The sequence below is a fragment of the Coturnix japonica genome, chromosome 1 (assembly GCF_001577835.2).
Source record: "Coturnix japonica isolate 7356 chromosome 1, Coturnix japonica 2.1, whole genome shotgun sequence".
In the NCBI taxonomy this organism is placed as follows: Eukaryota; Metazoa; Chordata; class Aves; order Galliformes; family Phasianidae; genus Coturnix; species Coturnix japonica.
Window position 1 is genome coordinate 139,002,498 of NC_029516.1, and position 288,358 is coordinate 139,290,855.

The 288,358-nt window shown below is 40.1% G+C and overlaps 3 protein-coding genes and 1 long non-coding RNA gene across 11 annotated transcripts; 2 read left to right on the top strand and 2 right to left on the bottom strand.

The window, feature by feature from the left end:
- Positions 1–5,636: 5,636 nt before the first annotated feature.
- UCHL3 (ubiquitin C-terminal hydrolase L3) lies at positions 5,637–43,943 on the bottom strand. 2 transcript variants are annotated; one of them, XM_015851628.2, is made up of 9 exons: positions 43,816–43,943; positions 43,673–43,684; positions 37,664–37,792; positions 35,669–35,825; positions 35,219–35,304; positions 34,273–34,320; positions 10,566–10,641; positions 7,907–7,965; positions 5,637–6,479 (listed from the first exon to the last, which is right to left on the bottom strand). In XM_015851628.2, exons 1-9 carry the CDS (start codon positions 43,855–43,857, stop codon positions 6,396–6,398), a joined length of 693 nt encoding a protein of 230 aa, XP_015707114.1. In that variant the 5' UTR covers positions 43,858–43,943; the 3' UTR covers positions 5,637–6,395. The 2 variants fall into 2 exon arrangements, with proteins under 2 accessions (XP_015707114.1, XP_015707115.1); XM_015851629.2 differs by lacking the exons at positions 43,673–43,684; positions 43,816–43,943 and adding an exon at positions 43,429–43,574.
- Positions 43,944–45,624: 1,681 nt separating this feature from the next.
- On the top strand, positions 45,625–59,749 carry COMMD6 (COMM domain containing 6). 4 transcript variants are annotated; one of them, XR_001552608.2, is made up of 8 exons: positions 49,291–49,394; positions 49,952–50,010; positions 50,863–50,928; positions 51,095–51,171; positions 51,719–51,887; positions 53,191–53,343; positions 54,172–54,315; positions 58,394–59,749. XR_001552608.2 is itself a non-coding variant. In XM_032442061.1 (7 exons), the coding sequence occupies exons 3-7, from the start codon at positions 50,875–50,877 to the stop codon at positions 54,220–54,222; spliced, it is 504 nt and encodes a 167-aa protein (XP_032297952.1). In that variant the 5' UTR covers positions 45,625–45,758; positions 49,952–50,010; positions 50,863–50,874; the 3' UTR covers positions 54,223–56,730. The 4 variants fall into 4 exon arrangements, 2 of the variants coding, with proteins under 2 accessions (XP_032297952.1, XP_015707116.1); XR_001552607.2 differs by lacking the exon at positions 58,394–59,749 and adding an exon at positions 58,204–58,354; XM_032442061.1 differs by lacking the exons at positions 49,291–49,394; positions 58,394–59,749 and adding an exon at positions 45,625–45,758 and having other exon boundaries at positions 54,172–56,730.
- Positions 46,052–47,530, bottom strand: LOC107308083. Its single transcript, XR_001552633.1, has 3 exons — positions 47,481–47,530; positions 47,199–47,253; positions 46,052–46,478 (listed from the first exon to the last, which is right to left on the bottom strand). It is a non-coding gene; the product is annotated as an uncharacterized LOC107308083 (long non-coding RNA).
- A 7,639-nt stretch (positions 59,750–67,388) lies between the features above and the next one.
- TBC1D4 (TBC1 domain family member 4) lies at positions 67,389–168,992 on the top strand. 4 transcript variants are annotated; one of them, XM_015851631.2, is made up of 21 exons: positions 67,389–68,000; positions 125,334–125,936; positions 127,096–127,185; positions 131,484–131,588; positions 133,272–133,404; positions 135,215–135,306; positions 136,151–136,261; positions 136,820–136,939; positions 140,659–140,733; positions 141,757–141,983; positions 143,946–144,095; positions 150,851–151,011; positions 151,350–151,559; positions 153,655–153,657; positions 155,621–155,779; positions 156,753–156,911; positions 157,405–157,649; positions 159,915–160,074; positions 162,566–162,735; positions 164,922–165,098; positions 166,747–168,992. In XM_015851631.2, exons 1-21 carry the CDS (start codon positions 67,527–67,529, stop codon positions 166,963–166,965), a joined length of 3,843 nt encoding a protein of 1,280 aa, XP_015707117.1. In that variant the 5' UTR covers positions 67,389–67,526; the 3' UTR covers positions 166,966–168,992. The 4 variants fall into 4 exon arrangements, with proteins under 4 accessions (XP_015707117.1, XP_015707118.1, XP_015707120.1 ...); XM_015851632.2 differs by lacking the exon at positions 153,655–153,657; XM_015851634.2 differs by lacking the exons at positions 143,946–144,095; positions 153,655–153,657 and having other exon boundaries at positions 67,390–68,000.
- Positions 168,993–288,358: the final 119,366 nt, after the last annotated feature.

Sequence of the window (288,358 nt, forward strand, 5' to 3'; positions counted from 1 at the left end):
TGGGCACAATCGCACCTTTCAGCGCCGCTGGGGCCCCGCCACCTGCCCGGCCCTGAGCTCCCGCTGCCCTCCCCGGGCCTGGGCCTCGGCCTCGACCTGCGTCTGCCAGAGCTCGACTCCTGGTGATAGCGCAGGGCCGACACCTCGCGTGGGAAACGGGATGTGAAAGCCACGTAGCTCTCCTGCTCTGCACTAAGTGGTGAAGCTCAGGTGTGGGGCAGAGCTGAAGTACAGCTCAGCCCCGGTGCCTCCTGCTGCACCTGAAGGCTATTTACCCAGCTCTGGTCTTGCCTTCAGTACCACTTTTAAAGCACAGAAACCACTGCTTTAGTTCTGTCTGCTCTCCTGTGCATTACTGTTTCTTCAGAACTTCCCTCCAACTGTGATCCCAGAGCTGAACACTTGAGGCCTGGTGCCAGGCCTCTCTCCTCCCAGCTCAGCCATGGAAGGGGTTGGGTTGTAAGGGACCTTAAAGATCGCCTAGTTCCAAACCTCCTGCCATGGGCAGGGCTGCCACCCACCAGCTCAGGCTGCCCAGGGCCCCATGCAACCTGGCCTTGAGCACTTCCAGGAATGGGGCACCCACAGCCCCTCTGGGCAGCCTGTGCCACTCCCTCACCACTCACTGAAAAATATCCCCAACCTCTAATCTAAATCTCCCCTCTTTTAATTTAAAACCATCCCCCCCATTCTATCACTATCTACTTGTGTAAGAAGTTGGTTTTCCTCCTGTTTAAAAACTCTCTGTAAGTATCAGAAGATCTCAATGAGGTTTCCCTGGAGCCTTCTCTTCAGGCTGAACAAGCCCAGCTTTCTCAGCCTGTCAGCGCAAGGCTGGGCCCTACAGCAATCACAGCCATTGGGGAGCTGGAATTGCACTTCTTCAAAGCTTCTTCCTCTCAGAGCTTCTCCTCAGCTGCATACCTGGGAGCACATCTCACTGCTGCTTTGCAGACAGCATCCTCAGAGCAGGGGTGAAGATCTTCAGAGATGACTCACCCACACCAAGGAGGTGGCAGCCATCACGATGCAGCACATGGGGATTGGGATTGAGCAGTACACAAAGACATAGAAACCCAATGATTCTGTCTGAAGTTCCACAGCAGACATCTCACATCTACTGAAGTTATGAATACAATGAAATTAAATCATTAAATCATACCATTGAGAAGAGTTAAGGCATCTGGGATCCTGGGTGACTGGAAAAAGGGAAATGTCACTCCCATTTTTAAGAAAGGGATCTAGGAGGACCCAGGGAACTACAGGCCTGTGAGTCTCACCTCTGTGCCTGGGAAAATCATGGAGCAGATCCTCCTGGATGATGTGCTAGATCACATGAGAAATGAATGTGTGATCCGAGACAGCACAGTGTCACCAGGGGGAGGTCATGCTTAACCAATCTGGTGGCCTTCTGTGGTTCTCCTGGCAAGCGAGGTGCTAGAAGGAGCTGTACTTCTGAAGTAGTTGGGACAGAAGTACAGCTCCTTCTAGCACTTCGCTTGCCAGTAATAAACTGGATGTTTAAAGGACAGGTTCCCTCCACCCATCATGCTACTGATGCCACTTGGAGTATGTGGATTACATTAATTATACAACGAGCTCGTGACAGATTATGACACTGCTGGACATGGAAGGCAGCTGATGTCATTTACCTGGATTTGTGCAAGGCCTTTGAGTCCCCTACCACATCCTTATCTCCAAATTGGAGAGATGTGGATTCAATAGGTGGACCACCCGCTGGATAAGGAACTGATTGAAAGGCCATAGACACAGGGTGGCGATAAATGGTTCTACGTCCAGGTGGAGGCTGGTAAAAAGTGGTGTTCCCTAGGTGACTGTTTTGGGACTGGGCTCTTTAACATCTTCAGCAATGGCATCAGTGATGGAATTGAGTGCACCCTGGGAAGTTTGCTGATGATACCAAGCCAAGTGGTGTGGCTGACACAATGGAACGGAGGGATGCCATTCAGAGGGACCTCAACAGATTGGAAAGGTAGGCCTGGGTGAACCTAATGAGGTTTAACACAGCAAAGGGGAAGGTTTGGCACTTGGGCCGGAGGAATCCCAGTCATTTATACCGACTGGGAAGAGCAATCCGTGAGAGTAGCCCTGCAGAGAATGACCTGGGGGTCCTGGTGAATGCAAAACTGAACATGAGCCAGCAGTGTGCTCTTGCAGCTTGTAAAGCAAATGGTATCCTGGGCTCCATCAGAAGAGGGGTGGTCAGCAGGGACAGGGAGGTGATTGTCCCTCTCTGCCCTTGTGAGGCCCCATCTGGAGTACTGCATCCAGGTCTGGGGCCCTCAATACAAAAAAGTCAGGGAGCTGTTGGAGAGGGTCCAGAGGAGGGTCACAAAGATGACCAGAGGGCTGGAGAACCTTCCCTGTGAATACAGGCAGAGAGAGCTGGGCTTGTTCAGCCTGGAGAAAAGAAGGCTGTGGGGTGAACTCATTGCAGCCTTTCAGTACCTAAAGGGCGCCTACAAAAAGGATAGGAGTCAACTCTTTGAAAGAGTAGATAATAGCAGGACAAGGGGAAATGGTTTTAAGTTGAAGGAAGATTTAGGTTGGATGTCAGGGGGAAGTTCTTTACTATGAGAGTGGTGAGGTGCTGGAACAGGCTGCCCAGAGAGGCTGTGGATGCCCCATCCCTGGAGGTGTTCAAGGCCAGGTTGGATGGGGCCCTGGGCAGCCTGGTCTAGTATTAAGATGTGGAGGTTGGCAGCCCTGCACATGGCAGGAGGGTTGGAGCTTGGTGATCCTTGAGATCCTTTTTAACCCAAGCCGTTCTATGATTCTGTGATTCTATGGTATATGATATGGAGGCAGAAATGAATGAAATAATGACAAAAGTTGTAATTTTTCCTTCTCCTCTTTCCTGCCCCAAGCCACATCAGCCACAAGATAAAATGTAAAGCGAGAACCTGCATTTCTGTTTTCTGGTTGTTTTATGCAATTAATAGCTTATCAAATCACTTAATCATGATTAATGTTTGAAATCCTCAAGCAGAAGCTACTCACTAAGAAACAGAAGTTCCAACACGCACCATTTCCTTTTCAAAACGAACTTTAAATTGTCACAGATGCAATCTTTCTGTGTGAGCACAAACAAGTGAAGCAGCTCAATGCTCTCACTAACAAGTCACTGGAGGCCTAAGTCAGAAAAAACTTACAGACACCAGGCACCACTGCTAATTATTAGCAACAAGAGCAGCAAACATAGCATTGGTCTGAGCTGCCAAACAAAGCCTTCCCCTGTGTGTGCTCCCATGGATAACGCAAGCTAGAGTCTGCCACGTTCTTTTCATAGGGTATTCTACAAATATTTGGTAATTATTTTCCATCAAGGTGGGATTTCTTCCCCTCTTAAGGGAAGCCCATGTTTGTTTTCTAAATGTGAGCTGTGTGTTCCCTTTTTTTCTGTGTCTTAGCATTTTGGTGACTTGGAACACCTTCTCTTTGCCTAGTCTAAAATCTTAATGATGCAAGCTATGGCTGAAGGGAAAAAACATATTATTCCGGTTCTTACCTTCTCAGTTTCAACAAAACATGGTATCATGGGAAAATTTATGCCAATATACTTAAAAGAGACTGAGCAATCCAGAATGCATAACAGCAACACAGCTTTCCTCAGCCAGAATTACAGAAGTGCTGAGCGTGCTTCACCTCCTGGCTCCTAAATGCACGATTTCCATATGAAGTTACATACAGGCTGCAGAAGTCGAGGAGGCATTTTCTGGCAGTCGCCAGCACTGAATGCCTGCAGCCAAACAATGCTGCACACAAAGCTGGCGAGGCCTGGCAGAGCTGCACAACTTTGCAAATAACAGGAGGATTTTCCCACAGAGCCTGAGCTAATACACATGGATCATACAGGTATGGCAATTATAAGCCTTTAGAGCCCTTGACCAAGACCTGAGAAGGATACATGGCAGCTACATGTTTCTGACACCTGGGTCAGTCACATTCCGTGGGTATTCCAACATTTTGCAGATCCCCTTTCTGCCTGCATTTCTCCAGGTAGATGCCAACACCTCATGTTGGAAAAGACCACTAAGACCATCTAGTCCAATTGTCAGCCCATCATCACCATGCTACTAACCCCTATAACTCAGTGCCATATTTACTTGTTTCTCGAACACTTACAGAGATGGTGACTCCACTGCTTCTCTGGTCAGTGTGTGTGCCAAAGCACAGTCCTACCAGCACAGGAAGGCCACTATGCTGTCCATGAAAAGTGGGATGGAATTGCTGCAGTGTGGTTTTGCAACATTTCAATCTAACAAGGCACTGTGCAGAAAACAGATAAAATTCAATGAAAGTAAAGCAAAACAGAAGGGAAACTTCTAATGCAGGAGAACTGATCTGGTCATTACAAACCTTATTGCCAGTATACCAAGAATTCTTACAAATAAGTTCCTCCTTAATATTCAAGATGTATATTCCCAGTGTGATCATGAAAAGTCCCACCGCAATTTTAGTTTTCTAACCCCAATTTTCCTTTGTCATAAATTCACATAATCAGCCCTCATACTCAATTAAAACCAGTTTTGAAGTGATTATCCATTAAGTAATTGCACAAAGATGTATTCTCCACATTACCTAAAAATACCAACACTGAAAAGCACATGTGACTATTTCCCTCATGTAGACAAATGATGCAGCTTTGAACTATAATTCCTCTCCCTCTCTCCTCCTCACTCCCTTCCTGCAGTGGAAGTACCTTATCTGTACTACCTACAGTTTCTTAACTGTAATTCTCCGAATCACATTTATAACATAAAACGCGCTTTATCCACATTATCCTGTGATCAATTTTTAGTGGATTTTGCTATTATTGGCAGGAAGGCAACACAGTGTTTCTATTTATATAAAAAGGCCTTTGATTTTTATTTAAAAGCATGTTTCAGGACTTTACTAACGACCGCAACAAGATAAATGCACATATTAATGATAGTATGTTTTATTGGGCTGAAGAAAATGCTCCACATGGAAGCTCATTAGTATTGTTCTTCCCCCTCACTTTTCCAGCCAGCTCACTCATAGGAAACAGACTCTTGTTGCTAGTGCGCTCTCCAGGTGAGATTTTAGACAGACAATCTGACTTCTTCTTTAGAAAAGCAAGAGATGCTCTTAAGTGATAAGACAGACTCCCAGGCCTCTTTTCTGTAAAGAAGGAAAATCCTGCCAAGCTGCTTCTGGCATAATTCCATTTGTTTCTCCTGCAATGACAATTAATAGAGAATGAAAGCACCTATGGGACACTGAGAGTTCAGTTTCCTTTGGCAGTCTTGACAGGAAGCAAACCTCAATCATTTTACTGCAAAGCAACAGTAAACACTTATCTGAAATATGCACAATAAACAAAACCTACTTGCACAAGAATCCTAAACCACAAGATTGCTTAGCAAAAAAAAAAAAAAAAAAAAAAAAAAAAAAAAAAAAAAAAAAAAAAAAAAAGAAGAATCAAACAAAAAAGGGTTCTATCTTCAAGTGTGGAAATCCAGCAGTCAGTAGTGCCACCTGACACGTTCACAGTAGATATTCCTACATGGAATAGGAGTATACAGCCATCACGTGCATATGAGGATTTACAGAATGTGGCCTTGTTCTAAAAAACTACATTGAATCAGTCGTGACTTTTTCTAGCATTTATTACAGTTAGGTGAGATACTTCATTTTGTTGTATTCACTTGCGCGTTCCCTCTGCAGTCCTACCATTATAAACCGCATTAATCACTACCTGCTTTTTTGTTTTTGTTTTTCCACAAATACAAATCGCATACGCTGGTATAACTAATAAATTATTAAAAAGCTTTAACATTATTAGGCTTGAAAAACAAAATGAACATTCTCCAAAATGTAAATATAAGAATATTTAGAATATTATTCCTGAGCACCAGTTAGAAGAAACAGTCCTGGCTTTTTTTTTTCTTCCAGTATTTATATATAATTTCTGATCTACCTGCAAAAGTTCTTACGTTATTCTTCTATCATTTTAATTTGAAGATGCAAGTAACCTCATATTTCAAGTTTTTGCCCAGTATCCCATATTCCACTCTAAATATGGTATGAGTGAAGAGTCCCACTCTGAACTTGCTCATCATTATTATGATGAAATATCACAGGCACTGATTTCCAAAACTATTAAGGGGCTAGAAGGAGAAAACCCCACCACACAGAATTCTTGCACAAAATGCACGTGTGTACAGAAATACATCAATTTGCTTCAGGAACAAGCAGCAAATTCTATCAAGGACAAATGCAAAGTTTATTCCACGTGTGCTACAATTAATTGACGTATTAGGGAAGTATCAAAACTTGTACTATTAACATATGGCAACGGTTATCTTGTTACAATACATTGCAATAGGTTAGCCCAAGTGGAAAAGTTTTTAAGCTGCAGACAGTGCAATTGCATTAAATCTTAATTCTTCCGGGTCACGTTCCATGAACTTCTTGCAAACTTCTATTGCATCCTATGGGGAAATAAATAAATAATTAAATAAACAACAGAACAACCACAGCTATAAAATCATTCTTATTCAAAAATGCGACTGAAATGCAGATACGCTTCACACAAATTATGGCCAAGATGTACTTTTCCAGAAAGGACTACTAAATGGTATCACAAACTTACATACACTGCATTTCTGATCCAAGTCACTGCTATTCGGGATTATTTCTAGCATAAGAGAACAAATGTTTTGTGCAGAACCAGAACAGTGATTTTTGTGACTGACTATTCATGCAACAGATGTGTTGCTTGCCTAACTTTCCATATGTATCTCTGAAGTTTGGTGAACAAAAGATGTGTGGGGTAAAGTGCTTGATTATAAATAATTCCTTTATCTATCGTTAGGGTGCAATATGGAGAACACATGTTATCAGTAAGACAGAAAAAAAGAACTCTACTGAACTTCTTCCCTTGCCCAAACAAACGCAAACTGTATACACATTTTACAGATACAAGTAAACATTACTAAACTATAAAAGGTTTGGGGTCTTTTTGGTTTTTGTTTTTTCAGTTTTTCTGGTTTCTTCCTCTTCTCTCAGCTCAACTTCTGATCATTTTGTCAGGACAGCAGTTTACCCCCTCGATTAAATGTATTCCTTTGAGATTAGTTTCTCAATGAAACAGCTCAACTTCTGATCATTTTGTCAGGACAGCAGTTTACCCCCTCGATTAAATGTATTCCTTTGAGATTAGTTTCTCAATGAAACAGCTCCTGACACAAGCACCCAAAATTAACTATAGAAGAAGACAACTAGACAATTTTCACATGGTCTGATAGTGTTAAGACAAGAGGTAACGGCTTTAAACTAAAAGAGGGGAGATTCAGGTTAGGTGTTCAGAAGAGATTAATTACTCAGAGGGCTGTGAGGCCCTGGCACAGCTGCCCAGAGAAGCTGTGGGTGCCCCATCCCTGGAGGTGCTCAAGGCCAGGTTTGATGGGGCCCTGGGCAGCCTGAGCTGGTTAGTGGGCAGCCAGCCCATGGCAGGGTGTTTAGAACTAGATGATCTTTAAGGTTCCTTCCAACTCAAGTTATTCTGTGATTCTATAACAATGATTTTTAGAAAAGAGTAAGGGACAGAAGGACTAAGTGTTGGAAAGCAAACCAACTTCTTTCTACTTTGGCATGTATTGTACTATAGCTAAGTCAACTAAAAGAAAAATGAGAAATTATATTTTCAATTTAATCACTTCCCTCATATACAATTTGAAATCAGGTACATGAAAATCTCAGCAGAGAAGAAAAGCTAGTTTGATCTTCTGCTACGCTCGGCTCCTCTTACACTTCCTGTTCTCATGTTACGATACTCTTTCAACCAGAATCACAGTCCAAGCATAAATGTAACAAGACTGGATTTTATATACCATTTATGAGCAATTTCTGTTCCTACCTCTAAAAAAGAATCATCACTAGTTTCCCCATGGTTTATTGGAAATGGTTTGCGTCCGTCTGTGGAAACATAAAACAGCATTGATGAATAAATGTATAAAGTTAAAATAGAGAAGTTCTGTTTTTTTTGCCAATAAAGAAACGGAACTTTTTTTGCTCTTCACTTCCCAAATGCTACTTTTTTTTTTTTTTCCTTAAAAGTCTCACACAAACTATGGCAGGCAGTTAGTTACTCCCTAATTTCTCCTCCAATTATTACTGTTTAACCGTCATCATTATGTGCATTGTTATAATAAAAATGCCTGAAGTGATACCTCTAATGCTTTATCTGAAAGCATGAGGCTATGAATTGCTACCTCTTTACTGCTGGGATACACTTAGGCTTTTCAAGTGGAAAAGAACAATTTCAATGACAGTGGATTTACCCAGACAGACCACTGTGTGTCTGTGGTCTTTGACGACCATCATCAGGGACTGCATGACACATGAGAACACCAAACTCACTACTTCAAAGAGCATAACCGAAACATTCTTCTTATTTAAATATTTTAAAATAATTTTAAATATTTAACTCCAATAACTGAGGCATTAAGTATTTTCACAACATTAAAAAAAAGATCCCTATAACTGCATTTTTTTTCTCCATTTGCAATATAACAACACTACAGTTCTCAGTGTATTTAAAACAATTCTATTCATAGAAATATGTCTGAAGTTACAAATGAAGAGCTAATGCTATGAGAACATTTGTCAGGATATCTAGTGTTCACTAGACCAAATTCCTTTTTGGTTCTGCCCTCCTTTTTAAAGATTTCCCCTCCCTCCTTACAGATTCCACTGAAATCAACAGTACATCCAAACGACATTTTTCATAACTGAAAATAGATTTGATGTTAATTCACTTTTATATTTAGAATCACCAACACCCTCTTGTTCATATAAAATCCAGAACTGAAGATACAACAATACAGATTCCTCAGAACATGCCAAGGAAACAAACTGAATGCCCAGTATGGTTGCAAGCTAAATTTAATTACGTTTTTTACATACGACTTGGCAGAATAACATTTTAATTTCATCTGCCTATAAATAACATGTCTTCTATGGCTAAAACATCAGAAGCATTTAGCATTCATGTGGTTCCCCAGCATTTTCTGCCTGCCAAAGCCCACATGCCAGCCATAGTGGTTGAAGCCAGTGAATGAATCTATAAAACTTTCATTTTCCCACTTAACTATTTTTTCTTTCTTCTGCTAGCTCAGAGAGATGTTACTTTAAGAACAAGGGAAACAGTACTAGGATTCTACTACACAGTTGAACTAAACCAAATGCCCATTTGGAGGGTTTGTTGCTTGTCTGTTGTTTTTTTAATGTTTTCATTGAAGCGAAAAATTGGAGTGGCTTTTATCTTGCATCACCCTTATGGAATACAGCAAAATATGATAAAAAATATAGTCTGCTCTTTGAGTAAATTTGTGCACAATGAAAAAGTAATATGGAAGTAGCTGCACCCAGCTATACAGAGAGAAAGCCCATTCGTCATGCTTTGAAATTTAGAGTCAGAACATCTTGAGATTAAATCCTACGGTAGTTGTTGCCTCACTATTGGATTTGTAGTACACTGAGAGGCATCAGTAAAACAGAGGTGTGTGCCTACTGTTCATGACTGATCATTGAAATTCACCTTAAGATTAATATAGACGTTTCAATAGACTGCTTTCTTTCTAATAGACTAATAAAATTAATATAAACGTATTATATAATAATTAATATAAACGTTTATAACTATATAATTAATATAAACGTTTCCTAATAGACTGCCTTCCTTTCGTTTTCTATAAGACTGCTTCTGTCCAAGGTTATGATAACTGTCACCTGCCAAGGGCACTGCTTAATTACGTGTTGATCAAGAAAAAACATAGCAAACCTTCCCACTATAAAACAAAGGAAAAAATATGTTAAGAAAGGCCAGTGACTTGCAGTTTTTAAATTCATATCTGCTTGATAGTTTTCTGAAGTGGCTGCAGCAAAGCTTGGTTGCCCAGCAACATGTTTTAGATTGGAGTCATTAGAGAATATCTGAGCAAAACCTGCTGCTAAACAATCTGAAGAGAGAAAAAATAGCTTTAACCAATTCAGAAAACAGAGAATACTGTTTTGAAGTTAACTGTCTATTGACCACTAAATTAAAACAGATTTAAAAATAACCAGCCTATAACAAACGCAGATTATTATCTTCCAGTATTCTATACAATTTCAATTTTAACTGTATCATGCTGTTTAATAAAACAGCTAATGCTTGCGAAGTTGCATACAGTTCATTTATTACACAATTTAAGGACATAACAGTACTTTTAGAAATACGTGTTCATCAATTCTTTCTTGCTTCCTGTCTTTGCAAATAGTAAAAGAAGGTCAGAGTCAGTCTAATATCGTGTGTCATTTTATCTTAACAGAAGAGTCATGGGAAGAAGAATCCACAAAGAAAGCAGTGGGAAAACAGCTGCAGTCATCTGACAGAAATCCTCCCCTCCACCCCCACGCCCTACAATGCAAAAGAACCAAAGCCCTCCATTAAATCAAATAATCTCGTTTCAAACTGACAGTTGACAAGATTACTGCTTATAAACAAAAGTAGAGCAGATATAAAATGTTCTTACCCAATTCATAGAGATGACCACCTACGTTAACTAATGCAATAAAGTGAAGATCTACTTTTTCATCTATACTTGGTGCCTGCAAAACAAACAGAAACCATATTGCATTCACTAAAACTCATCCCAATATGATGAACAAGAATGTATCATAATATGCAAAACACCTGCCTGTGAGATGGCAAGTGAAAAGCACATTCTGGATTTGGGCAGAATGGAAGACATCACATTGCAAAACATTATAAAATATAAGGAAGCTTCCTGCAAATTCACATATTAGTAAGAATCATCTGAAGTAAGTAAATAGAAGTATTTTCAGTTAGTTTTATATAAAAGCTTTATTTTGCCATTACTGAAATAGAAGTAGCGTTAACTCAAATACATTAGCACTAAAAATAGATATCCATATAAATAGTATGGATACTGTAACACAGTAACACACCCCTCATCACAAAGCAATATAGGAATATATACTGAATTCTGAATCTACAGTATTTTAAAACTTCCTCACTTAGTCAAAGTGAATACAAGTCACTTGTAGGACAGTCAGCCTGTCCTTCCCTCGCAGGCAGCAGAAAGAGATGAAACTCTCAGGGTACTGTTTACACATCCCTTATGCAGAAAGAAAGGATGAAAAACTGAGAGGTGTACAGAGCAGTGCTTGACTCACAGGCTTCTGGAATTTCAAAGCAGCATCATGGGAATCATCGCTACATATTGAGAATGGACTGAAGTGCAATGACAGCACCAGTGACATGAAATAAACATGGTTAGTTGGTAAAGATCTATCCAGCCCAGTGTTGCCAGTTGCAGAACACAAAAGATTTTTCAGAAGAAAACAGGGCATGCTCTACTCTGGCAGCACATTCCCAGTGTCAGGTTTGCTAAGAAATGTTTTTGGAACTTCTGAGCCATAAGCTGCACCACTGTTATGTTCAATAGCAGCTAATGATCTTATTCCCTTGTGAATTTATCCAGTCTGCTACTGAGCTCTGAATCACAATTAAGAAGATACTGTTTGAGGGAATGGATACAAGTACTCCAGTTACTTTTAAAGAAACTATCAAGGATGGGACTTGTATTTCATCCATTTTCTCCTCCATCTTTACTCTGAAACTTCTGTGAATTTCATAAAGCATCTCAAAAATCTCAATCTGGCAGAAACATATTACTGTGTAAAATGAGCTGCGCAAAATCTTACGTTTACATCATGATTTTAAGACTGCATTAAAACTTTCCTTTTTCCTTTACGGTCATGAAGAAAGACTTGAAAAGATGATCCAAGCTGATAAAAGTGGCAAATAATCAAAACAACAGAGCAAAGGACAAGAAGGCACCATAAGTCTTTCAACAGAACAAGAATACCAAAGAAGACAGCATTACAGAGGAACTATCAACAGCTTATAGAAACTCTATGTAGAAAGTTCAAAAAGGATGAAAAAAAAAGGAGGGGAACCCACCCACACACAACCTCCTCTCATCCTCACTGATGTTATCTATCCTCCATGTCCAGTTAATGTATGGAAGATAAAAGTACCCTGTTTCACCTCTGTTTCAGAGGGTAGAGAATGTAGAAAGAGCATTCCTGCAGCTGAAAGAGACAAGAGGATCTTATACCAGAACTCCCAGGAGTCAGTTTTCCTTATTGCATATGTGAATTGCCTCAAGAATTTTGTTTTAATTAAGACTAAACAGTGCCAAGACTTAGAAAAACAAGCAGTCCTAGAGTCTGCCTACCTCAGCTGTAAACTTCCCACAGGCTTCAATGATTTCCTCAAAACAGCACAGGACAGCAGCTGACAATCAATGTCATTAACAACAAGGTGCCTCAGATTAACTGTTTAGAGGTATCTAAACCATGGGGCTACAAAAGACTGAAGGCAGCAGCTATTGCCACCTAATCCCTGGGCAGGAATACGACTTCACAGCTTTTGACTTATCAATTAAAGCTACCAACTGTAAAATCCAAGTTTAAGGAATTTCACGGTGAGAGGAAATACTACCATCAGTTAGTCTCATTTTATGAAGGAAACAGCACTGAAAAGCTCGCATCAGGACTGCCTTGGCTCAAATGGGCATTAGCTAGAAGAGCTCAAAGTATCACAATTCCATTTTGAGAATTGCAACATTTGGTTTTGCTCAAATTTAGAACCAAATACAGTTGTCCCTTTAACTATTTTGAGGCTTGTGTTCTTTTCCAGCTTACAGTAAGGATATTTGCGCCAGGGTAAGTTTAGGTTGGGTATTAGGAAGAACTTATTTACAGAAAGGGTAGTTAGGTACTGGAATAGGCTCCCCAGGGAGGTGGTTGAATCGCCATCCCTGGTTGTGCTTAAGAGCTGTTTGGAGGTGGTGCTCAGGGATATGATTTAGTATAGGGTTTTTAGAGTTAGGGTACTGGTTAGGCTGCAGTTGGACTTTATGATCTTCAAGGTCTTTTCCAACCTGGGTAATTCTATGATTCTATGATTTATAGAGAGAGATGTGACATGCATATAAACTTAACTTAGAATATTAAGTCTACATATAGCTAGAAGTCTGATAGGGAAGCCATCAAAAATGCATAATTAACTTTTCCTAGAATTTATTTGAAGACAGCTGTAGAACACTGCTAGGACTTGGCATATGCCTAACCTAAACACCATACTTACATTAAACACTATTGTCATAGCACATTGGAAATGTGCTTTTCCATTTTGAACTCCCACTTGCCACAGAAGAAATAAGCAGCCTCATGGAAAATTGCCATGCTGTTACTACAGTTTCTACAACCTGCTTTAATGAAGAGAGCTTCCTTTCCTTGTGATTTTATTTCATTTAATCCAGATTCTAATAAATTTATTATAAAAGGGATCTATTTCTTGAAAAATTACTATTTTCATCATTTCTGACAGACAACTATTTGTATAACCATAAGCACAGAACAGTAATGTCTGAAGAGTCAAGACAATCTAAAACTGTCTGTGTTGCTCATGACAGGTGGATGAGTACCTGCATTAAGATTTCCCAATATGACTGACCTGATTCAGAATTCCTCCCATCTCTCCTGGAAAAGACAACTTCTCAGGTCAGTTTCTACTTCACTGTGAAGCTCATCAATGCTAACACCTGAACCAGATGATTTTAAATTTCAAAGCTAGGGAAAGCAGAGGGAACATCAGCTTGGCATGATGTCTACTGTGGCTTCAACACCTCTGGACAAGTTTTTAGCTTTTAATAATGTCTGTGTGAAAGCTCAGAAGAAGTGAACATAGCTCTAAAAATTCAGTTTGAATGCTCATCACTAGGTAAGAATGTAATAGAAATTACTAAGGATTTTCTCTCATTTACTCTTCTCAAAGACTACTAATACCAGCATCAGCTAAGTGCTGACAGCACCTGTTCCTTTGGCTTTTCACACAGAAGCTAACTCAATGTCTAGGGGACAGCAGCTTTGCATTATCACACTGAATAAGAAAAAATAAAAGTATAAATAAGATCAGTGTCTAACTAGGATTCAGAACTGACTTCTCAGACCCAAGACTCATTTTTCAAGTCTTCTGAACCGCTGTAGCACTCAGTGAATAAAAAAAAAAATATTACATTTATTTCCCATCCAGAAAAGATAGAGGACAGATATCAGCATCCTGAGTAGGTTACAGAAGCTTACATTATGATTGCAGCCTTAGGTTGCAACCTAAGAAAAGTTGTGATGTCCACTGACCCATATAACCACTTTTCCAATCTACTTCTCAGGAAAATAAATAAATAAATAAATAATAATAATAATAATAATAATGCCCTGCAGATTTGAATATAAAAAAAGCAATTTAAAACGTTTAGCACTTAAAAGTGATGGTTCTAATTACACAACAATCACAATTTGTTCTCAGTGTGTTGAGGTAACTCTTGATAATAATATAGACTTCATGGATACCCAGTCTCTCATACTTGGCCTATTTTAGCACAGATGCTCACTGGACAACTTTCCAATCTTTTGTACTCCTCATTCTTATCACATCATGTATACTAGAGCAGCCATTTTCTCTTTTACTTTCAAACCTCTCTCATTTTCTATATAACAAAACAGCCTTTTCACTACTAAAAGCGTTCCAATGTCCACAGAGTGGACAGTCAGGGTTTTGGACATCTCTGGAGCTCCCTTCCAGCCCTTACAATTGTGTGACTCTGTGACTAAATGACCAATTTCTGATCTCTCACAGGATTTAACTGCCTTCTCTACTAGCCTGAACGTTGCAATTCAACAGTAAAATCAAATTCTCAGAGCACACAGCAATTATTTACACATCTCAGGCAGTACTTCATATAATCAAAATAGTACCTCTATTTTTTAATGAAGATTTCCAATCTGTAATTTCTAAAATAGCACTTCTTACACTTTCCTACTTTGTCAACCTTTCCTAGCTTCTATAGTACTAAGAAGCTGAGTTCACCTTTCATCATTACATTCTCATTACTTTGCTCACAAACATTCTTCATTCTTCCAACCCTATGAGGAGAGGCTAAGGAAGTTGGGGCTGTTTAGTTTGGGGAAAACGAGGCTGAGGTGAGCCCTTATCGCCCTCTTCCAGTATCTGAAAGGTGCTTACAGTGAAAGCAGGTCAAGTCTCTTCTTGCTGGTGACAAGTGACAGGACGAGGGGAAATGGCCTCAAGTTGCACCAAGGTAAGTTTAGGTTGGATGTTAGGAAACACTTCTTTACAGAAAGGGTAGTTCTGGAATAGGCTCCCCAGGGAGGTGGTTGAATCGCCATCCCTGGATGTGTTTAAGAGCCGTTTGGATGTGGTGCTCAGGTACATGATTTAGCAGAGGGTTGTTAGAGTTAGGGTACTATGGTTAGGCTGTGGTTGGACTTGATGATATTTGAAGTCTTTTCCAACCTGGGTTATTCTATGATTCTGTTGCACAAACCTTTAGAAACTCAATTGCACACTCCTAAGTCAACAAAGCCCCATCGTACCAGCTTGTCTAATAGTGCTTCTCTCCTATGCATTTCTGGGGCAAACACACCACTAGCGTGAAAAAAAAATGAAACAAAAAATCCGTCTTGCTCTCATGAACATATTGAGAAACTCCTCACCTCATTCTGCTTAAAATTTATTTATAAAAGACCACCATATAAGGACAGATTCAATGTTACACGACAGATTCTTCCAATGGAATCTTGTATTTTTATTACTTCTGCTTTCTAGTTAAGAAAATGGAGCAAGGCAAGAGGCCTCACAAACCAATTTAGTACCATACTTTGTGTTACAGGTAGTGAACAGAAAAACAGATTTAAAAAATAAAAAGCAAACAAAAACCCAACACAATAACACCAACAAAACCCTCTCTTTGCGCTCAGTCAAGAAAATGACATTGAAAGTCTATCAAGTTCTAAAAGAAGTAAAGACTGATAAGGCAAATAATTATGCAGAATCTTGAGGAACAAAGTTTCAGCTGTATCAAATTGAAAGATTATGCTAAAAGTAAGAAAAAGTCTAACAGAAGAAAAACTGTTAGGAGTTTATATGTATGACTTCACTCACAATGAATTATGAGAAGACAAAGAACCTATTCTAAGTGATGTTTGCACAGAACGTTAGCATGGTTTTGATTCAGTAAGCTCTGAAGGGGAAAAAGTTATGCAAGAGAGAGATCAGGCATCTGTAATTTCCATTTTGTGGCACAGAGCACACCTGTGCTATCTTTAGGCATATTTACTGTGTGTGCATGTGATAGGCATTTGAATCCTTGTTAAAAGAACGCAGTTAAAACAATGACCATTGGAATAATGACCACGAATTTCAGAAAGATGATTTCTGATTCATTCCCACATCTCTATTCATGATCAGTGTACCACAGGGAGCTCACTGTATTTGAGATGCTCCAGAGCTTCAAAACCAAACATGCACAGCTTACTGCAGATAAAGATCCACTGTCCAGATAAAAGACAGGTGCAGAGCAACTGTCTCAAGAATGAGTAAGAAGTTCCTTTACTAACCATTGTCTAATGTGTTTTCTAGCATGCTAACTCTCTAAAGCTTATGAACTTAGTCCCTTCCAACCCGCACGAGACTATGAAACTATGAAACTATGAAACTTATTTCTCTGGCTGTATCAAGAACATGCAAGTGGCAGGTTAGCTGCAGAACAGCAGCAAATGATTCTGAACAGGAAGTTGACAAGCAAGAAAGTGAAATTCAGAGATGGGCTCTGTCAGTGTCCAGAGGATCTGGATATAGAATGCTTACACAAACAGAAATCTGCCTGTAAATATGTAAGTGAGGGATTATTCAACAGTATACAGTTCTCCAGAGGTTTTTCTTATATTCTGAAGAAATAAGAACATTAGTCTGATAAAAATCAAAAGGTTGAGCGCTCGGGGAGAAAAAAGAACAGCTCATGTTTTCTCATTTGAGAAGTGTAAGAAAAGAGAATATGGAGAGATTAGTGTGAAGTATAAAAAGGAGCAAAACTATCCCAAGGCAAGCAGAGGCACTAATTTTCAAGAACGGATGAACTGGAACAGCAAGAGATCATTAGAGTGGTGGAGAAAAACTCAATATGAGTAATAAAGAATGTTGTGACCTATAGATTAAAAATTCACCATGTTTACTGAAAATTTATCAGGTTTGCACAGAACATTTTGGGATAGTGTTTTCAATATTTTTTGCTATTGTACGTTCTGCAGTTATCTGGAGACCTAAACATTACAACTATGGAAAGTTGTTTAATTTAAAAAGCAGAAAGACAGGCTCTTACCATGGACTTTCAATCTCAATTTTGAAACAATTATTTTCTATCAGTGTTTAGGACTAGAAATGTACTTAAGTTTACTTTAAAAGCAGTATACAAGATGTCCCCACCACCCCTTAAATTCAAGTCATTTTTTAATAAAAGCAATTCAAACATTTTCTTATAAGCTCTTAAAATGCCCAGAGGGCTGCCTGCTTTTTGCAAGTTATGTTTATTTATATAGGGTTCATACCTTTCCAAAGATATGTTACACAGAAATGTAAACCCAAGAAGAACCTTTAAGTTAACAACACATATCACACTGTATATTATCACTATATTCAGTGATAAATTTTTGCACGTAGGGCTTAGAATTTTAATCTGCCAAATTGGAGAGTGAAGGATCTAAGTGGAGTAAATGAGTAATATTTTAATGCTATTTTAGTGGCTTCTGATTTGCCAGATACAGTTCTTTTGAAGGGCACCTACTTTTAGAATGAAATTACAGTTTGTAAATTATCAGAACAAATGCTCACTGCTAATGGATGAGGAGTTGCTTTCAGAAATCTCCACAAGCAAACTAAGACTGCAGTAATCAGCAGTGGTTTTCTAGCATAATCACAATATGCTATAACCTCCATCTTTGGTTAAACCATAGTTAATTTAGCATGGAAATGAACTGTGGCCATAGCACAGTATAGAAATGCTGTCTCTTTTTAAAGAAAAAATGCTTTAGCACATTCGATAACAAGTTTTTATTTATTAGAATATTTTGACCTTCAACTAGAAGGGTCTGCCTAGAAACTGGATAAAGAAACAGATGTCAAGTGAGAAAGTGCACGAGCCCCTTGGAATTATAAGAAACACTTCATCATATTGAAATACCCAAAGACCATTAAGCAAGACTTAGAATAAAAGAAAAGGAGACCAGGTTTGGGATATGAGAACATAAGGCAGATCTCAAACACAGAAGAAATAATGTCATTCAACAAGAAATGAGAAGCCCCTTGGTTTAGCAAATCCAAATGAAAGATCATGAAGATGATGTAAAAAGAAGAGGCTAGATTTGGAGCCTGTGGACAACAACAACAAAAAAGGAAAGCCACTTCATGAAGGGCAAGCTTCATCTACTCTTTGAAAATGATTTGGCACATGTCCTGAATCAAAAATACTTGGACAGCAAAGCATGGAGTGATGTACTCTTGCTGTCCAACATGGAGGAAAGAAAAAAAAATAAGGAAGAACAAAATCCTAAGAATGGCTGAGAAAGGATCCCAACAAAAATTATAATATGATGCCTTGAAGACTGAAGTATTTGGCAGAACGCCATCTGTGTCAGAGTAAGAAAAGACTGAAGATGGACTACACTTACAACAGAATGAAGCCCAACAGATGGAAGGCGTATCAAGGGCCGCCAACGACGAAGACGGATTGACGGACTGGTAGCTTTTGCAGGACCTACATGATTACGTTTAGCCCAGGAGAGGGATGCAGACTGACACAATTGCGAAGCCTTCGTTCTGCTGTGGCTAACCTGAGGCTGCGATGAGGATGGTGGTGAAGACAGCGAAGACGATGACGACTACATAAACATTAGAAAAGAACATACTTAGCTCACTTAAACTTGAAGTAACACATCTAAAAAGGCAACCACAAAGATGACCACTATTTTTTATACTGTCCTTTAGTTGAACAATTCTACATAGATAATAATCAAGACTATGTTGCATTTATTTGAGATGACAAAAGAACATTGAAACTAAGCAAGGACTCAGTCCAAAACTGAAGTCTATCACCTAATAAGATAGAGGTTATTCACACCCAATGAACTTTGTAATAAGAACATAAGTTAACTGACTCATTCTTAAGACAGACTGTTGGAAAGTTAGGAGAGAGGGGACCAAAGTAACTTATCATGGAAGGAATAGCGCAGAGCAGCAGGAGTTAGCAATCTTTTCTATAGTTTCAAAAAATTAACAATTCTTTAGTAATTTGGGAAAGCTATGCTGCGCTACTCAGAGATTTAAAATGAATTGTGTAACTCGTGTGGATAGAGCCCAGAGTTTCTTTACTGTTCCATGTCTAACATAAAAGGAAAGCAAAGAAAAAGGGAATCTTACCGTGGTGAGGTATGCAACTTCCTAAGTTTTTCACCTATTCTTCTAAAATAGCAGGCCAGTGGCAGTATTGCCATTAACACTCAGGATCCCTTTAGTATCCGTGGAAGCAGTAGGACTATGTTAAACCATTCAAATTGTTACTATTAGAAGAAAGACCACAGAAGTATTAAAAAATGACTCTCAGCTGCAGCTGACAAAGTTACAGAAATTATATTAAGATCAGAAAGGACCATTGTGATGATTTAGTTTTGATCTTCTGTCCCACACAGGCCAAAGAACCAACGAAGTTTTGTTTGGATTAGAACATGTTCACCAAACAAATTCATACATTCAAACTTAATTTATTGACTACCAAAATAAATCTGAGAAAGTCAAAATTTCAAACAATCAGGCCTACACAGCTAGAGAAACATTAATGTTTTCATATGATTTAGTAAATACGTTCATCTTAAATGATAAAGGCATCTTTTCTACTCCTGCTTAATGATGCTGTGAACATTGAACAGTGGATTAAGTTAGTCCTGCTGGTTGTGATGTCAAATCAAGGGCTTACATCTAGCTGATGATAAACCTCTAGCTTATCACTCAACACTGCTTCATCCTCTCCACTCATAAGAAAAAAACCTCTGTTCATCTTCATTTTGCTGTGGAGACTAGCTTCAGAGCAAGTAAGACTGCACTGGGCAAGGGATCTGGAGTGAAAAAGGCCAACAAAAAAGCTCTTTTTAAGGCTTTTTTTGAAGCTAGCAACAGTGCTGCACTTGTGCTGGGGAGCTGGCAGCTTGTGGGTGGGCTGCTGAGTGAGCAGGGGTGGAGCTGGCACATTAGTGGCATAGTTATAAAAGCCTACGAACACATCATCACCTGCCCTTGGCACCTGTTGATAAGCTTTTAAAAGTGTTGGGAAGCACAGTAGGTGAGTAACTGTTGTTGCTACCCATGAAGAATGGGGAGGTTCAGTGAGTGAGCACAGCCCACACTGCCCATACGGTGCTGCAGCTGTGGGTACGGGAGGTGGGTCAAGCGGTGAGGACTGTAAGCACTGTTCATCCTTGCTCAGGAGACCAGCTTTCCTCTTGGCAGTCTCTGAGTTTGCAGACCTAAACATGGCCTCCATCAGACAGAGGGCTTATTCCAAACGGACTATGGCAACCCAGATGGAGGCCCTGCCCAGAAATATGGCTATTCAGGTCTCTGGCTCCAGGGAGTGCCTGAGCCTGCTGCTGCCAGGGGAGGGTGGTAGGGATTCCACCTGCATGAGGTGTGAGCACGTGGGTGAGCTGCTCAGCCTGGTGGTGCAGCTCAAGGAGGGGTGGGGAGACTAAGGACCATAAAGAAGAGTGAGTGGGAGACTGACTGGTGGAGTGACTTGCTGGCGTGCCAGAGAAAAGGGTGCCAGGGAGATAGCCCCAGAAAAGTGGTTGATCACCTGTCCTGTCACAGACCTGACAGATTAGGAGGGTTGGAAGAGAGTCCCAACTCAACATCACAGGAGCCCCCCCATGCCTGCCTAGCCCTCAACCCCTGCTCCCTCTAAGCAACAGGTTTGAGATGCTGGAAACTGAAGGGGAGGTGAGTGGGGAGGCAATGGAGGATCTGCCTCGGAGGGAGCCTAAGGCAAGGTGGTCATCCCCACACCTTGAGTCTGCCTATGTCAGGAAAGAAAGAAGGGTGGTTGAGGTGGGTGACTCCCTTCTCAGAGGAACTGAAGGAAGGCCCCATATGCAGACAGGACCCAAGCCATTGGGAAGTGTGTTGCCTTCCTGGGGCCTGGGTCAGGGACATAATCAGGAAACTCCCAAAGCTGGTTAGGTCCACTGATTACTTTCCATTACTCACAGTTCAGGTGGGTAGTGATGAAATTTCTCAGGGAAGCCCACAAACTATGAAAAGAGATTTCAGGGGTTTAAGGAGCTTAGTTCAAGGAGTGGAAGCGCAAGTGATATTTTGTTCTGTACCTTCAGTGGCAGTGAGGGACACAGGCTTGGAAAGCACAGGTAATGAATAATTGGCAGGTTTTTTGATCATGGAACAGTTTACTCAGCCCCTGGCCTGCTGTCTATGAATGGAACCCACCTATCTCAAAGGGGGCAACAAATCCTAGTGCAGGAGCTAGCAGGGCTTATCGAAAGAGCTTTAAACTGGCTATTACAGGAGAAGGGGACAAAACAGGACTCACCTGTGAAGAGCCTAGGGGAACAGTGCTTGAGCTGGGGTGAGGCAGATGACTCAGCTGAAGTGTGTCTACACCAAGGTATGCAGCATGGGCAACAAGCAGGAGTTGGAAGCGACTGTGCATCAGGCGAACTATGACCTAGTTGCTATTACCAAAACATGGTGGGACTGCTCCCATGACTGGAGTGCTGTGATGGATGGTTACAAGCTCTTCAGAAGGGATAGACAAGGAAGGAAGGGTGGTGGTGTGGCCCTTTATATTAAAGACTGTTTTGATGTTGAAGAGCTTGGGGTTGGGAATTATGAAGTTGAGTGCCTATGTGTAAGGACTGGGGGGGAAGGCCTGTAGGGGCAGCATCTTGGTGGGGGGGTCTCTTATAGACTGCCTAATCAAGATGAATTGATGGGTGAGGCATTCTATGAGCAGCTTACTGAAGTCGCACGATCGCCAGCACTCATTCTCTTGGGAGACTTCAACTTCCCTGATATATGTTGGAAATATAATACAGCACAGAGGAAGCAGTCCAAGAGGTTTCTAGATTGTATGGAAGATAGCTTCCTTACGCAGCTGGTACAAGAGCCTAGCAGGGGTGGTGCCCTGCTAGACCTGCTCTTCACTAACAGAGGACTGGTGGGAGATGTGAAGGTTGGGGACTGTCTTGGGCAGAGCAACCATGAAATTGTAGAATTCTCTATTCTTGGAGACTGTGGAAGGGTGACCAGCAAAAATGATATCTTGAACTTCCAGAAGGCAGACTCTGACCTGTTCAGGATGCCTGTTGCAGGGGTCTCTTGGGAGTTGCTCCTTAAGGGTAGAGGGGTCCAGGAAGCCTGGATGCTCCTCAAGATGGAAATCTTAAAGACACAAGAACAGGGTGTTCCTGAATGCCGTAAGGCGAGTCATAAGGGAAGAAGACTGGTGTGAATGAACCAGGAACTACTGTTGAGACTCCAGAAGAAAAAGATAGTCTATGTCCTCTGGAAGCAGGGACAGGCTACTTGGGGAGATTACAAGGAATTAAGTGGGAAGGAAGACAGGAAGGCAAAAGCCCAACTTGAACTCAAATTGGCCACTGCAGTAAAAGAGATTAAGAAATCCTTTTGGCTAAGTGAATTGGGTCTGTTTAGCCTTGAGAAAAGAAGACAGAGGGGACCTGATCCAGGTCTATAAATATCTGAGGTGTGGAGGGCAAAGTGGCAAGGCCAGACTCTTTTCAGCAGAGTGTGGAGACAGGAAAAGGGAAAACAGGCAGAAACTGGAGCGCAGGAAGTTCTGCACTAATGTGCACAAGAACTTTCTTCACAGTGAGAGCAATGGAGCACTGGAACAGGCTGCTCAGGGGGTTTGTGGAGTCTCCTTCTCTAGAGATATCAAGACCCGCCTGGACGTCTACCTGTGAGACCTGGTGTAGGGAACCTGCTTTGGCAGGGGGGTTGGACTTGGTGATCTCTGGAGGTCCCTTCCAACCCCTGTGATTCTGTGAAATTTATCAGTGGTAAGAGAAGAACCAAGGAGAAGAAGAAATTTCCATCCTTTACTTGATGCAGCGGGGAATGTGACCACTAAGGATAAGGAGAAGGCTGAGGTCCTCAACACCTTCTTTACATCTGCCTTTAATAGGCAGATCAGTTATCCTCAGGGCACTTTATGCCCTGATCTGGAAGTCTGGGATGCTATGCAGAATACACCCCCAGTGATTCAGGTGGAGACAGTTAGAGAGCTCCTCCTCCATCTGGACTGTCTTCTCCTATCAGAATAGACAAGGTTGTCAGACTTCATGGGAACTGCAATATAACAACTGCTTACTTGGAAGCAGTGAAAGAAATAAAATTGGAGAACTGTTGAGAGAAGGAATTTACCATGGCTTTGATGCATTCCACTGATGCTAATTCTTTTTTTTCCTATGAAAAAATTTTAGTACTCTTAGTTTAATTGCTTAGAAACCATCAGGAACAGTTTGAACACCACCAAATCTTTATATTTAATAGCCCAGAGATGACCAAAATTATAAAATACTTTTTAATAGAGCTTTTTGATCTTGTCAACAAATTTACTGTAATTCCACACTTCTATTATTCTCAATGATAATGCTTAATTTTTCTCCTGTAGTTAATAATGTTAAAATAATGAGAACATATTAAAACATCCCTTGCCTAAACAGACCCAAAAAGAGTTGAGGTACTTAAAAAAAACAACAACAACAAAAACCAAATCAGCATATACATTATACAAATTACATAAAATATAATTTACATTATAATATAAGACAACTATTACCAATGGCTTTTCATCTCCAGATGAGCACTGTTGGGGTACTAAGCTGTCTTTGTAAGGATTTATGAGTGCATACAGTAGTTCTGAATAGATGGAGTGTTCTAGAATAGCTGAGTTAGGCCTGTAGGTTAAGAGTTAGTGGGCGGGGGGTTTAGGTAGGTGTGTGTACAGGCTCTCTCGCATGCATCGGGTTTTATGTAGTGGGTGTACGCATCTGCATGGGATTTAGGATGGTATATAAAGAGTGTGATGTAGCAATAAACTGAGAGAAGACATCATGGCATCCATGTTTGTGTCTCTCCCCCGGACATTCGAGATCCCAGGATAAGTCGGGTTAATTGGCAGATACGTCAAGTATTCTTCCTCATTTTAACATTACATTCATGGAACCTTTTTAACTTTTACTTACTGAAGTGGTTAATACCCTTGTGAGATCAATCAGACAAAGAGAAACACTGTCTCCACTGAAAATGTACTTCTGCATTGCAAGACTGAAATTTCAACAGACAGCAAATAGGAATTCTGCCAAAGCAAAGTTAATACTGGATTCCATCTAATTAACAAGGCTGTAATGGCCATAAAATTCCATTCACTGATTTAATAATAAGCATAAATTAAGCTGTAGTCAGCTGAAGTTGTCTGCAACTGAATATTAAAAATAACTATATTAGAACAGAACATCATGTCAGTATTAGTATGAAATTAAGGCTAACATACATCATCAAATAAAGGACACGCAGCAGTATATGTCACATTTAATTTAAAACGTGGAAGACAAATGAGAACCTTGAACATTCTATTCAGACAAGACTCATTAACAGCTAGAAAACTGCAGGGAAAAGAAACTAACTTCACAAGATGAAAAAAAAAAAAAAATAAAAATCACAGGAGCATGCTTTAGTGCTAAAAATTATAACATTTCAGATATTTGAAGTGGTAAAAGAAAAAGCCTGAAATAGAATTCAGCGTTATTGTCAGATAAACCAGTAAGCATATTAATAGTCCATAATGCAAAAATACATTACTAGGAAATTAAAAGTTTTCAAGGAATAGATCCAAAAAGAAGGTTCAGGAAATCCATTTCTGTTCCACTTCAAGACCTATTTCTATGTGTAGCTGATAATAAAGCCTAGAGCCACTTAAATCTAAGATCTTAAGGAAAAAAACACTCTGTAAAGTTTCCACGGGTCCCAAGAACTGTGCAGGTTTAAAAGTGCATATGTTTAATAATGCTGAGTAGCTCAGGTCCCAGCTCATGGCCAGATCTATCAGGCTTTAGAAAGACAAGATCTGTCTGCTCAGTGCAGACAAGTATCTCAGTTCATGTGTAATGCACTGAAGGTCTGACAGGACTGAGTGGCATTTGCCATTGCAACCATTTCTTTCCAAGCAGAAATATTTATTACTGATGAATTTCAGATGCAAAAATTTGTCCATCTAGAAGTTCAAGTTAAGTGTACTCCTTTAGTGTACACTTAGTCCTTTAGCCTATGCCCCTTCCTCTCTCAGCCTCTAAGGAGGGATCCTTGTCTGTCAACTGATAAACTATGCTGGGACCAGGGTTTTCTTCTTTCCTTCATTCTGAGGTACCACCACTGTGTGGAAGAAAATGCTAGTTGAGCTGGGACAGAGATCAAAGGAGGTCTGACCATATATAATCATCACTGGAAACTTTAGAAATAGGAGGAGATAAAATACTGTTAGTTCTGGTCTTTGTTTCCAGAATTAGTCATATGCACAGCCCTGGGATCAGAAGCCCTGTTACATGTTCTGCATGTGCTCAGTTGTGTTGATCTATAAGCACACAACAATTCTGCCCAATAAACTGCTTGTAGCCATATTACATGGTACACGCACAGTAAGTCCTGTAGTAGAGATGGAGGAATGTTGAGAAGACACTAAAAAAAAAAAAAAAAAAAGCAACTTTCCCAGCCAAAAGGGCAATGTAAGAGTTATCTTAGCTTTAAGATTATATTCAGAAATTATATTTCATATCTATCATTTTTCCACAACCTTTTGAGGCCTTCTTTGCTTTACTAAAGTAATTACTCAAGATTGGATTAAACACCGTATATGAAAGAGTCTGTATTGCAGAACAATGTGCGATGCATGTTTTTCTTCTTTAGAAGTCATGGGTCTCTATTTTTTCATATCCAAATTAAATCTACACATTACACAATCTGAAAAGATCCTCTTTCTCTTTCTTCCTTCACTTCTTCACAGCTTCATTAAGCCTGTTTTGGTGGTACTCCTGAAGGTGATTGATTTCCTTCCAGCTTTTTTAAAAACCACATCCAGAACACTGAAAACAAGCCTGTCAAAAGTATTCCAGAGGTAGGCGCTCATCTACCCCTGAGTGGATCGTGAGCTCATGTCCAACAGCACACCAGCAGAATTCACACAAGCAGGAGACATTTTGAAAACCTCAAAAGCAGGAAAAGCCTTTTTTCCTAACTGAAACTTCATTATATACAACACAGTCCTGCACAACATACAAACTGCCTGGAAATCAAGGTTGATGATGCTCAACGTTCATGGATCTATTATCGGCATTTATATGTATTCAAAGTGTGACTAGTTTTCAAACTAAATTGGACTATACTTGCCAGCTCAACAGCTTCTGCACCAGTACGTTTAATGAGTGTTTCTGCAACTAACAAGAAGAAAATCTTCACAGTATCCTTTATGTCAATTCAATAAGGGATTAAGACGGACAGTATTCCAAGAGTACTACTTATCTATACATACGGATAATGACATAGCTTAAATACAAGCAAAAATGCTGAGATCAGAGCACCCAAAAAGCCTTTCCAAAATTAGTTATAATTTATCTGAGTCTCAATATCTACGTTTAAATTCTATGGCCTATGTTAGGCAAAAGTCAAGCTAGATTATCACAATGGTGACTTCTGTGATCAAAAATTAGTTTAAAAAAAATCCAAATTTTGGGGAGCTCTGCAAAATCCTGATTAACTACCTTTTTTAAACAGCTTTTACTCTGAAGATTTTTTTTTTTTTAAATCAACTGAATGGCACTGTTACGCTCAAGTAAGTATTTTTAGTGTCCTTCCTTGAGGAAAGGAGCTTGATGCCACATAATTTGCCTGAGTGATTTTAGCCTACCAACTAGCTCCAGCTGTATGAGTGAAGTGGTAACTGTCTGAAAGATGGTAAGTTCATTCTGCTTTTTTTTCCCCCTGGTTTAGTGATTGGATAAAGAGAGCCAAAGCAATTTCTCTGCTGCCTGAGAAAAAAGCTCAAGTGTGAACTCAACCACCACCTGTCATAAGGAGCTTGCAAAGTGCTAGTGAGCAAGCAAGCCAAGAACTTGCTACTTACTCCCTCTGACACACATAGTGCAGGAACAGCACCAGAATGTTATGGATTGGAGAGATGTGAGATGTAAAACAGTAGAAACACACTGTTACTTTCACCTGTTTCTCATATACTTGCTATTTGAATCCACAAGCTAATTTATGGGTGCGAATATCCTCTATAGTTTTACTTAATCCTAAGAAGCAGAGTTCCTCTGTGCAAATTTCACAGTTAAGCATAAGACTCAGAATAACATTTCAGAACAATACCGTATTAATAACTTATTAGCTATTTGCTCAGAAGAGTACAGGAATCAGATTGATGCAAGTCTCCAACACTGACACACAAGTCATACAGAGTAATGCCATGAGTCAAAGACTAACCAAATATAATTGCCAAAATCTTTTCACACCACTTTAGGATGCTTATTTTTACACTTCTTGCTGTGTAAGCTGAAAACAGAAAAAGCTGCAGGCAGCATCGTTGCCTTTACAGAAGGATTATGTCTTTGTTCTGAAATGCTAGGATAGACAAAAAGTCATCTTAGAAGTAGCTGTATAATTGTTTTTACATTCTCCAGAGATGCAAGTGTTTCTTTACAAGACTGTATGGATTATTCAGAAGAAACACTGAGGAATATGGACTATTTAAAAATAAAAATAATAATAATAAAAAAAATCAGTCCCACATGTTCTTGGCAGCAGTGAAAAGGAAGCTCCTTTATATTTCTGCTCTATCAATAAATTCTAATCCCACAGGGAGCCAGGGATCTCTGAAAGTTCAAGTTTTACAGCAGTTGAGAACTGAGTGCCTTGACTCCACTTAGCTCTTGCCAACATTAACGACTGTTAACTGTGATCAAAGTCTAACTTAGAGCATTCCAAGCAAGATTATAGTTTTCAGGACACACTAAACAAGTTTACAGACTACAGTTGGCAGTTATGGTTCAAGTTAAGGAAGAAGTCAAGCTGGGGTAGCTTTTTGAGAGGCTGCCAATTTCAATTCATGTGAAAAACATTCTTGATCATACTTATGAATGCTGGTGGGCAGAACTATTTCAGTTCTTGGTGAACATCTGAGTCCAGTTCTTAATTCTGACAGCCAGACACCAATATTGTTTTTCAAAAGTTAAGGGCTTTTTTCATAGCAGTCCAATGAGGTACGAAAATGCTGCTTTCATTGGAGGTGGCAGCTCACACACACCACCTCAGTCTTCTCATTTCAGAGCCTCATGTAGCCACATAGACAGTTCTGGTAGCCATAGCTGTCAGTTGATAAATATATGTACACAGCATATGAAAAATAACAAACAGGAGACGTTACAGAATCAAAGGCAGTGTGTTCTGTCTCCTAGGGATAGTTGGTATATTTTATATTCCAGTTCTGCTTTCTTCTCTCTTACATAATAACTAGTAACTGAAACACCATACATAAAACTTCATTTACTTGGACAGCTTCAATATCCTCTAAGGAAGAAGAAAAAACAACAGCAGTCCTAGGGGCTCCTAATTTTCTCCTAAGAATTTAGACCACTGAAACCAGAGGCTTATTCTCCAACCAGTATCAAATACATCGGCATTTCAAGTGGCCATTAAACATATCAACTTGCATTTATTTGTTTGCTCAAAATATTATTCTAGGCTACGCTGGAATAACATTTAAAGAAGTAAACTTTCTAAAGGCTACAAATCACATGCTGCTAAGTACTAATGCACTGACCATGCTAAAATCTTCCCTGTCCAAAAAAACATTCATTCTTAAACACAGCAAGTGTTTCTATATGCCACAAATAGCACAGTACACACAAAGATGTTTGCTCTATCATTTGAATTTTAAAACAAAAAGGGATAAGGGAAGCCACATGTGAGCATTCAGCAATACCTTGATTTTGCTCAGACAGGTCATCAGTTACGTAACACTACAGCTATTTCAGTATTTGCTGCCTATGTCAGCAAAAGCTGATGCAAGTCCAGCTTGCTAGGCCCCATGAGTTTGCTTCTAACACTTCTCTGACACCATTAGCTCCTACAAGACCATAGAACAAGCCGTTTCATGAAGCTGACGGAAGACAGTTGCATTTTGTTTTTGTTTTCTGAAGGTAACCTGATAATCCAGAATGATTTCAAACTGCCAAGGACACACAGCTGGCCAAAACTTCATATACTATTACCTATTTGGGATTTGAACAAGACTTAAGCATGTCAAAACATTCAGAAAAGCAGAAGATAAATACAGACCACACTCTAAATTTTATTCATTGGCCAAAGGCCAGTCAGACTTCTTTTAAAAGTATTTCATATGCTATAGCTTGCCTTTTTCTGCACTGTAGAACTGCACCGCAGTTGATTGCAAAGTAGTTGATATAGATGTCAGTAACACGAGTAGAACGTTTTGTTCTTTTACTCACATTATTACAGCCAAATATTAAGAAGGTAATTTATTTAAAGTATCACTACAGATATTATTTTCTAGCTAGAACAGCTTTACAAAAGTTATCATAGCAAATGATCCTGATCTGTGTATATTGTTACTTTTTCATAGTTTCATAGTTTCATAGTTTCGTGCCCTTAGATTATGCTGTAACTTCTTCATTAATGATCACTGTCGATCAGATGGCTCACATGGATGCCCTGGCATCCACGGGTTGTATTCTTTCTATTGTTTTTGAATAACTGTTATAAGAGGGTATTGGAAGTGTTAAGATTTGTGGTAGCTCAGCATGTCAGCAGTTTCTGAACTGCTGAAGAGGGCACTGCAAGAGCAAATGATCACTGTGGTAATTTTCAACCCAAACCATTCTATGATTCTATGATCTTTTCCATCATCTTCAGACATTCGAGGTACTATAAACAGAAGTATGTGCCCAAACCAAAACATTAAGAATAAGCAAAGACTACACATCAACAAAAAGGTCTTGAATAGTTGACAGCTGTATTGGTGTCATCAACAGCTGCCTTTTAGGAGAGAGAGAGAGAGAGGCAAAGGATTTATAAAAAATAGCAAACTGGAAAATAATGAAAGTTTTCCTTTTTGTTCCCAAGAGCACGGTTGTCATCTCTGGCAAAAGAATCAACAAAAGAAACAGATAAAAAAACACCTACAACTTCTGCTTAAAGCTGAACCTGGAAACCCGCCATAGGCCACTGGATCTGTCCAGCTTTATCCAAAGCATTTAGACCCTTTTTAGGCACCTTCAGATATGAAACAGCAGACACTTGAGAAGGACTAAGTTCCAGCAGCAGAAATGCCAAGAGAAAGAACGTTATAACAGTTTTACATTAATTGACCTATTTCAGATCAGCAATGGAACACATGACAAGAATCAAATCACCCTTAAAATCCCTAGGATCAACACCATGCTTCTCCAGCAGAATTATTCACAGATTTTCCTGTTTGCAACTCTCAAATCATTTTAAACAGCCCTATCTAATTTAATCAGAGAAATATCTGTATCACTGTTTTATCTATTTATTTCTTCCAGCGTAGAAAAGAAGTAAAATCATGGAGTCAAAAAATCCAATAGCATTAACACAAAACTTGAATCAAATCTGGTCCAAACATGGCCATTTGCTTAGCAATACTTCATCTAAACAGATCACACACTAGTGACAAATGCCAGAAGTGAAAGGAACATCTCTTCTCTGTCTTACAGCAACCACTTGTTGAACCCAGCAGTTCACTAACATCAAAATTACACAGTTATTACCCTATCAAATACCTATTTTTCTTCTCTCCTCTTTCATCCCCCTCACACAGAACTTTTCTGTAAAACACAGAAACTATAATGTAGGTCTGATTGCCAGCTGTTCGAGACCAGAAATAAATCCTACAACCTACAGACAAGAAAAATGAACAAATGAAATATGTAGACACTGGAAAGGTAGAATTGCTTTGCTCATACTACTTCTTTTATTTCTAAGTTGACCTGCCTTCTTTGCAGGTATGAAATACCCACATACATGGAACTGAAACAAGAGCAGAATATCTGATAGCAAAGTGTAAAAAATAAAAAGTCACTGAGATTAAGAAAAAAAAGCAACAAACTCATTCCTTATTTAGCAAGACTGTCAAGAGAAATCAACAATTAGAGACTTCATTGCGCAGCATTAAAGGCAGAATTCTAAACACCTCAGAAATCAGAAAAGAATATCATCACAGGAGAACCCAACAATATGCTATTTTTGTCTCTTCTACAACTGAAGATTACAGAAAATTTCCTGTTTTCTTTTTTTTTTTTCTCCTCAAGATAATGATCAGTGGTGTGGCAGTCTGTTTTGCAAGAGAGAGAAGAACAGCGCCTTGAAAGCAGTAGCAGTCTTTTAACCAAATCAGCAAATCTGACTGCCGTACTTCACATTTTGGGAAGTGATTCTATTCACTGCTGAGTTTAAGCAAGGTCCACAGAAGAATTTGAGTTGACAGCAGAATGCAACACCTATCTGAAGCACAGAACTACTTGCAGAGCAGGTTGCTCTTAAGAACTACACAAGCCAAGTTATTCGATTAAGTTATTCATGTTGAAATAGTAAGCCAGCTCACTCTCTTAATTCTGTATGACACCTGGAAAGGACTTTTTGTTTGCAATGACTGTTATGCAACTACATAAGCCATTTTATTCAAGGAGAGATTTGCATGAAAAACATCTTTGCTATTAAGTAGTGGGAATTGTGGAACAGAACCCAAGATATTTAGGAAGGAAAACATTTTCTTTTCCAGTGCTCTGTAAGGAGGTTTAAATTCCCAGGAAAACAATCCTAGTAATAACAGATACGAAGGAGGAATGAGATTCTCTTCTTTCTTCATCCAAGAGTGTGAGAAACTTACCCTGCGTGACAGGTCAACATCCTTTCATGACCTGCAGATGTTAACTTCAGTATCTACAAGAGCATGCTGTGTTGGGGTACTAAGTTGTCTTTGTAAAGATTTATGAGTGCATACAGTAGTTCTGAATAGATGGAGTGTTCTAGAATAGCTGAGTTAGGCCTGTAGGTTAAGAGTTAGTGGGCAGGGGGGTTTAGGTAGGTGTGTGTACAGGTTCTCTCGCGTGCATCAGGTTTTGCATAGCGGGTGTATGTGTCTGCGTGGGATTTAGGATGGTATATAAGGAGTGTGACGTAGCAATAAAACTGAGAGAAGACATCATGGCATCCATGCTTGTGTCTCTCCCCCGGACAGTCAAGGTCCCGGGATAAGTCGGGTTAATTGGCGGATACATCACATGCTGTTCATCAATCCCTACATCATTACACGAAACAGCAACAGTTAAAGCGTTCCATTGAAGGGAACAGACTATAAGATTAACTCATGCTCAACCTTACATTACATCTGTCCGTATATTCACATTTCACATATTTTGCTTTGCTTATAAAGAACTGTACTTGAAAGCAAAGCAATTCCTTCACTTGTGTGACTTCAACCAGGAAACCAATTAATTTGTGGAAGGCTAAGAAATTAACTGTCCCTTATTAGTGGATTCTATTATTACTTAGAAGCTTCTTGAATCCTTATAAAGACACTCAGGAATTATATAGCTCTTTCATCCTCTTTTCCACTCACTCCATAGTTTCTGTAAAAGTACACAAAGTATTCCCTGGATCAATATTACAGTACACCAAAGCAACTAAATATGATTTAGTTTCACAAGTGTCTAAGTAAAAAAATCAGTCTTTAGCAATGTGTAGAATAACCTCCGTAACTCCCCCCCTTACTGAGATCACCAAGAATACCTGCAAAAGGACTATTTGAAGAGACCAGATTATTCAAAGTCTCTCATTTAGAAGACGAAGAGAAATCTGAAGTTGTACAAACATCTTATTGTATTGCAGAACCCTCCCTGACTGATGTAGAGAAAGTTCAGAAGAGTTTAAAAAAAAAAAAAAAGATGATGAGGGGAAGCAGAAAGGTCTGCTTTGCTTTTTACTGCAGTGTGTAGGAGATAGACCACAAGCCATAAGAAGAAACAAAGCTTCACCCACTGCACTTCAAGAAAAGAAAAAAGGAAGCAGATGAGCCACTGAAGCCACAGACATACAAAGCAGTGCTACCAACAACCTAATCAATTTTTCTGCTGTGTAACAGATACTGAAATCTGAATTAGAAAGATGGAGAACTGCCTTAGTATGAACAGAGACAGAGAATGCTGAATGTTAAACCAGCATATGCCTTCTCTGTCTGACAGAGATGTTCTGCTTTTGAGCCTGAAAACAAACCAACTGCTGCGAGAACTTCAATAAACTCTTCCCTCTCTCCCAAAAAAAGAATCAAAAACAAACAAAAAGCCAAACAGAAAACACCACATACACTCCTTCACAAAACTTCATCAAGGTCAGTTTTTTTACTCAGTATCAATCTCACAGCTCAGTGAAAATAAATGTGTTACACAGATCCTTCCAAAACTCACTTAATTTTTGAGGCTCTGTTCCTATATTTGATGAAGTACGGCAAAGTATAACATGGAGCATATACAGCTCCCTGACAGCTAAAATCAGAATGGTTTTAATCATACATAAAGGAGCATTGTGCAGAACTGATCAAGCAGCAAAGTAAATATCTTTGTTCCAAAACACAGATCGTTTTTTCTTTGTTGGTTTATTTTATGGCTCGATCTTTTGGAATAAAAAGTTTATGAATCTATTAGTGTATGTATCTATTAGTGAAAATCAGTATATGTATCTATTAGTGAAAATTCACCTAAAGTAATATCTGTTCACAAACAATGTGAGTTCTGTAGTATTTCTTTTACTGAACTAAAACATTTCAAACTCTTACACAACGTTCATTTAATTTGTATGGCTACTGTGGATTATACATCACAATGTCCTAATCCCAGCCTTCATTAAAGCACAATTTCTTTTTTCTTTTACAGTGAAATAAACATTGAAGACATCATCTATATTATAGAAAGGCCTTACAAAGCCTGTAAAGCTTCATGTGCATTTGTTTTCTCCACAACAGTATTTCATTTCATGCCCTAATTGTTGACTGATGCAATTCTGCAAACTAAGCAATAATCTCAGTTTCCCAATAAATCTTGTTTTAAACTCTATCATATTCCACTCAAAGTAGTTATTAACAAATGCGTTAAAAAAAGAAAACAAGACGAAATGAATACCTCAGTCTGACCTTCATGGGCACTGGATTCATGAGTGACACGAATTGCCTAAAATTAAAGTACATTTCAATCAGATTTTAAATAAAGTGCTTAAATTACTTCAAGAATCAATGTATACTCTTCTTTTTAATCAAATGCCACAGCTTTAAGTTCGTTTGTTCAGTGCTTATAACAGGCAGGTAAAGAAATTAGACAACAGACAATCTCCACTTCCAAGGAGAAATTTCATCAGATTCAATTCAACTCAAATACCTGACAGTTTGTAATTACCCTTTAACACACAGAAAAGAGTGGTTAAGAATCAGTTGCTGGCTTAAGTAAGCACATGGCTCAGGTAGAAGCTGAAATTGGACATCTTGTGTCCAGCACTTCTGCGGAACATTCCATCAAATCTCTACCATTCCTGCTTGTTAGTACTTCCCTCAGTCATATTTAACATCCTTGTTCCCAAGAGCATCTCAATAAGGTTGAATTGAACTCATGATTTGGAAATCGTTAGGTTATTCATTTTGACAGGCAATCATTACCATCACGAGCAACAGCACTGTTCTGACTTTCCATCAGCAGACAGATCTTCCATCACATCCTCTGAATCAGCACTAATAATGATCAAACTAACCACACTATCAGCTCACTCATCTAATTGTCAGGAATTATGAGGGAAGAGAGATTACATTTCAGTTGAACTGGTTCCTTGGGTGCAACAGCTAAAGGCATAAAAGGAAGTAGGAGGCAGGACTGTCCTTTCAGTCCACTCTGCTGGCAGGTAGAAATACTTCAAACTACCAAAGCAGGTATTTTTGCAGCAACTATCTGATCATGAGCTCACACAAACTCTGACTGTTTAAGCAATTCACTGGATCAAGCACCAGGGACAGTACTTGCACATGCAAATAATTCTTAAATTGCTTAAAAAGAAAAAAAAAAAAAAAAGAAAGATACTAACTTCGTAAGTTTCTAGATATTTGGCCCTTTCTTCAGGAGTCATAGATAAAGAATCTTCTAGGAACTTCTTCAGTGATGAATTGGTTTCTTAAATATAAAAAAAGACATACATTAACATACTTTGTATCATGCTTTAGCTCCTACATCATCAAATCTTACATATTGCTTAAATGCAACAAAAGATTTAAAGATACAATTACACTTACAACACAAACGCCTACTGCAAGAGGAACTGCTACCTGCTGCAGATTGAAATGTTTTGAGTGCTCTACACTTGAATTAGTGTGAAAAACTGGTTTTATAATTATAGGCAGAAGCGCCCTTTCAGCAGAGATGCACAGAGAAAATAGTACACAACACATCAGTCCCTCAATACCTTCCCCAGTAGTAAAAGAAAGAAAAAACAAACAGTAATATTACAAAAACAAGCAAGTAACCAAATAATGCTTACCAAAGTTCATTTTCTCTCTGTTGTTGGCAATAGCATGAATTAGCCCAATTGTCCCACAAGCATTGCTGATGGTTTGCTTCATGAAATACACTGATGATTTGACATCTTGCCCCTTAGCTTTTATCCTCTCTTCTTCTTCTGTTCTGAAGGTCTCATACTAGGATGAAAGTTTTAGAATTTTCACAAACCATATAGATACTGGTTATATTATCCAAGCAAAACGACTTTGCATAAGTAACAGATGCCTCATAAAACCAAAACCCATCTTGCAACTCTTAACAGAGGTGGTAAAACCAGCTTACATAGACTTGCTCAACTGAAAAGCTCAGCATCACATCTATATCAGGAAAAGAAATAAAGAAGTAACAGTTAAACGACCACTTTGAAATGCGTGTTGTCTAACAGCATTTCAAGAATGTTCAAAGTATTTTCTTGATCCGAGCACCTGCCATCATCTCTTTTATACCAACAACATGTTCTTAAGGATAGAGGTCTCAAAAGCATCATCAAGCAAACTGTAATACTTCAGATGTTTAACCAGTATGATGCATTCTTACAAATTCCATCTTTATATATTGCATTTTTTTTTCCAGGAATGTTAAGTAAGATTCATATAATGCTCAGAACTTTAAAATGGCTCTTTAAAAGCCATGATCATAAGGTAAACATTTATTTTTCTGTAGTAATAAAGACAATTTAGTTTGATTCGACAATCTCAAATACTACTGTAAAGCTCATCATCGATTAAGAGTGAGCAAAGAAAATCTGTTATGTTGTACAGTGGGTTTTTTCCCTCCCAAGATGCCACCTCAAATAGAAAAGGATGATTTTAAAAAGACAACAAACTCAGTGTAAATATGATAGAAGATGCTGCTACTTCCTCCTTTTGCTTAGACCATCTGCAGGCACAAAATACTGACACAGATGGACTTTTTACGTAATTACGATGTCTGTGAAGTTTGAATGTTGAACAGAGTGAGGAACGTATGAAAATTTTCTCAGTCAGTAACAGACAAATTTTTCCAGCATTAGGGCTGCACACTGCAGCTTATCTCAATGTTCTGAATGCTCTAAGTAATAGAAAGTGCATTCAGAATATGCTGGGAATACTAAAAATACAAAAGTTTTAAGCAAGGATTGACCCAGATCGTCTCAAGAGTTTGCTTCCAGCACGGGCTATCCCTTGATACACATTCACTGGAACAGGCTCTAAATGCCCAATGCTCACACTAATTCACACTGTCTACAACCTACAATGCAGACTAAGTCATTAATCTTTAACCTAGACAATAACCCTAAGATTATCTGTATGCTGACAAGGGTATCCAGCCCTAAAAGCAAACTGATATATACTGAGGGGAAAAGGATGGGTGGGAGTAAGCAGCAAATATATCTATACTCTTCCACCTTAAAATAGAACCCAACTGTCCAAGAAATAAAAGCCATACTGGAACTGATGACTGAACTGAAGATGACTGAAGTTATGTCAGTGAAGAAAACAAAAACTCAAGGAATACTTGCAACTGATAATGTTCCACACTTCACCTCTTACTTTGCTCCTCCTATTGAGTCTTTCTGCTAAAAGTAGCAGAACTGTGCCTTTTCAGAGTGTACTTTCAAATTCTGAATTTTCTGCAAGAGAAAACTACATAAAGTTTCTCTCTTTCCCCACTTCGATTAAAACACTTGAAAATAAACTAGAAACGTGCACATAAGGCTATCAAAAGAAAGTTATGAAAGAAGCATCCTGTTGTTTGTTTCTAATCAAGAAGTCTCTGAATAATGTTTCAGGCTCATTTTGATTCTGACACCAAGGCACACGGTTCACATAACAGTCTGGGCTAGAAGGAAACTTAAAAATCGTCTAGATCCAACCTCCCTGCCATGGCCAGGGCTATCCTCCGCTAAATCAGGTTGCTCAAACCCCAACCCAACAGATCATTCCCATTTTGCTTACAACAAAAGTGATCATCTCATTATTAAATAAACATTTACCTTCTCTGTTATTGGAAAGAGAAGAAGCACTGCACATACAGGTCTTGGCACCATGCTAAGCAGTTCTGGTTCCATACCATAGACATCTACAAATTGCCAGTCAGGATGTATACCTAACTGTTTGAGAAACTGGAAAAGAAGACACAGAGTAATACTAAGTGACTAGTCGAACATACATAAGCATAATTAAGCATTTACAATGCAAAATACAATGCATCACCATGAACTTTCCAAAATCTTAGAATTAAAAAAAAAATTAAATCGTGCTAAATCAGGCTGAATAGTGCTGATAAAGACACACAAAATCCCCATGTTTTACATGTCATTTATAAAGCTTAAAAAGCTTTATGAAACGGAAGCAGCAAGTACTATTTTACTAAGGCATTAAACCCATTCTGAAAGTTGTTTTTTGGTTTTGGGATTTTTTTTTGGTCACTTTATTCACTTTAACTGGAAACCATAGGTCAGAGCATAAACAAAGAAACTCATGATGTTACTTCACACCATGAATACTTCAGAATATCTGATGCCAGCTCCCTATATTGAAGGTGTTGGGCTTCAGTAATTTGAAATTGGGATTGTTGATGGTCTTATGAACAGAGAAAAGTACACACTTTTTCCTAGGTGTACATTTCCAAACACCTTTTTTCATTCCGGGTTTGAATCCCCCCTGTGGCGCAAGTGGTAGAAGTGCCGCTCTGCTTCACAGGAGGCTCAAATCCTGGGGGTTGGACTCGATGATCTCTAAGGTCCTGTCCAAATTGCACGAGACTGTGATACGGTAATACTTCAAAATAGATAAAGTAATAATCACAGCTCTTCAAGTAATTCTCTGTTGCTTCTTTAGTACTTCTGAAAGGAGTTTAAGTCAAAAGCTTTTCTGTCATCTCTCCTATGCTACAGCTAGGTACCAAAACACAAGAAGTGATTCTGGATCTGTTACCTAACACACTGCTACTGAAGAAGGAAAGAACAACTATAACATCTATTAAACTTGGACAACCATAACCTAAAACCCAAGCGCTTGAATTTTTTAACAGATATTCTCTATTTATTAAGGAAAGCTTTGTGTAGAACCACAAATGTTCAGGAGGCCATCTGGTCCAACTCCCCTGTTTCAGCAGGGACAGGGAAAGCAGGTTGCTCTGCACCACATTCTTGCAGCTTTTGAAGAACTTCAAAGGTAGAGACCCCATAGCTGCTCTGGGCAGCCCGAGCCAGTGCTCCATCACCCACACAGCATGGAAGTACTTCCAGGTGTTCAAAAGGAAACCCTCATGCTCCAGCTCATGAAGGGAACGATTCCTTTAAAAACTTAATCATACTTCCCACCAAACACTACTTGAGGAAATCTATTTGTCAACACACCTGTAGAGAAGATGTTTAAGAAGCCTGAGAGGAGCAAATCCAAGTCATACAACCATACAATGGCCTGGGTTGAAAAGGACCACAATGATCATTCAGTTTCAACCCCCTGCTATGTGCAGGGTCACCAACCACCAGACCAGGCTGCCCAGAGCCACATCCACCCTGGCTTTGAATGCCTACATGGCTGGGGCATTCACAACCTCCTTGGGCAACCTGTTCCAGTGTGTCACCACCCTCTGAGTGCCCAATCAACCTCTGAAGTGCTTTATTCTTCTTTAACCAACAACTCCCCATTTAGAGCTGCCACAATACAGTCTTACTGAAACAACAGATGCCCACTATAATATGCTTACTTGGGAAGTTCACCATCTACTGCAAGTTCTTTACTATCCTCAAACATTATTTCAGGACTTCACAATTAAACTCAAGGAATATGGCTCAATTACAATAACATTTTAAAATTTTATTATTTGAATCTTGTCATGAAAAAAGATCAATTTGATTTAAAATCTGATATACCCAGAAAACTCTTCTCACAGTTCTGTTTCTTCAGTATGTTTTAAAAAAGCTGTGCTCACAGTTAGAGCTCCTTGTCTTCACAATAAAAGTTACCTATTTCCAATGCAATCCACCAAGCAGTTTTGAATCTTTGTACTCATTATGACCAGGCATCGCTGTGCCTTTGAACCAGGACCAGATCAACATATAGACAGCAATTCAACGTGTAACACAGTAATCCGAACTAGGTAGCTGACTGGGTTTTCTTCTGAAACCATTCTTAGCGACCAAAAGCTTCAGAAGGCTCTGAGGCTGAGTCCTGAGGCGGAGCTATCAGGTCAGTGAATCACAAGAATCACATTATGCTGGGAAAAACACATAGAAAGTTTCTGCACATCACAAGCACCTTCATTCCAACACTAGCTCACTTGTGAGGACCTCCACCATCAATGCACTTCAGGAACTGCAGGTGCTGCTCTTCCAGAGATTTCAGTCAGCATGGTTTTCATTTGGAAAAGCTTGCACGATAGAGTTACAAACACACTTCATAAAAGAGAAGACCCTGTAGGAAAAGTAAAGCTCATTTCCTAAGATAATTAACTAATCTCTGTGTTTGTGCCTTTGTGTATTTGTGCCCTTGAGAAACGTTGTCCCTGACTGGACAGAGAATGGCTGCATCCAGTTTCTGTCACTCATTCTGTGTTTTGTGATCTTTAACTCCCACAAGAAGTCACAGGCATCAAGAAAGTCCACAGACTAGACTTCTTCTTGTAGCTTACTCTCACTGCATTAAAGGATTAAAAATAGGACCAAAGGCCTGACAACTATACTGAAAGGTAATTAAAACATGGAAAATAAGCCCTATTTGCTCTGTAGTCAAACTTGCATACCTTAATTGCACTACCTGAAGCTGCTGCTTGAGCTTCATGATCAGCTGCAGTCAATCAGCAGTATCTACCTGTAACAAAGGCATGAGTTGGTGGCACTGTACCTTGCCTAGGAAGCAAGAATGCTTCTCAGAACATGGGAGAACAAGAAAGACAAATTAATCAACCAATATTACTTATCTGTTTATCTACACTTATGAAAGTGATCGTGCACTGCAGGCCTGACTGAATTGGAGAAATGAGCTTACATCTGATCTTTTCACTCCCAATGTTTATAAGCAGTCTAGCTTGGTTTTGGTGGTAGAAGAAACTGAAAAGATGATATGACAGAGACATACAGATACTGTTTAATAAGTAGTGGGCAAACAAAGCCACTTTCTTTCATTCCCTTCAGCAGAAGTTTCGGTGAACAAAGGCAGCACAAGTCACTTGCAGCCCTGAGTTTTCCTAACGTCACTGTTCACAAACTGGAGCTTTGCAAACACTGAATGATCAACTCTTTCTACATTGAAGTTGGACTGATTTTGTAATCTATTCCATCAGACTGCTGAAGTGGAGGAAAAAGAGAATATTGTGACAAATCAGCACTGCAGTATGTATTTACTACAACACACTCAACCTTACCCAGATGGCCAAGAAGCAATAGTTCCAGATACGTGCACAGACTGGGAGAAGAACTTATTGAAAGCAACCCCAAGGAAAAGAACGTAGGGTTTTTGGTGGCCAGCAAAGTGAGACAGGATTGTCCTCCTCTACTCTGATCTTGCGAGACCCCATCTAGATTACTGCATCCAAGTCTAGGGCCCCCAACACAGGAGGGGGTTCAACTTCTTTCAAGTTCTGATAGCAGTAAGACAAGGGGGAATGGTTCCAAACTAAATGAAGAAGATTTGGGCTCAATATTGGGCAGAAACTCTTACTCAGAGGGTAGTGAGGTACTGGCACAGCTGCCCAGAGAAGCTGTGGATGCCCAACCCCTGGAGGTGCTCAAGGCCAGGTTGGCTGGGGCCCTGGTCAGCCTGAGCTGGTGAGTGACAGCCCTGCCCATGGCAAGGAGGTCGAAAGCAGAGTATTCTTTAAGGTCTCTACTATACCAAGCAATTCTGTAAGATAGATGGCAGTATACTATGAATTAGTCACTGCTGTTGGAAATTTTTAAAGCTAAGAAAGATTATTTATATTTATCTTTACGAGCCAGTTTCCAGATCTTTACATAATTCCAATGTATTTGCGTAAAGAAGGGCTTACAAATGAAGAAGTTCTGATCACGATGCAACAGTTAAGAATCTACGCACGTTAAAAGTTGTGGAATTTTGTTTAAAAGTTCATTAACACACCTAACAACTGTATCATGAGCAGTATGTTCTAAGAACAATCTAATACTCAAGTAAAATAAATAAAATGACATTAAAAACCCAAAACACGCAAGTAAACGCAAGCAGGAAAAAAAACCCACAAAGAAGCAGATGGCTGAAGGTGTACAGAAGATGTGTGTATTAACTTATTTCTAGAGACACAAACAACAGCCGTAAGAAATATACCATATTATTTTCATCCTTCAGAATTCTATAATACATTGCAAAGTGACACACATCCAAAAAAACCCAAACAGACAGAATCTGTCCTTGCAATTAACAGGATTATTTCAAGTCATGTTCGTAACCTCATTTGAAGCAAGTTATTACTATTATTGTTTTAAACACAGGCAGGAAGTGAATAACTGGTGACTAACAGTCCTGTTGTTATACAGTTTACCAATATAAAAATAAGATTAAATAAAACAAAACCCATGGCTAATGGTGCTTAGTATATACTCTTTAATAGAGACCTTTTTTCTTTTTTCCCCAGTAAAAGATACACCTCAGTCTAAAATTCTAAGAAACTACAACTGCTGTTCAGTTAAGGCTGGAAAAACACATTAAGAGAGAAAATCTAACTTATCTAAAGATAAATACTAGCAAGAGAATCCTTGTGAAGCGAACTTCATATATCCATGATCCTCCACAGTGAACTGATATCATCTGTCATGGATGCAAAGCCTATGAGCAAAGGAGGCTTTGAGAAAAAGAACAATCTCTTTAATATTCTCGTAGGATTTTGTTCCATATAGCAGCAAGACAACTATACAGGATTTGGACAGAAGTTACTCGCTCTTCCTCCTTGATTCCTAATACACAGCTGATAAGACTTTATTCATACCATGATTAACTCACCGCAGCATCTGGAAGGTGAGAAAAAAGAACAGCAGAACGGCAATTTCTCTGGCTCTTGTAATTATTTTCCTCCAAACTGGAATTTAACCTCTGAATTTCAATATTTTTTTAAAATCTGAAGCAAAGAAATTAAAGATCACAGCAAGGGTTGCTAATTTTAACTCAAGGCTGGGATTAAAACTTCTTGAGTTGTTCCACAGCAGTAACAATATAAGAATCATAAAATCAGTTCTAAGAACGTCACCTTGCTGCTGGAAGCTTCATAATCTTTTGACTCAAACTCATCCACAGCAAAATCAATAAGCCTGCCAGGATCAACATCTGACCTCCTGTGCTTGATAAAGATATTCAGAATGATGGCTGAGCACAATTGCAGGGCCACATTAGGAGAGCTAGGAGATATGGTTTAGGGGTTTTCTGTAGGCATGGTAAAGGGAGGACGGTTGGACTAGATGATCTTATAGGTCCTTTCCAACCTTGTGATTCCATGATTCTATGATTCAGTCTTCACAAAAGACTGTAAGTGCTGGATAAACCAGGTTTCCTTTCTTAAGTGCGGCAAAACCAAGTGTAATTACACGAATATAGTCATGAGTAAGTGTAAATATTGTATATATATATATATATCATTTCTTATTATCAGTTAAAGAAGACTGCAACATGGCTACATAAGCAGATCCATACTAGCCCACAAAATCATCACGTGCATACCCCAAATTGCTATATAAATCCATAATGTTATAATAAGAAAAAAATAAGGCAAAACCCACCCTCAACACATCTACCCATCAGGGATTACCTTACGTTAACATCCCGACCACCTCCCTGCTGCACAACACATGTGTTCTCTGCTCCTTTACCAAGGGTCCTTACACCGCACCTCACACGCTTGGGGGCTTCCCAAGGAGGTTCCCGAAGGCCCGGCATCAGAAGGCGGCAGCCCTCCTCTCGCTGGAGAGGCAGGAGCCTCTGCCTCAAGAAAATGAAAGGCAACGTGCCTGAGCCGCAGGGGAACCGCGCTACCTCCGACAGAAGGCGCTTACCTGGTTGGTGACCTGAAAATAAAAGAAACAGAGAAGGGTTACGAGCACGGTGGAGCCTGAGAGCCGGCACCCACCCCCAGCCACCAGCATCCCCACGCCGTACTCTTCCCCCCCAGGCACGCCCTTCCCCCCGCACCACTCACGTCGGGGTTGGCTTCCAGCGGCAGCCAGCGATGCGGCTCCATGGCGGAGGGCAGCACGATGCTGACAGCGCCCGGCACCGCCTCGCCTCACCGCTGACCCGGGGCCGCGCCACCGAGCCCAGAGAAACCGGGGGGAGCCGCAAAGGAAAGCAACCCTGTCGCACCACCACGCACAGCTCACCCTCCCTGATAAACAACGGAGCGAGGCGTCCCGCAACCCGCTGAACGCCCTTCCCCGCGGATACTCCCGCACGACGACAAACGTTCCATTTCTCCTTAGCCGCCCCTCGGCTCCCCCGGCAATGGATTCTCCCAGCGGAACACAGGGTGGTGCCTCAGCCGCCCCGACCCGCCCCGCGCTCCCTCCTGCTGGAGCCTGCACAGCGAGCGGCAGCCACGGGGGGGCGCCTTAACGGCTCCCGTAACGGCGCGGCGTCCCACAGTCACGTCCCGCCCCGCAACCGCCCCCAGCCCCGAGGGCGCTCGGTGGCAGCGCTTGCCGTTGGAAAGTGATGTCTTTAAGGTCTCTGAACGTGTTCAAAGGAGGGCTATGAAGCTGGTGAGGTGTCTGGAGCACAGGCCTTACGAGGAGCGGCTGAGGGAGCTGGGATTGTTCAACCTGGAGAAGAGGAGGCTCAGGGGAGACCTTATTGCACTCTACAACTTCCTGAAGGGAGGTTGTAGTGAGCTGGGGGTTGGCCTCTTCTCTCGTGTAATCAGTGATAGAACTAGAGGGAATGGTTTTAAGCTGCGCCAGGGGAGATTCAGGCCGGACATTAGAAAGTATTACTTCTCAGAAAGGGTAGTCGGGCATTGGAATGCACTGCCCAGGGAGGTGGTGGAGTCACCGACCATGGGGGTGTTCAAGAAACGTTTGGATGTTGTGTTGAGGAATATGATTTAGCCGGGAATTATTGGTAATGGTTGGACTAGATGATCTTCTAGGTCTTTTCCAACCTTGATAATTCTGTGATTCCACAGTTCCGTGTTCATCAGCAGGGTGAAGCCGCGAGAATAGGGATGTGAAGTTAAAATTAACAGCGCTTAAGAAAACACTGTGGTAATTACAGAGGATGATGGGTCTAAAGGGTTCAAAAAGTTTTATGGTGCACTCACAGTAGTGGCAGAGTTGCTTCACTTAAGTAGCAAGCTGTTTTCCCTTCTAAAACTCTGAATCCCCTCAGATCTTCTTACCTCAGAAGCGTGTATTACCTGTGCGACCTGGTGTAGGGTACCTGCTTTGGCAGGGAGGTTGGACTCGATGATCTCTAGAGGTCCCTTCCAACCCCTACGATTCTGTGATATACGGTCACTTCTTGCCCCTTTTGGCTAAGATCAAGCAAAGCATAATACAGATAGATGGAGTGCTCGCAGCCAGTGAGAGGCAAGAGGCAGTAAGAAACAGAAGCAACCACACCAATGCCCCTTCAGTGTGTAAAAAGTTTATGAATGTGCGTTCATTGTATTGGGAAGGTGGATGTTGCTGAGGGGGGCTGTGCGGGAGCGGGGTCGAGCGGGCTGCCGGGTTTTGTAACCGCCCCTGCGGGGACGCGAGCACGTGTGAGCGCTTCGTCACCCGACCCAGATCGGGCGGGTTCGGGGCGGGGAGCGGAGGCGCCCGGCGCGGGAAGCGATGGCACCCAGCAATAGAGAGCGGTGGCGCCTGGCAACAGGTGAGCGCAGTCGCAGAGCTCTGACACGGCAGCCAATCAGAGGGACTAAGAGACTATAAAAGCAGGGAGCCAGCAGGTGGAGAGCGCGGGAGAAGTTATACTTACAAAAAGAAGTATCCAAACACAAGTTATTAACCACCTGCTTCTCCAGATTCAAAGAACTATACGTGTTTGCCGACAAAACTGAATTAGAGCAGCTGCTGACTCTCTGAAGGGCAGAAAGGCCTTGCAGAGATCTTGGCAAATTGGAGGGCTGGGCAGTCACCAAGTGTAAGTAGTTCAGCAACACCAAGTGCTGGATTTTGTGCCAGAATATAAGTACAGGCTGGGGGACAAGGAGCTAGAGAGCAGCCACGCAGAGAGAGATCCAGGGGGTGCTGGTTGACAGCAATTTGAATATAAATCAGCAATGTGCCCTGGCAGGCAAAAGGGCCAGCCATACTCCAGGATGCATCAGGTGCAGCATTACTACTAAGCAAGGATAGGAGTTGTGCTACTCTGCTCTGTGCTGATGTGGCCTCACCTCACAGGCGAGGCTCTGTAGTAAAGCTCAGGTTTGCGCCTTACAATATAAGAAGGAAATAAAGCTATTATAAAGCATCCAAAGGAAGGCTACAAAGATGGTGAAGGGTCCAAACGGCAAGATGTGTGAGGAGCAACTGAGGTCTGTTCAGGCCAAAGCAGAGGAGGCTGAGGGGAGACCTCATGGCAGACTACAGAATGGCATGAAGCTGCATCAGGAAAAAGTTCTGCACCGGAGGGTGCTCAGGCACTAAACAGGCTCCCTTGGGCAGTGGTCATGGCACCTAGCTGCCAGAGTTCAAGGAGTGTTTGGACAAGGCTCTCACACAGGGTTTGGATTTTAGGTGAGCCTCTGTAGAGCCAGGAGTTGGTCTTAGTGATCCTTGTGGGTCCTTTCCAAATAAGGATTCAGAATGATTCTATAGTTAACAAACCACCAGCACATTCAACTTCATATTATCTCCGCATCTTGGAAAATGAATGAAAAATAACAAGTATTACTCATATAGCTAAAGGCACTAGTGAGAGACTTGATGAAATTCTAATGTAAATAGCACATAAACTTCAGTAGATAATATAGAAGAGTATTTAATAGTTATCTAAGTTAAGAACAAAAAGACTGTTAAAGTCACACCCCTGTTATCACAGGCAGATCTTACCTGCATGTACATTGCAAGTGTTTTAACAGTCATGAGGTAATAAAAACACATTTCTCAAAAATATTTGGACATTTAAATTAGATACTTTAAAAGGGAGAGGCTATGTGCCATAACATATGCAGTTCATAAACACACATATGTTGCACAATAATTTCCTGTTACCTGGAATATATTCTTGATTATTTAGTTTAAATTTACTGGTAATAGATAACTTTGAACTAGGCAGCAATACTGTGCAACGAGTTACATTTTACTCATCAATCACAGACTTACATTGATTAACAAAAACATAGCATTACACCATAGGAAAAGCAAGCTAAAAAGTAGAACTGATCACTAGGAAAAGAAAAAAATCTAAGTATATTTACTATTGCTAAAAGCTGACACTGTTGAAGAATTAGCATTGTTTTAGGGTTCCAGATACACTCTAAACTTACTGCATTCAGTGGGGAAACATCACTAGAGATGGTTCTAGCTGCAATTTCATAGTATCTACTTCACCACTGAACTGAAAACCCAGTTGACTTACACAAATCACTCATGGACTACAGCTCACTCACAGATGAACACATCCAATGATCCACCTGCATAAAAGCATAGTTGCTCAGTGTATCCATAACAAGCCCAATACACCATATGTTCTGCATACAAACTTAATAGCACATGATTAATATACCCAATACTGTTATTCATCAGAGAACACCAACAACACCCAGTGCAGGTTTACAACAAGCTAAATGGAATTAACAGCCTACTGCTAATGTGCGTGGCTAGAAAGGAGAAATCAAAAATACACAAAAAACATACTCACCTGTGTAAGCTTCCAAAGAAACCTCCAAAAAGAGCAATCTCCAGAAAGAGATCATTCCCCATTCGCAGTCAGCCCTTAAATGGGGTCTAGGAGAGGTGCAGCCAGGCTCCACCCCTTCCAGTCACACAGCTGAATTGCCTTCACCTGTTCTCCCAGGGCTGACTCATTGCTCACCTCAGGTGGTCAATCACCAATCTGGTCATCTTCTATGATGAAGTGATGAGTGATCAGTGGACTGCGGAAGGACAACTGATGCTATTTAACTTGGATTTGTGCAAGGTTTTTGAAGTGGTTTCACACCACGTTCTTATCTCTAAAGTGGAAAGATACAGATTCATAGAGTAGGCTACTCAGTGGATAAGAAATTGGTTGGAAGGTAGCAGTCAGAGGTTGTGGTAAATAGTTCTGTGTCCAAGTAGAGGCTGGTTGATGAGTGGTGTCCCCCAGGGGTCTGTCTTGGGACCCCTAGGGATCTTTATCAGTGACATAGATGATGGGATTGAGTGCGTGTTGTCCAGCAAGTTTGCTGATGATACCAAGCTGTGTGATGCAATTGACCCAACAAAAGGAAAGGCTTCCATCCAGAAGGACTTCGACTGGCTTGAAAAGTGGACCCATGTACTGACCCACTTACTGAGGGTCCACTCAATGACCCATTGAATGCACCCTCAGTAAGTTCACAGATGACACTATGTTGGGAGGGAGTGTTGATCTGCCTGAGGGGAGGACACAACAGAGGGACCTGGATAGACTTGATCAATGGGCCAGGGTTAACGGCACGAATTTCAATAGGGCCAAGTGTCGGGTCCTGCATTTTGGTCACAAGAACCCCAGGCAACCCTACAGGCTTGGGGGGGTGTGGCTGGAAAGCTCCCAGACAGAAAGGAACCTTGGTGTGCTGATGGACAGTCCGCTGAATATGAGACAGCAGTGTGCCCAGGCGGCCAAGAGGGCCAATGGCATCCTAGCTTGTATCAAGAATGGTGTGGTGAGCAGGACTAGGGAAGTCATCCTGCCCCTGTACTCAGAATTGGTGAGGCCTCACCTCGAGTACTGTGTTCAGTTTTGGGCACCTCAGCACAGGAAAGACATGGAGGTACTGGAGCAGGTCCAGAGAAGGGCAACAAGGCTCGTGAAGGGCTTGGAGAATCAACCCTACAAGGAGAGGCTGAGGAAGCTGGGGCTGTTTAGTCTGGGGAAAAGGAGGCTGAGGGGAGACCTTATCGCCCTCATCCAGTACCTGAAAGGTTCTTACAGTGAGAGCGCGGCAGGTCTCTTCTCCCTGGTGACAAGTGACAGGACAAGGGGAAATGGCCTCAAATTGTGCCAGGGTAAGTTTAGGTTGGATGTTAGGAAACACTTCTTTACAGAAGGGGTAGTTAAGTACTGGAATAGGCTCCCCAAGGTGGTGGTTGAATCGCCATCCCTGGATGTGTTTAAAAACCTTTTGGATGTGGTGCTCAGGGACATGATTTAGCAGAGGGTTGTTACAGTTAGGGTACTATGGTTAGGCTGTGGTTGGACTTGATCTTCAAGGTTTTTTCCAACCCGGGTAATTCTATGATTCTATGATTCTCTGTGAACCTAATGAAGTTCAACAAAGCGAAGTGCAAAGTTTTGCACTTCGGCTGTGGCAATCCGTGCTATTTATACAGACTGGGAGAAAAATACATTGAGAATAGCCCTGCTCAGAAAGACAAGTGGAGGGGGTGAAGGGCTGAACCGGCCTCCGAGCCTGACGCCGAGACGACAGCGCATGCTTTCTGTTCAGCCGCCTGCCCCGTTCCGCCCCCCTCTCGCCTGGAGCCAATCAGAGCGCCGAGCTCTGTGTGGCGGAAGCGGGTTCTTGTCTGGATCGCGGTGCAATGGCTGCTGGCTCTGTGATGTTGCTGGCGCGGGCCTTGGAGACGTTGGGTGAGAGGACGGGGGCTGAGGGGAAGCGAGAGAGAGTTCAGATTCGGGTCTGCGGGTTAGCGGGAAGAAGGGCTTGGAGGTTCCTAGTTGTCGGTGGGTTGCGCCGATGAGAGCCTCTTGCTCCTGTTCCTCACGTAGCCATGCGGCCTGTTCCCGAGGGGCCCAGGGGGGCTTGGTGCTTCTCCAGCGGCTGACGGGGGGGTCCCTCTCTCGGCCGCGGCGAACTGAGCTCGGGGGCAGCAGCCACTTCTGGCTAAGCCTCAGTGTTGGAGGGCAGCTCAGCACCTGCCCGGCTTTCTGGAAAGTTTTGCAGAAGTGAACTTTTTGTTTGACAGTAGGACTGACAAACGGCAATTGCATAGGCTCTGTCTGGGGCTCTGAGGTATCTGCCATTCCCATTTCTGATATGTTAATATAATTCAGGGCAAAGTCCGTTAAAGAAAGCTCTGTTCTTGAGGTAGATAAAACCATGCTAGCCTGTGACTTCTACAAAGATGGTTTATTACCAGTAGAGCTTAATGAACTTGCTTCTGATCACTACTGCTTATGTTTTTCAGATGTTGGTGGTGCAGCAGATAAGATTAATTTGATACCTCAAGACTTCTTTGCAGAATTAGTAAGTAGAGCGGTAAATGGGGTATGGAAGGGCTACAGGCACACAGATCCCAGCAAACCTCTTTCTGCTCAATGCTTTCTGTGTGTTGCAGAGTGGAAGTTATATATATATATATATATATATGCCATAGGTTTACATGCAATGAAACAGAGGGATGGCTTAAAGTTTGTTTTCATTACTGAAGACTTTTAAGGTTTTGTTTTTGTTTGTTGTCACTGAGATTTAAAGCGAGATAGTCCTGAAGAAAAGGTCAGGTTCTCTGTGTCATAAAGCATTGTGCACTTGAACAAGGTGGCTATTTGTCAGCTTGAAAATGGTGTGTTAAGAAACAAAATGTGAGGAAATACTGAAAAGTTTTGAAGTAGTTGATTTTTCTTGGGTTTGGTTTTTATTTCACTTGCTTATTTGATTTTATTCTTCCTTTTCCATTCAAAACCTCATCCTGTTGTCCATTTTTATGTCTACTAGTTTTCAGTGCTGTTGTAATCTCAAAGTATTAAAACAGCTGTTTACAGTGATAGGACAAGGGGAAATGGTTTTAAACTGAGAAAGGGGAGATTTAGGTTGGGTATTAGAAGGAAGGTTTTCACCGAGAGTGTGGTGATGCACTGGAACAGGTTGCCCAAGTTGGTTATGGATGCCCCATCCCTGGAGGCATTCAAGGCCAGGCTGGATGTGGCTCTGGGCAGCCTGGTCTGGTGGTTGGTGACCCTGTGTGTAGCAGGGGGGTTGAAACCAGATGATCTTTGTGGTCCTTTTCAACCCAGGCCATTCCATGATTCTATTCAAACTTGCTCATCTAATTTATTAAAACATGCTTTGAAAATATTTTCAAATTTATTTTCTTTGCAGTGTGAGCAGATAATGCAACATCTGAACCATAAGATCCCAGGTGTAAATACAGTTGAACTGTGTCAGGTAAGTTTGGATATTAGCACTTAAAAGCAAGCATAATAGCAGTATGCATTGTAAAGTATACATTCAGCAGGTCAAATTATTTGTGTGTGCATATGTATGCATTTATAAGAAACTCTTTAAACTCAAAACTTGTTATCACTTAATTATTTGATCATCCCATCTTTAGAGGCTGCGAACATCTGGGATTGAGGTTAATGTTGGTGACCTGGCAAAAATAACTAACACTGTGTCCTTTTTGTTTAGGTAAGCACACAATAATTTATATTTTCCTCATCTCTTTCTATTTCTTTTTTTTTTTTCCCTCCATACTAACCTAATAGCATTATTACAAAGTAACATCCAAAGCATGTATGAAATAAAATGGTTTGGGGAAAAGGGCTTAGTTTCTATTCATAAAGTTAAAAAAGTATAATACCTACATATGTAGATTCAGTAACTAAAAATATAGGGAGGAAATTGTTCTTAGTACCTATCTTCAGGCTTTGGAATCAGTGGGTTTTTTTTTTTCTTTTTTCTTTTTGTTTGATGTTTTCGTAAATTGAATAGTGCTTTTTTGCGGCTCTTCCTTTAGACTCACTGCCTTTTCATTTGGGAATTTACTGCATCATTTGACTCCTGTTAGTGCAAATTATACCATTGCCTGGAGGTCCTTAAATACCTCTTGGTGTTTCTTAAATTACTTCTCCTAAATGTTTAATTAAACTGCCACATTTCATAGTTAATAATACTGTTTAATGATCTTCATTTCTTGGAGAATTAAATAGGTATGGTGTTTGGATTTCTCCTATAGCACAGCAGCCAGGAACAATCTCTCTACAGAGGAGCTCATCACTGCCTTGGGCAGCACAGTCAACACACTGCCTAAGCATGCAATCCAGGTTATTCGGCATGTATGGAATGAGCAGGGCAAATCTGTTAGTGTGTCAGAAGATAAAGGAAATATGACCACGGTGGGCCAGGTAACTATACAATGCAGTGCATCTGAACTGATGTTTTTTCCGAGTTGGCTGTGCTTCATTGTGCCTGTTGTACTGTCAAGCACAAAGGATCACAGAATCACAGAATTATCAAGGTTGGAAAAGACCTAGAAGATCATCTAGTCCAACCATTACCAATACTTCTCGGCTAAATCATATTCCTCAACGCAACATCCAAACGTTTCTTGAACACTCCCACGGTCGGTGACTCCACCACCTCCCTGGGCAGAGCATTCCAATGCCTGACTACCCTTTCCGAGAAGTAATACTTCCTAATGTCCAGCCTGAAAGGGTATCGTGATTGCCCAGAGATTTGCTGTCTGTCTTTTGGCAGATTTCTGACCACACAGAGCAGTATATACAGTAAAGGACACTGAAACCCTTTCTTGTATTTTTGCTTGGGTGATAAATAAACATTCCATGGGTTGTTTTTTTGAACATTTCATAGTGCTGTTAGGGAAGACGAGTGGGAGTTCATATGACAGACAATAGAATTAGTTATTTATGTAAACAGGTTTTCATTGTTATTTGTATTGTTCTTTAGAGTTGGTAGTATCGGCACTTGAATTTGTTATTCTTTGTCTCCCTTAAGTTTAAGCTTTATTTTAAAGATATCTTCTGTCAATTTCCAGCATTTCTTTTATTAGTTGAACAAGTAAGAGTTCATCTGCATTTTGACATTTTTCTTAATGCCAACAGTAGTTCAGAATTAGGAAATAATGGGGAAAAAGAAGTCTTTGTTTGAAGCTGGATAGCAAGCTTCAGAATGCTCACCTTACTTCTTTGTTAAACATTTCTACCTGTCATGAAAGGATAAAAATGATAACTGATTCAGTCTGAAATGTGTTTACAGTGTTCTTTATATAAAACAGTTGCTGATAGTTTCTTTATTTTTCAGTTATTTCTTCTGTAAAATTTTTGTGTTCTCTGAGGTTTTTCTCATATTTCCATTTGATTTAGAAGCTTCTAAAGAGAACATATAAAAAATATATATATACGAGCCATGTGAACTCTGTGGCTTTAGCTCCTATTCCTAGAACTTCTTGAATATTGTTAGTATTGTACAAAGTGAAATAGATATAGTGAAATAAATTACCATTTTTCTTTTCACTACTAAAGTGAACAGCAGATCAGAATAATGTTTGACTGCGTATGTTTGTTTCCTATTTGGATATGAGTTCTGAATGTCCTGTATTGTCTATCAAAGGATCTGTCCAGAACTCTAGCAACAGCAGGCTAGATTTCTTTCTTTAGTACTCTTTCCAATAATTTTTTTTCTCTGCAGTTTGTAGATATTAAATGGAAACTGGGAGTTGCAATGAGCTCTGACACCTGCAGGTCTCTGAAGTATCCGTATGTTATGGTGACACTAAAAGTAGCAGACCCCTCAGGACAAATAACCAACAAATGCTTTGAAATGACAGTCCCACAGTTCAAGGTCTGTAATCCCATGTTATCCCTTGCCATTTGATTCAGTCTCTTTGGTGACATAGTTGGGAAAAGCAAATGTGTACTTTACATACATTTGTGATGCTTCCTAATATGGTAATTAAAAGACTAAACACTAAATAAGTGCTTAAAATACTGAAGATAAGTACCTGCTTTGTAGCATTTAATTCTGCACCAATCAGCCTAAAATGCTAATTTAGCAGCAAGTTGTTCTTTTACAATTTGGCTTAGAAGAAAAGGCAGATCTAAAAGTTCTTGTGTCCTCAATTCCTTCTCTCTGCTTTATCAAAAACTGTGAGCATTCTGATTCTGTGATATTGCTAACCTCAGCTAAGTCCTCGCAGTTAGACAGAAGGGAATTTAAGGTAGGTATTATGAATTCTTGAGTGTTCTGAAATCTCATATTCCATCCGTATGAAACCTATTTCATAGTTTGCTGTTCAGCAAATATGAGGAAGGGATGCATGCTCTGTGTGAGAAATAAGGATTATTTCAACTGGGAATAGAAGTGTTTGAGAAGTTTTTAGGTTTTCATTTCATTTTGAGTGTTTTCCCATAGCATCTTCTCCTATTAATAAGCAAAGCCATACAAATATTTCATCATATATATGACTGAATAGTTACTGCATCCAGAGTGCAACCATCTCACAAGAAGATGCAGAAAAAGTACAGTCTTCCAGCTCAACGTGCAAATTGTAACTGGAAGAAAGAATGTGTGTGAGAAACATGAAGTGATTTTTGCCTAATGTGATAGCTTGGACTTAAGTTCAGGCTTTTTGTTGTGCAACTAAAATTTATATTAACTCTTGCTTTTCAGAACTTCTTCAGACAGTTCAAGGAAATGGCAGCTGTTCTTGAAACAGTTTGAACAGAACTGTTATTTATACTGAAATTTCTAACAGACTTGTATCTGGTAAACTTGCTGTTCTGAAGAGGGCACATAGTGCCATTGTTCAGCAAGGTATGTATCCTTAGCCTGTTGACAGATATTTGTCATGGTCATTCTTATGTAGCTGTAAAGATTTTTTTGCTTTTGAATATTTGAAGCCAATTCTGTTTGTGAAAGTGGTCAACTTGGTTCATCCTGATAAGCAAAAGATCAGGTTCTGCACAGAAAAGTGTCAGTGTAGACTTTATACTCTCTGAGAGTGAAAAACTATATTTAAGAAACTACACATTTAGCTCTGGAATACAGAAAGATGTGAAAATGTTAATTTGACTGAGGAGATGCTAAGAGAAGTGTAAATCCCACCTTAGCACTTCGGTCTGTAAAATTGAGATGTGATTGGAGCCAACAGTAATATTAACTGTATGTAGTATATGAAATTACATATGACAAGTGTAGGATTATTCTTGAAGAACAGCACTGTCAAGTAGTCGGTTGCAGATGTTTGTAGACCAGGCTTTCAGTTTACTTTTAAATGGAACATACACTTGCACTAATGGCCTTGTTGTTTTGAATACTTATTTCTCATCACCAAGATTTCTGAAAATTAAATTTCCCTGGAAGCCTATTTTTTTTTCCTCTGAAATGAAGCCTGGAGGTTAGTTTTAAATATAGGAAGAAAGTTGAATTTAATTCCGGAGCATTTTTAATGTGTTTTTGCTTTGTATTTAATCCAGCTCTAATCTGTGGCATTCTGCTTGATGTTTTTCTTAGCAGTCTGCTTTCTGATTAAATTAAAATATTGATGTGGCTGCCTCACTCTGTGCTCTGAACCAGAAAAACTGCGAAGAGGCTTAAAAGTTCAAGCTAGTGCATTAGTCATACACATCAGAGAAGTGGCTGTGCTGAAAGTCAGCAAGATCTCTTTGCTTGTGGTGGTGTTTGGCAGGAGTCTGGTAGACTGTGTTGCTTTCTCACTCTCAGAAAATGTACTAACCAGTAAAATTTTGGCTTTGATTCTGAAGGCGAATAGGTACGTTTTCAAAGGGAGAGTGATAAATGTAGTGCATTTGCATTTCATTTTATCTTGTGTTTAACCTTTAAAACTAGAAATATAGCAGGGTCTTTAAAAAACGTTACTGTTGCATTTCAAGACTGGTTGGTGATGTAGTAAGGCAGATAAATCTGAAGAGAGGCACTTCACACGGATAAGCTGCTGGAATTTATGCTGTAGCTTCAGACTAAGAAGAAGTGTTGGTGGGACGGATCCTTAAGTAAGAATGTCTGCCTTTCTAATGCACGTAGTTTATTAGCTTTTCTTAGAAGCTGGCTGAGTATTGGTGTTGCAAGTTTTGCTTGCCTGTGTCTCATGAATATAGACTGCAACACAGAGCAGACTACAATCCTTCCTATAGAGATACACCCCCACTGTACAAGCATTATGCATAGTACATAACAACAGTGCTTGGAGTTACTTAGATCTCAATTAAATGAGTTGTTGTTGTCTTTAACAAAAGGCAGTAGAAATTTTGGCCATCAATCCTTCCTTTGTGCTGCAGAAATCAAAACTGTTTGCCTCATAGCTGAGGAAAGCAGAGTGTTGTTCTATTGACCCTGTCGGTAGAGTGCCACAGGATGGCAAACTGGAAGTCTTTTCCTGAGACATCTTCCCTTATAATAAGGTTTGAACGTGGTGCAAAGAATCATCTCTGTGTAAGAAAAAGTGATGTGAACAGCTAATGTTTTTCATTGTTTACTTTTTTTGAAGTTGAAATGTAGGACTTCTGTAAGCAGAAAATGTTACTATGCCATGGCCTAGTGAATTAATTGGTTTTGATCACTGTAAGAGTTCCAGAACTTTTTGTTGTTTTGTTTATTTTGTAAAGCTGGAGCGTTTCTAATACTTCCATTTGTTCAGTGCACTTAAGTTCTTCCTGCAGCTAGGAATATTTGTGCCTTCTTTAGAACTGGATGGCAGATTTAGTTAATAATGTCTTAGCTTTTAGAAACAGCAATTTAGTACATTCTGAAAAGGTAATCTGTTCCAGAAGTACTAATGAATGTTTTTGAAGCATCGCTGCGCTCTTATCAAGCTGGGTGGAGGTTGTCTAGGCATGTGTGGCACACCAGCACAACTGTCTGAGAATTGTGAGGTTTTTGTGGACACCTAGGAGATTTGATAAAAAGCTGGCTCTCTACTCGAACTTTGAGGTTTGTCCTGATCAGTATCAGTAGCAATTCCTATACTGAGTAATGGAAGAATTACGTATTTTATTAAAAAAAAAAAAAAAGAACACTGCAGGGTAGCAATATGAATGTGTTCAAACAAGCTCTTGAATTGTTTGCTGATACGTGAAGGAGCCAGACATTTTCAATGAGAATCGGATGTTCCTGATGCGTTCCTAATCCTACTTGTTGATTGATACAAAATTATGTAACACAAATGTTTTTAAGTTCAAAAACATTCATTAAACATGGAAGTAACAAATACCAAAGATGGTCTGTTTTTTTGTTAGAAGCTTGCTGTGCGGAAGTCTGTCTCTTAAATACTGAAGAAAGTCGGAATATATGAAGAAAGGTTGAGGGAACTAAGCTTGTTTAGCGTGGAGAAGAGAAGGCTCCAGGGGAACCTCGTGGCCTGCCCTGTACTTCAGTAGGAGTGTATAAACAGGAAGGGGAGTGGCTGTTTACACGGGCGGACAGTGATAGAAGGGGGAAATAGTTTCAAACTGAAACAGGGGAGGTTTAAGTTAAATGCTAGGAGGAAGTTTTTCACACCAGAGGATGGTGACACACTGGAACAGGTTGCCCAAGGAGGTTCTGGATGCCCCATCCCTGGAAGTATTCAAGGCAAGCCTGGATATGGCTCTGGGCAGCCTGGTCTGTTGTTTGGTGACCCTGCACATAGCAGGGGGGTTGAATATAGATGATCATTTTGGTCCTTTTCAACCCAGGCCATTCTGTGATACTGCAGTGGGTAAAATTAAGGACCGGACTGTGCCTAAGTTTCTTTCTTTATTAAATTAGGATAAGGTTCAGACAATGGCAGTCATTCTGTCAGAAAGTGGTAAAGTTGCTGAGGGATATCTGCAGGCTGTAAGGAATATTTGTATCAATTACAGCTGGACAAGTGCTATGTTGATTGCATGCAAGTGCATTTCTTTCCTTATGTGTATTTAGGACGCAAACGTGCAATTTTTCTTTTCAGTTATTGCCCAGAATAGGGTGAGAGGAAGGAAAATGAAGAGAAGAAAGGGTATTATGCTGTAAACAAAACCAAGGGAGGGACTACTGAAGGAATCTCCTGGCAAGAGCTCTGTGTCTTCAGTGTGTGGCACTTTTTTTGCGTGTGCATTATTTCCAAACATACCAGCCCCCTTGGTATTTGTATACAAATGAAAAAAGGCTCCCAGAAAGAATATATAAATGACTCCAGTCATTTCTGTGCACTGCTGGTGTATATATTTAGCTGCAGGTCACGGCCAGTGGAAAAACTGTGTCTAAGTTATTTGGTTTTTGCTTCCAGTGAATTGTGTTGCCTTTCTTTAACCGTGTTTCAGAAGTAGGTTCATAGTGATCAAGGTTATTTACCTTACCCATCCGCCCCTAGTATTTTGGTTTTTATTTTTTTACTTTTCTGTTTTCAGTTTTTTTCCCACAGTATTTGTACTCTTGGTGTTATGCTAGCTTTGACCTACTAAAAATAAAAGTAGAGAGAGATGCTCTGTGGAGAGAAAGAACTGTTTCTTCTTTCTATTTGCTTTCTTCCTTAGCATACAAGTGCTTTATTACCCACTTACTGTGAGTACAATGAGAGGGCAGTTTCTAGCCCTTTGCAGAAAATGGGTTTATTCTGCTTAGCCTTTGTGAGTACCAGGACATCATAAAAAGTTGTTTGAGTCATTTAATCTACCTAGAGGAAAAATGCCCCATCTTTTGACTTTTTCCCTTTTCCTTCTGTAGTGGCACTAATTTCACAAAAATCATATAGCTCTTTCCTGGAGGAAGGTGGAGAAGTGACCTGCCATTTGAACTGAGTTTCTGGGACGTGTATTTACATACAATCTTGTGTTACTGAGAAAGTAATAAACCTGAGGCTGCTGATCTTCTCGAAGATGGCTGATTGATTGTGTTTCTTTTTCTTTGCCCCCAGTTTTCTCCAGTGACAGATTACATTTCATCTGACTTACCTGTCCATTGTGTGTGGGTGCCAGCTTCCAAATATTGTTAGCATTTACATTACAAAATATGTTTATAAGTTGGGCATTTCTGTTTCAATTTTGTACTTCACATGCTTAGCTTTGCAACAGTAAGCTTAATATGTATATAAAAAAAGGGAAAATTCTATTATTTGATGTAATGCCTGTCACGCAGTATTGTTTTTTAAGATGACTTTGTCATAGCATTGGTCACAAGGTGGCACTGCTACATACAGTCTTGCTAGACTGTAGTGCTTTGGGAGCGTAACTGACAAAGGGGTAAGGATTTCTTGTTCTCTGCTTGTGTTAACTGAATACTCATTTTATTGTAACTTCCATGCTACTTTTTACATTTTATGGAAATGCTGTAACTTTTGTGTTAATTAACAAAACAAAAGTCAAAAGATTTCCAGAAACACAAAGAAAATTCATCTTCTTAATAATAACAGAATTACATACCATACATTTTGTATTTTCAGTAGCTCAGGACAGTAGTTTTTAATTCTGCATTATACTTCTACATTATGACTTGCTGTTGAGAAAGCATCATGTTACATTTTTACTGGCATCTATTATAGTTTCCTTTTTTTTTTTTTTTTTTTCCCAAAATATCATCATTTCTGGTATCTTAGGTGGGTTATGGTTATGTTTTTAAAGAAAAAAAATCACTTGAGAGCTAGGCCAGATTAAAGCAAAGTGAGCTTCTCCTTTATGAACCAGCAAGTACAACATGCTGTAGCCATGCATGAAGCTTGAGAGAGGTGTTAAAAGTTTACATTTAAAATGAGGAGTGGAATTGTTTGTCTCACCTGAATCACTGGTGTGCAGTACTGTTCTCACATTTGAGCATGTGGGAAGAGGGGAGATGCTCAGCAGCTGACAGAGTCAGGACAACAGATGTCGATTTACCTACAGGGGAGTCAAGGAAGACTAAAAAGAGGCTTAAGAGGTTCCCATCCGTTCCCTCCCTGACCCCCTTTTTTTCCTTCTGGCAGCTACATTGGCACTGTTCTTGGCATTGTGTTGAGACTGCAGGAGTCCTGTATTTCTTGGTAAGCTCAGCAGACATGCAGTTGAGTTTTGAAGTAAGATTTCAGTATTTTAGTGCTGGTACAGTGTTGAAGTAATAAGGGCGTTTGCATTTTCTTCTTGAATAAATCAAATTTGTGACATATGAAGTTGAATTGCTCTTGCCTTCCAGAGCATCTCTTCCTTATTGTTTCTGTACTCCATCACTGATTTGTTAACCTCTCTGTCCTGTGAGTTATCCTTCATTATATTTGTGGAATAATCTCAAGACAAAAAAATAACAGTACGTCTTACTTTCTATCTCTGGGGATAGAAAATAATGAGGATCACTTCCAACCAACAAAAAGAGGTGGGATTAGTCAGGAAACGTCAGCTGCACCAACAGTGGCAATGCTGTCTTCATCCTCTTTTTTCCCCCTCTTTAGGTGTATTTCCTCTTTATGCAAACATGTAGATGTGTAAGTGTTGGTCATAAAATAGTAGGAAAGTAAACATATCCTTACATAAAAAGCAAAATAAGCAAGCTGATCTGTTATTTTGAAGGGGACATAAATCTTTAAATAAATAAATAAATTTGTCATTGTTGTATAATTTGAGAAATAACTGACTTTACAAACAATTACATCCCAGATGGAATAGCCAATTTTACAAACAACACGATGTTCAATCCAGTTTCCAGGCTGTCTTCTCAGTTTGCCGCATGCTTTTCGAAAGCTGAATTAGTGATCATGCTCATGTCAATCTCCCTGAATGTACTCTTCTCCATTCATTTTATGTGGAAGAAGTCTCCTCCAAAACCAGAGAATGCTGACTGGCAGGGAATATGGAGAGGTTTAGGAAAAATCTTAGAAGCATGGGGGCCCGCAATGTCATGGGATTTAACTCTTGAACACCTGTGGGATCCCGAGAAACTAAGCCAGTATTTGAGTCAGGGATGGCGCAGCTCCCATATCTGACAATGGATAATGCAACTCTCCATTGTATGACAGTAAATCGCTGAGTGAACAGCACAAAACAACTTTTGAAGCCACATGTTTTTCACCTGCCTAAGGAGGGTGTTTTCGATTCGTTGTACAATCCCAGCCACATACAGTGAATGTGTGACTATACTGACTGGGCATTCAAGCAAAGTCAGCAACTCTCAATGATCAGCAGCCAATTCCAGTACCTGCAGCGAGTCTCCCCGCTGCCCCCCACTCACATGCAAGTGCCAGCAACCTCCTTCCTGCCAGCTGCAAGAGGCCCTATGAGACTGTCTGCTTGCATCCGTGAACACCGTGATCCCTGTTTCTGGTTTCAACCAGACCTTCAGCCTGGCTGCCCACATAAGTCGTGAGGAAACCTGCCACAGTGTACCCTTCACCTGCCGCAAGTTCACTTGTCCTGTACAGCCTAATAAGCTCATCTGCAAAGGGATGGAATTTTGAAGGCAGCACTCAAAAGTCCTTCTGTGCTACTGGTATACTAATGGAATTGGGCTCCCTGCCACTAACATCCACCATTCTGGTCCAGCCTGTATGTATCAGCTCTCCTAATACCTCCATTAGGGTTTGCACACTACTACGAGGCTATATCCGTGGGAACACCCATTCCAATACTGCCGGAAGGTGCTCTGCTGGGGCGTGGGGAGCAACTGCGATGCCTGCTGCAGGGCCAAAGCATGAAAACCCTGAAAACCCTGAAGACCCTGAACCTGGATAACTGGAAAATTGCCCCCCAAGTGCTCTACTGGTCCATCAACACGGGGCAGGTGACCGCAGCTGCTGCATCCCAATCTCCTGCCAACAACACCTCCCAAACAATCCCTCTCCAATGGTCCCACCCAGGCCACTGCATTGCCCCCCATTCTGGCACTGTGGGGTTTTCTGGAGGTGGCGGGGCCTGCCCAGGACTAACCAACCAGAGAGATCCCAGTTTGTGCTGAGCCTCCTCTAACTGCCGCTGCACCCATTGAAGCTCACAGTGCACTTCATTGTCAGACTCTCATGGCAGCTCCAGCTCGCTCCCACTGTCAGCTGTTGTCAGTTGCTGGAAGGGTTACATCCAATGGCTGCACAGCGATGGGTGCTGACTGCCCAGTTACTGGGGTATCCAGCGGCAATGCAAACCCCGAGTATGAGGGAAACAGACCGCTGGACAGAGCTTTCACAGCTGCAGCTACTTGTCTCTCAGTTTGCATATCATGCAAAGTATTAACAACTCCCCAAGGCCCACGCCACTTTCCTGTGAAGCTCCGAGCTGAGAGTCACTTGCCAGAGGGTGTCACCAACCTCACACCACTCACTGGGACTGAAAATCATCGACGTCTCTGGGAAATTCTCACAGGTCTTAGCCTACTTAAACAAGTCTCATAACTGTTCCAAAGTCACCTGCGAGACCCCTCTCTTATAGAGTATGCCACAAAGCAACTGCAATGCTGCTTCTGTGTCCATGTTCTAACTAGTTTAGTCTATCTCCTGACTGCAAAGGTGATCAGCCTTTGATCCAGCTTACCGTCACACATGGCGCCTCAGTTTGAAATCCCCACCGCCACTTGCCGTTAAGCTCCTGACACGTTGAAATCAGCACACTCTTCCAGGTTCGCCTCCTCCCCCTGTCCGCTCACTCCACGTTCAGGTGCCACTTGTTGCCACCAGTGATGACAACTAGGGTGAATGGACAAGGAGACAGCTCCCAAAGTGCCGACGGCTAGGTGGACAGAATAACGGACTGGCACTAATATAGTGATATCCATCTTCCAGCTTCATTATGCTGAACAAAAGTAAACCTCACACCCCTACAGCAAGGTGAACATTCTTATAGTGCTAAACAAATGCAACTGAGCCCTGATTGGCTCCCCTCAGCATTGTGTCCTGGTTCAGATTGGTTGTTGCCAGACTTCCTTACTAACTCCCATCAGTCAGTTCAAGTAGCCTCTTGGTATACTGGGTTGCTCAACTCCAGCTGCAGCAGATCATGGCCCCACTCCATCAAAAACATCTCCACAAAGGTCAAGCTCAAGAGATAAGAGTGGGCAGTGCCAGCTCCACCCCTGCTGGCTCAGCAGCCTGCCCACAAGCTGCCAGCCCCCTGCACCAGCACAGTGCTTTTGCTGGCTTCAAAAAAAAAATCCCTAAAAAGAGCTTTTTAGTCAGCTTTTTTTTGCTTTAGGTCCCTTATCCAGTGCAGTCTTACCTGCCCTGAAGCTGGGCTCCACAGCAATTCCAGAATGCTCACAAGCACAGTTAACTGTGTCCACACTTGTTCACTTCAATAATGTACAATATTTTGAGATATATAATGTTGACTGAATAAGCCACCAAAGTCAGTGGCAGATTATCAATAATTCAGAAAGCTGATTGGTGATATAGACTGTGATCTGACCAGAAGAACATGTGTTTGCAGCACACTGTTAGGCAAATGTTGAACATAGTGATTTGTGTACCTTAGATCTTATAGCAGAATTTTTACTTTGAATTTTATGATTAGGTTCCAGAAGCTTGGCTAGTAATCAAACAGAAAATGAAAATCCTTATGGTGTCTCATCAGCAGCTTTACATGTTGTGTGTCTGCACAGGTACTGCATTTACACTTTCTTCTTTTTGGGATGGCATGGAGAGAAGCTGCTCTTTAGTCAAGAACAAATGTGCACTGGGCAGGCTGAAGAGTTGGGTGGAGAGGAACCTTATGAGGTTCAGCAAGGGCAAGTGTAGAGTCCTGCACCTAGGGAGGAATAACTGCATGCATCAGTACAGTTTAGGGGCTGATCTGCTGGAAGGGAGCTCTGCAGAGAAGGACCTGGGTGTCCTGGTGGATAACAGGTTGGCTGTGAGCCTTCAGTGTGTTCTTGTGGCCAAGAAGGCCAATGGTATCCTGTGTGTATTAAAAAGAGAGTGGCCAGCAGGTCGAAGGAGGTGATTCTCCCCCTCTACTCTGCCCTGGTGAGGTCACATCTGGAGTTCAATGTCCAGCTCCAGGCTCCTGAGTTCAGAAAAGACGGGGAACTTCTAGAGAGAGTCCAGCAGGGGGCAACAAAGATGATGAGGGGCCTGAATCATCTCCCTTATGAGGAAAGGCTGAGAGACCTGGGACTGTTCAGCCTGGAGAAGGCTGAGGGGGGATCTTACCAATGCTTATAAATATCTAAAAGGCAGATGTCAAGTAAATGGATCCAGGCTCTTTTCAGTGTTAGTGACAGGAAAAGGGGCAACAAGAACAAACTGGAATACAGGAAGTTCCATCTGGATATAGGGAAGAACTCTACTTTGGGAGCAACAGAGCATTGGAACAGGCTGCCTAGAGGGAACCTGCTTTAGCAGATGGTTGGACTCAATGATCTCCAGAGATCCTTCCAACCCCCAGAGTTCTGTGATTCTATACATTTTCTTAAGTGTTGATAAGAACTATGGAAAGCTGCTTTCTTTTGAGTCCCAAAGTTTCTGGTTCCCATTGACTAAGCTAGCAGAATTAGGCAGTTCAGCTGATAATGTTCAAAGAACTAGAGGATGGTGTTTTTGTTACCATTATGATTTTAAACACTAAGGGAGAAATTACATGATGAGCATAAAAGGTGAAAAGCCTTGCTGATATGCAAAGGAATGCTGTGATAAACATAACATTAATTACAGAGCTTTATTTCATGGTGCATGAAATCTTATGACTGAAGTGAGAAAAAGGGAATAGCTTCAAGAACCAAAGTTATGTAACCAGAGGGCAGAGTTTCCCATGAAACACTATTGGCAAGATGGAGGATAAAGACATGGCCAGACTGAAGGGTAAGAAAGAAACGACAGAGTAAGTGGATAATGGATGGCTAATGGGATTACTATGAAGAATTAGTTCAGAAAAAGATACAAACACTGAAACAAGAAGAAAGTATGACAACTGTTTGGAATAACATCTGAGAACTGTGTTTTGAAGGTAGTTAAAAGTATGAGTGATCGAGTTTATAGGGATTCTTTTAGTCTTCAAAGGAATTTGTATAAAGGATTTGTTAATAAAAGTAAATTAGATAGATCAAAATACCCAGATATCAAATCGCCCAAGTGAAGGAGAAACCAAAGAGCTCAACGTAACTGGTATATTGGTGACAATTTAAGAACTTTATTTGCCACATTTGGTTCCTCACAGTTTTCCTTCTTAAAACAGAAATCATAAAATACTTTCAGTGTTTTACAAAAGATAGAAATGCCATGTAAAATACTTGCACTACAGTGCCTGAGGGGGTTTCTCTGCAGCTTTAGCGCAAATCCAGTGTTAGGTTCACATCTCTGGTAGTTTAGATTTGTCACTGTGCTCAAGCACCTGCCTGCATTGCAGGCTCACGCTTGGGCTGACTCACTGACCCACTGCTCCCCAAAGGAGCAGCAGTCCTACTGCCCTCCTCACCCCATGCTTCTCTCTCTATTTCTTTAGTGCCGGCAGCGGTGGCAGTGCAAGCACTGTCACTTGCATTTGGGGCAGCTCGTGGAGCTGAGCAAGCAGGAAGCGAGCAGTTTGTTGCTGGATTAAACATGTACCAGTGAGTAAATGGGTCTTCTCCAGATGTGCCACTGGAGCATGGTGTGTGCTCCTAAACACCTTAATGCTGGGGCTGTAGTAACTGCTCTGCAACTGCCTCATGGGAAGCACAGAGCCTCCTGCACATTCTAAGTTAAGGGCTGAATGATAATTACAGGTGTGATGGAGAACATATTTTAAAAACAGGTAGGTTTGTGATACAAAAAAATAGGGGGTATCTGTTCTGAATACCCCAGTTATAGTATCTACTGCAAAACAGAAAATGTGCATGAAAATACCAATAAAGCAATTGCTTTATTTTGTACCCTTGTAAGAAAATGTTACGGGTGATGCCCAGTCTACCCTAATTTGCTTTTAGCTGCCCTGTTCTAAAACAAGCGTATGTTTCTGCCTAGAGAAGCTGTGGGTGCCCCAGCCCTGGACATGTTCAAGACCAGGCTGGATGGGGACCTGGGCAGCCTGAGCTGGTGGGTGGCAGCCCTGCGCATGGTGGGGAATTGGAATTGATGTGTCCCAGAATCACAGAATCACCAAAGTTGGAAAAGACAAGTTCATCCAGTCCAACCATTAACCCAATCACCAATAGTTCTCAATAAACCATGACCCTCAACACAACGTCCAAACATTCCTTGAACACCTCCAGGGTCAGTGACTCCACCACCTCCCTGGGCAGCCCATTCCAGTGCCTGACCACTCTTTCAGAGAAGTAGTGTTTCCTAATGTCCAGTCTGAATCTCCCCTGGCACAGCTTGAAGCCATTCCCTCTAGTCCTATCGCTGTTACATGAGAGAAGAGGTTGACCCCCATCTCACAACAACCTCCCTTCAAGTAGTTGTAGAAAGCAATAAGGTCTCCCCTGAGCCTTCTCCAGACTGAACAATCCCAGCTCCTCTGCCCCCATGCCCAGCATGCAGGCTCTGACTGCACACATGAGCCCCAGCTCCAGGCTTGTTTCAGAGAGCAGCCAGACAAACTTAAGGCTTGCCATGGCACCACACTGCTGGGAGTTACTGCAGCTGTTGTTGCCCATGTGAGCACAAGGATAAGCAATAAACCAGGTGACTACATGTTGGGTTTGGATGCTGTCCATCTGGAAAAGCTCTGCCCAGTGGGAGTCCAGTTACTATTTAGGCCACTCTGAAAGTAATGCCCCCTATTTATTTCCATGTAAACTACAACAGATACAAAGAGCACAATAACACTATTTGATAAAGCAGATTCCCAGCTACAAACACTATTTTTCAAAAAGTCACTACCATTATCTATGCATTTTCACCAGTCCTGTAAAAATATGAACCACTGGAGGTGACCCACTGTCACTGCTGCCACAGCTGACCCACACCACCCACTGTCTCACAGTGCTCACATCCACTGTCTGGTCTCCATAAGCATTCAGTAAGCATCAGTGGATGTCAGTGGGTGCCATTTTTTCCACATGAAAGAATTCAGTGACACACCTTTGCTCCATACGCACTCCCATGTCAGAAACCATTCTGTCAGACTGCTCTTCTGCTGCCGTCTATTGCATAGCAACAACATGTAATAGAATATTGGTGGGTAGGCTCAGCCACTACTGACATACCATCAACGCCCACCTCTGATGTTGTGGGCCAACAAAGAATCATAGGATCCCTTAAGTTGGAAAGGATCTCTAAGATTATCTAGTCCAACCATCAAAACCCATCGCCACCATGCCCCTAAGCCACACCTCCGTAACTCATCAGTAAGTGAGGTACACACAGAGTCCTGGTGTGATGAGCAGTGTTTCATACAGAGGTGTGGGAAAAGCAGCTAAGGATCCCTCCTGACACTACGATTCAGATTCTAGAAGCCAGTGAAACTCAGAGACCCTGGGATGCAGCTCCAGATGCCCTAGGGCCTCTTAGAAGCAGAAAGAAGGCACAGAATCACACACAGAATCACAGAATGACCCGGGTTGGAAGGGACCTCAAGGATCATGTAGTTTCAACCCCCCTGCCTAGCACCCAGGGCCCAACAAGCTCTGATTCCCCAGAGCCCACTTCAGGCGTTGCCATAGACAGAGCTGCCACTCACGGCATCAGGCTGCCCAGAATCTCATCCAACCTGGCCTTGAAAATGTAATATAATATAAAATATAATTATACAGAAGTGCAGAGCTTTTGCAAGCGGCACCGGACACAACCCCTGCAGCCTCCCCACCTCCTTCCCCCTCCCCGTGCCCTTCCTCCCGAGGCGTTCCTTCTCCCCTCTCCAGCGCTGCGGACGAGGCGAACGCTCAGACCGGGCCGCACCTGCTGGACCAGGAGCATTCGCCCGCTTCGCCCCCTGCCGTGCCCCGCTGCCCGCTCAGGGCGTAGCTTCGGCGCTCCTCCCCGGGGCGGCTCGGAGTGGGCGGGCGACTCCGCCGTCCTTCCCCGCCCCGCGGGCTGACCCCGCTGGAGAAGGCGGTGCGGTGCAGAGCTGCAGTGGGGTTGAACTGGAGTGGAGTGCTGCTGAATGCGCCCTTAGCGGCAGTCCCGGCTCCGCCGCCCGGCTGAGCGCAGGCCCCGCGGCCGCGCCTCCACCGCGGTGTCCGCCATGGAGAAGCCGGTGGAGGGAGAGCCGCTCTCCCATCCGCTGGAGCAGCAGCCCGAAGCGCCGCCGCCGCCTGGGGAGAAGCGCTTCAGGCTGTGGTACGTGGGCTCGGCGTGCCTGGACCGGCGCACCACGCTGCCCATGCTGCCCTGGCTGATGGCCGAGATCCGGCGGCGCGGGCAGCGGCAGGAGCCCGGCGGGGCGCTGGGCGGCGGCGTGCCGGCCCGCGAGGTGCTGCTGCTGCTCGGATCGCCCACGCTGCGCTGCGTGCCCGCCGGCCCCGCCAGCCCCGGCCCCGGGCGGCCCGCCAGCCCCGCACCCGCCGTCTTCATCTTCGAGCACAAGGCGCAGCACATCGCCCGCTTCATCCACAACAGCCACGACCTCACCTACTTCGCCTACCTGATCAAGGCGCAGCCCGACAACCCCGACTCCCCCATGGCCTGCCACGTCTTCCGGGCCACCGACCCCAACCAGGCGAGTGGGGCTGCGGGGCGGGGGCAGTGCCTGGGGCCGCGGGGTGACGAGAGACCCCCGTCCCGTGCACGGGGTTCAGCCCGACCCTTGGTGGGCAGTTCGTGTTTTCCCCACCGCAGCCTGGCACGGGAGCTGGGCAGTCGGCTGGTGCTGAGCTCCGGTGATGCGGAAGCTTGTTCTTTCGGGGCCCGGAGGGTCATGCTAAGGACACCTGGCCGTGCTCAGGCACACTCCGGCAGCCCTGGGTATGGGTGGAGGCAGTGCTGGGAAAGTGCCAGCTGGGAAAAAAAAACGAACAGTAGGGCTCTTTTTCTGCCTCTTGAACGGGCTTTGGCTCACGCATCACATGTGCAGGAACAGCTCCTCACCGCTCCGTCTGGAGGTGTGACAGGCAGGTTCAGCCATTGGTTTAGTATGGTGACAGCAAAGGCCTTAGGACAACAATATTTGGTCTGAGTAAGGCGAGACACCTTCCCCTGTTTTTTCAGAGACGAAGAAGTATGTGACAAGAAAAAAAAAAAAACAACTTAAAAAGTGGAGGAAAACAAGGATGATATGGATGGGGTATAGAGATAGGACAATGGTAATGACCTTAAACTAACAGAGAGCACATTTAGATTAGGTGTAAGGAAGAAGTTCTTCGTTATGAAGGTGGTGAGGCAGTGGCACAGGCTGCCCAGAGAAGCAGTGGGTGCCCCATTTCTGGAGGTGCCCTATGCCAGATCGGATGGGGCCCTGCGGCCTCACCTGCTGAGTGGCAGCCCTGCCCATGGCAAGGGGTTGGAACTAGATGAAGGCCTCTCCAATCCAAACCATTCTATGAAAAACACATGCAATTAGAAATACTGCAGTTTACCAAAACCACGTAGAGGACTTGCCAAAAGCTTTTAGTGTATTAATTTTGACTTGAGCAATGACAACTGCCAGAGCTTGTTACGTTGGAGGGATTTAGATTGTGTACGTAGCTGTGGGTTGAGCTGTCCTCTGGGGCAGGACAGGAGGCATCCCAAGCAGAGGCTTGTTGGCAGCTGCAGCCCTGCTGAGCTCTGCCAGGAGAAGGGATCAGGAGGGAGCACGCAGAAGGAGCGTGGAACAGAGGCATGATGGCTGGCAAGTGTGCAGCCAAGATGTCACTGTATGAGGGTGACCATACGGACTGAAGAAACCAAGACCTGCTGGCAGGATGCGTTGGATTGAGCGTTATTTACTGGATAGCTCTGGTCTGGTGCCGTGACGTGGGACAACCTTGTGCTGTGAGGTGCTGGCTGTAAATTACTCTTGCATGTAGTATTTCTCACGGTTGCGTTTACACTTGAGATGCTCTTTTTGATTAAACCATTTATCTGTATGTCTTTGTTCCGTGAGGAGAATGTCCCTATGTGCATAGTATTAATGCAAATTGATACTATAGGTAAAAACTTCCTACTGAAGGAAGGTATTATTCTGAATCCATTTCCTTTCGTAAGTTCCTCTCTTGTTCTGACTGCATAGTCTTATCTGCAATATGTTTTTTTTTTTAACCTTTTAACCATTAATAAAGAATAGGTGGCCCTCACACAAGGGTTTCTTGGCACAGGCTCCTAGATAGACAAGCCCCAACAAGGGTAGTAGGTGCACAGCCAGCAATGCAAGTCATGGGTTTCTATTAGACTTTTTTTTTCAGGTACCAAAAAGGAAATAATACAGAAATGTATTTCCTTGCTAAGTTATGTTACCAGCTGGAAAGGCTTGGTTGGCTCAGTCTGTGCAGTCCTCTGCTCTGGGTTTCTGCACATCCTCAGTTCTGAGTGGATGAAGCCAGGTTGCAAGTTGCTGGCTCCGAAGATCTTCTTGTGGAGCTCATTTATTATAAAACTGGTGTTGTTCTTGCATGTTTTCAAGATCTTTTTATGTGTATGCACTTTCTCAGAAGTGCGTGCTTCTGATCCATTGTGGTTATGAGCTTCATGGTGCATATTAGTTTAGAAATTACTTTTCATATCTGTTATTATAAGGTGACTTTGTTTTCGATCTCGTGCCATGGTTTCTTTCAGTCAGCACTGCTGCCAAGAGAAGGGGTCTTGCCCTCCTCCCCTCATCTGCTCATCCCTTCCTTCTGGCTTTGTCCTTGTGCCAGCACAGTAAACAGGGGATTTGCTGGTTTGGCTTCTGAACACATCCCTTGAACCATGGTGTGGTGGTTTGGGAGCACACTGAGGTCTTCAGTTAGAAGATGGCTACCCATCATTTTCATTGGTGGATGAAGCCATCGAAGTAAGAAGGTAACAACTGGCTTCCAACATAATAACGCTAGTAAAGTAATTCAGGATGCAGCGTGGTGGAAATTTTGGCTTTGAGCCCATTGCTTTGCCCACCAGATATGTTCCACCATGTCTAAGGTGCATGTGCATTCACTGTTACTGTGAAATGAGCTGTTATTCACAAAGGAAGCCAATACATCTTTCCAATTCCTGCACGTTTCCAAAGTAGATGATCAATCAAAAGCCAATGAAGTATGTGCTTTGATAACATCAGGTAGGAAGACAGCATCTTTTAATGTTATTTGCCTTGACTGCAGAAAATATTGCCATGAGGTGGTTACTTGCTTGTGTTCTTGTTTGAAAACCAGCAACTTGTGGGTAGAGCAGAAAAGCAGGAGTCAGTAGATGGGTTCCTGTTTTGGAGCAGTACCTTGGCATCAGACCAGAGCTCAGCTGTCTGTATGGAGGTGAATGCTAAGATTCTTTTGCTGGGGGGCGGGGGTAGGGGTGGGGGGGTGAATGCTGTGATACTTTTGGTAGAGGGTCCCTTTCTTTTATCCTTTGACTCCAAGGGGAGGGAAAGCTCCTGGAGCTCTTTGACTGTCTGGAGTGGGAACAAAAGTTTTTTATTCTTTTCCTCTGGACTTACTGCAGTGTTTGCTGCTCCTGATAACTTCTGAAAGTAGCAGCCAGCTGAAGTGGATGAGGGTGGCTGTCTGGCTTAGTGCTGGCAAGCAGCTTCTGAGCAGCAGCCAGAGATGTTTGTTCTGCGCTGCTGTCATTTGAGAATTACGTAGGATGTACAGAGTCTGTCTGTAGACTTAGATGACAGCATTGTCTCTTTTTAAATCTGGCAGATTTTCTTCACAACCACAGGAACAGATTGGGTTTTTTTGGTTGTTGTTGTAAAGCAGAAGTTAGTTTCTAAGTAGAGCAGGCAGACCCTACTGTCAGCCACCAAGAAAAGCCTTTCTGAGTAGCATTCTCTACCAATCACACAATGATTTTTTACCATGGACCACCAAATTTCTTACATAAAACAGACTGATATGGTTTGACAGTTGCCTTCAGTTCCCTGATCTCTGGGAGGAGGCAAGGGACTGATCTGCCTTTACCCTTTTTTTCCTTTACTTTTCCAGTTGTTACCCTTTCTTCTTAATACATGAGCCCTTCTAACAAGCTGTTGTTCTTTTATTTTTTAACTTCAACTTGCATCTCATATTTAATAATACTGTAACTGATCCTTATCGGTGAGGATGCATAACTGTGCTTCCTCCATTTAAGCAACAACTTATTTGGTGCATTTTGTGTTTCTTGTAGACACTTTATAAACAGTGATCTGTGTATACTGCTGTGGGGTTTCAGGACCTGTCTGAGCTGGCCTTGGAAGAATACTGCTCTATTGCTTGAACCACGGTATAGTTGAACGTGGCTGTGGTGTTCTGCTGTAGCCATGAGTTAGTGGGACGAGGCTGTCTCAAGCCAAAGCAGAAGTAGTGGAGCATTTTGCTGACCAAGTAAAGCTGTGGTAGGAGCTGGAGAGGCAGAGGGCTAGAGATAAGAGCAGAAGGCAGCCTGCTTGTAGCCCAGATCCATGCTGTGTAGTCACTGCACGGGGTCAGTCAGAATGGTTTGTCTATCACAGTTGAGCATTAATTGTCTGTGAGATACATTTCAGCAACACAAGGCCATAGGGCAGATTGTTGTGAAAAACAAGACATCAGGACAAAACCTTTAGTTTTCATCATCTGAAGGAGGCTTCTATGCTATAATAAAGTCACAGCCTGTAAGGCTCATGATTAGAAAGTGTAAGTTAGAAACATTTTAAGAAAGTTAGTGAACTTCCTATTCAGATTTGATCTGTGCATTAATTTTCATGTGACTTGTTTGCATGGATTCATCCCATGCTCCTTCTTGGAATATTCAAGTACATATGTAGAGCATTGTTTCAATTAATATTAATGAATGTTGCACAGGTTAAGTCATCGGATCAGTTGTTTAGAATAGGAATAACAAACATGGTGAGGAAAAAAATGAGCTTTGAAGGAAATGAGAGAGATGCGTGGCTTGGTTAGATAGACTTGAGCATATTTGGACTGCAAAAGAAAGAGGTAAGTCTTGATTTCCCAGTCTTATCACGAAAACAAGATTTGGAGAGATCAAAACAAAATGTTTTCTAAGATTGTGTGGGTTAGAATTTCATCCATCAGTGGAGAAACTGACAAGCTGTGGCTCAAAACAAAATGGATGCTGAAGACTTGCAATGAATGCAGAATTGTTCTACTAGCAGCCTTATTATCTCTGGCCTACATGGGTTACAAAGGCTTGGATGCAAAGTCTTACTGTCATTGCTTTGGTTTAAAAATATCTGACAGGGTTTAGGAAATGGAACTGAAAGCTGAGAGCTTAAGGTTTCATTTTTGTTTTCCTGAACATCAGAATCAGCTTTTTTTTTTTTTTTTCCTTAATGAAGTACGTTTCATTTTAGGCTCACGCAGTTATCTGTAATTTCCAGTTCTGGCGAAAAAAAAAAAAAATTGTCCGTGATAATTTTCTGTTAAGTCTCAAATTGAAGGAATAATAAATCCGAATTTGTTCATTGTTTCTGTGTGTTGCTGTGTAGCCATTTCTCCAATTAATGTTTATCAAAAAGAAATGATTTTGGGCGCTCTTTTACCTACTGAATTCATATATCTAATTCATTTATTTTTCTTTTTGCACTTCCTGAAAACCACCCAATTATTTGGGAACAGAAGGAATATTACCGGGGACTGCATTTTCAGATGGGGAAAAAATAAAATCTAGAATGATAAATATATGAAATGATGTAAGCTCACTGAGAGTGGCTGCAGGCAACATACTGATCAGAAAGCAAGGCTGTTTTAAGGAAAGCAGCTTCTATGTACACCAGATCAAACTTTCTTTTCTCAGGTCGCTTCTGTGTTTTTCAATTCTGTTTCTCAAATTTCAAAAATAATTAAATAGAAAAATAGTTGCTAGAAAGTTTGGCTAGATTATGTGTATGTTGATAATAGGGAGAATCTGATTTCTAGGCTGGTTTCTCAGACCAAAGTTAGTGCTTATGAAAGTGAATACTGAAGAAAAAAAGTCTTGATTTCCATCAGCCATTGCATAATGGTAGCATGACTGAGTGCTTCCCATCTCTGCTTTTTCTTAGAGGTTGGTATTGCTTTTGATGTGTACAGTCTACCCTACTTTGCATCTCTTCCACTCATTTTCCCAGTTAACTCAGATCTCTCTGAGCATCATGAGTGTCTCTGAGGCAGTGAGGTGAGCTCAGATGAATTTCAGAGGCCAGGCATGGAGGCTGCTGTCTATGCTGTCTAGGCTTTGGGTCATAGGACTTTTAGCAGTGCTGGTTTAGGCCCCTCATGGCGCCAGCTGTCTGTCCTTTGCCACCTGGTTCTGGTTTTGTGGTTTTACCATACTCTTTCAAATTCAGAGAAGGGGGTGGGGGAGAAAGAAGAGTTTGTCTGTTTAATGACTCGTATCGTCTGTCTCTTCTATAAATTATGGCATTGTCTACCTCCACTGGCAGAACACTGCAGTGTTCTGGGGCATTCTTAGAGACCACAAGGAGATCACTGGGTACAAGGACCAGACCTGTTGGATCTCTTGTAGAAGTCATAAATAATACAGTGATTGTGGGCAGCTGGACAACAAAATGAAGGCAGTAAAGTGATGTAACATAAATCTTAAACAGGTTCTGTGATACTCTGTTCTGTAAAGGCTGTAATACCATGCTTTATTTTTGGGGCACAAATGGATGCATCCAGACTGAATATAATAATGTGCCTTCCAAATAAATCAGAGTGTCAGTAAGAAACCATATGATCAGGTAATAAACAACTGTATCTGCTCTGAGGAAGTCTTGGAAGTGTAGGAGTAAGTAAGGAGTAAGGAGTGTTACGAAGGAAAGTTTGAAATGCAGAGGTGGTTGCATAGAGGCTGCACAAAGTATGTGACTTGTTGTGGTTACCAGGGAATGTACATTGCTTTTGCATATGAATGTTAATTGGTGAACTTGTTTCCCCTTTCCAGGTGTTTTAATTAGGTGACAACTGGTAGATCAGTGAGGCGGGCAAACAAACATACATGGTTGTCCTGTCAGTCTGAGAGTAGTCTGGTAATTCAATCTTCCTCTCAGCATTTGTCAGAGGTAAGCCTGTTTGTACCATCAGGGATTAGTTCTAGTAGTATATTTAGGGCTACAGGGAAAACAATGTTAAACAAACAAATAAGGCACCAAACAAACCAAAAGACTTGCAGACATCCCCAAGGGCTCGTTTTAGCCCAAATCATAGTCTAAGCTTTTTAGTCTTCGCATGCTTTCAGGGCTTGAAAAACCCAGTCAGTATACCTTTAGAGCACGGTTGTGCTTTACCATCTACTGGCATCTGAAGCTGTGCTCCCTCCCCTCTACTGTATTGCCTGAAGTGAAGCTGATGTCCTGCTGTTTGAAGTGAGGCCTACTTAAAGCCATCTCTCTTAGGAGTGAAATGGCCGCAAGGATTTAAGGCTCCTGTTAACTGCTCTGTTCTCTGGAATGGTGGTGCTGGTGGGATTCCTCTGTTCTCTGAGGGTTCTCCCTGCACAGAGAAGAATCATGCAGCAGAGTAGTGCTCTGGGGTCTTCTGTCCCTCCTGAAGTGTGGTGGTGTTTGTTGACTTCAGCTGCAGTACATAACATGTCTCTTCTGTTCTTATACTTGTCTTTAGTTTCTTAAGTCAACCAAATAAAAACCTGAGGTTTGTTTCAAAAGCTTTCATACCATGAAGACTGTTCAGACAGTGCAGATTATGTATAGTAAATACATGTAAAATTCAGCTTAAATTGTGTTTTTCTGTTCAGAGCCCCTGAAAGGTGTCCCATTAATAAGCAGATACCTGGATGCATTGCAGTTCTCTCCAGCTTGAATAAGGCAGGCAAAATATATCGGCTAGTACCATACAAGCTTGTATTTTTCCCTACTCCCATTCTTGTCATCATGGTTTTCCCTCTGCTGTTGCCCCTTTTAGTTACAGTGAGTATCAGTCACATAGTTCATTTTTTGCACACTGATAAGCCATAACAGCTTATCTGCTCAGTTAAAATGACCAGGGTTATGTTTTAATTCATTAATACTCTTGGCAAGAACGTGTAGATCTGCTCAGTGCTGTTTAGAGATCTGTGATGTATCTAAAAACATGTTGTGGTAAGTAAGAATATTATCCTCTGGGGCATAGCAATGACTGGCTTCCAGACTGCTCACAGTTTTGTTTTCTCTAGCGAGACTAATAAATATTTATTTTTTTAGGATGCTGATGTTAAATATACTTCATGTACTCTGTGACTTTGATATGGGTTTCCTGTTGTATTCATTTTAAATAGGAAAAGCAGTATCCGGTGAATGTTGTGAGCAGCCAGTGGTCTGTGGGTTCTTGGGTATTCCTAAACCAGAGTAAATATTCAGACACAAAGCAGTGAAAGACTGGGATGCATGATGTTGTAACTCATTGAAACATTTAGATATGCCTTCTCATGGCTTGTTTCTTGCTTTGCCTGAATTATTCTTAAAACTGGAAATCAAATTATGCTGGAACTTGCAAAGAAAAATAGAAGTAGGGTAGCACATACTAATAGGGCTGTGTTTGCCAGAGAGAAACAAGTTGCTTTCTTTAGGACCACTCTTCTAGAAGTGTAGAAACAAAGAAGCACACAAGTTCTGGCTGTGCTCTGTGCTGAAGTTTGGTATATGAAGTTGATGTGTACTGGGGGGACTGCATTGCCCCAAAAGCTCAGTGATTCCTGTCTGCTCTGCTCTGTCATAGCATGAAAAATTATGGGCATGGTAATGTAAGATAGAGAAATTAATTCTTGATAGCACACAGATTAGAAAGAGACAGTGCTGTGAGTGCAGAACACTTCTGCACTTGGCAGTGGAAATAATTATCGGACTGCAGTCAATATTATGGTACTTCCGTGGCAATTTAGGCAGTTTGGGACACAGGTTACCTTGCAAGCCTTGGAGTTGCACTAAGAAAAACAAGAAAAAACAAAACTGAAATAAGCAGCAGAAGAAAGTAATTTCAGATGTTTGCAAATTCTTTAGGATCTTTAGTTGAGCTTTCAGGAAATATGCTGCTCTTTCTGTAGCATTTGATTTAGGCTCATGTACAGGATTTTGGGTTTTGTAAAGAAGATGTCTAAACAACGTGTCTTCTGTAGAAAATACTTCAGGTCTAACATTGTGCTTATACTCAATGGGAGTCGCTTAATTTTCTGTGCAGCAGGACTGCCGAGCAGTTTGTAAATAGGATCTTCTTTTTTTGTAAACCATCTGCAGGTTGGATGGGGCCGTGAGCAGCCTGATTTAGTGGTTGGCAGCCCTGTTTGCGGCAGGGGGTTGGAGCTGTATGATCTTTGAGGTCCCTTCCAACCTAAACCATATCATCACTCTATGAAGCACACGCGGCTGGTGCGTGGCGAATGTGTGCATGTGCTCAGATTTAGCACTGAGGAGAATGAGCACTAGGGAAATATGCTGACCTGAGGCAGAGAGCCGAGTGGGTGCAAGGCAACATGACTAAAGCCAGCTCAGAAGGAGAGGGTTTACATCCTGGCATGATGCCTCCTCGCGTCTCAGATTCCATCTCTGTATAGTGCAAGGAAGATCTAAAAATAATACCTGCAGTTCAGTGTGGTGGCATGAAGTTTGCAAAATGAATGCATTTCCTCCACTGTGACCTTCTTTCTTAAAAATCACCACAGAAGATGTAGGGAAAAAAATCCAACAACAAAGAGCATATCAGTCCATCTATATGAGTTTTGTTGCTTATATTTCTTTTTCTCTTCTGTTCAATCTGCAGTTGTCCTTAAAATACACATTAACACAGTTGGGGTGTGAGAAATGTGGAGACCAACCCAAAGTGCCGAATTAATACACTTGGTGCTTCTCTATGTAACCAAGTATTTTGTTTCTGTGTGCTCATCCACTGTTCCACATTTCAGTTGTTTTATTTCATGTCATACCCTTGCTAATTTTTGATGTTGCTGTATGGGAATTTGAAAGTGATAGTCATAAGACAGCTTGTGTGTGCCCACACAGCCTCGTATACCTAATAAGGTTAAAATGCACCGGTGTAATGCTTATTGCTATGCCACGTATTTCAGTCTTTTTAGGTAACATTTTGAAGTGTGCTCACATCCATATAATGGCTCTCATTTGGCTTAGATTACTGACTGCAAGCATGTCAAGTGTAAGGTTTAAACTTGGGGTCATCCGACTTGACCGAAAGTTCTTCTTTCCATCATTTTTAAGGTATTCAAGTCTGCTTTGTTTTAATGAAGCTACTTTGTTTTAACCCTCTGCTGGCCAGTTCTGTGGGAATTAAGGACAAGCTCCACAGTGTCCTGCTGCTGAATTATCTTAATGCACTTGAGCATTCTGTTGCTATGTGGGCCCTCCAGCTGTGTTACAGAGAGCAGCTTGCATAAATTCAGTGCATCCTTGCTCCTCAAGGGCTGCTATTGTGTGGCAACAAGAATCTGCACTAAGCTGTGCAGGATCTGCTTCATGCTTTTATCCCAGGAACAGTTACATTAGATTGATTTCACAACACCACTCAGTCAGCAGCTTGAGTCTCTGTCCTGAGGACCCTTCTCTTAAGTCAGGAATCATTTCCAGTAGTCATTCTGCCAGAACTGTTCACTGTTTCCCAATAAAGGTTACCAGCTGCTGGAAGGTGATATTGTTTTACAGGTCTGTAGCACGTCTCAGGGTTTTTGTACTGCTTTAAATATTACCTTGCTTTCAAATACGGCAGTCTCTTGATGCTACTCTGTCACAAAAATTATAGTCTTGAAGTTTCTTGTTCCTTCTGGTGCTGTTGCTATTAAAATGTCAAAATACCTTTCAGTTCTATTTGATAAGCAGGTGAATGTGACATGTTTCTAGCTCAGATTCAGTGCGTGGTGTTAGTGTCATTTGGAGCCCCGTGAAGACAGGGCTGAACGTGAAAATTTCAGTTGGCACATGGATTAGCTGGCCTTGTTTGCAGGCACCATGAGCATTCCTCAAGAGGAACGTGCCTGCTGAAGGGTTGTTTTCTCTAGCTGAAAGACTTGAATGGCTACAGTGAAGTCAGGAGTAGGAACTTCAGCATAAAGATGGGGGAATCTGCTGCAGAAATAAGAGCTGCATGTGAAAACATTTCAAATTTGTAGTTGTCTTCAGTCTTGCTACTATATGGGAATACAAGGCTACCGTTAGGTATTTTATTGTGTTATGTTCTTCTGTTTTCCCAAATCCTTGAAATTATCCCAATCCGAGATTGTAATCTATTTGTTGCAAGGGTTTTCAGTACTCCACGTAGTACTGTTAGCTATGAATACTCACCTCTGTGCCTGGGAAGAGCATGGACAAGATCCTCCTAGAAGCTATGTTAAGGCACATATGAGACAAAGAGGTGATTCAAGAAAGCTCTTTTGAGGCCCCATCTGCAGTACTCTGTCCAGGCCTGAGGCCCCCAGTACAGTAAGGATGTGGAGCTCTTGGGGTTGGTCCGGAGGAGGGCCACAAAGATGATCAGAGGGCTGGAGTAGCTCTCCTGTGAGGAAAGGTTGAGGGAACTGGGCTTGTTTTGCTTGGAGAAGGCTCCAGGGAGACTGCATTGCAGCTTTCCAGTACTTGAAGAGAGTGTATAAACAGTAGGGGGAATGGCTGTTTACATGGGTGGATAGTGATAGGACAAGGGGGAATGGTTTTAAACTGAGACAGGGAAGTTTTTCACACAGAGGGTGGTGATGCACTGGAACAGGTTGCCCAAAAAGGCTGTGGATGCCCCATCTCTGGAGGCATTCAAGGCCAGGCTGGATGTGGCTCTGGGCAGCCAGGACTGGTGGTTGCTGACCCTGCACATAGAAGGGGGCTTGAAACCGTATGATCATTATGGTCCTTTTCAACCTAGGCCATTCTATGATTCTGTGATATGATTCTGACCAAGAATCATAGGACCACAACCCTTCAGGATTCAAATTAAAACTTGAAAGGAAAAAAAAGTTATTCATTCTTTTGTATATTGCTGAGACTTGAGCTTTTCAGATATATTTCATGTTGCAAGCATGAAGGCAATTTCAGTTTGAATAGGGGAGTTCTAATGTTTTACTGCCTTAAGGCTCCTTTTTGTTAGAAGTTTATATTTTCACCTTCACACCCTTTAAACAAAAAACAAGAAAAAAGCCCACTACCTGGTATATGATTATTTTTTACATCAATACCACATGGCCGATAAGTATCAAAAGTTTGCTTCTTTTTTGACCATGTCAGTCATATAATGTTTTAGAAAGAAGATATGTGTAACAAAAACAAAAAAATAGGAAACAAACACAACCCAGCTTTGGAGGAAGAGGATGATACGCTGTGTGGTAAAAAGCTGTTGTGTTTGCAGAGTAACTCCTGGAGCATGACATGAACAGCTGAGTCATTTACTGCTGGTACTGAGACAAATTGCTGCTGAAGGATGCTTCTTACTGCTCGGCTGCCCCTGCAGCTGGTAGGTGGCCTGGCTGAGAGCAAAGTAAACTTGAGCCTGGTAGGAACTGCTGTGGAAAAAGTAAACTGCAGATAAGTGGAGTCTAATCTCTGGAGCATTTAATTGGTTCAGCATCATTCTCTAATGGCTGAGCTTTTAAAATGTGCAAATATTCATGACGTTGAGATAATCACGGATTTCTCATTTATTTTTCAGTATGAACCCACAAGTAGTAGTAAGAGTACTCTTTATTTTCTTTGCTATTAATGCGATTACAGTTCATGTATCAACTTGTATAGTCCTTGGAAGTATCTTAACAATTACTTCTGTGCATCTTAATGTCATACAGGACTGCTATTGTAGATCACTGTCCTCATGTTTTGAATAGCTAATGAGGTTTGAATGTTTGTAATGTGAATCTCAGAAAATGCTTTCCTTGCAGCTGAGTTAAAATTAATCCTTCCAAAAGTTTATATTCAATTAATGGTCTTTGAACATGTTTTTTTTTTCCCCAAGCAGATGGGCTCAAAACTGAATGGGAAGAATATCTCATAACCCTCTGCCCCAGAGCACTGTGGCAGCAGGGGAGCGGGTAGAGTTTTTCATGGGCCCTCTGTTCTTTCACTGCTCTTCAAGAAGAGCAGTTTTCATAAATGTTTTTATATGTTCTTTATGTGTTTAAGTTTTCATAAATAATTTTAACTTTCTGATTCTGAACATAGAACTTTACCTGAACCTGCACCTTCCCATGCACTCTCTGACAGAACAGTGTAAAACAGAAACGTCCACGCCTTGCAAAAACAAATACGCAGGAACATCTAGACTTTGTAAAGTAATTTGAATCCTGTCAAGCATAACTTAGTGCACAGGGTTGTTCGACCTAGTTCTGTGGTTTAACATAAAAGAATCAGCAAAACGCAGTGCATATGCTTGCTTTGAATGAATGTAGATCTCCTGCTTGTAGAACAGATCTTAAAATGTCCAGCTCCCTGTATGTCATGTAAATAATTCCTTTTCTGTAAGCCAGAAGTCTAGAACATGCGGCAGGAATCGTATTTGTGGTTTCTAATAAAGTATTTTACTTCAGGTTATTTCCCAGTTTAGTAACAACCTTCTCCGTGACCTTGCAGTCATGCTGCCTTGTTCAGAGCTGCAGTTCCTGTTTTGACGTGATATGCAGTTACCCTGTGTTACAGCTGGGCTGACTCTACAGATACAGCTATTGTGTAGAGCTCTCCTATTTTGGCAATGTTTAATACATTTAAATACTTAAAAGTGATGATTCTTCCAAAGCTTATTTCTAAGTGTGCTGACCTTCAGGTGTTTTTGTGCAAGTCTGTTTGACTTCAGGGAATTTGCTCATGGGTATAAATTTTCCAGAAATTGGCTGGAAGCCTAAGATTCAACTTGGAGGGTTAATCTGAAGAACTGTGTAGTTATGGGCTCTTTTTTAAATCAAGTCCAGTAGGTTTATAAAAGATTGTATTAAATTTTTACAGAGGCTTTTAAACACTGATTTATTCCTCAGCTGCTTTGAAATATGCTTTAATAAGAATGTATCTAGAATTCTTCCAGCAGACATACTTCACTTTACTATCACAGAATCACAAGGTTGGAAAGGATCTACAAGATCATCTCATCAAACTCTCCTCCTGTTACCATTGCTACCACAAGCTACTAAACCATATCTCATAGCTCCTCATCCAGATGCCTCTTGAACACTGCCAGGGATGGTGACTCCACCACCTCCCTGGGCAGCCATTCTGGTGCTTGACCACTCTCTGAGAGAAGAAGCTTTTCCTTATGTCTAATCTAAATCTCCTCTGGCACAACTTGTGGCCATTTCCTCAGGTCCTGTTTGTTGCCTGGGAGAAGAGGCCAAACCCCTCCTCATCACAACCTCCCTTCAGGAAGTTGTAGAGTGCAATGAGGTCTCCCCTGAGCCTCCTCTTCTCCAAGCTGAGCAATCCCAGCTCCCTCAGCTGTTCCTCATAAGACTTGTGAACCAGACCCCTCACCAGTTTTGCTGCCCTTCTCTGGACATATTCCAGGGCCTGTGGAGTACTAACTTAAAGAAAGTACAAAAATGTTCCGAAAAGACACTATTATGTGATTTAGCACGAAGTTGGGTACTCTTGGACATGCTATTGGCTCTTTCTTCCAAATAGTGTGTTTGTATTATTTATTTTCATTTTTAAGACTGTAGTCTGGTGACATTCTCATAACTTTGGGGGCGTCTGCAGACTAAGTTCTTTTATCAGAGTTCTGCCACAGATGTTGATAGGGTTGAACCAGGGTTTTTGTGGTGGCTCTTTTAGCCACCAGTCACTGCACATGAAGTCAAGAGCTTATGCAACCTCTAGCTTGATCATAGAATTGTGGAACAGCTTGGGTTGGAAGGGACCTCAAGGATCATCAAGCTCCTACTCCCCTGTTGCAGGCAGGGCCGCCAACTTCCATCATCTATTCACCTAGCTTTCAGAAAAAGAAATTGGTTAGAAAAAAAAAGCAACTCAATAAAAGCAAACTAAAACCCATCAAACCAACAAACCTTCATGACAGAAAAAGCTGATGCCCCAAAGAATTGTCAACAACCTCACTGCACATCTATGTCCCTTCTGAAGTAATTGGATAACTGATTGTAGAAGAGAACTCTCATCCTCCAGAACTAATGGGGGGTGGAGGAGGAGACATTGATATCTTCCAGATGTTTGAGAAGTAGCATTTCATATCCTGGAGTGAGGATTCCAGTGTGCGCTGGGTTCTCCTCGTTCTCATGTAATACATTCTGCTTCCAGCTTAGCTTTGCCTAATTTTGTTCCTTTGTCATCAAGCCTCCTTCTCTGTTTGCAGGCTGCTGCTGCTAAGCATGTTTGCACACCGAATGACTCAAATGTCCTAGATCTTTTTCTGACCTCTGTGTTTTTGTATTGGCAGTCCTTCGTCTGTCACAGATCCTCATCAATCTCTCAGGCTTATTTTTACCTTATTCCTTCTGTGGTCTTTAGCCAGCCTCTACTATTTTTCAGCTTCACCTGCAATTCAGTTTTTTTTCTCAGTCCTCTTTCCCTTCCCACTCCCAAATCTGTGGACTTTAAGTATTGCTCTGTAGTTAATTTCACTCTCCCTTGTCTCTTCTTCCTTCTCTTGCAAGTTTTCTTTTTTCCTCTTCTTAGCCACGTCTTTTTTTTCCCCCATATCTCTATATATTTGGTTAAAATCCTATCTCTGCAGCACTCAAATCAAATGTATTCTTACAGAAGTAGCACTGCTAAAAGTTGGCTGAAAGTACTTTCAGGGTCTGGTGAGCATCCAGGGAATCTGCCCACTTACATATATTTATTTATTATCAAACATCTGTTAGCTAACGTCTTGCCAAACTGAAGAGACTGAGTATCCAGATGCCTTGGAGGAATTACTTGGAGTGAGTTTTTAACATTAACACAAACCAAAGGAAAAATGTAATTCTTTCTAAGCAGTGATTGAACTATTTTGAAGATGTCAGTCCTGAAAGCTGGATAAAACTGTGGGTCTAAATCCAATGCCTTGCAGGATGTACTGTTGGCTCACCTGAGCATCCTTTCATTCCTGGAGATGTACGCAATCCTGATTTTAAAACTGTGGATTGGGAAAAAAAATGAAATAAATCTAAAATGGTGTGCTTTTTTTTTTTTTTTTTTTTTTTTTAAAAAATCTTTTTTTTTTTTTTTTTTTTTTAAGTTTGCTGAAGATGTCATTTAGTTCTTCATGTGGATTCTCTGGGATGTGGACGCTGTCTCTTCCTCTAAGATATTTTCATCTCAGAAGTGATGAGAATTTTACTAAAAATGCATGTGTGTGTGGGGGGGGGGAATATTAAAGGTAAATGTGTTATGAATTAATTTAATATCAGACATGAGTATGTGGAAATGAGCAAGCATGCTCATACTTGTATTAATATAGTGGATGTTTCCATTTTGTGCTTGAGGTAACAAAAGAGATTAGGAGGAAATGAAGTTTTACTGTTTATCTAAACATTTCCATCTCTAATACCAAAATGCTCATTACCAAAAGACCTTAATTTTACCTGAGTGATGCTTACAAGTCCGTAATACAGAATGATAAGCCAATGTTTGGAATCCTGCTGACAAGTAAAATTACAATCTCTACTCTTTTAGCAAAGTCTTTCCATCGTATGGACACAGGTTAAACAGAGTTAGAATTTCAGCATATTCTAAAATCTGGATGCTAAGTGTCTTAGAGTCATAGAATTTTAAAGGTTGGAGAAGATTTCTTGTGTCATGTAATCCAACCATCAACCCATCACAACCATGCTCACTAAACCATATCCATAAGTGTCATATCTACATGTTTCTTGAACGCCTCTGGAGATGGGGTTGAATGGGTCTATATGAAGAGTTGAACAAATCAGAAGATAACAATCTTATCTCTCTAGTCTCATTGTCGGGAGTCCAGATTTCTCATCAGAGGAAAGGAGAGTAGCAGTTTACAGGGGTTAGATATATTTTCTCAGATGTGGAGAGGAGGTATGTACCCACTTGAATGACCATTGTTAGATATGGCAGGATTGCTCCTTAAGTGTGAAAATAAGAAGGGAGATGGGGAGAGTGAAATGCCAAAAAACCACCTTGTTTTTTCACTTAAAAGACAATGCTGAAATCCACAGATGCCATTAGTGTTTGGAAACTAACAGGTTGAAAACATAAGTTATTCTTAAATACAGTGGTGTTCTTTGAGCTCACCGGAGCTCTGCACCATCATGTAACACCCGCAGATCTGGTGGATGATTGGCATTGTTTTGTGGGTCTTAGTGCTTGGCTTAGCAAATGCTGAGATTTCTAGTGCTGCAGAAATTTACTGATTTAGAGGTATCATCTCCCTTCATATTTTACAAGAATAACATTGTGCCTTCTGATGTTTTCTGAGCAATAATTGCATGTGGTGTTTTGAACACTGGAGTGCCATAGGTTCCCTTCAATTGGACTAGCAGACCAGCTAAGTCTAGGAAGGAGCCAGAATTTTTGTTGGTACATGAGGGTCTAGAAATGTTCATCTGTGAGATCACCTTCAGGAGGGACAGAAGATGGTGATGCATATGCTGATCCTTTCTCTGGCTGTCTCCTAAACTCTTTACTGAACTAGTGCCAAGTAGTAGAGCATCTTCCTGGTGTGGCACTGTTAGGAGTACAGAGAAGTAAGCTCATCCCTCTTGCCTTTGAACTAGAGCTGGAAGACAGTATTGGAACTATATATTGTATGCAGCCTGGTGAGCTAGTGAAGCCTGCATATGTGAAGTCTGAAGCTGAGCCTCTGATTGAAACTAGAGTTCTTCTAAAGAGCTGCTTTTTAGGTCAGAGGAAAACTAGGAGGTAACTGCATAGCTTTAGCCATGAGGTGAATACAAATTGCATATTTGGAGCATGGCACAAATTCTCTTGATTTGTGGAAAAGAAGAATATCCCATTTATTTCCATTATATTTCAAAACAGCAAAACTGCTAAATTAGAGGTGCTGGGAGATACTGGAGTTGTTGAATCCCTATTCAATCCAGTAAATGTAATTTTGTTTTAAAGAAAAAAGTATTCTGATGGCATTGTGAAAGTATTTTCATGTCTATTTTAAATGACTTCAGTCATGCTTATGTTAGTAAAGAGCTATTATAGTCTGTAATTCTCTTAGCTGCATTTGGATTTGAGATACAGGCCTAGCTGAAAGTAACCGGTCTCATTTTTGAGAATAGGGTTCCTAATAAATATACGTTTATCAAATATGATTTCAAAAATGATCCATAATTTACTGAGTTTAACTATAAAGGACACCTTTTAATAGCGCAGTTTAGTAGTTGGCCTAAATATACGATAGCTACTTTAAAAACTGCTAATGTATATTAACAGCAAATGTAGTTCTCTTTAAGAGAAAGGGACTGCCAGCTATATTCTTTTGAGACAGCTGTTGAGTTTTTGAGACAGATTTCTATCATTTATTTCAGAGATTTTCACATCTAGATTGTAACACATCTAGATTATGTCTGTAATTATAGAGGTACCTGTCTGCACAAGCTTCATATCTCTTCGAAGATTCCTTCTATATTTATTGATATTGATTGCTCTATTCATTTCATGTATGGATATATGTAATAAAAGCACAACGGAGGGCATTTTTTATTTTTCCAAACTTTTGAGGGTCTGGATTGTGCTACTGGACACATCAAGATGTTACAGCCTTACATCCAGCCAACAGTTTACACTGCAGAGCACCATATCTTCACAATTTGTCCATTGACAAGGAACAAAAACTCTCATGAGTTATGATTTCTGAATTTTTGTATGTGTATTTATATATATGAAAAAAATAAATATGTGTACATACACCCAGACTGATGTATGAAGAGAGGAGGCCATTAAGATTCCTTCACAGTTGTTTTGTTTGTTTGTTTTAAGTTAATGAGCCAATGAAGTTTAGAAATCTTTGGTTCAGACTATGTGGTAGGAGCAGTTGAATGTTCAGTAGTTACCTACCAAGTCATCATTTCAATTAGGAATGCAACAAGAAGCAGTTTTGGGTTTTTTTTGTTTTTGTTTTTTTTTCATGGGAGGATGTTGTGGATGCACCATCCCTGGAGGCATTCAAGGCCAGGATGGATGTGGCTTTGGGCAGCCTGGTCTGGTGGTTGGTGACTCTGACATAGCAGGGGGATTTAAACTAGATGATCTTTGTGGTCCTTTTCAACCCAGGCTGTTCTATGATTCTATGAGATTGCCTTACATTATCAGTCTATTTTAGCTGCTCAGTGCAGCCGGGCCGGAAGCCCAAGTCCACTGAGCATTCAGAGAGTGTTGCGTGTTGAACCCGCGTGGCAGGTGTATTACTTCTGTGTTGTCGTGATGTGTCATGTGTTACAGAAAATAATCAGAACCTTCCTTCAGAAACCAGGCATACCAAGATAAATCCCTCTTCCTTAGTAATTGGGCTTGTTTTCTGATCAAGAGTATTTTTCATCTACGCTGCCTGTTTTTGGAAGCAGCTGTTTGGCAACCAGCTGCTTCCAGATTCCCAGTGTGGGAAGATCAAGCCACATCCCATGTGATGCTGATCTCCCAAGCTCCAGTCTGATCTTCAGAGCAATGAGTCAGTGTAGAACTTCTCACGTGAATATCCTTAGGCCATCACTCGTATGTTGTGACTGATCAAAAGAAAGCCGTCAGAACAACAAAATACTTCTGTGGAACATAACCTCCAAGCATCCTGATCAAGTTTGTTGTTTTTTTATGCGAGAACTGTTCCTAATGTATTAAAGATTAATGTCTGTACAGACATATAATCCAGAATAAACATCCTGTGGTGCTAAGGTAAAAAAATCTTCTTCGTTTAATAATAATCACTTGTATTTTTATGTGTTCCCCAAATAGCTCTAAAATTTGGTATTTAGCTGGACATTGTCCCATGGAGTAGTCAGAGAAGAATATGATACTTTTCTAAATCATGTCCATTTCCTTCGAATTTTCATCAAGGAAATCTGTTCATTTGCTTTTCTGTTGTACTTTCAGTGGTAAGGACAATTAATTATTCAGGCTGATGAAAGAACTGATTAATGTCAGAAATATTAGCATAATTGGACCTGCAAGTATTTGTTGAAGAAACCATAAGTTTGCCCCAGAGCTACTAGAAGGAAAAATATACTTAGCTATGCTTTGGTTTTGATGTTGATGCCTTAAGGTGTGAACTGTGCACTCCTGTTTCTCAGTGCATGTAGCACACTTCATTTTAGGCTATTTATTTTAAGGCCAAGCTTAGGTTTAGTCAGTGAATTTCAGTACAAACACAAATTACTCACTGTGTAGGAATAGCTGTAGTGATGGTGGTCTAGGATAAAGGAAAGAACAACACCCACCACCATGAAGTTTGCTCCAGTCTTGCTGTGTCAAAAAGGATGATGTTGCTGTTTAGAATGTTTTTTAAAAATTAAAAATATTGAACAGGAAAAAATACAGCAAGGAAAGAAGGAAGTAATAAATCCATATGAGTGAATTCAGACATCTAGTTTTTAAGGGGGAAAAAACACCCTGAAATCCAAATTGACTGTGATGAATTTTCTTCGACATCTGCAGCGTGGTGCAGCCTGAGAAACAAAGTTATTTTTCATTGTGGAATATTAGTTTGCATTTCATAGATCCCCATGAATTAGGGTTCCCAAAGTTTGCATAGAAAAACAGTATTGTAATGTTAACCAATCAGGAAGCAGTGCCATGAGTAAGAACACCAGTGAGTCATTCTGAAGGTTTTTCTTTCAATACAACTTGAGAGTCTGATCATAAGAGTATTAATATTTTCATAAGATTATTAATATTTTTGCAAGTGTCAATGCTCCAAGATTCCAATAAATTTTTAACCAAAATGAAAAGATCAAATATAATTAGGAAAGGTATGGTGTAGGAGTGCTTAAGTCTGCTGAACTTTTCCTTGTCCAGTTCAAGTATGTGACAACACAGAAGTTCCCGAATTTACTTAAGCTTTCAGTATCTTTGTTCATGAGTAGCTAGTAGAGTTTGCAGGCTCTTTCACAGTCAAAATAAGCTTTTGGCTTTCAGTATCACAGAATTACAGAATTGTAGGGGTTGTAAGGGACCTCTAGAGATCATCAAGTCCAACCCCCCTGCCAAAGCAGGTTCCCTACAACACGTCACACAGGTAGGCATCCAGTTGGGTCTTGAATATCTCCAGAGAAGGAGACTCCACCACCTCCCTGGGCAGCCTGTTCCAGTAGGGTGATTGAAGCTGGTCAGTTGTACTCCCAAGGTTTCTGTGAAGCAGTTGAAAGTAAACCATCTCATTCACATAAGGGGGATATCAGCATTAGCCCAGAACGGTAAGATTTGCTTATTCTCACATACAACAGTCTTGAAATCCAGAAAGGCATATTTGGATTATTTTTTAATCCTGAATATAGCCACTTTCCAGGGCAACCTTGTCTCTCACCACTTACGTGTATGACAGCACACAAAAAACATGTGAGAGTAGGAGGTACTTGGAGGTAGTGGATCTTGGAGCATTTTCCCTGTCCAGCAGGAGAAAAGCATGTATTGTGCCGCTTTTTGCTGCCACCTTTATTTAAATATTTCCCTATCACAGCCCATGTGCTGCTTCTCCATTGGAAAACCTGGAAGCACTGGTCAGGATTTGACCAGGAAGATGCCTTTGGACATGGGGTGTCTTCACCATGGGAAAAGAAAAACATCAGATGAACATCACTGGACTCACTTCCCTTCAGGCTCTCTTCCAGTGCAAGGCAATCTGCAAGACTATCTGCCGAGTTCCTAGTATTTCTAACAGTCAGCAGGCTGCTAGCTGTGTTGTTTCAGTTTGTGTGCAATTCAAGCTCCCATATTTTGGTTGAAGGGGAAGGATGTCAGTTATTTAAGACTTCCTCAGAAGTTTTTCAGAAATCAAAACTGCTTTAACAGTGATATTAGTTACCCTGATAAATATTTGCATTTAGGCAAAAGCCTTAGGTAGCTGTTTTGGATATATTTATTTTACTGTTGCTCTCAGTTGTCTAACTTATTTGCTTGAGGGCAGTCAGGTGGCTTCCCATACTGGCCAAAGGCAGCACATCAGGTAAATACACTGGAAGGTAACTTGACATTTTTAAAACCAAAGTTGTATGAAATGGGGATAAACTGTGAAGATGCTTCTGCTATAGTAATTGAGTTGAAGTTATTTATACTTCATCTGCTTCTATATTTAATTATGCTGCTATTTAAGTTCCAGTTGGAATACAGTTACAAGCTGACATATGATGCTTTTAAGCAATAACATGGTGCTGTGCTTTCCTGGAAAAAATATAATATCATATAAAATATGCCATAGTGGACAGGCGGTATTAATTTTGACCGTAGGTTTTAAAGCTGTGTAGCTAGAAAGAACTCTAGCAGATGTGCACATTTGCTGAAGAATATGGATTTGCAGATTATTGCATGTGTTAGGACTTGCAAATTGACAAGTTGAAAACTTCTCCCTTTGCTGTGCCTGCAACTGCGTTCTCAGTCTCCATGATCTGAAAAGCTGAGAAAATGCTAATAGAGGATCTCTCCAGTGAGTTGGATTAAATCATAGAATTGTAGAGGTTTGAAAAAACAACTGAGATCATCTAGTTCAACCACCAACCCATTGCCACCATGCCCACTGACCATGCTCCTCAGTACATCTTCATATTTCTTGACCACCTCCAGGGACGGTGACTCCACTGCCTCCCTGGGCAGCCTTTGCCAATGCTACATCACTCCTTCTGAGAAGAAATTCTGCCTGATATCTGATCTGAAAAGGCAGCCAGCCAATGAAGTTCACAAAAGGAAACTGCAATTTTTCTCCAGGCTTTTGGATTATCAGGATATTTTCTTATTGCTAACAGAAAAGTGTGCATTTTAAGGAAAATCAGCTGAGACCTCAGGTATAGTCTGTCTGTACAGACAGACTCCTACTGACATGAAGAAGGAACAGTTGTAACAAATATATCATATAGCAATCCTGCACGTGGTTGCTGCCATAGCTGCAAAGCAATGAAATCCTTGCAAAGAAGGTAACTATAAGCTGAATATTCATACTTAATCATTGCAAGTCCAGAGTATATTTGAGACAGCTGTTCAAACGGTTTTCAAGACAAAGGATCCCATGATTGCAAAGATTATTATTTTATTTTTTAGGCCTGGGGTTGCAAAGGCTTAGTACAGCAATACATCTTCTCAGTTGTAACTCATACTTTGCCATAGTTTATGCTTTTTAGAGGTTTATACTTAGTCTTTCTTCCTGCAGAAATAGAAACTGCTATTTGTTAGTTCACGTATATCATCCAGCAAATAGAAATATATTAGTTGTGTTTTAAAATAAATGATTTTTTATCTGAGCTACAGGACTTCACAGCGTATCTGGGAAGTTACAATCAAAATGTAGTTACTCAGCCTTAAGTGGGTCTGGCATACCTAAACTGGGATAATACGATATCTATTCTGTAGTATAGGTCGCTAAGTCAAGAAACAAAGGATGGAATAAGAAACTGTATACTACTTAGAGGGAAAATTTTAACTGCCCATATTGAGTTTATGAGAGTTGAGAAATTAAGCAAGTCTGCCTAGTAAATGTGGTACAGCAGCTTGGGTGAATAATTAAATAGAAACATTCTAGCTTGATGGGCAGATTTTTAGCAGGCATTGAAATTTGGTCATTGTAATTCATGAGTTCTTGTACATTAAGTGAGTGTCAGCATGTCAAAAAGGGCTGTAAAAATAGTGGTAAGGCATTTAGGGAAGAAACACTAAGAGTACTTCTAGGAAGAAATTCCTCAGGCTCGTTTCAGAAATGTATATCACATTGTTTAGACATACTTAGAAGCTCAAAAGCCCAAATGAAGTAAAGGAGATGAAGTAAAACACACCCTTAAAATATAATCTAAAAGTATAAGATCAGTTAAACAAACTTAACCAACTTGGAAAAAAACTGAGGATCGTTAGCATTGCTCCGAGCAACTGAGGTGCGGAAGTTTTTTCATTGTCACCGTACTAGCAAGACACACTTGGCAACTATAGTACAGTTTTCAAAGTACCATCTCAAGCAGACACCACCTGTGGTAAATCCTTTAAGTAAGCCTTTGAATGTGGCATCAGGTGTTTTCTGTGTAAAATCCTGCCCCCCCCCCACCTGAATGGCCTTCAGTTGCTACCATCTCTGAGGAGATCTGGGACATGTGTTAGACTAACTTAATGCAAGTATATGTCTAGGAAAGGGTTTTCACCTGTTTATTGCTTATATATGTTTCAAATAGAAATATGTAATGCCCTTTGGGATGCTGGCAGATAGAAAAAAACAGTTTTTTCTAAAGGTGAAATGCTTTATTTTGTAAATCTTGTTGTTGTTATTGTAGTTTAGTGTATGCTTTATAAACCTGTGAAAGGTAATGAAGTTGTTTAGTAAATTAGTAGTTATTTATATAAATGTCCTCTTCTGGTTTCTGTATTTTAAAGTTTCTTTCTTTTTTATTAGAGTGTACCCAGAGCTGACTTGTAGGAAATCTTACTCTTTGCTCCTGTCCTTCCACTCCATGTTCTTTACCACTAACAGTGCATCAGTGTAACAGATAATTTAATTCTTACTCTTGTTCTTTATGTAAATTGATTTATTTCCCTTGTGAGTATAAAGCTAAATTCTGCTCTTTACATTTTACTAGTTGTAAAAGCCATTGTGAAAAAGACGCCCATAAAATTATTGCTGTTATACATAAGATTTTCTATCTAAATCATTATTGTTACAGTATGGACTGAAGCTACCAAAAAAACCAAACAAAAATAAAACTGCAAGTCACAGAAGTGGTCTGTAACAGATGGTCTGCTATGCTGGAGCTCTTATTTTCTCACATGAACTCTGTTCTCTAGTCATAAAATTAATATTCATTGTTTTTCTCTATTTGCCTTTGTTTTTCTGCTCATACTGTTGCTGAATTTCCATGATATTGCCCACGTAACAAGAATATTTAGGATAATAATGACAGAGCAGGTTCTTCAGCCATATGGGTTGTACTTGCAGTGTGTTCCAGATTAGACTCTTTGGAAAGCAATCCTAAAACAACAGCCTTCAGTAGGAAATTTTGATTAGAATAGTTATGTTGTTGGGATGCTGGTTATTTCTGCATGGATTTTGTATTGAATAAAAGCTTGTATGGGATGAAGAAGAAGAAAGAAGTTGTTGTATTTCTTTATTTGTACGTATTTACAAGTTACCTAAATATGGAGGTTGGTAGGTAACAGTGCAGTGTGGTGTGGATATAGTTGGCAGAGCTGAGACGCTGGTGCAGTGGAATTAGTTCTTCAAGTGCCTATGAAGATAGGGGGAAAATAAAAGTAGGGTCACTTTGTGTACTGTGGTGTGTATCCCAAATGTGTTTAGGAGGCATCTAAGTTTGTATTTTAAGATTGCCCATGCTGTAAAGTAAAAATAAAAAGTAGAAATCCTTCCCTCAATTCAGAGGTTCACAAAAGTTGAACCTTGTCCAGAAGGCTTAACGTTGCAGTAATTGTTGATGCTGTAATGCTCTGTATGTGTAATTAAGTTGTTAAAGGTTACTGCTGACCACCAACCCAGTCAGCAGTCTGGGGAATAAAACTGGGGTCCTTTAGTTTGGATGTGCTTGTAGTCCTGGGAGAGGACAAAAGCTGAAGCCAAGAAAAAAATCAGCTGTAATGCAGACATAGGCTTTAATGTCCTGAGTTATTGATTAGTCTGTTACCTTTTTGGATCGAAAGAGATGGTACTCTTAGTTATTCTAGCTTGTATCTCACATTGAGGCATATGGAGAAAAAATAGTTAAAAATCCTATTGTTATGCACTGTATTTCACCAAGTGCTACCTTTATACAGTAACAACTTCATCAGTGTCCTGGGGTGCATCAGTTCATCAGACAGGTGTTCTGGTGTTCACATAGGTGCAGAACTATGACATGTTGTGTTGTTTAACTCAGTGTGTCACACGTAATGCATTTTTGTTCTCCCCTCTGTATTGATACTGAAAAGCATGTGAATTTATCACTCATTTTAACATTCTGGGAGGATAATATTATTATGAACAGCATGTGCCTTGTTAGATATGGTGGTGTTTTGTGTGAAGTACAGTCTTGAGTGATAGATTTAATCTTATTACAACAAAGCTGATAGCATTAGCAGTTGACTTTCTTGCACAGCAGAACAGATAGAGTCATTGCTGCATTGCAGAGGGTGATGTGCAAGGATAAATAATGACATGATATTGTCCTCGGACAGCATCTTTGAATTGATGTACTTCCTGCTGATGCCATCTATTCTGGACAGTTGTTCTTGAGTCCAGCACTAAACAGGTCAGAGGCCTGTATTCAAGCTTGCCTGGCTAGCTCCCTTGAGAGGGTATGGACAGTGCCCACACTGCTATGCATCTGCTTGTGGTTTGGCTTGGGTTTCTTGTAGAGTAGGCACAGGACCTCCTAGGGTAGGTAGGTACTCTAGGAGGCTCAGAGTGCTTCTGGTGTGAAGTGTTCTGGGTTGGAAAGCATAAGTGCTATGATGGTATGGTGTTGAAGGGATTATATCATGTACTGAAAATGGGCTGAAGGGAGGATAATGAGTGGTTAAGGTTGAAGAGTAGCAGCTGACGGTTAGTATTGTGATACTAAGGAAAAAATATAAAGTCTTCTTTTGTCTTACTGTTATCCCTTCTTGTAAAGGGGCTCTGCAGCAACAAATTATTGTTTCCTTAATGCCTTATATTTGAGGAAGACAACGTGATACAACTATAAGAGCCAACAGAGATCCTGAGAGTGAGTTTGTATGCACTGCATGGCTGAGCAAAGATGAAGACTGAGACTGGAACTGGAAGCAAGTGACAAATGGAAAGGCATCAGTCAGCATTTCCAAGAGATTTTGAAGGCCACTGAAATGTTGCGGCCTCACCTCCAGTACTGTGTGCAGGCTTGGGGGCACACAGAAGGGTATTAAAAGTACTAGAGAGCAAATAAAGGAAGGCTGGGAAGACGGTGAAGCTCCAAATGGCAAGATGTATGAGGAGCAGCTGAGGTCTGCTCAATGCAGAGCAGAGGAGCTGAGGGGAGGCCTGATGGCGGCTGCAGCTCCTCACAGGGAGCAGAGGGGCAGCACTGAGCTCTGCTCTGTGTGACAGCGACAGGGCCCGAGGGAACGGCATGGAGCTGTGCCAGGGGAGGGGCAGCTGGGGGTGAGGAACAGGGTCTGCACCAGAGGGTGGTCAGGCACTGAACAGGCTCCTCAGGGCAGTGTTCATGCCACCAAGCTACTGGAACTCAAGGAGCATTTGGACAGTGCTCTCAGGCACAGGGTTTGGATTTTGGGTGGTGCTATGTTGAGCCAAGAGCTGGACTCTGGTATCCTTGTGGATCCCTTCCAGCTCAGGATATCCTATGGTTTTCCTATACAAGACTTTTCTCCCAAGGGTCGTCTCTTCGGAGGCTCAGTTCAGGTTACTGAATGAACTAGATGCAGCTGTACCCATCCAGGATCGGATTAGTGATGGAAAAGTTTCTGGGTGCTTGAAGTGAGCTTTAGGTGAAGCTGACTGTTGGAACTAATAAAGCATTTAACTGTAATTGAGTCCCCCACACCACTGTAAACAAAATAGTTTTAATGGTGAAGAGGCAGCTACTTTCTCAGTGAAGGGAGAGCTCCTATAGGGAATAAATAGGCAATACTGATCCATCTTCTTCAGTATGTGATAAATGTGTTTTGGTATCCATTTCTGTGGATCACTTTTTTCATTTTATGCATGAAGCAGGATGTTAAGAAATTGCTTATTTTATTAATGCAAAATAGAACAACATTTGTGAATCTGTATTTGGCTAGCAAAGCACTTACTTAGAAATAGTCAATCCATTTTACTTCGTGTTTGTACTCATTTAGACTAGTTAGAACTTATTTCATAGAATCATAGAATGGCCTGGAGTGAGAAGGACCACAAAGACCATCTGGTTTCAACTCCCCTGCTATGTGCAGGGTCACCAACCACCAGACCAGGCTGCCCAGAGCCACATCCAGCCTGGCCTTGAATGCCTCCAGGGATGGAGCATCCACAACTTCTCTGGGTTCAAGTGCATCACCACCCTCTGTGTGAAAAACTTCCTCCTAATATCTAACCTAAACCTCCCCTGTCTCAGTTTGAAACCATTCCCCCTTGTCCTATTATTATCCAGCCTTGTAAACAGCCATTCCCCCTCCTGTTTATATGCTCCCTTCAAGTATTGGGAGGTCACAATGAGGTCTCCCCAGAGCCTTTGCCAAGTTAAACGAGCATAGTTCCCTCAGCCTTTCTTCATAGGCGAGGAGCTCCAGACCTTTGATCATCTTAGTGGCCCTCCTCTTGAATGCCTGTATGAGGCTTGGGTTTCATAGCTTTTGCATTTATTTAACGAGAAAAATCAAGAGTCTGAATTTCAGAGCCAGAAGTATTTTGCTAATAGTGTCAGGAAATATTTTCACAATAGGGCTGTCAAACTGCCTACTGATTTCAAGTGTTATGATTTTTTTTTTTTTTAAGTAATATTTTTCTGCCAGAATGTGTGAAGTTTCATACTGCAGTTTAATATTAGTAATTAAATCACTTTTCTGCCAGAGTGAAAAATAAGTCTCCAACAGTGGAGTTGCAAACTTTCTTTGAGTACAGCTGTGAGATACGCCTGCTGTGAGTGCTGATGTTCTCTTGTTCATTGTTGGTTCCCCAATGCTTGTTTTTCATAGCCTGTGAGAGGAAATACGTGCATCGCTAATCCTGGTGGTACAACAAACACAAAATATTGAGGAGATTTTCAGATCTTTCAAAATAAATTGCTGTCTAATAATTTTGGAACTTAACTTTTCTGCTACAGTGTCATGGTGTCATGATTTGCCTGGTTTGTCAGAACATGTGTGGAAGTGAGGCTCAGTGTGCTGCAGGAGTTATAAGGTCAAATATTGAATTCACACTGAGGCTTAGAGAGTCTGCTATGGAAATACTAGTGTGAAGTACACTTGGTTATGAACTACAGATGTATTAGGAAAGTTAGGTGGGAATGGAGATGGAAGAGAAAAATCCAACAAAATGTGCACTTATATCATTTACAAAATACTCATCTCCTTTATCAGCACTTATAAATGACATGAGTTTTCCCATTGCTTGTTTCTTCACTTGATCTCACTGGACAGCAAAAGTGGTTCATGCCACTCGAGTGGTTAAGAGTCCACGTAATATTTGCACAGACAACATTGCTTGACATGTGCTTCAGCTATGCCCAATTGGACACATTACAGTTATAGTCACCAACTTTTTGCAGAGTGAGGATTTTAAACTAGTCTGTGTCTGCTCCATTGACTGCACTGATAAACAAACTTCTCTATTCCATCAATTTCCACTTAAAGAAATATGAATAGAAGTATTCATTGACTTAAGGTTTCACTGGTTCTGCAGCAAAATTCATGATAAGATACTTGTACTTTGTGCACGAAAAATGCTGGAAGTAATGAGCGGGAGAGGAGGATTATTATTGCAGAAAGAGCTGAAAGAGTCTATTAAAAACCCCCGCTCTATATGTCTCGGCATCATTGTGTTTGAAGGGTGATCTTTGCATTCTTTTATGTCAGTTAATATATTTACCAAGAGTCAGTCATATTCCCTCCTTTTTCATAGTTTTGTATAAACTCACTGTATATTTCCATTGACTTGTAAGGATTGCATCTCTAGTGAGGTAGGGGATGGGGTTTTCTTGTTTGTTTGTTGTAGTATTTCAATTTCAAACAGTTCTGTGTCTGTTTCTTTGTGTTGTTCAGAGTGCCTTAAGCAACGTGCATATGGTGCCAAACTTCCACATGTTCCAGTGCTTCTTTTTTTTTAACTTTAGAACCAAGAGGAACTGTATGTAGTCACAAATAAATGCTTGAAATGTAACTTGGCTCTTGTAATACTTATGTTTTACTGAATGGCTTAAAGTGAAGAGATTCAGTCTCTGATTATGCTGCTTCATTTACAAAAAATGATGAACCCTTGGTTACCTTAGCTGTAACGCTCTCTTCACTCGTGCTTCATCTCATGGTCTATATTGGCTTTTGAGAAGCTGCTTGTATTTAGTAATTCACTCCTCAGGTACTTGCATTTATTGTTAATGCAGCAAGCAGTTAGGTAGTATGCATCTCTTATGTTGAGAAATATTAGTTCATTCTCGCCTTTTCCCTCTCCCACTTCTCTGTTGAGGATAACAGACCTTCAATCCTGCACCCTCCCCTGCTGCAGCATCCTCATGCCACTGCTCCTGTACAGTGCATCCAGTACATCTAATCTGTCCACATTTGCAGTTGTGTAGCTCACAAAATGCTTCTAGCACTGTGTAAAAGAGGCCCTCAAGCTGCTGTTCACAGATGTAAGCTGCAGCTGAGTATCTGCTTAGTAGCTGTTTTTAAAAAGCAAAGCTTTGAAGTGCTTCAAATAACACAGTGGTATGTGTACCTTTTGATATAAAGGATGTTTGATACAAATAGGAGAAAATACTGAAATACTAAGATAAGCAAATTTTGCCCTTGTGAACAATGATTCCCAGGGGAAAGCTGACAGTGATCGAAGTTTACCAAAGCAAAACTGTACTTTTTCCCAGATCATAATGGCTGAATAAACAAACAGCCCTGATTAAAAACAAAGTGGGCAAAAGCACACTAGTGGCTGTTGGTGTTACTGCCCAGTTCTGAAGGAGATGAGTATACTGCAAAGCCCAGGTCTTCTCAGTGCCCTGTGATGAACATCAGTTCAAGTATGCCTGGGTTGTCTTGTATGGATTTTGTTGTCAGTGCCTAAGAAATAGTGGAACTAGCTGAAGCTTCTAAAGTGGGTAACCTTCTTAACTGTTTTTACTTAGGCTGAGGTTTTTCTTCCTCCTCTGGAAAATGAGGGTGGATTTTGGTCGAGGGGAGTGGTTCATAATGGAGCAGAACTTAGTTCATCTCCTGCCAAATACCAACACTTGATATCAATAATCTTTGATTCAAGTATTGCTCTTGGGTACATTTATCATTCCCATTGTTCTACAGCGCAGCAGGAAAAACAGTTGTGAATAATTGTTAGCAGAGAAAATCTGCAAACACTGGGAGCTGAGACAGCTCTTGGAGCTGTGCAACAAAACCCCAAAATGTTGGCAGTGTTTTGGCCCCGGAAGGGATTTTTTTGTTGGTAAACGTTAGCTGTGGTTTCAGAACGGTGCATGGTGTTCTTTTCACTCTGTGTGTGGTACTGTGTTGCACTGCAATTGTAGAATGTGATCTTTAGAAGCTGTATTTTTGCTTCTCTTCACCCCAAGAGTAATCACTTGTGGGGAACAAATAACTAATAAGTCCTGATGCATTGCATTTGAATTCCCCCTTTGAATGACTGGCAGTGACACCTTGTGTGATTAATTTCTACTTCACGGTCACATTAAGCTTTTCTAATATGGAGGAGACATGCCAGGTGGCAGCCCTGTTGTTGGATGTGCATAGGTAGATGACTAGGATCCTCAGACACTAACTAAACTAACAGATTAGTTCAACACCACTGTTGAGTGCATCTCCTCTTAAACCCAATCTCTTGTCCATTAGACAGCACCACCTATTTGGAAAGCCTTCAGTCCTTAGATGGGTATAGGTCAGGGCACAAGACATATTCCATCTCTTGTTCAAACCTGTCTGCTTTGCAACAGAGGTACGGAGAAAAGTGCTCAGGTGCTGGCTGCTCTGTAGTTACCGAGAAATATCTTCTGGGCTTTGCTTCAGATAGACTAACATGGCTTATCATCAGCTACAAAATGTCAGTTGCAGGAAAACTGTGCATTGAAGATATGTGGGCTGATTTCTGTTTGATCATTAAGACACTTAAATATTTTAAGCCTCTCTTCCATTAAGCCTCTTTGGTAATATAGTTTGACTCAAAGAGGCAGAATTAGATATGAAGTTCTTTATTAGGAATTTATGTATGATGAAACCTCATGTCCAATATACACAGAAACTTAATAATATGATCTTGTGAGTAACCTCAACTTAGTCATTTATTGCGTAAGTTATTTCCCTTCCATTAAATTGGTTGCATGCTTCCCTTCAGGTGCTTAGATTCATCTGTAGGATGTACCAAAGGATTTTAAAAGGATCCACTGAATGGTGACATATTACTCGGAGTTCATTGTTCCACCTACTAAGATTTAGGCAAGTTGTTAAATTTAGTGTTACCAATGAATATAGGTGCTGCACCTGCAAGAATAACTTGTCTTCTCTCAATCTATCTGAAAACCTTCCTTTTTTGGGTGCACTCAACTAATTCATGTTTTATAATTGGAGACGCTGTGTTGAATACCTTTATTGCCATGTCTACTTGGTGTAGAAAAGCTCTTGTGTTTATACTGATGGTTTTGGAGAAACAAGACCAAATCGCTGATGTAGCAGTAATATTTTATAACACTGTGAGATAGTTATTTCCTTGACTTGTTGCTATTTTCAAGAACAAAGTCCAAGTAAGTAGTTCTGTGCTGCCAGGTAGTGTCATAGCTGCTGCTGTACCAATAGCAGCAGTGCTATTCTAGCAGAGCTATTGGATGGGAACAAATCATGGCATCTTTCGGAATAGTTAATGGCATAATAAGTGAATTAGTTCTTGCTTCAAATTCATAGGATGGTAGATGTAGGCTAAAGGTGTCACAAAGGAAAGGAGTTCCTTGTACAACTGACATTTGCGTAGGGGGAATTTTTTCTTCTTGGTTTTGTTTTTATTTTCTTTTTCCACTTCCCCAACTTTGAACCCAGTTACTTGTATAGTAACCTGTATGAACTTTCAGAAGATACTGTGCTATTCTTGAAAACCATCAATGCAAGGTACTGGTCTGCTAAAAAATTTTTTAGCTGGTCTGCTAAAAAATATCTGTCATGTACGCTCTTTAGCATGGTCTTTCATTTTTCTTTCATAATTAGTATTATGTCCAAATGGTAAACTTTGGGTGATAGCGGGAACCCCTTCCACACAAGATGGAGCATATGATTATGATCAAGTTTAGTTGCTTTCTGTGAACAAGTGTCATCAAACATGCATTGCCTAATGTTGAAAACTTGAGCAAGGATTTCTTGGAAGCTATGCACTCCCTGATGCAGGGGAAGGGATTTTTCCTAGACCTGTCCAAGTACGATGAGTTGTTCCATAAATGTGTATGAGGTGATCCTGTAGCAACTCCGGGTGGTTGAGTCGCCATCTCTGGCAGTGTTCAGGAGGCATCTGGATGAGGAGCTACAAAATATGGTTTAGTTTGTTTCTTGTAGCTATGGTAATGGGAGAATAGTTGGATGAGATGATCTTGTAGGTCCTTTCCAACCTTGTGATTCCATGAATTAGAGAAACTCACTAGAGCTTTATTGTGCAATTCTCTGAGGATCCCAGGTTTGGTAGACCCAGCTTAGCTCAAACCTCCCTAGGATTTATTCTACTAAACATAAATTCTGATTGAGAGGGAGCCAGAGATGACAGCAAGAGGACTGCTCCTTTGGAAATGGCTACTTTTCTTTTTTTCTTTTAAATCAGCATCCTTGTTAAGAAGGGGGGAAGTAGCTCATAATAACTTCATGAGGGAATGGTTGCGTTAGTAGGGCAGAATGTTGTTACACCTGCTGTCGTATAGATGCGTGACCTTCTTTCTATGAGTGTGCTTATTATCAGAATCTGAAGTTGGAAGCCTTTGAAATGCCGCTGTCAGGTGTGCGGAATGCAACAGGAAGAGCTGTGCCCTCTTTGATGCTTGGCCTCTGGCTGATAACAAGTACTGCTGCTGCTTTGTTAGCAGCTCAAATGGCAGTTGATCATTTAGCTACACTAGAGGGTTAAGCACCTTCTGGATAGTAGTGCCATGTAAGAGAAAGATGTGAAGGTTTTTATTTTTTATTTTTTCCTTTATATATACATGTACATGCACATATAAAATTTTATTATGATTATATATATATAAATTATATATATATATATATAAATATATTAAATTATAATAATATAAATAAATTATATGTATGTATATACATGCTAACTTTCATCTTTCCTGGAGCATAATGCTAAATTCAGTATACAAACCAAAACGGAAGTGAATGAATTCTCATAATTAAGTAGGAGGATGGTAGGAAATGCCTGTTCCCTTAAGGCATTTTTGTTTTAATGGTATAACTAATGGGTTTTATGAAGAATTTGCTTTAAAAGGAAATGAGTTTCTTAAACATAGCAGTCAACTCCAAACTTACATGAGGCAGAGAGGCAAAGGTAATAGAAAATAACTAGGAAAGAATTTTAATTATCAAGATGAAGATCAAAAAGCTATTGTCTTTTTGACATCCCTTGAGATGAAAAATCGCATTCAGTAAACTTGTGGTGTGGTGCCCTACTCATTTAAAAATAAGTCTTTCCAGTGACCTCAGTGGAACCTACGTTGTTGGTTTTTAATTTTTTTTTATTAATAAGCTGACTACCATAGGCAATAGAAGATGAGATTAATGCTTTTATCTTCAAAAGGACTCTTGCTTCACTTGATTACGTTAACCTTAGGGTTGGTTATATATGGATTTTTGCTGTATAGATGTTTCACAGTCCTGAATTTACTTACCTGTAGGTACCCCAAACTGTGCTTATTCAACTTGCCGATATACTTTGGTGGCAGCCTAGCAAATTAAGTCTGTGGAATGGTTGTCCCTGACCAAACTCTGGCACGATGAAAGGTGTTCTGATATCTCACTGCATTTTGATTGCCTGTACTGGGAATTCAGATTCTTCAATCATAAAGACTCGCTGCAGGAAAAAGATGTGGGGGAAGGGAAGGCATGACAGGGTGGAATCAGCTGCAGATTCCAGTTTCATTTTATTCATCAGATGATTAGTGCACATGAATAAGTTACGATAATAATATTCCTCACCATCTTTTATTTACTAGCCACTAAATTATTAATCCAGTCTCATTACTACTGGGTATTACTCATAATAAACAGTCGTGCCTAAAGCATGAGAAGTCATGTTTTGATTGACAGTCTCAGAACTGTTGCATCTGTGAATTGCTTTAGCTCACTTCATCGGAGACTCAGATCAAGTTTTAAAATGTTATGTGGCTACCTTGGATTTGAAGATCTCTTACTAGCCAAACATGGCGGTGCTACCACTGGCCTAAGGAGGAGTAGGAAGGGAAGGCTTGCACTTGAGAAGCCAACTAATGACTGTCAGTTACCGTGTCGGTGTTCATGTGAAACTCATTGCCCAGCTTTTCATTGGATAAAAGAAAAGTCTGCCCTGGTGTGAAACAAATACTTCTGCCGTTTTGTGAGCTGTGGACTTTCTTGTTTTGATCCACTTCTATGTGTTTTAAAAAGATAATAAAGATGTAATCTGCGGATGCTCCGTCCCTGGAGGTGTTCAAGGCCAGGTTGGATGAGGCCCTGGGCGGCCTGGCCTTGCATGAGATCTGGAGGTTGGCAGCCTTGCATGCGGTAGGGGGGATGGAGCTTAATGATCCTTGAGGTCCCTTCCAACCCAAGCCATTCTATGATTCTTGGGCTTTATTGAAGGGGGTTGGGGAATCAGATCTAAGTAGAGAATCCTTTGAACTTAGACTGTAATAAACTAAGAAGCACTTACATTCTTTTTTTGTTTCACATTATGGCAACATTTTTTTTTTTGTTGTTTAAATTATGAAGTAGCGGAAGGGCAGCATTTGAGCAAACAGTTTGTTTGCTCCTTCTCTCCACTGTTAGCAAATACAACGAAGAACAATTCCTGTCTAGCTTCCTAGTCAAACAAGTGCAGCAGCAGAACAGAGAGACCTCTTTCTTCCAGAAAACAAAAAAGCTGTGTCCACTGTTAGGGATTAGGTAAGGTGGTTCAGCTAGAAAACATCAAAAAATCATCCATCACCCACCCAAATGCCTTTGGACTACGTAGCTGGGCTACTTTTGCTTAAAAACTTTGATGAGGAAGGTTGTAGCACAAGTTGTAGTAATTCTTTTACCTTTTTTTTTTTTTTTTTTCTTTTCCTATTGCATGGGGTTTGCAGTTATTGTATGGATTTCTTGCTGCTGTACACTGATGTGTATCAGACCAAAGGCACTGCATGTAAGGTGAATAAAATGCTGATTTTGTGGCTGAATTTGAAAGGTCTTTTTCATAGAGACCTGCTTATTATGAACCATTCTAGAAAGCAGGTGATCTGGACTCTGCTGGATGTGGATGTGAAAGGAGACAGCTTAGAGCTTGCATCTTCTCAATGCAGAAACACTGTTGGGACAGGGGGGTAGTGGTTTACTGCCGGAATGAGCAGAGGTTTCCATTTTTCATCTCCTTGAATGCCTCTGAAAAGTGAGTTATTTTTCCTCCAAGGAGACAGACCAATTAGTTCAATATTGTAACCTTCACCTTCTGTAGGCCAACTTGCTAAGCAGATCTGCTAAATAAAAGAACTTGTGCTTGTGAGCATAATGAACACAGTAGTAAACAGGTTCTCTTTTTGCCCTTCATAATACGATGAGGAATACTTTCTCAGTTTCCTCTGTGAAAATTAAACACACTTGCACAGGGCCCTCAATGAACTCTGAGAAAGCAGCAGAACAATAGGAGTGAGGCCGGGCATTGCCACTGCTCAGCCACACTTCTGTTCCTTTGCCAAGTGCTGTAAAGCCCACTGTGCGTGCTGCGAGGTTTATTTACTGCACCTTTGCATGTGAGTGGGTGTTTCTTGCTCGCTTCCTTGCTGACCTCAAAATGAAAGCCTGCTGTCCAGTTCTTGGCTGCCTGTGTGGAAAGCTGGTAGCCAATAACACACAGCTGAATGGCCACTGTGTAAAAACATGAAGGTTGAAATGTAAAAGGCTCCTTTCTGTTAGAGTAAAGCACTGGTGGTGCATTGAGGCATGAGAACAGCCCTACAATTAAGCTTCTGCTCCAGTGCAGCAGTTAGTGGTTGCCATGTGATCATTTTCTGCATTAAAGTTAGAAGTCTCCCCTATCAGTGCATCTATCAGTTGGTCACCAGTAGCAAAGGCATGCAATAGGACCTGTGCTGTCCTTTCAGTTCAGGGACTGCTATTGTGATGGAACAGTGTGATTAAGTCCAGGTGTTAAAATAGGCTGTTAGAAGGAAAGTCTATTTTACAATATGTTGATAGTAATGACACTGTGAAGAGTCGAGCATAGACCAACTCCCCTCTTTTCTCTGCTTCCTTGGTGTTTGCAGGGTTGCTTCTTGAACTTTTTACATTACTACCTGTGTGATATTTTGTCTTTTACATACAAATTCCCTGGGGCATCACCGTGGTTGCTGGGTTCAGCCATGCCCTTAATTTGTACTCTGTAAAGGAAAAGATCAAATTACACCGAGCATTGGATACCTCATTTGTTTTAGGGCCATCTCCGCAGTCATCACATCTGTTTTGTCCTCCTTTGACCATCACTGCACTACCTGCAGTGACTGTATTGGGGCACATGTGCTTCAGGCCTGTGGAAATGTAAGAGTGCCTCAGTGCAGAGTATTTTATCTTAGGACAATGTATGTTTTGTTAGATAATGGAGAACAGCGTTCAGATACGCAGTGAAATAATATAAATACAGCTTTGTTCTTAAAGTGATTAAGGGACATCTTCTGTTAGAAAGGGCAGCTCTTCCTCCTACCTAATCTTGTAGATATTTTAAATGACGTATGGACTTCAGAGCTTTGAAGCTCCATTTTCTTGCCAGTTTTCACAGCAGCTGCTAGAAAGAGTCTCATAGCCATAGGTTTTTACATGTATTAGGAGAAAACGTGCTCACAGAGCCTGTGAAGGTGCTGGGTAGTGTCATTGTCATGACACTTGTCATGACAATGTCATTTCTTGATACTTGTAAATGAGCATTTGGGATTCTTTCACCTTTTATGGGCATGAACTTCTAAGTAGACCCTGGGCAAAAAAAAGGAAAAAAACATTCACACAAAAAATACCCCTCTGTGATGTTGCAATCTTATTTATTTACAGCTGTAAGGCTGAAGAGAGACCTGATAGCAGCCTTTCAGTATCTAAAGGGGGGCTATAAGAGAAGGGGACAAACCCTGTGTTAGGGTCTTCTGTGATAGAACATGGTGAAGGAGTTTACAAGTAAAATGGGCAATTTAGGGTTGATATAAGGAAAAAGGTTTTTTTATAATTAGGGTGGTGGAGCACTGGAACATGTTGCCCAGAGAGGTGTTTGATGGCCTGTCCCTGGAGATATCCAAGGTCTGGCTGGATGGAGCTCTGATTAACCTGATAGAGCTGTAGGTATCCCTGTTCATTGCAGGGGAGTTGGACTAGATGACCTTTAAGGGTCTTTTCCAACTCAAACGATTCTGTGATTCTAGGAAGGACAAATATAGCAACAAACATTATTGGTGTGATACCCTGAGAAAATACCAGGGGAGATCTTCAGCATCACAGCTTCCAGGTGCGTCTCTTCCTTGTTGGCTGCATGTTTAGCACCAACTGTTTAGGAGGGTTCCCACCTGGCAGGGGTTCCACCTTTCCTCTTACTCATACAAATCTTTATGCCAATTTCAGGCTTTCCACTTGTGCTCACTGCAGTCAGGGTGAGACATCCAGTTTTGCTTTTTGTCCATTAACATTTTGATAAATACCTGAAGCACCTGTGTGTGCTTTTACCAGCTGGAGTTGCTTTTTGCTCTTTCATCTCCTCCCTGAACTAATTTCGGCCCTTAAAATACCAGGTCTTGCTCTGAAGGCAGAACTCTGCCTGTTTTGAGAGGATTGGTGCTGTGTCAGTGATTACCTGCTTCTTCTTACAGCAGTATTACTGAGCTGTTAGCTGCATGTCAGCTTCCTGTCAGGTTCCTTCTGAGAACTGCCAAGCACAAAGTGTTGTATTCTTCCACGTTTTTAACATAATAAGGGATTTGTAAAAGCTCAACTACCACATACTTCATTCTTGTGAAACTAAAAAGTCTTGGGATTTGACCGCTTTGATAGCCACATGTCCTCTTTTCTCCCATAAAAACCATGGTAAATTAAACCCTGAAAACGAAATCAAAGAACATGAAATAGAAGCAGGGGGTGTTAATAATGGTGAAATAAGGGGTGTTCTTTTTAAATCCTTGTGTAGTACATAAGTCTTCTAAATATTTGTATGGCTTTTTGTTTGCTGGATTGAACGCTACAGTATTCCATTAACTGGGTAAAAATTATGCAAGGATTTATTTCTTTCTTAGAAGACTGACAGCTTTACTACTGTAGGTTTCCAGGTTACAAACTGTGGTCACTTAAAGACTGTGGGGGGGGGAAGAATCCTGATTTTTGAGAGGAAGGTGTACATCCCTTAGGTTTTATTGAGGTGTGGCTGTTTGTGAAGCATGTGTATTATGAGCAGTTCTTAACTGCTTGGGAACCCACAGCTGGTTATTGGTGTAGCTATATGTATGTTAACAATACAAGGCTCCTGGGAGGGGGGAAATGCCTACAAGATTACTATTTTTGGTAAGATAATTTTTACAGTCAGTTTATATTACAGCAACATTACCTTCCTTTCATCTTTGTTTCCTGCCTATATTGATAGGTCCAGAAAAACAAAACACCCAAAGGCTTGCACTATTGTTCTTTACTTGTACCTGAACTGTAGAGTCATCAAATATTTCTCATTGGAAATAAGTCTTGTAACTCTTAAATTTTGTATTGTGCTTTCATGTGTTACACCAGGATGTCATTATATGACACATTTGTTATTGTCTAATGTGTCTCTTGGAAATTCTACCTTGAAATTAGCCTCCTGATTACATGGTTATCCACCTGAGCATGACTGATTTCCTGAAGTGATGAGCGCTCAGTCTTGATGCTTTAGGGAGCTCTTTGCAAGACTGTTGTTCTTTGATCTGCGCTGGTGCCTAAAACTTCAGACCTGACAACCTAACAAGTTATAGCAGAATTTGTTGTGTTCCTGTAATTAGCTGAGCTTGTAGGTAACACTCTTTTGTGAGCTCTTCTTTAAGTATGTTCTTAACATGAACTGACTTCTAATGGGTGCTTGAAGTACTTTCCTTTTGTGAAGTTAGAGGAAGAAGCTAAAGGAGCAGCCTGGCAGCTCTCGCAGGAGCCGCTGACGCAGCTCGTGGGCGTTGCCTGGCAACAGCGGGAGATTTAAATGGGCACAGGGAGGGCAGCCACTAGTCGCTGCCCACCAGAGACGGACAGGAGGAGTCAGGGTTCTTGCACCGCCTGACTTCCTGTTTCAGTGCTGCTGAGTCTTCTGCTTTGACATGGACGTGCCCCGGCAGAAGGCTGAAATACTCAGAAATACTGAGGAGGCCCAGACAAGGGTCCCATGCTCTCAGAAAAGGGAGGCAGCAACCAAGAAGACTGCGGAGACCCAGACTGAGGTCCAGCACATGCCTGATCGGAAGGCTGCTACCAAAAAGTCTGAGGAGACCCAGACTGAGCCCCCAACCCGAGATGCTGGTGTGCAGGTCTCTGGCTGTACTGAGTGCCAGAGCCTGGCCCCTGCAGTGCTGGGTGAGGAAGGCAGTGATTGTGTACGCTGTGACCAGGTTAACTACTTGCTCAGCCTCATAGTTGACCTGAAGGAGGAGGTGGAGAGGCTGAGAAGCATTAGGGATTCTGAGGGGGAGATTGACTGCTGGCACCGAGCCATATCAGCTCCTAGATCTTGGCAGCTGGATGAGGCTCTGCATGGAGAATGTCAGCCCCTGCTGCGTAGCAAACAGGTAACAGAGGGGAACCTATATGCAGATGGCGTTCCTGCTATAGTGAACCCACTGTCCTCTCACCCCCCTGGGAACAAGGGCAAAGAATTGGAGGATGTAGGTCAGTGGCATAAGGCCCCTGCTCATGGATGCAGGCGTGCCACCCCGGTGAGTCCCTGGCCCCCCCAGCTGCAACTGCGGAACAGGTACAGTGCTCTGCAGGGACAACTGGATAATGGTGGTGATGATGGATCTCCTCAGTTGGTGCTTCCCAAGTCTAACCAGTCTTCGCTTAAAATTCATACATCATCAAATAGGAAAACACGACGGGTCATTGTCATTGGTGACTCTGCTGAAGGGAGTAGGAGGGCCAGTATGTAGACCAGACCCTCTGCATAGGGAGGTCTGCTACCTCCCGGGTGCCTGAGTAAAGGATATAAAGAAGAAACTTCCTTCCCTAGTCCGACCCACTGATTACTATCCTCTGTTGTTGTTTCAGGTTGGTAGTGATAATTTACACAGAACTTCCCTAAGGACTCTGAAAAAGGATTTCAGAGCCCTGGGGAGACAGGTAAAGGGTTTGGGAGCACAAGTTGTGTTTTCCTCTGTCCCTCCAGCTATAGAGAATAATGAGGGACTTAATATAATGGGTCAGCAGATTAATACCTGGCTCCAAGCTTGGTGTGCTTGTCAGCAGTTTGGGTTCTTTGACCTTGGCTCTGTCTGCTGGAGACTGGACTGGCTAGAGACTGATAGGAGTGGTTTCTCCCACTGTTCAAAAGGATCTTAGGCCGAGATTTGGGCAGATTCATTCAGAGGGCTTTAAAGTAGGTATGAAGGGGGATGGGTGTGTAACTGGGGTCACTAACACAAAGTCATTGCGTAGCGACCCAGTGCTTGCAGGAGAGGGACGTGCTTGTAAGAACCCATGTTCTTGTGCCTTCATGACGGAGGAGGATGACTCTATGAAGGGAGAAGGGGGTAAAGCCAGGTCTTCTAGGTCTAGGTCTTCTAGGTCTATAAGCCTGAGGAAGTGGTGGTGGTGATCACTGAGCCGCTTTCCGTTATCTTTCAGTGCTCCTTGTTAACGGGTGAGGTCCCAGAAGACTGGAGGCTTGCCAACGTGACTCCCATTTACAAGAAAGGTTGTAAGGAGGATCCGGGGAACTACAGGCCTGTCAGCCTGACCTCGATGCCAGGGAAGGTAATGGAACGGATAGTCTTGAGGGAGATCATGTGGCAGGTGTGGGAAGACCAGGAGATCCGACCTAGCCAGCATGGGATTGTGAAGGGCAGGTCCTGCTTGACCAATCTGATCTCCTTCTACGATCCCATGACCCGTCTGATGGACGAAGGAAAGGCTGTTGATGTGGTCTACGTAGACTTCAGCAAAGCCTTCGACACTGTCTCCCATGCTATTCTCCTACACAAGCTGGCAGCCCATGGCTTGGATGGGTACACTCTTGGCTGGGTAAGGAGCTGGCTGGAGGGCCGGGCCCAGAGAGTGGTGGTAAATGGAGTTAAATCCAGTTGGAGACCAGTCATGAGTGGTGTTCCCCAGGGGTCAGTGCTGGGGCTTTCCTCTTCAACGTCTTTATTGATGACCTGGATGAGGGCATTGAGTACGCCCTCAGTAAGTTCGCGGATGACACCAAATTGGTGGGGAGTGTCAATCTGCCTGAAGGCAGTGAAGCCCTACAGAGGGATCTGGACAGGCCGGAGACCTGGGCCGAAGCCAATGGAATGAGGTTCAACAAGACCAAATGCTGGGTCCTGCACTTTGGCCACAACAGCCCCAGGCAGCGCTATAGGCTTGGGGCGGAGTGGCTGGAGGACTGTGTGGAGGAAATGAACCTGGGGGTACTGATTGATGCTCGGCTGAACATGAGCCGACAGTGTGCCCGGGTGGCCAAGAAGGCCAAAAGCATCCTGGCTTGCATCAAAAACAGTGTTACTAGCAGGAACAGGGAGGTAATTGTCCCCCTGTACTCGGCACTGGTGATGCCGCATCTTGAGTACTGTGTTCAGTTTTGGCCCCCTCACTGCAAGAAAGACATTGAGGCCCTGGAACGTGTTCAGAGGAGGGCTACGAAGCTGGTGAGGGGTCTGGAGCACAGGCCTTATGAGGAGCGGCTGAAGGAGCTGGGATTGTTCAGCCTGGATAAGACGAGGCTCAGGGGAGACCTTATAGCTCTATGTAACTTCCTGAAGGGAGGTTGTAGTGAGCTGGGGGTTGGCCTCTTCTCTCGTGTAGACAGTGACAGAACTAGAGGCAATAGTTTCAAGCTGCGCCAGGGGAGATTCAGGCTGGACGTTAGAAAATAATACTTTTCAGAAAGGGTGGTGAGGCACTGGAATGCACTGCCCAGGGAGGTGGTGGAGTCGCCGACCGTGGGGGTGTTCAAGAAACGTTTGGATACTGTGCTGAGGGATATGATTTAGCTGGAAAGTATTGGCAATGGTTGGACTGGATGATCTTCTAGGTCTTTTCCAACCTTGATAATTCTGTGATTCTGTGAAGTTAATTAAAAAAAAGGGTACAGGTTTGGATTTGCTGGTGGTTAGTATTTTTTAAAATACATGTGAAAATGCTGTAGAGACTCATGATTTCCTTGCAGCAAGTCTGTGTTCTGGATTCCCTATCTGCAATGGTCAGCCTCAGGCATCATTTCAATTAGACTCACTATGAGGCTGCTACTAATGGAAAGTGATTCTGTCTCAATTATTGCATGCTGGTGAGTGATTTTAATAGCTCATCATATGTAATGCATCTGTGAAGCAGTCACATCAGCTGAGCAAAGACTGAGGTACACAGAAGGATCTTGGCATAGAATAGGTCTTTTCCTACCTATTCACGACGTGGGAAGAGTAAGTGTGTGTAAAATTTGAGATTATAGATCAAACACAGAGAAATGAAATCTCAGTTCTGCACAGCGTGTAGTTGTCTCATGTAGTTGAGTCAGTAGAAGCTCACTTTCCATCACCTCATATACTCTTCAAAAGGGCTGTAGTAGTTCTACTGTGATATAAAATTGAACATCCAGGACTGAGCTAGTTGTGCCCATGAAGGGGAACAAGATGTAAAAATCATGTTACAAGAATTAAACTGTCTGAGCAGGGCAGCCTCAGCCGGGCCAGCGTCAACTGTGACTGCTCTTGTATACCACTTAAAAATGTTTTACATACCAAGCGCCTTATTTGGAAGAACAGACGTGTTTGTTTATGTTTTTATATTGCTCTTACTGACAGTTTGTCATTGCATTAATAAACATCATAATCCTTTTATAGTGGCCTCCTCACGCACACAAAAATCGTAATTCTACTTGTGTCAGCTTGACTCCTCTTTATCTAAAGATATCAAGGTGTTAATATATTGAGTTTTACTCACTTCTGTTCATGCAACAGCTACAAATCCACACAAACTAAATTCCATCTTAGTTAATTGAGCTTCTTAAATAAATTGGGTATTTTTCACATTTTGCTAAGTAGCTGGCTTCATGAGTTTCTGAACATTCATAGTTTTAATACTGCTCAGTTGATAAACCTCTGAGTCTTTTACTCCTGCTTCATTGTAAAACTCAGTTTTGAAGCACCTGAGGCTGTGCTATGTATGACTGAAAAGTGTCCTGCAGAGTAAATCTGACCAGTCTTGCATTTTTCTGTCATGTCTGGGATGAGCTTCAAAGTGGAGATTGTTATTGTGTCTCTCTAAAGTTCATCAATGTCTACTGTATAGGAAAGTATGGGATTGTTTTGGAAGCCCTTACAAGGTGACACAGAATGCGAAGGAAGGTTTACATGCTAATGCCCCCACACAAGAGATGGAAGCTCAGGGAGTAACGTTTATCTTGCCTTCCTAGATATCATGAGCAGATACATAATGAAATGTGCTTACTCTTGTTGAGACAAGTGGCATGTGTCCTTGCTGGATTTGCAAAACAAGTTTCAGCCTTGACTTCAGGGAGAACAGGACATCCAGTCACGACCAAGAATAAATTCCAATGTAGATAATTCCCAGATAGGGGAAACTCCCTTGGGAGAAAGGGGGTAGATGAGGAGAAGGGGGAGGAATGAAGTTCACTCCTTCAGGGAGCTTATTTTCCTATCCCATTGGTAGCCTCATGTTTACTGCTAACTCTCCTCAGCAAACTGAGTTGCAGTTGCAGAAGGAAGTATTTCATAATCTGAACTGTCTTTAAGTTTAAACAAACAAACAAACAAACAAAAAACAAACAAACAAACAAAACAAGCAATAAATTAGTTTCAGCTGCAGAATGGTGTAACTGGATAAAATGGATTTTAAAGTCATCAGTCCTAAGAGGAAACTGTCTTTTTAAGAAAGAGTAACTCTCGCATGTACTTCTTAAACTTGAAGTTACTTAAAGCCCACTCTTGAGTACAGCTGAGCATGAGAAGTAATATCCTAGCTGAAATAATTTAAGGAACTCCTGTGGTGTTCTGAAGCAAATGGGATTTCCATTATCCTTTAAAATAACTTGCTGTCAGAAGAATTCTGTTTGGTCAGTGGCAAAAGCACTTTTCCCTTCTCGTTCATCCCTATGTGAGTCCTGAAGTGAGCATTTAGATTATTGGTTAGAAACAGCGATGTAACGGAAATTGCTGTTATGTCTAAATGCATTTTCACCAAACCCTGGACACTGGGTCCCTGCTGCCCTTCTCCAGTACATGCAAGGAATATACCTTTATATACAGGCACGTAAGTAAGATGTGCAAATAATACTAGGAAGATGGAGATGCTGGCAAAAGTGGTGAAGCAGAGTGGGCTTCCAGATTCTAGAAATCGTAAGAGTATTTATGAATGGGATAAAGCCTATGCCACCCTTCTTGCTGTGAACACTGTTAGCAGTATTAGCTCTGTAAGTTCACAGAATCATAGAGTAGCTTGGGCAGTTGGAAGGGACCTCAAAACCCACACAGTTCCAACAACCCTGCCATGGGCCAGGCTGACACCCGCCAGCTCAGGCTGCCCAGGGCCCTATCCAGCCTGGCCTTGAGCACTTCCAGGGATGGAGCACCCACAGCTTCTCTGGGCAGCTGTGCCAGGGTCTCACCACCCTCTGAGTCAAAATTTTCCTCCTAACATCTAAGCTAAATTTTCACTGTTTTAATTTAAGATAGTTTAGTTCCAGCTGACTTCCTTGTTTGACCTGCACAGACTGGAGCCAACCCCAGCAGCTGGTTCCCTGAATCCTTCACTTAGCAGGAGCTGCCGGATGGACTACCTTACAGTTTATGCTGTCAGGCAATTGCTAGCTTAGAAATAACTACCATGCCTACTGAAGTGAGAAAACAAAGATTAGTTGGGAGCACTGAGACAAGGGGTGTCTATCATTAGCAATTAGTGATGCATTGCAAACGTTATTTTACCTGAGGTAAAGGAAAATATTTGCTTAAAAACAAAGCCTCGTGACCTACCGCATGCTGTCAACTCCCTTCCATCTGCCTTGGTTCCCTGTATTGACTGCATACTGTGTTCTCTGCCTTATATGGTAACTGCCTGCCTTCATGCCCTTTGCCTACAGTTTTTACAGAGCTCAGTATGAAAACCAAACCAAAACAACTTTCTTGTAAGCTTTTTGGAAGTAAATGCAAATAGTCTCCTGGGTCTTTTTCCCCTTAGATTGCTTATCTTGTATATCAGTGTTGGTGCAGCAATCTTGCTTTACTGTTTTTGTACTTCTTTGACTGGTGTCAGAGCTTTCTGGGAAATCATCTCCATTCCTTTACCCCAGAGTCCTATGAGCTGTGCTTTTTAGAATTTATTTATTTATTTTTACAATTGATGGCAACTCTGTAGCTATTTTGGAATTCCTTTGCATAAAAAATTAAAACAAATGCTTCCAGCTATGAAGTCTGAGATACTCTCATACATTCAGCTGTCTGGATTTAATTTTGAATGCCTTATCTAGCTGTATTCTTTTCACAGCTAATATAAGCTGCTGATGAAATTGTACTATTATAACAGCTAGAGATTGACAAGATTAGACTCATGACTCCCAGTGAGAGCAGGTCTTGGTGTTTTGTGGCGTGCTAGCTATGCCTTTGGGCATGGTGTTAGTGCTTTTTCTGCCCCCACCAGTCAGGCAAAGCAGCGATTCAAGAACTGGATTCAAGGAGTGGTGCTGGAAGAAGCCAGGTTAGGTGAATGCTTCCTGGTCCACCACACATCTTGGGCTCCAGGCAGCTGAGAATTCAGCATCTGGGTCAATAGGGCTTCCTGAGGCTTTTTTTATTCCTTGTATTTATTGTAGGGTCATTTGCTGGTCATTATCTGGGAAAATGATTTGTTGGTTTCTGGAAACCATTTCTGGAAAATGTTTGCTTGGGTGTTTTATAGTCTTGTAAGATAAAGCAGTTCCTCTTGTAAGGTGTGAGATTTTCATACCAGCTGGAACTTGCACAAGTGGATGCTTCTAAACTACTAGAAATCTAATGAACGTTACTTGACAAGAGTAAAGAAACTGCTGAAAAGCTGTTGCAGTCCACGTTTTTTCTCCCATATGCACACTGGCTGATAAATTCAGGTCTGTCTTCACAGTTTTTTTGTGTATGCCCTTTCTAGCAAAATAGTCTTCAGGAGAAATTTCAAGAAAACCTATTAAAATTTGTAGTCTTATTGTACTCTTATTATTGCAGTTAAGACTTTCTGGGATAACATCAAGTGGGGAAAGATCTAACTCTTTGGTTCTTTACGGTTGGGCTAGATGGTCTTCAAAGTCTTTTTCAGCCTTAATGATTCTATGATTTTATGTCATTAAGGAATTTCCAACATTGTTAATGGGTTTTGTTCCAGTTACTGCAGTATCTGACCATGCCCTGGGTGAGAGCCAGTTCTCTTAGGCAGAATGGAGTCTCATGTCCCCCATTGTACAGTGGAAATAATACAAGTATGGTATTTGTACAGTTGGAATAGTACAAATATAGATGGAAACAAATAGCTAGAGGGTAACTAAGGAAAAGCACTCACCAGCTCTGAGGCCTTCAAGATAGGCGCTCACCAATGTCAAGGCTCACTGCAAGAACTCCACAAAGGAGCAATCTCCAGAAAGAGTGGTGGTCAGCCCTTCAATGGGATCTGGGAGAGGTGGAGTCAAGCTCCATCCCTTCCGGGAGCACAGCTGAATTACCTTCACCTGTGCTCCTGCAGCTGACTTATCGCTTGCCTCAGATGGTTAATTGAAGGTTCATGGTTGTGACCAACCATTTCCCTTACACCCATCTCCCAGAGCTCATGGTGAGTTAATAAGCACGTACCATCTTCTTCAGGGACAGAAGGCAGCAGCTATTGTAACAAATGAGTTGTATATGTCATTTTGGGTCCATGGAAGTCAGATGCGTGTGGTTTTCAATGAAATGTGGGCTCACTGTGGTTGAGGAGCACTGAAACCTTATCAGGGTATGCTAATTTCAGTCTATCAGTATGGTAGTTAATCATTTTTAAGTTAAAATCTTGAGAATTTTTGTCTAAAATTACTGAATTAAAAACTATTCTGCTAAAACATCATATATAGAGCACTTGTTTTAGCACTCACAGCTTAAAGCTAGAAAGAAATTCCTTATCTTCTGATCTGCATTTGAGGACTTGCCATAAATAGACAAAATGTTTTAGTGAGCTGTCCAACGGTAGCACTTTTTTTTCTTCTATTTTTAAAGGAAATGAATGTAGGGAATGCATTAATTGCTTGGGAAATCCATGTGGCCATCTTATACAGCAAGCTCTTTAAAAACAGGGTGTGTGTTAAAAAATTTTGGAGATCCAAAGAGCGACGTTGTCTTTAGTAAATCCTTCTAAAACTTGAAGTGCCAAGCTAAGTTCACAACACAGTTTTCAGGAGTAAATTCATATTTCATTCTGAATTTGTGCTTTCATACTTGAGGAACACATGGGATGAAGCAGTGGGAAAGTTTACAATGAATGGATGTTGCAAGCAAGCGGTAAGAAGCATTCAGGGCCAAGCTGGATGTGGCTCTGGGCAGCCTGGTCTGGTTTTTGGTGACCCTGCACATAGCAGGGAGCTTGAAACTGGGTGATCTTTGTGGTCCTTTTCAACCCAGGCCATTCTGTGATTCTATGACTACATCCTGAGCTTGGAAACAAACCTGAGAATATTTGCATATGCTCACAGTATGTAACTGGTAGATGAATTGAGGTTTACTATTCTACATGTTCTAAGGAAGAACATACAAATCTTCTGACAGTTGTGTTCATCTGTACTGAGACTTCTGTGGATTGCAGAGTATTCGAGCAGTGTGTGTACAAGCTGTCTCTGAAAGCTGGAAAAGCTGAAGTTTGGCTGGTCTATACATAGGAACAAATACCATATGTGCCTTCCTCACAGAAAACAATGTTCCTGCTACACTGCCGTTCATTCAGTTCTTTGATATACCCTAGAGGAGTGCTAGCATGCAAGCATAAAAAAAGGCATCCATTGTCTGCTCAGGCATCCAAACAATCTTGTACCTCTTACACATTCTTTCCTGTTAAGTAACTTGATCCACCTTTTATCATTATGCTGCTTATTTAAATTTGGGTACTTGGCACAGAGCATCTTGTGTGCATGTGGTGCACAGAATGCGATAGGTGATCCACGAGTTTCCAGCAGCACAGTAGGTAGCATGGCATATTCTTCAAGTGGAAGTTGGGCAATTTTTGTAGGCTTTTCTGTCTGGCGACTACATTGAGACCAAACAGTGCAAGTAATTATTGAGTTGATCTCAAGTAAGATTTATTTTTACAAATGATTTTATATTTTTTTTAAACTATTTAATCATTATCTTGCCTATCTAAAAATCTCTCTCCTTTTAGGCTGATATAATGATCTTCAGATCTGTCTTCAGCGAGGATGTGTGATGTCCCAGAAATGTGGCATGAATTCAAATAGCAGAGTAAAACAAGTGCATTGCTTTATAGTTATAGTAATCCTTTAGCATCATGGAATCATAGAATGGCCTGGGTTGAAAAGGACCATGATGATCATCCAGTTTCAACCCCCTGCTATGTGCAGGGTCATCAACCACCAGACCAGGCTGCCCAGAGCAGAGCCACATCCAGCCTGGCCTTGAATGCCTCCAGGGATGGGGCATCCACAACCTCCTTGGGCAACCTGTTCCAGTGCATAGAAGCAAACCTAACTGGGTTCTAAACGGAGACCTAGAAAACAGAATAGGCCAAGCAAATAGGAGGTGAGCTGTGTCTCCTGTAAACATAACTTTTTTGAGCGCAATCCTGAAAAGATTTTTTGGCTAATTCTTTGTATCTTGCTGTAGGCTTTGGCCTACATGGAAGCACCAGCTGCTGGAAGAAACTGTCAGCTGGAAGCTTCAGAAGCTGCTTCTGCTGGATCCTTCCTTGCCAGAGCCTGTGTTCTGTCCTACTTGCTACTGGCTTTGTTTTATGTTAGCACACACTTGCAGCAGAATGCTTCAGAGTTGATGGGAGTTTATTACTGCCTGCTGAGAGCCTGACTCAGTGTTCTTAAGCTGTATTTTTTTTTAAGTACACACACTAAATGCAGATGGGTTGCAGAAGTGCTGAGTAGTTCTGTTATTCTTTTCCTTTGCAATAGCATTTCTGTTGGCTGCAAATCCTTATTTCAGTATAACTAAAGATATTGATATACGTCCAGCACTAAGTCAGCTGAGGGATGCAAATTATTCTGTTCCAGTTATTATCAGACATAAACAAAGCCAACAAATAAATTGTGTGACTGCCTACAGTGAATCACTCTGAGTTGGTCTTTTTCTCTCTTTATGAGAAAGATGCCCAGCAGCTGAGGAGCTTTGTTCTGAGTGTGTGATGCAGCAGAGGTAGGCGTGCAGAAGGGCTGTGTGTGATCAGTGCTGTACTGCTTGGATGCGTATAAAAGCATTTGTATCATAGAATCTAGCAGTTACAGCGGTTTGTTTTCCGTCTTTCTGGGTTGAGTAAAGTTATTGATATATGGGCTTCAGCTGGCATCTGGATGTGTTTTTTATGTGAGATAAGAACCTTACTTCAGTGTTGAATGTCTGATATGCAACAGGATATGATACGCGGTTTGTCTCTGCTTGTGCTTTGCTGCAGCGGCTGGCTTCTCCTCTCCCATCTTATGGCTGTGCAGCTTAACTCTGGCTGAAAAGGGAGTCGTGTTGGTTTGATTCCTGTTCAAAAGTTGCTCATTTTTGTGGTTTCTAGTCAATAGATGTTGAACTTCCAATAATGAGCGAAACAAGGAGTATGGAATTCTGGGACAGCATCTTGCTTCTCTTTGTTCTCTCTCTGCTTTCTGTTTGTTTTCAAATACACGCGGTTAGATCACCAGTGGGACTGCAGCTATTCAAATACAGGCAGCTCCCAGTCCCAGGCCAGGAAATGTTTGCCTCCCGAAGCGTAACGTCTGCTGTGCTGCCAGGCTGCGAGCTGAGCAGTAGATGTGCTCAGCACTGACAGATACCGCCAGCCTCTCCCAAGAGGGGATCGTCCCAACTCTCACTGATAGCAGGCGTCTACTGCCGAGCATTTGTGCTCTCTGCACCAAGGTTTGCTGACAGCTTTGCCTGAACATGCCTCTGCTCCTGAGCTGGAGCCCGTGCCGTAAGGTACTGACTTGCATGCGGGACATTTGATTCTCTCTCCTTTCACTGTGTGCTGTGAAGATCTGATGCTAATGGGAACTGGGTGGCGCAGAGAGAAGAGCAGAGTGGCTCTGGTGCTCTGCGTGTAATCTCCTTACTAGAACTGCTGTCATTAGGCAGCCAGAGTTATTAGGCTTCTTTGTAGGATTAGTCCTTCATGCTGATAGCTTTAAGCCTTATGCTACGAAAAGGATCCCTGCTTTGTTACTGAATTGCAGTCTGAAATTTGCAGCATAATGAAATCCTGTGTAGCTCTGGATGTGAAACTACCCAGCAAGTGAATTTTGCTCTTGTTTTCAATATTCATAGCGTCAAAATGTTGGGGTTGTTGGTTTTTTTTGCTTAAAATGGAAAGTGTTTACTACCGCTGGGAGCTTTGAATGTTGACTCTCCAGCAAAAAGGGGAGCTCCACCTTTGTTTGGTGAAGGCTGCTGTAAATTCAAAGAATGTTTATTTTTTTTAGCACTCTGATTTCTGTCACTGCATACAGTATCTCCATGGAGATACTCCACCTGGAGTTATGACAAAGAAAAGCATGGAGGAGAACTGCAGCATGCACGGCTTAGTAGGCTTGATATACTCTCTACTTTACAACTTGTAGCTGTAAGTGGCAAGCACCTAATAGTTAACTTCCTTGTTATTTTTAAAGCAAGGCTGACAAAACCGGATGTCGTTATAGCAAAAATCTTGTTGCATGACATGAGAATTTCTGAGAATGTTTCAGTTTTATATTAAATATTTTCATGTAGTCTTCTCTTGCTGACTTTGTTTTAATTAAGTTAGATGAAAGAACTTGCCTTAGATCTGTCAGTTTAACTGATGTTCCCATAATGAAAGTACATTTCTGTATTGAACAGTTATGCTTCCTGATGTATAGTACAGTGGTTCTCGCTCATACTGTATTTCTATGTACTTTGTACAGTTTATACATGAGGAAGGTGTTTGTTCTCCTTATGTGACCCTCTTGCAAGTCTGGTGTGGTTTAACCTGGCAGCAGCTCATCTTCATGCAGCTGTATGCTCACTCCCGACCATTGGGATAGGGGAGAGAATTAGATAAAACTGATAGGTTGATCATGAAGACAGTTTTTGGACAGAAAAGGGAGGGAGAATAATAGTAATAATGACAATAAAATTGTAATGATAAAAGAATATGCAAACCAAATGATGCACAGTGCAATTGCTCGTCACCTGCCAACCAATTCCCAGCCATTTTCTGAGCAGTAGCAACCCCCTGAGCCATCTCTCCTGGTTTTATTGTTCAGCACAGTATATGGTATAAGATAATCCTTTGGCCAGTTTGGGTCTGCTGTCCTGTTTCTTTTTCCCCATTTCCTTTTGAGGACCTGAAAAGCTCTTGACTTAGCGTAATCACTGCTTAGCAACAATCAAAAATGCTGGTGTGTTATCAATGTTATTCTCATCTTAAAATGAATAAACAGTGCTGTTAACAGCTACTAGGAAGAAAGTAAACTATCTCAGCCGAAACTAGGATATGTAATCACAAAGGTCATGATTGGATGGAGACTCTGAACTGCAGAGCTGAAATTAGCAGATCTGGGATATATTAATATAGGATCATAGAATCACTCAGGTAGGAAAAGACCTTAAGATCATCCATTGTAACCATGACCTAAACATGCTACCCTAACTAACAATCCACTTCTAAGTCATGTCTCTGAGCACCACATCCAGGGACATGATTTAGTGGAGGGTTGTTAGTATACTTTCCTTTCTTTTGTTTTTCCAGCATTAAGTGCTGCAGTGTTCATCTAAACTAACTGGACAAATAGGTTATGTACCACAGTAGTTCATAATGTCTGTATGACCAAAATTGTGGGTTGCCAAGTGCAAATGGAATAGCTTGGAGGGCCATGAGGCTAAAATTGCTGCGTTTTTTAGTTTCAGCTTACCTAAGCCCTACAGTCCACCAGAAAGAGTGTAATGCCTATCACATTTTATTTCTTATGCTCAGAGCTGAATCTTACTGTAGATGGTGCAGAACTCAACTAGTGATATCCATTCTGATTTGAGCATAGCCGATGTCCCTTATTGAATCAACACATATTGAATCAGATTTAACTAGGTAAAGAGAGATTCATATAATGCTAGGCTACTGAAATATGCATAACTGATTTAATTTAGATCCCCAAGTGGCTTTTTCCTTAATTGGACTTACCAGATATATCATGTTTCCCTAGAGTGAAATATTGCCTTCTTAATGTTGCTATAAAGCTATTCTTACTTGCCTCTCACTTTTGGACGTTTTATTTTTGTGAAACCGAGTTATGGAGGCAGTTCTCTTCACACTGAGGATTTTTGGTATGGGCCCTGAAGAAGGACCTGTGCTCTTTTGAGTTCTCTTGGCTCTTAAACATTGCTGAACAATTGCTCTCATCTGTTAGCCTTGGATAACATCTCAGTGCTTTGATAACATCTCAGCAATTCCACTAATTTACTGAGATTTAGAAGGAGTAGCTATGAACACTATTTGAAGAGTGTTCAAGTTGAAGTACCGTTTTTGTCTCTAGTAAATAGGTATATCTCTCAGCATTCTGGAAGGGAGCAAAGCTCATCTGATGCCCACACATTCTTTTTGCATGGCTGTGCTCAATCATTTTGTCCCCCACCTTGTATTAGTAGTGGAAGTTGACACAACTCATGTGTAAGACTTTGCACTTGATTTTGTTGAGCCTCAAGAGATTCTCCTGGGCACACTGCCCAAGCCTATGTAGGTGTCTCTGAGTGGCATCCTGTCCTTCGGGAATGTTGACTGCACCATGCAGCTTCATGCCATCTACAAACTTCATGAGGGTGCACTCGATCCCACTGTTGATGTCACTGATGAGTATTAATCTCAGCAGTGACCCCTCAGGGATATTGCTTGTCATAGAGGACTGTGTCAAAAGCCTTATTGAAGTCCAGAATCATGGAATAGCTTGAGTTGGAAGGGACATTTAAAGGCCATTGGATCCAACCCCCCCCAAAAAGGAACAGGGACACCCAGAACTCCCATCACTGGCTTTTCCCTACTCCACTGATGCAGTTAACATCAACATAGAAAGCCACTACGTTGGTCAGGCAGGACTTGCCCTTGGTGAAGCAATGTTGGATGTCCCATGTAGAATCATAGAATCGTAAGGTTGGAAAGTACCTACAAAATCATCTAGTCCGACTGTCCTTCCATCACCATTGCTACCACAAACCACTAACCCATATCTTGTAGCTCCTCATCCTGATGCCTCTTGAATGCTGCTAGGGAGGGCAACCCTATCACCTCCCTAGGCAGCCATTCCAGTGCCTGACCACTCTCCGAGAGACAAAGTTTTTCCTTATGTCTAATCTAAATCTAGCATAGGTTCCAGGAGGATCTGTTCTATGATCTTCCCTGGCTCTGAGGAGAGGCTGACAGGTTGGTAGTTCCCTGGTTTGTCCTTTCTACCTTTTGTAAAGATGTGTGTTACAGTGGGTATTCATGTTACAGCGTGCTGCCCCTCAAAATCTAGGGAAACTTAATAAGTGATAAATATAGGCATGTTCTGTATTCTGTATTACACTTCTTATTCCTCCTGGTTTGAGAACAGCTGTCCCAGAAAAGTGCCACCAGACTATCAGCTCATACTTTTTCACCTGAGAAGCCCTCTGTGACTCCCTTTGGAACATAGTCATCTTCTGCTTTTCTGCTTAGCAGTATTGAGTGATGAGACCTGAGAGAATTAATTCTCCATGCAGAATTCCAGCACACTCTCCATTGCATTTGTTAGGGCTGAAAGTATGCCTCTGCAAATACACTGCCTATCTTCCTCTACCAGTCTCCTTGCTTGAAGTAATCTCCTTCAATTTTCAAGAAAAAAATTCTGAACACACTAGATTAGTGGCTTGTTTACTCTAGGCATTTATTTCCTTTCTGTATAGGTGAATGGAAATATATATATATATAAATATATATATATATAAATTGCTTAACTTTTTTGCTTTACCGTAACTGACCGCCAGTGGTTTAGGTCCAGGAAGATTCAAAGTGTACATATGGGTTTAAAGAATAAGCATCCCATTAGCTGCTTAGTTTATTGAGGCTACTGTAGGAAAATACTAGAACTTTGAAACACTTTAATAAGTTTTGTATGTTTCCCTAGCTTGTCTTCTTAATGCTATTAAACTGATTTCTAAAAATATTCAAGCAGATTTGTCCTATTAATTCACTATTGTTAATCTCCATTCTGCTTACCATTTTGTCTAACTTTGCCCTGCAATTTCAACATTAACAACTAATAAGCTAATATTCAAATCCAAAGAAAGTTACACAACATGGATGGTGTAACTTCAGTGGTGACTAGGGCTTAATATAAAGAAGAGCGAAGTATAATTGAAAGAAAACAACCCACAATGATCTATGCTAAATAAATGTGTAAAAAACCATGTTGGTGTGGTTGCCACAATTAGTATTTTTATAACTTTTCCTGTGTCTTACATTTCAGAAAAGCATAGATGCAAACCATTGCCTGCCTTCTCCACCAAAAATGTCAGTGGTTTACAGGCTGGTTTGGCCCAGTTCCATGACCATTGGGCCAGAGGGATTTCGCAAAATCTGCACCTCTGGAAAAGGGAAATGACAGACCCCAAAATAATCAAAAGCAGTGGCAACGATCTGAGGAGAAACAAACTAATTTATTAAATATAGTATTGGAATGCAAGATAACACACTGTAATACAAAGTAATTAGAATCAAAGCTGATAAATCAAATACAATGAGAAAGTATCTGAAAGCCATAGGCCTTACAGTGATACTGAAATGATGCGCACAGTTCAGACATTTGTTGGCAGAAGGTTGCGTTAGGAGGCTCTTAGGCTTTTTTTGAAAGACTTAAGAATTTCTTATTTGGTTTCTATTATGGAAGTTAGGAACAAGTGATAAAGCCCAGTTCTTGGAGTGGAAGTTGCAGCATGTTTTAACAATAAATAAATAAATATGTGCAGCTGGATAAAGAGCTGGCATTGCTTAATACAGTTGATTGCATGTTGAATATCTATGTTTTGAGTATGATTATCAACTATACTTGGAGTGTAAATATAAGTAAATTGACCTGCAACATGGTCTGGATTTTCAAAAGGGAAATTCAATTACAAGAGAGCTAGCTTGTGAACTTTGCTAAAACACTAAAAGATTTTGGACACGTCATAGAAAGAGTAAGAAGAAAACTGGTCAGTGAGAAAAATGGTTGCTTGATGAATCAGCATGGATACTTTAAGAGATGTCTGCCTCCGGCTGAGGTGTCAAAGACTAGGGGGGAAGTGCAGAATGAGCAATGGTAAAGCAGCCTGCCAGTGGAAACAAATAAAGATTAAATACAGTCTACAGGCTGCACTGTGTCAAGACTAACTTTTGGCCTTGTTGAAAATCAAGATGATGATGATGTCTATAGGGACAAAAGCCAAAGGTCAGTAGATCATGGAGTAAGTGGATTAATTTTGCAACAAATGAAGTGGAAGCAGACTCACATTGAATGCCAGTGGAGGAGGGGTGTGTAATGGGAGATGGTGGTTGAGACCAAGTAATTTTCCACCATGAGTTGCAAAAGTGTTGGCATACAAGTTCACTGCCTTATTAGCATGTTTTAGATGGTATCGTGACTGGGATAAAGCAACACTGTAGGAAGTAAAGTTTATTTTCTAAGTTGTGGTTTCAGAATTACTTTTTCTCTTTTTAATTTTCTTATATTCGGTTGGAAAAAAAAAAAGTGTTATACAAGTGGTGAGACGCTATATGAAATACAACATTCACTACTGATTGATTGCATTGGATAGGTGAGCACAGAGAACTGATATCTTTTGCAAGGAAAGTAGCATGGATAGCTTCCCTGCATCTCATTGTAGCTTGCATCCTTCCAAATGAATGTGCCATGATGCTATTTGTTATCCTACTGGAAAAGATGAGAGCTGGTGACAAAGAGGCTGGGTTTATTCAGAGACGGATAGTGTTAAAAGAAGTAAAACCACTCTGATCAACTGTTGGTAGACTTGCATGATGCTTGTTTGTTTGTTTTTCAGAGAAGGAAAAAAAAGGGGTGGGGGGGAGGGAATCTTGCATACGTAGTGTGTTGATACTGAAGGCAGCACACATTCTCTGGGTGATTGGGATAATGGAGGTAGACCACGTGGCCTTAAAAGACCAAGTGATACAGGGCTAATATTGACTCCAGTGATGTGCAGTTTGACCTTATAGGAGTATAGTAGGAACCTGTAGGCAAAAACAGTGGAGGAAAATAGAGAGATGTAGGTGTTCTGTGATGACTGAGAAAGTAGGAAAATGAAACCTTAATGTTTTGTCATAGGGCTGCAGAAAAGAGAAGGCACTATCAGTAAATGGGGGAAAAAAAAAAAAAAAAAAGTAGATGCAGATATCGGTCAGTAGATATTAAGCTCATTGATTTGGTAGTTTAAAACCTTATATTCTGCAACAGTTCCTGTGAAAAATATCAGAAATGTTTTGCTTTGCTGTCACTTCAGAAATAGTCTGCGCAGAATATTAAATTTAGAGTTTGCTTTTATTTTGACAGCCAAGAAGTAGTGGTATTCTACTGAATAACTGGTGGGAATATTTACAGTAACAATTGTTTTTTCTCCATCTGTGCTCATATTTGTGCTTTCTAAAGAGACTTTTTAAACTGTCCCTTAGGTTCCTGACGTCATCAGCAGCATAAGACAAGTCTCCAAAGCAGCACTGAAAGAAGATACCAAACCAAGTAAGGATAGTGAAGATGCCTTCTATAACTCTCAAAAATTTGAGGTCTTGTACTGTGGAAAGGTTACAGTGGCTCACAAGAAAGCTCCCTCATCATTAATTGATGATTGCATTGAGAAATTCAGCCTTCATGAGCGTCAGCGCCTGAAACTACTCAATGAACAGCGGAATAACGAGTCAAGTTTGGACTTACCTCTGAATGAAGGAAATGCACCAACTTCTCCATTGGATAGTCCATTTGAGGAATTGGAAAGTCCAAATACCACCACAGGGCATGCTGTGATGTTTACAATTGGCAGCCAGAACAACTTGACCAACCTGGCCAGCACCCGTAGCTTCTTTCCAGAACGAATTTTGGAGGACTCTGGCTTCGATGAGCAGCAGGAATTTCGTTCCCGATGCAGCAGTGTCACTGCAGTTATGCAAAGAAGGGTTCATGATGCAAACCTGAAAATACAGCCACGTAGAAGACATGCAAGTGCACCCAGTCATGTTCAGCCCTCAGATTCTGAGAAGAACAGGACGATGTTGTTTCAGGTGTGTCCTAAGAGTTGAGATTGAGATCTGGTGAAATGCTGATGAGATCTGGGGCTCAGATGAAAAAAAGTATTTTATTCAGAAAGATAATCCATGACAATTTTGTTATGAATATATCCTTTTTTTAGTTGTTCAATTTAAAAGAAGCTTCTGTATTTGCAGCCTTACGTTTGAGCCAGCTCCTTAATGATAAATTGTGCTGATGTTAAACATGTCTTTCCCAGATAAGTAGTATCTCTGCTTGCACTCAGGCCTTCTTGTTTCCAGCCTTACAGTTCTTACTTCTCTTGCCTGAAGCACATTGATATCTTCAGAGCTTATATTGAGAAAACATTTAAAGGAGGCAACCCATAAAATACAAGTAAATGAGTTTTGAACCCTAAAATAATAAGGAGCTATATGCTTGAGTTTTTGTCTTTCTATTTGCATTTAAGATCATTCTTGCCTTTTATTTTCTTGGGGAAGTGCTAACTGAAGTGAGAATGCATTGCCCTTTGGGCCATGACTATCACTAGTAATAAAAAGGATTTAGCTGCAGAACTCCCCAGTCTCTGTGGAGAAAGTTCTATACACTTGAGAAGTGGTTTGGGAAAACTGAAGGATAACTTGCTGCAGAACCTCTACTTTTTCATTCATAATTGGTGTATAAGCTAAAAGAGTCACCTTAAGATTAGCACAGTTTCTTGGTTGATCTGTGGAACTTTTGTGGTGCCGGTGGTTTTGAGGTTTTAGCTTTTGTTTTTTTGCTTTCGTTTTCCTTTTTAAGTCAAACCATCCAATGATTGTGTAGTTCTGCTGTTTTCTTTACTGGATCTTATCATTTAGCTATATTGTATCAATGATTTTAATAATGTGCCAAATATGTGATCTTTTGACCAAAATAACTCAAAATGAAAAGGTTCACCCCCCACAGCTGTCTTCTTTCCAAATCTTTTTCCTATTGAATGGTATGTATTGTTCTTGCTGAACACTATTACTCAGTGTTGGCTTAATTATGGCACCCTTACTCCTACTGAGTAAACCAGTATGCTGAAGGTACTCTGTGTGAAATGGAAAGAGGTAGATTTTGACATTTTTGTTGCCATTAGCACTGTGCCTCCAAGGCAGTCATAAACTAGACTTTCTTGTTCTTTTTTTTTTTTTTTTTTTTTTCCTCAAGGTTGGAAGATTTGAAGTTAACCTCATCAGTCCAGACACCAAATCAGTCGTGCTTGAAAAGAATTTTAAAGATATCTCTTCATGTTCTCAGGTAAGCATTAATGGGAAACAATGTATAGGTTACCAGAAGAAAAGGGGGAATGGTTTTAAACTGAGATGGGAGGTTTAGGTTAGATATTAGGAAGAAGTTTTTCACACAGAGGGTGGTGATGCGCTGGAACAGGTTGCCCAAGGAGGTTGCGGATGCCCCATCCCTGGAGGGCTGATGTACCCAGACCAGGCTGGATGTGGCTCTGGGCAGCCTGGTCTGGTGTTCGGTGACCCTGCATATACCAGGGGATTGAAACTACATGATCATTGTGGTCCTTTTCAACCCAGGCCATTCTATAAAAATGAATAGATTTGTTCTTAGCTTGGTTGCCATACTAGTGTACAAAAAATTGAAAAAATAAGGTGTTTTTTTTTCCAGCATTCAGTGCTGTTCTCTGTTCGGTCTCAAAGGCCACTTTTAAACAGTTTATCCTATCTGTCTAAATTATGATAAATAGTAGATTGCTGCTTTATCCCATTTGATCCCCTATTTAAAAATAGGGAAGATTTTGAGAGATAGTGACAAATGTGTATATTAACTCCGCACAAAGTTTGAGAGGAAGATGTCATTGACTTCTTTGGGGAGTACAGCTGAAATAGTTGAATATTAAATTATGATTGCTTCATAAGAAGTTGCAGCAGACGAAGTAGTGATTTGACTTTACAATAGTGAGAGCTGTTATTCAGATCAGGGATTACGCTCATCTGGTAGCAGTACGAGGAGATACTGCAAAAAATAAAAGCAACACTAAGTGTTATTCCCAAAGAGCTTAAATACAGAAATGAGCACAAAATTATCAGCATGAGCTGCAGTAGTGATAGCTTTCATCGCTGGTCAGAAAACCAAGTAGAAACAGTTCTTCTTTGGAAGAGCATTGGATTTAATTTTGGAAGCAGCTTAACATCCATTCAGGATGTTCTGAGAGTGCTGCTTCTGAGTAGCTGATCTCCTGGAAGCCTCTGGAGTGAAGGGAGAAGCACATCAGATCAGCCTTCCATTAAAACAGTTTACCTGCATCATTTCTTCTAGAGAATATGGTAATAGGTAAAGCTAGCTTTCTCCAGCTTGTAACTGTGCCTTATGAAAAGTCAAGGCTGAGGGATTTGTTGTCCTATCTTGCTATTGTTCAACAGCTGTTACTTGTGACGCTTTGTGTTTTGAGGTCTTTTTAAAATTACCTTCTCCCATTGCCCATGCACATGAGTTATTTCAGGCCACCTTAAGCGTTATTATTCTAGTTTGGAGTATGCTTCCTGGTATACTCTAAACCTGCATTTCACCCCTCATTTTAATGCTAATTAGAAATCTGCTCTTATATGGCTGTACTACTAGTGTTAATATGAATTAAGAACTGTTCACTTCTTGAGAATCAAAGGGGCCTTAAAAAGCCCAGCTGTAGGTCCAGGCCCTTAGGTGAAGTCTGTCTACAGCTACTAGTGGAAAAAGGCATATGCAAATATGTTGTGGAACAATATAATCAAGCAGTTATTTATCAATAACTGTATACGAACTATAGATAAAAAAGATTCTTAAAGCAGCATTACAGAAAGCAAAATTGCTAGATGGTTTGACTCTTCCTTCCATCTGCCCCCTGAACTGAGTGGTGTACTGAGCTGAATAAAAGTGACGGTTATTACCTACTGGATTCTGGTGTTGTGTGTACATACTTAAAATGGGCAAACAAAACTGTCATAGATGTAGACAACCTTTGTTCTGCTGACTTCATAGCATCATATTTCACACTGAGGGGCATGGTTACTGGGGATGGCAGTGTGATGGGTTGATGGTTGGACTAGATGGTCTTAGCGGTCTTTTCCAACCTTAATGGTTCTATGATGGAGAACAGCAAGACCACTGCAGACCTTTGACACTTTGCTTTTCCTTCAGTAAACTAATTGTATGTGGTCAATAATGTCAGGTGATGCTGCACATTGTGCTTTGGAAGTGGGAGACGTTACTGTCATTTGGAGCAGTTTTGTTTTTTTTTTGTTTTGTTTTGTTTTGGTCATTTTGCATGCCTGAATAACTCACACACTGATAATGCTATGGGTTTCTTATTTAATGCATAAAAATGCTTTAGAGAAGTCAGTTTTGGTTTTTTTTTACCCCTATGTTCAGTAGAAATGAAATATGTAATTTGCCCAAGTAAGGGTTTGCTTACATAAAGCTCATCAGTATTTCTTTCAAGAACCCTGCTAGTCACAGGGCTTCTCTGTTGTGGATTTGTAGGGAAGTGATTTACTGTGTGTTGTGAAACTGCAGCTTATTAATGTTTGTTCTCCTGAGCTTTGAAAACTATGAAAAATATGTTCTTTTCAGCTTGCATTCTGGATTCTCTTAGTCTGGTCTAGTAAAGGTGTTTTTATTCTGTGAATGTGGTTGATTAGCTATGTTTAGTTTATTATCCATGCTTTATGTAATTGTCAAAGCAGCAGATATAATGGACAGCAGACCCCTGTACGTGCACCATCAGGCAGCTGAAGAAGTTTCCTTGTTTCAGCCTTGCTGACCTTGGGGAACTGAGAAAAACGAGAAAGATTTGTGTGATTTGGCATTCTGAGTCAGACCGCTCTTGAAGAAAAGTGGTGGAGGAACATACCGTACTGTTTACGCTTTGGTGGTGCAAGTGTCACGTCCTTCTCCCCTACGCATGTTCTCCTGCGGAGACTTGACAAATCTGACAGCAGTAGGCTTGTCCAGGCATGGTCAGCAATGAGGGAACTGGCATCTCTCTGATCCACCTTAAGCAAACACAATTCCCTTGCAAAACAAGGGCAATCTTTCACAGTAATATTGATTAAAATGTGTGTATCCGTCTGTTTGTTTGTTTGGTTTTTATTACTGTTCTTTTGAAGACTTTGCATGTTACGTGAAAAAGGATTCAGTTAAGTCAGAATTGGTGTGGACTGTGCTAAAATGATGGAAGCTGTAACCTCTTAGAATGTCTCTGCACTTAAATTTCCCTTAGGTGGCACAAATCTATCCTCTGGAATTTTGTTTGTAGTTTTAAAATCTGCTGGGAGTAGCGACAACATGTTCAGTGTGTCACGTAGTGTGTTACTAGTTTTGTCTGGAGTGTCCTCTGTAGACACAGACAAGTTGTTTGGCCTCCTCCCCTCTTCTATGATATAGGTGTTTTCTTTGGAGATGGATCCAAGCAACCAAGTTCTGTTTCCTGATGTATTTGAACTTGTGGGATTAGGCTTTCTTCTGGAGAGAATCTGCTATTACCATACTTAGATGATAAAAACATTGGCAAGAGCTTTAACAATAGTGAGTCATGTTCCTTGAATTGAGACTGGGAATATCGTGCTTCTTGGGAAGCAGCTGTCTTTGATCTCCTCCATGCTGTTTTTAGCAAGGCAGTGTTCCCTCTCCAGCAGTTAGAATAGTATCTTGAAATAAAACATCAGTAGTAATGTGTAGGAATTCATGAAACTTCTCATATGTAACTCAGTCTAAAAACAGAATTTATTTAAGAATCCAGTTGGAGTTCTAAATGCCTTTGCTTATTCCCTGCTCCTTTTGGTGTTTTTCAGACTTTATTTACAGGAAAGAGAGGATCTGTTGCTACTTTGATGTTACTTCAGTCCCATGTTCTAGTGTGGGCTCAGTGCATGCAGCCTTCCCTACAAGGACTGTTTCAAACACAGAATCACACAAAATCACAGAATGGCCTGGGTTGGAAGGGACCTCAAGGATCACAAATCTCCAACCCTCCTGCTGCAGGAAGGGCCACCAACCTCCACATTTAATACTAGACCAGGCTGCCCAGGACCCCATTCAACCTGGCCTTGAACACCTCCAGGGAAAGGGCATCCAAAACCTCTCTGTTCCAGCACTTAACCATTTTTTCTGTAAAGAACTTCCCCCTGATATTCAACCTAAATCTTCCCGCCTCCCGCCTCCCCCGACCCCAACTTAAAACAGTTTCCCCTTGACCTGCTGCTGTCTACAGCTTCAAATTGCTTTGTCGTCTGCCCTGATTATCTGTTTTCCTCGTGGAAGACATTCAGGTCCAGATCTATTGCTGTGGAACTACAGCTTCAAGTAATTTCTTAGTGCAAATAAAAAACAACCAAACAAAAAGCATTTAAAAATTAACTACGGAGGTTGTATAATAGATTATTAGAAGCATGTATTTATAGTTTCTCAAATTTTTGTGTTGAGAAGTGTTGGAGTCTGGTGACTAGTTTTGGTTTCACTTCAGAAATGAAACATGTTTGTAAAATAGCCCAATGATGCTGGTTTTTAAACTACTTTAAGCTCTCTATTTTTAATACAAAACTCTTTTTTAGGGTATAAAACATGTTGATCACTTTGGCTTCATTTGCCGGGAATCTGTTGAACCTGCATTAAGCCAGTATGTTTGCTATGTGTTCCAGTGTGCAAGTGAGTCTCTGGTGAGTATTTATAAATGATCCCATCATTTCCATTGGATTGTGTCTAAAGCATTTCCAACACCCTGGGAATTTGTTCTGCTCTATAAGCTGAGTCTCAATGGTCATGTCTCACACCTCTGAACCTCAGTTGTGAATTTGAAATGAAGATATAGGAAACACACGTGTTCTGTTCTTCTATAGACTTATGCTAGTGCTCTGCTGATGAGGATGTCAATAACAAATAGAAAAAGTCCAGGTGGATGGGTTCATATATTCAAGCTGCAAGCATGTTTGGACTCTGTATTTGATTGTAACTCTCATTTCTTATTGCTGAGGTGCTTGGTTCCCTATTAATCATGCAATTACTTGTATTTAATCAGTAACAAAGCTGCTGATAGAACCCAAACAGATTTTTCAAGATAGGATTCCTACAACCTGCCTGATCCTGCACATCACAGTATCACAGTATCACAGTCCTGAGCGAGTTGGAAGGGACCTTAGAGATCATCGAGTCCAACCCCCAGGATTTGAGCCTCCTGTGTAGCAGAGCGGCACTTCTACCACTTGCGACACAGGGGGGATTTGAACCCGGGCCTCTGGTGTTGCAAAGTGGCGTCCTTAACCACTGTGCCACCGGAGGCTTCTTCGTTTTTGCCGTAATCTGTTTTGTTCCTCAGGAGAGGAAAATAACAGCATCTGATCAAAGATTCAGAAAACCTGAGTTCACACGTGATATGTGTGCAACTAAAAAATCCAATAAAAGTTTCATAAAGTATGTATGCTTCGGCTGAGGTACCTGGTGCCAGTGATTTAACTGACAGAGGTAACTGCTTGATGTGAGTCTTACTAGTTCAGTGTAATCTTTGTACTGACATGAAATGCTGCACCTGACTTATTGATAAATCTGATCATTCATAATTTGCTTCAGAGGCACTTAAACTGTGGTCTCTGAAGAAACAAAATATCTGTGAATCCTTCTATGTGGTCAGGTACTGTTTTGCATGTGAATGTCCACATTGCAGTACAAAGCATTTGTTACTGATCTACCTTCAAATGCGACACCTTGATCATCAACAGAGGTTTGACTGTGGGAGTGTAGGGCTGTAAAAGCCTGGTGTTTTCCAGATAGGTGCTGTCAGGCAGGCTGTGTTAGTAGGCTTTTGTTCGTTGGCTCTAAACCTAGTTACAGTTCTCATGATTTTGGTGTGGTCAGAATCTGTATGCTTAACATTGTTTTGTTTATTTTTCTTTTGAGGTATCTTTGTTGGCTTGCTCTTAACAACCATATATTGGTATTTTGAGAGGGATATGTTTCCGAAGCTCTTTTTAAATGCACTGGCAGGTGAATCTCTGGAAGTATTTAGGTGCCCGTGCATACAGATACGTCCTAGACACAACGCAAGCTAGATGTGGAGGCCATTCTAAATACAGACTTCTGTCTTCCACCCTTACGTGTCCATTTACCATCACTAAATCCTCTGTGTCAGCAAGGTGGTTGGAGGTTTCAGAAAACACCAGTGTTGAAGTCCAGGTAGCAAACTCATTGCTTTTTGTCTTTGAAGAATGGACAAAAAGCAGGGCATACAACCTTGAACTCTAGAAGACAGCAGACAGGTTTAGCTCTGATATAAGCTGTGAATCTTATTTGATGTATATGGCATGCACTGTTGTTTACATGTTGTCTTTTCGCTCTTTCCCCTTTAGGTTGATGAGGTAATGCTTACCTTGAAGCAAGCCTTTAGCACTGCTGCAGCTCTTCAAAGTGCCAAGACACAGGTTAAGCTGTGTGAGGCCTGTCCTATGCATTCATTGCACAAACTTTGTGAAAGAATTGAAGGTAACAGCCGAATTTGTATTACATTTTTTTTGCCTAATTATTCTAGAAATACCATACTGTACACGTAAAATTTGTGTCAACATTGCACTTTCAGTTTAACTGATGTGAGAAGGGAGAGAAAAGTATCCCAGTAAGCAGGTCTTTCCGTTGCTTTCCACTCTATGCAGCTGAATGGAGATATCTGCAGTAATGAGCAACTGAGTATAATATAGATTGTGTTATACGTACATACTCACGCCTTTATTGTCATGCTTATCTTATGTCAAGAGAGACAAAAAAAGCCAACAGTTCTCCCTTTCCTGAAGATACGCTCTTTCAAAATGAATCATAGAGACACTAGTGATCAAGAAAGGATCTTAATTTCTCATGTGTTTATTCTTGTGGGAGGCATTTTTAGTCATATTTTTTTCATTTTAATTTTTGTGTTTGTTCTCTTAGATACTTCAAAATCTGTTTTCCTTTCTATCATAGGAAATAAATGATAGGAAATTAACATCTATTAAAATAAGTCAAGACAACTACTTGACTTCAAATATGAATGCACAACTCTTTCTGGTTTCTGTGGAAGTGAGGTATTACAAAACCCGTGCAAAATATCTTGCAAGATTGAATTAAAAATATGGATAGCAGCATCCTATTTTTGTTGTCACTCTGATACATCTCTTTGCAAAGTGTCTTAGCCAAAAAAAAGAGTATGTTATAATAGTCTTTTATCTCCTGGTCTGGTGATGATAATTGCTAGTTATCTCCCTCTGGTGGTTGAAAAGTGAAGTATGAGATCTTAGAGGACTGACATTCTGTTGACATTTTATTTTCTGGATTCAGCAGTAGATATTCAGAAGTGCAGATTTACCTGGGAAAGTCTTCCCTGAATAGAAAACTATAGAGGCTTCCATCTGAGGCAACATAATTATCTTCAATGTGTATACTTGCAAGACTGGGTTAAATCTTTCCTATGGCAACAAATTAAATACTGTGGTAGAATTTTTTTAGACTTCTGCTTAGTGACTTAAAGACTCGAGTGTCTGTTTTGCTTTCTTATTCTTTTCAAATCTAGAATTCTACCGTAATCAAACCCAGGACTTCATGACTTTTGAAATTTTTTATCTGCTCTGACTGCAGTTCTGTTAGGATGATAGTCTGTCTTGGGTGGAAGAGAATGTATTTTTATCTGATCTAGGGCAGTTCTTTTCCCCATGGATTTTTGTAGGTTCCTAGAATAAGGTCTGAGCAAATGTGGGCCTTTCTGAAGATCAGAAATTTTTCTTAATTTCTTATAGCTTTTATGTTGCTCTTGTTTTTAAAGGTGATGTTCTCTGTATGGCCTCTACCCTTTCATTTCCTTGTTCAGAAATTCATCTAAACTTTTCAATGAAAAGCCTCTGGTAGCTTCTTAGTATCTTGTGCATTGAGTATCTTTCAGATCTTATCCATGGTCTGTTCCTCTCTTCCTCCCCTCCTGTACAGATATCAGGCTTCCATCTCAGTGATCTTGATACCAGGAAGGCAGATGTCAGTGGAGGATCACAACCTTGTACTAAGAGGAACCAGCCGCTTAGCGGCTGTTAGTTGTGTTTTTACTGCTATCAAAATGAGATAAAACCTTGTGGTTCAGAAAGACCTAAAGCATGTCCTATCAAGTATGCTGCGGATATACAAATATCACACATTGAACTTTTATGAACTAAATACAAGTTTATATGTGTTTCGTACCATTGTGATGTTTTTGTTTGTTTGTTTGTTTTTATCAAAACTGTTTCAAAAGGTTGTTTGGGAATCCTGAATCTTTAATACTCTTTTCTCATGTCAGGACTATACCCACCAAGAGCCAAGCTCGTAATTCAGAGGCATCTGTCATCACTAACTGATAATGAGCAAGCAGACATTTTTGAACGTGTTCAGGTAATAAGCTAGAAGCCGTTGTCTCAGATTTGAAAAAGCCCATGCCAAAATGGACTGGATGTGTTTTTCTTTTGATTATGTGTTATTTTTGTTTTGTTTTGTTATGTCACTGGTAGAATTAGATTAGAATTTACTGTTGTTCCATCAACCATCATTCTGAAATAGTATGCTTTAACTTCACCTCATGATGAGGTTAAATGATGATACACTGCTATCAGAGAAGTTCTGGTTCCCATGTCTGCTTAAACTTCTTCTGTTCTCACCCAGAGGATATTTTATGTCTAAAATTAATTATTCATCTGTAAACATTTTTCTCTACTCGAAAGTGATGTGAGAATGAATTGAAAGTGGGTGAGATATGTGGCTACCAGGCAACTGGTTGGCATTTTCAGAAGTTCTCTTTTGACCTAAATTCTGAGGCAAAATTCTGGTGCAAGCAAATGTACTCGAGTGAATGACCTATATAGTAATTCATGCTTTCAAAGTCTACTCTGCTTTCTAGCAGCCTCAAGAAGGGAATGCCTGTTTGATTTATATGGGTTCTTTTTTTCCCATTTATAAGCTTAGACAAAAGCAGACAACCTTTGAAAAAAATGTAGTGTTAAGGTCCCTCTTTCCTCCTGCAACATTCTCCATATGGAATTTTTTGGTCTATTTTACTTGTGAGTAGAAAGGCAGACAAATGATGGTGTAATGTGACTCATTAATTGTGCACTTTGGCATCTGGATTGTCAGTGTATTACATTCAAAGAATGTATACTCATGGAAGTGAAAATAAGTAAATAATGACTTGAAAGACCAATTCTTTTCTTTTCTTTTCTTTTCTTTGTTCTGTTACTAACAGAAAATGAAGCCTGAGAATGACCAGGAAGAAAATGAACTTGTGATCCTACATCTCCGCCAACTCTGTGAAGCTAAGCAGAAAACGCACGTTCACATTGGTGAAGCTCCATCGGTAAAGCTTGACTTCATGCAGTTTCTCTCCCTCCTCCCCTTCATATTCAAATGTAACCTTGAATACCAGAAAGGTTGCTGCTAAAGTTCATCAAGGATAGCTGAAACTGAGTATTGTAATTGAGAGAAGATGATGGAAAAAGAAGTAATTTGATTTAATTTACTGTGACATGCCTAGGAAGAGAGGGAGGAAGACAAGCAATTATTTGTAGGTTTGTTTCTTACCAGTGCAAGGATACCACTTCTGTCCTTCTTGTCCTTCCTGATCCCCAGTCTCAAAAAGTCATTTCTAGGGAGAACAAAATAAGAAAGAAGAGGGCATTGATGTCAGTCTGAGCTACTGTTTTATCTGGCAAAGGAAATGGATCTCAATGTATATGCTTTTACAGAATAGTCTTTAGGGATATAATGCTCTTTAACTTGTTTTTAAATTTATATTTAAAATGAAGAATAGGGATATATTGCCTATTATGTAACTTGGTTTAGTTCTAGTCTTTGGAGGTCTGCAGTTGTGAAAACAATTGCCAAAGCTGAATTGTGTCCTTGCTTATATTAACAGACTGCGTCTAACAGTGTGATTCCAGAAAACACCACCAGTGGCGGCAGGTTTAAACTTGACGTTCTGAAAAACAAGGCCAAGAAATCCTTGACTAGCTCTCTGGAAAATATCTTCTCAAGGGTAAGATTAACAAAATGTTGTCAGCAGTTCTCCCAGATATCCTTGACAATAAAGTCCTATCGGATGTTTGTTTGTTCGTTTTATGGCCTCAATTTACGTGATGAAGTTAGATCACCGTTTTGAAATCTGAAGGTTCTGGCTGTGCTGACGGTGTCTAAACTAGGCTAGAAAGCTTATGGTAAGGCCACGGAAACAGAAAGAAAGGGCTGAATGGTTTTATCCTACAAAGGGGTACATTGGTTTGTTTGTTTGTTGTTGTTTTTAAGTGATTAAATGCACCTAAATAAACTAGAGTTCTTTAAACTGAGAGTTAATACCTTGTTTCTCATAACTAAAGCTCATGTTGGTCATTAACCATCTTTGGAAAGTAGTAGCTAAGGGGTTCTTTTTATAGGAAAAATAAAATCAATTTGTTTAAGAAAAGGAAAAAAAAAAAAGTGGGGGGAAAAAATTATTGCTCCTCATATCAGTGTTGCTAATCAGGCACAATGTGGATAATTACTAGAAATCTCTTGCTTTAATTAGCTTTTTAAAGAAAATGTCTGAATTGCAGGTTTTGCCCCTTGTCTACATGCAGAGGAGGAATGTATAGAGAAGTAACAGAACAATGTGAATGTGTCTTGTGTGTCACTAGACAGAAGGGGCAGTGAGCTGTGATACAAACGATGAGGTCCAAATATAATTCAAGCAGTGAAGATGAGCTCCATCTACTAATAGTTTAAAAAGTGTTTTAATACTATGCCACTAAGGCCTAAATTGCAGTTGTCCTGCAGCTTTATGAGCATGCCATAAAGTAACATGCAAACCTGTGATATCACAGATATTCTGTATTAAGTAATAAAAATGTTATTTGCAATGGTGAAGCTTTAGTATGGCTTCTACTTAGGTGAAGAGTGAATTTGACCTTGGATTGACTGTAGGATTAATACTCACCTGGTCAAATCTGGATTATGTTTTATAGCAAATTTTACATGTTTGGAATTTGGTCTGAATATAGAAAGAGCAAAAGAGTGATGATGTTCATAAGATCTGGATAATTTCATCAGTATGAAATACTATCAGTTGATGACAGCTACAGTCATGCCTGTGTTGAGTCTGATTTCTTTCTCATGTCTGAAGGATGTGTGACTGGAATGTGATCTGACTCTGACAGTGGGATATGAACTCTGCAGTGGTTGTGGAAATGGTGTACATCATTGGGAATAACCCAGAAAAGCAGCTTGGCCACATGCGGACACAGTATTTGTATTATGTGAAGGAGAAATCTTCTATGAGAAATGCACTGCTGAGTTGAAATATCTTAGAAGTTGAAATATCTTAGAACTCATCAATTGCTGTTTCTGATACATTATGTTCCTTTCTCACCAGGGCCACTGTACCATGCTGTACTCTATAGCTCAAGGATCCATTTTCAGTCTGTAATTTAGTTTAACAGCAGTGGACATCTAAATCCATGTTGGGCCATTTTAAGTTTGCTTATTTGTGAAGAAGACTTGCTGTTAGGAGAATTGTTGTCTCATCTTTTGCTTGTAACTGCTAGAGGTCAGGAGCAGCATTGTGTTGCAGTGAATCGTGGTGCATGGAGGGGTTCATCATTGCACATCTATTTAAAGGTCACACAGTGCAAGAACTAGAAAAATGATTTACAGTGCAGATCAGCCACTATTAATTTGGTTAAATCAAGTAATCAATGGGTGGTGAGGCACTAGAACAGGCCCCTAGGGCAGTGGTCATGGCCCCAAGCTGCCAGAGTTCAAGGAGTGTTTGGACAGTGCTCTCAGACATATGGTCTGATTTTTGGGTTGTCCTGTGTGAAACCAGGGGTTGGACTCAATGATCCTTGTGAGTCCCTTCCAACTGGAGACATTTGATGAGTCTATATGATTGTTTCTGTACAGTATGTGTGTGCATTCTGTGTCTGATACATGTGTACATATGTTGTATAATGGCTGTTTTATAGTTCTTACTCTTCATCAGACTATTATAACAAGTCTAATTGATCACAGTTAATTCCAAAAGGTATTTAGGTACCAAATACCCATTAGTGTAGTGGATTTTTGTTTTGGTTGGTTGTTTTCCCTTAAGCCAGCTTCCAGTAATATGGTATTAATGTTATGGAATCCTAATTGTATATGACTTACCATCTTTATTTTAAAGTGTAATTATTAACAAAAAGAGTAGGAAAGAAAGTCAGTTCTTATAAAACTGACATTCAGCATCTTATTGCATATTTAAATATATTTGTGTGTGTGTATACATGTATATGTGTGTATGTGTATATATATGTAAGTCAGTAAATAAGAGGTGAGACTTAAGCAGCCTCTATCTTAGCAAATTAGAAATAATTATATGGTTGCCAGATACCTAAGCAGACTTCTGAAGGGAATAGCTTTATAGCTAGGATAAATATCATCAAGTGACATTTTAAGTTACTTGAATGAGTAGCTGTTCACCACTCACCGCAGAGAAACATGCTGGGTATTGTGCTCTGGCATCTCTTTCTCCCATAGGAATTCCACTTTTTCACTTGTTTGTTTTGCTGGAATTATCTTGTTTTTGTCAAGTTTGAACTGAAAACAGGCTGTGGTTTCCTAACATGTTATCTCGGAAAAAATAAATATAACCTCTTCTTGACCTTCTGAACACATTTCTACTAGCCCATGCTGTGCTAACCTTTGTTGTTGTTTCTTCTGAATCAAAAAGCCTTTCTTAGAGTGCCAGAAGCATGTTTTTAAATCAAGTAAGAAGCTTCCATGTTATTCTTTGCTCCTATGTTATGAGGGTCAGTGAAGACATCCCCTTTGGACAGAGCATTCATTGGTAGTGAGCTTCAATAGGATAATGTACTTAAGAGGCACTGTAAGTCTTGAAAATGAAAATAAACCATACCAGGGAAAAGCTGGCTAAATAAACATTGCTAATGTTGACAAAACTTCCCCACTAAGTTGCAGAAACATCAAGAAGAGCTACTGTGTCCTGTGTCTGTCTATGCTTTTCTTAAAGCTCAGACTTCTTTTTCCCATTAAGGTGGTGAAAACAACTTATTTCCACAGTCAGTAATGTCCAACTGTAAATGTTGCCTGTATTTTGTGGGTCTTGAAGACAGGCAGAAGGAAGTAGAAAGCACTGCTGATTTGTAATGTCTTTCTGTGAAACCAGATGACTCTGAACAGGTTCAGCCAAAATCTGTTAATGCCAATTTCTGTCAACTTTGCCTCAGTGCTAACCTCACTGCCATTGAAAAGGTTTGCTCATATCCAACCTTGTTTGGTTGGAGTTGCTGCCAAAGAGCACTTACTCAGTTGTGGGACATTCTCTCCTTTTTCCCAGGTAGACTTAATTTGTCTGAGATCTCTAGATGTGGAATAAGTTCTCTGAGGTCATAGCAAGTGCATCTGATAGCTGCCATACAGGGTGCAGTATAAAAGACTGCAGGTTTTCTCAACCTGGTGTTCAAGCCAGCTCAGATGTTCCATCTCACATGAATGAATATTTAGTGCTTCAGACAAGAGCTATCTGGTTAAAACTCTTCAGGGAAGAAAAGAACTGCTGGCAAAATCCAGTACTTGCCCCATTATCTGATGTCTTCTATCAAACACATCACATGCCAGGGCTGTCCTGTACTCACCTGTGCAGCTGCTGCCATTTTTGCTTAATCTTTGGGAAAAGCAAAAAGCCTAGACTAAATTATTCACTTTTTTTTTTTTTTTTTCTTGCAGGGAGCCAACAGAATGCGAGGCCGCTTGGGAAGCATGGACAGCTTTGAGCGCTGTAACAGCCTTGCTTCTGACAAAGTGAGTAAGGAGCTTAGTTCAAATGGGCACACTTTCATGCATGGGTGATAATGAAGCATGAGCATGCCTCTTTTCTTCAGTTTGAACAAAGTAGCACAAACCAAATCAATTTACTAAACTCAAATAAGAGTTTCCACTGTGGGGTGGAGGTTGTAGGAAAGCTGGCATATATGTTGTTTTGGAGCTTTGGCTTTAATCTGTTGTTTGATTGGCAGACTGGTGGTGTTTGGGCTATTTTCTGATGTTTCCTTTGCTTTTACAAAAAGCGTGGAATTTTTGGTCAGCTTTGCTGAACTAATTGTAAGTAGCTCAATGTAAGGAAATGCTCTGAAGGTGAGGACTCCTTTCTGTAAGTAACAGTTGCTTTAGGGAGGTTAAAATGCTGACCAAAAAACATCTGTTGGGGATGTTCTATAGGGGCCTTGGGGAGAAACGCTGTTCACTTTCATTTTATTTCCTGTTTTCAATCTTCTTCCTCTGACCTCATGCGGGGATTGGTTGCAGTTTTTCCCAGGAGATGGAGATTCTGTTATGGTTTTCCTGCCACAGTTACTCACAAACTGGCTGTGTAATAACAGGCTCTCTTCCAGGATATCGTTGTGACGGTACAGGAAACATGCTCATGATATGTCAAGGAAACTATAGCTCACAGCCATTTCCCCGGTCTTTTCAGTCCCTGTTTTCTCCTGAAAGAGCTCCAAGTCCAGTAGCTGGGATGCTGATCCTCTAAGAAGAGGTCTAGAATAAACAGTATGATTTTGCATAGTATATGAATTGTTATTCCTCCTTTCTCTTTCCATTTTTGGTTGGTTGTTTTGTTGTTGGTTTTTTTTTCTTTTCCCCGCCAAGAAGGACGTTGAAGCCTCAGCGTTACTTACCAAAGGATGTCTGTTTTGGGTGATAATTAGCATACAATAGGCCGTGACCAAGAGGGTGGAGAGGCTCCGGTGCCCCAATGCTGCACGTGGCTGGTGGGGCTAGGCAAGCTCCTGCAGGCCTCACTCCTCCAGCACTTCCTTCCAGGACGCTTCTCCAGGCGACTCTCCACCGACCACTCCTCCGGCATCCCCAGTGTCCTCAGCCTGGCAGCCATTTCCCGAGGAGGACTCAGACTCCCCCCAGTTCAGGAGACGCGCTCACACCTTCAGCCACCCTCCCTCCAGCTCTCGGCGGCGGATAACCTTCCAGAACGGCCGGTCCCTGAGCGCCCGCTCCCCGCTGCTGCGGCAGAGCACCATTGAGCCAACAAGGTAAGTCCCATCTGCAGTGTCAGCACACCAGCTTCTGATGTGAGCTGCTTCTGTGCTGCTCTGGGTTTATTGCTTTACTTTCAGCTTGTCTTCTTTGCCTCTGAATAGCCTGGTGCAGCAGCTGGCTGATCCCTAAATTAGTGACTCAGGAGAAGCAACAAGCCAGTGGATGGATAGATAGCTGGCTGCCAGTCTGTGTTTTTGCTTATTGCCAGTTCTGAGCTTGAGCCCTTTGGCTGTGCCACAGGCAAGCCTTACAGAGAAGAGATCCTCAGCACTTCTAACTGCAGAGGCTGTAGCTTGAGGATTTATGCTGGGATAAGTGCTGGCAGCTTTGACAGCCGGTTGCTGTATTAGCCAAACTCCTGGAAAATATGTCCAGAATTAAAACTACTGAAGAATCCCACTAAAGGACTTAAGGATTAAATGCCTCCTCTGAACTGTGAGGCATGCAGTTTTGCTGTTTGCCTTCTGCAGGAGTTTCCCTCTGTAACTTCTTTCCCCTTCCTGTTTGGAAACTCTCCAGCTAATGTCATGTGGGATCCTTCTGCTTCAGGAGCCAGGCAGAGTTCTTTCGCTTGGTCAGGAGAGGTCCCCATAGTTCACTGTGGACCAACTCAGATTTGCTCAACCTTCTCTGCCTCCATTGTGCTTACCTTCATCAGTAAGTCAGCAGGCAAACTCTAAAACCATTCTAATATAGACTCTTTACAAGAAGCTGTGACTGTCCCATCTCTGGAGGTGTTCAAGGCCAGGCTGGATTCGGCGCTGGGCAGTCCGATCTGGTGGGTGGCAGCCCTGCATGTAGCAGGGGGTTGGAACTAGGTGGTAATGACCTCTTCCAACCAAAGCCATTCTACAATTCAGGCTGAATTTTCTATGCTGGAAAAGCACTCTCTCCTGACTGCTCATCTGTTGCAGTGCACGGCTGCAACTTAAGCTTTTCAAAGGCTCTTTATGAAAATGACATTAAATAATCACTTATTGCTTACTTGTTATCTAGATTAAAATTTCAGTGAGAATGCCACATCAGCTTGTAGAGAAAAGCAAATAATTTTATTCCCTTTAAGAGAATGGAAGAGGTGAAGTGTAAGACACTTTCAAGCAAGGCTTGAAAGAAGACTTTAAATAGCCATGTTATGCTTTGTCTCTAATGAGAAGGTTTTTGTTTGTTGGTTTTACTGAGATAAACTTTGGTGTTTTTTTTTTCATTGTCCATGTTGTATGCAAACAGGAAACCCTGAAGGACTTGCTGACTTTGCTTCTTTGTAATAACTTTCAAGAAGTCGCTGATTAATTTGAACTGTCAGCAGATTTTCAGTCCAAACTGCTTTGTAACAGCATTGCTCTAGGTTGGGTTTTTCGGTCTCCCTTTCCTATTCAGGGTTAATCAAAATGTTAAGTAAGAGAAACGGAATTGATTTTAATGTCTCCCCAGTACGTTTTTCCTCTTTTTTAAATAGTGTTTAACTGTATGGGAGGACTGTCATCTTCGATTAAAATACTCAATGAAAACTTCAAGAATCATTCCAAAATATTGCATTTAAATAATATCTGCTTCATAGTGTGTTCTAGCAGTCCACTAAAATTACTTCTGAAAGCAGGAAATGGGGGAGGACAGAACCCACAGTGTGATTCATGTTATTGGAGGCAATTTTCTAAGGCTATTGTGAGTGTTTCAGAGACTATCTTACTGAATTTCCCTTTGAGAATAATAAGACTGAAAAAATAAGGTTTTCTACCTGCTGTGTGTTGCTATAAAAATGTTTCTTGAAATAAATCAAATGTAACAATAAAATCAGTGTCAGTGTGAAAGCTGCTGTGGCACAGCTGATATGCTTCATTTTCCAGGAAACAAAGTAAGTCAAAAGGAGGTACCTGCCCAGTGTTTTTAATTTGGATATTCTGTTGTATCTGATTCTGTGCTGACATGTCTACTGTGTTCTCTTATTGCCTGCACAGTCCTATTGTTGGGATTCATCGCTTTCACAGTGAGAGTGAATCAGCATCACCTGGTCTCCCTTCCTCTATCTCTGCCCCTTCTTTCCTGAAAACCTTTTACCAGGGCTCAGGAAGGTTGCTCCAGCACTCAGAAAGTGACCTCTCCAAGAGGTGAGAGCATTGTCTCCTGCCTAGTTCCTCACTGCCAATGGCTTAACAACAGGATTCCCAGTGCAATGCAACCTGTGGGATCCCTCCTACTCTGCCTTGCGCTCCTGCGTTTCTAACACACTTCCTAAGTACTTAACACTGATTTGCACCGATGAATAGGCTTTTGGCCAAAAAAGCCTGTTAAGAACTGAAGCTTGTCTTCTGACATCTAGGACCTGCATCTTGTTTCTTTTATTGTGTTGCAAATCAGCTGCATTGGTTTGTTGCTTGAAATGCAGTGTTTTTTAGGGGTGTTAGCTAATTGGATGCTTTCTCTGCTGTATGCAAACCAGCATGTATGGCTGTAATTGTTAGCATATGAAAATGAGAAAAGAGCAAAGTGAGATGAGTACAGTACTAATGTGGGATGTATATGGGGAAGGGGTAAGGTCAAGTTAGCTGAGTTATACTAGCTGTGATATTTCTAGGGAGAATTGCCAAGTGACTTCCAATTCAAGGTGAGTAGGGAAGAAGTCAAGATACAGGAAGGACTATCAGACATCGGTGTGAATCTGGATGGAAATCATACTTTTTAGTATAAAGAATAATCACTTCTTCAGGATGGTGCTTAAGGAAACTGCTTGTGGATTATTCTTCTGAAGTATGCCCACAGTGAATAAGGTGGAACTGTAGTTTTATATTTCATTGTGGTTTTTTGACAGTAGCTGTCCTTTGTATTTCTCTTCTGTCAGTGACTACTTCAGTCTGTACACTGATAGCTACTGTTCATTTATGTACACTGAACTGTTTGCAGGTTTCTGCTACTCCTCATCTCTATGTTTTTGTCCTCTTGTCTATTTCCAGCACGGACTTCTGGGGTTGTAGAATATGTTCACATGACTGTTTCTCCCTGAAAAAGTAACAGTAGATTGCACTCATAAGCCAGTGTTGATGAGACCTTATTTTTGGATGCATCAGGACTCTGTTATGTGGGGGTTTCAGTTGAGAAACACAGGGGGTGTCTAATGAATTTTTTTTTTTACTTTGTGGAATGCAGTTTCATTAAACTTCCTCATGTTAATTTTTCATCTCCACTTTAGGAGAGGCTATAAAGAATTGTAAAACCCTGCCCATTAGGGGTGGGAAAGTGTTGCCAGATTCACAAATACCCCTGGTCTGATTAAGGTAAAACTGTATACACACAATCCACACACTGTCGTCAATTTCAATGAGAATCTATATACTGCAGTTATCACAAAATATTGATAAGCAGTTATCCCCAAAATACTGGCACTATAACAATTAGATCTGTCTTAGCTCTATGGCTAAACGAAACAACTTTATAAGATGGCATCACTTAAAATCAGTCTTATGCTCTGTAGATGAACTATGCAACCTTAAGGAACCAAAACGTCTTGCAGTTATCAACTTGAGAAATTAACAGCTTTACAAGATATGGCATTTAGAAGACTGAAATAGGTCTTGCAATTACTTAACACATTTTAAGACAGAATAGGAGCGAAGAGAGAATTGGAGAAAGTGCAAGAGAGGCAGAGAGATGGACAGAAAAGAGATCGCTGATCTGAATCAGGCAGTTCCAGTAGTAGCTCACAGTGCTGGAGATAAGATGGTGGAGGGTGAATGTGTTTATCCAGGGGTGACAGTCTCAAACTAGCAAACAGAAATGATGACCTGGATCCCCTCTCAGGCATCCTTTTTATGCCTGGTGTAACGTCCCAAGGTCATGAACAAGTGAGTTTGCAATAACAAGTTTGTCAAAAATAAGTTTGTAGCCAAAACTTTCTGGCAGAGAAGGTAGACCATGGTATCTCGTACCTTGCTGATAATGGCTTCTGACTGGTTGTCATGGCAGTGGCCTTGCACAGCAAGTGTTTGAGGAGCACCAAGCATACCCTACATAAGCTTTTGTTTGTTCTTTAGTGGAATTAAATACACCAGTTAATAGGAGGTAGTTGACCAAAATGTGGGCTTAAGGTATGGTTTAAGTTGATCGTCTCTAACAATTCACAGGTCATAATATCAATATATATATCTTTTCTTTAAGCACACTGTATCCTGCCTTTTTTTATATATATATATATATATATATATAACAAAATATCTTTTCTTTAAGCACACTGTATCCTGCCTTATTTTTCTGACATTTATAATGTCTCTTCTTCATCTCCTGTCTGTAACTGCATGAACAGCATACAGCCAGAAACTTATAACATAGAGACAATTGTGAAACATGTAGTAGGAGAATTCTACAGTACAAGTCTTCCCAGAAGAGTAAACTAGTGTGTGAGTACAATAAGGTGAGATGTCTTGACAGGAAGGTTGTGGTGCCTCAATTGCAGAACCAGTGCCCATTCTCTTTACCAACTTAAGTCCACAGCTTTTAAAAAAGAAGCAGTAAATTATCCAGATTCCTTATCTTCATATGGGGGTATAAGCCAGTCATTACTTGGGAAGTTTTTCCAAAACCGGTCTTAGTAATGTGTCACATCTTTGAATATGGAATAACTTATTAAGTGATTCTACCTTTCCATTCAAGCACAAATGAATAGGTAAGCAGTGTATGCTTTTGAAATTAGAGGAGAAATTGTCAACATATCCTTGTACAAGTAGGCTTTTAATATCACCTGTTGTACACCTTGTGTCCAGTAACAGTCAATATATAAGCAAGCCATATACCTAGATTTTCCAGTCCCTATTGGACTGAAGTAATACTAGACTAAGTGGGTTAGTAGAAGTAACAGAAAATAAAGACTGCTAATGGAGGTGTGCTAGAAATGGTGAAAAAAACAACCTCTTACAGACTACCTTGACATTACTTTTCTTTGAGTTCCAGTCCAGCTTTGTTCCTCTGCTCCCTTCAGTTAGCAGACTTCGTTCAAGCTGAACCAACTCCTGGATCAGTTTTTGTGGGCAGCCGGATATATTAAAAACAGTGTTTTGAATTTGTGGAATGTAGTTGTTGATAAAAGCCATACTCAATACCAGGTAATGCCAAGATGAAATACCTGCGGCACTACTCCTTTTCATTTTGGCTGTACATGCAACTAAAGGTACTGGGTTTCACAGTAATGGTGTTTCGAATTGTGAGTTGAGGAGATCTTCAAATTAAGAGCAGTCTCCATAAGAAAACCCTCCTTCTGCTTAGGTTTCATTGTATGTGGGTTTCTGATGACATTTAAGTTTGAATTTGTGTAAAACCTCTTGTGAAAATGGCATCTCATTAGTTATGGCTCTTCTGGGAACAGCTATGCGTAACTTGCTGCGATACGGAAATTGTAGTAGTTGAGGGTGAATTCAGTGTTGTCAGCTAGTAGGGTTTATTTTAGTGAAGTGAATATTAGAAATATAGTCAAAAATATATGCTTAACAAGTAACCCCCATTTTGTAAGTGACTGAGGTAATCCAACTCTCATTTTAATTGACTAATGGAGAATGAAATGTATTTTCTAACCCATGATCATTAAACTCATCAGACTTTCCTTCATTTAGCTTGCAGATGTGTCAATGAAAGTTTGTGCGTGAGAGAAAGTTCAAATGTTTTATGGTTTTTCAATGCTGTTCTGCTGAGAGAGCTGCCTCCATCCTGATAGAGAACAAGCCTCAACATGTACCAGGCCCAGCTTGAGAGTTTTTTTTAGTGTTTTACTGAGCATGTAAGTTAAGATGGAATAGAGTGAAGTGTGACAGCACTTTACAAGACAAAGAATGGCAAGCTGGTCAGCTGTTAGGAACACTAATTAAAACCTAAGTGTGTTTTCCTTGCTAAGTATAGTTACGATAACTCGGTGTTCAGAAGTGTGTCCAGCCATATTGCATTGGAGAAAAATTCTTGACAGTCTGATCTCCTGTACTGATCATAGTCTGATCATGGCTTTGAGACTGCACGTGCTGTCACTGGCAGCTTTTCTTGATCTTCTGGGTAGGTTGCACTAGGACAGTAATGTGCAGAATGCAGTTGAATTGTGTGGTATGTGTGTATTTGTTTTTTTCTTATTGTTTTTGTTAAGAAATATCCATCTTCTGCCTTGCCACAGTGTCTAGACTCTATAACCCATAGTTGTGCAGCAGTTACGGGATTCCTTGAGTTCTAGGTAGCAGTTTCTCTTAAAGTGGAAGATATCATTGAAAACTGGAATTAATGCTTGACTATTCCTGCTAGATAACCTCACAGAACATGTCCCATGTTGATGTTTAAGCCTGTGTGTTGTCAAAACAGAGTGTTTATGGTCTTTTCTTAAGAGTTTACCCTCTGAGTGTTCAATGTTTGATATCCGTGCCCTGACAAGAAAGTTGTGAAAGTTTTCTTTTCCCCGTGTTGGGAGGCAGTGAAAAGCTGTGGCTGAACTGGATTTATGTTCTTGTTGCAGTTGTCATTGCTTTGCAGCTGCTCTTACTTTTAGTCTTCCCACTGACATGAATAAATCTCTGCTTTTAGCAGGGAGCAGATAAAGAATGCTCAAGTAGAGCGCCCTTGTTTAGAAGAACTTTCAGAGGTGTGCTGGCCTGTCTGAGCAGAGCATCTACATGCCTGCCTGACTCTTAAATTCCATTTATCTTAAAATCCAGAAGTAATGTTGTTTCTTCCAAGTTTGGTCAAGAGCAAAGCCAGGCAATGAAATTTAGACATGGGAGATAGGAAAATCTATGGATAAGCATTGTACAACTCATGTTTTCAAGGCAGGAAATACGTAATTGAGTTAACGTGTTAATTTCTTGCACCAACCTTCTGAACCATTTGATCACGATAGGTTATATTACCAAAATTGTTCCAGTTTCTTCCTGTTTTTACTCTGTACTGGTTCACACCTTCAGATCTTTTGTTTTTCTTTCTTTCTAAATAGAAATAAGGAAATTTTGCTTTCTGTCTCCTGTTTCTTTAATTTCTTTTTCTCTGGTGCCCTTGCCTTGTATTGAATACTAGGTGGTTTCTCTGATCACTCATCAGAGAAGGAGGAAGTGGTCAGTAGCAGTTGCTTGAAATGCCCCAAAAATGTTGGTAGGTATGATCTAACAGGAAATGAAAGGCCTAAGAATTGTGGGATTTACACATTTCATGAGGTAGCACATATAAGTGATGCATCCTACTGTGAATTCTGGGATTTGAATGTCTTAAACAGCTTTGAACAACTTAGTTCCATAGCTTAAAATAGCCAGTGACTTATTCTGACTTTCCTGTAAATTTTAGTACTGTAAATTGAACACTGTTCCCAAGACTGTCCATCTAGGAGTGTACCAGTCAAATGTAGGTTTTTGTACATGGCAGTAGAAATTGACTTTTCTTTTACTTCTTGCATAGCTTCTGCTTAGGAATACAGCTTCTGCCCTGGAATAACTTAATTTTTGTGTTCTGATATGTGATATGTAAGACTTGAAGTGGTGAGTAGCAGTTTTGTTTGTTATTTATAGAAACATGAATTCTTATGATTAATATACCCAAACTCAGTATATTTCGAGGAGTCATTGGGTTGAGATACCTTTTGAAGACATCAGTTTCAAAATTAATTTTGTAGTCTGTATTTATCTAGCACAAAGAATAGTTCCTCCTAGGTTATGTAAGAATTAATCCATCAAGAGAGAGTAATCCATCAGTAGAGTTAAACACAGGGAACTGAAGTGCTGTAGAAAGTATTAAAAATAGCAAATAATTTGTGCTATCTGTTATCCAGGACTGATTGCCCATAGTGGTGTTTTAGGGGAAAGCAGAGGTAGTTGACTGAGTATGAGCAAGTGAACTTGAAAATACAGTTATTTCTCCACCGATGATGTGAAAGCTGGGTCTAATGCCTGTGTGTAATAGTGAGCGCAGTTTGCTTGCTGAGGCTTAGGGACGTCAAGGAGCTGCTGTAGATCACTAGCATAGGGATGGCACTGATCACTGAACGGGTCTGATCTAGTTGTGTGGATAATCATTCAGTGCAGTGTGTTCAGTATGAGATGCGCCACACAGTACGGTGTAGGTGGTAGACTGGTATAACTGAAACTTCAAGAAGATGTGGTCTTGCCTCCCTTGCAGGTGTCTTTTTGTGCAAGACAAACGTGGAGAACGTGGCTGCAGCTGGGAAACTGTGGTAGTCTTCAACTGACTTACCACTAAAAGCATAGCAAACACCCAATTTGCTGGGCTTTCCTTTTATCTAATTATTTTTATGGACGTTGTTTTGTAACATGTTAGTTCTTCACAGGATGAAGGTCTGAGTACAGCTGCTGGTGTGTTGGTATAGCTGTTTTTCCCTTCAGGGATGGTGGATTTTCCTGAGATACCATACCTATTCATCAATGCAACTGCAGTCTGTAGGACTTACCTGTCAAATGTTTTTGAACATTTTGAGGAAAATCTATGCTTTTGTGGGTATTACATCAAGTCAAATGTGTAAGACTGATGTATGGCAAGGCAAGTTTTAACAGCTGAATATTAGTACGTTTTTTTTCTCTTGCTTGAAGTTTTCTTAGCTTTTAACAAACTTAGCTTTTAGTCTTCTCTTCTAATTGAGCACTGTATGATTATTATGAATTCTTCCCAGTGGTATTGTTGAGCAAACTTAACGGCACTGCTACAAGTTGGATACTTCTGTGTTTATGGTGAAGCTCACGCACACAGCACTCTGCCTTCTAAAGCTTTCCAGCACATGCTTCTGTAGTTTTTGTTGTACAGTAGGCAGATTTTTGTTTGTTTCAATTTCTTTTTTCTTCTTTTAATCCAAAGGTGTCTTGCTTTGATCACGCCACCTGTTTGTTTTTCTTTCTTTTTCCTTCAGTGATGGGGAGGGAAAGAAAAGAGCATCAAACATCTGCAGCAACGAATCTCTAAATGCAGCGGGGGCCACACTCACACCTCGCCGCATCTCCTGGCGGCAGAGAATATTCTTGCGGGTAGCTTCACCTATGAACAAATCTGCTTCCAAGATGCAGCATCCAGGTTTGTTGTGTGTGCTTTTGAGCAGTTGTTACTGGATAGTTAATACTACAGTGAGCTGCAGTATGTGAAGATATGAAAGGAAAAGGGGGGTCAGTTTGATGCAGTGTTGTTGCTAAAACCTCACTGGGGAGAAGTTGTGCTTATGCTTTCACATACTCTGTGACCCTAACACTTTATTTAAAAACGATTCTGTATTACTGAAGTGCATTTTTTCCGTGTTCGGAATCAGTCTCTCTGCTGAATGTGGAACTCAGCTATTTTTGTTCTGCTGTGATATAAATTTTCATGTTAGGTCAAACAATCTGAGTTCCCTCTAATAGTTTTCTGATTCTTTGCAGATAGTCTTGATGGAAGTGAATTGTTACCGCTATCCCCTCTTGCTCCACCCTTGGAGGAAGACCCTCTTCTTTTAGTACTGCAGAATGAGGATGGTACAGATAAAACAGGAGAGAGGAAAAACTCGGAAGAACTACAAAGTCTGTGGAGAAAAGCCATCCATCAGCAAATTCTGTTGCTTCGAATGGAAAAAGAGAACCAGAAGCTGGAAGGTTAGCTATTTAGAAAATACCTGTAAAGCTATTACAGATTCTGCTGCCTAACACTGGAAGTTGTACTAGCGTCAGGTACCTCAAACATTGTGTTTCTGTATCTTCTGGGTTAATAGTGCTAGACTCAGTCATGTGTCAGCTTATTGGGATCTCTATCCACCTTCCAACAGTCCAAGTCACTTTTGTCAAAGAAAATGATGGGTTTTTTCCCCTTTTAGTGCATATTAGACAGTAGTTGCCACAATCTGGCTGACTTCTCCTGGAATTCTAATGTGGAGTCAGAAGAAGGGATGTTATGTGAATGTTAAGTATAGTAAGCTTTGCCCTCTGTAACTCATTTCAGTTCTTTACAGCATGTGATGTTTCTGACCAGGTTTTCTGTCACCCCTTTAACCAATTTATTAGTATTTGTACCCAAATATTTTTGAACAGCTGGCTTTTAAGGTATGTCAAAAATAGATCTGAAGTTGGCCATGCTTGTTATTAATGATCAGAGTTCCTGACTAAGATATTTTATTATGATTGGTTAAGACTTGCACAAGCAAACAGTCAGATTCAATGTTTGTCCTAGAATAAAAAAAAATCCTGAAAATAGTAGCTTTCAATGCAAGTTAAAAATTTCAGATGTCCTCTCTGCAATTGCTTCCCTCGTCTTTTGTATGGTGTATGGCTGGATTCTTCAGACATCATGATCTTTTAAAGGCCAGTTAATTGTTTTTCCTTTTTCAGTGGTCCTTACTGAGAAGACAGGGAAGGATATGTATATGAAAGTATTTTCTACACAAGTAGCCTGTTACTGTGTGTTCTCTCTACTGTTGTTACACTGTGTTAGCACAAACTGTGGGAGCTTATAGATTCATAGGGATCATCTAGAGAGATATCTGTTTTTAACTTAAGCCATTTCATTATTCATTGTTTTAGCAAATTGTCACTCTACTGTTATGGGGTGCAGAAGTTTGGATGTAGTGACTAATTTCATCTTAATTCCTCTGGTAACATGAGCTTCAGAGGGTTGGTTCTTTTCCATACCTTCCCCACAAAGCTGGAGTTGCTGAAAACAGTTAAAATAAGTCAGATTCCCTAAAGATTCATCTGTAATTTATTTTCATTCTGTAACTTCTGCAGGAAAGAAGTTGTCATGGTTTAATAATAATGCCTGCCTAGTAGCTAATAGGGAAGACAGGAATGTCATAATATCATAGAATGGCGTGGATTGGATGGGACCTAAAAGATCACCTAGTTCCAACTCCCTGCCATGAGCAGGGTTGCTACCCATGAAATCAGGCTGTCCAGGGCCCCATCCAACCTGGCCTTGAACATGTCAAGGGATGGGGAATCCACAGTTTCACTGGACAGTCTGTGACAGTGCCTCACCATCCTCATTGTGAAGAATTGCTTCCTTAGATTCAATCTAAATCTCACCCCTTTTAGTTTAAATGTTACCCTTTGTCCTGTCCGTACATGCTGTCATTGTCAGCAATGAGGACTCCAAACTGGGACCCATCTACTTATCCCACATCTTGGTTTGCACTCCAAGGTCTGTTCTTGTATGCAGTATCATTAGTACTGGTAGCGAATGTGGTCCTCTCATGATGTGCTTTGCCTATCTAGAATTCACAGAATTGCAGAATTATAGGAGTTGGAAGGGACCTCTAGAGATCGAGTCTAGCCCTCAAATTCCTTATCTCACTTTCAGAGAGTGAGAATAAACTGTTTTAATGCCTATCTCTAGGCTTCCTTTTCGTGGCTGCTATAACATAGAACATTTTGTGGGTGATACATATGCAGAACCGATGTGTGCACAGGTTCAGGCAGTGGTTGGTGACTTAACCTACAGGTAAGAGTAGATCTCAGAAATGAAAAAGATGATAACAAAAATGCAGCCATTTCTCTACTAGCAGCCAGGTTCCTACTTGCGAATTTATTCAGCTGTATGTGACTGGTTTTAAACTAGAATTGATGTAGAATGGTTTTGAGTAGTGTTCTGGGGATTTTGTTTGTTTTTATTTTTATTGACAAAATGTTAATAGAACCTTTTTTCCTTTAATTTTTGCTGTCGAGGAGACTTGGATACTATTAGCTCTTTGTTTTGCAGAAGGTAAGTTCTACAAATTGCACAAGCTTGGTTGGTTTTTGTGTTTTATTTTATTTTTTCTGAGCAGGTAAAAACAACTTTTCTGGTAGTCTGTCACAGACTTGTGTACTGCTTGGAAGAATGAGCATCCTCAAATGAAATCATAGAGTGATAGGTTAGTGTTTAAAATAGGCCCAGTCAGGCTGCGAGTTCTTTTAATGAGACCATGTTATTGATTCCTATGGAGGAAGAGTACTGTACCTTGAAGAATAGTTGTCTCTACACGCACTCAGGAGTCTTCAGTAAATAGAATCTTATTGTTGTAACACAATGTCAATGCTTATGGGCTGGTTTGTCCTGGTTCTGTGACTAGCAGGGTGGGGGACCCATGGACCCACACCCCAGGAAAGGGAAGAGGGTTGGGAGATGGGCCTAAAAGCAGAACAGTGGCAATGATCTGAGGAGAAACAAACTAATTTACTCAACATGGTGTGGGAATGCAAGGTAGCACGCTGTAATACCATATGATGAAGATTGAAGCTCATCAATCAAATGGAATGAGAGTGTCTGAAAAACCAAAGGCCTTACTCTAATGCTGAGGTGAGACATATAGCAGGGCCACGTGGGTGGGAAAAGAGAGAGCATCTCCTGATAAGAGAACAGATTTATCTTTCCCTCTTATCAGAAACTGTAACAGAACAGCAAGCAGTCCTCTGAGAGATGTAGTTCTCTTCTGGGACAGGTATCTGGATGTGAAGCATTAACTCATTAGCTCCCAGCACACCTATGGTGGTATGATGTGGAATACCACACATCATAAAACCATGACACATACAGCTTTTGGAAGTAATTTACCATCTAAATCTTCTGATCAGCTATGCAGTGAGCTTACAGGATCATCAGCATTGGTTGTATGCAAAGTAGGGTGATTATGTGAAGGAACAGATTACATTGCTTTACCGGTTGTGTAATGATATGAGAGTTTGCTTTAACTTAGATGATGGCTGGGAGCAGGAGTTCGTTGGTACAGAGGAGGGAGTCTCCTGCAAGGAGTGAATATTGCACACAGATAAAGGCAAATTTGGGATAAACTGGATTTCAGCTTTCAGAGATGATATTGTGAAATATACAGTTCAGCTGAATGATAATCAAGCCTACCTCTGTAAATTAAGACATATTCAGATCTTGACTTCAGTTTGATGCTAGTAGTATGTGGAATCAGCGTTTTACTGTGTGCATGTCGTGTATAATAAAACAACCACAGTTAATTTCTCAGTAATAGAAATGGAAGCTATTCCTCCATGAAATTTCAAAGTAATGCCATGGTTTTACATTACAAATAGGGAATTCTCTGGATAAAATATCTTGTCCACAGGAGCATTCTGCAGTAAAATTGTTAAGTTTACAGTAAGGTATGTTCTGTGCACGAAGTACAGATGCATCTTTCTGCATGTGGTTCTTGTTAGATTCTTTCTTTGTTTTATTCACTTCTAGTTAGCCTGATGATGCTGGGCAGCAGTCCGAGAAACCTTCATGACCCTCTTAAGGGATGTGTAAAAACTGGGGCTGGTGTGCCTAATTTGTTTCTTAAATCTCTATTATAAACATTGATATGTTTGGGACTTGCCATACTAACGCCTATTTGACATGAGGTATAAATGAAAAAATCATGAAAGTTGTTATTGCAGTGCAGTGTGTTGAGCAGGTTTTTGTTCTTGCCCCAAGCCTTAAAAAATGTCTTCATGTATTTCATGAATTACTAATGTTCAAGACCCAGTAATAGAAGCTGAATTGCTACCTGCAAGCACTTCGTCAGAGCATTGGCCCCATCTCAGCAATTAACCGATGGATTGTAATAAGAGTATTTATCTCTAGTCAGATTGTGAGATAGACGTATCCAGCTGGATTTTTGATGTCTGGTATAATTATATTACAATTTTTCCAAGTTACTTTTTTTTCTTTTCTTTTCTTATGCTCTGTGCTCTAGCAAGCAGAGATGAGCTCCAATCAAGAAAAGTCAAACTGGACTATGGTGAAGTTGGTACATGTCAGAAAGATACCATAAATATTTGGGATAAGAAGTTACTTAACTGCAGAGCCAAAATCCGATGTGATATGGAAGATATTCACGGCATTTTGAAAGAAGGTATTTACATAGGATCGCTTTTAGCTATCAAGTCTGAGGATCTTTTTTGTTGTTGCCTTTTTATACTAAAGGAAATCTGCCAGCAGTACCCTGGTTTCAGTAGCAGAAAATTGTTTAAAAACCAGCCTTCTTTTTGCATATATCTCCACATCCTACAGTCTTCGAGCTGATAGTAGGTGTTGTTATGTCTGAAAGATGTGGAGCTTTTGGAGGGGGGCCACAAAGATAGGCTGGAGGAACTGGGTTTATTCAGCGTGGAAAAGAGAAGTTTGCATGGAGACCTTGTTGTGGCTTTCCAATATTTAAAGGGAATTTATAAACAGGAGGGGGAATCAACTTTTTATATGGGTAGACAGTGATAGGACAAGGGGGAATAGTTTTAAACTAAAGGAAGGGAGATTTAGATTCAATGTCAGAGGGAAGTTTTTTACAGAGATTGGTGAGGTGCTGGAACAGGTTGCCCAGGGAAGTTGTGGGTGCCCCATCCCTGGAAGTGTTTAAGGCCAAGGTGGATGGGGCCCTGAGCAGTCTGATCTAGTACTTGATCTAGCAGCTGGTAGCTCTGCCTGTGGCTGGGAGGTAGGAACTTGATAATCCTTGAGGTTCCTTCCAACCCAAGCTATTTTGTGGTTCTAGGATATGTAGTCAGAGTCCTAAAAGTAGCTCTTTATCTTGTCCTGGATGGAGTTCTGCATCTCTTCCTGCTGGAGGCTAACAGCCTGGATGTGGCAAACAAAGGGATGTCTGTACCTCGATTGCCTAATGAAGTTGCTCAGTTCAGTTATCATAACTTTGTAGTTAATGTTTAGTCAGTGGGACTGAGCTGAGAGAATGCAGTATGTTGTGAACAATTTCAGAAGGTGTAAGGGATCCTCTGGGCTGGTTAAGCTATGACTTCATAAAGCAAATTCTTTCATGTTACAGCACAAAATTGATGCCCTGACTTAAGCCTCTTGTGTTCTCTGACCTACAGGTGTACCGAAAAGTCGTCGAGGAGAAATTTGGCAATTTTTGGCTGTGCAACATAGAGTCAGACACAGACTGCCAAACAAGCAGCAGCCTCCTGATGTCTCTTACAAAGAACTTCTGAAACAATTGACAGCTCAGCAGCATGCCATCCTTGTAGATTTAGGTATGTCTGTTGGTGGCTGGGAGATTTTTCTGATGTTTTCCATGTGTCTGAGAGTAAATACACCAGTCTTAATGGAAGCTGTTGCTGGAGATGGATGCTGTTGTATGAACACAATTTTCTGTACTGTAAAGATATGTTCTACATGTGCCACATAGTATCCTTGTTGCGGTTCATTTCTTCGGTTATGTTTTTCTTATTTACACTCTCCTATGTCTGAAAAGAGGAATTGAGCAGTCATTTCTGCAAGTTATGTGCAGGAAAAGAGAATATGAAATAAGTTGAGTGGATGCAATCTGAAGCCTGTGGTAAAATATGGATTGCTTTTACTCAAATCAACCTGCATATGTAAGTGGAGAGAAGAGGCCTGTGGGAAGAGAGGAAAGCTGTTAACTAATGGATTTGGTTTTTGTTGTTTTGTTTTGTTTTGTTTTGTTGTGTTTTCTTTTGTTTTCTGAAGAACTGAATATCAACTATTCCTTTCTCTTTACCTCAGGACGGACATTCCCTACACATCCTTACTTTTCTACCCAGCTGGGAGCAGGACAGCTATCGCTCTTTAATCTCCTGAAAGCATACTCTTTGCTGGACAAGGAAGTGGGTTACTGTCAAGGTATAAGCTTTGTAGCTGGAGTGCTGCTTCTACATATGAGTGAGGAACAGGCTTTTGAAATGCTGAAGTTCCTCATGTATGACCTTGGCTTCCGTAAACAGTACAGGCCAGACATGATGTCACTACAGGTAAGTCAGACCCTCTCATAAAGCAAACATTTAAAACTTTAAATGAGTTTAGAGCTGTCGTGGGTTGCTCATGTTCTCCAGGGGCTTATGAAACCTCTTAACTCTGTTTTGGAGGTAGTTAGGTGCATAAAAATGTTACCATTAAATCCATTTGTGGCTCTGAATTTGCAAACAAAAAAGTCTGGAACTTGCAGACTTTTCTTCTCATACGTTCTCATGGTCTCCTGTTTGGAAAGTCTGCATTTCTCTGCTTGCGTATCTACAGGCAGAGTTTAAAGGTAAATTTGATACTGTTTTTCTTCAGTTATAAAGACTTGAGGTTTATGAAAAGGCTAAATCAAGTCAATAGCGACACTCAGTGGCCCGCCTATGTACGCCCCAGGCGATTCTTACATGGTACCATTCTCTCATTGTCATCTCCCTGCTGCAAACCCCAGCACAGAGAAAAAAGCTGACAAATTATGAATCCTGTAGCTTAGTAATGAAAACAGGTGACTTTTCAGTATTAGCCTTTATTAGCTATCGACAGATACTTAAGACTGCTTAGGAAGGAAACAGGAAATCTTTCAGATCTATATAAACTGTTTTTTCCCTGGGCAGTGTCAGTGCCTTAATAGCTGGTTTGGCCCAGTTCCGTGACTAGCGATTCACAAATCCATGCCTCCAGAAAGGGGAAACAGGGGACCCCACAATAATTAAGAACAGTGGCAACAATCTGAGGAGAAAAAAACTTAATTTACTAAATATAGTATTGGAATGCAAGATAACACACTATAATATAACATAATTAGAATTGAAGCTAATAAATCAAATGTAATGAGAAGAAAGTGTCCAAAAGGTGGAGAAGCCTCAACACAACACTGAGGTGAGATGTGCAGTTGGGTTGAGCAGCAGGGAGGAGAGCTGAAAAAGGGAAGGTCTTATGACCTTGCCAGGGGTTATATCTCCTCTCTGAATGCAAAGTCTTGTGGGGAATGTAGTTCTTTTCTTCCAGACAGGTGCCCAAAACTGAAGCATTAACTCTTTAACTCCCAGTGCACTACATGATGGTAGTGATGTGATGGTTGTGATTTGCCATCAAAAAGTGTTTTGCATTGATACTACTCAGACTTTAATTAGCGTTTAATTAGCATCCTAACCATTTAAAACAAGGATTCAAATGCATGCAAAAATCTAGAGAACTTGACTGAATGAGAAGCAGTCTATCTGTCGATGCTGACTGGTAGTTTCCAGTGTGCTTGGTTTGTGATAGAGAATAGTCATGACCATTAAAAGCAGGAAAGCAACTAGATCCACTATACAGGAATACAGTCATGTTAAGCAGAAGTCACTGATGACAGCAAAATTGCACCTAACAAGTAATAAACACATTCCTGCACTTTATTTTCTGCTTTTCATGAGCAACTTATCTGTGGAATTTAAAATCAAAATTGCAAGGAAATAATTTGTGTTATTTTTAGCATGGAACAGCAACTTTAGATAACTTTGTTTTGCTTTGAGAGGTTACATAGCAGCATTTTCTTGCATCAGTATATTAAATTTCTCTGTACTGGTGGCATGAGGGAGGTGTGCTGGGAAATATATACCTGGTATATCTCTATGGACTCATCTAACATATTGTGTGAGTATGGAAGCTGTCCAAACTGTGATGACTGTAGCATACGAATCTTAAGTACAGTAAAAATATGGCCAAGGTTCATAGTATAGAAGCTGAAATAGGTAACTTTAAAAAAAAACAAAACACTAAGAGTTTTGGTGCATCGTTGACTTTACATTACTTTTATTTTCATTGATCCAAGATGGCAAGTTTTGGTGTGTTGATCTAATTAGATCAATATGTTTCCAATTAGGTCAGTATGTCTCCAGGCTGGATGTGGCTCTGGGCAGCCTGGTCTGGTGGTTGGTGACCCTGCACATAGCAGGGGGTTTGAATGATCATTGTGGTTCTTTCCAACCTTGGCCATTCTGTGATTATATGATTCTCCTCTTGCCTGAAACCTATGAAACTGAACTGAAATGATACTTCTTTAATTAATAACGTGGTTCTAACTGTTCATTGTTATTAATGACTGCGTTAGTTTGAATTCATTAGGGCTGGGTTGTTTATATGTGGGTAGATATCACCTGAGGCCCTTGGCAGCAATTAAGCTTCAATTTACAGTGCCATCTGTACTGAAGTTAATATCTCTCGAGTGAAATATGAATGGTAAAGCTGAACTTGTCTTTCTCCACTTCCCTTTACCCTGCTCCCCTGATGCGCTGTAGATTCAGATGTATCAGCTGTCAAGGCTTCTTCACGATTACCACAGAGACCTCTATGATCATCTCGAAGAAAATGAAATCAGCCCCAGTCTTTATGCTGCGCCGTGGTTTCTTACGCTGTTTGCATCTCAGTTTCCTTTGGGATTCGTAGCCAGAGTATTTGGTAAGAAAAGTTATTCTCTTGGAAAAATAATTAGAATGACATTGTCTGTTGTGTTTTCAAACTTGAAGGGAATTGTCTTCTAAATACTAGTGACGTTTGGGGTGACCTGTTGTAGGTAGTGAGTAGCAATACTCCTCATACTGGGATGTCAGCTCCTTTTCAAAGAGGAAAACCAAATGTATTCTTTGAAACATTAGACACGAACAACTATGCCTTCTGTTATTAGTAAGGATTTGAGTTCTGAAGCATGAATAGAAGAAAGTTTGTGGTGAATGCATTTTGTGCATCAAGTGTTTAGTCAAGCCTATTGTTAACAGTTTATGGGCTGGTTTGGCCTGGTTCCGTGACTAGTGGGGTGGAGGGATTCACGAATCTGTGCCTCCAGAAAGGGGAAACAGGGGACCCCAAAATAATTAAAAACAGTGGCAACGATCTGAGGAGAAACAAATATATACTTCCTCTTAAAACACCTTTCCATTTGATTTTCATTGTTCTATTTTCTTAAGGAATGTATCCTTTTGTCTCACGTTTTATTATTAGAAGTTCCCCCCCCCCCCCCCCTCTCACGTTTTATTATTAGANTACTTTGTTTTGATAATTTCTGTATTCCAAAGTTGTGGCGTTTTTTTGGTTTTTGGTTTTTTTTTGTTTGTTTGTTTTGTTTTCATTTGTTTGTTTTTTCCTTTTTGCAGCAAAAGTTTCCTGACTACTCTTTGGGCGAACAACTGATTTCTCTATCTGTTTTCAGTAGTACTCATGTTACTGATTCATGTCCTTTCCAGTAGGATTATCAAATTCCTGGGCACTCAAGCATTTTTGTGTGTTTTTTTATTCTATTTTTCAAGACAAAACTGTGGTAGTTTTGATTGCTGTGTTATTGTTTTGTTGTTTTTTTTTTTAACCCCAGTTTCAGTGGGCATCTAATGTGGAAACCTAATTCCTTAGGGGATGTGAAAGGTCAGTGTTTATTACTCTGTTAAATGAGCTGAGCAAGGCATGTTTTTATTTCAAAACTGAGAAGCCAACATGCTGTTTTAATTCCTAGTGCTTTGGATTCCTGCCTCTTTGTGTCTGGAGGCATTCAAGGCCAGGCTGGATGTGGCTCTGGGCAGCTGGTCCAGTGACCCTGCACTTAGCATGGGGGCTGAAACTAGAAGATCTTTGTGGTCCTTTTCAACCCAGGCCATTCTATGATTCTCTTCAGTGTCTTACACGCAGTTGTCACATACTGGTAACAGATGGCTGATGTCTACCAATTACAAGTTATATGCTTATGGAATGTGCTTGTTCTGGTTAAATGTGTACCCTAGACTTGAGAAGGGAAGGTTTTAGAAACTCAGTCTGAAAAGGATGACTGCCTCAGTGTCCTGATGCTACCCTGTGGTGTCTGACTAGGGTCAAGAATGGCCTCACTGTATCAGTGTTGGAGGCTGAGGTGTGCAGCATAGCCCTGCTCTTGCTGGCGTAACGAAGCCCAAGAGCACAGAAGTCTTGTCTGAACTGTTCATGTGTTGTGTTCATCTCAATACACTCTATTCCACTTCTGATACTGAGCTTTTAGTTAATAATCAGATTTCTAATTTCTGTGCAGTCTGCCTCGACTGACTTGTGCAGGGCCTGGACGTTCCCCTCGCACCCATGCAATTATTATATAATTACCATGCAATTATTATATAATTACCTCAAAATAAAGGTTTGAAGCATAAATTATAGCTAATGTGATGGCTGTGAAGGGTTTTGAGAAAGTTATGGTTGGTAGTGGAAATCTCGTGATCATTTTTGAGGACTGTCAGGTCCTCTGGGGATACCTGATAGTGGCCTATCAGTGTTCTAAAGCGGGGCTATAAGAAGGGACAGTCTCTATAGAGGAGGGTGTCTGTTGCAATAGAACAAGGGGAAATGGTTTCAAACTAGAACAGGGAAGGTTTAGGCTGGATATAAGGAAAAAGTTTTTTATTATAAGGGTGGTGAGGCACTGGAATAGATTGCCCAGAGAGGTGGTGAATGTCCCATCCCTGGAGGCATTCAAGGTCAGGCTGGACAGGGTTCTCATCAACCCGATATAGCTGTAGGTGTCCCTGTTCATTGCAGGGAAGATGGACTAGATGACCTTTAAAGGGTTCCTTTCAACTTGAGCAATTGTGTGACTAGCTTCTACATGTAGAAAACAGCAAAACATCAATATGCTGTGATGTGATTCACTTCACAATTGTTTTTCAGTCACAGATGCATTTAAAATCAGTTAGCAGTTAGTTAACAGCCTGTAGCTGAGTAGACAGTAATGAAATGTTTATTGCAGACAACTATTGTAGACATAGAAAGCATGTCATTTGCAAGATGATAGGAAATGCTTGTGTATGTTTTAGGCTCATGCTGAATTAAGACAGGTTACACTTCTGAACTGAATAAATCTGCAGAATGGTTGCTATAAAAAATAAATCACAAAAAGAATCACTCATTTTCATGGTATTTCAATTATTTTCTTTTTTAGACATTATTTTTCTTCAAGGAACAGAAGTCATATTTAAAGTAGCACTGAGTCTACTTAGCAGTCAAGAGACAGCTATAATGGGATGTGAGAGTTTTGAGAATATTGTTGATTTTCTTAAAACCACTATTCCAGACATGACTCAACCTCAAATGGAAAAGATTATTACCCAGGTAAAGTTGTTTTTCTCTCTACTTCTTTTTCAATTTAGTATCCTTCTAGAAGTCTGTGCCTAAGGAGGGCCTACAGAGTATGTAGAAGTATTCTCAGGATGTCCCTTTTGGTGTGAAATGCAATGGATTCATTTTCCTAGTAACGTGTAGAAATAGGACATCAGGAAGTGCTTCTTTACCACATGTGTGATGGAGCACTGGTTCAGACTGCCCCCTAGACACTGTGGAATCTCCTTGGAGGTCTTCAAAAACTGCCTGGATGTGGACTTGGGCACCCTGCTCAAAATGGCCCTGATGAAGCAAGGTTTGGGCTAGATAGCCTCAGGAGATACCTTCTAACCTCAGCCCTTCTATGATTGTGTGATGTAGTTTTCAGTGGGTTTTAAACTGTGATTTTTAGAAAGACTTTAGTTTCTACATTATAGTTAGTACTAAAAATACAAAAGAGGTTTATGTTTTCCTATCCAAGCTATTGAGAAAATATGACTTTGGTTATACATTTCATCATCAGCTGTGCAAAAGCAACGTCACTGCAAAATGGTGGCAAAAGCTGTGAATGGAAGATAAACAAAGAATTACTGGTGCTGGTGTAGGGGAAAGTGCCTAATTTGTTTTGAAGTACTGTCAGTGCTTAGGATCTTCATCTCTCTATATCTTCTTTCTTTGCAATGAAGATGCAAATTTGTGTGCCCCGGTGGCGCAGGTGGTAGGAATGCCGCGTTGCAACACCGGAGGCCCTGGGTTCGAATCCCCCCTGTGGCGCAAGTGGTAAAAGTGCCAGTCTGCTACACAGGAGGCTCGAATCCTGGTGGTTGGACTCGATGATCTCTAAGGTCCCTTCCAACCCGCATAAGACTATGATACTATGATGAAGTTGAACGTGAATCTCAGTCTACTACCTGAGCTGGGAATGAGTGAGCAGTTTTCCATCTTCTTGTGGCAACTAGAGATAACAGAAGAGCTCTAGAAAACCATCTCTCCATGCAGGAGTTCAGTTAATACTGGTACATTCCTGTGGCTCAGGTAACACTGGAATGATTCAAGTGCTGTCAGTTAAGTCACTTGTTAATGCCATTTAAATCTTCACTTCCTCTTTATATTGACTGTGATAGCAATGCTGAACCCATGTCAGGCACTTCAGTGTCTTATCTTCGCACCTCAGTAATTTTTCCAGTGGCAGAGATGGTAGTTCAATCTTTTTTGATACTGTGGAAAATAAATCTCTGTCCTGCTGTCTGTGTGCATTTGCTGAGCAACCTTGCTATGATGAGAATGGTAGAAATGGTTTTGTGCAGAGCAGAGCCATATCTGATCAAGTAAATATCAGTGTGTGTTACCTGAGTGGAAATGGGTGTGTTTATACATGGGTCAACGTAGCTCTGAGATGAAGGTCACTTGCCTGCCTGTGGTGTGGTCCCATGCTGGTCAGCCTTCTGGATCTGCATTCATGTGCCCACTGCTTGCATCATATCACTCTTACTGGGCTGCTGCAGATGAAATCGTTTGTCTGTCTTAATGTAGTCATTCTCAGGACCGTTGTTATTGCAGATAATGAAAGAAAAATGCAGGATAATGAAAGTTATGCAGGTCTATAATGCACTGATAGAGTTGACTGAGTAGTTGGCAGAGGAAAATGGCATTTACCTAGAATGAATGTTTTTATGTTCTGTCTCATTTTAAATAACCTGAAGAGTAGTGAATGTAGAGCAAAACATGTTGGGGGATTCTTGTCTCTTCTGCTTGTGAAATGTTTGTGGCTTCTGTAATAAGGAACAAAATTGATATCACAGTAGTCATCCTTCCCAGTATAAAGTATCTGTTAATTTTCAGAAGCTGAGATGCTGTGATTAGGTATACAAACAGTAAGGGGTAATATGACCCTGATGGTTGTCTTGGATCACCCTTTTGTCTTTAATTATATATATATTTATGTATGTCTTCAACTTAGCACTCCTGCACAAAAGATGATAAGATTTGATAGCAAGACGTGATATTTGGCAACACTGTAGTGACTAGATTTATTCTGAAGTCTATATGCTAAAATATTCTTGCTTTAAAAGTAGTTTATTTTTGAAAGGTATAAGAAAGAAAATAGAATAATCAAAGTTTTCTCTTAGACAAACTTTCAAATGGAATAAACATGCTGTCTTTCTGACGTAGCTAAAAACTCTTTTATCTCATGGCAGGTATTTGAGATGGATATTTCAAAACAGCTGCATGCCTATGAAGTAGAGTACCATGTCCTGCAGGATGAACTGCAGGAAAATGTGAACCTCTGTGATGATGGTGAGCCACTGGAGAAGCTGGAGAGGGCAAACAACCACCTGAAAAGGCAAAACATGGATTTGTTGGAGAAGCTACAGGTAAATGACTAAAAATCGCAAACTTGTGGAGAAGACATTCCTAGGGCTCAGCTGATAGCAAAGTGTCTTTTCTTTTATAACTCTTCAAAAAGCGTTCTAATTGTAAGACCTTATACAGCTAAGCATTACAGTGATTTGCTTCTTGGTTACTGTGATTTGCTTCTGTTAGGCATTTTTAACTTGTCTGCTGCTCTTTATATTCTTTCTGCATGTTTTAGACTTCTTTTTTCTCAAAATATTTCTACGCTTCATGTAAAAGTTATTGGTTAAATTTTATGCATCTTGATGGAAAAAAGTCAAAACAGTTCTGTCTCTTCACTGCCTTGCTTCTGTACTGAGAAGTTTTAAGAAATAATCCATAGCTGAGTAGGCTTAGAAAGACCTCTTTGGATCTTTGTAGGCAGTATCTTTCTGTTTCTGTCTAATGAAACTCCAAGGCATAGTCTTGTTTTGGAAGGTGGCCTCTTGTAGCAGACCTTAATACAGTTGTGTGCCCCTGATACAGTCATGCTTTAAGAAGGCTTCTTTCGCTCCTTCATCCTTCAGCCTTTCTCCAATAGTGTGGCCAAAACTTGTTTCAGGTTTCCTTATATGCACTGTCCTGCATTTTCTTGAAAGAGATGGTCTTTGCATCACCTGGTCATTTATAGGTGTAACTGTTAACTTGAACAAGCATTGTGAAGTTCTCATACAGCACCTTCACTTCAGGAAACCTGAGAAACGAAGCAGGGGGAAAAAAAAAAACCAAACAGTGGAGATCAGGACATGGTTATTTTTCTACTTATGGGCTGAGTTATTGTGCTATGCTCTTCTGTTGTTGTGGAAATTAAGGATTACTTTTCATTATCATTATTTTTACTATATTACTGCTGTTTTTGTCTACTGCCTGACCTTTTGTCTCTGTTCGGAAAACGCAGCAAGGTCATAGAATAATTATAAGGAGCCTTTCAAATTAGTAACTCATAAGTTCTTCTTTTCTTCCAGACTACTGTATCATAATGTGTCTTCATAGGTTCCTTAGACTCTTTGTCTTCTTGTTTGCATACCTTCTTCATTGTTGTTCTTTGCTTTGTCCCCCAGCTGGGAATAGTCAGAATTTCTTCACTTCTTAAAGAGAGGCATTTGCTTCTGCTCAGGTGTAGGGTTTCTGTTTTCTTTTCAGTGCCCTATTGTGAGGAGAAACCATAGGTCTTCTGTTGGAGGGGAGGGAACACTGTCTGCTTTTCCAGTGAACCATTTAAGGTTCACTTCCTCTCTCATCTCTGTCCTGCTAATTTTATTTCATAGGGTTTTCATTGCTCCCGCACTGTCAGTAGGCACTTCTCCAGTGCTGCTCATGCATGTTCCCAATTTCCTTTCCTCCCCCTGTAACTTCAGTTCTTTGTTTCTCCCAAGTGTTGCTTACCTGCTGCAGCTTGTGTATCTTCTTTCCTGTTTAAAGCTTTCAGAAGACCTTCAGATTAATCGGGCATCTCTAAGGAGATTCAATGCATGGTATGCAGCAGGAATGAATCATCTGCCTACATGGATGTCTTTTAGAAACATCTGTGTAGCTATGTGATGTTGTTACCAAACAGCATGCTGTTAGAAAAATAAATGTTATTCAGAACATCTTGATTTATTAAAAAGATGATGTTATTGTTTACAGGTTGCTCATGCTAGAATTCAGAGTCTGGAATCCAGCCTGGAGACTATTTTGACTCGAGAGAACAAAATGAAGACTGCAATTCAGTCCCTGGAACAGGAGAAGATAACATATCAAAAGACTCTTGAGCAGATAATTAAGTATTTGCCTACAGAAGCATTGTCTGACTGTGAACTGCTCCTGAAAGAAGTAAACTACAATCCAAATAATAAAACAAAATAAGGAATAAGCCATAAACCAGGGTATTGTAGGGCAGCGTTTCTTCAGATATTAAGGGAATGAAAAGATGGGTATGCTGCTTTCAGAGGACATAGCAATAGGCAATGTTATTATCCAAAACTAGTGCTGGGACACTTAGAGCTACAGATGGGCCTTCAAATCTCAGTATGCAAATTCAAGCTATTATTTTTTTTTTTATGATTGTGTAAATAAATCACAAGGGGGAAATAAAGGATTCTCAAATGTAATTATGATGAATAGATGTATATTTAAAGTTGACCTAAAGGAAAAGATAAATTTGAGTACTCGCAGCCAAAATAATGGTGAACTACAATTTCACTCTTGATGTGCTTATCTTGTAGTGAAATGAAGATAGCATTTCTTTATATATATGTGTATATATATATATGTTGAATAATACTTGAAAAAAGAAAAAAAAGAAAAAAATAAGAATGTATCCTTCCAAAGAGCAGCATGTTTCACATCTTCTGAGGAAAATCTGTGTGAACTCATGCGTGCCTCTCTTCTAATTCTGCTGATGTTTCGCGCATAGACCAGTAATGCAGAATAAGTATCATGGCCCAGTTCATGCAGGAAGAGCTCTAGTGCCATTTGCTGCCTGGGCTGTATGGGTCAGCAGTGTACTTCCACATGCATGTTGGACCTGAAAAAAAAGCATTGCATCATCATCAAGCCTTAGACTTAAGAATCTGTACAGAAAAGCAGTGGTGCCTCCTTCCTAGCCTGCTTGTTTCTACCTGGGACTGGTCAGTGATGATGGGGGGGAAGGAAGTAAAGCTGTGGAGCAGTATTCATTCTGATATTAATTCCACAGGATACTTACTAGGCATGTAAAAGGTTCTCGTTTAACCAAAGAAATACTGCAAGAAGCCTTGTCTTAGCTTAATGGGAGCCAGAAAACTGTTCCTAAATTTAATTTGAAGAGAAAATTGAGGTGGATTGCAGGAAGTAGAGTGTTAAATGCACTGAGAGAGGACTGAGCAAGTTTCGAACATGACATACAGCTTTCAATTTTCATACAGTGAATATACATTTCAAAGGTGATTCTGAAGGTACAGGTGTGGTTTAATAATGCTTTTCAGGTTTTTCATGTTTTAATCCTGCTTTATGGTCTCCTTTGAAAAACAGCGAAAAAAAAAGTCACAGATTTGTGTGTTCTGAGCAGAAGGTGAGGTAAGCTCTGGTCGTTTCAAGGAAGAAAATATCTTTGTAACAGTTTAAAAAGATGTATTTAGATTTGAAAATGTTTTGAGGTGGAATTTTGGAGAAATCTTAGATAAATTTGTATAGACACGTATTTTGGAGTGCATGTCTGAGCTGTTAGTGGGGTGTTACTGTGGCTCACGTTATCTCCTACCATTTATACTGTATTTCAGGAAACAGGTTTTTTTTAAACAAAAACAATGAAGCAAAGTGCCAAATCCAGCGGTGTCTTTATGCATCAGATTGTCCTGTTTAGAAAGCGAGTACTTAGAAAGTGTTACAGTTCCATGTAATCTTTAACATGATTAAAAGGGAGGAACAACAGTGCTGATTTGCTGCACACTGCTGCGGAACTGAAGGGTTTGGGGTCTCTTGGTTTTTATTTTATTTTATTTTATTCTATTTTATTTTATTTTTTACTTCCATGCTATTTTACTTGATTTAAAAATACTGATTTACTCAACGGTCTATCTTTTCACAGCTGGGGTGTGAGGACTTAACACTGTGTATAAATTTATGTGGAATCTGTCTTAAGTATTTACACACTTTGTGTGTTGTATTGTACCAGATGGGGAATGCCAAGTGGAAAGGCAGTTCTTTTGCTGTTTTGTTCTAAGTAAGTTTTAGCTGGTGTACATAGACAAAACCAATCCCAGGAACTGCAGTAGTGTGTATTAGGAAGAATCAAGGTTATTCAGATGCATCTTTTTTTAAGATGGGCTGAATATGCTTATCCTCTGTTTTACTTATCAAATTTTTCATGTGATGCCTGGAGAAATTCCAATAAATGTCATTGCTGCATTTCCTATGGCCTCTGGAAAGTTCTATTTTATGTTAGACTTCAGGTACCAATCTTGTTGTCAGTAATGATGCTTAAGTGAAAGGCGAAAAGAAGCTGTTTAGTTTCTGGTTGTGACAAAACAGGATTTAAAGAAGGATGTGGGGAGTACATAAATTCTTCCTGGGAAAATATTGTTCTTAATGGATTACAAGGTATTTTTCACTGTAGAATGTTTGGTGTGTAAATATGTTGAGAACAGTTATTTGATGAACTCTGTACTGTACATCTGACCTGGGAGGAGAAATGCACCATAGCAACAAGTAGGAATAAACTACAGAACTGAGAATGCAATGAGGTAAGTGTCTCATGACATTAAGGCATCTGCTAATATCCTTTGTGTGCTGGACCAAAGTGTGGCTTGTAACAGAGTATCTCTGGGATGTCTAGCTTGAAACCTGCAGTCATGCAGATATGCTTCAGACTTCCTTCAGATGAAGAGCTAAAAAATTTATTTCAGAGACTGTGAATAAGGTGTGTGTCACTCTCCATCTATTCTTTTATCCTTTTCTATGGTATAGGTAGTTTTACAGGGGCTATTTCTTTTCTGGTTGCAGCTGTGTTACTGTACAGAGGGAAATCTAATGTTCAATATGTCATAGACAGAGCAGCAAGCATTTATACTTGGGAGAAGGCATGGTTAATGGGCTTGATCCAATTGGTTTTGGTTTTATTTTCCTTTTTCTTTCCATTGTGGGGAAAAAAAAAAAAAAAAAAAAAGGTTTTCAGAGCTGTTGTTCTGCCTCAGCTAAACACAATAGAACTCTTTGTATTTGTAGTCAGTGTGCTGAGAACTAACTTAAAAAAAGGAAAAAGTATCTGCTGTTTTCAGGAATTTCTGCTGGCAGAGGGCTTTCTTGAATCTTAAAAGGTCTAGGAAGTGGTCCCTCACTGGAGCTAGCAAACTGCCTTGTAAATGTGGAACACGACTTGCTTGGAATACAGTTGAAATAGGTCAGTCTGGTAATATGGGCTAACATAGGGAACTCTCTGGTATTCACATCTTTTAAGGATTGAAAACTTGTCCACAGAGCTATTCTTATCCCCACTCCTAAGAGGCACAATCCTTACATAAGGTGCCTTCAAGTTCTATTTTATTAACTTTTCTGTGAAAGATGATCAAACGTTACTGAAAAATTATTCTAACAAGTGCCACATTCCAGTTTAAGACCTGGCTCGAAAGCACAACATGATATGCCCAGCTAATCTGAAGTAGGATGATTATCTCCTATTCAGCATGACACCACTTTCCTTAATAACATTACTGCAAGAAAGCAGAGCAATTTGCAATTAGAGCAATTAGAACAGTTTATTCTAAGAATTTAATATTGTTAGTGTGGTCCAGTGGGTCTACATTTGGACACTTAATACCTACGTAGCTTTAGGTTTAGATTAGTGTGAATAGCTTTTGTGCTTCGAGTTAACTTAGCTAGGGCACAAGTCATAGTGAATACCTGTGCAATCTACACAGTTGTCAAAGGTGGTTATTGACAGATGTGTTAGATCTGTAGAATGTGAAGCATTTTGTCAGGCTGCATTATCACTTTGGAGGTTCATCATTTGATTTTGTACTTCCATGGTTCAGCTTTTACAGTCAGTGTATTTGATATATGTTTTGCCTTCCTCGGTTGTTTTAGAGACTGTAAACGAACAAAATTTATCATCGTTTTCCAAAAACTGAAGTCAAGTGGGCTGCCTGAAATAATGGCAGTCCTGGAGAATACAGATAGTCAGAGGCACAGTGTGAAGACGGGATCCAGGTTAGCCAGAACCTGGAAGCAGCTCTTCCACAGCTGTGTGAATTTACTAAGCATCCAGGAAGGAAGCAGAGGCTTTGCGTGGCTCTGGGAGGGCTGGACATTGCTGTGTTGCTTCTGGGAGCTCCGTGCTCCAGGTGAGGCCATGTCCACTCCTGTGAATTGGGTATATCATACAGAATCATAGAATGGCCTGGATTGAAAAAGACCACAAAGATCATCTGGTTTCAAGACCCTGCTATGTGCAGGGCCGCCAACTACCCCACATCCAGCTTGAAATATCCTTGAATGCCTTCAGGGATGGGGCATCCACGGCCTCCTTGGGCAACCTGTTCCAGTGCGTCACCAACCTCTGAGTGAAAAACTTCCTCCTAATATCTAACCTAAACCTCCCCTGTCTCAATTTAAAACCATTCCCCCTTGTCCTATCACTTGCAGGCTGCATGCTCCTACCTGAAAGGCATCTTCCAGTTGGATTTTACATGCTGAAACAGCACAGATGCAAAATAGATCAGAGTAAGTAGGGACGTCAGAGGCCCAGTACTAACAAAAGTCCTGTTGTCACATGCCTCCATGTGACTGTGTGTCGATACTGTGTTCCCAAACCTTGTCCCAGCACTCAAGTCAAGTGTGGTTTTCCAGTGCGGCAAAACAAGCTTCCCATAATCTTCCAGTGATCAGTCTGCTGCCAATGAGTGCTTCAAGAGAAATCTGAGCTGTTAAATTTGTACTTAAGCATTGTCCACGAGATGTCACTGTTGCTTCTATATGCACATCTCTCTGTGTGACAGTTTCATGCTTCAGTGCCACACAACATATGCAAGGAGCACACCATGGCTCTAATTTTTGGCAGCAGAAGTAAATGATTTGCCTGTCTTAAAGCTCTCTGTTTGCATGCTACAAAATGAGATGTTCCTTGCTGAATAATATATTGTAATAAGAGGGCTTTCTGAATGGCAGGTACAGTGTTCTCAGAAACAGATGCCTTCAGTTGCAATGTTTAGCCTCTTCTGTTGTGCAGTGGAACTGTGGAACCACCTTTACACCCTACGGTGGGCACACTGTTCCCCAGAAATCTGACTGTGGGTGTCTCCCTTCAACTGTTCTGGCTGAGCAGGATTTATTTGTTGTCTCTTGAAACCAGCCCTGAGCTGTTCCACCTGCAGTGTGATTCTGTATTTTTTTTCCTAAGCAAGACTTCCTTGCAATAAGCTTCCCTAATTAATCTTCTTGTATTTTCAGTGACTGGAACATAAATGAAGGATTTCTTCCTATTATCTTTTCTCAGAGGTGCAGAGAAAACATTACTTGCTAACTCCATTTCACACTTTAAATTTTTCCCTCCAAGAGTATCGCTTTGAGATGTCACACTCTGAAATGCAGAGGACGCATTCAGCCACCAAGACACAGCTGTTCCCAAACATGTCTGGACAACACATGCACCGTGTATTTACCTACCGAGCAGAGCCTAATGTTGAGCTATATGCAGGTGATTATGGCATCAACATTTCCCTGGGGACCCCTGGGCTTAAACAAAGAGACCACATCTCTTCTACAAATGTGTTTGCATTTCTAAAAGCACCAAATTATAGATGGGCCTAATGGGTTGAAGGTGCTTAAAGCAGGGCCGGTGCACTTCACGTGCAATATACCATCATTTGAAAAGCTATCACGTTGTGGAAACATCATTCAAGTGCTAATTTAAATAATACCAACATCTAAAATGAAGGCATGCTCTGACATTTATAGGTTTAATGTCTATTCCTGTGTTCTACCAAAATAGATGGGTTGTGGGTGGATCTATGATTATTGCTGTGCATTAACTAGGCAGAAATTGCGTAGGCAGCTGGTATTATGCCTGGGTAAATATAGATGGTGGAGAATCTACAGAGTAATTTCTTGATGTCACATATTTACTTAAGAAACCATTAGGAGGTATTGTATTCAGCAGTGCTTAAGGTTTTGGAGAGTAGGAGAAGGTCTTGAGACCTCGATGGCTACACGCATCTCCTTCCTGTACAGCCTGCAGCCCTGCTGGCAGTAACTTCGTGCTGCCCTTTGGCCACTGAGCAGTCACAGGGCCATTGGTGCAGGATACACTGCCAACTTATAATCTCAACTGAAATCTGTGATATTTGTGTCTTCTGCCATCGCAGTAATCTGAAAATCCAGAGAGAGCTTTAATGGGCTTGAACAAGTATTCATTGCTGGCTCTTAGTATTCCTGTTGTGGAAGAAGCAAAGGTAGCAGTCTTTTTGGAAGAATGTCAATCTTTCCAAATAGAACAGCAAAGGGAAGAGAAGGATGCTGAACCACTGAACCACTCACAGTGACTTTACTGCTTTTGTAACAATATGCACTTGTGCATAATAAATCAACGAGGTGGTACTTCTAACAGTTTTCTAATAGAGAACATTAAGTACAGTTCTTGACTCAAAATCACAGAATCACAGAATTGTAGGAGCTGGAAGGGACCTCTAGAGATCATCGAGTCCAACCCCCCTGCCAAAGCAGGTTCCCTACACCACGTCACACAGGTAGGCATCCAGGCAGGTCTTGAATATCTCCAGAGAAGGAGACTCCACCACCTCCCTGGGCAGCCTGTTCCAGTGCTCCGTCACCCTCACCGTAAAGAAGTTCTTGCACACATCTTGCACATTAAAGAATAATAAATCTTTTTTGTCTCTTCTTGGTTTTAAAAATAAAAATAGATAAGGTGGCCTACATGCCTACAGCTTTCATACTAAGCTTTAAGCATACTTGTATGAAGCTTCTCATTACTCTTGTGGAGGGAGAAAAAACACTTTTGTGATTGCAAGAGAAGTTGGGAAGCTGCAGAAGAACAGCCCCTGGTTTGCTCTGTTCCCTATTCCTCTCTTTCTTCTGCCTTAGAATTTATCCAGTCCACAAATATTTTTGGTTCCCTTTTTTCTTTGCAAGGCACACAATGCACTTATCCACTCAGGTGAGAGTTGTGTTATTTAGTTATGTCAGTGGTTGGGGGAAACCAATAGAGCAACTAAATCTGAAAACTGTTCCTAGTCACACAAGAACAAAAAAGCCAAGAATATCCCCAGGAGGACGGGTTCTCCAGGGGAAGTCAGACTTAACCAGCTTTATAAGCTGCTATGAATAAATGACAAGCTTTGTATTGGGAGGGAGCTGTGGATTTTTCCCACCTTGACTTTAGTCATTCATTCAGTGCTCTCTTCCTTAAGAGCCGCAAAGAAGCTGATGAAGTATGGGCTGGATGAGCAGACAGTGAGGTGGATTGAAAACTGGTTTACCAGCTGAATCTATAGGGTGGTGATCAATGGAATAAAGTCAAACTGGAGACCAATAACAAATATATTCATTAATGATCTGGATGGTGGGGCAGATATGCCAGAGTCATGCTACTGTCTAGATGGACTTCAACAGATGAGAGATGGAGGCTGACAGGATGTTCAATGAGAATTGGTAGGAACTGCACCAGAAGAAACCTCAAACACCAGTATGTGCTGTGCACCGTCCAGCTGGAAATCAGCCTGTCAGAAAGTATCCTGGTCCTGTTGCTAAGATGTCTGAGAGAACTGGGACTGTTCATCTTAGAGAAGAGGAAAGCTCAGAAGGGACACTATGAATTTGTAGAAGTATATAAAGGGAAGATGCAAAGAAGGCAAATCTGGGTTCTGAAAAGTGAGCCAGTGCCAGGACAAGAGGCAGTGGGCACAAACTGGAACACAGGAGATTCCCTCTGAATATCAGGAAGCATTTCTGTCCTGTATGGGAGACACATTTCTGTCCTTTATAGGAGGCAGTGTATAGGCAGAGGTTGCCTAGAGAGGGCCTGGAGTCTCCTCCTTGGAGATTTTCAAAACCTGCCTGGGCCTGCACACCCTGCTCCAAGTAGCCCTGATGGAGCTGCAGGGGTTGGACCAGATGGCCTCCAGAAGTCCCTGCAAACCTCATCCCTTCTGTGATTCTGCGAAACATGATGGTGTGACGGAGGGTAGCCCAGCTCTGATATTTGGTACCAACTCTTTTTACATCCTGATTTTGACTGCAGATCAGCACTGATTTTCACCTCAGAGTAAAACACAAAACCTAATACTAAAGCTTGGAGAAGGGGGTCCTTTTTCCTCTACTTCCTCATCTATTTATTGTTTTTTCTACTGATCATTTTTCTCCTTCTATTTTTTTTTTTTTTCCTTCTTGACCATCAGTTCCCCACCACAACTTCTTTTTCACTCAGTGGGTTGTTCCCAACTGTCCCTACTTTATCCATGTTGCTTTGTGTTTTCTTTTTTTCCATTCACCCTGCCTTTCCACCAACTCCTCCTCTCCTCAACATTTGTTCTTAATGCTCTCTTATTTTGCTGCTTCTGCAGGAAGCTGGGATCCTGCTGTGTATCTTGCTGGCCTGAAAGGACAGCTGGTTCCCACGCGTGCAGCCTTTCCCCTGCTGCTTGCATTCTTCACCAAGGGTGGGACAGTTGACCATTTCCTTGGTTTGTGCATGGTGTGCTTCTCACTTTTGCTGGCTGAAGAAAAACAGTGTCAAAGCCTTGTGGTTTCTTAAGATGCACTTCCATGGACCTTGTGAAAAGGCAGAGCCTTGTATGCCAGTTCCTTGGGGTAAGGACACATGCTTCTGTGGAGGTTGCACAGTGCAAGAAGATGCTTTATGTGCCTGACATGGCTACCTCCTTGCTAAAGGTCCAGGGCCTCAGGTTGGATGAGGCCCTGGGCAATATGATCTAGTACTTGATCTGGTGGTTGGCAACCCTGTCTGTGGTAGTGAGTTTGGAATATAATGATCCTTGAGGTCCCTTCCAACCCAAGCTATTCTATGATTCTGTGATTTGGGTGGCTGTAAAGCCCCTAGTAAATAAAGGTGTTGTTTTTATCTGTCAAACACAGTTAAAAAGACCAGGAGTAAACTTTTCTTTGTTAAGGGCTGGGGGAGTGTAAAGTGGTTGTGTGTGGGAGAGCAGGAAGAAATGGAATTGTGACAGGAAATCATAAAGTGGATGTGGCAGACATTTCTTCCTTTTAGTAGGTTATTTATGCCAAAGCATGCGATAATGTGCCAATTTTTGAAGATTTCTGGCTTCTTGACATTTCTCCTACTTACTCTTTATAAAAAAGAAATGTGCCTGTTTTCTAGCACTGCCTGAAATGATCATAGCATCCGAGATAAAACCTACAAAAAGAGCCAAAGCACTGGAATGATGTGAATTTGCTAAGTGATGAACCTATGTTTTGGAAACAATACTTAGTGTTTGTGGTATAACAAAGCCTAGAGAGATGCTGCAACACAAATCTGGTAAGACTGAAAAAGATATACAGCCCCCCCAAGAGATTTACCATTAAATCAATGAGGTGAGAAGGAGGGTGAGAGTAAGTTGCTAAGAAGAGCGGAGTGGGTCCAAGATGATTAGGATCAGCTTGGGGAGACACTCAACTGCACTGTGAGTGCTTACTATCAGATGTAGGGAGACTTGATTCAGTCTTCCTTAGGCTCACCACTGGCTTTTATAAAGACACCTCCAAAGAGGAAATCTAGTTCATCTCATTTGGATATCTGCCTCTCTCTGGCTGTGGTGTGTCCTAATATTAACATATTCCTCTCCTCTCTCTCTAGGAAAGGCATCCCAGAAAAAGCATAAGTAAAGAGAAAACATGCAACAGTGACAGCCCACACAGTCTGTGTGTTTGTTATTATACTTGGAGATTCAAATAATGAGTGTGATTAGACCCTCAAAGGCTCTCAATTACTGACTCCCTCTCCTATGGCATACTTTGAGTGAAATTATAATGAACACGCTATTAAACAAAACATGAACCCTCAGGCTATCTGGGATACAGCAGATTTTCTGCTTCTTGGTGTGTGCATAAGTCTCTTTCCCTCTTCTCTAAGTGAACCCGGATCCTGGCAGAACCTTCTCCCCTTCCTAGCTTCTAGAGTCCCAGGTTGGGCTCTCCAGCCACCATGTCTAGCTGGGAGGGGCAGGAAAGGGGGAGGAGGGGAGAGTGATGTTCTCAGTATCCATGCTGGCACCTGAGTTACTGCTCTTGTCCAGTCAGGCTGCTCATCTTTTCCCTTTCTTCCCTCATCCCATGGGACTTGGAATCTGAAGTACATCTCAGTGCAAACCCCCAGATATGGAAATGCACTGTAATAAATCCTGTGTGTATTAGGAAGATGAACAGCAGAGAAGCTTTGCCTGGGGGTGCCAGGGTTGGTGCAGAAGAAGGATGAACTGCTGCAGGTGCCTTATAGAGAGGGTGCTAGAGTTTGGGGCCTAGTTCAGTACATCTGTCATGAAATAAATGTGCACTCTGTTGGTCTGTGATTCCTGTGGAACAGCAGCCAGCTCCAGACACAGTGCGATGGCCAAATGCTCAGAAGGAGGAAAAACAGAGAGGAAGGAAGGGTCACAAATTGCAAGAGGATCGGAGTTTCACTGGGCGTACAAAGAGAACTAGATGCCAGTTTTCTTTTGTGTGCTTTGGGTCCCTGTTGTCATGAAGTCCAGAGTCACAAGTCAGGTCCACAGTCTCACTTCTGGGCTCTGCCAGCAACTTTCTCATAAGCTCTAAATGTTTCAAGGTGTAACTGCCCCCTTCCATTTCTATAGCATAAGAGGGAGGAGGAAGCACCTACAACAAAATCCCTTAGCGCTATGAATACGACTCTGTTGTTTCCAGTACACCAAGTTCACCATTATTTAAACTTCTGAAATCTTGGAAAGGAAGAGATGAGCTTTTGAACTTAGATGTGGTGTACTGAAAGCCCTCATCCATGGCTTTGGCTTATGAATGGTGGGTGAAGAGCAGCTCTTTGTTTCATTAGAAATCCAGATACCAAGGTAGGCTGTTAGAGCACACAGCTCCTCAGGGCTGGCTTTGTTGCAACCCTACAGATACAACAGCATCTGCCTGGTTTGTTTGTTTCTTCTCTCTCTTTTCAAATGACAAATGATATGTTGCATCTGTGTAAGTGATACATAAAAGCTGAGCATAAAGAGCATATAGCATATTTCTGTGATTTTGCAGGAGCAGTAAGACCTGTGTGCTGAGAATGGCTTCTTTTGGGCATCTTTTTACAAAAGCTGTTAATACTGTCCTTCCTTCCACATGAAAAGCTGCACAGTCATGGTTATTATACCATGCAGGATTAACTTCAAGTGTAACACTGATTTTGCAAAGGTTTGTGGTGTTGAGCTTTCTGCAAAGTCTACTACCTAAGTACTGAAGCACTCTTCTCATTTACATAATCTAATTGTTACAGGCATTAACAATTACTCTCTCTTCCAAATCCTCTATCTGATCTCCACAAGGCAAATTTTGTCAGAGCAATTAAATAGGAGCCCATTAGATGTAGGCAGAAGGAGAAAAAAAGGCAAAAAGATGATCAGAGTTTCTCAGCAGAGTTTGTGACTCTTTAACCACAGCGCAGAGCTGGTTCAGATTCTATTTCCTTCTTTGGTTTTGTCCCTAATAGCTGTGGAGACAAAGAAATGTCAGCAGAATCAAGTGTTTCACTTGCTCACTTTCTGACCGCAGCCTGCTCTACAGTCTGTGTTATTTGCTCTCTGCTGTGCATGCTGGAAGGAAAGGAAAGTTAGTGCAAAAATTGCTGCATCCAGATGCAGAGTTCTCAGTACAGGAGAGACAGACCTGTTGCAGCGCATCCAGAAGAGGGCCACAAAAATGATCCAAGGGATGGAACACCTCCTCTGTGAGGACAGACTGAGTTGAGTTGAGGTTGTTCAGCTGGGAAAAGAGAAGACTCTGGGGAGAAATGAGAGCAGCCTTTCGGTATCTAAAGGGAGACTGTAAGAAGGGAGGGAACAGACTCTGTAGCCGGGTCTGTGGTGAAAGGACAGGGGAGGTAGTTTCAAACTAGCACAGGAGATTGAGACCAGGTATAAGGAAGAAGATTTTTATGATAAGGCTGGTGAGACTCTGGAACAGGTTGCCCAGAGAGGCGATGGATGTACCATCCCTGGCAACATTCATAGTCAGGCTGGATGGGGCTCTGAGCAATGTGATCTAGCTGTAGGTGTCCCTGGTCATTGCAAGGGAGTTGGACTAGGTGTACTTCAAGGGTCTCTTCCAATTCAAATAGTTCTATGATTTGGTGAAGGAGAAACAAGGCAGCTCAAAGAAGGCAAAGACCACTGTGGGTGTAGCAGGGTAAAGAGAAGCAGGGTGCCAAGCTGAGATGGTGATGATTCGACCAATTGAGAAATGATGTACTCTTTAGAGAAATCAAGACCTTCGCAGTGTTTCCTACTCCTGCTCCTTATATTTCTGCCCGGAAACCTCAAGTGAAGGGTCACTTTTGGGTGATGGTGGAGAAAATTGTAAGCAGAGAACTCCACAGAGAAGTGTGGACAGCAAAGGCAAGGGTGACTCTTTGGGGGCTGAGGAGCACTCCTGGCTTCCTCTGCTCTCTCACCAACCTCCTTGTAACCTCACAAGGAAGGATGAGAGAAGGCTGGTAAATTAAGCTGCAAGAAAGGAGTAGAACAACTTCTCTGGAAGAAAAAGGGTAAGGAGGCAAAAAGCAGAGTTGGGGAAATGTGCATGTTGTTTGCAGAGGAGGTATAAAACAGGACAACATCAGAGCTTCCTAGATGAAGCCTATGCAGTGCTCTGGCTCAAGAGTGAGGTATAGCATGCTGCTACATATATTATATAAAAATATTCTTCTATCGGTATTTATAGAATAAGATGGTCATTTTCTGATAGCCATCAGTAGTGCCAGACTATGAATAAGAATACTTGAAGGTGGTAATAAAAATATCTCCTTCTCCTTTTGGCAAAACTTCACCTTGAGCAAACTTGGTAAAAATAGTGATGCTGTTAGTCATTTTCTATTTTGTTTCTATCACCCAACAGGAAAATAGCACAAAAAATTTCAACCTTTTCTTTATCACTCTAATAGAATTATGGGTGCTTGCAGTGCTGTTTTTGGAGACTGAAAATAATAATCATAATAACAATCTTGGCTTAGTGTAAATTTACAAAATATATACAACAATAACATTTTATAGATTTTTTATTTTTTCTTAATTCTATGAAGGTGGTGCTACGTCCTTTAACCACATTGGCTATTGTATCTCATTCTTCTCTTGATTTCAGAGAAATGCTGTCCAGAGATTCCTGCTGAATTAAGATACTAAGGCAGATCTGAATTTGCTGTGCACAGGCAGGAGATGTCACTGCTGAAGTACTACTGAAGTTATCCACTAGAAACAGATGACTGGGAGCTGACATCACTGAGGATTGTTTTACAATGTTGAGCCATGAGACTATTTAAAATATAAGGGAGGTTGGGTGCATGATGAAAATGATTGCTGTTAGAAGCAGAAATGAAAGAGATGTTTTAATAGTCTACATTAAATATATACATTGATGTCTAATGAAATAATTTTTAGAATATATATTTATATTTATTAAGATATATTCTGGAACAGATGGGCAGGGTTAGACACCTTCGTTGAGTCTTGGATGTCCTTTAAACCACAACAACAGAGAAAATCCAATCTCAGTGCTAAGGAAAGGCCATGTGTTGGAGGAGAGGTATTGTCCAGATTTATTCCACAACATGCAGCACTAATTAGTATGTTTCTATGCATTCTCTGCAGGAGGGGAGGAGTGAAAGACCTCCAGAGGATAATCCAGATCTTATGCTAATTTTGAAGTAATTTAGTCTAAGACTGGAATTGCTCTCTGGGGGATCTCTTGTTTCACTGACTTCTGAGGAAATGTTAAATTAATTAGGTGCACCTGACTTAGTTGGACAAGTCTGGGCCTAAATGACGGGGTTTTCATAGAAACATTGAGGTTGGAAAAGACCACTGAGATCACCAACCCCAACCCATCCCCACCGTGCCTACTGGCAGTGTCCATCAGTGCCACGTCTACCCTGTTCTTGAACACCTCCAGGGACTCCACTACCTCCCTGGGCAGCCTCTTCTTCTGGGCATCACTTCTTCTGAAAATATTTTTTTTCCTAATATCAAACCAGAACTTTTCTTTCATTGAAATGGTGCTACCAGCGCATGCTGGGCCCTGTCCAATGAAAGCATCTAGTGTCTAGTTTCCCAAAGGCTGACGTTTCTGGTTACAAGCGATGTGCGCCTATTGATGGAGAACAAAGTTTTTGTTGAAAATTTAGGACTGAGACCTCTTGCTCCTTTAGCAGATGCATAATGAGCTTCCTTGAATGTTGAAGGTACTGTCACTAAAATGGCTGGATGTGTAGGGCCAGGGTGCAGCCAGCTCAGCCTGAGCACTGCTGGTGGTCTGGTGTTAAGTTGTACCGCAGATGTGAAAGCCTGCACAGCCAGGATTAAGACTGGTGATATGAAAATAGCAGTAAAAACACTTGTTCTTTTCTGTGTGCCAGCAGCTGTGACAGCCTAGAGATCTGCCCTATTGTATCCAGTTACTGGTGGTTACCTTGAAGAAGATGCCCTACCCCTGGAGACTTTTAAGGCAAGGCTGAATCAGGCCTTGGGCAACCTGATCTAGCTGTGGTATCCCTGTTCCTTGTAGGGGAGTTGGACTAGATGGAAGGACCCTTCCAACTCTAAGGATGCTATGATTCTAAGATTTCTGTCTGCGTTTGGATGCCATTGGGTCAGATTTGATGGAGGCTTTACCACTCCCTCTTGTAGCCCAGGCTGTTTGTATTGCCTCCTTATTCATAGCCTTCTGAAATGCTAGGCTAGCTCTCCCTCCTGGTAGTGTGTTTTGGTTTTATGTAGCTTTTCACCAGGGGAAATCAGCAACTCTCACCAAACCTCCTAGGTTTCTAAATGAAAGGACATGAGTGGAAGAAGCAAAAAGTATCAGTGAAACCTCACTATTCTCACTTATACTCTGTCTCGGTATTTCTGTTCTGTTGCACGGTTCTAAACAATGGTACTTACCGTTCTGTGCATGGATCCAGAGAGAACAGAGTAAATAGTGCAATAATGATGAATTATGATATGTTCCACATGCATTTTTACAGGTATCTGCTCTATTACTACAAATTACTTAAATAAGACTTTCAGGGTCTAAAAACAGCACAGCAAAATGCTAATTTCTTTCTCTTTTCTTTTCTTTTCTTTTCTTTTCTTTTCTTTTCTTTTCTTTTCTTTTCTTTTCTTTTCTTTTCTTTTCTTTTCTTTTCTTTTCCCTTCCCTTCCTTCCTTCCCTTCCTTCCCTTCTTCCCTTTCCCTTCCCTTCCCTTCCCTTCCCTTCCCCTTCCCTTCCCTTCCTTCCCTTCCGCTTCCTTCCCTTCCCTTCCTCTTCCTCCTTCCCTTCCCTTCCCTTCCCTTCCCTTCCCTTCCCTCCTTACCCTCCCCTCCCCTCCCCTCCCCTCCCCTCCCCTCCCCTCCTCTCCCCTCCCTTCCCTTCCTTCCCTCCCTCCCTTCCCCTTCCTCCCTTTCTTTCTTTCTTTCTTTCTTCTTTCTTTCTTCTTTCTTTCTTTCTTTCTTTCTTTTCCTTTCTTTCTTTCTTTCTTTCTTTCTTTCTTCTTTTCTTTCTTTCTTTCTTTCTTTCTTTCTTTCTTTCTTTCTTTCTTTCTTTCTCTTCTTTCTTTCTCTCTTTCTCTCTTTCTCTCTTTCTCTCTTTCTTCTCTCTTTCTCTCTTTCTTTCTCTCTTTTTCTTTCTCTCTCTCTTTCTCTCTCTCTTTCTCTCTTTCTCTCTTTCTCTCACTTTCTTACTTTCTGTAACTTCAGTCATCTTTCTGTATTTCAGGGCTGGAATGTAATCATTGAAGTTAACGTAGCTCTTCAGATTGTTCTTCTTTCTGTAAGCACAGCTTCATAATGGAGATTTAGTGGGCTGTAAACAGGATGTCGTATGGTGCTCTCTGTCAAAAATTAATGATGGCAATGAAGATTAAATTATTCTTCCATGAAAACGCAGCACATATACAGAGATGTTTGCAAGCAGGCTTAAAATAGGCCATTCCCTGGGGACAGCCTGCAGTTCACTGCCTGCCCCCCACTCCCAGCCCTGGTTTGCCACCAAGGGGAGCTGCATTTAATGCCTGCCAAGGAGGCTTTTGTTCCCAGCCTTCCAGGTGGGGGAAGCTGAGCACATCCCATCCAGATAACCTGATGCTCAGCTACCTGTGGTGAGCTCCCAGAGCTCAGATTTGCTCTGCTGGCTGCCTTTAGCCACCCATCCTTGTCAGAGCTCCGAGCTCTGCGTCTGTGGGAATTCGCTGTGTATTCAGCTCTGAGTATTTGAGAGGGGTGGATGAAGAGAGAAGAGGGATATTCCACAGTTGGAAACTGAAAACCTGCAGCATATCTACAGGAGGAAGGCCTCCACTCTGTCATCTGCTTCTGATTTTTTTTTGCCTGGATGCGGCACAGAGGTGTCAGTGAGAGGACAACATACTGTTTTCTGAGACAGGTTTGCAGCTGATGCTGGCTCGTATAGATGGCCCTGTGTGCTGAGGAAAGCTGTTTCACGTGAGGCTTTCTGTAGTGCAGCTCCTGGCTGTTCCTGATTCACGTTTTGGCAGTAGGTGGCTGTCTGCCTCTGCAGAGGCTCAACCCGGCCCAGTATTCCCCAGGCAGTTCGCTTCTCCATTCCCCAGACCTGTTTTCCATATTAAGCTCGGTGAAGATGTAAATACTAAGCAGAAGATTTCATGCCTTCCACAAGGGCTCCGCTTTCTCAGTAAATTCATTCTTGGTACCAGAGAGAAAATAAGGAAAATATTTCTTGTACGGAAGACGGCATCGTGGCCACTTAGTTCCGTGTGGGAGAACTGCTACCTGTATCCTCGTAACCTTTGTCTTCTCACAGTTTCATCAGTTATCAGTTAGGATACTGGAAAGCATCAGGTTTGGGGATTCTACATTTTTGAACATAATTCTGAGGCTAGTGAATTGTCTTGATTTCCCCCCCCCCTTTTCCCACCCCCCCCCCCCCCCCATCATATCCTGCGAGCAGCGCAGACCTAGCAAAGCACAGCTTCCCTCTCATTTTTCATAGAATCACCAAGGTTGGAAAAGACCCACAGGATCACGTAGTCTAACCATCCACCATCACCAATAGTTCTCATTAGACCATGTCCCTCCACACAATGGCCAAATGTTTCTTGAACACCTCCAGGGTTGGTGACTCCACCACCTCCCTGGGCATCCTATTCCACTGCCTGACCACTCTTTCAGAGAAGTACTATTTCCTAACATCCTAACCTGAATCTCCCCTGGTGCAGCTTGAAGCCATTCCCTCTAGTCCTATCGCCAGTTACGTGAGAGAAGAGGCCGACCCCCAGCTCACAACAACCTCCCTTCAGGTCGTTATAGAGAGCAATAAGGTCTCCCCTGAGCCCCCTCTCCAGACTGAAGCCTGATGTCTATGTCTAAGAAAATAGCATGTTTGTTTATGCTCAGAATTTATGAACTCATTGAAGCAAAAGGGGAAAAAGTACAGGCACAGTGCTGGACCTTTGACACTTGTGAATGTATAAACCAATGCACATCTGACATTTCACCTTTCCTTGGGAGGATTTGGAGCTGCATGGAGCATGGAGCTTCAGCGTTATATGTTATGTAAAACCCATCTCGTCCTGTCTCTTCTCTAAGATCCCTTCTTCAATTACTTTTGTATTTCATGGGGAAAATTGCTACCCTAATGCATTTATTCTTTCAGAGAGCAGTGAACATTGTTGTTGTTGTTCTTCATCTCAGAAATTAGTTAGATAAATTACTTTAGCAAAGTTAATCAAACTGGCACAGCATGCAAGCATGTCTCTGTTTTACTCTGTTGGCTGGATGTTGCCAGCGCTGGTGTTGGGGCAGGGGTGACCTTATCTTCTGAAGGGAAGAGAACCTAGCAGGGCTTCCCATGTTCGTCTTTCAAATATGTTTGTCTTTCTACATGCACTCCTACTCTGCATCAGTGTAGATGCATAATGTTTCTGGTATTGCTGTTCTTTGACATGAGATATGGAGTCTTTAATGATGGTTTTTGCTTTCCTGCTTTTACTGGGCAGAGCTGGTGACAGAGTATTAGTCTACACAGACTCACTGGAAGATAGAGTAAGGTCAGAATAACCTCCTGTGCTTCTATGAGCACTGTCCAACATGCTGCATGCTTCCATGCTACATGATAGGGAACTGTCTGTACCTCTGTTCATCCTTCACCATTGACACACTTCGATGTTTTTCTCTTCTAGTCACCACACTGAGATCTCTGCCATGGCTCCAACATGCGTATTTCACTTTTCTGGTTTCAGTGCAGCAAACTGATTAAGTCCTGCAAGCTCAACGTTAATTTCTCTGTCTGGAGGATGGATGCAAGTCTGGAACAGAACCCCTTTGTGATAAAGTCCTCTCAGTCCTGATGTGGATCAGGGATATGGCAACTCCAAGCCCAGGAACGAGTATCTGTGGGCATTGGACATATATCAGACTTGTAGGCAGCCTGTGGAAAGAGGATGTGAGCTTCCACCGTGTTGCCTCTGTACATTTCTTTTTTTCTGGTGAAGAGGTAATCCATGTTTGGATCACATCTACTGTCCAGGCCTTCTGTTTCTAGCCATGCTGGTATATCATAGAATCATAAAATCCTTAGAGCTGGGAGGGACCTCTGAGGGACATCTAGTTCAACTCCCCTGAACAGGGACATGCACAGCTAAATCAGGTTGCCAGGACCTCATCCAGCCTCACCTTGAAAGTCTACAGGAATGGGGCATCAACCACAACACTAGGCAACCTGTTCCAGTGCCTCACCGCCCTCACTGTAAAAGACTTTTCCTTATATCTAACCTAAATCTATCCTCCTTAAGCTTGAAAACATTTCTCTTTGTTCTATCACCACAGATCCTTATATCTTCTTTCAAAAACACATTCCGTACATAGATGCCTGTGGGGCTGTGGTGGGACCTTCTGGTTTAAATCCCATTCAAAGGTAAGTGTTGGTTCTAGCACCTTTTTACCACAGCTGCCTGCTTCTGAGTAAAAATCCAATCTGGACGGACTATTTAGTAGTCTGCACATTAGTACTGACAATTTTTGTAATGTCTGTGCAGAGCAGATAGTAATAGCAATAGATAATAAACAGTTCTACATTTCCAGATAAACTTGTCTGTATTTCTTCCCCCATTTGCAGAGTGGCAGAGCACTGGAACACACTGCCTAAACCGATTGTGGAGACTCCTTCTCTGGAGATAGTCAGGACCTGTCTGGATGCCTACCTGTGCAGCATACTGTAGGAACTCTGCTTTAGAAGAGAGGTTGAACTCAATGATCACTAGAGGTCCCTTCCAATCCCTACAATTCTGTGAGTCTGTGAGAATTTAATTGAGCTGGGAATCTTTGCCACTGAATCTCTGAGAAAGATCCTTCCACCTCAAAGTGCAGGACCACCTGAAGCTTTAGAAATGCTTCCTAGTCTTCATCTACTGGCAAACTATTCAGGAGGCATAACTCAGGTGGTAGCATGGCTACTGCTTACACTGATAGCAGTTTGAGAGAGTTTACATTTCCTTCTGGATTTTCCAGGTCATCAGTAGAGAAGTCAGTTCTGCAACATGATTAAATCAGGTAATATCTTATTTAATAAATCATCTTCCCTCTAGAATAAGTAAGTCATTTAAGTGTCTTGTCTAGACTTGTAATTGAAATCCCTCTGGAATTTGGCTAAGAAAAGTTATTGGCCATACTAAAAGGCAGTGACTTTGCATCTAAGCAAAGTGCAAAACAACTGAACCTCCAAACACAGAGTTGTAGACTACTTGACTGAACAAGTATTGCTTTCAAATGATCCATATTTTCCTTTCTTGGATGTGGCGATCAGTGAAAAAGAATCCTAACAACTAATTCAAACCCCACCTACCCTGAAGGGATAATAGCAGAAAATATGAAATTAGTTGCCTTAACAGTAACTTAACAGTTGGAGCTGGAACTGGAGAGACTGCTGAAAAAAAAATAAATTGCTCTGTAATGGTAGTAATGGGCATAAATAAGGAGTAAGGACTTCTCACCACAGAAAGTCTGCCCAGACATGAGCAAACCCAGAGATATAAAGGAAGACAACAAGAATAATCCTGAAATTGGGATTTTTATGCATGTTTCAGATTTCTTTTTCTTATATTATTCTATATATTTCAGATAAACAAGAAAAAATACGGGTAGTTACCCATATAAAGCATCCAATCTTTATCTCCTACTCATCTCTAATATTTGTTCTGTTTCTTTCTTTATAGGTATGATGCTGAACTTTTAGTAACTTAGTCATCGTCAGTAGCTATCCCAAGCCTAGGAGGAAGTGGTTGGGAAGAGATATTCTTTCTCTACTTATCTCAAAAGAAAAGACCATGAATAATTTTACAAGCTTCTAATAGATTAGACTGCAAAAACACATACAGTGGAAAATATCTTATTGCTTCTTTGTACTTTCAAAGATTTATTTATTAATATTAGAAATTGAATAAAAGTCATAATCTCTGTTGCCTTGTTACAGTCCCTTTCCACAGCCCAGTGAAGGAATCTTTGTCTGGGTTCCTCTGTTCATTAGTATATACCTAGTGAATAAATTAATCTGCACTACAAAGACACTAAAACAGCTGGGATGTCACTCCTAATAACCCTTTACTATTTGTATGTGTGGTGGTCCTAGAGAAGTAGAAAGGGAGATAAATATATCTCTTCTCATCAGTGCGGGTTATATTTGGAAGACCTCATGTGATGTAAATTTCCATTGTTAAATCATTGCAGAGAAAAAATAAAACATAAAAAAACCTTGCAGGCTCTCAACCTCTGCAATGCTGATGGGAAATCATGGTGTCCCACAGTAGTGTGGGAGTCAGTGTGCCCTTCTGGAAAGTACAGATATATTCTCCAACCAAATGAGAATTCTCTTTCACAGTTGAGTTGCTCTTGAACCTCACTGAACCTGATAAGCAAGTCTACATGTAGGGTAACATAGGCTGTTAAATGAACTACCAAACATGCACTGAGTTAATAGCAAATGTGTAACAGAAAATGTCAAAAGAAAGCAGATCACAAGATTGATGCCTCAAACATAACTACCTTTTGCTTGCTCCAGATCTCACATTTTACTATAAACATGAAAGCCATGAGTTTTTGTTGCTATTGGTTTTAAATTAAATAAAACAAGCTCGCAAAGGTAGCATCTCCTTTTGGTGAGGTGTCTCTAAAATCTCCTCTTCATTCTGGAGCTAACAGATAGCATAGCCAGTGCTTTGTTCTTTCTTTTAAATACTGCAGTTTCATTCACACTCTCTTGCACTAGAAAGACATAGATAAAGTGTAATTCATTCCTTACTTCTATCTGCAGCAAATTATCTTACTTAAAATGTTAATTTTGACCCATTCATGCTCAGGTGAGAAAGTACAGTTTACAGCTGCTTACGTGAGATGTGATATCATCAAGCCTGTTAAGCTCTGAGGCTTTTTATGAGCACCAAGGGTCTTTATTGGAAAATTTTCCCCAGGCATCACATTGTCCTATTCTGTTAGGTCCCTGAGTAACTGTGACAAGGACAGTCATATGAAAGACGTATTCATACTTGTGCAAAGTCCAGTGTGGCTGTGGCAATGTGGTTCACCACAGATCTGATCCAAAGTCTACAGTATGCCACCTCACTGCTGGTCTTTGAATTTTTGTCAAAGATCAATTCAGAGAATCCCCACAAAACATGTCACAGGAGAAATAAGCATTACAGTCACATCTATATGATTGCCATTACTTTGTTAGGGGTTGCACGTAAGATTACTATTAAGTCATTTGTATGTGGAAAATAAATCTGGACAGGCTGACTCCATTCCCTATTTTTTTATGGCAGCAGAGTGTTCTACTTTGCAGCTTAGGATATCAGTTTCTGAGAATTCCAACATTTCCTTCAAGAGATGATTCTAAATGTTCACACTGTGGATTGTGCTGACATTCAGTGATCTGACTGAGTCCCACAGATATTGTGCACAGAGAACACTGACTCCTAAAGAAAAGCAACTAAGATGGAGGTGACTAAAATGGGAAGGGGGAGCAATAAGGTGGGAAGGACTAGGTGTGGTTCAGAGTACCTGTAATTTTCTTTCAAATATAAAAGCTTAATCTAAACACTAAGTATCTGGATCCTTCAGAAACTCAGTTCCAACCCAGAATGAGTTGAATTGCCACTGGAAGTGCCCGTCTTTTACCACTAACTATTAAAATAATCCTCGGCTAGGTATGAAAGAGTTAAAAAATACTTTAAGCATTTGAATATTAACAAATTAATCCCACCCTAGTGATGCCAATCAGAATAACAACATCCAGATTTTTCCAGACCAGGAAGCTCTTTCTTGAGGAGGTCGATATTGTTAGTCCTTTTCAAGCCAAGGGAGATGAAGCATAGCAAAGTAACTGGCCCAACATTACTCAGTCAGTGATGGAAGTGGCAGGAACAGAATCCAGACCTCCTTCATTCCAACCCAGTGAACTTCATGCAGATCACTAAACATCACTGTCTTTATTTTTGGAGGGCAAAAGCTGACCCTGATACAAAGGAACAGTCCCAAACTAGGGCCTTATACGTGGGCTGTCAGTGCCCCAGCTGAGTCTCTGAGGATTCTTCCATTCTTCACACTGTTATTTCTCTGCATTTCTGCATTGTTAGTTCTGTCATTTATGGGGGGAAAAACGCAAACCAATTGATTTTCTCTTTAGAATTCCAACCAGAACATTATGCTGAGCTGAGCATTTCTGAATTGAAGCAAATCCAACTGCAGTGGCCTTGCCATAGGCACACCCTAATTAACAGCAAAAAAATTCCATATGTTCCTCTTTCCGTGCAGGCATGACTGTTCTGTGACCTAAATGCTCTGCTTTGTCTCATGTTGGAGAGCTTTCACACTGGGGGCAAATTTGTCTTGTGCCACCACCTACATCTGATTACCTTTCAGGTTTTTATCTGCTTTTTCCCCCACCACTTTGTGGTTAGTTTTCAAAGGCATTTGATTGCTTCACCAAGTATTCTTAGCTCCTCAGTCTGTTTTCTCTTTCTTCATCCCACTGTAAAGTTATAATGCTGAATTTATGACATGGCAATTATTTTCATGGCAACAGACTGTGGCATCATAAAACATGATTATGATGACTTCACTGCAGGATCAAGCAGAAGAAACAGCCAGATTCTGGATAGTGAAATTCACCAGTCCTAGAAAGTCTTTTAGGGTTTATTTGCTGTTTATTCAGAGATGTCCTTTGCTGCTACAATTATTAGCATCCTACTATGTATGTGGAGTAAAAGGTATGTGCTGTATATATATAATCCCTGTTTGCCAGGGAAGGTTGAGGTTGGATATTCTGAGTAATTTCTTCTCTGAAAGAGCGGTCAGGCACTGGAATGGTCTGCCCAGGGAGACAACAGTAATACCATATTTTTTTGTAAACATACTAACATACAGAAAGCATTCCCAGAATACAAATCACATGAAAATGGAGGATTCCTACAACTGGACTTCTTATATCTATGGCTCTTATATTCCTGGCCAGTATTGGCTGTTTGGTGTAGGAGAAAATTGCAATGATATCTCTATTTATCTCTCTCTCCTTCCAGGTTCTAGTGATAGCTGCATCTGATGTGCTTCATTGTACTTGAAGATAGCATCAGTGTACCCTAACATAGCATTGAATCTTTTTGGAGCCTGTGGGAAATACTGTGGATGGCCAAGCCAGACTACTCTTTTTAATGGAAGTTTTTTTTTTCTGTGCAAAGAATCTACTCTTGCTGGTGTTGTGGAGTGCATAACACAAACTGTGAGGGTTTAATGGGGTGTTTCATGAGACTCAAGCTTGCCCTCCCTCCCCCCACAGAGATGAATTTTGCTCTGATCCTCTTCTTGCTAAACCCTATGCAAATATCATATTCGACATTTCCTTTCTCTCAGCACCAAACCACCTATCTTTATTTTTTAGTAACTCCCCAAAGCCCTAATTTGCCGTGCTAGTATGAAAAATCTGACAGGAACATATGACAGCTCTGGCCAATCTCTCCCCTTAGATGTAAGTAAGACAGTTAATAACCTTTTTAGAAGGATGAGGCAGAAAGCCTGTATATATCATCTCTCTGTATTAATAGGCTACATATGTGGCCCATCCACCACATGTGTCTGGGGAAAACACAGGTTTCTGTTTTTTTCTGATTTCACAACACATCTGAAGAAGATGTTGATGCCATCTCAGCCCATTACATCAATCAGTCACCTGCAGCACCTCCCTGACCCACACCTCACAGTAACTTATAGGGATTTGGGATTTAGGTTTAAGCAGAGGGTATAAAGAGGTTCTTCAGATTGCAAATGCTTTGATTTTTTTGTGTATTTGGGGAAGAAAAAAAGCAAAACAACCCACCACACCCTACTATTTAAAATAGTTACAAATGTGAGTTTTCTTAAATCAAAACTTAGATTTACTACAGATGTACTGTATCATAGGTATTCTAATAGCATATGTATCCAGTGACTAATACTACAAGGCCTTTACAAGAAAGCAGCACTGTGTAGTTTTTTGTGTGAGCTGGCCAAAGGAAAGGCAGATTCCTGAAAATGTACACCCAGAGGCATCTGACAGTGGTCCCTCCCTGGACAAAAATGAGGTAAGATACTTGGTTTCCAGTCTCCTTTTAGGGTAATACAGCAGTCAGAGGCACCCTGGGTACAGTCAGAGGTTTATCATCAGCCCCTGGATGTGCTGCAGCCTTGGTGCTATGCTCCTGTCAGACTGCTGGCTTCCTTTCTTCCAAGGATCTGGCAAGAATTAGGGAATGAAAAAAGAAGTGTTTCATTCAAGGAATACAAATCCAGCAAGTCATATTTAGCTAGATATCAAAAAAATATTAGCTCACATACAAGAATGGAAACACTCCCTGAACAGAGTTCAAGAATCTTTGGCAGCCCTGCTTGGTCCAGGGCTGCTGATATCGTAAATTAACTGAAAGCTCACATTCATGTGTGCTCATCATCCATGGACCATGGTCCATGGCTAATAGGTTTGCTGCAAATCCACAGCGGTCCCAGCTGCCCTTCCATGGGAGCACAGTGTACAGGCCAGATCCTCCAGCCCCACCAATGAGCAAAGTGACTTGTTACCTGCCTGGGTATCTGTGGCATAATCACTGGCTTTGGGATGAAATATCTGTATTCACTACACAGTTTACCTGTAGTATAAAAAATCCATTCATGATGTGGCTGCCTGGTTTATGAAGGCTTGGCATGGCTAGAGCTTATATGTTTGTCAGTGATTTCTATGGTTCACCTACCAAGCACTGATTTGGGAAAGGTGCAGGAGGACCACTGGAGGAAAGCACCTTCATTTATTTATTTATTTTATAATATATGAGCTAAGTGAGCAGTGCAAGGGCATGTTCAGGAAATGAGGAACAAAGAAAGACAGAGGCTCACATCCCCATATAAGGCAGCTGGGAAATGCTGCCAATTTACAGTGTGGAGGCAGGAGGAAGCAGAGGGCTCTTAGCCCAGCGCTGGAGGCTGGTTGCCATGGATATCCCCACCTCCCATCACTGATGGAGGGGCGTGGGCAATGCTGCTGCTGGCCGGTGGCTCTCTGGGGCGCAGGATGAAGCAGACATGCTGTGAATGGAGAGAGCAGCAGTCAGTTACAGTTTGGGGACTTGAAGGAGGCCTTCCTGAAAGCAGGGCATCCTTTTTGTGGCTGTGACTGTGGGCATTGTGGCTGTGGGGTTGACTGGCATGTTACCAAGCCTAGGTCTGAATTAGCTGTTCCCTGGGAGTACAAAAGGATATTACTGAGATGTCTAGTTTTTTTCTGTCTGAGTGCAGAATTTGGCAAGGTTGGGCTTTGAAGCTGCTGGATCTGCCCTCCAGTTGTGAGGCAGATACAGAGGTAACATTTGCAATGAAATTGGAAGGCAAGAGAGCAAGTCTGCATTCACATGTGTAGTGCCATGCTGCTAATTCTGGGGTGTATTTCTCTCTCTTAAATAAGGAACCTTGTTGTAAAACTTTGTTCTTGATTCCCTTCCTTATGATTTCATCAGAGTGCATTAGGACAGACACAACTCATTCTCATACAAGTAAAGGCATTGTGCTTACCTGTATTTGTGTCTTTCTTCCTCTGCTGCTCACATGCTGTGATCTCAATCCTCTTCCAATCTACTGTCTCCCTTAAACAGTGAATGCCTGTGTGAAGAAACATAAACTGCAATTATTCTCCTGTTTTGCTGAAGTAGCAGTAATGAACTCTAAGTACTCTCTTCTGCAATGATATTTAATGAATACTTGTGACAAAAGGATCAAGGCTGTAAAAAACATTAAAGTCCTGTATTCACTGGGCCATCTGCTGCTGTAGTAGTCAAACCCAAACCTGTCCATTTGAGTTCCATCCCAGTATGGCCGTATAAATGTAGGATGAAATTTACCTGACTGGCAGACTTGAAATACAGAAAACAGGTTTGAAATTGTCCTCCTCTGTGTAAATCCTGGCAAGATACCGCTAATGGCTGTGTTTTCATGAGTAGAAACCAGCATGAGACATGGGGGTGAGGTCTGAGGAGGCAGGACTGGCCTTAAGTGACTTGTGACTCATTTGGTTATGATGTACTGGTGATAAACCAGTCTCACAGAGGACATAGGATGGATTTATTTTCATTAAAAGAAAAAGGAATGCATGCATCATTGACTCTTTATTCACTGTGCATGGAAACACGTCAATGAAAATTTATTCCCAGAGGTACACTCATCTCTAGGCAATGTTCCTGTTCCAGAATGCTTAGGACCTAAGACATGATCCAGTGGACACGAATATGCTTAACCTTAGGCACGTGAGTAATAGCCACATTCAAGTGTCATCAAAGATAAGCATTTGCAGGATCAGGGCTTTAGAGGATGCAGTCTTGTAGAAATGCTTCACACATTCAGTTTGTAATGAATAGAAGTACTTGCGAAAGGCAACAATTTAGGGTTATGGATGTTTTATGATATAAAATGACACTGCAGCTAATGTTAAAAATACTGAGGGAAGCAACTGCCCAGAGTACATTTTTAATGATTGTTTTCTATAGGAGTGATTATCAGTTCTAGTGGATTTTCAGTTAAAGACTTTGAGCTAATCACAGATATGATTGTCAGGTTACATTAATGGGTACCCCCATATACCCTTGGTTAGTGCAACATGTGTCCTGAATGTCAGAAGGCAAATTAATTCCTGCTGTAATGTTGTTAATTGGTAGGGTTGCGTGAACAATTAGTCCATTATCATTCATGATAAATCTGTTCTAACAACTGGACAATTTTTTTTGTTTATAGGAATGAAAGGAAGCAGTAATCATGCTTCCAATCTGCCTTCATGTCTAAGTAATAAGGTTAGTACTGAATTATGATTTTCTGTATTTAACAGGAAAGAGCTCCATACAAAGGCCAAGAAAAAGGGAGATAATCTATCTAATATGCTAATGTCCTAAAACTAAAGACACCAAAGCTGTAATTAAAACAATTAAAACCCAGAAGTAGCTACAAGCTGATTCAGCTGAATGTTAAAAGTGGGAAACTACATATATTGGGAACCTGATATATTTGTATTGATGCAACTGAATGCAGTTTAAGTTATTAAAAATAACATCCCTACTGAAGAAAAATCTGACAAAAGGGGAATAAATACACAGCTATTCTGATCACTTCTTGAAAGGGATAAATAGCTGCACCTATTAGAAAGTAAAGAACCCTGGGTAAGATATATTAGTAAGGCATTTTTAAGAACCCCCATATAACACGTCAGGGTAAGAAGGATCCTGTCTTTGAGAAGAAAGGGATGGTTGCAGCTAAGACCAACCAAACACTGGAACATACTAATATCTGGATTCTCCTATATGTTATTGCGCTACCTGTCACCATACATGGAAAAATTGATTATTTTACACTATATTTCACTAGAACATATTTATCATTACTTTGGGAACTGTCCATAACTAGTTCCTTAGATTCTGTATGACCTGTTGGAAAATGACGTATTCATCATGACTGTGGTAGGACTTCCCTCCCCATAGTTTCCAAATTGGTCCAATTTGGCTCACAGCCTTCTCTTCTGCTGTTTTACTCATCACTATGACACTATCCTGCCTATCTTTTCCATATTCCTGATCTTTGTTCTGCATATTTGCTGCTTGCAGTATTACATCTTATTATCCACGGGCTAGCATGCACAGAACAGTTCTGCAATGATTGAAGTATTTTACATTATTTTTAATCTGCAAGGAGATCCAATATGAAGTGTGGGCAAAAGGGAGAAGAGGCCACACTAGTATCTTTGGCATTCTTCATCAGCTGAAGTGGATGTTTGACTCATGAGCAGTAGTGTCCTTTCTCAACAGCAAGGACAAGCTAATGATGCAAAGAGCCAAATCATTTAGGTCTTCATTGCAGAAGCATGGTTTAAGAAGCATAACATTCCTTGTCTGAGAGAACAGACTTATCTAATACAGAAAGCAAGGGAGACAGTGAGAGCTGACAAGTAATCCTACAATTTACAAAGCATATATCACTGAAATCAAGTAGGTGTTTCTTGCTATATCCTTTGACCAGATAAAGACGAAAGGTTGAGTCATTTCTCTTTATAAAGAAAGATGCCAGAGCACTTAGAGAACAGACTCTGGCAGTGTTAGTACCTGTGCACTGTCCTGCAATATCCATAAACATAATTTTGGCCATGAAGGGAGCATTCATTACTAGCTGTTCACTGAAACCACCAGGAGTATCACCAATAGTGATTTTTAGTATGGAGGCCAGACCACTTTGGTTTGGGGTGAGATTGTTGTGTGCATGAGAGGCTTAATTACTCTTGAGCTTAGGAAGGGTGAAAATTTTCCCTGTATCCTAGTGCCTCTGAATAGGTGTAATACTAAGGGCAACAAAACTGCAAACAAACAGCAAGGGTTGTGTAAGTGTTGCCAGTGCATCAAGGGGCAGTTCCATTCTCCACAGCAAGTATGGTTTTGAGAAGGTAAGTCCTGTTCTTTGCCAGAAAAGTGTGGCTGCTGGGCATTTCAGAGTAAACAATATCGGTATGGTATAACAGCAACATTTTTCCTAGTTTTTCAAGGCTTTCATTACATTGCAGCATGCTATCACACATTGTTGTGAATGTTGTGACACTCAGGTGTAGGTAGCTATAAAATCATGTCGGGATGTGTATCACAAGACAACTACAGAGGAGTTGCTGCCTTACAAGACTAGCACATGAAAGGTATTGCTTTGATAAACTGAATACTCACATGCATAATTAAGCAGCTATGTGATGTTGTGTATCGTACCAATCTGATGATCAAGATGAAATGTAATGATTTTAAAAAGTAATAAGGGAAATATAGAGCAGCAATAATGTAACGATGTGCAGCAGGAACAAGACAGAACTGACATTAGTCTTTGTTTGAACAAGGGAATGTCTTTGTAGATCCACAAACAATATGATCTCAATAATTTCTGAACTTGGAAACAGATATATGATACATTCCCTCCAGCACCAAGATTTTGATTTTCAGTTCATCTGCCAGAGATGAAAACAATGCAGTGCAAACAATGAGAAAGTGGGTGGGGTGGGAAGGAAATGAAGAAAAGCCTGTATCTCCGAGTGTTTTGCTGTGGCAGTATGTTTTCAAAGTTACATTAGCTGAGTCACTCATTATGCTCTGACACCCCCCACTGAAGAAAGAGCAAAACAAGAATCTTTCTTTGTATCATAACTGCTTTAATGCTATAGACTGCAGAGAATATACTAAGAAACTGAAGCAGAAGGAGGGTCTGGGAACATATTATATATCCAACTTTAGGGAATACTTTGTCATAAGCAATGAAGCAGCCCTCTGTTTGACAAGACAAACTTGCAGTTCATTATGGGGTAACTTTTAAGAACTTCCTATCACTACTACACACTATTCAATATTTTCAATATTTGGTCCTGGAAGAAACAGCCCATGGTAGCCTTAAGACTGGTGTGCTGAATGCAAAGATTATGCAGCTCAGTGCACTATTTGTGCCACTGAAGTGGCAGAAGAAAGAGGGAAAGAGAGAGAAGGAGGGAGGTGGTCTGGGCTTCTGCCTCTCCTGATACCCAAAGGAAAATGGTCTGGAAATGCCTGATGTACATACAACAGCAGATGGTGCATTTCAAAGGCAAAACCACCCTCTTCTCAGAAAGGAGAGTATCCTTCTTTACGAGAAGTGTTCAGTACCATAAGGAATGAGTGAGAGTCCCTGAGGAAATAAATCTATACTTCTCTGGTCTTTAGGCTTTATCCTCATATCAGATGTGCATTTGCTTCAAAATGCAGCTACTCACAGTGAATACTTCTATTGAATAAGGCAAGGTCTGCAAAAGGAAAGTAGGGTGTGTGCACTGTGCTATGCCGGTACCTTTTCTCAGAGAAAAAACTATCCAATGCAGGAATGTTGCAGAGAACGGGCGGAACATCCTTAATGCAGACACATGAAGTAACTCCAAAGCCAGTTCATATGATGTTACTCAGAGTTATGTTTCTGTACTGTTCTTGTTGGGGAGTTGCGCACATTTCCTTCTATATCAGTGCAAACTGTGGTTGTATACTGTTACACTAAATGTGAATGCAGTCTTGAAGTCCATAACAGTACTGAGATATGCTGAATTATAGAATCATGAAGATCATCTAATAAAATCTACCACCAGTCACAGAATCAACAGAATCACAGAAATTATAGGGGTTGGAAGGGACCTCTAGAGATCATCGAGTCCACCCCCCTGCCCAGCAGGCTCCCTACACCATGTCACACAGGTAGGCGTCCAGGTGGGTCTTAAATATCTTCAGAGAAGGAGACTCCACCACCCCTGGGCAGCCTGTTCCAGTGCTCCGTCCCCTCACTGTAAAGAAGTTCTTCCGCACATTCGTGCGGAACTTCAATATTGTCCTCAATATTGAAAAATATAGAATATTGAACAATGTTGAAATATGAAATGCCTTTCATATTTCCAGAAACCTGGCAGAGTAGGGCCATATCACAAAGCTCCTCAGGCCACCTTCAGTCAGCCTGCTCTCTGCTTTGACCTGGTCCATTTTGCTCCCCTCTGGGACATGCTGCCTTCTGGAACAAGCCTGTTCAGACTTTTCACATTTCAAATGATTTAAGATTACCTTCTGCTGAGTGCCTGCACGTGTCTTGTCCCAGGTGAAGCTATTCCCCACATGGGCACCAAGAGAGTTTTCCTCCAGGGAAAACTGTCAAGGAACACTAGGGGAGATTTTTGACCATAGCATAAGTTTTTACTTACTTACTTACTTTGATGACTGTGGGAATAGGCAAGTAAAGATTTACTTTAGTTTCCAAATAAGATGTTAAAAAGCAGTACAGGTGTTTGCTCTTATTTGAAAATTCACTTCCTGTTGGTTAATGTCAGCTTCCTCATGGTTCAAAATGTTGCTGGATCCTTGATTCTCTTCTTTAGTCACAAATGCAGCACATCAGGAGTTGACAGTGAGCCACACTGATGCTAATATTCAGTGAACAAACCATGAAAGCTGTCTGTCCAGAAGTATTTCATCATTTCCTTCTGTATAGTATTCCAGAGTGGTTTTGAGTCTGACTGGGAAAGACATCCACTCACACATCTGCACAATGTAGGCTGTTGGTATTTATTAGCACTCTCAAACAAAAGCCTAGTTTATCATACATATATTTCCTATTAAAATAAATATTTATGATGGTGTTCCAGTAATAACAATGAGGATCATCCTGTCTAAGATCTCATTTCATGTTCAGCAACATTTTTTTCAGTGTGCTTGTTTTGTTGTGTGTTGGTTTTTTTCCTTCTCCTTTTAATATCAGTCAGGGAATATGAGGCAATTGAAAAACACTTGGATTTTTACGATATTGTCTACTATTTGTCTTTAAATAATGCAGCCCTGTGTCCAAGGAATAGATAGAAGTGTAGAGTTATAAAAGTGAAAAAACTGATTACCTAGTATTTATAGCCATTCTCTCCTTACTATAATAATGTGTTAAACTTTGTTCCACTGTGTATATTTGTGCCTCTGACAAGGTTTCTGGCACATCTTTTTTGTTCAATAATTCACTCATCTTCAGCTGCCACAAAGAGGGGCATTTTCTCTAACTCCATCCTCTTGAAGGAAATTATTTCTTTTGGTGTGTGGTAAGATTCTTGTTGTCAGGGGTGATGTGTGGATAAGGAACTGTAAGATTATTTATGACAGAGATAACAAAAGTATCTCTTACCTAATCTAGTCTGTCATATTATCTATTTATTTTTCCAGTGAATTTCTGTCTGCATACTTCTATGCAGTAGGACTGTCAAATACAGTTTTAAAAATCCCACTGATTTACCTAACAGCCTTGAATATACCAAAAAGACTCTATCCATTATTGCCAGCCACCAGCTTTTATGAAAAAGGTCACATCTTCATGACCAGAAGGAATAAGCAAGAATTGCCATCTTGGCGGAAGACCCTTCTTTGGATAGGTGGATCTCATTCATGCTTAAGAGATATGGAGAGTGAAATAATAACTAAGCAAGGATTTTCAAGGATACAAGGATGAACTCCAAGCCAGAATCAGGGATTGTGCTTCAGAGTAATATTATTACAGCAGCAGATAATCCATTGCTACCTACTCAGCTGTGAAGAAAACCTGTCACAGTTTGGAATTACCCACCAGAGACCAACACTTCCCTGAAGCACTTGGTCTTTTTAAAAAAAGGGATAAGTACATTTATTTAATTTCTCACTCATGAACTTTCCTTTTATTTGTATTTCTCCTAGCCCGTAGAAAAATTTGTCTGGGAATTCAGCTCCCAGAATATTTGTATTCCCCAAGAAGTGGTGAAGGTTGAAGGCAATTTTGCAGGAGATCTGTGTATCCAAGCTGTAGATTCCAGTCCTTCCACTGCTTCTGCAGGGACTGCTTTCAGCACACTGCAGTAGAGTGGGTCAGCAGGATAGAGAGACATTAGTTAGCTAATGCGAACACTGCTTCAGAGCCACAGATGGAGAGGAATCAACTTTTCGGTCTGAAAGAGAACCTGTGAGGCCTTTTAGCTTCAATTAGGATGAATAGAGAAGAGGGGAAACAACAAACAACTTAAAAGAAATTAAAACAAACAAACAAACAAAACCATAAACAAAAAAACTGCACCTTTTGCAAATTTTTAGTTCAGATTTTTAGGTTTCTTTAATATGAACAGTCTTTTAGGAACAGCTATTTTCATCTCCAGAAATAAACTGTAAGTCCAATAAAAGATAAGATCAAACTGACACATTAATAATTAAAAACTCATGCCTTCAAAATATTGAGAACAGTCTAGCACTCAATGATCTGACATTTCCAAAGGGGAAAAGAAAAAACACAACACCAGAGATAAATCCTTGATTAGAAATACTCAGTAGTGTTGCACAAAGATATCTGAGCACCTCAGTTCACCTCAGATCAAGTGATTTTTCTCTCACCTTTGTGGAAGACAGAAATCAGAATCAGAAACAAATGACACAGTGGAGAATGAGAGTACTTTCTTTAGCTTAGTGACCTAAGATGTGTAATAGCATCTTGTACCATTCTGTTTATTCAAATGTTTTATTTTTTCTGTATATTATAACACAAGGTAGGGATAATCCATCATGACTCACAGTTCAAAATATGTTCTTGCTATGAGAAGCAGTACTATGAACAGCACATGACTGATCAATGGTTTTGTTTCATTAGTTATCAAGGAAAATGTGTTTTTCTTGGGTTTCCTAGCTGCCTAAATTACAGTCTCAGCCTGCAATTTGTAGTTTGTACTCATTTTTTAAATTATTATTTGCATATCAACACTGATTTATGGTGTTTTTTTTAAGTGTGGGGGAGAGGGAAAATTTTTCCATTTTTAATATTTTCCCAACGTGATTGTCTGTGTTGGACTGTCACAATAAAAATAAAATGTAGATATTTCATCAATGTTTTTTCAAGCTCTTTACAAATTAGGCTACTCAGAAGGCTAAGGAATGAAGAGACAATGAGATTTGTTTCACAGGCATGCAGCAGACCAGTAGAGGAGGCAGGCAAAACCATCTTTGCAGTATTCTACCTTGGTATTCTCTTATCTATGCTGGTTTCAGTTCTTTCTCACTTTGGCGAGTTTGGCACAGAAGGAAAGAATGTCAGCTTTTATCAGAAGGAATAAAGCTTAGTTCAATGGAGTCAGCAGATTTATTAATATTGTGTCTTTTTTTTTACAATAGTACTGAAGTACTAAGGCCTGAACAGTAGGCCTTGAACCAAAGTTGACCTCTAGATGAATCTCACAACCCAGCATTTCCCTTAGTGCCACAGCCAGGTGGTGAGCCAAAACCTATCCCATTGCCTAAATCAGGTATTCTGACATGCTCTGCCATTCCTGATGACTTTGTGGGAGGGGATGTAAGTGCCTTTCTGGGAAGAAACTCATTGGGATGTGATCTTGCTATTCAGCATGTGGCTGTCTGGTGAAATATGCTATGGTCATCCCATTGCCAGCTGTAGTTTCACCCTGATTGGCAGCTAAACCCTGCCATAGCTGCTCTCATATTCCCTCTCCTTAAGGGAAGAAAGGGTGCAAATATGATGGAAAAGAGCTCAAGGGTTGAGATAACGACAGGGAGGTCAGCCACCAATTACTGTTATGTGCAAAACAGACTCAGCATAGAGAGATTAATATAATTTATTGCCTGTTGATAACAGACTAGAGCAGTGAGAACTAAAAGCAAACTAAAAACACCTTCTCCCTTATCCACTCTCTTCTACCTCCTGTCCCTGAATGGCGCAGGAGAATGAGGTCACTCCATAACACTTGATCTCTGCTGCTCCTCCATGGTCATTCCCTGCCCCTGCCCCACATGGGTCCCTCTTATGGCATGCTGTCCTTCCCAAACTGATCCCATGTGGGCTTCCCACAGGCTGCAGCTCTCCAAGCACTGCTCCAACATGGCTCCATACCATGGGACCCACCCTTCAGGGTCTGCTCCACATGGGTCCCCCCAGACAGTCAGTCTCCCAGTCCTTCTGCCTCACCATGAGCTGCTCTCCACAGGCTGCAGCTCTGGCCTGGGGCTGCTCCTGTGGGGGTATCCATGGGCTGTGCCTCCTTCAGGCCTCATCCACTGCTGCCTCATGGGCTCCTCCATGGCTGTGCATGGAGATACTATCTGTATGGTCCCTTTGTAACTCACTGGAACTGTAGCATAACCTGCTACCAAGACACTGGCACATAAACCCAGTACACCACTCCAAGTGGCTCCTTATCTGAGGCCAGAAGAAAAGTATAGCCTGAGTTTTCCCATGTCAACTCAGGAATTTTTACTCAGACTGTAAAAACAAGGGAAATCTGACCCCAAGACCTACTTTAAATACACTGCAGATACACCAACTGAGATGACATCAGGCTGACCAAAACCCAATTCCCCAGAGCAAAATCAGTAAAAAATATTACTACAAAGTTTTTTTAAACTTTGGAAGCTTATAATCTATGGTAAACGCTGGATATTTCCTTATTTGTAGCTCAGCTACACTGTAGAATGTAGAGTGTTATCCCTCCACAATGTATCTCATGGAGACAAATTCCAGATTTAAGATGTGACACAACCATTTTGTTCTGTATGGTTCTGAGATCAGTTGTGGTTTTAACATTACTCAGGGCAGCAGGAAGATGTTGCTGGTGTAGACTTTTGTTTTGAGACTCAAAGAAACAAAGTCCTTCGGAAAGCAGAGTCACTATAATGCTGATGCTTTCAGTCAGTTTACGTCAGCTGAAAATGTACTATAAAAGTAATATCTGAGATAAGTTTGCCTTACTGTTCTCCCCCATTTGTAAGATTTTTTTCCCAACATCATCCTTTTGGTAATTTTATTATACCATACTTAAGATTTACTGTGTCAATCTCAAAAAACCTATGCCTGAGTACAAAGTCAATGAACTGAATAACATCATACAACGTTTTCTGTGCAAAACATTCAAAATTCTCGTCTTATTATTTTAAGATAATTTGGATTAAAAGACGAATCAGTATATTGTTTTTATGTTTACAATGTATGTGTGATATGTCCGATATATATATATGAATTTATGAATATATTAATTTATCCTCTTGCCTGTATTCTCTGTTGCCTGGACATTTTTTTGTGTAATAATTGTAAGTCTAGTTTCCCAAAAGTGCAAGAAGAGAGGGATATGTTTAGGCATGTGTACCAACAGACAGATGAAGAACCTGAAGTTACCAATCTTTTTTACTCTTCCCTGCTTCATCTTGTCATAGAAGGTGCCAATATGTCTTTTTCCACAATTCACAGACTATGTGTCACTCAGGCAGAGGTAGTAAATACTTACAGGTTTTCCAATCTCAGCTATATACCATGAACTCCTCACCTCTGGCTCTGTTTCTGCTCTCCTGAGTGGCTTCTGACTGTAATCTGTCATTACAACTAAAACAGAATTAATGGGTCTACTGCAAATAGATTTTATTTATCTATCTAAATATAGAGATCTATTGACTCAGGGTTCAGGCAAGGTAAAATTTAGCTTTTGATCAGCAGTTGATTTCCATTTGCAATCTCAATGATGCTAAAACAGGAGCTTTATCCCACTGGAAAGAGTAATTACTCAGCCCTCCTGTGGTCTTCAGGGAGCTACAGAAAGCTGCATAATAGAAACCTCCAGTAGTACAGAACTCTCATGTATTAAAAAAATAATACAATTTTACCAAAATGATTAAAATTACGAAAATTGAGAGCAGAATTTTTGGGAAACCTAGATTATCTTATCTATGTTTGTTCATGCTCCATTATATAGCACACATGGAGGTTATTCATATAATAATGGTTACATGCTTATGTGTACTTAAGTATGGGTCCTCTGAGCTCTTTCCAGAGTTGGGACAAAGTGATATCACATAGCCAAGCAGTGTGAGAATAAGCTTAGATTCAGTAGGAGCTCAAACTAATGTAACAGGTGAGGAATGACATAACAAAATATTTACCAGACTGAGATGGGCCCTGAACCAAGGATTCATCATCCTCCATTAAGTGTTCTAGCCATTAGATTAACCATTCATCTATATTCTTTGAGTCCTACACAGGGAAGAATCAACATGTTTAACAGGAAGGCAAATTAAAAGTAATTTGATGAGAGTTATTTAAACAATAAGGCAGAGAAGTGGTAGCTTTTGACTGAGTACCATCACTTTCGCCTGGATCAGTCTGATTCAACTTGTTTCAACTTGTTCTCTGGGCACAGGCTACCCAGAGAAGCTGTGGATTTGCCACCCCTGGAGGTGCTCAAGGCCAGGTTGGATGAGGCCCTGGGCAGCCTGAGCTGGTGGGGGGCAGCCCTACTCACAGCATGGTGTTGTAACTAAATAGGCTTTAATATCCCTTCCAACCCAAAGCATTCTATGATTCTATTATCAGAAAAACAAACAAACAAACAAACAAACAAAAAACCAAAACCCACAAACTTAGCTGAAGCTAAAAAATCCATACTGGCATAACCTGGTCTGAGATCTGATCTGGACCCTGTGGGAGTGAGTTGCCTGGATCATCTCTGAGATACATACAGAACAATGAACTGGGCCAATCTGTACATGAGAAGGAAAATTCACAGGTTTTGGCTTTGTTTCTGCGTGTCGAAAGCCATTCTCCAGGGAGCATCCACTGCTTGTGACTACTCAGCTGTAAATGTGAATGAAGACTGGAGAAACAAAAAGCTGCCTGTGTAGACAAACCACTTGGCTGCATGCCATTCTCAATGTTTACTCAAGCTTCAGACTGTTTTAGCAAAGAAATCAAAGAATAAATATGCTCTAAGGTCTAAAGATTCTCCCAACTATGTAAAAACCAAAGTAAGGGCTGGGAAGGGCAGCTACTCATCTGCATTTCTGGCATCCAGCGCTCACGACTGGAGGAAACTTTATGAAATGCTGCTTTTAAGAAGCATTAATATTTAAAGGAAAACCACACCTATTAGAACAATCCATTTTCTCTTTCCCTCTTTTTTTTTTTTTTTCTTTTCCCATTTTTGCACATTCTGTGCTCCTTGTATATGTAACTGAGATGCCCTCATACCAGACAGTATTTTTTTGCTTTTGCTGTTGTGCTGAGCTCTCCAGGGATTCTTTTCCAGACTGAGCTCTTCTCTTCTACATCTCTTCTATAAGGAACTTCTGAATGAATCTGAGATTTATGTGCCAGTAGTTGGAGACCATTTGTATTTACTAGAAATGTGGTTTGGGGTCATGGAGCACAGAACTTGAGGCATGAGTTGTTTAGTGTTCCCTATCTCTGCCTATGATGACTGCTAAAAATATTTTGTCCTAACAGGACCTGTTAACATTTATTATAACTTCCAGCATTCAGATGGGTAAAAGATAATGGTATTTATCTCAGCATTTTTGGATGGGTCCCCTGGTAAGTCACTGAAAGAACAAAAGGATAAGAGCCAACATCACATTTACACAAATGATTCTGCACCAACTGCTGGTCTGTGTCATAAAGTGTAATCCTTTCTGTACGCCTCAATAGAGTAAAAATGGGGAATAGTGAAATTCTCATTCTTTCCTATTTTAATGGAAGTCGGGGGGGTCTGATCTTTAGTTAGGAAATCATTGCTGATGTTTTCTATACTTAGGTGCTTTTGAGGTGCAATGAAAAATTCAGAGCAAAAATTTGCTTTATATTCCATGCCTTTTGTGTGCCTGCTGTCAGAGCCTGAACCTGTGTAGATCAGGTCTATGAATTATCACTTGGTGCAGTTCTGCTTATGCTTAGCTCCTTCTGCAGTGGTGTTCCTCCGACCCTTTCCCTCTATTCCATACCATTCATCTATTCTATATCCTTCCTCTATTACTGTCAGCAGCACCGAGGATATGAAATCCAGCTCACTTCAAGTTAACATCACAACAGTCACTGACTTCAACAGGTCTCTAAGTTTGGTACCTAACATTGGGTTCAGCTGGGTACAATTGATTTCCTGAATTTCATTCACTGAGTGAGATGGGACCTGATCCAGGTCCATAAATATCTGAGTTGTGGAGGGCAAAGTGGCAAGGCCAGGCTCTTTTCAGCAGTATGTGGAGACAGGACAAGGGGAAACTGGAGCATAGGAAGTTCCGCATGAATGTGCACAACAACTTCTTTGTGGTGAGGGTGACGGAGCACTGGAACAGGCTGCCCAGGGGGGTTGTGGAGTCTCCTTCTCTGGAGATATTCAAGACCTGCCTGAATGCCTACTTATGCAACCTGGTGAAGGGAAGCTGCTTTGGCAGGGGAGTTGGACTCGATATTTCTGGAGGTCCCTTCCAACCCCTGTGATTCTGTGATTCTGTGATTCTGTGATTCTGTGATTTGATCCTTGTTTCTTTGGGTCATTGCTGAACTTTCCCACTAGATGCTGTAGCTTCTTCTTGTTTCTCTTCACTTTCCACCATAATAATCAATTTGATTGTTAGGTAAGTTAAACAATGAACTGAAGGGATTGCCAGAATAAGATGTATGATAATAACAATTTGTTTAAACTGATACTATTTCAAATCACCAGGACTAAGGTACAAAAGGCTTTTAATACATTAGCACCTGAAATTTCATAATCATGAAAATAAACTTAATACCTCCGAAATCATGGAACAGAACTGTATTTCTAAGTAGAAGTGGATTAGAATCAAGAAGCTTAGCTGAAACTAAGCTAAAAACCCTTGTGAGCTGACTAAGGCATCAAGACTGACCCTGAGCTTCAGTGTTTATTGAGCTCATTGAACCTGAATTGAAACCAAATCAGGACAAGCTGAGTCTTACCTGGTTCCAAATCAGAACTCAGTGGTAGATTTTGCTGGTTTGATTTCCTCTATGAAAACCAGACACAAGCATCTTCAGCTGTTTTACTAAGAAGACCTCACGCTGGAGATGCTGTGGTTAGTGTGAAGACAGAAATTTATGGTTGGAGTGAGGGAGAATATAGAAAAATGAGATTTCTGGAGAAGAGTAGAAGCGGCTATTTTTGCACATAATGAAAGGGAAGGTGGGCACAGGTTGATGAGCAACATGAAGGGAAGATGGTTGCATCATGGAGTCAGGAGCACGTAACAAAGCACACTGAACCTATATGGAATATCAAACTGCAGCATGACACTCCAGATCCTCCATCACATCCTATAACTGAGAACATTTTATCCCATAACACTTGCTTTTTTAGCTGTCTCACTATGTTACGTATTTAGCACCTCACTGAACAGTTTCATATCACAACAAGTAATTACATATTGGAATATGAATATTGCATATAATGTAGGGTGCTGTTATCCTGTGTAGTGAAGAGTTCACCTAAACAAGGAAATTTGGTTAAAAGGCTGTGGTTTCTATGCTGAATGTAAATTCATCTAATGTGATTCAGTTGTAAAATCAGCATGACATATTCAGAGGAAAATGGGCTTGACAAACGAGGTCAATAAAAATGTTATCTGTAAATCACGCAGAGTAGAACAAATATTGTTGTTTTGATCTGTACATCCAATCAGAAAATGAAATGAATAACAACTGAAAATCAATTAGCATCTTGGCTGAAAGCACTAACAGAGTAAAATCAGACGTTTTTACTGAATCATAAAAGCACATGAAAGAGAAACATCTCACCTGATGTTCACAAAGCTGTCTAGACATGAAATGTAGTGTTTGTGAATGCATACACCCCTTAATCAGACTTCTGAAGTTAGAAACCCACAATTTTGTAAGAAAGCTTCAAATAAAATGGCACTGTGGCTTATGAATAGGTGTTCTCTTTGTATCTTTGATGCAGGATTGCTCTGCTGAAAGGAATCCTGCTAATACTGTGAGGGAAAATACCTATTTGCTTGATTTGTAATAGTAGTCATTTTTATTTGAATTCCAGCTTCTCAGCTGTACTTGTAGCTTTATTCAATGAAGCCTGACAGAAGCACAGAAAAGGACCTCTCTTTGCCTAGCAGTACATTATAGTTTTGTCTCAGCCAAATGGTGATGTGTAGCACAGGTACACAGGTACAGACAGTGGGGTGTATTAGGATTGATCGGTGGCTTATGTGTATGAGACAAGGTTTTATAATATTGCAGTTTCAATTCTAGGCAGTGACCGGCTGTCTAGAAATCAGATTGCAAGTAAATTGCGCTCTAAGCCAGGCTACATAAAGTATTCATGCAAACAGGTTAGGAAATTGTGCCAGATTTAACATTTTTAGTGGATTTGTCCCTCTAATTCATATGCTATTGAAAGAGAACATATATTTATTAGACCCCTGACTGACCTAAATGCAGACATTTCTGGAATATACAATGCAGTTATTCTTAAAAGAATGGAATGAAATAAAAACAGCTGACTTGCAATTAATTTACGTTCTTGACTTGTTTCTTTTATTCTTATGACATCTCATGGTATGACCTTCACTCTGGCTGTCAGTCAAGTGTTTCCAAGTGGCTGACGGGTGAGCAGTTTCCTGAAGCCCAGCAGTCTCCCTGAAGAGTCCTCAAAGCTCAACCATGGCAAATATGGCACTGACACTAAGTATGGCCATTAAAACCATACCCAGACCCAGCCTTCTCTAAGCCTGGGCTTTGCAGGAGAGCGTGGGGGCTGTGCCAACCCAAACAGCAGTCAGAGCTGGGGCTGTAGAGACAGCGTAACCAATTGTGAACCCCAAGAGCGTTCTGGAAAGATTCTGGACAGGTTCTGGAAAGTGCTGGACAGGATGGGGCTAGCCATGCCTGAATTGTTTTTCTTCTGGTTTTCTGCAGTCCTCAGTTTCTGGTTAAAATTTGTCAGCAAATTGTGATAAAGGTTGTGGTTGACCTTTTTAATGTGTTTGTTATTTATGGTTCCAGCATGTGAAGCATAGATTCCTCCTGCTACCATGACCCACCTTCTCTGCTTTTACATTTTGTTTCAGAGCTTAGTTCCCTTCCTTAAACACTTTCTTTTATTTTTCTTTTTTCTTTTTTTCCCCCAAAGCTTTTGCTGTTCCCAGATGAAATACAGCACAAGGTGATTCCCGTGGGGCCCTGCCGTATGGTCCCGAACTGGCCCTTTTTATCTTCCACTAGCATAGTCCTGGTGCAAGCTGCTGAAGTGCAAGGTGTTTGTAGTCTGGGAGAACTTTTTGATGACATACTTATGAAATTGGTTTTTCTGATTTTTTTTTTTTTCTTTTTCTCTTCCAACAGCTACATTTGAAATCATTGATGTGATTCTCAGTCATTTCCATGCCAGCTTATAAATCACTCACCCCCCAACTACTACTCATGTGTCTGCAACAAAAGTGCTTTCTGTGTGGTAATTTGACAGGCAATGAGGGAAAACTGGTAAAGATCAATAATGTCATATTCTGGGTGTGTTTAGCACAGAAAATGGAATGAGGAATTTTTCTCGAGGATAAAACTTCTGTTATATCCAATTACAAATATCAGAACTGGGATTTAATGGTAAGTCTAGCACGTGGTACTGTTATTGTTCTATGCAAATAAAGAATATGTGTTTACAAGGAATGCATTAATGCTCAATGAGGCATGGATGGCACCACAAAATTTTGTCTGCTTCATGTACTTATGAGTCACTATTACTGATATTGTAGAAAAGTCTATCGTGCATTAAAGGGCTCATGATGAGGAGGTTTATAATCTTAAACACTACTGACATTAAAGAAGACAGAACTAGATGCTCAAGAGTGCATAAGGAAATACATCCTCTGAAGAACTCTCTTACTGTTCTGCACTATGAACTTTTGACTTATCCCCCTTGGGGCCAAGCTGAGCAGACATGAATTTGACCTCCTTCTTGCACTCCCCGTAGGACTGAGCAGAGAAACAACACTCTCTCCTACACCCAGCACCATATTAGCAGCTGTGACCCTTTCTATCTCTATCTCTGAACCCTATGTCTGCCCCCTTGCAATCCATCCCACAGTACCCCTGCTGCCACTGCCACCACCTTGTTAAAGACAAAACTTTCCTGGTTCCCTTCCACCAGAGTTGGCCCTTGAGATGCTTCCTTGGAGCACTACAGGAAGATGTAATTTATGGGGATGCTTTTAAGGGAAATAATCCACAGTTAGAACACCTCTGCATTATTGCAAGGATTTCTTCTGCTTTAGAGTGCAGTGCTGTTTATTCTCATATAGAGAACTAAGGAGAAGAATTTCTTATGTATGACAAGCTGCTCTTAAATGGAGCCTTGGGGAACACTGAGTTGAACCTCCCCTTGACCTGCAAAGAAGGGTCCTTTATACAATTACATTTAATTTTGGTTCGTTTTGTTTTGAGGAGAAAATGTAATGTGTGTGCATGTTACAAATAGAAGATTGATTTTGAAGAGAACCATTTTAGCATGTTTGTGCTGTTCAGCCTCTCAGCTTTTACTTGCTCAATGGCATAGCAGCTGTATTTATTATTATCATTGTCATTACCATTATTAGTGGAGGTAGGGTGTATTACTACAACCTTTTTCTTACTGTATTGAGTTCCCTTAAATAGGCATGTCATGCATTTTATAACAGACGACTATTGTATAAGGGATAGAAAATATTTTGCTTGACACTTCACGTTGCTTCTGATTGCCAGCTTGAAAATGACAAAAGCAGCAGCAGAAGCTGAAAGACCTCTTCTGCAGGTCTGACTTATAGGAAATAATGTATTTTTGTGCAAGCTGTCACAGCAAAATTGCATCAAAACTTTATTTAACATGACTGGATTGCAGAGTCAGGTCCTCTGAATTAAAGTCTTTAACTTAGAGAAAAACTGAGTGTGGTTTCATCATTATAGTAAAAAACATGCCAATGAAGAAGAGATTAATTTTCCTTTCTATTGTTGAATTCTTGGAGACTTTTATATGATTCAAGGTGTTTTATGAGCTATGTTTCCAGGAATGCTGGTGGAAAACAAGGTAGTCAAAACTTGACCATTGTGTCAGCTTTATTTTAACCAGCCTCTACAGACTGCTGGAAATGAGGAACACGTGAGCCATCAGCAGTTCTGTCTGTGTGCAGTACCTCTGTCTGCTCACCTTACCTTGCAGCCTGCCGGCTTTACTGACTTTATCATGCTCAAAGGCCCATTAGATTGTTTCAGAAAGGAGGAGCAGGGCAAAGAGTAGAACAGCTGGGTCTTTCAAGATGGAGAAGTGGATGCTCTTTCGGCAGCTCAGCCAGCAAGTAGAACCATTTGCAAATCTGCAGCTTTCTAGTAAGGTCCTGTGCAGCATTGCCTTTAAAGAGTTCACATGAAAGCGGCTGTCTGGATTCTAAGCCCAGGGTGAAACCCTGACCCTTCCTCTCCATTCCTTCCTACACCTTTCCTGATTTATATGTTTTCATAGAAAAGGGAGATAAAGTAGATTTTATATATATATGTTTTTTTTGTTGTTGTTGTTGTTTTTGTTTTTTTTGAGGCTAATCTGCCTCTGAATTCTGGATCTTAAAGCAATTGCTTGGGTCAATCTAGTAATCCCTCCGGGCCACTGTGTGGCTTCTACTCATGACCTGTGGAGATACTCAGGAAAAGGATGGCAGAAAAAAAGAAGTGAACACAGTGACCATGAGTTTGACATACTCCCCTTTTCGAAATCAGATGCTTTGGACCTTTGGAGATGAAGGATGCATACAGACCATCATGCTGAGGTGCCACCTATCCCCTGTTCATTCAGTCCAACATTTTCTAAACTATTTTTCCTGTGGATGGCTCTCATCTCAGGCTTTCAGTGAATACCTTATTACTCTATGCCAAATATTAAATAAAATACCTCCTCCTGCTTATAAAATCACTCTCAGTAAATTCACTGGAAAATCTTCAGCTTTGATATTATGAGCAATAATAAGAATCACAAATCATTTCATTCACAATACTGTAGGTTTTGCAGACTCCTGTATCCTGGCAGATGCTTCACTCTAGGGTAAATAATTGTCACCTATGTGGTTAATCCCTAATACTGGAGATAAATCATCTTGTTTATCTCTATTTCCCTGCTCACTGCTTTCCTGGTTCTCTTAAACATTCTAGAAATGAGATGACAAGAGCTTTCGGGAGGTCTCTGGAGTGTGATGTGCTGTGCAGTCACAGTGGTGTAAAGATGTTCTGCTCTACCCTTCTCTTTCTGACCACTGCTGAATGTTACTATGCAGACTGTGTATCTGAGCAGACATGCCTTGTATTGGGTATCCAGACAAACACTTTTCAGAGAGTTCTGCTTTCTAGTAATTATTTAAATGATAATGAATTTTCCAAATCGATTAGAATCAGATTTTTTTTTTATTTTTTAGCTTGTACCTAAAATATAGAACTGCGGAAAAAAAGAAAAAAAAAAAAAAAGAAAAAAAAAGAAAAAAGAAAGAAAGAAGAAGAAAGGAAGGAAGGAAGGAAGAAAGAAAGAAGAAAGAAAGAAAGAAAGAAAGAAAGAAAGAAAGAAAGAAAGAAAGAAAGAAAGAGAGAAAGAGAGAAAGAGAGAAAGAGAGAAAGAGAGAAAGAGAGAAAGAGAGAAAGAAAGAAAGAAAGAAGAAAGAAAGAAAGAAAGAAAGAAAGAAAGAAAGAAAGAAAGAAAGATAAAAAGAAAGAAAGAAAGAAAGAAAGAAAGAAAGAAAGAAAGAAAGAAAGAAAAAAGAAAGAAGAGAGAGAAAAAAAAGATAAGGAAAAGACAGAAAGAGAGAGAGACTGAGAGAGAGAGAAAATCATAGCTCTTTTTCAGTTGTGTTTCCTGATATTCTAATGGGACAGATCTTGTATTTGCAGCCTGGATGAGCTGTACTGCACTGTATTTGATATCTGAAGCTGTTCCAGAACTAAATATTACTCAACCTAGACGTCCAAAAAGTGTAATTTTATGGAATAAAGCCCACATTTAAAGAGAGGGATGGAAAATTTAAAGTTAGACTGTTTTTTAAAACCTGGATAGAGTTTGAAATATTGTGAGGTAGTCTGAGGGAAGAAGGATTAGCAACCAGAATTCAAGAAAAGTAGTCAGATATGAATAATAAATTGCATTTGTTAGAAGACTCTGTGGTTTTTCTCATGGACAATTCCAGGGTACTTATATGACTATACATATGAGGTATAGTTTCCAGACCCTTTCTCTTTTGTTTTTGTACCCTTAATTTCATAGGCAGAGTTAACGGCATGTGAGCCTGAGCGTATATGCATGTCACAGAACACTTTCAAGTGACATGAATGATTTATAATGAACATTTATAGCTAACAGGCAATTAGCTCTGATTGGGCTCATGAGCAAGTAACCACACTGCTAGTGACATTAGATTTTGCCCTGAATGTCAGTCTGGGCAGAGGCATTAGTGTTTTACTTTTTAAGTTGTTCATTGCTGGGAGCAACATCACAGAACACTGCTGCCTGCAGGCTGGAGTGAGGACCATAAGTCAGGGAGTTACAGTCTTCATGCCTGTGAATAATAAGGTGTATACCTGCAGACTTACAAGGCTCACATTCATGAAATATGTTCTTTCCTTTTCCATGCCACCGGGGATTGAAAATACACATTGTGGTGGTCACAAGAATGAAAACTTGGAGACTGTGTATGACCTAGCTGTTTCAGATGGATGGATCCTGGGATCTTCTTGTTTAAAGCAAATGTCAGGCTCTCAGGATGCATATTTTTGGGATCCAGAAGTAAGAGACCAGTCCCAGCCTTGTCAGAAAACCAAGATGACAGCAGTTTAACAGCTAGTCTAGTTTTCTGATCAGAATTTATCCATGCACCTGGATGGCGATAGAGAAGTTTTTGAGATCACCGCATTTCTCCTGATTTCTCTGTTACTCCTGCATGGGTTTAAGACCATTTTGCTTGATACTAAGTGAACTCTCCCCATGCTGCTAGTCGCTGTTCTTCATGTATTTTTAAAGTTAATTCAGGCCAAAAGAGTTTTAATGAAAATGTACTTGTAAATCTAATTTCACTGGGAGAACAACAGCCACTGTTTAATAGTTTTTGCATGTCAGATCTGCATCTCTAGTGTTTCAGAAAAAAAGATCTTTAGTTTCCTTGGCTCTAGGAAATAATGGACACACTTTAGAGCTTCCTAGAGGACCTTAGCTACAATAATGTAAAAAGACATGGTCAAAAGGTGCCTCCAGATTGATAAGCTCTAGTTTTAGTACTGGTTTAGAAATCTTATCAATTAAGCTGAAGCTGTTCCAAACAGATGACTTGAATAATTTAATACATAACCTAGTAGAACTAGATAGCAAAATAATGTGATGGTGCACCTGTTGATCTGAGAACAATACTACACTGTTGTCACATAGTCACAGCTTTTCTGCTCCACACAAAACCTGAGTCAGATGAATGAATGAGAGAAGAGAGGAGAAACGCTAAGAGCAGATCTGTCAAAAAATAATTCTTCTTTTAAAATTAACTGCAGTCTTCTAATCTCTGGAAGGTTTCCATTTTGTTCCTCATCCCTCTGATCAGGGGAAATCTCTACTAGATAAAAAAGTAGTAAAGCAATGCTAAAGGACTGTACACTACTAAAGAGAGAAGATGGAGTCTGTCTTCATGGTTTTCTTACTTAACCAAATCAACATCTGTCTTCCTGTCTGCCATGAATTGTTAATTAAGCTGAAAGTCTTGCTGTGATAACACGATTTGAAATCTTTCTATATTTTGGCCCTGGCTGTGATCTGGAGCTCTGAATTCTTTAGATTAGTAAAATCCAGAGGTGAAGTGCATGGAGAGACAACATCTGTTATAACTGATGTCGTCTTTTAAAGGGTAATCTCTTCTGCATGGAGCTGAGTGGGACTGTATTTCACTCCATTTCTTGCTGTGCTTGCTGATCATGTAGCCATTCCTCTAAATGTCTCATTTGGATAAAGCTATCAGCAAAGTAGAAGACACTTGGGATTCAGTGCAGGCTAAATCATCTGGGGTTTTTTTTTGTTTTTTTTTTTTTTTTTTTCCAGTTGCTGGGTAGATTTTGCTATCAAAAAGGATGATTTAATGTCAAGGTTGAGCACATTGTTATAGGTTTCAGTTATGGCTAAGACTACTGTGGAGATGAATTCTGACTATTACGAAGGTCAATAAAATATTATAAATATAAAGCTGTCTGTATATATGATTTTGTAGAAATACTATGTTACTATTTGATGTCCAAAATACCCCTTTTACTGCCCAGCACTGCATTGCAGACTTATCTCTTCATTCCTTTATACTGCTGACTTCACAGAGTGAAGCACCTACTGCACTGCTTCCACTCCACAAACATATTGTGGGTCCCACTTTTTCAACTTTGTGCACTGTAAGTTCTAGGTGAAATTAAAAATTATAAAAAAGAGAAACATAAGCTAAACCACACCCTTCTGTATAGTAAATGAATGGAGTAATAAATCAGTCATTATTGTAAATGATCAGTTTCCATCGTACAGTATTATTGCTTTATTGACCCCTACAAAAAGGTTTATCAGAGTAGGAGATTTTTTTTTTTTGTTATAGGACATAGAATTGTAATGTAGAAGGGTACAGTTTAGCTTATATAATAAGAAACTGTAAGTTATCGACCAGTGTAAGATAACTTCAAGTCCTTCTGTCTACCTGGAATAGAAAGTTTGTAGCACCAAGAGAAACATACATAATTAGATCATTTTTGGTCATTATGGTACATAAGACAACATTCTATTATGTAGGTCACTTTGAAAGTCATGCTTCCTATTTATTTGCCTTGAAATTACAACAGATACAGAAAGCAAAGTAACACTGTTTGGTGGAGCGGATTCAAAGCTACGAAACACTGTTTTTCAACACAATCACCACCATTAGCTGTGTTTTTTCCAGAGATGAAGAAAGGCCTGCGTGGTACACTCATAAATATCTGCACCAAGTGGAGGTGACCCACTGTCACTGTTGCCACTGCTGAAATGTACCATCCACCACATCACTGTGCTCATCCACTGTTTGGTCTCCATCAGCGTTCAGCAAGTGTTAATGCATTCAGTGTGTGTGACTCTTCTGCATGGGAGAATTCAATGGCACCTTTGCTTCATGTGCACTTCTGTGTCAGAGGCCAGCCTCTGATGTCATGGGCCATAATAAAATAGGAACAACCCTCATATATAAAAGTGTATAAAAGTGTTTACAATGAGTAAAAAAGAGTCAGTACTTACAGGTTGTAAAAAATTAAGCCTTTGGGTCATTACATTTTTCATGTGCTGAGTTCCTGGGAGTTGATACCTCTAGACAGCTGAGACCTGGTAAGGCACTTCTTCTCTGACTGTGTTGTGGGAGCTATGTTGCAGGAGAGTACAGTATGGTGCTGAGAACTTCAAAACTTTATGAAAGGATGTCTGAGACTGGTAAGGAGTGTCTCAAATCAGCATGAGGCAATCAACATCACTTTGTGGACAATTTTACATTTGAAAGCATTTCTTTGGAGTTGTTTGCCTTCAAAAGGGAGGCCCAGGAGTGTTTATTGGCTGAAGACTTGGCCTGGGAGCAAATGAAACCAGCTTGATACAGGAGATTGGGAGATGATACCATTGTATCCTGTGAAGGCAAGATACAAGCTGGCATCTGCTTCCTCTTATCTGCTGACTTAAATTTGCAAGGCCTGGAAGATGGGAACAAAGGAGTTCCTGCTGAGATCCCAAAGCCAGAAGCTGTCACTCCAAAAGAGCTGGCTTGACCACTTCAAACATTTTGTACTGTCATCAGATGAACAACACAAGCTTGGACAAGCCACTACTGAAGATCAGCACCTGACACCAAGACATTGCTGGATCAAGGAGTGGTGAACCTCTTTGCTTTGCTGTGTTTGTATATCTGTCTGTCTGTCTCTCTCCCTGTTTTCTATCTTTTCTCTTTATCTTCTTTTATTCTTTTACTCTTTGTAGTAGCCATTGCCTAAAATTGTCTTACCTGTAATGCTTATTAATCGTAATTAGCCAATTAGCCAATTTTACCTCCAATTAGTTGTTGTTAGTTGTTAAGAAAGCCCTCAATAAATTATTCCTAATTAATTTAATTTCCTATATTTAATTTATTATAATTAAATATAAATTATTAAATTAGTCTTGGATGACTCCATCATGGTAGTGATCCCTTGTTGACAAGGGGAGGTGTGACTCAGGGAACAGAAAAAGTATCACCTCTCTCAAAACTCATGGAGTGGGAAAAGGCAAAGTAGGTGGTACAATTCTCAGTGGTAGTAGAGCGCAAGACTCAGCAACAGGAACTCCTTCCCCAGTCCTGTTATGTTGGACCTATAAAAATCTAATGAGATTCAATAAGGCCAAGTGCAAGGTGCTGCTCTTGGGTTGGGGCAATCCCAGGTATTTATACAGACTGGGGGAAGATCTCCTTGAGATCAGCCCTGTGGAGAAGGACTTGGGGGTTCTGGTGGACGAGAAGCTGGACATGAGCCAGCAGTGTGCGCTTGCAGCCTGGAAGACCAACTGTGTTCTAGGCTGCATTAAAAAGGGGTGGCCAGCAGGGAGAGGGAGGTGATTGTCCCCCTCTACTCAGCTCTTGTGAGGCCCCATCTGGAGTACCAAGTCCATGCCTGGGCGCCCCAGTACAGGAATAACGTGGAGCTGTTGAAGCGGGTCCAGAGGAGGGTCACTAAGATGATCAAAGGGCTGGAGCACCTCTCCTGTGAGGAAATGTTGAGGGAACTGAGCTTGTTTAGCTTGGAGAAGAGAAGGCTTCAGGGAGACCTCATTGTGGCCTTCCAGTGATCAAGATCGGATTTTTTTCTCACATGATTTTGTGAGTGAAATGCTCACTTTCTTCTGCTTCTAACTCTGTCTTCTAAAATTTCATGCATGGGTAAAGCTGAGCTTGCTAGTAAGCTTGTTAAATGTAATACAAATCCCAACAAAGGAAAATTACCTATAGCTTGGACACTTCCCAAAATGGGTTTGTTACAGAGAATGTTTGTTAACCGTAATGTAGAAATCAGTGAAAAATAAGTACTGGAGAGTAAATGTCAGAAGGAATAGGGGAATAAACTATCTTGTGAAGAAGATATGTGTGGAAAGAAAGGAAACAGAACAAGCATACAGAACAGGAAATAGTGATACTGATAGTAGAAATCCACCACAGAATCATTGAATGGTTTGGGTTGGAAGGGACCTCAAAGAGAGCTGGGGCTGTTCAGCCTGAAGAAGAGAAGGCTTTTTGGTGAACATCAGGCCTTTTGGTAATTAAAGGGGAGCTACAGGAAAGAAGGTGACAGACTTTTTAGCAGGGTCTGTGGTAATAGGGGAAATGGCTTCAGTCTTAAAGGGGGCAGGTTTAGGTTAGATATAAAGAAGAAGTCTTTTACAGTGAGAGTAGTGAGGAACTGAAACAGGTTGCCCAGTGATGTGGTTGATGCTCTGTCACTGGAAACTTTAAAGGTGAGGCTGGATAAGTCCCTGGGAAACCTGATTTAGATGTGGATATCCCTCTTCATTTCAGGGGAGCTGGACTAGATGACCTTTAAAGATCCCTTCCAACACTAGAGATTCTATAATTCTATGATTCCATGCACTGTGGAATACCACCCGATCCTCTGGGACCCATATAACTGATGCATGAGTGAGTTGTGATTGGCCAGAAAGAAAGCAAAGACAGCAGAGAAGTTATTCAAGGTTACTATGAGAAAACCAAAAGAAGAAATGGAAAAGCATAGGTGGATATGGAGATAAGGTAATTGAGACTATGAAACAGTGATGGGAGAAGTTGGGACTCTTTTTGAATTAGTGAATGAAGTGAGTTTAAATTATGGATTTACTTCTTGAGAATAGAGAAGCAGAGAGAAGAAATCTGGATCCAGCAGGGAGAATGGAAACACTGAGATGCAGTACTTGGATAAAGAACAGAAGTCAGAGTACTTAGAAGCAAAAAGGAAATGGAAGGAAACCTTTACACCAGAGAAAAGAGTGTCAGAAAAGCTGCAGCATGAGGGAAATAGAGATGTTGATGAAAGCTTTACCATATGCAAAAGCTGGTCATGTTGGGTTAGAAGAAGGCAACTGCTGAGGCAGAGCATGCAAAAAATAGGGAGAGAGGGGAGAGTAGCAAGTAGGCTCAACTGCAGAGGAAACAGAGAGGAATCTTAGACAGTTCGCTGTTGGGTGCAATGGAGTGTATGACATGTTAGACGTTAAAATATGTATAAATCAGTGTCAGGAACCAGTCTGACAAAAAATGCAGGATATACAAAATAGAAAACTGGAAACCACTATCATCCTGGGAAAAAACATATTTTTAAATGCTGCCTGCCTCCTACATGAAGCTGAATACATCTGAAAATATCTCCTAATTTGCATACAAATAGCTACATAAATTGGACTTGATCTTGATGTTGGTTGTAAACAGAAGCATGGGAACAGGAGGCAGCACAGCATACTAGGAGTTTTGCTGGCCTCAGAAACAAGAGCCCAAATTCAGTTTGCAGCTGTGCCCCAGCCTCATTTTCTAACCTTGAATGGGAAGCAGGTTGGACAAAAAATGGCAGAAGGTACCATCTGTGTTCAAGAGGACTATGAGGGTAATTCATGGCACAGGGAAACAGCATCTGTGGAAGATCTGGATCTTTCTGGGATATTTAGAGTAAGGCTCTCTCCCTTAATTTCAGATATTGAAAAATTAGGCATCTCAGTCTGAACAGTTACCTTAGGTTTGACTGATACTGAATGGAGTTTTGTTCATTAAGTTGAATGTTGTTCTTTTGACTGAGTATGAATGTTTGTCTTAGCATAAAATGAATTGCCCTTGGAAGATGATCATCATTAGCAGTCATAAAAGAAATACAGCATAAGTACATCAGATTCAGATATCCAAATGGTAAGCATCAGAATGACAAATTACTCCAACATAAATTATCTTTCTTTTAAGAATTTGTATGAAATAAATAGTGGAACCCTTAACATTCTCTATGAATGTTTTCATATCTAGAGCTTGAAATGTGACACATAAGCATACACAGTAGCAGTCATAAAAAATCCCTAAATTTCACGTTTTTAGCATGTGTAATATCAGATTTTATGACAAAAAACAAACAAACAAACATCGAATCCTCAACATTTCAGTGTGTTTGTCTGACTCTTTTTTCCCTTCAAATTTAATCACCAAAAATAAAAATATTTACATGTAACATTTATACAGGCCAAGTCACATTACAAGCAGATCATGAAGTTTTTCTTCTAGGAATGTTAAGTCTGTTATTGAAAATAAGATTATTTGGCCTAATTATTCATAATCTCAGTAGTAATAACTCCTTTTTATGAATATAAGCTCTCGTGCCATAAAGGAATGTTTTTTGGAGTAAGTTATTTCCCAGCTGCTGATTGGAGATAGTTTTACTCAAAGATGACACCATGTGTGAGGATCCTTGTCAGTTCTGCTTAGCAGACTACAAACTTTTGTCTAAATCTAAACCATTTGGTTCTTACTATAGCTGATAAATTGGTCTCTCCAAAAAGGCAACTCATCCTATCCTGAAATGAGCACTTGAGACACATGAGATAATTCATTCTTAGTAGGTACATTTTTTCCCCATTGAGTACAGAGTGAGCAAAGTTTAAGATATGAGAACATTTACACAGCTACCAAGAAGACAAATGTCACATGCAATGTGCTCTACTAGAAAAATCATTGCTATTGATTTTGAAAGCCCCCAGGATCACTAGTGTTACTCCTGCCTTCGTAGCACTTTCTCTGGGAATATGGAAGTAGTGAGGCTGCCTATATCAATTAATTCACTCCTGCATGACCAAAAGTGATGCTCAAACCTATGTCTTCAGACCCTTAAATGCAATCAGACTCTGTATCTCTTCAATCTTATTGCATACTGCTCCTTTAGAAAGGTTGGTCTAAAGCATCAGTGTTAATTGGGTTTTATTTTCCCAGTATTGCTTGCTCCAGCGTAGAACAATCATTAGATGTTCATTGTTCCTTCCCTGGTCTCTTACAGCCTGAGGCTTAGGTTGTGTACCTTTTCTTTTGATAGACTGCACAACTCTCTGTACTCTGGTTTGGCTGACAGCCTCAATGGATCTTCTTAGCAAGAGTCTACAACCATGTTTACAGCCCCTTTTTTTTTCTGATACTGATGTACATGTGTGGTCATTTGTCTTCCTCTCTGCTTTTTGTCTTCTTGCGAGTTAACTCTAGTAGACAGCAATAAGAGCAACACAGTCTATTGCTCATGCGCCACCTCAACCCTAGAGGGATGGGTCAAGATGAAAGGAGAAGTAAAAGCAAGAAAAATCACAGGGGGAATGAGGGAAGTGGAAGAGATGTCAAAACAAAAAAATATTCAAAAGCAATTAATCACTCACCATCTCTCATGGTTAGAGTGATTCTCAGACACAGATACCTCCACCAAAACATGTCCAAAAGCCTATTTCCACAGAGAAATATCTTAACAACCTGTCAGAGCTGTTTCTGAGGATGTCTCTGATGTCTGAGTAGAATGTTTCCATAAAATAGCATAATAGTTTCTTAAGTTGTCTCCATTGAAGGGTGGTTGTTACATCAATCAGTTTCCAGGAGGTCCACCACTTCCCATAGCAATAAATAAGTCACTTCCTCATATATTGTTATTTATTTGTCTGAACTGAGCTATACCAGAGCCACAGGAAGTCAAAGCCTTTTAACTGTACTTGACTTTAAACTGTTGCAGGTGGTTAAATGCTTTGCTCAGATAGCACTGCAGACTTGGAATCAGCACAAATACAGCCCCACCATCAGCTGGAGAAACAGAGATCTAGGCCACATCCATGCCTATGATGTTGACATTGAAATGCACTTAGACATTCTTACTACAGGTTAAAAACCAGAAAGAAAACAGAAAGGACAAAGGAATAAGCATTGTAGAAAGTATCAGGGAGCAACGCTAAGATGAGCTGGGCGGAAATTACTCCTGCTATTTTCATTTTAAAGGGATAGGTCTTTCCTTTAGCATTACTCTGTTGGATTGGTTGTTATGCTGTTCCTTTCCCTGGTCGTGGACAGTAACTGAGGATTCCCTCAGCCCCATGGAGACTTCTGATACTGTAGAGCATACAGGGGCTGTGGCAGCAGAATGACCACCCTGGCTCGGAGTAGGCCAAAGGAACATGATGCAGATGAGGCTCTGCTGGACCCCAGGGATCACTGTCCAGAGGGCTGCTATGGACCACTGTTACTTAAATATGAAATTCAACTGTGTCAGTTTGTGCTGAGGACCAGACTTCAGACTGATCAGAACAGTGCTCAGGAGAAGTCAAGGTTGAGGAGTTTTGTACAAAAGAGGCTCAAAGATACATGTGCAAGCTTTTATGGAACTTCATGGGGAAATTGCCAAAAGATTAGTAGGTTTAGACTAAATTAATTCTCCTTAAGCTCTCACTGTAAGTTGAAATCATTTTTCTGATAGCGGCAGCCACTGAAAGCAGATAGAAATCTCTGGATTTAGCAGAATAGTAGGTTGGCATGGAGCATAAATGAGCAGGACTTTTTAAGAGGTGTGAGTGGCAATGTTTCTCTGAGACCAGTGCTGACTGCAGTTAGATAGTTTCTGTTTTTAGTGGTTTTTAGCAGTTTATGACTTGAAAGCATTCAAAATACAAATTAAAACCAGTGGCAAATTCAGGTCAAGTTGAAAGAAAAGCTCTGACTGAGGAAAAGCAAGCAAAGAAAAGTGTTGGCAATGTCAAAAAGATTAGTTTCAGTGTTCTCCAAAACACAGTGTTTCCATTTTTTGAGCTAGATTCAAAAAGAGCATCTGCTGAAGGAATTCCATTTTTCATAATACTGGTGACTGGGGCACTAGCCCAATGTATTGAAAACCCCCAAGCTCATTTCTATCTGTTTCAGAAAGGGCGTTTGGATATCTCCTTTCCTCTTTGAAGAGGCATTTCTCAAGTAGTCCACCTTCCGTTTTGTTTTGTTTTTTTCCTTTGCTGTATTTGTTCCACTTCAAAATGGAATTGTTCCAATCAAATATTCTCTGGGAAGGAGAGAAACTCTACAGGGTGGGAGTCTTGGGGAGGGACACTTAGCTCAGCTCTTTCTTCTGAGCAAGGGGAAGTTGGGCCCAGATGAATCCCTTAATCAGTACACTCTGGAGAGAGGCGACAAATGCTGCCACATCCTTTTTGTGGTTTCATGAATGGCTCCATGGTCTAGCTTTTCTTTCTTTTTTTTTTTCTTCTTTTTCTTTTTCCTCTCTCTCTCTCTCTCTCTCTCTCTCTTTTTTTTAACATTTCAGTATCAGGAAATAAAAAGGAAAAAAAATTCAATTCCAACTAAATGAAAATGTTCAATCCAAACACTATGTTGTTAATTTTGTAACTTTTTTTTTTTTTACTCATTTTGCTTTCATTAACTTTTATCTCACATGCTAAGCCAAATATGAAGAGTGAAACAAGTCAATCTTGTGGCACTTATCCTGCTTCCTACAGTCTACAGAGAGAACAGAAAACTGTCCCTCATTTCCTGCTCTCCAAAGTCAGGGTGAATGTTACCAGTCTTAGAAAAACAGCTGTGGACATTTATGAAGGACGTATATTTTACATCTACTTTTCTTCACAGGAGTAGATGACTGAATCTTCCTTGTTTAATAACAGTTCCACTGATTTTGTAAAATCATTTCTGTCATTTCATCAGAAGTGGTCTGATCCATTAAAAAATAACTCATGAAAAGCACAAAACCTACAAATTATATTACTTCCCCATTATACCTTTTTTTTTTTTTCTTTTTCTGGGAACTTCACTCTGTCATGTTTTATTGTATAAGACAGAATAAAATAGTTTTGCAGTCATTTGTAGGCTGTTTTGCAGTGTGCTGTGAATCGGTTTTTAATGTTTCAAGTCCTTTAATCCTACAAGTAAGAAACACGTCCTAACTTTACAACACTGAGCTTCCAGGAACTTGTGGGAATGAAGCCTATAGTAAAGTGATTATTACACGTTACCATTGCTTAATGAGCATTACTATGTGCAAATTCAGATGCCAGTGTGAAATCAGCATATTCAGCAAGCAGCAGGAGGAATATGTCGGAGAGGAGAAATGAGGGTCAATTATTTTTTAACTAGGAGACGATCTTTCTGCAGGAGTACATAATTTTCTTTTGTATTGACACATAGCATTTGTTCTCAGGCAAGATGAATCCTCTTCTGGATGCATCTAACTCTTTTTGCTGACTTTCAAGGGAGGGAAATGAATAACTTTGGCACTGACTGGGATACTTAGATGATGGAATACAAATCACATTGACAATTGCCTGTTATCTGTATTCTTGATTGGAAGAAGATAATTAGTGAAGAAGGCTGGGCATGCCTTGCTGTACATCTTGGACCTTTCTTATTGTCATGGTGGTTCTTATTAATGAACTAGTATACAGGAGCTGGGGGACTGAGGCAAAGTTTTCTGTGCATTTGTGTGCAGTATGTCTGGCTACCAGGCAACAAACAACTGTGGTATAGAATGACAACAGGAAGCAGAGGAATAATAGCAGAGGTGAACAAGAGGGACTCTGGAGCTCTGCTTTGCTTCATATCTTCACCTTTTCATGTTTCACATTTCTTCATCTGTTAAAAAGTTGATGGTAATTAATCGAGTACCTTGAATAGCTAATTGACTAGTTATCTACCTTGACTTCAGCAAGGCTTTTGACACTTTCTCACTTTGCAGTTAAGCATAGGAAATGTGGGATAGATGAGTGAACAGTGAGGTGGATTGAGAACTGGCTGACTGGCAGAACTCAGGGTTTTTGATTAGTGGTGCAGAGTCCAGTTGGAGGCCTGTAGCAAGTGGTGTTCCCCAGGGATCAGTACTAGCTCTGATCTTATTCAGCTCTTTGTCAATGACCTGGATGGAGGGATAGAGTCCACCCTCAGAAAATTTACTGATAATACAAAGCTGGTAGGAGTGGCTGACACAGCAAAAGGCTTCACTGCCATTCAATGCAGCCTAGATAGTCTGCAGAGTTAGGCAGAGAGGAATCTCACAAAGTTCAACAAAGGCAAGCGTAGATTGCTACGTGGAGAGGAATAACTGCATTCATCAGTACAGGTTAGAGGCTGACCAGTTGGAAAGGAGCGCTGTGGAGAAGGACCTGGATGTCCTGGTGGATAATGGGTTGGCCATGAGCCAGCAGTGTGCTCTTGTGGCCAAGAAGGCCAAAAGTATCCTGGGGTGTATTAAAAAGAGCTTGGACAACAGGTCAAGGGAGATGATCTTCCCTATCTACTCTGCCCTGGTAAGGCCACATCACATTATGTGTCCAGTTCTGGGCTCTTCAGTTCAAGAAAGACAGGGAACTTCAAGAGAGCGCAGCAGAGGGCCACAAAGATGATGAGGGGCCTGGAGCATCTCCCTTATGAGGAAAGACTGAGAGACCTGTGACTGTTCAGCCAGGGGAAGACTGAGGGTGGAGACAAGTGGATGGAGCCAGAGTCATTTTGGCAGTTTCCAGCGACAGAACAAGGGGCAACAGGCACAAACTGGAACACAGGAAGTTCCATATGAACATGAGAAAAAAACTTCTTTACAGTGGGGGTGATAGAATACCAGAACAGGCTCTCCAGGGAGTCTGTGTAGTCTCCTTCACTGGAGATACTCGAAACCTGTCTAGATGCTTTCCTGTGTAACCTGCTGTGGGGAACCTGCTTTAGCAGGACGTTGGAATTGATGATCTCCAATGGTCCCTTCCAGCCCTTATGATTCTGTAACTATGTGAGGCATTGCGTAAGTGGTGTGATTTGTAATTAATGAATGTACTATTCAGATGCAAGGAAGCTTAGTGCTGTTTTACTCTAGTAGATTTTGCGCCTTAATTAAGGCACACTGTTCAAAAGCTACTTGAACTGAAAAGTGGAAGAGATAGAGGAGGATAAAGAAAGAAGTAAGGGAGTTTTTGCTGATTTAGCTTTCAGTTTGTTGATAGAAATGGCCTGGGATGAAAAGTCTAATCAGAAAAATCATCCTTGTTATATCTGCCTATTAGAAATAACACAATTTTGAACCATTACCAAATGTACCCGGACATTCTTGTATGTCCAGTGGCTTATTTGATATAATGCAGTATGATTACCTTGATAGCAATAATGTTTTTACAAGATATGTAACTCTAAAATCTTCTCCTCTTGATGTAAACAGTGCATTTACAGTCTGTTTCACTGTGAAGGTAATTATCTCCTAATGAACAGAGAACTGTCGTTAGGGAAAAATCAAGATAGAGGAAGAGAAGTAACTAATTTTTTAAATGGAATTATACATGTCTTTTTCCTGTTATGATAATTAGCTTTTCTCATTATTCTCTTCTCTTCTCTTCTCTTCTCTTCTCTTCTCTTCTCTTCTCTTCTCTTCTCTTCTCTTCTCTTCTCTTCTCTTCTCTTCTCTTTTTTTATATTCTAGTAGACTTTTAAATCAATAACAGTCTCTACGTTGTCTGCAAAAAGTTCAAGACTCCCATATGGATGTAATATTTGTAGCCATAAATTCTTGAGGTTTTTGTCAGGCTTTTCACACACCCACAGATTCTGCTATCAGCTGGTAAATCTTTGCTTAAGACACTATGAGATCAGATTTCTCTGGATGAAGTGTTGCCCAAAGTGGGGAGAAAAACATTGCATAGAAACTGCAGTATTTCAAATTTCTTCCTTCCCTCCTACTCCAAACAGTATATTATCTACTCCTCTGGGTCTGTTTAGGATTTTCTACTGTTGTATGTACTTGAAGCTGGACAGAAGTAGGTAGCATCATCTGCTGGCATTTTTTCTAACATCAGAGTGGGTCTTCCCACTGGATGACTGGGATTTGAAAAGACAGAAGTGCTGCAGGTCATCTGGAATCACTGCCATCTTTTCCTCTTCTGGTGGGACATCTGCTCAGATAGCTTTGTCCCTGTGCAATAGCATGACAAAAGTCTCTGTGATTTCTGCAGAGATGTTTAAGACTATATCTTGAGATTCTCCTACACAGCAGTCTTATGAATGTTTGAAAAAAAAACCAAAACATCCCAAAACCACAAAACAGTAATTTAACAGATTTCCTTGCATTCCACCATGGTCTCATCATTGACTCCATTAGATGAAATAGAGCAGACAAAATGTCAAAGAGGAGGGGAGAATAGAAAGGATAGAACCTCAGTATGTGCTCTGTGCCCAGAGTAATGCTCTGTGTAGTATTTAATCATGAATGTCCCATTTGTTTTTGCATTTATGTAATTTCTTATTTTGGGGAGCTGCATCTTTTTCACTGAATACTGCCTATAGACTGCTTTCCATTTGAAGTCATGGCAACTGTAGCTATGGCATTTAACACCTGTAAGAATTACTAATGCTCCACAGTTGATATGGTTTTAGTAATGAACAGATGAAAGGCAATGGCTCAATAATAATACCTCTAATCAGCAAAGAGTATCTCATACGTGCACTGGATTTCTCTACACAAGAGGAATCTGATTATTTCATCTACAGAATAGTTCTTACAATCACTGAAATATAATGCTGAGGAAGTCTGTAAAGTCCCTATGCATCCTTTTGCCCAGAAACAGAATAAGTTATAGGATCAGTTAACTGTAGTAACTTGGGGTGGACTTAAGAAGCACCCAGTGGTACACAGGATTTCCACCAGAAGTAGTTAGTCACCTATATTAACTGGTTTCATTTAAGTACTTTTATTTGCAAAACTTTGGTGGGATTCAGAATTTTGCTTAGGGATAAGACAGTTTCTTGAAGTTTAAATTACTTATATATGGTGATGTATAAATTTCGCTTCAGAGCTAGGATTTGGGACACAGAGACCATACATATAACTTGAAGTAAATTAATAATTGTTAAAAAAGAATTAAGTAATTTTGTACATCTGAGCTCAACATCTAACTCCTCATTCCATGTTTATAGACTAGGCTAAAGGCTAAATTCTGTTCCTCTTTTATCAGTAAAAGCACAATTGAGGACTTGACAATTTCCAAGGTTGCAATTGCTGAAGACATCTGGCATCCCTGTTCAGAACTTGCCTATGAAATCGTGACAAAGCTGAAGGGAAAGGTACTATCACTGGGCACCTAGATTGCATGCCAGATGCGCAATTAAGCTTGTTGCAATATTAAACTCCCTATTCATTAATTAAAAAATTTGGATATCTCAGCTATATCCTTCAGAAGAATTAGCTGGTCAATGCCCCAAAGCACAGTGCATATTCTGAAACCGTCTATTAGCAGAAGCTATTAAAAGATAGACAGATATTAAGAGATCTGCCATGGGAATGAGTATCTAAATACCTCTCACAGCTCTATCATTGTATGGATAAGAGTGCATCTACATAGCAGAACTGAGGTAGGATTTTAGTCTAAGCTGGACAATTTGTGCTAATGTAATTTCAGTAGCTTCAGTAACAGCCAAAACAAGTGACAATGTTGTCAAGTTTGTATTCTAGTGTAGTCATACAAGTCTGCAATGCTGCATCTTGTTACTTTCATCTGTTCTAGAGAAAACAAGGTAGGACAGATGTGCCAACTTCTGTTAAAAGCACGCATCCATTTTACTGGGAGGCGCAGATGGGAACATTGATTTCAATGCTGAAGAAAAGATGTGGGCTAAAGTGAGTTGTGGTAATCCAGGAAGAGGAAAGGAGCCAGCTGGCAACAGATATCCTTCTGCTGTTATTATTCTAAAAACGAAGTCATTGTTTGAGTCTAGATGGGGTTGCTGCAAAACACAACTTTAAAAAAAAATTTAAAAAAATCCCCACCCCTTTACTTCAGACATGGATCTGAGCAACTTCCACACACTTCTTTCTGGAAGCACAGCACTAGCAAAACAAATGGACTGAAGTAGCTCAAGCCAGCATAAGAGTTTCCATTTGGTGAATACTACTTAGATGAAAAGAACTTGTTTAATGGGGAAAAATGTCAGAGGAAAATGTTTCCTTAAAAAAAAAAATAGTAGCTTTTTTCTCATTGATGATGGAGCTTTGCAAACAGAGCAGTACATTATATCTTTGTATTTTCTCACTCTGCAAAATATGAAACCATAAAATAAGTCATGTATAAACATACATGCTACTCCTTGAGCATCTTCTTTAGTCACACTTTGCCTACTAATCTATGCTAGAATTACTTCTAATAGTCCAAACCTCTGTCAAGATGTCAAATAGCCTCTTCATCTCCTGTTGGAAAAACAAATCTGCCGCAAATATATTTTCCTTTTTTTGTTGTTGTTGTTGTCGTTGTTATAAAGGCAGATATTTTGCATGAGGGACTTGGAAATAACAGTTGACTCTGGGGTTTATCTTTGAGATTCTTAAGACCCAGTAACTGGGGTGCAGGGAGGGTGAAGTGTCTTGTTACAATACAGATCTTACAGAGCCTTGATCTGGAGATACGGAATTGATTTTTTTATCTGGAGAGAAAAAAAAAATTAAAAATAAAAGCTCTGAGCATTTTTGTCAAGCAGGACTAGTAGCATGGAAAAACTCCATATATCTGCTGGGGAAAAGTAAAATGGGATTGTCATTAGATCCATCACTACTCCAATAGGAGATTCCTCCAGAAGATGCCTGTAGGAGTGACCAGTCAGGCCATGAAAAACCTTAGTGGACTCTTTTAAAGTAAGCACCAGGTTGTCAAGGAGAATTCCTTTGGTCACATGTAAAACACGAGGTAAATTATTTCTGCATCTAGACAGGAACTGCAAGAATGTGAAGCCTTGCAACACAGGATAAACTGATACCCAAAGCCCTCTGATGATGAGGTATCTCTTATTCATGTTTAATTTGCAAGCACTCTGCCTTCCATCTCTTGTTTCTGTTAGCGGCATCAGCTTTCTAAGGAAAGAGAATGAAAAATGCTGCTTGCTCTCTGCTAATCATGTCATCCTGCTGCAAAAGCTGGCAAAATGTTTAAGTGCATCTATCCAAGTGCTAATGCATGAAACAAAGTCCAATTTTTCTCCCAAGAAGCCAAGGTAGCTGGGCTGGCTCAGAGCCACTTGGAGCATCTTGTACAAGGAAAGTGGTGTGTCTGAGTGAAATATGTGATGGATCTTCCATAACAGGAAAGACAGTTCTGAAAGGGCAAATTTTTCAGAAAATTTGTTATCACAAAAAAAACCAAAAAAAACAAACAAAAAAAACCCACAAAAAACCCAACTACCCAACCAAAACATAAAAACAAAGCAAACAAGTAAAAAGAAACAAAAGAAGAAAAAAGAAAAACTTGAACATGGAAGGAAAATTTCATCAGATACCAGTAAATTAGAGACTAGCTGACACATGAAGGAATTTTTTGGGGGGGAAATGAAAGAGAAAAAGGAATATTTTTTGTGAAAGTTGCTAATACAGCAGAAATGCTAAGTCACAGCTTGAAGCAATGATTTTGTGTCTGGTGGGAAGGCAGGACCAATGCAGAGGAGCTCAGGTGCATGCAGCGCACTTGAGTGACCAGGAATAGGTGGTGCCAGGATCTGCCACTTCCCAGCCCTTGTTTAAGGGTTGGCTGTAAAGGTAAGAGTATTTTGCTGGAGATCTTTGTGTATTCTAGAGGTAAGCAGCTTCTTTTCTTTGTCTTTTTGCCTACAGCTGTTGTATTTAAGCAAATCTTCACTTGCTGCAGCCTGGGACCTTGCTTCTCTGCTGTCATTGCTGTGTTTTCCATCACAGTACATCTAGGAACTGAGGAAAATGGTGATGTTAAATTCAAACACTCTGATTTGGTTATACTGGAAAGAGGAGATATTGTAGCTCTGTAAATGTTGTACAAGTATGCTTCCATTTGGAATAATTAGGATACCTCACTCTTGTTAAAGTATCATGGATTTAATGCTTTCTTTAACTTCTTCAGGCTTAGAGAGATTTACTGAGAACTAAGTGTGAACCAGGCTTGCAAAATCCCTATGGAGAAAGGTAAGAAGTATTTTGATGAGTTCCATATTGAGATGAGCATGTGAATTATCTTCCTTTTTATTTTTTCATTGTCCCCAGGCCTCTGAGAAAGAGTTGAATGAGTGAAATTTGCATAAGGATTTTAAAATATTCTCCCATTGTTTTCTTAGAGGCTCTGTTTAATGTAGCAAACATCTGCCTAACTATGAGTGCTTTGTGGAACATCTGGTTGTTTGAGAAATAGTATTTTGCTCCTTTCCCTGTTGGCTGGTTAAGAAGAGGTTTCTCCTGTCAACCAAGAGAAAGAATCAGCAAAAGGGGAGAAAAGCTATTTTATGCACTTATCAAAATACATCTTTCCTCCTGACCATGGGAATAACAAGAAGTTGGCACATTCTGCATCAGAACTATCCTAAAGCATCCATGACAGTATTTGAGACCAAACGTAACAAAGATAATAACAAATTCTAGTCTAGAGTTTTCAGAAAAACCTATTATGATTTCAGTGGTTCTACTACAAATATAAATAGAAGTACAGATTCCTTGACCTACTAGGCCTTGTGTTAAGGATCCCATATTAAGTAAGTTTGAAGTTTGAAGCAAGATTTTTCCCCTCTAATTTTTATTTCCCTCTTAGGAATTCATTTTTCTGTCTATATTATGGTACTTAAGTCTAAGCATCAGTAGAGTTTGAAGAGCACACACTAGTTTTGTTAGCCCCTTTTGAATTGTTATTTCATGGTAATTAAAACACCAAATAGTGACCATGATATATAGACACATATATAGTGTCTATACATATATGTATATATATATGTATAGACACTATACAAACTCTTGACATCAACAAGTAATTTCTTTTTACCATTCTAAAAGGACAACATCTTTGCTCTGCTATTTAATGCTGGCTGTCTTGCTGTGACTCTGAACATTCTTTTTTTTTTTTCTTTTTTTTTTTTCTCCATTATAATTTTTCATTATTTTATTAGTAGGCTTTTTCTTATTCCCAAAGGGGTGCAATTTGAACAAGTTATTCTACTTTCTAGTGTTATTTTTCACTTCTCTGTATCTTGCACAAAAATGTATAAGAAAAGTGTTTCTACATCTATTTCATATTGACTGACATTGCCAATATGGACAAATTTGTTTTATTTAATAAAAAAAAACCACAACCCGACAACACACACACACAACACCACTGGAGGGAGGGTTTGGGGTGGTGGGGATGGGAAGGAACAAAGCTCAGAAAAAGAGAACTCTGGTTTATCTGTGTGCCTGAAGCTAAGCTTTCTCTCCAGAACTTTACAGAGGTGAAGGACATGCTAATAACTTTCCTTCAGATTAGAAGGATGAGTTTCAGTTACTTTCAGATGTAAGTCTTTAAGATATTAAAATACATCCTGCCTACCCATGTGGATGCAGATCTTCTGGGATTTCAGTGTGATGTCTTACATAATGTACTCAAATATGTCTCAAATGTATTTGAATCTCAAATAACATGACATGTCAAAGTTAATGTACCTGAAATATTTACCAGTTTTCAGGTGTAGTACTCATCCTATTACTTTTCTGTAATTATGCCTTCTAGACCCTATGACGAGAGATAATAAAGAGGTCATCTTTAGATGATGCATAGGCAGCTACTGTCACCATAGGGAGTCTGAGGCACCTATGTTGGTAGTTAACATAACCTAGGATCTTCAGGAGTGGGACCATTTATAGTATTCACAAACATAATAGACATCTGTATTTATGCAATGAAACCCATCTTGATTTCCCACCTTCTTTAGGATTCATAACAAATCTTGAATCTTGGGGGACGTGTTCTGTGGCTGGAGGGGGTTTTGTAGTATTTTCCTACTTGATATGTTAATTTAGGTTATCATATATCTTGCAGGTCCTCTTTCTTTCTCTCTTTTTTCTTTCAGGAACTGCAAAGCTTTTAATGAGGGATTCCCCAAAGGGGAAAGGTGTTGAATTTTTGACAGAGTTTTTTTTTTTTTTTTTTCATCAGAGTTTATTGGGCAATGAAATTAAAGGTGTTAATAAAGAATATTTGTTTACTTTTATGAGTCTACAATCTTTTCTTTCTGTCAGCACTTCTTTTCCTCATTTATGTCATAATTCCAAGCTTTTTCTAAAATCACAGATGAACTTTTATGATAAATATGCTCTTCCTTTTAATCTACCACATGCACAGGATTTTGAACAGCACAAAGAATTAAATGGAAAAGGAGACTGTTACAGTGACATAGCCCAACTGAGTTATGGATATTTAGGTACATGTTCCACATGAGAGCCATTGGACTTCCACTTTCCTTTGATGTCTAGTTAACGAGCAGATACAGCACTGAAATACAGGGCTTTCACTCATCTTGAATATTTGCTTGATTAGTGCTAGGAGATACGCTGTGAAGGGAATGCAGAGTGTTGCTTCCTTCTCTGCCATATATACAGTTTGCGTTATGACCCACGGAAAGTCACTCCTGACTTTCAGGGAAGTCTGCTGGAATTTATGGTTCAACTGAAAGCAGAAGCCCTTGCTGGAAATGCCAGCAGCATGTAAGTTCATGGGATCCCAGTTGATGAAGAGGCCACTGACATTGCCAAGTCTATAATTGGGTGTCTTGTGCACTAGGGTAGGACTAGCCAGGCTGAATGAGTTAGTATAGTTTAAATATATGTCCTGTCTTTTGTTTGCTACAGACAACTAAAGCCACTGTGTAGTCTGTGTCAGAGTGACACAAAGGGTAAAATATCTCTTCACACAGAAAACGTCTTGCCTGGCCTACAACCCAGAACAGAATTCTTAACCACATAATTTATCTAGTAAACTCATGTCGATGCCTTACGTTTGCTGTGCTGTGTAAGAGTGGCAAGGCTATGGGCTGTTATAAAATTAGTACAAAATGTGTATAGTATAGGCATAATATGTTAGAAGGAGTTCTCTTTCCTGAAAAGTTTAGTTTGTGTACTTGTGTTCTAATTCACAAAAAGATCATCCAGCCAGTGTCTTTAGTGACCCTGAATGTCTTCAGAAATATGATGGGAACCCTGGGGGGGAGAAAAATGTTCTCCGTCAGAAGATGCAGGGTGTCAAATGCCAAAGGGACTGAAACGCTCAGCTGTAAGAGAAATTTGATGGTGCAAGGCAATGACACAAAACATCTTTTGTGTGTAATTTTCAATATCTTGAGAATGTTGGAGGTTTTACATTTGTGTTTTGTTTTAGGAGCTGTGGATGTTACTTTGTGAAATACTGGGATCATGCGGTATGACCACAGGCAGAGCTGAGCTACCTGACAGAGGTTTCTGAGAGCTCTAGGAAAAGAAGGACCTTTTTTTTTTTTTCTTTTTTGTTTTTTTTCTTCATCCTCCTGATCTTTGGAGATTTTTATAAAGAACCTGTATGTGCCTTTCTGGGGTGAGACTTGCAGTCCAGATGCCAGGTCAGAGCAAGTTAGTAAATGAAGGTGGCCCGGAAGACTGCCCACTTTGCTAATGCTGCCAGGCATTTGATGCTTGAGAATGGTGAGATAGTACTGCAGCAGAATAGGGTGACCATCAAGAACAGCAGCACCTGTACTGAAACCTCTACACAGCAAGTCAAACATAGCGTGATCTGTCCAGCCTCAGAAGCTTAATGCAGCCTACTTTTTCAGTGTTATAACAGTATGCATTATGCTCAGTGCTTATTCCAATACATATTTTGTTTATGCTTTTTTCGTACCTGATCTAGGACACCAGTAAGCCTCTGGGTGATATATTCTCACGATATTCCCTGGATACAGTTGCTTGTCTTTCAGTCCCATTTACCTGTTAGCTCAATTATTCATGCAGCTGTGCAGATCAGTGATTATTTTTTTCCATGCATTCTTTCAAAGAACAAACGTCCAAGAAGACCCAAATAGTTTTGCATTTAAATTAGCTGATGTCCTTCACAGAATGAACTTGCATCTACATTAGCCAATGCTCTGCATCTGCTGAACATCTTACCAGGGTAAGATCCAGACTTCCCCTTAAGTTATGCCTTCACTTTAGGCACTTGTTTAACCAGCACTCCTAAAATCTTATGCAGTCAGCTGAAGTGGAAGGCAGTTAAAGGAAGGCAAGTGTCTTTGATGCCTTCAGGGGAAAGTCCTGTCCACATAACTCGGGTTGCCTAAACCTAAGTGGGTGGACAGGATTTCTGGAGCACTGGAGGATTCTGAAGCTCTTTTTGCAAGAAAGAGATATTCAGTAGGATTTGACTAAATGTATACTGTATGCTAACTGTATGTTGTATTCCTGTGTAGTAAATGAACAGAGTTAAACTTTCTTTATAGCATAATTCTCCTCAAGGTATGTTAACATTACCCATGTTACAGTGGCAATCATATCTTCATTTACTAGCTCAAATCAGGTATTTTGAACCCTGCTTATAGTATGAGCCTAATGAATTTCTTGGTTTGATTTCTCATTTTCCTCAAAATATATTTCAAGTTTATAACAAAAAGGAATGGAAAGAGAACGTGCTAACTTTGGAAAATGTAAAGCCCTTTGCCGAGCCACAGGCACAATTATCCTCTCACTTTTCCCTGTGCCTTTTGGCTCACTGAAAGAAGATTAACAATGAAAAAATAGGAAAGAAAATACCTATTTCTTTTTGCTTTTCTTTCAGTTAAAAATATTGGAAAAAATGTAAAATGTCCAAGAATGCTGCGGTTGATTCCAAACCTAGAATCAGAGTGTGTATCACTCACTGTAGGTTGTTTACCTGACTTTGTGTGCACAGCACTGCATATAGCTCATGTGTCTTACATCACTTGAAGTAAATATGTACTTAAATTATTGTATGGCTAAGCTGCTGCACTAGTTTTTGAACATGTACATTTACATTAATGAGATGATTTAGTCACTTAAAATATGGAGAACCCACTCTGAACTTTCATTTCCTGCCAAGCTCTTCAGGGAGTCAAATTCTTAGCCTGATTCATTATCCCTAGTGCCATCCTTCTATACAGTAACATAATGACTGCTTTTCAGTTTAAATGTTATTTCACAGTGTGGCAACTCTTACTAAGACGGGCTGAGCATGGATAACCTGAGTTAACTCTGCAGTAATTACACTCTGAGGTACAATAGACCATATTAGCTGGAGGTCTCACTTGTAAGCAGAGGAGGATATGTTGATACTGCTTTGACAGTGGCTAAGTTTGTTGACTGCACAGAATTCCCCTGAACATAAAACAAGTAATACTTTCTTCAGAAAGCCAATAATGAGGAATTTAGGAAGTGGGGCGGAAAAGTGGTGAGAGGAAACTTGGCCCTTGCAGTGTATCTTGGTCATAGGAACAGGGCGTGAAACTGAGGGTGCCAAAATTGACTCCTTGAATGGATCTAGGCATACCCCCAGCTGCAGCCAAGCTCTGGGTGTAGATTAGTATGCTTAAAACAGAGCAGTGAGTGATCTTCATCACCGTTTCTCTTGTTGTCTGTGTTGCTTCTTTTATTAGCCTATTTTTTTCTTAGGCTATCCCAACCAGGCTTCTATGAGATGTATATGATACCCCTTGCACTCAAGGCCAAGTTTGGTTCCTGTTTTTATTTGCTAGCATTAAAGATGTAGCATGAACTGCACTGGCTGTATTCCTCACTTGGACAACCAAGAGATCATTAGAGTTCAAGATTATGGGGACAGTTACAACTAGGAAGACCTACCAATGTCTGAATTTGCTTCCTTTCAAATTCACTTTCTCCTGCAGCCTAGGACTCAGAACAGTATGGCCTCATGTCAGAACAGGCTTCAGCTTAAACACACTGAATTGCGTGTTTAAGAATCAAGATCCACAGTTCACCTGCTCATCCCATTGACAAGTAGGAAATATAAAACATTGTGACCAAAAAAAAAAAAAAAAAGCAAAAAATAAAAAAAATATAAGTTCAGATTTTGTTCTGCTATGGTGTGGGTGGGTAGTCAAATAAGATCTTGAAAATCTAGTGTCATTTCTAATTTTTGGCATTGAAGGGAAGTGTCTAACATAGGAAAGTTTGCCCTTGTTTCTTTTAGATAATACAGAAAACATATACAGAACTGTTTATGACTTAAATATGCCAAATTGTTCACCGGAGGTAACTGTCCTCTCATCAATGAATGCATACAGCCCTAAAGGGAAAGCACTATAAACGGCCTCCTGGCTTAGTGTGTCTATTGTAAGGGTCAATAAATTGTAGCCATTGTCTGGCTTTCTCCTTTCTTTTCCTGGAAGACAGGCTGCAGTGCCATAGAGAAGGATGTGAGGAAGGCCGGATGTGTCTCTTGCCTTCCATGTTGCTCAGCTAATGTCCAGTGGTGAGAAGGAGTCATGGTTCAGTATTAAGAAGCAGGCAGCTGTGAACCAGCATTGCTCTGGTATATACTCATTGTTGTCTTCTTAAATAGCATTAAATTACTATCTATCTAATATGGCCAAAAGCTTATTTATCATACATTCAGGGGGAAAAGAGTATAATGAAGTTTTTATTTGTTTGTTGTTTTTGTTTGTTTGTTTGTTTTTTGTTTTTTTCAAAGGAAGAGTAATGGAGAGATTAAAACTCGAGGCATAAGGGCAGAAAATCTTTCAGAAACGTGCCTGATTCATGCTCTCTGTGTAGCTCTCCTTGAGGTGAGCTGAGCTGTTCATAAGCAAATCTATCTCAGGTGGACTGTGCTGCTGGCATTGTTAGAAATAATCTCTTTAATTGTTTCTCAAAACATAGCTTCCGCATTTTGAAATGAAATAAAAAATCCATTTAATTCCATGAGGCTTTCTGTGTCGTGACCTTTGTGCAGTGCTCAAGTTATACAGCAGGGAAAAGGTGTCCCTTTCTTGCATTACAGGTTCATGAATTTTTAAACTCACAGTATGGGGCAGCTGCTGTCAAGTAACAATGGGAAACTTATACTCTGTCCAGCAGTGCATAAATCCCAAGAGAATGGACAGGAAACAGTCGGACCTGTTATAAAAGCTGCACATCACATGCTACCTAAAAAACGCCAGAGAGAATCTTCTCTCTTACCCTCCCTATTCCTTGTCTACACTTTTATTTCATTCTCTTTATGAATCTAAATATTATGGTGGGAGTGACAGAAAATCACTTATATTAATTAACAAAAACAAATGTGAATATGTCAGCTGATGTGATTCCAGTAGGGGAATGAGATTTCAAATTTAGAACCATAAAAGCTGGGTTATCTTTTGTTTCAAAAACACTGCTTTACCAGAATTTCTATTTCTACTTGTACTAGTCATGAGTAAATAAAATCTCTCTAGTCACTGAAGTAGGGTAAGCATGTCTGCATCTATACCAGAATTTTTACTGCTCCTTTTTTCCCTTTTCAAATTCTTTCATTAAAAAGATATTTTTTTTCATTTTTTCATTTTTCCTTTTTTATTTTCCTTTAAGAGGAGACATATTCCTAAGCCCAGGTATGAGCATCATTATGAGGGGCCAGTGTGACACATGTGAAAAATCTCTTATTTTGAACCCGTCCCTATAGGGTCCAATTACTGGGTAGTTGCATTTACCATTGCAATTTTGAGATCAAGCGTGGGGTCACTATATGTAAGTATGCTTTGTAAGACTGATTACTGAAGACACTAATCTCTCTAGGGCTACAAAATTAAGCAGAGTTTAACAATTAGTGAATTATCAGAAGTTAAGATTCTTTCTTATCTTGCAGTGCTGCTCTTTGAGCCTATTATACCCTAATCATAAAAGGGTACTAGAAATAAAGTTTTCCATTTGCAAGAGCAGGATATTGCTCAAACTGGTCAAAAAGAACTGCTGGTATTTTTTTTTTTTTTTTATGGCAATTAAAAAGATTAAATTTAGGTTTTACTAATTTTTTTTAAAGACATTCATAATTTCCTGATATAAGACAAAGAACTGGAAAAATGCTTAGTTTTTGTCTTAAAGCTGTTTTACATAAAGACTTTGGTTTGCTGCTTTCTCTCAGCAGTGTCCTTCTTTTTCTGTTAGAAAACAATAACCTGAAAATTAAATTTAATAATGATATATTTATATCAGTGAGGAGTTTAACTATGTGCAAAGATGAGGGCTGAGGAGAACTAATAGTGAGTAGTCACTGCTAATGACTACTAGTAAAACCAAGAGAAAGTGTAGAAATCCCTATCCATTTATTTATTAATTATAAACTTTTCCTTTTATCTGTATTATTATTATAGCACCTCTTTATCCTTCCACATCATATTATCCCTTTAACATTGTCACAATGCAGATTTGAATAAAACACTTGTTTTTTTTTCTGTTTCCCTCTACTTACAAGGAGGATAGGACATCGCTGTAGACAACTAAGATATAAGAAAATAAAAGCCTAGTTGTTAACTTATTTTAAAGTTTTAGAGAACTACCACAGGTATTTGTTTCCTTCGGCTTGCCTTCAAAAACTGAAAATAACAAAAACCAAAAAACAAACAAACAAACAAAAAAAACCAACTAGCTACTTCTGAGGAGAGTTTGTCCTTGCTGGTATGATAAGAAAAAGGGAACGTATTTGCACTTAGTAATGAATGCATACACAAAAGCACTATTTTCAGCAGATTGCATCCTTCTCAGTTTTACTTCTTCCTTCAGAAGATGTCACACTGGCTGCTTTTGTTATTTACAAAGAAGAGAATTGATTTTATCAACACATTGATAGGACAAGGGGGAAATGGTTTTAAACTGAGACAGGGGAGGCTTAGGTTAGATATTAGGAGGAAGTTTTTGACACAGAGGGTGGTGACACACTGGAACAGATTGCCCAAGGAGGCTGTGGATGCCCCATCCCTGGAGGCACTCAAGTCCAGGCTGGATGTGGCTCTGGGCAGCCTGGTCTGGTGGCTGGTGACCCTGCACATAGCAGGGGGTTAAAACTCAATCTTTGAGGTCCTTTTCAATCCAGGCCATTCTATAATTCTTTTGACTATGATTTTTTCTTTGAAACTCAAAGTTTTTGCTGCTCTTGCCATCTTTATCCATATCTTCTGTAAGCTGCTACTTCTGTTGATGAAGCAGTGGTAAAAACAGGGTAAGATACAAGTTATGGCACTGGAGCAAGTGCTTCGGAGGGCAGGAGGGGGAAGTACATAAAGGAAACAACAGAATTGGAGCAAAAGTGGTGTCTAATTTCTGGCTGAGTTTTGCTGTTTGTGTTGCAGCAATGACTTGGTCTGAAAAGCAGATAGTAGTTCTGGAAGTGTTATAAAATCTTTTTGCTAAGCATGGGCAAAGATTTACATTAATGGCTCATACTTCGATCTGATACTTTGATTTAACTGCTCTACAGAAGTTTCAGTGTGTGGATGGACTTGCAGTTAATAAAGCAAGTTTTGTGGTTGTTTTTTTTTTTTTGTTGTTGTTGTTTTTGTTTTTGTTTTTTTGGTGTATGTATTTCTTTAATGTTCTAGGTAAAAATTCAAAAGAACTTTGTCTCCTGGGAAAGGAATGAAATGAAGTGGGATGTTAATTTCTCCTAGTTCATAGTCAGTATTTCAACAGTAAACCACTTGAGCTTTTACATTTGAGTGTACTGTTCTATTACCTCCTGAGTGGCACTTAAAATCTATATACCTAAATATCATGCGAAGCTGAAGTAGTTGGGGTTTGTACCAAGTGCCCTTCTGCAAAGCATTGTTGGGATTTATCTAATTGTTTCAGTACCCTGTAGGCCATGGAAGAATTGTTTCACCAGTTTTGAAAGATGAGACAATTAGAAACACCTATTCCTTTGAGTGCCTTTTTGAGTTGCCTAGAGTTTCTTAGCTTTCTTTGACCATTAACAAAAAGTCAAGCCTGGACATAAATTACAAAGAGAGAACGATAGAAAAGTGTGGGATACTATGTGGGTAGTTCTGCAGCTAGTGAACAGAGGATCTGGTAACTTACCATTCGCTATTTTATGGGAGTCTTCTCCCACAAGATGTGTATACCTACCTAGAGACAATAAACCTTACTCAGTTATAGCTAAAAGGACACACACACACACCACTTTAACTAAATGCCTAGGGCTACTACATTATTCTTGCTTTAACACGTCGGTAATTTTAGTGAAGGTATGCTTTTTTTACATACATTCACCTGTTGTGTTTGACAGTGGCTACTTGTCGGGAGACGTATAACTGAATTTTGAAGATAATTTTTAATTTGCAGTGCTTATTTACAACTTTTTAATAGCTGTGGTTTAGGGAAGACAGTTACATCTGATTCATGTGGGGGTGCTAAATCTGATGAGCTGTTGTGTTTTCAACTTCTATGCAAAAGTATTTTGTAGTGAAGTGAGGAAGGAGTGGTAAGCTGTAATACCCATTGCTGATATGTTTCACATTAAAGAAAAGCAGGGTTGCTTGGAGGAAGGATGTCTCTTATCTGATGGAAGAAGAGCTGGTGAGGATATACCATGATCATAGGGTATTTGGAAGTCTCTGGATATTCTAAGGTGTGCAGGAAAAATTTTGTTGCTATAAAATATAGGCACCAAAAGGAGCATAAAAAGTACAGTTCACTCAGCCAAAATCAGCTCTACTGATTCTACCCTAAGGTGAATGGTTGTTGCCTCAGTATAGCGCAGGGAGATGTCAGCTGCTGCAGCAAGGAGCTCAAGTGGACGTAGATCTGTCACACACATGGGGTATCCAAATTGAGGTCAAAACAGACAGAAAATGACAGCAGTAATGACAAAACAGCTGTTTTGAAGGGGATCTTTTACAATTTTGAATCATTTGAAGAAGCTTCCTACATAGGAGTTCTTTATTGCCTTGTTTTCTTAAGGATGTCTGTGGAACTAAGTGGGTGGATCTGTGTTTGATTCTACAGCCGGGTTAGTATTGTTCTTGGAAGAGCAGATCTGTGAAAAAATCACAGTGCTTGTTCTAGTTCACTGAAGAATCTACTATTACACCTAACTTGAAAAGAAAATTTACTGAAAAACTCTGAAGGGATGAGAAAATCTTAAAAACACTCATTCCTCCAAAGTCAGTGATAGTACAGGATCTGACTGTTGAAAACTGCTTTGAACAGCCTGAGCATTGTAGGCTGGGCTAGTATCAAAGGCATTCATTCAGTTTAATGTTAGGTAAAAGTAAGCATTACCAAGTGTCCATGAATGGACAAAAGAGGTTCAAACAAAATCCAGCACTATGGAGAACTTTGCAAATGCTAAATATGAAGCTTTAATCTCCACAATTCCAAGAGCAGTAAGACCATTGCCTGGTTTGCTGAAAACCTTGATTGTCAACCTGCCTAGATCAGTTTTACCATGAAATACAGTGTTTTTAAAATGATATCTGTGATCAGAGACATGCTGTCAAGTTTGGAATTGAGAACAGGATGCAGTAGAGAGAGTAGAAAGACTCCAGATTATAGCTTTTTTCTCAAAGTGAACTTTTTGTTCTGGGCAAATATAAAAAAATCTGATGTAAAGATAAAATTCATTTCACCTTCTTCAAAGCTGGATGTGTTCAAGGTAGGGAAGATGCAGACAGGCTGCAGATGCTGCTTAGAATTCCTCAGAACAGGGGACCAAGAAGGGGAGTCTCAGTGGAAACCCTTCTGTCATGGTTTTATAATTTTTGGTTACTGGTATTCCTCGACATAGCATCATGTAGTGCACTGGGAGTTAGAGAATTAATGCTTCAGGTCCAGGTACCTGTCCCAGAAGAGAAGAACTACATACCCCAGAGGACTTTGTGTTCAGAGAGGAGATAAAGCCCCTGGCAAGGTCACGAGACCAGGCTCTCCTCCCTTCTGCTCATCCCAACCACACATCTCGCCTCAGCATTAGAGTAAGGCCTTTGGTTTTTGGACACTCTCATTTTATTTGATTTATTATCTGATTCTGATTATATTGTATTATAGTGTGTTATCTTGCATTCCAATATCTTATTTAGTAAATTAGTTTGTTTCTCCTCAGATCATTGCTGCTGTTTTGTTTTTAGGCCCATCTCTCTACCCTTTTCGTTTATCCCATTCTGGGGTGTGGATCCACAGGGACCTTCCTGTGCCCCGCTAGTCTCAGAACTGGGCCAAATCACCCCATAAACCATTGACACCTTTGCTGTGTTTAACTGATTTAACGCTAGTGTTGGTTCCATCAGCTCCTTTTTGCTGAGTGCGTGAGGAGTCATGGCTGTGAATATGTGTGTGTGTAATATCCAAGCAGTCTATCCTCTTGTATTCCTCTGGCTTGCCTCCACTTTCCTTTCTCACTCTATCTCCTGCTGAGCTCCTTCCGATTTGGCAGGGCATCCTTTGGTCTCTTGCTGCTCCAGCCTCAGCTGATCCAAAGTGTTAAAGTTGGAGTGGGATTTTGCTTGGCCTTCAGCTATGCAGTTAAATTTCTCAGGATGTGGTTACAAAAAAGAAAGCACCCTGGAAAATATGAGAAGTCAAATCTGACAGCATGCCTGGGCATATCACCATCTGTAGCATGTGCTAGACTGGAGTAGCATCCAGTCAATTCTGTCACCGTGTTTTACTCTCTTTTTTTGAGATCTCATTGAAAATGTTTAAGTCCTACTTGTGAACATGAGTTTCAGTGTTATACTATATAGTTGTGAAACTATTGTCAGTTTTCTTCCTTTTCTGATATTTACATGTCTAAGGCTGACCTTGACTTTGCAGCCTTTTACTGCAAACTCTGGAGAGAAAGAAAAGGAAGAATAATAAAGCAGAACTCAAAGCTTAATGTATTAGGGGAAAAGAGAGTAGAATATCTTTTCAAAAACAAATAATCATTTGTTTCATTTATTATCCTGTTGAGGTAATGGCCTGGTTTTTTGTTTTGTTTTGTTTTGTTTTGTTTGTTTGCTTTTAATGCAAGTAGAAATGTGCTTAGATCCATATTTTTTTTTATTCTTTCTCTGTTGAATATGCCACAGTTTATGGATGTAGTGTTCTTTTGTTCTGTTGTGTCTGTACTGTCCCAGAACCATCCTCACTGACTTGCCTCAAGTTATTTGGTTTTATGGAAAACTAAGTACTTGAAAACCTGATTAGAACATCTTGGATTCTTCATAAGATAATCACTTGTAGGAGCTTTGTTTTCAGACAATGCCATCTAAAGGACCAATGTTTAACAAGCAATTAAAACAGAACTGAGAGTGTTTTAGTTTTGGCCATAGCACCAAGGGGATAATTTCATGTCTTCAGTCAAGTAATTTGGATTCGTGGTCTGAGGCAGAAAATGATAGCAGCTTATTAGAAGCAGAGCATTATTTATCCTTCTAATAATCTTTGAGGCTTTGGGTTTCTGGTTTTATTTGTACATTACTAATTCTTATGTCAGTCTTGATGAAACAAATACAAGCAACTCACACACGTGCAATCCTTGTCTTGTTCCTTTGTAGGAACTTGTTCCTTATGTTTCACAAAGGTCTTTGTAAGTATTTATGCTCATGTTAGCAACATGGTCTTGGAAGTTCACCTAGTATTGAACAGTTTCCAATGTTGGCCTCAAATTTTTCCTAATGGTAAAAATAAACCTGAAAAAAAAATAATAAATTCTTTTTATTAGGAAAGGTCAGTCATCTAATGATGCAAATCCTTTGGGAAACCTATCTTACTCCAGAAATATTTCTGCTGCCATAAGAAATGCTGATGGAATCTGTGTAAGTCATAAAATGTTCAGTTATTACTCTGTAAATGGGAAATGTGTATTTCATTACAACAGTCTCCTCATTTCTCTCTCTCTCTCTCTTTTTTTTTTTTTAAATAAAAATATTGATGTTGAAGAGAAATCTTGTAAAGGGTATTTGATTCAGCTCATCAAGCTTCCAGTTTTTCTGAAAGATACCAGATACAACAGCACAATCCCAGCTTTGATCCATTAGGTGTTAGAGGAGTTCTTATTTCTGACTGCAGGGTAATCTGTTATTTTTATTCCTGAATGGTTGTCTGTGGTGAACAAAAGCAAGGGATTTTGTTATGATTGGAGTAGCTAAAGCCAAACTTTTCCCTAACTGGCCCAGATTAGCATTCTGTAGGAAAAGAGCTGATACTGCAGAAGGTCGTGATAAATAAAACTTTGGAGCATTCCACTGTGTACATAAACAGTTCTGAGGAATGTCAAACTGAGACCCCTACCTGCATCACACTTGACTCTACTAGGCTCTTGTTTCTCCTCTTTCTTATTTTTCACTTTTAAGTAATAGCAGTATGTAATTTAGTCAAATTATACTGGCATACTACAGCAGTTATTAAAATTTAGACTGTGGTTTTGTATTAGAAATGTTCTATTTTTAGAAATTTCTAGACTATAAAAATAACTTTGGAAGAGCTTGGTGTTCAAAAGCCTCTGCATAGACATTGTGCTAAAAGTGTAATTAAAAAATAGTAGGCTATGTTTGTAAATGAATAAATGCCACTCATTTATGTAACAACACTCCAGTCACCCTCTCCGTGTACTCTGACTTTCCTGCCAGTGTGGTGGTATCTCAATATGATTTTACTTGTACATTTACTACACTGCTTTTTTATAACATATTTATATTTACCCCTGTAACTTGATTTCTCTTTTAGAGTAAAGAACAGTGTTATTAAAGATGTACTGGTTAGGTCAGTGCTGAATTATTCACATGCAGTCATGGAAGCAAGTAGCTTGGTCTTACCAGTAGACTTGTGGAGGTTTTCTCTCTTCATTTGTACCTTCCCAGATGCATTCAGAAGAGTTAACAGAAGATCTGAAATAGTTGCGGGGAACTATTTTAAAGGCCCTTGGTCACCCCTTGCTTTTGCCAGAAGGATACTGGTAGCAGAGATGGAGTTGAGTGAAGCACTGCCACTGCTAGAACCTGGGTTCTTTGGGAGGATTAGAGTGCCTAAGATTAGCCTTTAATCTTAAAATATCTACAGAGTGTGGAGAAGAAAAGAAGTCAGAAGGCAGCCCTGCAATGCAAGATTTCCATGTGTCTAGATAAATCCAAATGAATTGTGCTTGTGAAATTGTTTTTTCAGGGTTTTTTAGGCTGTAGAGATTTGGGGACAACCTTTGAATGTCATGCCTGTGTCACTAGAAGGCTGCCAGCTCTGTTTTGGTTAGATGGCTTTTCATCCTTTCTACTGTCTTTCCATGTTGGCCTGATTGTTCACATCATGGTGGTACTGACAACAGAGAAATGGATGTGATTTGTGGATCACTGAAGCATAACTGCTCTAAGCAATAAGCTAACTCCTGTTACATTCATTACAGTAGGCAGCAGGATGCTTAAACAACAAAGGGACCTACCCAGTCTGAAAACTTATTTGTCATGAAATGTGCAAGTACATTCTGACTTCTTGTTCCCAGATGATTCAGAAGAAAGAGGAAGTACTCTGTGGGACTATGCTACAGGGATTCAGGCAATTCTAGACAAAGCTTAGGTTCCATAGGCTTGCAAGAGCTACACTTGCAAAGATTCTCAGTAAGTGATTGAAGCTTGATTACATGATGAGGTCTTGTTGCTTGGTCTACTGAAAGCCTCCATGTACTCCATACACAGTCAACATTTAAATTATTTTGGGCTTGATTTCTGTTTTCTTTTTATATGGAAAGGAGAAACTGAGAAGTTCCTTGTAATTATCTTGAGTCAGAGTCTCTGAAAGCCTCTGGAATCTGGCTTAAAAATGCATGTATTTCTAGGTTCTTTAAAATATTATTCTGTAGTTTGCAAGGGTATAGTTACATTCATATTTCCTTTAGGAGAAAAGCAAATTTGAACTGTGCCATCAGGCAAATAAAACATCTGTAATGAGGCTGCTGAACATTTCATAAACAATTTAAATTGCATATTTACAAGGAGTATATTCATTTTAAGAGCAAGGAGGGGTTAGTACTGAGTTATGTGTAGAAGTATCTATTAATCAAAATAGTCAGAGATGATCTCAAAGCAAAGTACTTTTCCAAACTTGCCAAAAAACGCCCAGTGGACATTAAATCAGCAGACCTGTTTGAACCTTTGTGTTTCAGCAATGTGTTGACTGTTAATCATTCTGAATGGAACACTCTTTCAGAAGATAAACATACAGAACTCACCAGTGTTTATGTTCAGAAAGGCATATTTCCAAAGTGTGGCAGGTCTGTCTTTCAGGTCCACCCGAAACAATTCTCTATATATTCTTGACTCGCAGAATTAAATCTGCACTGTCCAACTGCATTCAAGAGCCTCTTCCTCCTTTTTTTAAAAATAATATGCTTCTGACACTTGTGGATAGTTTTTAAAAATATGAACTGAATATAAATTCATACAATGTTGTTTTGTATGTTAAGATAGTTCTTGACTGAGAAACGCCAAATGCCACTGAAATACCACTACACTGACTCCTGAAGAAATACATAGCTGTTGTATGTCTCCTATAGTACAAACACGTATCTGACTTGTTGGGTGCCTGCAAATCTCAGCTTGAATGCACTAAGCTGCCAAGACCTTCATCATTCTGTTCTCCACCCTGTCCCACATTCTGCAAACACAGAAAATGGTAAACCTCATAACAGTTGAAAATAAGTACTCCAATAGTTACCAAAAAAAGTACCTAGATGGGTTCTGGTAGCAGCCCACTGGACCTGATTTTAAAAGAGTTGAATAAATCCAACTTTTAAAATACAACTGAAAATGTTTATTTATTATCAGAGTGAAGTGGGATTCTGCTCTTTTTGTAAAACTGTGCTTGCATAGGACAAAATAAGAATGTGATTGTTGCATTTCAGTTTTAACCCTTTGCTCATATAAGACTCTAGCTCAACTCAGGCAGTTCTACGCTCCTTGATTGCTAATGTTTCAGTTATAATGTAATTAGTGCATTTACTCCTACTATGTGATGGTAATGGGATAAGTCACATGAATAAAGGCAAGGGGCTTTGGCTAGCTAATGTACAGGTAATTTCTAAATGATATTCTACAAGTGAGCTTTAACATATTCAGGAATTTCAGCACTGTTGTTGCCCATATTTCCAGCAATTGGCTCTCCCTCAGTGGGACATGGAGGATGCTGGGCTGCAAACCATAGTAATGTGATGGGTCTGGCAGGTCTAATCGAGCCCTTCCCAGTTCTGCCAGCACCCATGGAATGAAGGGAATGCTTCTCAGGAGGAGTTCCATAGGGATTTTTCTTATCACCTCTAGTAATTAGTCCAGCACATCTGGCAGCAGTCAAAGTTGAGAAAATAAAAATAAAGACATTCACTACTGTTAATGGTCTGCCTTTGCTGCATGTGCAACAGGACTAGAGAGCAATTTAACACTCCTACTAACTGGTATATCTTGACCCCCCTCCCCCTTTTTTTTTTTCTTTCTTTTTTTTTTTTTTTTTTTTTCTTACAGTTGAACCTTAACTGGCTCGATTAAGCCTTTTCTACCAGTTTTCTGAACATTTATTCAATGTTTTAGTATTAGCATGTTATTTCTACCCTGGTGTGCAAATCTAAGGAGGATTAGTGGAAATCTTTTAGCTGAAAAGATCTTTCTTTTTTTATTTTCCAACAAAACCCATAGCTAGATAAGGACTGCATTGGGTACTGTTTTCTTTTACTGTACAGTTTCAGAGTTGACAGCTCCATCACAAAATTTAATTGGAAGGCTTCTGGACAAACATGGTCTCTACATGGGAAAGATATTGTCTCTTCCATTTTTCATTGCCCCATACAGTTAGAAATTAAACGAGTGTACATAAAGATCAAATTATGTTAAAATAACATTAAATCATGAAAAGAATATTAGTGTTCACTGCTGCCTCCACAACACATGCCTGTGAAAATATCCTGTCTATAAATCTTATTATCTTTGTTTCTAGATCAATATGATTATACTCTACTAGTGCTTATATCATTTGCTTTCATTCATTTTATTAGGAAATTCAGATTGCTCCATGCCTCTGACCTTTCCTCTTCATTATTTTTCAGTTCACCAATCTTTGTGTCATCTGCTAATTTGATCAGCAACGATTTTTGGTTTTTTTCTTCTTTTCTTCTTCTTCTTCTTTTTTTAATTAATTAATTTTTTTTTAACTGTCAGATTCTTGAAAAGTACAAGCCACAATCTGTGCAGGCTTCCATCAGCAACACTCTCACAGTGTATTAAGTCCCTGTTTACAATTACATTTCTAAACCTATCAGTTAGCCAGTTTTTAATTCACTCAGTGTTGTCTGCTATATTGATTTTACATCATTTGAGTTTCCTAATCAAAATATTGTCTGGTATCAAATCAAATGCCTTACAGGGATCTAGGTATATTACATTAACATGATTACTTTTATCAATCAGTTTAGTAACCTCATCAAAAAAGATAGGAAATGTTCTCTGACAAAGTCTATTTTCCATAAATCCAGGGTGATTGGCATTAATTGCATTATTCTCCTTTAATGCTGTATTAATCAAGTTCTCTCTCTTTTCCTGTTTCATTCTACCATGGACTGCAGTGCTGCTGACAGCCTTATTGTGAACCCAGGACTCATTAATCCTTTTAAGATATGGCCACAGCATAATTTTTCCTTTCAGCCATCTGGAACTTTCCCAATATTCCAGGAATTAGTGAAAATTGGCTTTAGCATACAGATAGATATGGAAAAAAGGGCACATGAAACATTGCTTTTATTCTTTTTTTTTTTTCCTTTAAAAGATACCAGCATTATTACCATTACTATTATTATGACCCTAAATTTGCTGTGTCTAACATGGAGTCACATCAAAAGAGATGACATAAGGAGCCCTTGTTTTTTCAGAAGGAATCACTTTTCTGGCAGCCTGCCTATGTCTCCCGGCCAGTGGGGTGAAATCCAGATGAAGTCATATGTCTGCTTTTGCAGCATTCCTTGCAGCTATCTGTGCCCAAAGATCACAGTTGTTAGCAGGATTGCCTATCAAGAGTAGAGAGACTTAGAGTAACAGCAGGAGGTTTGCTTTAGAAATCACAAAATTTGCAGAGAATTAGCACAAGGTTTATTCCATCTTTCAGGCTGCTTTATAAGAGTTTTGATTCAAGCTGAGTAGGTTGATTAACATACTGAGTTAAATAAAATTAAGTCACTGAAAAGTTCACCAGGCTATTGGACTTGACATGTGCTATGATTTCTTTTGGGGAAAAACAATCAGTTTTTCTGATTCCAGTCCCTGGAGGCATTCAAGGCCAGGCTGGATGTGGCTCTGGGCAGCCTGGTCTGGTGGTTGGCAACCCTGCACATAGCAGGGAGGTTGAAACTAGATGATTGTTGTAGTCCTTTTCAACCCAGGCCATTCTATGATTCAGTTTGAACACCCTGAAATATCTGTGGTGATACAGAAAATAAATCAGGTAGCCTTCAAGCTCTCAGATTTTGCGGATCTTTCAGTTGAAAATTTTTCCTTTTTTAATTTTTTTGCTTGCTAAACTGCTTTTTCTGGCACCCCTTTCTGCAAGAAAATAGACTGAAAGGGAGCTGCAGATCCCAGGAGCACTCACAGGCTGCTTGGTGCATGGCAGCCCCAGCCACTGACACGTGAACAACAGACTGCCAGGTTGCCCAAGGCCCCAGAGCTCTGATGTGGGAAGAGCAAGTTCACAGGAATTGGGCTTTCCAAGATTAAAAATTACATAACGAGGAGAATAATAAGTCATGTTGAAACACAAGTGGGTGAATAAATGACAGCCACTCTGTCACACTACTCGAGGGTCTGTGTGGAAGGACTAGATGGCTGAGGTGGCATTAATATGAGAGACACTATACAAAAGGAGCTAAATAGAATGTTTTCCATTTCTCTAGGTTTCATTTTACCATTTGAGATTTCCCTCATCACCACCCCATGTTTTCTAAGAGACTAGGACTTCCATAGAGTACACCTCAAAATGGATTTTTGTAGACGAAGGCAGGGAAATTCACCTCTGAACTGGAAGCCACCGACTACTTACTAGTTAGGCTGCTGCTGGTCTTGAGTCAGTAAACTTTGCAGAGTTTCACTTCTGTCTTGTTTATTGGACCTCTATCATTCACATTAGAGTGGTTTATAAGATACGTTTAGCCTAAAAGCAATGGCAGCCACTATAAAGAATCAAGTGTGTGCCTCCAGTGGCGCAATGGTTAAGGACACCACTTTGCAACACTGGAGGCCCGGGCTTGAATCCCCCCTGTGATGCAAGTGGTAGAAGTGCCGCTCTGCTACACAGGAGGCTCGAATCCCGGGGGTTGGACCCGATGATCTCTAAGGTCCCTTCCAACCCGCACAAGACTGTGATACTGTGAAGTCAAATACTCTCTGCAGCGTTTTAAGCATGTGAATTTGAACTAGTTAACTTCTTAACGAAGAAATATTATCTTCAAATTGCTAGGCTACTTCATTTTGTTACTGTAAGAGTGCAAACAAAACTTCATAAAAATCTTTTGATTTAGCTTGGTTTTACACAGAAAGCTTTGGTCTTGAAATAGTTTTTATTTATTGAATAGAAGATGAGAACAGCAAATTTCAACCACTCCAGAATGATTTTCTGTGCAAGCTTTCATAAGGATACACTTTCAAGATTCATAGGGAACATTTTCTGCCAAACCCACAAAATTTGCTCCTATTTTCCGAGCAGTCAACTTGAAATATACTGTTTCTGTACTGTAATTCCTATGATCTTAGCAATAGTAGACTGTTTGGGTGGAGTAGAAAAACACGCTGGAGAAAAAGGTGTGTCTAAAAGAAGTGGGTAGGGTGTGATGCCAAAATGCAAGCTTTACCCATTTTTTCAAAGCTTACTTGGAAATTCACAAAAAACTTTGTGGCTTCAATCCACACAGAGTCTAAAAATGTTAGAGAAAATAAAGATTGCTTCATATGTCTTCCATCAAGATGCGAAACTGTAATGGGAGAGAAAATTCACACTCATGCTGAGGACTTCCCATGGATTTCTTTTTTATGTGGTCACCATTTGGTGAAAAACCTAAGGTGAAAGCGAGATGTGTAACACTCTGGCTGTGCAGCCTCTGAATAGGGACAATCAGTCATCACAGTAAAGTTTGTGTGGAAAAGCAATGCTAAAAAAAGCAGATCTGGAAATTCACATACACATTTAGAGAAAACTAACCAGCATGTCCTCATGAAAGAAATAAAAAGCCTTCCAAAGTGTTGGCTCTGTTTGTGTAATTGCAGAAGATGAAAAGAAAATCTAAGAAATACCCACGCTGTAATTTCATATAACTATACCTTAGTACTGTGAAACAATGTAGATGAGTTGGGGTCAAATTCAGAATTTTCCATCTGGTTATTTTAGCAGAAATAGTTTTAGTTATTTCATAGGTAGGCTTTTTGTACTGAATGGGTATCTGAAACTGCGAAGACAGTGCGAAGTCTTGAAGATGGTGTTTCTTGTTGTGGAATATATAATTGCCTCTCATTGCAGGCATCTTCCATAAAGGCAAATGTTGTTATCCCACTAGTAACTTACCTAGAGAGGACTTCTATTAGAGATGAATGCTTCCTCTTAGGGAAAGCTTTTTTCTGCAGTACAGTGCCAATATCTACAGATTTTTTTCTGGGCTGTGCATCAAGTATTGGAATGGACAGAACTGAGGAATCCACCACAGCATGTATCCATTAGTCATTTTTCCCATAGAAATGATGGAAAATGAAGTTGAAAATGAAATCTGAGATTCAAGCCAGTGCTTTTTTGGTGCTTTTGTTCTTGCTATTGGTCTCCAAATACCTGCCTGTAATGCAGTTTACTTGGTCAGTAAGTAAAAGCAAAAAGAGGTTTGGGATAAACATATAAATAAAAAAACCCTACTCTCAGTATCAAATATTATCTCTTGAAAAAGTTTTGAAATTTCTAATTCTTCTTTGCTGTCTAACTTTTTCCCCCAAATATATGCTATGCTTTATTATCCAAATTCTTGTGACAAACAGAAAGCAGACCTGTGCGTGAGTGAACTCTTCTCCCTAACCTGAGTAGTGTTTGGCATTTGAAAACCCCTTAGTAAGCAATATACTTGTGAGGACAACCATGGAATCATTAATACAAATCAACTGATGAAAACTCATTTATGTCCAATTCAAATAACAAGAGTTTTGCAACGTGTTTCACCATTGTTTCTTATGATAGTGTATTATTTAGCTGTATTCAGTGAGGAAAAGATAACCTGCTTGAAAGCATTCATGGTTTGGAGACAAATAGATTCTGATCAGAAAATATTTTCTTATATCTTTCTACCTTTATTTTAAATTTTTCTTTGAAATGCCACCTTCCAGAAGAGGTACTAGTTGGTATTTGCTTCTCATGGGATAAAATGACTCATTCAGGTGTGATGCAAGAATAAGGCTGCAAAACTAGGAGAAACGGTGATAAGGATCCACCATTAGTTGCTTTGAACCAACAGGATGGATTGCCATTTTGGTTAGTACCTTCTAGTGAGGAGGGAAATTATAGCACAGAATAGTAGGACAATGTTTGAATCTCTTGGGAAAGCCATATAAATGGGTTAAAAATATTTATGCATCCAAAAAACTTTCTTTAATTAATAACATGCAGAACATAGAAACCCAATTTAATTTTCTCTCTTTTTATTCTGTGAATTCCCCTCTTAGCTCTCCTCTTTTTCATCCTCCTGACTCATACCTAAGAAGAATGGAAATTCTTTCTTAGTTCAATCCATTACAAGAAGATTGCATGTATATTGAGAAATTGAGGATTTATCAAGGATTCAAATTTGTAAAACTCTGAAGACTCACTTAAGGGCACTTGGAAACCATCTATAGATTATATATACAAAACAGATGTTACATCTTAGAAATCTTGTAATTCATTGTTGCTTGACTATGGGGTGGGATAAAAACTACATTGTGTAGTGCTGTGAACTAAGACTTTTTCACACAGTACAGTTGCTTTGTTTTCTTTCTTTTTCTCTCTTGGGATGCGTGTTCTCAATCACAGTACATAGTACCTCTTGTGACAAATAATTATTATTTTCACAAAGAGAACAATTGTTCAAAAGCCATCAAGAACGCTAAAGAACAGGAGTAAGAACACAATGCATAAGTGTTCTAGAAAACATCTTATTGGGACACAGAAATAATGATAGAAACCATGTTAATCGTCATTTGGGAAGAATCCATCATTTGGCTGATATGAAACAGAATTGAGGTTTGTGTGTTCTCCATACTGGAGTAAGTAGGGGTCTTGCTAGGCCCTCATTTAAATCAGCTGAAAAATGACCCGTTTGTCAGAATTATTTCTATGAAGCTCAGTCTTTCTGAGGATGCTCTCTGAATTACTACGCACGTGGTCTGGGATGTGTTGTCTAAGGGAATCTGCCATCAATAACAATTCTCTTGTGATCTATTTTGTGAGATTTTCTCTGGCATTACATGCCAGGTCTGTTGTGCCAGGAATGTGCAATCCCTTATGGGTTCTCACTTGAAACCCAGAGACTTCATGTTAAGAAGCCTGTTCTATTGTAATGACCATTTTTGTCCTTCAGAGGCCTTGCTACTCCTTCACTTCTGCTAAGGTGATTTATATCCCAGGGAGATGGAAGAGATCTTCACACACTTCAGACCCTGAAGAACACGTCTTTGGATGTTAGGATCAAAACAAAATTAACTGATTGCATAGATGCAGGGAATTAGAGGCAAGTAGTTCTTGCCTTCTTTTGATCTGTCCTTCTACTTGGGTCTTCACCACGAGGTTCTTTATCATTTCTGCTTTTTAACCTAATTATGACAGTTATTTGGCAGCTTGCCTTTTTTTGGAGTAATGCCATTTATTCCTTATATTTGATGATCTATATTTAAGTATGTTAAACATTTAATTTGCAGGATCTGATTTTTATCTGTGGCTTTTATCAGCTGATTGCTTGTTGCTGATACACAGTGGCTTGCTGTCAGTAGCTAATTCTAATTTTTGCTCTAATGGATGGTGTGCAGGGCTGCAGGCATGCAGATTGGTCTCCCTTAGCAGAAAAGAAGCCTTTGCTAAAACTTGGGCTGATGAGATCCAGAAGCCTTCTTTGGTGTTTGTTTGAGATTTGCGTGATATGCTGGATGAGAGGGTCATTAAACAGTTCATTTTCTCAATAGGAAACCTCTGCTCCAGATGCAGAAACGTTAAACAGATATAGTTCAGGATACCCTCTGAATTATAAAGAAAGCTGAAGAATTATAAAGAAAGCTGTAGAATTAGATAGTCTTAAAATTATTGTTTAAGACTATTCAAATATGAGACTTTATTCATAATGGCTTTTTGTCTATTAACTGACACAAATGTATATCTATTTCAAAATTAGTATTATCAGCCTATATAGGAATTTACTGAGAAGTGTCTACAGAATTTACTCTCCATTTTATTTTCACACAGGTATGTAAATAAGCTGCTGTAAATTTCTTCATTAACACTTGTTGTTGAATAGTAGTGATTTACAGGGCTAAGTATGACAGCAGTTTGACATAGAAGCTCATGTGTTGGACTGAAAAATGATGAAGGAGGGTGGGAAAAATAGATTATTCAACTGTCTTCGATGTGTCAAAGCAGATTACCCTGGTCCTGGAGACCTAGAAGCTGACAGCATCCTGTTCTATGGCCTGTGTTGGCTGGTGTCAGCTCTTTGGGCCTCCTAGAGGTCTGTCAATTCTCTAAAGTAGGAACGAACCAGGGAAGATCTTGAAATATTTTCTGAGCCTGAAGAACAATTCTTCTTCTCAGCTCATGCTGCAAGACTGCTGCTCCCTTCTCCTTTTCTTTGTGTTAGCGCCTACACCACCTCCTTGTACTATGAACTGCTTCAGTACCGCAGTCATTCTGGTTTGGGGATCTGTAGCACAGTATAACAGGTTTGATTCAGGTAAGCTATTGAAAAGAGCTTGACACTGTAAAGCATGCCACCTCAACTCAAAGAAAATCTGTGTATTGGCAGTTGTCCTTAAATTTGTTGTAACAGAGGATTTCTTTCAAGCCCCAGTTACAAAACCCAATTGAGTATGCCAAGACCAAAATTTCTGCAGTAATCGTAGCAATATTATGTGTAGTTCTGTGTGGCAAGGCACTTCAAAGCAAGCAACACTAAACTGATGTATTTGATGGGAGTAAGAGTGTATTTTTTAATATTTTAATCCCTGAAAACATAGAATTTTCTGAAGAATTTTTCATACTGCTGTTTTCAAAGGAGGTGAGTTTGAGGATGAAAATTAGTCTTGTCTGAGATTGACTTATTCCAGAAAAAAACAGATTTTTACCTGTACAATTGAAACTCTTAAGCAGCATCTGCTGGGAATTGCTGTGGTACAGCCATGCTAAAAATGATTGCAGTGCCGTATTTACTACACAATTTCTGTCTTATCTCATGAAGTAAAGACTGGTGGCTGTAGAAGAGTTCTTTGTTTCAGGGAAAGGGGAACAGTGGTGAAGAGGATGGGAGACTTGTGTTCGTAAATCTTTAAGGTGCTGGGGATAAGCTACAATTATTCCCAGCTGGAAGATACTCATACCCAATAGCTGTACTCTGGTTTTCCCAGAGTGTGAAGAAATAAGGCTTACAAAGACTACCAGGAGCTGCAGGCTGAGCTCTTTGATGGCTCAGCCAAGGGTTAATGGTTTCTTTGTTTGGATTGCTTGAAAATAAAGGTAATTTAAAGGAATGCCTGTCAAAGAGTCTGCTGGCAGTTTATTTGTCTGGGCTGGTGAACAAATAGCCGATGAGGTCCTAGACTAATTTATGGATCTGTTCATTAAAACCAACAACTTAACCTTTACCTGTAAGCTCACTGATACAGTGCTCTGAGTTAGTATTTATGGTGAGACGATCAGTACTGCAGTTAGTTTCACAGAGTTTGAGCCAGCTTCAGTTCCTGTACGCATTCGAGCTGTAAATCTGTGCATTTGTTTTAGGATCATAACTTTAACGCAGCTATGTCTGTCTCTGAAAGGACTGTTACAGTGTCCTGCCTGTGTTTTAATAACAAAGTGTAGATACATGCTCCTTCTTATTCAGCAGTGCAGGCTTGTGGGTTCTCTTTACCCTACTTGTATGGTTATGATCATTCATGAGATCAGCACTGCTGAGAAATAATCATCTTTGAGTACTCATTTCTTCTAGAATTCACGCTATGATCTCTGTGGATTTGTTTTTTCATTTGTGTGTTGCTTAATTTTGTTGTTCATTTTGCTTTGTTTGTTTTGATTTGTAATTGTGTTTGATCCACTAAAGTAACATCATACTTCATGTCTTCTTTATGAGTTTCACTGGAATGGATGATGACATTGGTAAATCTTTTCAGTGGAGCTGGTAGCCTGGGCATCTACTATTTGAATTCTAGATGTCAGTCTCTTTCAGCATTACACACTTTTGTACTAAAAACTTCCTGGAAAGTAAAACTATAACATTCTATTAGATCTATGAAACTATAAATTTGAATTTAAACTGGATCCCACAAGAAGCTGTGCTCAGAAAAATGGCCTTATTTTACTTGAGAACCTTACACGTAGGATTCACATTGTTTAGATGTAGCTGTACAGATGTTTTTTCTATAGCTCACAGCCTTGGCCAGAAGGTGGTTCATTCCCCTAAAGGTAAGAGCCCAAATGTGTAAGATATTAATCTGTCTCTAATGTTTAAAAAGGGAGTTTGGATGACTACCTCAAGAAACATAAATGTTAACAAAGAGCTTAATTTTACTTCTAGCTTCTGGATTGAGTCCTCGAGTAGTTGCATAACGAGCCACAGTCTGGTAGGTATGACTAGTTTTGAAAAACGCGCCAGAAAGTCACACAAGTACAGATTTATGCATCTAACCCTGCATTCCAGCTTCCAAAATATTGTTCTAGTGATCTTAAACTGCAAATTAGTGGTGTAACATTCAGTTTTTATAATAATAATACAAATTCAAATCTTGCATTTGGTAAGTATTTAGTCTTTACTGATTGTGAAATGTAGGTGAAATGTTAGTTGTGATATTTGATTTTCCTGATAAGAATGAAATAATATATTCAGAATGTATTCAGACGAGGTTGTAATAAATATGTTAGAAGAATGGGCCACATAAATTTGCTCTTCTAGGGATCTCAGACACTGTCTTAAAGCACTCATTTATTCATTGGTAATTTTTTCTCCATAAATATTGTTAGAAAGTATTTCTCTAGCTTTTTAAATTTTATAATGTAAAAATCAAATTTACAAATGAGTTATTTCTATCTTAAATGTATAAACAGCAATTTCATATCTATGGTCTAGTATTAATGTGGTGGTTAGTGGTCCTGCCTGTGGTGGGGTGGTTGGAGCTTGATGATCCTTAAAGTCCCTTCCAACCCAAGTCATTCTATGATTCTGTGACATCTCTGGTGAACTTTTTTGGTAAGATCACTTTACATTTATCAGTATTTCAGGCTTCATTTATTTTATAGTAATTGAACAATGGAGATAAGCACACATACTTGCTGAAATGTTTAAAGATTTTTTTTTCACCATGATACACTGTCAAAGTAGATTTTGTCAGCATAGGCGGGATTATTCAAATCTATACAGAACCTTGTTAACTGTACTCAACTCCTTATTGAAAAAAAAAGATGGTAAAGCCAGAGTGATTTCAAGAAAATAAATGAATGTGAACTCAAGTGTTTCAGAAACTTTTAGTGAAACATCAAAAACTGTTGTATTGATAGCCCAGCAGAACATTACATGTATTAAAAACCAGTGGCTTTGTGCATTTACCGTTTGTTAAATATTTCAATAGTTTGGGACAATTTATTTATTTAGTTCTTTAATCTGATGCACCTTGGTTCAATCTGCACATGAAGTAATGAAGATTCAGGATACCTGTGCCAGCCTGCAACAGAGATGTAAGATGTAGAATTATCCTTTCCTTGTTAACTGTATTTAGAAGTCAAATGAGAACAAGAAAAAAAGTTGTACTTCAGTCAGAAGGTTTTGTGCAGACTGGAGATACAGTGGTTCCATTGTTCATTCTTTGTGCTTGGTATGTTTTCTTTAGTCCAGTAAAGCAGAAGCTTAGAACACAAATGCCAATGCTGCTATCTTTTTGTGATTGGGCTGAAAAGCTCAAATCTTCATCTCTCTTCACATTCTTAATACATGTAGAAGTGTGCATATGTATAAATGTTTCATCCGCAAAGCAAATCCTCTGAAAAGTATTTGTCACTGTCTATGGCCTGGTATATGAGTCAAGGTGAAAATCTGATCATCTGCTGGCTGCTCTTCACAATTCAGAATTGTGTAAGTGACGTAGGAGTTGAAAGACAATTTTTGGAAGCGATGTATCTCACAGAGGTAGCACAATGATACCCAGACTTGGTCCATGTCTTTCTCCACTCATCCTACTTACCTCTCTTTCCATAGCTAAGCTTGCTGGCCATGCTGATGCATTTCTTGTCCATCAACCTTCTTTTCTTCAAGGACTTCTTCCTCCAGTCTTGCTCTGGTATCTTGATTCTAAGAAGGAAGCACTATCAGGAAGCAATGAGAGTTGGGATGACAATGAGGAGAGTTATCTGAGTGAAGAGGGTGACTGCAGGGCAGGCTATGACCTCGGTGATCATAGCTTACTCCCATGGACCTGCACTGGGCCAGTCTGGTGGTCATAGCAGGTTCTGTCAGTGACCACTAGTCAAGGCAAGATAAACAATCAGACCTCAGGACTGTCAACAAAAGTAGAAGACAAGTCTGGAAAATGCGGCAAACCTACAGCATAGCTCAGGGCAGGTCTACATGCCCAAGTGGCACAAGTGGTCCAGTAGCTGGGGGAGAGTTTGGTCATCACCAGAGATTGCCTTTGGACCAGATGAAGATTGTCAAGACTATTAGGATTTATTAGTGCACTCAGGACTCTGACAACTATTATTTTCATAACACTTGCTTTTCCACTGAATTACAGGAGCAATGCTCCATTCCCACCCTAAATCTCAGTCTAGATTGGAAAGGCTCCTTCAGAATGTTGTCATCAACCACCTTCTGTTTGTTCTCTTGGGTGGCTTCCAGGGTCCAAACTGTTTCTTAAGAAATTCTGTTCTTTGGCTGGCTCTTNTGAACATCCTTGCCCCCAGCTTCTGGCAGGTATTTTTCAGGGTTTCTCACTGGCTTCCTCACCTTTATCTCTTCTCTTCAAGCAGCAGAATCCACTCACATTCAACTCTTTTGATCAAGGTGATTCACAAATCTTATCCTATTTAGGTCTCTTTTCCCTGCTTCAAGTCAAATTCTATCATGTCTTTCTTGAATCTTCCTGTGCTTGTCTATCTGTCAGCTTAAGCACAACACAATGAAAAAGGCATTCAGACTATTACTGAAAGGATGTCACTGCTGAAACAGCAGGATATAGCAAGTGCACATCACTGCCTTGCCTGCTTCTGTATCCACAAAACTATGGTATGGATTAAACTTGCTGTAAAATGTCTTGTTCCTTTCATTCACATAGTTAATATTAAAATCCAGATTTACTCTGACTCTTGTCAGTGTAATGACACTTTCCTCAGTGCTCTCAAATATAAACTTTATTTTGGCAGGAATACAGAAAGAAATTCCTAAGATAATTTTTCCAGCCTAGGACTTTGGCAAAGCTACTCCTCTTTGTAATCTCTCCGTTCATCTCTTGAGGTCACTAATCCTACTGAAAACCTGGAAGTCCTTAAAAGCACCTACCTTTTGGACTTTGGCAAAACACAGGCATTATTTTAGCAATACTGGTTTTCCCTACAAGCCCAGGCCCTTTGGAGTTAAATACATTTTCACATAAATGAAAGTAATTCTGAGCCACTGTAGCTTAGTGATGAGAAGTCCAGGAGCTAATCAGAGGCTCAGCATGCAGGTGCCATGGGCTAGTCTGCACCATGCCACTGAATGCCACCCTCTTCTGTAAAAAAATCACACTGTATGGAGAATAGTGAAAAACAACCTGAAGAGTAACTTGGTAATTAGGTCTCGTGGACAAGCAGGGGTATCTGATCCTCTTTTATTTAGCAGTAATAGTTAGCAAGATGGGGTGGATATTGTATGAGTGCCATTAATGCTGTCCTGGCTGTAAATAATGCTTTGAGCTATGAGGTAGATGAACTGGATATTGAAAAAAAAAAATAAAAAAAAAATACAGCTCATTACAGGTTAAATATTCTTGCTGAGGAGAAGAATGGAAGGAAGATATACTAAAAATATCATACAAGAGTGTTTCATTTAACTAAACTGAATAAAAGCTTATCAGCCGTATTCTCCTTTTCATTTGGATGGGCACTTAGCAGGCTAGATAAATATACACCTACACCTCTAGCCTGTTTTTGATTATACCGATATGCCACTGAAATTGTTTGCTGTGTTGCTCATAGTAACAGCAGTGAGAATTGAAGAAACTCAATTCAGGTTCCTGAAGCAATCTGCCTTGGAGATAATTTCTGTATTTAGGATTTTTTTGGTTAATATTCACATAAGAAATCAGTTTTGTACGCTAAAGCAGTCATCCTACAAAATATAAATACAATTTTTCATACTGAGAGTGCTGCTAGTATTATGAAAAATATTCAGAAAACTGAGTCTCAAAAAGGCAGCACTTATTTCTTTTTCCAGTAATGATGCAGAAAGGAACTATATAATCAGGAAGTCCATTTGGCAAAGCAGGCATAAAAGCTAGTGGTCACTGCTGTGCTATACCAGCTGATGCTTTCAGCAACAACTTTTGTAGAGTGCTTGATGCTTTTTTTTTAGAGTGCTTAAATGCTTTTTTTTTGGTTATTAATTCAAATCCTCAAATCAGTATTGCTTCTGAGTTGTTCTCTTCTTTACAAGCTCAGTATTAAACGATGGACAATTAGAGGTTATAACTAGAGGTTTTTTGCATTACTTTTATATGAGCATTAAATAAGACAAAGATGAGAAAAAGGGAAGCTGATGCTTTGTTTCAATAATATCACAACCACATTAAAATAAATTAGATTTTGCAGTCCTTTCCTAACCAAACCATAAAGAATTCTCCACTCAGATGACTTCCTTCCCCTGTGCAGCCCTGCTTTTGTTGTTAAAACTTTACATGAGAAAGGTAAATGGGATTCTTAATGCAGTCTAGGGAAAGGGCTGGGCCATACCATCCATTTTCCTGTGTGACTGGAAAACAGCAGGCAATGTGTGATTCCTGTTGAGTATGATTTAGGTGGCACATCTGGCCACCAGCCTGGAGCTTGACTTTGAGAAGCCATCTCTGATTTAGAGTGCTGACATCTGTGAGACAGAGCCACTATATGTAGACACACACAGGAAAAAAAGCAAAAAGGCATAAAAAAGAGACTGCCACTCTTGGATGTGTGCACAAAAGCAGGTGCTCTTCTAGGGTCTGAGCAGTCTGATAGCTGTACAAAGATCCACCAGTATTTTTTATTTATTTTTTTGCTCCAGTGAATGTAAGATTGCCCAGAAATAGGGATGCTGAGGTTTTTCTGTTCTATTCCTAGAGGAAGTAATACCACTCCAGACCGCGTAAACTTTGTCAGCTCCAAGTAGCAACACCCTGTTACTGTCTGAATGAAACTCCCGCGGTGACTCCTTAGTAGCTCAGTACTGTCTGTACACAGAAAATTCTAGTGCAGACAGTTTGTGCATGTCCCTTCAGCAACAGAGATGAATTTTATTCTCTTAAGACCACCGAATAGAAGCAAAAAATGAAGAAGTCCATTTTGTGTGGTCATCCAGGCAACTTAGAACAGAACATTTTTTGAGATGCTGGAGTAAAAGTAAGACTGCTCTATAATGAATATTAATCTATGTTGCTGCTTTGAAAGAGTTTGAAAGATTGCTGTAAAAGTGCTGGTGAACTTGAAACCCTCATACTGGTGTTTTAGCCAGGGCAAGTCAAGTAAACAAGTTAAATGGAATGAATGGTTTTTTGTCCTTGCTTCTACACAGGGAATATGACAAGATCTGGTACAGTTGTATATATTTGTACTGTTGGGTTAAGAGTCGTTATTGGCCAATTTTTATATTTATATTCCTGCAGCGCAATTTATATCCACTGTTATGAAAACAATAATATTGTAGAAGCAGTGAGGTCCAGGGGAAAAAAAAAAAAGTACAAACTAAAAACAAACATCAACACTTAATTGGATTAAGTAGTTTTGGATAAAGAAATGATGCCATAAAATACCCAACAATGGTAGATAGTACTGTAAATGGCCAATAAAGCCTAGAGCTTTCTAAACAGTTGTAGTTTAAAGTTGTTCATACATCTTCAAAACCTGCTTTCCCAATCATGTTGCTACCAGGTATTTCCATTTCAAAATGATTATTACTGAAACTTCAGTTGAAAGTGTGACTGAGGATGCTTGGTGTGTAAGATACTGCTTACTGAATAAAGTTAATTCTAAATAAAGCTATATTCTACACACATGGCAAACAAACAGTCTTTTAATAAAATAGCCAGCTTTAGGATTAATGCCTGTATGTTTTCTATTTGCATCTCACCTCTGTGAGAAAAGATGGTTTTATTAAATGTACAGATCCGCACTGAACGCTCAGATGTAAATTCTGAACACAAAATCTCAGAAGGGTTAACTTAGCCTTTATCTCTAATCTACAACTAAAATTGCTACTTGTTTGGGGGAGGGGGTGTGAGGGAGGTGCAGTGGATTTCAAGTTTTGGAATTCTTTCTTATTCTGTAGAGACAACATTATGTAAAGCAGACAAAATGTTTGTCTTGTTTGGTTAAAGGCAGAATGCAGTCCTTAATATTTGTGTTCTTACTTATACTTGAGTTTACCATGTCTTTGTTCACTGACACATCAAAGTGCTTCCTGCCAAAGTTTGGCTGAGATAGTGAGCCTCACAGAGTCTTTTGATATATGTTTATTTTCTCTTAGGATGTGCCTCACTGGAATATACAAAGTTTATAATATCTGCATTTGTGTAGTCTTTGTTTTAGTCTTAGTTCTTCTTAGCTAAGCCTAACAGTCTAAGAAGAAATCAACTGGCATTCCTCTGTGTTGATAGCTGTAGGAGAACTGAAATTAAACTTTGTTGCATTCATTGTTTTATATTAGAAAAATACTTGGAATAATAACGGCATAAACTTCTTTGTGTACAAAATGACATTGTGCATGTGTTCTTAACCAAAAGATACCTAAGATGAGAGAAGTATTCAGGCTGTGAATGTGTACCACCAAAACCTTGGTGGCTTTATGTACTGGTTCTTCAGCTAAACTGATGTTTACCTGAGAGCATGCTGACATCTATCTGTCATATGATGTCCTCGGTCAACCTGAAGTTATTTATTACAAGTAGCCAATAGGAGAATTTTTTGTCACTGTGGATCTCAGAACAGAAAAGAAAATCTATTATCTCTTTTTCCTTCTAGGTGTGTTAGTACATACCTGGAAACACAACCACAATTATTTCAGAAGAAAGGTTGTGTATATTTGTGTCACCTCTGATTTCAATCTCTTTCTGTTTCTTTGATATGTAAATAGATGACCTGGTGCAATCAGTAAAAAATATTCTTTGAACTTTATTCATGATACAATCAAGTAATGGATCATCTGATATAAAATCTCTTTTGCTCTTGACACATTCATCTATCACTTTTACAAATTGATATTTGAGGTAAAAACTACACAATGAAATTTTATTTTATTTTTAAGTATGTGCAACCCATGAATCAGTGTGATTTTCTTGAAATTTATTTCATCATCAGATTGCATGAATGTTCTGTGTTTTGTTTCAGCAGTTATTTTATCAGATAATCAGACATCACTGGATTTGTTTTAAACCTGACCCACTGCTCCCATAATATGCTACAAATTAGTTCTCCCTCCAATAAAGTATGCTCTTGGTGTGACTAGAATTTGTATCTGTCAACAGGGAAGACCCTCACATCTGCGGGATGATGCTGTTGATAAGCATTCTCATTCTCACGGTCTCCTACCAGCTGACCTGTGTAGGTGAATTCCTGCCCACTCAGATGGTGAGCATCCCACAGCTCACAGGCTCAGGCAGTAAGATCAAATTTCCCAAATCCATCTGGCAGTTCTAAGGCTCAGCCTCCAAACCCTGAGGACAAAGATATGTAGCATCACACTGACATGATCTTTTGGAAGGCCAGGCTTTCAGATTGAACAAATGTGAAGACTGTTGGGTATTATTTCAATTTTAAGGGAACATTAATATTAACCAACACTGTAATCCCAATGGGAAAGTGTGGCTGCTCATTGAATATCAAATCAAACTGTTATGACTGGTGCTGAACATTACAGTACACAATAAAGCTGGTTAGAACCCGGTGAATGTGTTAGACTGACAATTTATTACAAGGGCACAAAATTATTACTTTCAGTGCATGACTGAGTCTAAACTACTACAGGAATAATTTAGATGTTCTATTGTTGTTTACGCTCTGTTTTGTTTGTTGTTTTTTTTCTTTCTGAGAAAATATATTTGAAATGAATATATTCATTAAATTAGTTGTGTATAATCTTATTTTGTTTACAAATCATTTCAATGTGAGATCTTGCAGTGGGGCATGGTTGCATCTTGTCATTTACTAAATTAGAATATGTTATTCTCAGTGTAGTATCAGAATTATACCATTTTAAAAGTGTTTCTCACATTGTTTTACCTTCAAAAGTTTGCGTGGTTGTTGTTTTTGTCAGTTTTATTGGTACTTTTTAATGTTATCGGAGAAGTAAAGGAAACACCTATATGTATGTTAGCTGGACTAGTTAATCACACTAGCCTTTCCAGGTTATAAGATAAATTGTAAAATGTATGTAATTGTGAATTGACTATATGTCATAGCTGAGCAAATAGAGACAAACAATTCCTATGAATATTAATTGCCTTAGGATTCAAATACAATCAACATCATTTTATAGAAGCTTGCTATGGTAATATGCTGCTTAGAATTTACTACTAAGAACACTCAAAAAAGTGTGTTCTTATCAGAAATACTTGGATTATCTGTGGAAATGGATTTTGATTACAGCTTGATTGTACAAGAAGTACTTCACAATTTGCACTGGCCTACCTAATATGAATTGTAAATACTGTAAATGGCTGCAGTTCAGACCTGCTATGTGGGAGAGACTGAATCTGCCTAAGGGATGGTCTGTGTAGAGAAATAACTCAAAGTAAGATAGCATGTGAGTTTCCAGCTCACTAGACATTTCATAATTAATCTCCATGTGGATACCTTATATCAGTTGGCTTACACTACTTCAAAACTGAATCTAGGCTTTTCTATTCCATCCCATTTCAGCCCATGTTTTTTTTTTTTTGTTTTTGTTTTTTGGTTTTTTTTGTTTTCGTTTGTTTTTGTTTTATTTGTTTGTTGTTGTTTGTTTGTTTTTTAAGTTACGGTAGTTTAAAGTGGGTTAAGCACACCACATTTACTGATCGCTAATAGAATCCACACAGGCAAGCAATTAAAATGTTTCAAATTCACTGCTTCCTTGGCAGTAATTATCTGAAGAACTGCATTTCCCTGTTGAGCTTTGTGTGGAGTACTGAGTAGTGCATGGTCAAAAGCAATGCCTGGGCTTTTCCATATTTTTACTTATTCTCCTACTCAGTAGAGAACTTGATGAAGAGTTGGTGGTACAGACAAGAAGGGATGAAAAGGTGGAAAGAAATGGAAATAGCTGATTGAGTCTTATAAACTCTGTAACTTGCAGAATCATGACCTTGGACTGGTAGGCGTTCAAGATGAAAAAGTGCTCTGAACAGCCAGATGACACTTAGAACTCTTCATATTAAATTCAGTTTGTTTTCTTCCTTGGCTTGTGCATTTTATTTCCTAAACTAGTTATTTACAGGTACTCAGATTAGGTTTTCATTGGAAGATGTAATAGAAATGACACAGAAAACCACCACAACTCCATACTCAATATGGTAAATTATTGCTTTCTGTTTAAAAATGAAGCAAAGATGTCATTTAAGATGTTCACTGATAATTACGTTTTAATCTCCTGCACACCAGAAAATGAACATTTTGATTTTTTGGTTTCCTTCTCAGAACAATTAGTGCCCTGTATCTTCCTGCTGTGATCTGAAGTAGCTGCTTTCATTTTTTTTTTATTTATTTACTTTTACAGGAATACTACATATCCTGGGATATTTTCAATCAGTACACTGTTTTTTTCTTATCTTCTTCACAGAATCATTGAATCATGGAATGGTTTGGGTTGGAAGGGACCTTTAAAATCATCTAATTCCAACCCCCCTGCTATAGGTAGGGACACCTCCCACTAGACCAGGTTGTTCAAAGTCCCATCCACTCTGGCCTTGAACTCTTCCAGGGAGGAGAAGGGTCATCCACAACCTCTCTGGACAGCCTGTTCCTGTGTCTCACCACCCTCACAGTAAAGAATTTCTTCCTGATGTCTATTCTAAATCTACCATCTTCAAGTTTAAAGTCATTTTGCCTCATCCTGTTGCTACATGTGCTTATAAAAAGTCCTTCCCCAGCTTTCCTGTAGGCCCCCTTCAGGTTCTGGAAGGCCACTATAAGCTCCCCCTGGCGCTTTCTCTTCTACAGGCTGAAGAGACCCAGCTCTGTCATCCTGTCTTTATAAAGGAGGTGCTCCAGCCCTGGATCTGCTCAAACAGCTTCATGCCCTTCTTGTGTTGAGGGTCACAGAACTGGACATGGTATTACAGGTGGGATCACACAGGAGCAGAGTAGAGGGGCAGAATCACCTCCCTCTCCCTGATGGTCATGTTGCTCTTGATGCAACTCAGGATGTGGTTGGCCTTCAGGACTGCAGGTGCACACTGAAGGCTCATGTTGAGTCTTTCATCAAATGACACTCCCAAATCCTTCTCCTCAGAGCTGCTCTCAAACCATTCTCTGCCCAACCTGTATATGTACTTGGGATTGCCTTGACCCAGATGCAGGACATTACGCTTGGCCTTACATGAAGTTGTCATGGGCTCACTGCTCAAGACTAACCAGGTCCCTCTTGCTGCAGGACATCCCCTCCTTCTGTGAAACTAGTGAAATTTGAACAACGGAGTGGAAAAAGGGGAGAAAAAAGAAAAAAAAAAAGAAAAAAGGGAAGTACCATCTCCATATGTGTAATAACTTAGTCATGGTTAGGAGTGGTTTCTCCTTGAAGCCTAGAGGCTTGACTTCAAATTCTATTTTAGATTTCTGTATTAAGACCATGTGTTTAGAGATTTCTTTCCTGTTTTTCAGATGGGTGTCCTAAATTTGGTCTATGGATGCTATTTGGTGAAACTATCTATAGCTCCTTCTGTTGAACATTTTCTTTATACAAATATTTGTGTAATATAAAGATTACAATCCATGTGAGAGTCATCACAAGCTGCATGAAGAATTCTTTCCATTTTCCTCAGTGAGGAACCAGGACTCTGAATTTGAGAGTAATGCTGAAGTAATCTGCTGAAGTGGGAATCTGGGTCCCAAGGATACTCAGCGATGTGATTTTATAAAATGTCCATTGGCACAACATGGTGATCTACTAGATGAGTCAGTATTTGAGAGGTGAATCTGAAGATCTCTGTTATACTTGCATTTGGTACTTAGGCATCTAAAGGGCAACTTAGCACCTGTGTTGATGGGTTGCTAACATGCTAACATGCTAACATAAAGAATGGCCACCATCACCATGTCCAGCTCCTCAGAGTGGTTCTGGGAGTCAGGCTTCATCCTTGGTATCAAAGAGGTTTGTCAGAAGACCAAAATCAACCACTAGAGATTTTCACTGATAGCTCATGCATACCTCTGGGACTTACTAGTTTATAGCCAAGGATCAAACAGAAGGAAAAGCACTGGGAAAACCCATGGAATTAATGTCTTTAGATGTTTAATGGATGCAAAACCTCAGAAATTACAGATATTTGGACACTGCTGATTCTATATCCATTCTGTCCCTGAAAGCCTTTCTGAACTTAATGAAACAAAAAGGACCTTCAGGTGCACAGACTGCCTGCAGCTCTGTCTCCTGCTAAATCTTCCTGCTATTAAACAAAATATAAGGGGCCATATCTTAATAAAAAATGGATCCTAATACTCCAAGCATCTCCATTTTTTTTTCCTCTCCAACCTCCGACAGAGTTTTGGCAGAGCATTATTAACTGTTGATAGTCTCTCCTGTTTTAGCAGTACAAGGTTATTCAAATGTTAATGGTCTTGTTCAGTCTCTGGCACTGAGTGCTTTTGCCCATAAAATGGAAGATTTAATCTGCACTGAAGGTTTTGGTCAAAGGTAAAGTTCAGAAAATTAAGAAGAATTCTTAAGTGTAATGAGATTGAGTCCCTAGTCTGCTTTACCCACTTCCACCATTTCATCCTTATCTTGCAACGTTACTCGGACACATTTGTGAACTCTCCCTCAAAAATCATCATCATCCTTAATCAGTTGTAATGAAACAGTTTCTGTTTTAATTTAAACTCAGGTAGTTGTATTTCAGAAGATGTCAAGTTAGCAAGTGCTATAGCATGTAGATTTTAGAACATTCTTGCCCTGGGAGAAAATAAGGGAGCTGACCTTGAATGTTTTCTTTCTTCCAATTCTGTGATAACTGAGTAATTTCCTGCTTTTGTAAAATAAACAGTCTTTTTTTTTTTTTTTTTAAATTTGCAAAACAGAAGGATATCAGGCTGCCATGAAGCAGGAAGCTGCGATGTCAGCACGGTACAGACATGTATATTTTTCTAATACAATCCCAGTGTCTATATGCAAACATGGAACTTTTTTTTCCTCCAACTGTTTTTGAAGATAACTTTCCCACTAAGGATTCACTTTTTGAAATATTAATGGCATTAGTAATTCAGATCTGCATGTCTAAATGTGATTTTTATTAAGTGCTTGAAATGACTTTTTCCCCTAAAAGCAAGACATGATTTATGGCCTTAGGAAGATGTGCAAAATCTTAAACAATAAACGCTGTCTCTGTACTAAGTATTACATCTTAATTTGAATCTGCTGATGACTGAATGGCATTTTTTTTTTTTTTCCAAATGTCACTCGACTGGCTTTTCAGTAATTTGTTCAAGTGCGTAGCAGGTAGATAAAACATTAAGAAGCTGTGACAGGTCAGGTTTAGTATGTCTAAATTTTATCTGATACTAGAAAAAAATGGTCAGAATAGCATTACTGAAGCACAGGAGATGGAAAGGGGAGAAAAAAAGGGTAACCTTTCTGTTTTTTTACCAGGTGGGGAATGAAGATGGCTCTTCTAAGCCTTGAAGCAAAGGTCTCTATCATGGCAAGATCCTTCTCTATGATGTTCAGGTAATGTAATTAAGTAAAAAACAAAAAAACAAAAAAAACAGCTAAGTTGGGAGAAATCAGATGAATGTGACTGTGTAGTTGGAACTATCTTCCATAGTCCACTTCAAAATCTGTCTCTTGATGAAGTCTCTGGAAGCAAAGAAATAGTGTTCTATCACAATCGCTAATGGGAAGAGCCAAAGCAAATATAACAAAAAAAATGTGAGGGGTGCCCCAGAGAAAACCCTACAAGAGAGCTTAAGGAGAAGAGGTCGTCATCCTCAGATTAAATAATGCTTCCACAAGTTTGCCAACTGTGGCATCTCATTTCTGATGCTCTCCTTCCCCCAACATAAATTTGACAACTGGAAGTTTCTCTGTAATTGGTGAAGATATGATATCTGTGTTAAAGTCATTCTGAGGAACAGAATGGGGTTGGAATCATGTAAAAATTATCCACTGCTACCTTTCCAGTTAAATAAAGTGGAAATCATCTATTACTGTCAAATGGAGTTATTTTAGAAGTAATCGTTTCAGTAGAGTGAGGAGGATAAACGTCTTTTGTCACTACCTTGGCAGATATTTAAGCTCTCCACACCCCTGCAGTGGCATTTTCTTGGGATTATGCATGTGAAACGTATCATTTACTCATCCAAGGCTGTGGTGACACTGGATATGCTGTACTAGTGTGGGCTCAGATGTGCTCTGGCTAACTCCCAAGTCACAGCAGGCAATCCACTTTGTACAGTGTGTATCTGCATGAGTGACTGATAACTGTGTCTCTGTTTCTGAGAGCATTTGCTAGGTACAAACTAGCAATATCTGCTAGTGACTAGCAGTATGATTTTTACTTCATTGTTTAATACATTATTTCAACATGTCTGACAAGGCCTAAATGTTTCACTTTCCTCTGTGTCAGGAAATAAAACACTTGTCATAAGAAATGTAAGGCCAACAACACGGCATCTACGGAAACATCTACTAGTGTTAATGAAATAAGCAGAAGAGCTCTGACTTTGGCCAGCACTTCAGTAGCAACCCAGAGCTAACTGCATCAACTCACAGACCCAACTGTGCTCTCAGTCACAGGAGAAATGTTGGATGAAAGGAGAAGTAGTGACCAGAAGGTAGAAGTGGAGGTTTTGGAGAACTTATGGCTTCTTGAGACCAGCTTTTCAGCTTTCCTAACAAAGGGCTTGGGAATCTTTAATTTCAGATGAAGCACCTGGCTTATTCCAAGACCCAAGTTTTGCAAAAATTGTGCATGCTTCCTCCCAGTTTCACTGGGTATGCAGCATCTAGGACAGCCACACACATTAGCACTGGGCAATGGAGAATATATTGCCAAGAGCTTTTCTACTTGTGAAAAATGCCAGTGCTGCTAGCACATACAGAGGATTTGTGAAACCTGTCCAATGTGATATCTAGTAAGCAGCATGAAATTTTCATGCAATTACAGAGTGAAATAAAATGTCAGACAGTCAAGAAAGCTGTTATCATTTATACTTTCCAGAGCCAAGCCTTGTCTTCAGGGGACACAGAGACTCCTGCTACACCACAGTCACAGCCCAGAGACAAGTGACAGCAAACTCGATGCTGTTCTCGGCTTATCTGCCAAGACCGATGTAATACTGAAGAAGCTTAAGTTCAATGACAGAAGCAGAAAGGAAAAATTGTTTCCTATCTAAAATCAAATAACTGAAGTATGAAACTACCCAGTCATCTTGACTTTCTTGAAGAAGATCAGCACATATAAAAACAAGCTGTAATTCTTATGTTCTCACATAAAATTACAAAGTCCGTGACCTTACAGCACTTGCCTTTGCTCATCACTTGCCCTGTGCTCAACACATTGCTGAGGGCCCTTCTTGCAGTTTGTGTGGCATGGCAGGGAAGGTACAGCAGCTCCCATGTCGACTGGGGAGAAGTAAAATATAACGACAGCTCTGTTAAAACTGCAATAGGAAACGTCCACTCAAACTGCCTCAAAGCTTGCATGAAGAGAACAGCTCTGAAGATCCACAGCTTCATGTGCAACTTTTTTGTTGCTGGACCAATATGATACGACATTTATAAAGAATCTTCTGGGAACTAGGGGGATATGCTGGAGTTTTTCCATGTCCAGTAAATAGATTGCTTCCAGAGTAGAGCATGAATCTCTGCTTCATGTGCTGAGTGAAGACTGATGATTTGGAAGCCACTTTGCTTGAGCTTCCTGAACCTTTTAAGAATCTCACAGAGTAAGAAGACAGAGTATCATTCTTCCAAGCTAAAAGCTCATTTCAGGTAAATGTGCTGTGTTTGAAGAATATTTCATCATATCCATAGTGGCCATAAAACATATGATTGGCTGTAGTGTACAGCTGTGCAGATCTTTGCTGCAAACCTAGAAGAGACCAGTCTTAGAAAAGACACTGCTGATGGGATAACAGCCCTAAAAGCTCTGGCACTGAACTGTATGGTATTTTCCTCAGCATCTACAAATGCACTTAACAGCCTGGATTTTCCATCAGCTCTTTGCAGCTGTCATCTAGAGAGACACAATGCTTTTAATAAGTCTTTGAGGATAGAACAGTAACACTACCAACTAGAAATTTGTCTCATTTTTAGAGTTATATATAATTCATCCTCAGGCAAGACCTTCTGATTACAAGTCTGTTTTAAAGAGTTTTTTGGTGTCTGTCACTTTGTGAGCCCCTCCTTACATCAGGTGATTAGTGACTGGAGTTCTAATGCACTTGACAGGAGGAAAGCAGAAAACCTGGTGCTAATCTAAAGCTCTCATTAAGGACATTCAATAACACATAAGAAGACAGAGCATCTAAGAGTGCAAACAGAGATTACCAGTTTGTCATGCTGGTATTCTTCCCATTGCCTTAAAATTACAGCACAGGAAGACCTGTTTCTTACATGAAAATATATCATGACAAATCCAGCTGCCTGAGAGAGGTTATTGCTCCTCCGTTTTCCTGGGTCCAAGCAATAGGAAGGTTGAAGATGTTTTCCCAGTAGGCACACACACAGAGTACACATATATCTGCAAATACATAGCTGGCCACACAGGTCTTGGACAGACACTCAGAGCATCCACATGAACACAGGCAGCACCAATATTCTCATCCTATTACCCTCTCTCCCTGGACAAGCTGGAAGTCCACCACTGAGATTACAGTGATGTACATATATGTACAAGGTGAGTCAATGCAGAAGATGGGCTCAGATGCCTGCTTTGTATCTTCCCATTGGATCTCAGTCTTCCTGCTTCTGACATCTGAACCTACAAACTGTCAAGCTGCAACTCTGCTCTTCCAGTTTTCGGTACAGATAGCCACACATGTGACTGTCCCATGCTTTCACCCCTAGAAATGCACAGGATCTGGACTTTAAGTACCCACTCATGCCCTAGTTTCCAGGCCACATCACCTACTCATGAGTTCAGCTTTAACTTCACCAACAATTACACACCCCCTCACACACTTGCACCTACTCCAATTGCTGCACCATAGACACATGTAGCCCCTAACTCATGGTTCAACTCCAGCTGCTGTACTCACAGCCTAATACACACATTCGCACACAGAACAGAAAGGCTTCTCCCAGGGAGGCATCAGAAAGGAAATTAAGAGGAAGACGGAACAGACTACACTGATCAGGTGCAGGGCACACCCAGACAGATATATCAAGCAGTCAATTATTTATGAGCAATTGACCCTTTTTATCCTCTTACCATTTCACATTTTCATATTTGTTTCTCAAGGAACTACTTTAAACCCTTACAGTTCCCAACTTTGGTTCTTCCCGCAAGTTCTGTGCAAAATGTGACTGCTCTTCCTCTGTATCCCATGATGTGTCCCGTCCCTCCTGCCATGGTCTCTCTGAGATCCCTTGTGAGTGGTTTATCACACAACCTAACACAGCTGGATCAGTGAGCAACTCAAAACTTAGTCATGCACTTCAGTGAAAGAAACCAGTGTGAATGGAGTGCTGTGTCTGAATGTGCAGAATGATAGACTGTAAAGAAATTACGTGAATTTAAGCTACACTGATGTAACGAGATGAAATACAAGCAATAAGTTTATATATATATATATATATATATATATATATATATATATTTTAAATGCAGTGTCTGATTCCCCTTTCCATAATGCAACTCTCAAGACTCCTATCATCTTCAGATAATACTGTTTCATTTCAAACCTGGCAGGACCACATTGAATTGAAGCTAACAAATACTGGATGGTCTCAGATTGATCCTGCATGGCCCATCTTTTCACTGTGGTTCATACATAGGTATGTGGTATCACTGAAATATTCTCAGGTACCTGCATAGAGCTGGTAGGTACAATATAGGACCCTGCAGAATATCTGTGACTCTCCTGAAGGACAGCTAGGGCCTATGGATCTCAAGCAGTACCAGAAACAAGCACCCAGATAACTGAATGAAGTGCTCAAAACAGCTCTTTTGTGCTCAAAACAGTGAATAACGGATAGTGTGCTGTGAGACTAACTATAGATGTGTGCATTAGAATAAAGCAAACAGTCCCATGGAAGAAAGTCATCTTGGCTGACACTTCAACATAAATTTATTGTAATATTCAAGACTACCTAGGATTTGAAAAACACCTGCTTGGGGCTGGAAGATATCACACAAAATCTACAGCCGTCCAATGCCCTTCTGGAATAGTGACTGGAGACTGGAGAAGTTACTTAGAGCATTTCAAATGGTTGTAGACTAGATATTCTTATGAGTGAATTGGTTTTCCTATCCTAATCCTCATTTAGCTCACCTAAATTGAAGATATTCAGTTAATTATTTCTGATGTAAGAGATAAAGAAGAATGGGAGAGGTGGGGGCTATTTAAATGGGTTTTATCACGTGTGCAACAGCAAGATATCTTCCTGCTGAGGAAAAAAAAAAAGACATGAGAAGTTTAATAATAGTCCATTAGCCTACTCCTGACTGTATAAAAAGCTGTTCAAAGATATTCAAGAAGGAATTTTAGAAAAGTGAAATAGGATATGGAACATAGAAGCAAAATAGCAGAGGCAAGTGGATAGAAATGTGAACATTTATAGAACATAGAATGCAGTGAACAGAATGAGATTTCTTAAGTGAAGTAGGAACACGAGAAAAAATCACAAGAACAGTTCTATAAATGCAGCAGAAGGATAAAGGCATAGAAAGGGTCTGTTGCAAAACAGTGGAGGAAAATGTATTACAGGACAATCAGAAACATTCTTTTGCCTTATTTATACCCTCCCCAAAAAAGCGTTATGTAGTAATTAATAAAATGTCTTTTAATAGAGAGGTAGGAGAACATAGTAGAGCAAGGAAAATAGTGTCAGATGATTGAACATAATCATAGAATCACAGAATGACATACATTGGAAGGGACCTCAAGGATCATGAATCTCCAACCCACCCCTGCCACAGGCAGAACCACCAGTCTCCAAATTTAATACTAGACCAGACTGCACCTGGCCCTATCCAACCTGGCCTTGAACATCTCCAGGGATGGGGCACTCACAACCTCTCTGGGCAGCCTGTTTCAGCACCTCACCACTCTCATAGTAAAGAATTTTTAGTCAGAAGCACCAGAAAACTTGTTTTTTAAAAAGCATCTCTGTACATCTTGCCCAAGATGCCCAGAGAAGCTGTGGATGCCTCCATCTCTGGAAATGCTCAAGGACAGGCTGGGTGGCCCTTTGGGCAACCTGATCTTGTAGAAAGTAACCCAAGTAACCCCTCCCACGCAAGGGAATTAGGTGATCATTAAGATCTTTTTCAACACAAACCATTCTGTGATTCTGTGAGCGTGAAACTCTTGTGTGCAAGCTCATTGTGTTGTACAGATCTGAAAGAATGAATCAACATGAGAATCTGGTGCAGAAAAGCACATCTTGATCTGAGCCATGCTGGACAAGTACTAACGTATGGCAATGGAAATAATAATAGTGCTATAGCCAGCACTGGTAAGTCCTCAACAGGAGCATCATGCTTCATTTTGGTTATTATACTTCATAAACTGTGAGGGCAAGATGGAAAGAGTATAGAGTAAAGAATGCAGAAGAATAAAAGGCCATGAAATCCAATAACTTTCTTAGATGGGTTGATTCCCTCTACAATGTCAAAAAGAAATCCCTGAATTTTTTGAACAAGATGGTTATGGTAGGATTTAGGAGTGGGAAAAAAGCTGTAAGGACAAGAGATCTGAAACACTGAAGGAATTCTGTTGAGGTTCCTTCACTCCAGGCTTCTAAAAAAAGGCTATACTATTGACTGTTAGGAATGTTTTAGTTAAAGTGGCTGGCTGGCTTAACCAGAGACACCACTAGCCTGGTAGGATCACTGCATGCTCCTTCCAACCCTCTGATCAGTGATTCCACATGATCCTTAGTTCCTTGCTGTATCTAACAACGAGGGAGCCAATTAGCAGTAATTGGGATGCAGCCAAGTTCCCGCTAGGAATAGAGTGAAGTCTAAGAAGGCGTTTCATACAGGCCACTAAACAGCTGTCAGATGGTAACAGCGCTCAGTTGCTACTGACCTAGGCTGAATTTATATTTTAGTGACTTGCAGTGAAAAGCTCTGTATGCCATTATCAATCCCATGGGCAATGTAGCTCCTGTTTTAGAGTTGCTTGACAAATGAGATTTAGTTTCCAGAGAAATGTTGCTAGGTAGCACCTTTTTATTCCTGGATATTAACTTATCACACCTCCCACTGTTTCTCTTTTCTCTCTGACAAAGTCAAATAGATATTAAGCAAGAGAAAAAAAGAGAGGAAAAAAAAAAAAAAAAAAGGAGGCAGAAGGGAAGTTGTTTTACTGCAATATGGTTTTATGTTGTTATCATAAAAGAGTTGAATTGGCCCATTCAAACAAAGAGGGAAACATACACAAAGCCCTGATGTTGTGAAATTACCAAGAGTATTTAATTTTCATGGAAATAAATGTCCTTGAAAAATATCATTAGAGGTCTGTGTAAGTATGGTTTGAGATTCTCAAGCTTTCTGCTGGAAGTTCTCTTCTATTGTTTTGTAGAAGTTTTATATTGCCACTCTGTCTACTCACTGCTGATACTAAACACACAAAGCAAAAGACAATAGCCCTTCTCTCCCTTCCCCCACGGAAAAATGTTTAAAAAAAGAAAAAAAGAAAAAAAAGAGAAAAGAAAGGAAAAGAAAAGAAAGGAAGTTGTTGACAGACTTCTGACAGCAAATAATTAACTAAAAAATTAGCTGTGTTCATTTGTCAGCCAGACAGAAGTTCTAGGTGTGATATAAAAAGAAGATGATTTAACAAAAAACAGTGAAACCAAGTTGTTATGGTAACTGGATTTTGAAGGGATGCTGGTTTAAAAGGAAAAAAATGGGAAAAGGAAGAAAAGATCTATGCTCTGTCTGGTCTAATCACCATGGTAAAACCCAACTGTTAAAGAAAAACACCTAATAAGGGCAATTTCACATCTGGCTTCAAGACTGTGTGATATTTCACATCAACAAGGCTCCCAGATGTGAATCAAATCTTGCTCAAATATCTACCATGTTACACTGGGAGGGGAATATGACTGCAGATTACACTGAATTAATGATTGAATTTAATAATTTTTAAGCCACATTACTGTGAAAATTCAACTGTTTGCATTTGATCATTTGTGCTGCATACACTTTTCTTATTGATTTTTATTAACTTCTATTAGCGCACACTAATTATCTGACATAACTTAGTGCTCATTTGCTTCTGTTTTTTGCTAGCATGCAGCACTGGGAAATGAGATGCTTCATCTCACTTGGTGCTGTACTCTATTAAATAAAATCTCCACTGACAATTAGAATTGAGAAGGTCTGAAGTGGAGCTTTGTCAGAGAAATAAGAGTTTGTCATCGATTTTGTAGTCCATGTCTTTCAACTCAATTAAGAAGCACATCAGGTGAAAATCACCACCTCCACTTCAGCCCTTGAAAAACAAAAAATCTTAAAGAATGTATATGGGAACTTGTGCTATGGAGTCTCACATTATGTTTTGTTTATTTTCAGTTCATTAGCAAGTCTGTAGCTACACAAAATATCTCCAAATAAGTAAAATTTTGATGTCAAAGCCCAACATGTTTGTAATGGCTTTATTTTGCCATTCCTTTCCTTTTGCCATTCATGTGCATTTTCTGACTTTTCATGTTTATGACCCTGCTTTACATCTTCAGAGCCAGATCTTTGGGTGGGTTGTGGAGAGAGAGCTTCATCTTTGCTAAAAACCATATTTTCTGATCAGGCTGTTATTCTGGTAATTGAAGTTCCTACCTTTCCTCCCCACTCTTTGCTTTCTGTCAGTAACTAGTGGTTCATAGTTAGAACATGCTTTTACAGTTGATTTAAATTTAACTAATATATTTGTTCCACAACCCATTAAAGACCATCTTTACCCTTTTTCACTTCACTGTGCATTATTCTTATCATCACCCTGCGGAGCTCCTCTCACAGCTGTCACAACTTTGCAGTGCTATGTCTGTTTTCTTCCCAAACTGTCCATGACTGTGGTTACCAGAGATCTCGTAGGCTGCATAGAGATTCTTACAGTGCTGATACAATATTGGCCTTAAGGGAGAAGGCATCTGGAGGATGGATGAAATACAGAAGGCATCCCGTAACTCGAACCCTCCATGTGTTAAGCAAGCCATAATCTGGAGAACTATGAACCCTAGAGTGGACTCCTCTTAGGGGAATAACAATTAAGGTTTTTACTGCCTGTACTGATGTGAGTAAGGAGTGCACCATGTCATGAGGAAGACACAGTAGGTTTTAAGATTCTAAGCAGCAAATTTAGAGAAATAGCCTCTGTTTAGCAACATGAATTCTGTCTTCACTTTTAAAGTCCTCACAGTTTTGTTCTACCTCACAGATCTTCTCAAACAGCTGCTGCTTTGCAGTATTGGACGTGCCACTGATCAAACTTCATTGCTCTTTTCTAATATTATTAAATAAGCACCTTCATGCTTTCTGTCATGTTTCCTCTGATGCCAAATGAATTTCAAGAAAGTACTATCTTTTGCTTTTTATGTCTTGACTAAAATTCATAATTTTTCCAGTATTGCTGTTGGTCACAGACACCAGTATTACATTTGTGGTTCCCTTCTACTCCCCAAAATTACCTGTGCTCACTTGTGACCACTGTTTTGACATATACATTGCAAGACAATGTCTTTCTATGTCTGGGCAGGGCATAGCTTGGGAAGTCAAAGAAGGACAACGAGACTTGTGAAGGGCTTGGAGAATATGCCCTACAAGGAGTGACTGAAGGACCTGGGGCTGTTTAGTCTGGGGAAAAGGAGGCTGAGGGGAGATTTTATTGCTCTCTTCCAATACCTGAAAGGCGTTCACAGTGAGAGCGGGGCTGGTCTCCTCTCACTGGTGACAGGTTACAGGATGAGGGGAAATGGCCTTAAGTTGTGCCAGAGTAAGTTTAGGTTGGATACAGGAAACATTTACAGAAAGGGTTGTTAAGCACTGGAAGAGGCTCCCTAGGGAGGTGGTTGAGTCACCATCCCTGGATCTGATTAAAAACCATTTGGATGTGGTGCTCCGGGATGTGATTTAGAGGAGGTTTGTTAGAATTAGGTAACCATAGGTTAGGTTGCAGCTGGACCTGATGATCTTGGAGCAATTCTATGACTCTATGATTCTCTGTCAGGAAAGTACAAGAGTGCAAAGTCCTGTTGCTTTGATTTGCTTCTCTGCCCACTATCAACTTTCTCTTCTGAGCATGTCAGGCTCATATACACACATGTAGGCACGCATACCATGCCTGCAATATTCCCCTCCGAAGCATCCTTCACATTCAAAGCCTTCTAAGGCTGTTAAAACAGCTTTTGGCAACAACTCAAACCTGTCATCTTTTCTTGTAAGGGGGAATTAGTTTGTTTAAACTTCTGAAGAACCTTCATGTACTTCAGCCAGTTGGTCTTCAGTCTCAGAATACTTTTCCTGGAATCCATGGAAATATGCATATTTCTTAAAGAAGCTGCATAGTAAGTGGTGGTATTAATAACACTGTAGTGGGAAATCTGTGTATTTTGACTGTCGTTTGCCTAGTAGGAATCACACTTCACATACTGCTTTATCAACAGCTCTTCTAATTTACTTAATTACAGAGAAAACAGCATTTATTCATAGGTTCTGGGTGGAAGAAGGATTTTGGAGTGCAAAACTATCTCACTGCAAATCTTTTAATAATCTTCTTATGTTATAAGTTAGGAAAATCAGATGTTTTAAACTGTTTTGAGTTCTTTCAGTGTCTGCATGAGGGCTGAGGGTTCTCCTGTCCTGGTTGCCTTAGACAGTTTTCTCCTTCAGCTTCATTTGCTTTGCACAGAATCACAGAATATCCTGAGTTGGGCCCACAGAGATCACTGAACTCAACCTCTGGTTCCACACAGGGCCACCCAAAATCCAAACCCTCCATCTGAGAGCACTATCCAGATGCTTTTTGAACTCCCACAATCATATATGAGTTCATATTCATCCAGGAAGAAAAATGATGTTAAATCAAGTCGCTGACATAAGAAAACATCTGGGGCATTAGATTAGAGGACAATACCACAAAGAGGTTTTCTTTGTTTATATATATGCTGCTTTGTCTGCCAACATTCCCTATACTGTTACTTACTCCATCATGTATTGCTAGGCTTTGTTTGGCTACAGTTGAGTCTTTTCTTTACAGTAAAGTTCACCCTTTGCAGGCAAACTGCAGTTTCAGAACAGGGTATGGTACTGCTACAAAGAATCTGTCACTCTAACCTCCAGTAAAACCAAGGTCAGAACACAATTATAGGGTTCAAGTGTTTGGTAAGTTATTTGCTTGCACAGACTGCTGATTGATTGTTCTGAAATTGCTATTAGGTAACTGCTAGCACCAGTAAGCAAAGAAAAAAGAGGAATAAAACAGGAAGAAGTAAACAAGGAAAACTTATACAGGCTGTAGAGCTTGTGCATCAAGCTTGTGCATTAATTAGGGCAATGCCAAGGAAAACACAAAAATACTGAAATGCAAATTATGTCCAGTGAGACACCTAGTCAGTGGCACATAAACCTAAAATCCAATATTCTATGAAACTCTCAATTCATTTAAGCTTGTCCATGAAAGGGCAAAAGGAAAAAGATCACTGGTAGCCTCCACAGGCTGGTTATAGACCCTGCTAGTCTTCTTCTGCCCATGACCAAAGACTACATAGACTGTCAGACAATTGCCTGTACCGGTTCAGGGTCAAGAATTCTAATCAGTCCCAGATTCTTTAACCCCTATAATCCTCAGAAATCTTTCAGAATAATTTTGGTAAGTATAGCAAAGCCTGCATACTTTTGGGCTGTTATTTCTGTGCATATTCTCGGTATTTGTAAGGAAAAAAAAAGAAAAAAAAAAAAAAGGAAAGAAAAAGAAGCCTAAGGATCTGCTGAGGTTGAAGGCAGAGTTATTAGGGGGGCAAAATCTGAAAATAGAGGATGAAGAACAATTTTCAGTATAAACTGTTACCTCTGTATCAAGACCTCTAAATACACATGCTTTATTTTGTCAGTAAATCACGTAGCGAGTCATGGTCAAAATACCCTATTGAGTACTGGAGACTACAGAACTATGACTCTGATATGGATATTTTCTTTGTTCCCTGTCATGCAGGACTGAAATATGGAGGAATCTTTGATTCCTTACTGCCAACACTCTGTGGAGGGTCAACTTGGATCCTTATGGGACATCAAGCTATCTGCAGCTGCATTCCTATTCCTCTCCTAGGAAACTCCTAAGCACTCTCAAACTATTCTCTTTCCTCCAAGTTTTCCTCCATTTTTTATTATTTTTCAGTGTTTCTTTAAGATCTTCCCTGGCACTGTTAATGTATGCTGAGGAAATCTTTGGAAAATTTGTTCAAGGAAACAGAAACAATATTTGGTAAACTGCATTTTCTCACATTGTTCACTTGTGACTTAGATTTAAGCATCTGAGTTAAAAGTTTATACTTTATCTTGTCTTATAAGAGAGGCAGGTCTCAGAACAACAGCCTAATTAAAATGTTTAAGAAATATGTTATTAAATTACCCAACTGAGTAAAGGTCTTTCAAAGTCAATTTTCTCTGCTTTTGTTGGAAAGCACATGGGACAGCCAGGAGGAGGGGCTAATACAGGAGAAGGAAGAGACTGGAGTATTCCTGGATAAACTGAGTATGAAATACAACATAATTTAGCTTGCTGTAATGTGTGGAGTCAAGGGCATCTAATACTTATGAAAAACAGAAGATCTAGTTGATAAAATCCAGATGTTCCAAAGCTATTTCTTTCTTGATGGCTCATATTATGGCAGGCTCAGCCAGAGAGTATAAGACTCAGCCAAAGAGTATAAGGCACGGCCTATGACATGGATCATTAAAAAATGTTGGGATTATGAGCTCATTCATTTCTCGAGAAATACTTGACTTACTCAAGTGCTGGACAAAATCTGATCCATTACCTAAGATGAATTTGTTTGAGTGAATATGGATTTCTGCAGAATGGGCATCAAAAATCATCTGAAATACTGACTCTCAGTTACTTAATTGTCAGTGGAAAGATGAGATTGAAAACTGCGAGCAGTTGTAGATTCAAGGCAAAATAAATGACAACCTAAAAATGCTTTTTTCCTCTTCATTACCAGTAAGGAGAACTTAAAGTAGTCAAGAAAGACCTAGCAAATTCTGTAGTAAACATCTGTTTGGATACAACAGATCTCTGTGTCTTACAAAGACTGGATCAACTGATTTTAGAAAAAAATGATGTTGTTTTTTTTTAAAATATTTTGATTGTTGCACAATTAAATCACATGACAGCAAGACAAGCAACTTTCCTTTAGTTTTCTGGAAAAAAATAAGAAAAAAAAAAGTAGTAAATACAGGTCAAGAAATCAGTATGTAGCTGCCTTGAGGCAACGGAGTATGTATCTTCAGAAGCATTCTACTGCAGACAGCTAGGCAAGGTAGTTATGTGAGATAACAGCACCTTTTTTCTTCTTTTTCCTTCTTGTTCTACTTTCCCTTTCCCTCCCCTCTTTCTTTTCTAGTTTCAGACTTCATACATGTAAGTAATATAAAAATAAATTTAAGAGATCAAACTATCCTAAAAATCTTTAATGCCTTACCACACATTCAGTCAATGCTAATCAGAATATTTGCTGCTGCTGCTGCTACAAACTTTTGTGAAAACAGGGAGACAAAACACTATTCAGTTTATTAGACTATGTGATACTCTAATAGCACGTGAAAAATCAGCAGTTTGCTACCAACAGCATGTTAACATTTTTTGAAGGTTGCTTTTGGTACACGTTGTCGGAAGTATAAAAAAGACAATGAGAAGAAAATGCTAAGACGCCTTGATTCCTCAAATAGTGGAAATGTTTGACAATTCCAGGTTATAGTAAGCTACATTGTAAAATGAGAAACAAGTGGGAAATATGAATCTGAAATTAAAAAAGCAAAGAGCCCTTCCCAATGTCTTTTAGAAAATTTAAAGAGATGAGATGCTATTTTCCATGCCTTGCAAATGTATAAACTATGGTCATTCTCAATCACTGATGTTCATGCATGCTGCCTTTACAAAGGGCTCTTCCTGAAGAATGGGTAACCAGTGTACTCTAGTAATCTTTGGCAATGCTGCAGCCCACCAACACTTCCTTCTTACCATTAATCCCCAGAAAATGCCCTGCATTTTAATGGCTTCTCTTTTAAAGACAGAGGGGATATACTCAGGTTATAAGAACTGCATCCATTTAATGCAGGTCTCTTACAGTGCCCTTCTGTCATTTCTCTTGTTGACATTTCCTATGTGATATTGTGTCTTGTGTATGGGAAATTGAAACACAGTAAAAAGTGGTGTAATTTAATACACTGGAAATAAGCCCACCAAGACTTTTTTCAAATCCCATGGCAGAGTAGAAGAGTTGACCCAAGTTTAACACTGAGTAATAGACTTCAACCTTCACATAGCTGTAAATCTCCCACTTTCAAATCAGATTTATCTAGAATAAGAGATTGCTTTATTTTACTAAGGTACCTTGGAAACTGCAAATAGCTACATTTAAGATTGCTACCTACTTTTTTTCTAGTGCAAGCCTTTTCCTGCAAAAAGTATGCTAAAAAAGTTCAGATGACATCAGAGATTCTGCAGTTTGCAGGAGTCTTCTCTTTGGAGAAGAATTCACTGACTGTACAGATATAATATAAAATCTTCCATGTGTTTGCTACAGTAAGGAGAAAGATCTTCAAAAGAGTGCTCCTGCTGACTTAGTTAAAATGGGATGAATTGCCTTCATGAAAGCATCTGTTCTGCATGGACAGTAGATCTGAGGAGATTTGCTGGAATTATTCTGCTGAATTTAGAAAAAATTTTCATTCTCTGCTGTTATGAGGAAGCTTAACTAAATAAAGCAGAATCTTTGAAAACTTGTCATCGTGTTGTCCTCCTAGACATCTTAAACCTTTATTATAACTTCTATTTTATTTAATTTGGTTTATTCTTAAAGCAATTGCATTGTTCTGCTTTTCACCTATTACATTTTATTTAGGACAAGGATTTCTCCCTCCACTTCCACTAGGTTCTGTAGATTAAGTCAAGCTGTGTCTAAGATTTCCTGTCCAGTAGTGCAACACTGATATCAGAGTTTCTCTTTCATGGATCTGTGGTTACTAATACCATTTATGGCTTTAGAAACTAACACTTTTCATTGTTCAGAGCTGTCCACTTTCAGGCAGTTAACTTCATTGTTTTTCACTGAGTATACATTTTAAATAGATTTTTTAACATCCTGTCTGCATATCTCATCTGAGCATGATACTAGCACTTGGTTGTGGTGGAGAGATGGCAGAGATGAGCTCATATGAACATGAGTGTTACAAATAGATCTTATCAGGTGAATAATGTGTCTAAGTCTTATTTGTGCTTTTGGGTCAAGTTTGTATCCTGATTTTGGTGTTATAAAAATGAGATAGATACTTTTTTTTTTGTGGAAGAGACTTGTTAGAAAATATGAAAATTAAGTTTTAAAGAAAAAATCCCCAACTTTCAGCTAATAACACTATAAATTTTCTTTAGGTATTTTTGAGGAACAATTAATTTCCATGTTCAAATTTTAATCACTGCGTGTAAATTATACAAATTATCTTTAAAAAGATATAGCTGCATGCACACATAATGCTTATAAATACTGAAATCCAAATTAAGCAAGAAGGAAAAGTAGATCATCATAAATATTTATCCTTTATATGTGTGTTTTTACTGTCATTGAAATATAAACACAATTTTCTTTTCACAATGCTGAATTTACACCACTTCAATAGCAAATCTCTAAAATAACATCCTCTAAGACTCACAGAAACAATAGTAATAAAATGCTTTTGATGCAAATGAAAAGAAATTCAACCTTAAAGATCTACATGTAAGAACCACGTGTCAATCAGTACCATGTGCATTCACCGTTCTCATTATAGGAGAAGCACTGCAAACAAACCACAAGAGGGCTAATCAAGAACATCTTTGACAGTACAATGAGAAAATATCATACGGTTTATAAGACCTTCAACCCAATTGTTGGCCTCAGTAATTACTGACACACACTCTCCTTATTAAGCAAGCCCTTAAATAATTGATCTTTTATTTGCCCCTGCTCACTATGGAGATACCATACATAAACAGATTTTTAAAATTTTTTTTTAATACAGTATCTTACTAGCAAATTTTACAAGCAAGAAATACATGAGTATGTATCAGGAGAGAAAGGTTCTAGCTTCAGCTCTGTATCTGATGTTCTGTATGACCTTGGCATAGTCCTTCCCTGTCATATCTTTCACCTAAAACTTACTGTCTTGTGTACCATCTGGTTTCAAGTACCTTGATAAACTTTCATGTAAACACCTCCTGAAATAACTACTTTTTCCAATACATTTGAGATTCCACTTAACATCAAATTTCCAATTCAAATAATAGTAGAAAAAGATGCCAAAAAGAAAAAAAGAAAAAAAGAAAAAAAGAAAAAAAAAAAAAAAAAAAAAAGAAAGCATGTGAAACTAGTGAGGAAAGATAGCATAGATTTTTATTTTAAGTTTTAGTAGGCTGATTTGGGTTTCATGACTTCAGCAAGTTCTGCAGTTACCACAGACAGATCTCAGCTTAGAAAAAAATTCTGAAAGAAGCTTATTGAGGAGAAAAGCTTTTGCTTAAGATGCTGTGAAGAGCATTTTACAGTTCTCTCTTCATAGTGAGTGGATAAAAGCTATTATAGCCTCCCTCTGTGCAGCATTACTACCTAGTTTTTATCATCTTATTCCTTAAGTGCCACGTAGGTGGTGTGTCAACAAGGACACGACTGTCCACCACGATTAAATGTAAGCAATTTGGTCTGGGGATCAGAAGGGACATTATGTGTGTTAGAGGGAAGGCAGAGGATGTTCAACAGTCTCCTACCTCTCATTCATTTCAAATGTATATGTCAGTGATACCATATATAGTTTCACAAAGAAAAATCAAAATCCAGAAGAAACGATGTGTGTTTGCCTTCACAGATTTTAAATAATCATGTTTGAAATCTCTACAATTTGCTTTGATTAAATAAGTACAATTGATATACATATTTCAGTCTATGAATTCCACAGACAAATTCTACTTCAAAAGTACTTTCATACTGTGATCCTAATGGTAACCTAGACTATATAAAAATACATCATAATAAAGAGACCTGAGGACATAATACATTTTTAATGTGAATTACTACAAATAATGTAATAACCCTTAAGAGGAGTGATTCTAGGGATGTGTCTACTAGATTAGCAGGGAAAGAAAGATAAGCATTTTATTTAAATATATTTTAGTCGGATTAATATTAGCTATACATATTTTTGGCATGTTTACTGAGGAAAAGGTTTATGTTTTCTATAAAACTTCACATAAAATATTCAGAAACTTTTTAGATTCTCCATGTATGATATTTCAACACTTGGTAGAGGTTTGAAGGTTGTATCTGCATATAATAAAGGTATATTTTAATAACTGGTTGTGGTAATGGAGAGTCAGGAGCAACAGAGGAGTATAGCACATTAAAGATGTAAGTTCATGGCTTCCCTACTCATGGTAGAGGCTCCTTCTCATGTGTCTGAACAATAAAAGCGGTCAAATTTGAGAACCAATGCCTGAGTATGGTACCTCCCACTGTAAGTTAATGTTGAGATACATGTTGAAGAAAATGCTAAATCTGCAGTCAAGGTTGCCACCAGTTCTTAGAGCTTTGGTTGGGTAAGATTAGAGAGCTGTTGGAGAGGAGCCATCTGATATTTTCAAGATTCTGTAAATAATATATTTGGAGCCTGTGAATTGAGGCACTGTAGAATATGACAGTGAAGAATCACCACATAGTACTTTTCCTGTCTCCTGAGTTACTTTCCTTGCTTAAGTGATGCAGAGCACTGCTGTGCATGAGGACTGTGGTTCTGCTACACTTACTGCTTTCTACTTGGCACAACTATCTGCACTTAGAGAATTTTCCTTTTGCTCTGTCAAAGAGATTTTTATGCCTCATTGTAAAACAGCTTTGAAGTGATAAATTGTATAAGTCTCATCCCACACCATAAATAGTGATGTACAGATAGCAGTGAATGCTAGCAGTCATCCACAATGAAGAGCAAAATAGGAGAAATGAAAGCTGTCAGTCAGAATTCAGATTACTTGCTAAGTATTAAAAGAATCAATTGATGTTGCTCTGTTCATTAAGTTTAATACAAATTAATTATGAGGAACACCATTAGGCAATTATTTTAACATAGAAAATAAGTAGTAAGAAGAGTTGAAATTACCACAAGTTGTTGTGTTCCTTGTTACTTGAATCTTAATATTCAGTCCACAAGGTCTACAGTATGGAATGTTGAAATAACAGCAAAATTAATTTATTAGCATATTTTACATTAGTGATTGAAAGCACTTTGCAGAAATATAAGAATTTCAAAAGTCATCAGTTATCTTGGATATATTTAAGTAAAGGTACTAACAAAAAGTGGATTGAACATTGTCTTTATGCTATATCACACTTCAGAATCAATGCCCTGGGATGTGTTACAAAAATTGCCAAAAGTTACATTTCATCATATGTATGTCAGGTCCCTTTATCTGTCTGTATGTTAGAGGCAAAATAAGAACTTGTTTTAATACTCATCAATATCATAGATATGTCAAGAAAATATTGGCCAACCTATATTTCAATACTCAGAAACTTTTAAAGGGCTGTCTTAGTAGTCATTTGTTTTCTGTCCACTTGAGTACTTGATATCTATTCTTCAGCCCATAAACAATGGTATGACTCATTTTGAAGAACCTGTAGGATCAGTGCATCACTTTCCAATATGTAAGAGATGTCTTCTCAACATATATAAAAGACATGGACTTCCTTCTCTTCATCTGGCACAGACACAGGATTTCTCTGAACACAGAATATTTTCTTGCACTTCTATTTGATACAGAAGAAAATGTTGGCAGAATGACTGATGCCTTTCTTACTTAAAGGTAAATTCAGTGATATT

Excerpts from the sequence above, each read along its gene's own strand:
- UCHL3 (XM_015851628.2), bottom strand. The coding sequence starts at position 43,857 with ATGGAGCCGCATCGCTGGCTGCCGCTGGAAGCCAACCCCGAC. Across the intron at positions 35,826-37,663 it reads TCTTTCCAATAACAGAGAAG|TATGAGACCTTCAGAACAGA; the intron begins GTAAATGTTTAT and ends CTTTCATCCTAG. Across the intron at positions 7,966-10,565 it reads TGGTCATCTCTATGAATTGG|ACGGACGCAAACCATTTCCA; the intron begins GTAAGAACATTT and ends ATGTTTCCACAG.
- COMMD6 (XM_015851630.2), top strand. The coding sequence starts at position 49,346 with ATGGCTGCTGGCTCTGTGATGTTGCTGGCGCGGGCCTTGGAGACGTTG. Across the intron at positions 51,172-51,718 it reads ACTGTGTCCTTTTTGTTTAG|CACAGCAGCCAGGAACAATC; the intron begins GTAAGCACACAA and ends TTTCTCCTATAG. Across the intron at positions 51,888-53,190 it reads ATATGACCACGGTGGGCCAG|TTTGTAGATATTAAATGGAA; the intron begins GTAACTATACAA and ends TTTTCTCTGCAG.
- TBC1D4 (XM_015851631.2), top strand. The coding sequence starts at position 67,527 with ATGGAGAAGCCGGTGGAGGGAGAGCCGCTCTCCCATCCGCTGGAGCAG. Across the intron at positions 140,734-141,756 it reads ACAGCCTTGCTTCTGACAAA|GACGCTTCTCCAGGCGACTC; the intron begins GTGAGTAAGGAG and ends ACTTCCTTCCAG. Across the intron at positions 151,012-151,349 it reads TTCCAAGATGCAGCATCCAG|ATAGTCTTGATGGAAGTGAA; the intron begins GTTTGTTGTGTG and ends GATTCTTTGCAG.